Genomic DNA, 283,845 nt, shown 5'->3' with positions numbered 1-283,845 from the left:
GACTCATTAGAGGCAGAGACTGCTTTACAGAGTATGTTGTCCTGCTGTGTGCTGGACTCTCTAGCTGCAGTGAGAGATCGTGAGAGCAATAAAAAAACCGCTTCTGCCCCCCCCGTCCCTTTTTTTTTTTCTGTGCTGCATTTTCTACAGTCAGATTTTCTTCGCTCCATCAAATATAGGTTTCATGTTCCAAAGCATCAAGCTGCGGTTTGAGAGGAGCAGTGGAAATTCCCTTGCAGTGGAAAGGGGCCAAAGACACAGGGGTGCAGGAGGGGAAGGAGAATGGGGCTTTTTTTATTGGAGCTGCAGTAGCTGATAGGGGCAAGGAGCTAGTGTAGAGCAGAAACCCAGCTCTCTTTGTTCTGCACTGTGTATATTTGCCTGGGCATTAATCCCTTTGTGCCATCCAGGTGCCTTAGCTGGGTGTCTGCACCGAGAGGGTGCAAGGAACCCTTTGCCTGCAGCCTAGTCCCCTGCCCCACACCCTAGACCTGCCGCTGCCTCCCCTGCCGGAAGAGGAGATGCCAGAGCGTCCCATCACCCTGAGACCACCCCAGGTCCTGGGGTGACCAGGCTCACGTGAGGGTCAGAGTGGAGTTTGCAGTTAACACCTCTGTCCCCTGCTTGTGGACATCACATGGGGCACATTCCCTGCCTGGCTGATCTCCAACACATTTTCCTTTCTCAGACGTCTGGGGGAGAAGTGAAAGTGCTTCTCCCTGATCCTGAGTGAGATCTTATTTACAGTGACTTCAAATATTTACCTAAAGTGCTGCTCTCCGGCTGGGATGTAGGCACATGGCAGCTGAGTCCCTCCACGCAGCTCTCACAGCATCTGTTGAGGAGGAGGGCCAGGCTCTGTATCTCGCTCCTGGGACTTGGGCCATCTCCTAGTATTTATTTATTTCCCATCTGCCTTGAGGATCTTCCTTTCGGTAAATCATCACTGGTGGAGCTGGCCAGAGGTGATGGGATTCAGCTGCCCTCTCAGTACAAGCTGCGTGTGCGGAGGCATCTCTGGTTTCGTGGCTGTAACTCTCTAGTGACAAATCTGCAGACCCTTGTCGGGATCCAATGCAGGCAGAGCACGCTGGTTTGCCCATTGTGAGGACCATCGCGGAGGAAGACGCGAGAGGAAGAGGGACATCAGCCTGCTGCTGGGAGGTGAGGAGTGGCAAGTGGGCTGTGGTCTGCAGGAACCCCGCAGCAGCTCCTCTTCTTTTCATAAGAGGCTAGGATTAATCTTCAAAACAAGGAAAAGCATCGGGATCTCCAGAGGATAAGGGAGCTTTGAAGCAATTTGGGCAAAACCTTGAAAGCTATATCCTGGGGGCATCAGTTTCAAGAGGTCTTTTCATATTTGTGACCCCACTTTCCAGCTTGCCAGCCATCTCCAGAGACCCTTAGCTGGGCTGAGTGCTTCTTAGTAGCTTGGTCCATAGATATCTGCAGTGGGGTCAGGGCCTTTTCAATCTCTCCTGCAGCACGTCCAGACAGAGCTGTGGTGTCCCAGCCCCCTGGACGAGGCGGGGGACATGAATTTCTCTGTGTTGTCCGTATTTTCCACTTCTCCTTTCCAGTCCCAGCAGGTGAGGGGTATGGCTGCAGGGCTTTGTGCTTGGCTGCACCTCGTGGCAGCAGCGCTGAGAGATGCTGCCTTGCAGCTGGGGCAGACCTAAACCAACCCCGGCTGGCCCTCTATCTCAGCCATACCACCCAGGGGACTAAACCTTCACTGGGACTGATGTTAGTCCCTTCCGCTTGCTGTTTCTTTTCATCTGCAGGGACCATCTCAGAAACAGAGGGAGCTGAAAGCTGTGTTCTCAAATGAGGTCATTCTTTGTAATGCATTTATGGAGAATTTTGATGTTTCTTCCTCCTTCCATGGCTCACGATAATGTTCAGGTGTCTGCTCCGCTGACACCGAGCATGCCATTAGGATCATCACTTTTATGTGATGAGTTATGCCTTCCCTTCTCTTAGGAAAACCTCTCTAAGCCGGATAATATTCCTGCAAATTAATTCACACAGCAGAACTCTTCCCAACCTTTTGTTTGCAGCTTGCTGCTGTGTGAGGTCTGACACCGTTGCCTCAGTGGGAATGGTACAAAGCCAGTGGCTTCATTACTATTTCCTGATGTGATGAGAATAACCTTTCAAAGTGGATTTCTGGCACAGAAGCTTGTGTTCGCTTTGCTGCCTCTGAACACTCATGCCGGGCAGCTTAAAAGTCCTCTTCAGGCAGTAGCTCAGCAGCTGTAAGACAAAACCTCCATAGCAAATACAGTAGGGTGAAAACCTGGCTGCTGGGAACGCTGTCCAGAGTCCAGGCAGGTGTTGGCCGCAGGGCTGGTAGTCTCCAACCAGGACATCACATCCAATAGAGCAGTCTGGAAAGGCTTACTGCTCCAGCCTGGACTTTTCTGGCTGCTGGGCTTCTTCTCCTGGAAGACTCTTATCACTTCATCTCTCTAACACTTCCGGCCCATGAGCCTACTGCTGTATCGATACCCCAAGTCCAGAATACCTGTAGGAAGGTTTCAATGACTGTCTCTTTCCTTGATACAATTTACCTCCCTTACATCACGTAAAAACATGGCCGGATGATTGTCTTTAAAAAAACAGCCATAGCCAAGCACTCTGAGCAGGTCTTGGTGGGGGGCTGTTAATATAGCTTGCAGCTACTGAGGTGGAACCATTCACCCAGCAGTTTCTGTGTACCGTACCAGCATATTCTGCCAGTGTGGGGCATGATGGTCAGAATAAGCCCAAACCAAGAGTTTGCCTGCTTGCAAACACTTGGATATGCCCTTTAGGTGTTGTTTGGCTTACTGCCCAGAGACCTTTGCTTTCTGTGACTAGCTCGTATGATTCACCCCCCATCAGCCAATGCTGAGGATGTTAATAGAAGGGCAGGAGTGCATAAGATCTGTAGTTCAGGCATTCCATAGTCCTGTCTCTGGCTGGTCTAATGCTTCAGAGGAAAGGGTGATGCCCTCACAGTTGTCAGTAAACAGGCCAGCCTGTGCCCAGAGCGCCATAACATCCCCTTAGTATTGGAGACTCATGGCCTGCAGAATGAGTGGTTCCCCCCAAAGGCTTCTTGTCTCCTTTCCAGCTATCACTCCTGCGATGCTGCACACTCTTGGGAACTCTCAGACAAGCAGGGCAAAGGGGTTTGGAGATGTGTGCTCTGGATGTCCAGTCTGACCTTATGAACATTGCTTGCTTGTCTCAGCCACTTTTTGCAGATTTCTTAGGGCCCTCAAACCACAGGCTGAAAACAGCAAGGAATGTCTCTGCTGTCTCATATACAGGGCAAAAGGCCCAAACTGTTCCTGTTTGCCCTGGTAGCTGCTGATGTGCAGATTCCTTCTGCTGTGACTTTGAGCTGATAGAAGGTTGTGGCTGTGCCAGAGCTCTCCTCCCTCTTCCTAGATTTCTTGCGGCAAATCCCCATAGTTTTCCAGATGAAAATAGACTCATCTGCTGCCTTGCCATTTGGCTCAAGATGTGTTTAGCCTTACAGGTGCAGCTTGTCATGCCAAAAGGGACCATGGCAGAAAGGAGAAAGCCGCACAGGAATCCCCTACTCTTGGTGGCCGTGCAGGGACACGGGGTTCTTTGTGCAAAGGGACCCACTGTTTGTTGCTTCTGAGATCCCAGATTGTCACTCCATGATACATGTAGCTCTGCTCCACTTTGCTGCAGCCCAGGAGAGCCCCTGGCTCACCTTCTTCTTCTGGTCACAGGCCAATCCTCCCTGCTGAGCTGTGACTCCAAGGACTGATGTGTGTTGCTGCCCTCTTTGGGAACATGCAACTAGTGATTGCATGAGGAAGAGCCTAGGGTGGAAGATAAGAACCAGACTATGTATCTTACTTATTTATCCTCTTAATGGTATCATGCTGCTGTTGAACAAAATTGAGATATTTCTCAGATGATAAAGGGTTTTGCATCAACAGCTGATGTCACTGAGCATGTAGGCATTTATCCTTCTCATAAGACTTCCACTTCCCAGTGCCCAAATGCAAGATATGGTTTTCCAGAAGCACCGAACACACATCTCCCTGGAGCTTAGCAGCCCAGATGGCAAGGCCTGAAGATACCACTACAAGAGCATCCACAAATGGATGTATCGAAAATGAGAGAGCCCTCTGAGTCTGTGAGCCTCAGATCATCTGGGTCCACTTCCCTCTTGCATGGTGGACACAGACTTCCCTCTGCGCCTTGGCATTTCATCCAGCTCCTGGCATGAAACCATCACCAACTACACTGGCAGCGGGGCTGCTACCTGCTCACAGCCTCCTCCTTGTCTGGCCTCATCTGTGGGTTCCTCCATGCTCCTCAGCCTGGCTCTTGGCCCTCAGAAAGCCATTTCAAACCTGGGCCTGCTTTCCAATTAGCAAAGTATTATTTCCATCCCTTTGCAGTGCCAAAATAAGCAGGGCTTTTCCAGTCACTGCTGCGTTTGTGGCTAATGCCAGGGATTTGTTTTCTGACAGTTTAAACAAGGGACAAGTTGTAAACTGGAGTCTAACTGCTGGTTCTGGGGCTGGAAAAGGCATCTGTAATGCCTTGGTTGAGAGAGAGGAGTTGTGGGCTAGAGGAGGGGGGTTTTCATGCCTTCTCCCCATAGCCCACTCTCCATCCTGGTTCCCTCTCTGGAGCCCCAGGCACCTTCTCAATGTATCTGGCCATGCGCACAGGGTGCTGGGGGATGAAGAGAGAGCAGGCTATGGGACACAGGAAAAAAGCCCCTGTGAAGTCATTTCAGATGACAAGTCCTGAATTTGTTCCCATTTTCTTAACCCATACAGGTTCACCCGACTGGTAGGCTATCTGAGAGCTACTCAGCCTGGGGAGGATCAGGATGTGCCTGGTCACCACAGCCTATATTCTCATCAGATAAATTATCAATGAGGAAGAAGAATGAGTCTCTGGATTAGATTCTGGCATGAATAAACACTCGTGCTAGAATTTGCCAGTCTTTCAGGAAACTGCAAGTATTTTCCCAGTGTCAAATGTTGATGCAGATAACGTATAAATAATGACTATGATTATGTCAGATATTGCAATGAGCAGAGCTCTGGGCTTTTGTTCATAACAATAACTGCAAATCAGTGTTTTAATTTTTTTGCTCTTCTGGGTAGATTCCTCACATTGTACTTCAGTGCTTCATCACCCCCCCTCTGCTGAGAGTGCTTCTCTCTCTCTTTCTGGAATCAGACAAGAGACTTTTCTCAGCAGGCTCTTGCTTCTGCAGACATGCACAAAGCCGGTCTCCTACCGAAAGAGCTGGCCATACTTTTTGCTATCTCATTGGCAATGAGGATTTCTAGCACACAATCTACTGCTGTGCTGTTTCCTATCTCCGCTGTGAGGTGGGAGCCCAGGGTACGTTTGATTCTGCAGGCTGGGTAGAGCTAGTGCTTTGAGGCCAAATACCTTTTTTTCCAGAAGGGGAGGTATATCCTGTCTCTCAGAAGGGTCACAGCAGCCTCCTAGTACCTTCCTTGCAGCGTGACCAAAAGGTAGGTCTGCACAACTTGGCATATGGGCCCTGTCCAGCTCTTGGAGAGATGTGGGATGCGCCTTTTGGGGAGAATCTGTCCACATACCCATGGGTCAAGGCAACCTTGTCCAGAGCACCTTCTGCAGCTCTCCTGGACAAAAATGACAGGCTGATCTCCAGCCTGGGAATCTCAGCAGAGGATCCTGGAACATGACATGCAGGAAAGGAATGCTTGGAGTTTGCAGAAATAGCTCTTTTTTCCTCACTGCCATCCCACAAGCTGCTCTCCAGAGACAACAGTGACCAGGGAGGAACTATCTACCTGAAGCCCAGAGAAGCACCAGATTCCAGCAACTCTGCTACATCTCTAGCTAGAAAAATGACATCCTCAGGCTGTGGGCGAGAAGAGTGCAGGTGGGAAATAGTAAGGCAAATATAAATTAAAGATAGTCTGAATCTCCGTTTTTTCTCCAGACTGCTCTATTTATTCACAATCTTTCTTTAATAAAATTGGTGGAAAATCAGTAGCAATGTACAGTGATTTCCAAACAGAGGGGGGAAGAAAGAGAGAGAAAGAAAGCAGCTGCAGCAAGGAGTGCCATGCAGAGAGAGGCCATTGAAGAGGAATGAACAAAGCAGTCACATTCAGTTCAAGAGCCCTTCTCCCCAGCAGCCTGCATTTGCTGCTCCTTCCATGCCGGACTTTCCATTAATGTGCAATATTTAAATCTGCAAGTTAAAAAAAAAAAAAAAAAGGGAAAATAAAGACCTTTTGTTTCAAAGCTTGAAGCAACTGGACAACATCTGCCAGGATGATGGCTGCAAAGATGAAACCAAAAGCAGGCACTAGCTTCACATCAGCCTCAATCAGGATTCCGGAAATTTTGTCCTTTTCTGGTCTTTCACTTTCCCTTCTTGCTCATTCCCCCAGCTTGTCAGAAACTGGAAGGAGTGGGTGAAATCAGGAGTGCTTTGGTTTTAGCCAGAGATTGTGGAGTGGGAGAAAGCCTCCAAAAAAGAAAGAATTAATAATAAAAAAAAGAGAGCAAAGACCAGCCTTACAAATTTCCTGCAGTTTTTATTGTAGGTGGAACCAGTAGCCCCACCTATAATGAAAGTTGCCTGACACTTCCATTTGCAAGACTCTGGTTTCATTTGCTTCTGACTTTGCCAAACTTAGACTGCTCAGCCTGAAATTTTCTAGGCTAGCTGCGCATCAGTTAAAATAGCACCACCATCTTTAAGGATGGAGTTAAAGAAAAAGAATGGCATTTCCTTTAAGAGAGCTCTGACAGCGTTCGGCTGTGGCAGGAAGATGTGTTTCATGTAAGGATGTGTCTTCTGGCAAAAACACGAAAATCTGCCCAGATGTGGCCAGGTTATAACCTCTGAAAAAATGAAGTCTGTCTGGCGCATATGGCAGAAAAAAAAGAGTCTGGTTTTTAATTCAATCTTTTATAGCCCCATGTAAAAGGAAAAGAGTTCAGCCTTGCTCTGAAGCATGGAAAGTGTTAATGCTGAGCAAAAGCTCCCCACCCCCAGGCCCTCGTATAGAAAGCAGAGCTTTTACTGGGATATGGCAACACAATCACTGAAATCCGCATAGAAATTTACCATTCCAGTCCAAAAAGGGGATCTGCTTTCTTTCTACTCACTCTCCTCCTTTGGGGAATTACATGCCAGGAATGAACCCAGCCTACATTAGTCTCCGAGCCCTACGTGGAGAGCAGGTTGAACCGAGCTCTGCATACCTGCTCTGTCCAGAATGCAGCAAAGTGTCCTCTCCTGCCAAAAACTTTTAAGAAAGTGTTTGCAACAATCAGTCACTCCGCTGTTTTATTGCTTGCCAGAATAGCTCTTACCACGTGGCCCTGTGAAGATTTGTGTGTCAGACGTGTCCAGGTACCGTGTAAGCCCCACTTGCTGCTCTGCTCCCGTGTCCGGCTGCCTCCCATCGCTGCTGGGCCGGATCCCCACGCGAGGCTGAGCGCTGTGTGTGGGGCAGTCGGACATCAAACCATGCAGATCCGCTCCCACGCTTAGCTGCTCTCTGTGCTGGGGGAAGGAGGAAGTTTTTCTCACCGTACTCGAGGCAGGTGGAGAAACCCCAACTTTCCCCATGCAGCAAGTCGGGACCAGCCAGGAGCAGCCGTGGCAGCTGGCGCTAACCAGGGAGCTGCGGTCACACCGGAGAGGGAGCTGGCTCGCTGCTCAGCACCAAAAGGCAGCAGTGGGTGCGGAGCGTGGAATCACCGCACTGAGTGGGTGACAAAGGCTGAGGATCATCTGCTGGCCAAGGGCTACTGGAGCTGGTGACATGACTCTGCCTCCTGCCAACCCAGCAAGCCCAGGCGCGGCTGAAGCATGACCAGGACCAGTGACATGGGCATCACCGGCTGTGAGGAGCTGGGCCTTGCTGTGGTGGGGATCTCAGGCTGCGGTGAGCTTGCTCCAGAGGTTTTCCCACAGCGCTGCTCTGTGACCACAGCGATGAGCTACCTTGATGTCGCAGAGCACAGAAAGTGGCTGTCGGCTGTCCGATGTTTGCCTGGATCAACACTCCTGGCTCAGGGCAGGAGCATGAGCAATGTTGAACAGCCCCTCAATAGCTGGCACCCCTTCCCGCTGTGGCTGCCCCTGTGGGAGGATGGGACAGGCCATGCATATACAGGAAAAGACACTTTGCTGGAGCCTGGGGGCCAGCTGGTCCCCAGGCAGGAGGCCAGGGCAGGTGGGGAGCATTTGGCTGGTGGGTGAGATCTCTCCTTTCTCCTTGTGCCAGGCTTGGCCAGCCACACTCTGGAGATAAGAGTGCAAAGCACCCCCCTGCCCCCTACAAGGGTCCTCCAGACTGGCATTCACCATGCAGCAACAAAATACCCTGTCTTATGTCGGTGTCCTGACTCCAGCCCTCCTTGCAGCTGGGATATTTCCCTTTTGAGCTCCACCCATCATTTAAGAAACGCACTCACTTTCTTGCAGATAGATCAACAGCAAGGAAGGGAGTTTCCATTATTTTTGGGCTGATCTATTTCTGACCTGTGGAAGAGACTGATTATTTTTATCTGGGTAGCCAAGTCCCTCCTTGTTGCTGCTGCCTGGGGCCTGCTAGCATCAGGCAAAATCTCTTCAGCTGCGGGGCCTGCTCTAGGCTGGGATCTGCAGGCGGTCGGCATATGGCCTGGACTGGCTGAGGAGCTTCAGGCAAGCCAGAATCACAGCCATGATGCTAGAGAAAATTGGACAGTTAAAAACCTGCTGAAGGAACAACTGGTAAATGTTCAAACCGGATCTTGGCCACAGCACCAGAGTTAGCCCCCTCACCCTGGCTAGGAGCACCGAGGTCTCCTTAGCAACCACACTTCAATATTTAGCACCAAGTACATATGCCCGAACAACCTTCCAGGGTTGTTTCCAGGCAGTCCGGAGTGTTGCTGCTGAGCAGACTCCAGGAGAGTGGCAGCTACCAGTTGAGTCACCAGCAGCTCAAGATTTCCTCTACATTGCCCAGATGAATGCTTACTGGGCTTGCCATGACATAGTCCACTCAGTACCGGTGAGCTCATGGCCGAGGTGGAACCTCCAGGTGAAACTCTGCAGGCAAGTGAAACAACGTGAGATGGCCTGCTGTGGAAATTAGGGAAAGCCAAAGTCAAAAAGGCTCATAGATAAAGACTGTTCTGTCACAGCTACAAGATGGAAAGGAGGGAGACGTGTTTTGAGCTGTGATATGCAAAAGGATGGAAAACAATGGCAGGCAGAAAAGCCTCAATCCCAGCATCGTCATGATTGGGAAAGAACAGACACGTTGGGGGCTGATGAGTACAAGGAGTGGGGATGGAACCTGGAACAAGTCCATAGGCTGATTGCACTATGTCCATGAGGAGAGCAGTTCTGATTTGCAGTAAGGACCTAATGGGACCTGAAGGAGAAAAAAAGCATAGCCTGGAGACTGACTGCTCAGTCAAGAACATGGGCAGTAGTGCCTGTGCTTGCAAGGTCCGGCACAGCAGAAACTCAAGAGAAAATCAGCAAAACAGGGAGGTGGAGGTTGCAGAAGCTCAGCACTTAGAGCATTAAAGGATAGCAAGAGCGAGTGGTGTAAGAAGAGGACTTTCAAGTCTAGGGATGATGCTAAGGTTACAAGTGATGATGAAAACAAATTTGGGGTCTCATTCAAGGCTGGGGAGAGAGGAGATGGAGTGATGCACTGGGGAGATGCCTTGAGGTACTTCTAATCTAAGGACTTAGCTGAGGGAGGATGGTTTGGCTTTGGCTGATGAGTGAAATAATATTCAATGAAAGCAAAACCACCAGCTTTTCTCTGTGCCCTTTGTAGAGCAGGTTAACACAGATCCAGAAACAGAGGTGAATCTCATTGAGGTATTTCCAAAATTCCCCTAGACAGGAAGTTCTGTTTTCACCAAAATATGGGGAAGTTGAAACATGGGTTCATTTATCCTGGTCACCAAAGTTGGCATGGGAAGGAAGCTGAGGGCTTTCTCTTGAGCCTTTGGAAGTTCAGCATCAACTCCAGGCAGTGTTTCCTATTAACTTCTTAAGTTCCCTAGACATGGATCCACATGGATTGTAATCAGTGTTAGCCCTCCTTCACTGATTTTAGCTATTGCAGTTTTGCTTTTTGCTCACCCTGACTTACCACTACAGTAAGTGCTCGCCTATTTCCGTTGTCATGAAAGGCGGGTCTGACATTTCTTTTTGAAAACCATGCCTTTCCTTCCTTCCTTCCATCCATCTGTCCACACACCTATCCATCCCTGTACCACCTAAGTGCCTCCAAAGCACTTACTTTCCAAAGCACTTACTTTCTTTAGACTCACCTAGGAAGCCATCTCCTCAAAACTCCAGGGGGGCTAAGGGGAAAACATTGACCCTGGCTGTCACTTTTGGGAGGTTAGCAAAGCCCACAGCTTGCTTCATCGTGCTACACCTTGATGGCAACAGAAATCACCCTCTCAGGTCGCTCTGGACCTCTGATACCTCTGTGGTTTCCTGCTTTTGGTGGGCTTTCTCCCTGCGTACAGAGGCACCACGTAAACATGCTGCTCTCCACTCCCATGAGCCATCACCTGCACTAACAAAATGAGATTTTGGGCTGTGAGCTGTCTAATACTCTTGATCTCAGGGGCTGTGTGAAGCCTACAGAGACCTCAGAGCTTGGGACCTGGTGAATACTTCAGCTTTGTCCCCAGCACTGCACCTGCCTTCAGTCTGAAATCTTCCCCTCTGTACCTCCAAGAGTCAGCACGGAGGCACTGTGTGTGCACAGACAGGAAACAACTCTTCTTCAAGCAGGAGGTGGGGGAATGTTTTATGAGAAGCAGTTACTGCCATTCTTAGAGGACTTTGGCTTTGAGCCCCTCTGCCACATTCTTAGGAGAGATCATATCAAAAACTATTTTTACTAAAAATGTAGTGGTAACAGGCTCCAGATGTCCATTGTTATGTAATAGGGTTTGTTTGAATGGATCCAACTTCCAGATGTGCAGTTTGGACTCAAGACGTCTGCTTGGTCCTCTGAGGAGCAGGCGAGAGCAGCCAGCAATGGAGCCGTTATCTGTGCCGTGCAAGAAGGGACAACTGCCTCCACCAGGGACAGGATCTTTCCTGGCTTGTGCATTTTTTCTGAGCACTGCTTTTCCTTGTCTTTCTTTCCGGAAAAGCATTAGTCATCCTGGGCAGCCATCTCAAGTCGCATGTTTCATTTTTAGAAGAGGTCAATGAGAAGGGCCGCTGAGCACTGGTTTGCTCAGCGCTCTATGAGAAAGAAGGGGAGGTTGTGGGCAAGGCTGGAGTAAGGAAGCAGTTTCTGGGAGCACCGCAGTCTTCCATAAGACTCAGCCAGGACCATCCTTACCTATGACATCACCATCACATAGACAGGAAGAAATGCTCTCCCTCATGGGAGAAGATCCTTCTTCAGGACCTAGCTAATGATTCCCAATAACCCAGGGGGTGAGGGCAGGGAAGCTGAAGGGAAATAAGGAACTAGTAATGTCCTGACTTTGCAGGGTCTGTTCTGTGGTTTCCCGTCTGTGTGAAAAATCCAGACATGAAGGCTGCTAGGAGGAAGCAAAGAGCCAGTCAGGGGTTTCCTCAGGAGGAAACATTTTGGACATGGAAGTGGAGAGAGAAAATGATGGGATCTGAGGGAGGAGACAGCCACTCCACAGCCCAACACAGCCAGGTGGCCTGTCCAGGGAGCCTACCCAGGCTCCTGTGTCTCTTTCCTCACTTTGTCCTTAACGTTAAGAGGCCACGGGACCTGTCCATAAGCCAAGGAAGTCCGGGGAAAGCCCAAATATGGGTGGCATCTTGGAAGGGAGGGACTGTGAAAGTGCTAACAAGTTATTCCTGGGATGCAGGAGAGAGTATCTGGGGGAGGTTTCTCCTTCCCTCAGTGCAGGTCTAGGAGCCACAAGTACAGTGTGCCCCAGGGTCCCAAGCACAGCTAGGCCCTATTGACTTGATTCAAGCTTCAACTAGCACTGGGAAATGTGGCTGCTCACCCCTTTTGTAACAAGGGCTCCAAGTAAGGGATGTTGGGGATGTCTGGAGCCTTATTGCTAGGGTGATGGGGGATGAGTGGTGCATGCTAAGCTGAGGAGGATTTGACTTCAAATCATGTGGCTCCATGCCATTGCTATTAGCATCTGCTAATACAATGCTAAAAGTAATTAAGTGCCCAGATCCAGGAAGGAGCTTTAAGGGGGATGCACTCGCACTGAAGGCAAGAAGGTTAAGTGCTTTCCTGAGAACACAAAAACGTGAGCAGTCAGGCAGCTTGACTCTCCGAGGAGCAAACACAACCGCTACCTGATTACAGAATGAAACAGCTGGAGATGCAATACCAGCCCTATCACCCCCACCCCCGGACATAAACATGCTCCTCCCAGACAGGGCAAGAGCTCCGAGGGGGAAGGAGGCAAAGCAAGGAGGGACAGCAGTAGATTCGCACCCAGGGGAGCAGAGACAGAGCCAAGCTCCCTGCCCGAGGTCCACCTCCTGGCTTCTGTCCTGGTCAGCATCTGGCCTTTGCCTCAAGGAGAGCAAGATCAGGTCCTACCTACACTGACATCGCTGACCTCCCTCCCAGGCTGAGATTGCCAAAACAGGTCAGACACAACTGCAGCCAAAAAACTCCCTCTGTGTGTGTGTGTGTGTTTTGTCTCAGTTTGTACATTTTTAGCATCAACAAGCTAAAAAAAGGGGGGGGAAAAAGCACTGGTCAGCTGGAACCTGGCAGGTCTAAGGGAGAGAAGAGCTGCACTGGATTCTCTGGTTCAGACACCATCTTTTACTTGCTCTTATACATATAGAGATTCTGGTGGTGCTTTGCATTACAGCCACGTACTTGTCTCAGCATTTTGATTTTCTTTCACCTCTTTGCATTGCACTACAGCGCAGGCTCGGGGGCTCTGCTGCATGCATGCAGACTGCCTCGGCCATAGTGTCAATTGGAAATCCATCTGCTCACACACTAATGAGAAGGTTAGTGGTTTTTTCATGGTTTTCATGGTTTTGCAAAGGACGCTTTCTTTTTTTTCCTCCTCCTTTCTTCCAGTGGTCAAGCCATACATGTGCACAGACAACTGTGCCAGAAATGTGTTATTTATCAAAGGTGTATTCCCCATGCTGAAACTCCAGTGGGAGTGGAACAGAGTGGAAGGGAAGAAGGGAAAAAAAAGAGAATAGCAAACATAAAGGCATACCCGAACCAGGAGACAAGCGGTTGGAAGGTGTAGAGACAAGCCCTGTGAAACTGGGCTGGGGAAACGAATGTTTCAGCTTGGACCCTCCTCCCCGCAACAGCTCCATGTAAAATGTGGAGATTAGGTGGAAAATTCATACAGAGGGGAAATGTATGCCTTTAACAGAGTGGGTCTTCAAAACAGGCCAGCTAACGATTTTGAACAGAAGTCCCTGCATACAGGAAGTCCTCTCTTATTTTCCTTCCCTGCTTCTACCATTGCCATTAACCCACTCATCACGGGACAACAACAGGTGGGAGAGAAGAGACAGTCCCTAATGCCACCAGACTTGTTGGAAAGGCAAGGGAGCATGAGGAGAGCACCCCAGACCCACAGTGGCTGCTGCCCTGCCATCATGCTCTCTGCGGGGGTCTCGGCGTGGGGCACGTGCTCCGCCAGCCATGCAGTGCAGGCACCAACACCCCTTTCCAATGGGGCCCTGCAGCAGCTCCGTGGTTATTTAACCAGAGCACCAGCTCTCAATCTCTCTGAAAGCTTCCAAAAATCACAAGGGGGGGCAAAATTTCAAGATGTGGCGTGAGGTGTAAACACACAATGCTGTCAGCAAACGACCAAGGCAGGAGGAAAGCACTCACTGGTGTCCTGGCTGCCCCCCGGACTGGCAGAGGTGAGGTGCAAGGGAGACCAAATTAACTTCCTGGCTTAAGCATTGGTCATTTTTACAGTGGAAATGGATTCCTCCAAATACCTTTAAATGTCAATACCCTTGGGGGAAAGAAGGCCTAATGCTGCATTCAGAGGGGCTGAGTAGATGTGAAAAGACAAGCATGGAAGAGAGATCCAGGAACTCTGCAAATAGGAGTTCATCTTTGTGAGACTCCTAGCAAGCTCTCTGTGCTAGGCACACCAATGCACGGCAAGGAGAGGATGCTACTTTGCCTTGAGCAACTACAGCCCTAAGTAAAGCCTTCACACACGGCTCCTTGCAGGGTTAAAGGGGGATGCACGAGGCAAAGAGAAGAGAACGTTGTCAAACAAAGGCCTAGACTGGGGAGGGGAAAGCTGGTATAATGGAGGATGTTCTCCAAGGTCATGGTTACAAGCGAGGTATTAATGAATAGGCCGGACAAAACAGATAGGCAGCAAGTGCTTCTACGGACAGGCATCAGGGATGGAAAAAAAAAATCAACATTCAGTCAGCACCGGATGCCCAGATCACCCAACAACCAACTCACTCAATGTTTTCAGTACCTAGGGCCACAGGTGCACCTAAACCCAAACGTGTGGGACCTCATCGTATCCCAAGGCTGCCCCTGGACCACCAGGTCAGTTAGGACCAGGCACAATCTCCCCTCCAGCTGCTTCTAAACTGGGGGATAGAGGGAGGAAGAAGCAGGAAAGCCCTTATCTCCTGCTTTGCCATAACCTTGCTCAGCATTTCATGACCTACACATTTACATCCCCCTCTCCCCCCACTAACTCACCTCTGTGAGCTCAGGGCCCTGGGAGGTGCAGTAGCCTGAGACAGGAGGACAGAGCACAGCAAAGGCTGCAAACTGCAGTGTGCTGAAAATACTACCGCTAATTACACAATGGGTTCCTTATGTTCCCTGGAAAAGCAATATGCAGGAGGACTTCCAGCCAATTCATGTTTTAGGACAAATCAAGGCAATATATTATTCCACTCAGCTCCTAAGTTTGGTCATTCTTTAGCTGGTGTTTTCAGACATTTGTGAGCTGTGTTGGCCTATGCGACAGAGAAAAGCGATGGGGTAATTATCCTAATTAGGAACAAATGCATTACTTCTGCAAGTTATTTGGTGCTTGGAACAAGCCCATCCCATTGCGTGACTATTTTGAACAGAGTTAACCCCCACTGAGACCTCTGGGAGGTAATTTTTGTGGAAGATGTGTAGGGAAAAATCAGTGTCCATCAGACTGCTGGGGTTAAAAGCTGCACAACACACGATGCTTTTACAGCAACCCACAGCAGGCTCAGAAGCTTCAGTGGCACTAGGCAACTTTTCTCCTTCATGGGAGACCAGGCCAGGCCGAGCGTCCCGTAAAGCAGTCTATGCTGTTTAGGGACTTGAGTGCCGACCAAGGGAAGAGTTTTGCTGAATAGGGATGTTTGCTGAGTTCATTTTACATTCAATGCATGTCACACGTGTTGGATCAGGCAGCAGCTTCACGTGGGTGAGCAAAGCTCCTCTTGCCCCATCCCTCAGTTAAAGCCTGCAGGCCCCTGTAAAGGGGTGTGGATGAGGCCACGGATTTGGGAGCCCAGAGAAGAGCAGGACAAGATCAGCCAGTGACCCAACCCTTTGCAGCAGGGCACTGGCTTTGCAGATTTACCCCAGCATTAAAGTTCCCAGAGAATATCTCAGCAATGATTAAACTGGCTGCTAATTAAAAGCAGCTTCCTCCTCACTTCACTTGCTGTCTGCTCAGGTGCAAGGTCCCAAAAGCCTTCAAGCCAGTGCTAGGTCTGATGGCACCGGTCTGGAGCTGAAACACGGCTCCAGCTCTCCTCCTGGAGCAGCTAATGCACATATTTGTTTACCTGAGCTGCATCCAAGCTGGTAGGCGCAAGGCAAAACCAAAGTATCACATGGAGACTTCATAGAGACACAGGTCCACTGCTATGTCTGGGTCTCCTGGTCACAAGTTTAGGCAGGCAAAGGGCTCGGGCACACAATCAAGGCACCACATCTTGACAGAGTTACTGTGAGTCAGCTGAGCCAGAGCAACTTCTGGTTCAAAGCAAATGAGCTTGCAATTCCCTACAAGCTGAGGGATGTGAAACTGTCTTTGAGGTGGGCTGATGGCCTCTGACACTAATAAGCTCAGCTGCATGGTGGTCTGTCACCAGGCAGTCACTTGGCCACAGCTGCACCCCAAAGAAGCACCAAAGCAGGAGTGCACTGTGAGAACACATCACAGCCTTTTCTTCCTTTCCTTTTTTCCTCTGGTCTTGACTCTCAGTTTGCAGAGACTGAATAACAAAACTGCCCCTCACCACAACGCAAGATGTAGTGGTGTCTCTTCCCCAGGCCCCACTGGCTCCAGGGCATAGGAGATGCAATGAAACTCACCATTTCCTTGCTGCCCTCATCTGGGAGGGTCCCAGAGGATCTGCCACATGATGTAGGAGCAACACAATCTGTTAGATTACCACTGCTAACCCTCCTTTCACTTCCAGTTGGAGCAGAGCTACCCCCTTCATGCTGCTGCCACAACCAAGAGCTGCTGAGGCTGCACCTGTCCAGCAGGAGCAGGCAGCTTGAAACTCCCTAGACTTCTCTTCACATTTTGCCAGTTTTGCCTTGCTGTTTTCCCCCATTCACAGCAGCTCCATGTGTTTTTAGGGGCAGGAAGGACCCTCCTGTCCTCCCACCACCAGCAGCTCTCCCTGCTTGCACAAAGAATTCACACCCACTCTTCCTACAGCCTTGCTGGAGAGCCCATGGGCCAGCAATTTAACTTGTTCAGGCTGTCATGTGACATCATTTACAGTTAATGAGAAGAGAGAAACTCATCTATCCCCTAGCCCCACTCTAGTCCCAATTACAGAGCTCTTAAGGTTGGTTTCTGGAGGTGTTAACAGGGAGCTGAAACAGGGGAGCGCCTGCAGCATGGGCTGGGGCCGGTGCTCCTATCCTCCCCGCTCTCCCAGGGGCATGGAGGTGGTGGGGAAAGAGAGCTGCCATGTCATGTAGGTGCCATCCATTCCTGTTCCCTGAGTCCAGCTCTGTCCCAGCCCTGGGGAGATGCACGCTGCTCAGTGGGGAGATGCATGCTGCTTGGTGTGGCACTGCCTCTGCACGTGTTCTCCTGCTCAGATGAGGGAATAGGGCTGCTGCCTCTTCCCATCCTCTCCAGCATCTGCCCAGGGCATGCGCGTGGGTGCTAATGCCAGAGAGGAATCCATGAAGCCGGTTGGGGCTGCAGCTACTAGCCCCTACATGCCAGCATCCTTTTGGGAGTCCACCGGCATCTCAGCTGTGTCTAGCCATGGCCAGATGCTGACCCCACGGTAGGCCATCACGTAGCAAGGAGGGCGCAAACACCTCACTGCACCTTTCTGGCCAGGCAGCAGGGAGTTGGCAGGCAGCCCTGGCCAGGGCCAGATCCCCCATTTCTGCAAATTTGCCCCCCTCCACCTGGCCCACGTCTCACACGGGGCTTTGCACGCCGCAGGGGCATTGCCTGCCCCATTGATAGAGCTCTCTGGGGACACTGTTGCAGCCAGCTGGGCAGCACAGGTGGGCCCAGACGGGGGGCTGGTCTCCGTAGCCGAGGGATGGGTGGCATGGGAAAGCGCACACTGGAAAGCTGCTCCGGTGCAGCCAGCCTGGCTCGGACTGCCTGCAGTGAGCCACCTTGTGCAGCCACGGCAGGGCAGGATTCCCGTGTCGTCCTGCTTGGGCTGGGCAGAGCTGGCAAATCCTGAGCCTCTGTGGGACTCGCCGGTTTGGTCCCCCGCAGGGCAGAGGGGGCAGAGGCCAGAGGATCTGGTTGTATCCCTATCCCTTTGCTTTTGTATTTTGCCTTTACTTCTTCTTTTCCTGCTTTCTCAAAAAGGGCCCAGATGCCTTTACTTTGGCTGGGATCCCTTGGCCAGCAGCCCAAGGAGGCACCAGAAACCATGTGTGTGTGTGTGTGTGTGTGTGCGTGCGCAATATTAATATACAGAAATGGAAGGCAACCAGCATATAAACATTCTTCACCGTTTGGGTCACAGCCCAGGGATCTGTAAGAGCTTTTGTGCTGAGTTTTGAACACAGACTAAATAGAGAGGGAGTGAGAAGGGCAGAGAAGATGAGAGGAAAAGAAAAGATGGGAGGATGAGAGGGAAGGAGGACTGGCGTGGACCCTCTTTGGCTCGCCAGGGGCAGCGGTGCAGAGAGCTGGTGGGGGCCAGCCAGCACGGGGGGCAACAGCAGCACATGGGGAAGGTGCTGGTGCAGAGCCGGGAGCTACCGGCGGCCACTGACAACGGCTCCTCAGAGATGGCTGAGCTGGAGGTGGGCGAGAGCCCAGGGCTTGGGGCTTGTTTTCATGCCTTTGGCTTTTTGCATTAAAATAAAAGAAGGCATATAAATAACAATAAAAGGCAACATCCGCTGAAGGCTGAAATAACCAGGATTCCATTGCAAATCTCGTTAGAGGGGCTTAAATGTCTATTGGGGAATAAGGAGGAGGGGGCTATGGTGGAAGCATTTCTCCATCAGCCAATGAAAATGACAGTCTCTCCAGAGCTAATGAGACCCATCTGGGGCCTGACTGCAGCTGAGAGTGTTAAATCAGAAACTATTCCATCAACAGCCAGTTTGGCCAAATATGAAACATTTACAGGGAATCAATGGCCGGTGCTGGTGACGCAGAAGCCAATAGTCTTGACTTCTTTTCCAGAGCCTCCAGAAGTATATTCGTCATTTTGACCTTAAAGGGACAGGCTGCACTTTTTCCAGTAATCACATGGCACTAGGCAGAGCCTCACTGAAAAATCCAGACCCCAGCAATGAGAGGGATGACTGGGTTTTTTTAAGCCATTGGTTAATGTTTGTGAAGGGTCCCAGAGGCATGCGGACCTGCCAAACTGCTCCACGTTATGAATTTGAACTGAGTGCATCTTCCCCAAATGTTTTCCGTGGAGATGAGCTCAGACTGAAGACTCAAGTTTTGCACAGCTGAGCACGGACCACCATTGTTCTCGTCCTCCACCAGCGGCCGAGCCTTCGACCTTCACTTGCGCTGAGCACATGGAAAGCAAATGTGAAGACCTCGCACATGTGGATCCAGGACGCACCGGACGCGGCGGGAGAGCAGGGTTCACCAAACACCTTGCCAGAGCCCTGCCACGGCCGGGGTTGACTGGTATCCACTTTTTTTTGCTTTATAACACGTTCAACCTTTTGGTCTACAAGCTCAGCACAAATGCTGGAGCCGGCTAGCGCATCTGTGAACCACTGTGCACTTCGAGGAAAAAAACAGCCTGTGGGGAAATGGTGTCACGTTTTCTCCAGGCCCTCAGCTCCTCTGCCCTCCTCCTGCTTTCCAAGGCACCAGGCATCACACTGGCCTGTCCCAGCCCTCCTGCCAGCCTGAGTCACCCTCATCCCTTCCCAGAGGAGGAACAGTCTCCATGAGGTATCCCTAGTCACAGCTGAGTAAGACAGATCAATCAACAAGGATCCTCCGGGACAACACAGAAGGGGAACAACTGGCAAAAAGATAGTATCAAACAAATGGAAATTACTTGGACAATAGAACAATAAAATCTGTGGAGCAGTATTTGTTTGCTGCAAATTAGCCCTTATTGCTTTTTGGAGCAATGCAAAACCTCCTCCCTGCCCAGCTCTGACCTTTGCAATGCACAGTGAAAGCTAGTGAAAGGGTCAGAGCTCTGCAGCAAAGCAGGCAAAGCTGAAATTTGGCACCCCTCAAATAAGGGACTGGGCAGGCAACCCTGCTGCCCTGGGTCTGTGCCTGGACCCCGGCCCTTGCAGCCTGAATACATCAGCCTCCTTAGATATCCTCCCTGTCTTAGAGAGAGATTCTTCCTCATCCCTGTCTCCAGTGGGTCATGTCCTCCATCAGAGGAGACCCACTTGTGTTCTGTCCCTAAACTGGCTTAATTTTAGCCGAGGCATGCCCACGTTTGCTGCTTTACACTGTGAAAAGCCTTGAAACCAGCTCCCCATGATGGCTAGCCATGATTTTCTTCCACGTAGCCAAGATCTACTGACCAGGGCACAACAGGTGCTACACCACCGGGACAGCGGGGATGTGGTCTCACTTTGCCCAGGATGTGTTTAGAAGTAAATGGGTCACCTTGCTTTGCAGGATGCTCCAAGCCCACCAGGTGAAAGGCACTTTGCATCTGCAGCAGGCAGCGTGGATCAGTGAACTCCCCGTGGCACCGGGGCTTTAAAGACCTGGCTGGTGGTCTGTTCTGTGGATATGGAGCTTGCATGGCTTTTTTTCAGGGTCCAGGGAGCTGCAAAAAAGAGCCAAGCATCATGTTTCTCTTTCTCTGCTGTAGGCAGCCCAAATTCTCACCAGCTGGTAGCAGGGGACACTGACAGCAGTAATAATCCTGGGAGTTCTCCTATTAAGCAAATTTGAGGAATAAAAAAAGTGGATGGAGAGGTTAACCCAGGCTAGGATGGGGTGCACCCAGCAGCTGGCACAATGAGAAGCAGGAAGGGAGATGTCTGCAGAGCACTCCGGGCAGGGCATGGGCAGGGTGAACCAAGCTGACCAGCAGCTCCCACGTAAACCAGAACCGTGGCACTGTTGGGTGCAGCCGAGAACAGATTCGTAGCCGTGCCAGGAGGAGCGTGGAGGAGCCCAGCCGTGTGGCTCTGCCTCAGTCCATCCCGTGCACCCCCATGGGCCCGCACCTATCGCTCATGCTGGTGGCTCCCCCTTCGCCGCGTTTCCAGAGGTGCTTCCAGCACGGAAAGTTCTATTTAAAGGGCATTTTTCCCTCTATCTTTTTTTTTTTTTCTTTTTTCCCTTTCGGATGAAAAGCTGAAGGGCTGTAAACTGCAGAATTTCCCACCTAGTTGAACTAGAGGAAATGGAGTTGACCAAAAGTTTAATTTACCCCATTGCAGCAATAACTGCAGTCAGGTTTTGGAGATGGGCAGAACAGCTGGAGAGAATGAGGCGGGCCACGGCGTGAAAGAAGAGAGGAGCTTTGCTTCCCAGATCGCTGCCCAAGCAGCACACAATGCACGTGGGGTCAGCACAAAGCTGCCCCATGGCTTGTCTCCTTCTGGCTCTCCCGAGACGGCGAGCGCTGTATTACCAGGCATGTCGCTGGTGACTGCCCTGAATGTGAACGTGTACCCCTATCTGAAGTGAGCCTGCACATGGAGCTGAGGCAGCAGGCTGAAGCTTGGCTGTGGCATCTCCCCTGCGTTGGGCCCTCTTTCCCTGTTATCCCTTACCAGGGGTAAGTGGACAGTCCCTGACCAAGGCCAACTGCAGCATCGTCTTTTGCAGATGATGCTGCACAGCCCCGGAGTTGCCTTCCCACGAAGACCCTGTCTCTCCGAGAGCTGTTCTTGCAGCTCATCTGGCCTCTAGGCGAGACAGAAACGTGCGCTGTCTGTCTCAGCGCTCCGGCTCTCGCTGAAAGCAAACCAGACCTCTCCAGGGCAGCTCTGCATTCATATGGATCTGTTGTGTTCAGATGTCCAAAGAAAAAGGGAGTGAAAGGGCTGGCCACAAGCAGAGTGAAAACACAGGATCCTACCTCTTAAATTCTTCTTGTTAGCTCATGAGAAACCAGGCATGTGGGTAGGAACATGTCAATAAACATCTTACATTCAAAGGACAGATGAAAGTGGACTCTTCCATTACATCAGCGTTGTAGAGAAGTACTTAGAACTGCCTAAAAGGTTTTCCATGAAATATATTTTTCTTTTTTTCTCATCAAAAAATAACACCCAGGTTGCTCAAGAAAATGTATTGATTTCAAAGGATTTTCATTAAATAAATATCCCAACTCTTCAACACTGAAAATAATCTGAAAGAAATCAGTAAGAAATGCCAGAGCATCCTGCTTGAAGATGCCTGGCAATGGAACAGTTAGATTTTTTGTTGTCGTTTCTAAGATTCTTTTTGAAAGAAAATTTAATTCTAGTTGATATAGGATAAAGGTCAGCACTGAAAGGAAATGAATCGTTCTGATTTTATTTGATCGTCCTGGGACGTGGTTCTCAGCAGGGTTTGTTTCCATCGGCTCCTGGGTGTGTGTGGGTCTTGGAAGTTCCCAGGAGAAAAATCAGGCAATCTGGATCTTTCCAGATCCAAACGCATCCTCTCTGGTGTCCCTTACCCAGGAGCATCGCCCAGGTGGTCACCGCCTCAGCAAGAGGTGACCAGCTGTGTGGAAATGGCCACGCTGCAGCTTCCCCACCGCCCCGGGCCCACGGAAGATGCTTGGGCTCTCCGCTCTCGGGTCTTCGGTGCTTGCCCCTCAGCCAGTGCAATAGCCGCGCTCCCTGGATGTAATGTTTGGACCCTGGAGTGCAGCAGGTTTCCCCGTCTCCTCCTGGCCCCGACTCGGGCCGGGCCCTATGTGGGCTCGCGGCAGGCTGGCTAACGAAGCGAATGCAGCGCACGCCCAATCAAACTCAGTTTGGCTCGGTCTCATGCTGGCGGGGCGCTTAATCAGCTCCTGGGAAACCTCTGGGAAAAGCAGGCAGGGGGCAGGTCTGTCAGAAGCGCTGAGAGGGAAGGAAAAAGCATCATTGTTTTTTCTTTCCTGACTCTCCCTGTTGGCTGGGAGTAGAGGTCACCGCTTTCTGGGGACGACACCAAGTAGTCACCAGGGTCCCTTGGCCAGAGACTGCCCGGGGACCTGCCAGCCTGTTGGGGATGCAGCTCGGCCAGCAGGCTGCAGATCACCATAACTCCCTTAGAGGATTAGACTACTGTTAATTCCTTCATTGCACAGCATTTTTCCAGCCTCACCAGCATGCACAGTTTTAACATATGCCGTGGGACCCTGCTGCAATAAGTGGGCAATTTTTTTGGTGGTGCTGATGAATCTCCACCCTCCCCTGCTGTTGCAGAGCCGCTTTGAGGAGGGTTTGGCTCCCCAAGTCACAGGTGGGATGGAGCCGGGGACCAGAGAGGAACAGAGAGGACCCCCCCCCGTCCATCTGCTGCTGTTCAAAACAGGCAGGACTCTAAGCACCAAGAGGGCAAAAAATGCTCCCCCATCCCTGCAGGCATCAAGAAATTGATGTGCATGGATGTAAAAGAGGTTACGGGCTTCTAAGAGATGGGAGACTGGGTGAAGGAGAGAGATCTGGAATCTGGCTCTTCTGAAAGCCTGATGAGTCAATGTAAGGCCAGGTCTTGGCAAGGGGCCCAGATGAGACTGCCCGCAGGGCACTGGCGACACTCCACGTCCCGCCCGGGCAGTTCTCGCTCTGGAGCTGTGTGGGAGCACAGGCTGCTGGACCGCACTGGCCAGATCCAGAGGGATGTTTCAGATCTTGAAGAGCCCTGCTGCTAGGTGCTGATCTGGGGATTTAGCCAGGCCCAGCTGGGATCTTAAATTTCCCTCTCCCCTCCAAGCAGAGCAACATTAGTGAGAGAGCGATACCACCTAGCAGTGGGTCAGGATCTTCCCCCATCTGACACTGCTGCATACCTTCTGGAGTCCTGTCGAGACTCAATATCACCGTGAGCATCAGGTCTGCAGTGAAAATGAGCCCTGAGCCCATTCCCGGTAGGCAGAAGGGGCAAGCCGAGAAGTGCCAATGCAAACACCTGGGGCAAGAGGCCAACTCCAGCTCCAGCTGAGGGTTCAGTTACACTGGCACCGCCAAGGAGCACAAGTCTGGGCCCTAATCTGGCTGCACTAGCCAGTGGGTAAATAAAAGGCGTACGCTCCTCCCCAGGCCCTCACCACACTGCAGCATTTGCAGGCAGTGGTGTCTGACCAAGGCCCAGCAAATGATAAAGGTCAAGGCCCCCTGGAATCATTCATTTCCAATTAATGTCAGCTGCATACCATCACCTGCCAGGTTTTGCAAGAAAGCAGCCAGGAACACAAGCGGGTTGTTGTGCAAGTGGTGCACACAACCCCTCTGGGGCAGTACTCGGTCTCCGACAGCAGCAGGGGGAGCTGTTATTGGGCTACCGCCAGGCTCCCCAGGGCGCAGCGCTGCGGCTAGAGCCGGCTAGCTCCAAGGAGCAGCTGACGGATCCTGGAATGGTTTGCACCTTCCAAGGAGAGCACACCGGGACGTCCCCCCTGAAGGGGAGCAGATGGCCATTTCCCTGTGGTTTTTCTCGTTCCCAGCCCTGGGTAGGTTTTGGGATACACGCTATCTGTCCTCAGAGGCAGCACGGAGCTGAGGAGTTCAGATTGGACTGGGCGCTCAGATGTCGCGCGCCACAGCTGGGTCAACACCAGGGGAAATTCCCTCCTGTGGCTGCCTCTGAGACTGTTCAGATGCAACAATTCTTCTGTTTTGGGGGATATGCTGGCATTTGCTGTTTGGGTCACCCTTGTGCTGTTCTTCTTCTGTGCTGGACTCAGCAATGCTCCTGTTGACCCTCAATTTCCCCTTTTTATTCACATAGGAACATAGCAAAAGAACAATCATCTATAAGCGCTTTAGATAATGGTACAACGTTCCAGAGAGCATCACACGCACCTCTAATAGCAGTGGTATCCAAAGCAAGACTTCTCCTAGGCCCGTATTCTTCCTGTAGGTTGGGAACTTCCTTGGGGAAATTTCCTTCTTGTTTTACACACCACATCTCAGTGAAGGGGACTTCTAAATTCAAACTCGCCATGGTAAAACCCTGAAATGCTGCAGCTCTGCCCCGGCAGTACCTCTAAGTGATGTGCTCTTCCATATGCTATATATTAAGGATCTAAGACTGAAGAGCCAACTTTCTCCCCAGATCTGGAAGCCACACCATTCAGACCGGCAGGTTTTGCATAGTGCAACACTAGTTGAAAACGGAGAGAAAAACATCCTGTAGGACGTGAGCAGGATGGTGATTAATCCTTGGAAAAGACTAACTGACATGACCATCAATAACTACAGTAACTTGTTATGGCTGCCTCATTCCAGGAGGATTACATGCCTGAACACTCCTTAAAACATCTAATGAATGTCATTTTGTTTTTACTTTCAGTGCTCATGCAAGTGAAGCACTCCACAGTGCTGGCCAGAAGCATGGTGTGAGCCAGCAGGACTGCTCTGAGCTTCCCACACACCGACCTGCCAGCACACCTCTGCACTGACCTGAAATATCCTTGCCAGGCCCTCAGGCGGCCCCGCTGCTGGATCTTCCCCCAGCCAGAAATCGCCCACTGGGACTTCGTTGCCAACCAAGTGCTGGGTCTCATTGACTTTAGCTGGCTTTGAAGGACATTTTGTAGAGAACACCTACCCTGTACCATGTACACCTTGGCTCACACCTCTCTCTTTCCAGTGACCTGAAAGCAACTTCTGAGCCGAGCAGAGCATGAACCAGGTTTTTCTGTCCAGTCCCCACTTTGAATGTTTCTACGGCAATCCTCAATAAGAGGATGGCAAGAGCATGAGTGCTGACCCAAAATGGTTTTGTCTACTCCTTGCTCAGACTTCTCCTCTTTGTCCTTATGGAGACAAAATAAAATTAAATGATAGAGGACTTCCCGGTAAAGGCCAACCGATTTTGCTCTTCTCGGATCTTTGCAGACACCTGCAGGTATTCTCTCAATAAGCCAAAGATGAGGTGTAGAGAGGGTTTCCCAGTAAGAGCTACATCCTAGTATGCCCCGCTCCAGGAATGCCACTTATCTCTGAGGTCCATGCTAATTAGGGCGCCTCTTAATTTTGCTGAAGAATGTTTTTGAGAAAGGAAGAAGAGTAGAAGCAAGGTTGCAAAAGGCATTTTTTGCACTGAAGGACCATGTCATTTTGACTTCCTGCACAAACAAGCCACGATGCATTGCATCCCACGCTTCAGCCTTGGCAGGCTGAGAGCTATGAATCAGTGCAGAGCTGTTCACTCAACTCGCTCGTACAGCAAGTCAGGAGAGAGGGAGAGAGGCTGTGAGCAAAGGTTACGCACAGTTCCACTCACCTTCTCCTGAGGGTTACGGCTCTACCTTGTTCATGCTGTACAGGGACATTATCAGTTAAAAAGGTGGGGCAATTGTTGCTACTGTGTCAAATCCTCCCCAAAACACCTTGAATCCATTGACTTCAGTGGAGCTACCCTGGTCACTAGTAGCTGAAGATCTGCTCTTATGTTTCACTGAGGACGCAGCAGTGTTTTTCATCCACCATAAGTCACTGCCAGTAGCTGCTCCCGAGTGTATTCATGTCTACCATTTCTCTCTTTCAGATATGACTTTAGGGAAGGCATTTTTTTTTCCTACTGGCAACGCTTTCTCTGGGTTCATACCAGGATTGCCCTGCGTTCCCAACCAAGGGGTAGCTAGCCCTTGTCCCCTTACATTTTCTGCTTTTCAAGGGGCTGAAAGCACATTCGACTGCTTGCCCGCTTATGCCATGGGACACTTTTTGGGCTCTGAACAAGGCCCTCTGAAAGGTTTGGAGACACTTTCTGGATTCATATGCACAACCCCACTGATGGTCTCAATTCCTCTGAAGAAAGACCACAGCGCTGAATGGGACATCAAAGAAGAGTCTAGATGCCAGAATCCCAACCCCCTCCTCCCCACATCCTGCCATGCTGCCAGGATAAACTGCCTCATCAATTACTTACTCTCTTGCCCTAAACACGAGACTGTCTGCAGAGACGCAACCTGAGCCCAGCCCCATGCGGCAGCTCACACCTGACCTTCCTTTCTTTCTTCACCCCAGAGTGGCTTGGCTTTTACTATTAGCAGAGGACCTTTTTGCCGCTTCTTGTACTCTGAGCCTCATATTTCAAATTCTTTCTGAGCTGTATCTGGTTTTCATTTAAATGTATTACGTTTAAACATATATATATATATATATATATGTATATATATAAATACAATGGGAAAGGATTTTCAAGGTAATAAATGGAACATGCGAGCCTAATTATTCAGGATGACCCAATGCAATTCGGTAAGTCCAGAGAGTTGTTTATATTGGCAAGATGAGAGCAAAATATCATTGGATATGGTCATTACTCTTATAAGATTTCAATATATATACATTGTCAGGAGTCTCTGAGTTATGAAGTCCTCCTCGCTTGAGGAATAAACATGCTGGGTAGTAATCCTGGAAGCAATCAAAATGCCTTCAGCTCGGTGACTGTAAAGCCCCTCTCTTCGGTGAAGCCTGGAGTCAGCCCTGAACCTGCGGGCTTAGGTCACAACCTAAACTTCCAAACAGATAGTTTATCTCGCTATGAGGCCACGGGCAAAGCTCAGAGAATGAGCAGAGGCAGAAATATGATTCTTGGCATTTCAGATTGAATTACTGGAGCTGCTTATGACTGGCCCCACTGGTCAAATAAGAAAAGACAACACTAGGGAGCTGGCTTCGTTCTCTATATGGCTGGAGGAGCCCGAAGGGCGTCTGCTCCCGAGTGCTGGCCCGGAAACATCCTTTAGAAGCTTTAGCTTTGCAAAGACAGCACTGGCTGCTCTGTAGGCTGCTCAGGGCATCTCCCTCTGGGTCCTGCTGCCAGCCCTTCCCTAGCTTGCTAAGGATGTTTTGATGAAAGCTCCTCTAGCTGTTGATCCAAAAACAGGCGGTGGCAGTCTAGCATGGGAGGAAAAGGGATGACCTTGGCTCCTACCTCAGACGCGCACCTTCCTGCGACTTGAGAAAGCCCTCCGAGCAAAAACTCCAAAAGCCATCTGATGAGAAAAGAACCCACTCCTCATCTGCTCCTCTGTCTGGAGGATATAAATCAGCCCAAAAGACAGTGTTGCTGTTTCAGGGAGAAGTTAACTTTCCGCTGAATGCACTGAACTGACAAGCAGTGAAGCTTTGACTGTTTACTGCGAGGCACAGACTTCATGGTCTGCATGGCTGAAAGTCTCAGTGGGGCTCTCTTCACTTTGATTTTACACCAGGGTTAACTAGACCCCGGTAATTATTCCCTTTTAACAAGGCTGTGTTTACACCTATGAGAAAGGGTCAGCTCCTGACTTGCTCACTGTGGCTGGAAGGGGAGTATTGCTCATGGCAGCTAAAGAGCTGAAGTGACCATGGGGGGAAAGAAAAGATGGGAAGCAAGAAAGAAATTTAAATACGAAAGGTGATATTAAAGCTCAGATGAAAAATATCTCTCATGATCTTTGACTCCGCAGCTTGATCTCTCCCTGTCAGTCCTTCCACCCACCATGTTTCAATGCAGCCAACAAGAATGGCCCTAAGGGTGCACACAAAGAGAGTTGGAAGCTGAAACAAGTTGATTGATTTTCTTAGCTCCTGGGCTATTAAATGTCTGGACCAGCTAATTTTAAAGTAAACAAGCAAAGACCAAATGACAAATTGTGTGGGAGGCCCTTCAGCAAGAAGATGGAGTTTTATGACCATCATGAGTACTGTTGCTGCCATTAAATCTGTAGAAATGGGGGGAAAATAAGACCTGATTTATTTGGTGATGGTGAAAGATGTTATCCAAGCTATAATTTATTGATCATTGCATCCTCCTGGCTTTCAAGGCCTCTTTCTTGTGCATATGGAACATATACATATTTTTCTTCGTATATGAGGCTGAACACAGCAGTACGCCTGCTTCACGGGACTACAAGGAATTTTTGCATGGTCTGCTGGTTGTGGCGCAGTAGACGGGAATGCGGGTAGTCAGCCACAGCAGCACGGGGGAACGCCCTTCTGCAGCGCAGGACAGGGCATCCCGGTGCTGGGGCGCTCATCTGCAGAGTGCCCCTTGCCCTGTGGCGGCCGAACAATGCTGCCAGGATGGCAAGGAGCCCTGGGCTTGTCACAGGGCCTTGCCGCCCCAGACACGGCCAAGTCCTCCCCCAGCAATGGGAGGACGTGTGTGACCACTGAGGAATGGCAGACCCACTCCCCCATAGCAGCACGACCTGCAACATGCTCTCTCTTTCCCCAAACACCTGAAACATCCCAAATACACTTGATGTGTGCTTGCAGGGAATAACTCCACGCTGGCAGGGCTGCTGGTCCAGGGGGCTCATCCGGCTCCAATATCTTTATTAGGATGTACTTGGGCATCTGTCCATCTTCCTCTTCCCTCTGGACATCACATCATCCGATCACAGCCTTGGTCTCCTTCTTGTCTGGTTGCCTCCCAGGGGCTGGGGACCAACACATTCACCAGGAAACTGGACTGAGCCAACAGCCAGTACTTCACTTTCCTACCTGCTTCCAAGTGAGCTCCCTGCTTTGGTCTCCTGCCACCACTGTCACAACCTGGGAGGTGCCCCACACTTCTCCAGACCCACGGGGGTACCTCCCAGGCTAAAGGTGCTCCTCTCGCTCCCATGTCTCTCCCTACCCTCCAGCCAGAAGAGACCCTGGGATCCTTGCAGCCCTTCAGGCCTGACCTCCTTCGCGGTCCAGAAGGTGTCGTAGAGACCACGTGGAGCCATATTGCCTCTGGGGAAAGGAAACTTGCACATCCCTTGCACATCCATGGTAGGCAGAAAGCAGACCTTGGGCAGGATTATTAGATATAAAGGAGAACAGGGACATGCTGCTCTCCCAATACTGCACTGCCACAGCAAACTCAAGCCACTTGATACCCTCCGAGCCATCACCCTGGAGCAGCCCCAACGCCACCTCCAAGCTGCCTGCAGCAGCATTTCCCAGCCGCTTCCAGCCACAGCCTGTATATGGTTTTCATTTTCCAAAGCAAACAAGGGATCAGTGTCTCCCTGAGCTGGGGCCTGCGGAGCCCAGCTGCCTCCATTACCTGGCTAAGGAAGCGAGATTGCTTCCCGCTGCAAGCCTGCGTGGTGGGAGCAAAATTCAACATGGCAAATGAAAAGAGGGTAGCCTCAGTCTCTCCGGCCCCTGGGGACCCTCGCTGGAGCTGGAGGCTTTCTAAGCCAATCCATCTGGTGAGGAGAAAGCCAGGCTCTGAAGGGATAGCCGGAAATAACAGTAATTTATGCAGTTATGTTTCCAGATTTTTTCCTCTAACCATCAAATAATACCACAAAAAAAAGAAGGAAAGGAAATAGAAAAAGCAATATAGGGACCAGAATTTTTAATCCTCCTTGCTTTCCCAGAGAAAGCCAGGGCCTCTTTCCACCCTTTAACTCACTCCTGCCTTCTGTTAGGGCCTCCTCCAGCCGACCCCGTGAGAGGAGCCCGACTGCTCTGCAAACGGTCTCTGCTGCCTTTTGCTGCCCAGAGGAGCCGGAGATGGGGAAAAGAATTGAAAATGAAAAGAGAGGATATTCATGAGAAAAACAGGTCCTATGGGAGCGTTGGCTCCCAGTGACATTGTGGCCAATGCTCTGGGGGACCAAGCCAGTTAGGCCATAGCTGAAGAGAGGGAGAAAAAGGGATAAAAAGGCAGAGGCCACACTGCACTAAGCTATCAAATACAACAACTGTTAGCTGCAGCTTTTGGAGGTGACTTTGGTGGCTTTTCTGCAGTAGCTGGAGCTCACAAGAGCGCTGTACCCCTCAAGCCCTGCAGCTGGGAGAAAGCAGCCACGGAGCTGGGGCTGCTCCTAAAAGCAGCGCAAAGAGCTCGGACTCGCCCACAGGGAGGACGGGGCTATCTCTGAGTCAGAGGCTGTATTTCTCTGCAGTATCTCCAGGACTAACTCGCTAGCAGTGATCAGACTGGTCCTGAAGCGGTGTTGCTCTGACAGTAGCTGTGCCACCACATCCCTGAGGAACTGCAGAGAAGCAGCTTAGAGGGCAAGGAACAGCCTTCCCAGCCTCTCTGCTGAAGCTGTGCCCTCCTGTCTGAGGACTTCCGAGTCCTGCGCAATGTATGAATAGCGTTGCCCCAATGAGGCCCCTGGACGAATTTTGGCTCCGAGCCATGCGGCCAGCTCTGTCGCGCCCGCGGCCTGCGTTGGACCCTGGCTCGCTCCGGGAGAGCCCATTGCCCAGAGGCTCCGGGTGTCCAGGGCTCGCGCCACCTCGGGGGACTCCGGTCCGAGCGGTGGCGGCCCAGCCGTGCAGCGTGATGGCACTGCGATGCCTCGAGCCCCTCGGCCCCTCGGCCCCTCGGCCGGCAGCATGCTTCAAAGCAGAGCACGGCAGAAGAGCGGCCAGGAGGTCAGCGTGCCAGCAAGCCAGAGACGCACCATGCTGGAGCAGTTTGCACCGTGGCTCCTGCTCGTTTGTTTTTCTTGATTTAGGAAGCAAAGGCCAGGGGCAAAGGTGGGTCGCCTGGACCACCCACAGCCCTTCGCAGTGACAGGGACTGACGAGGCCAAGAGGGACTTGCCGCCGCTCAGGCCTGTCTTCCCCTCCACGACCGAGCCGCAGCCACGCAAGCTGCAAAGCTCATTAGCAGCAGTTGCAGCAACGATGCCCATGGTGATGCACTGACTGCTCCTCTGCTGCTTCCAGCAGGCTGGGGACAGGGAGGGACAGGAGACCCTGGAGAGCAAGGCTAAAGCTGGCTGTGTGAGGATACACCACACAGCCTAGTTTTCCCCTAGCATCTGGAAACGACGTGAAGAAAACAGCATGGACTGGGAGCAGACAGGGCTGAGGGTTCCCATCATATCTCTCGGGTTGGGAAAACAGGATTAATAGCAGCATCCTCCCATTTTTCATGTGTGAAAGAGAGAGTGCCCAGACAGCTGCCAGAGCTCCTGCCTGCAAGACAGACGGACCCCATGTTACAGGTCCCCATGCCCAAATCTCCTCTTAGTTAAGGACCACTAAGGGAATTTGATTTAATGAGCATCCTGATGAAGGCCTTTTCTAAGGCTGCTTTCTTGCCAGGGGAGAGGATGTGGCACTGGACCAGGGTATTACAGGTCAGCGGGGAAGGGCGACCCTGGGAACAAGGATCTCTTGCTTCAGCATTAGCTTAAGACAGCAGATATTTTCTTGGTTTTGGAGCAAAGTAGGAAGAGAGCCGTGCCAAATGTAGGGGAGAGCAGTGCCCTTCGGCTGTGTTTGCATGTCCGTGAGACTCGAGAGCAAGTGCCGCTCGGGATTTCTCACAGCATCCAGGCCTCCGGATGCGGGTCACGAGGCAGGGAGACGGGGTCGGGGCGAGCCAGCTCTGCCAAGCGCATCCCTCCCGCCGGGATCAGGCAGAGGACACGCAGCCCTCACACTGTGCAAACACAAGAGGAGCTAGCTTGGCGCTCGGAGCTATTTTCCCTTCTCAGAGTAAAATGCCCGAGTACTTGCTATATTTAGAGGCTGGGGTTTTTCAGGAAACACAAAGAGGCTTGTACGAAACTCTGTGTTCACCTCCGGAGATGGTCCACAGCTTCCCGACCAGGCGCTGCGGCCCTGGCAAGTCCTGCTGCGAGGCGCCCCGGCTGCTTTCGCATGGCCGTGGCAAGGGAAAAGGCTCAGAAAAGCTGGCTGGGGGCCAGTGCTTCAGTGGGAAAGAGCAGCAGAGCCTGACACCGGCTGCCACGGAGGGTTTGGCGCTTGCCTCCGCGGACGCCGCCGAGCCCTGGGAACGAGGGCTGGCTGGCTGCGGCCCGACAGAGGGCACTGAAGACAGCGGAGCCATCCCATAATAACAGCCCCTCCAGCTTTCCTGGTGTTTCTCTTTGCCAGCAAAAAAAAAAAAAAAGAAAAAAAAAGAAAAGAAAAAAGCTGGCTTTTTTACAGAGGCATCACTGAGCGTCTGCCACCGTCCCTGAGGGTGCCCCGGCTCGCTGGAGCGCCCGGCCGGGGTTCCCCGTGCCTGCCGCGCCGGCCGGCCTCCCCGCCGCCGCGCCGTCCCCCGGCTCGCCGGCTGCCAGCTGGCCGCCTTCCCGGCAAGGAGCAGCAGGAGAAACCCTGGCTTCTGGCGGGGAAAGGCAGCCAGCGCCGGGGAAGGGCGGGGAGCGAGCGCGGCAGCCTCGCGAGGATCCCCGTAATTGCAGCCACATGCTGCCGCTCCCAGCCCTGAGCTCGCTGCGGCCCCAAATCCCCTTCTCCCCTCCTGGGGCTTCCGTACAGCCCCCGGCTCGGCCGCCCTTCTCTGCGCCGCGGCAGGCCAGCGCGGAGCTGCACCCCTTCTGCGGCGGCGACTCGCAAACTCCGCAGGGGCGGCGGGGAATTTGCAGCTCCGGAGGAAAACCACGGCCCCGAGAGCGCGCCGCTGTCCCCCCCCCCCGGCCCCGGCCCCCTTTCTCCTTCTCTCCTCCGTCTCTTTCACCGCATGGACGCTGACTCGCTGGCCGCGCCTGCCTTTGCTCTCGCTCCCGGCGCCGGAATTCCCCGCGCAATCGCTCCGCATCCCGCCGCGGCCGCCGTGCGCGGGGCCGGGCCGGGCCGGGCCGGGCCGGGGGAGGCAGCCCCCCTTTCATTCCTCGCCGGCGAGCAAACATTGTTCCCCTCACAAAGGCGGGCATTGTAGCGGCGCCGGGGCTGCCGGCGCGGCCGAGAGCCGCAGCGAGGCCGGCAGGCAGGCGGGAGAGACCCGGGAGAAGAGGGCAAACGGGATGTGAATATAAATCCCGTCCATATTTTCTTTAAGGTGCTGCGCGTAATCCCAGGAAACAGATCTGGTTTCACGGGGGACCGAGGGGGCAGCGCGACCGACTTTGCAGCGAGTTTCTCGCCGCTGATTAAAATCCCGGCGCGGGGGCGAGGAAAGCCCCCCCCCCCCCCCCGCCGGGGAGAAGGGCCGGCCGGGGGCAGAGGCGCCTCTCGGCGGGGCTGCGACCGAAACATCCCCCCTTGCTGCCCTGCCAGCTCGCAGGGCCGGTCCCTAATACCCGCGCGATAACAGCTCCGCGGTAGCTGGCAGTCGGGGTCAGCCCGGGCGCTGCCGGGCTGCAGGGAGCCCCCGAGGCTCCGGCCGGCGAAGCGGGCGCTGGCGGAGGGCGCGGAGGGATGCGGCCCCTTTCCGCCTCGCCGAGGGGCCGGGGACCCGGCGGTGTTTGCAGACCTGCAAACCGAGCCAGGCAGCGCTGCTGTCTTGGTTGGTGCCTGCTGGCACTCCCCGGTCCCTTCGCCTCCTGGACAGCGTCTTGCGAGGCTGCGAAAGCAAACCAAAACAGAGTCTGAGCCATGCAGCCCTAGGTTTACTGCCCGCCAGCCGCATTGGTCTGAGCTGGGACAATATCCTGCGTCCAGCTGCGGGGTACGGGGCGGCTGAGGGAGGGTGCGGGGAGAGAAAGGGTTCCCCGCAGATCAGCCACCGTGTTCGTCAAGTCACATCCATGGCTTGGCCGTTGCCCGATAAACGTCACGTGCAAAGCTCCCGTCCCGAGGTGTCTCTCAACGGGACGGCGTGGATGACGACCACGGGCACTGGCCGTAATGCGAGACACCACCAGCCCCTCTGCTGCGGCCGCCTGCCCTCGCCCACCCCGCCGCGGACCTGCTGCACCTTGCCCGGTCCCCGCAGCGGCCCCTCGTCGCCCCGAAGACGCGGCCGGGGCAGTGGCTCTTGGGATGGGTGTCCCAGCGCTTTCCCAGGAAGCTGCTGCCATGCCAGGCGTGCCGGGGACGCCTCCGGAGGCACCAGCTCCTTCCTCCGCTCTCGTATCGCAACACGCCAGCGTGGCAAGGCAGGAGCCGGGTCCCAGCCCTGTGGAAAAGGAATTTCTAATTCTAGGGAATTCCAAGGGATTTAGCGGTTGTTGTCTTGGTTTGTACTTCCCTTTTCTCCAGTTATGATCGATTTAAGAACTTGCATAAGCTGTAAGTTTTTGGTTTTTTTTGAAGCACAAGGAATGTGTCGCTAGCCACTTGGTGCCCCATCTTTCCCGAGACAATGGAGGCTGCAGCTAAAATCCTCTTTCACACAAGGCACCATTAAACTGTGACACTCACTCGTCAGGGCGCTGGGGAGGTCAGAAGTATAGATGCATTGCAAAAGAGATTAGACGAATTCAGGGAGGTCCATCGGGGGCTATTAAACGCGATGACCTGGAGGTGTGCCTAACCCTTTAACTGCCAGAAAGGACTGCAGAAGGATCACGGTGCACTTGTTTGCTCCCTCCTCCCCCAGTCACCCGTTGCTGGCTACTGTTGGAGAGAAGCTATGGGACTGCAGAGATCTGTGATCTGCTCCCGTACACCTCTTCTTAGTCCTCTATGTAAGGGACCAGAAATGTGACCCAAATAACTGACAGAGTGCATAGAAGCAAGCATGAAAAGACCATAAATAAACACAACACCCTGACCAGGATTGACACTAAATAAGTTTTAAATAGAAGGGAAGGTATAAATAAGATCAAAAGCAAAGAGACTACAAACATGTAAAGGGCCAGGAGTGACCGATGCGACGCTCGGCTCTGACTCCGGCGCAGCGCAGACCAGGCAGGACGGGTGGCGAAAGCTGCAGGTGGAAATACGGCGGCGCAGAGCCGCGGGCGGTGTGAGCGAGCGCGTCCCCCCAAGCCTCTCTGCGTGTCCCTGCAGCGTGGGACAGGGAGCGCGACGGCCGCACACGCCTGCCTTCACCGGCCACCGAGCGGCCGCTTCCAAGTTTCTCCTTCGATGTTTTGCTCCTTTTTCATTTCCTTTCCCTTCTTTCCCCAGCAGATGCGTTAACCCTGGGCTCCACCAGATCTTGGCCCTCTGCGCTGTTGCTGATGGCTGTTTGCAGCAAGAGCTGGGCATGCGTTGACGGCATTGCTGGTGACAGAGGCCATTCAGGTGGCCTGCGCGGGCGCGTTTCCTTGGGACAGTCATTTTGCAGATGTTGCTCACCTTGAAGATCTCCAAAGGCTCTAGGCAGCTCAGCACAGAACTCGCCCAAGCCTCAGCAGAGCTGACACAAGCGCTGCAGCACCTGTGTAAACCGGGACATCATGCCCTGCCCGCTGCCCAAAAGCCCGCAAGCAGGAGCAGAGCCCGGGAATCTGCCCCTCTGGAGTGACCCAAACTGCCAGGGCAGCGTAAGCTCGACCTATTTAGCTATCCTGGGCACCAAAAGCCTGGTGAGGAACAGCAACCGCCACGGGGCATCGAGCTCGCGTGCAGGAGATCCTCTCGGGGACGGTGCATGGTGCTGCTTCCCGGCCGGCGCTGCAGCGGGACTCGCGCCTCCACCCGTGCTCCAGCTCCGGATGCGGCGCTCGGCGCTGGCAGCGCGTGCCGACGGACATCCCGAGCGGAGCCGGCGGGCCGAGGCCTCTTCTGATACCGTTTGCAGAGGACCTTTGCCTAGCTGCGACTCCCAGCGATCCTCGCCAGGTGGAAAATCTCCCCCCCACCCCGCTCCGTCCCTCCTTCCTTGCTGTGGGTCCCCGTCTGCTCTGCGGGTCAGCACACCGCGGCCACCTCCTTCCGCCTTAATATTTGGACATGTTGCAAACGCACCCTTGGTCCGGCAGCGTCCGGCTGGGTTTGGTTGAGCGCAGAGGGCTGGAGCGGGAGGGGGGGAGCGGGGGGGACGGAGGGCAGAGCGCGTGGGGGGAGGGCCGAGGGGGGGCTGCAGATCAGGGCTGATATGGCCTGGCATTTTGGCAGAATTTTCTAGGACAGTTTGTACAGTGTCTTCCCTATACAATGGTTGTGTCTAGCCACCGCGGTACAGCTCTCATTTCCCTGAGCAAGGAATTCAACCGAAAAGTAAACAGGAAAAAACGTTACATCTCACAGTTTATAAATATATACAGAATTATTTAGGCAGTCAGGCCAATTTGCACAGATGCCGCGTATATGCTGTGACAGATCTTTCTGTTGTTTCGGAGCCACCCCGCGTGAATGGGAAACAGGGCTGGTTTCTCGCCATGTCTGCATGAAATATTGGTATCCTCCCGCAAGCTGGCTGCGAGCAGCGAGCGCTGCGGCTCTCGGGAACAACGCTGCGAGCCGATGAGAACTATTTGCACGTAGCACTGAGAGATTCAAGCCCTCACGTTTCCAGCTTGGGCTGCGCTCGGCCTTCTGAGAAGGCAGGCGATTTTTGACTCCTGATTTCCCGGGGATTTCAGCCTGGGACCTGTCAGGGCCTTTGGTGGGGAAGGACCTGCCGCGGGCCGTGGGACGCTGCCGGTGGGCACGGGGAGAAGGCTGCCGCCAGCGGGCATCCCACTGACCTCCTCCGCCATGAGCAGCCAAAGGCCTCCGGAGCACGGGGACGCCACCTCCGAAACCGTGATTCAAATAGAAATGATGCTGTTTTTTTTTTTTTTCTTCCCCCCCAACAATGCCCCTTCCTCCCCCTCTCGCCCCCGGGCTGAGCCCGGAGGTTTATTCAATCTGACAGCTGAGTGACTTGATCGTTCAAAGCGACGTCTTAATTACAGGACGTCCTCCATGGCATTTTCGGGCTACGTTCTGTAAAAGAAACTGCGCTTCCCCCGTCTCCCCGTGCCGAGCGGTGCGGGGCAGCGAGAGCTGCTCAAACAGTGGGGATATTGTTTGGGCCATCGCCTGCACGGCCCGGCTTCCTCAGCTGTAAAATTACCTAGAGGATAACTAAACAAACCCCAGACAAACACTCCTTTAAAGCGCGCTGCTTACTTTGCAGCAGCGATTTCCCCCTGCCCGCCACATGTGCTCGCGCCGGTTTTCTTTTCCTGGCTTTCAAAGGCGACGCATTCACAAGGCCCTGGCCAAGCGAGCGGGGACAGGGCGGCGGGACGGGGGCGCCGAGGGGAAGCAGGGAGCCCGCCTCGGCGGCGGGGGAGCGGTGGGCTCTCCCGGGCCGAGCGCTGCTCGGCCCCGGCCCGGCCGTCAGGTCCGGAGAATCGCGGGCAGGAGGCGCCGGGGGCATACGCGGAGGCAGCGGCAGTGATGCTGCGGCTAGTTGGTGTCGGCGCTGAGAGAGGGATGGTGGTTTGAAGGGTTATATCCTGGCCCCTTGCCTGGGGAACTGGGTTTTCTCCCAAACTTGCAAAATAGCGCTGCCTGCCCAGAGGGCAGCTGGTCCCACCAGCCTGGCCCAAAGTCCACTGAAGCCAGTGGAAAAACTGTCCCTAGACTCCAGCATCATCTACGGCCCAGCAGGATTTTGCATAGCTCCAGGGAATGAAATCAAACTTTAAGAGATGATAAAGCACCTCTGGACAGGGTGGGATGAAAGAGGAGGTCAGGGCAGGTCCCATCCAGGAGGCTTTTCGGTCTCTAACTACCCCTCAAATATGGGAGAAGAGTTTTTGGCCAAATGCTCTTTCAGAGTCAATCTAAGCATTTTCTGACTTAGTGTTGATTTCACAGAATAAAGCTTCTCAAAAACAACGTGGTCAAAATCCAGCCAACATTAATTTTTTGGAAAAAGAAGTCAAGGAATTTCATTTGAGTTTGTTTTAAGGGGAAGGGCTGTGCTTTTCCCACCCAGCAGACCCTTTTGCTTTTGAAATACGTGCAGTAAACACAGGTATGTCAAGCTCCAACTACAAAGAGGCTGGTTTCCGGTGCAAATGATGTCTTGGGTATTATTTTGTGTAAAGATATGGTGTTTTGCCCTTAATATTCAGGTCCGCCAGTGAACTACTAACCCCAGGTATTACAGCTGCCCCCAAGTTTCCACGTTCACATGAAGGCTGCAGGAGCAGCCTGGGGTTTGACATAGGGAAGCAGTATGGGAATTCAGGATCAAACCTCTCCTTGATCCCAAAATAAAGGGAGGGAGGATGTTAATGAAATCCCTGGGTATTACTGCAGACAAAGAGAAGCTTTCCCTTTCTCTTTGACCCGCTCAGATAGAACACGCCCTGCAAGACGGGTGGAAAACCAAAACACAACACTGCAGTGTGTGCTCTGTAAATACGTGTAGTCAAACTGAGGCAGATTGCAAATTTTGGCAGATTCCTAAGATCAGGAAATTCCTTGAGAGTTCAGGAAATTCTCCAAGACTGAACCCAAGCTATTTCACTTGCAGGAGATATCAAGTTCTCCTCCTCTTTCTTTTTCTTCTTTTTTTTTTAAGTGGTGGGTCAATGGGACCTTGGCGAGCATGTGTTGCTGTACAGTGGGAAAGAGGATTAGAGAAACCCTGCTGAAGGCCAAATGCAAACGCAGGGCCCGCAGGAACAGCTGCTTGCAAAAGGAAGTCGGCAAAGCCAAAAAGCAGCCGCAAGGTCCCAACTCTGAGTAGGTCTGGAAGGAGCCCAAACTGGTATCAGTTACAATTTCTTCCCTGCTCCTTTGCATATGCATAAATAACTGCGCCGTATTTATGGCTGTTCCCCATCGCACGCACAACACGCATGCCTGCAGGTTGCCTCGGAGGACGGGTCGGAGCTGGCTATAGTGGGGCGCCTAAAGGACCCCTTTTAGGGCCTGCAAATAACTCCACCTCACCCCTTTGCCTGAAGCATCGATGGTGGAGGACAGCAGGGTTCCAGCTGTCAACATTTTTGCAGAGGGCAAAGCCCCATCACTGGCTCGGGAAGCTGGCGGCCCCCGAGATGAACTGGGCACACACAGTCCCACCGAGCATTGCGGCACCCCAGCCTGATGCAGGGCAAGCGCTTTGCTTTGCGGGTGTCAGGGACAGGGTGCAAAGGAGCACACAGAGGTTACAATTAGCTCAGCTGTGCCATGGTGCTGGGTGACTTTTGACAAAAGTCAGTAAAAGGGGCATTTATATTGACACCCTTCAACATGCCAGCAGTCCCAAAAGAAAGGTATACCACCATGTACAGCAATGAGGTCACCGAGCAGAGGTTTTACAGCTAAATTGTTGGTTGATGCCATCAGGTTGCAGGAGAGGCAGGAGCTGGCCTGTCCAGACATACAGCTCCTGCTCAGGGCTCCTCCCGACGCAGCCAGTGAGAGGTGCAAGCAGGGGAAAGGCATCTTCCGCACCAGGCTGGGCATTAGAGTTGCCAGGCTGCTTCTGCATCCAGAAGAGCCCAACCCACCGCTCCTTGTCCATCAACAAGGGAGAAGCCTTAAAGATGGCAAAGGACCTGGCCTAGCCCTGGAGAAGCGATCAGACTTACCAATTTTAGGGGCATTTCTTTAAATCAAAATGCCAGGTTACAGTTGCCTCACTTCCAATGAAACTGCTCCCTGCACTATGGACAATCCCTAGGCAAAAGCATTTGCCCAGGAGAGATGGAAAGGGCTGCCTGAAGCGCAAGTGCTGAGCCCCTGCAACAGTGTGGAAATGATTGTATTATTTCAGTAGCACATGAGGTCATCTTCTCCTGCCAAAGATAACCTCTCCTCAGCCTCACAGCACACGTGGGCTGGGATGCAGCACACAGCCGCTTTGGGAGAGCCTTCCCCAAGCACACCTGGCCGTGCAGGCCAGCAGGCAGCATAAAACCATGCAAGTCCCCCAAAGCCAGGGCTCCTCAGACCTGCAGGCTACAAGGTTTGTAGGAAAACACATGCCTAACTGTCCTCTGCCTTCCCCACAGAGTGGTCCAACCCTGGTCAGAGCACGGAGATGGGCTGACATCCTTTCCCCATTCCAGGTCTTTGCCCCTGCCTACAGGTTAACCCTTTCTTTCATCCCCTAGCTGCAGGGATGCACAGTCCCTACCCTAGGCACCTCCTACTCCTCACCTCCAGCCCCAAATACCCACCTCCCCCCAGGCTGGGGGCACACAGCCTTTTAAAGAAGTCCTCCAGCTCTTTCGCAGCTGAGCCCAAGCTGATGGGGACCAGCTGAGATGAGCTCCAGAGCAAAGCCTGGGTCCAGCCAGGCCCCCAGCGCCCTGCTAGCAACATGTTGGGGGTTACTGGGAGGGCATCACCTCCTTCAATCTATCCTCCCTGCTAGAACTTCAGCCTCCTCACCCTGCATCCCTGTGCTGCTGAACCCAGCTTGGGACTGCTCCTGGCCACTTTTCATTCTCCATCCCCCTGAGCCGGTCTCCACGGCTGCTGCCTGTTAATGCTCTTTCTTCCCCAGGATTCTGGCACAGCTGGGAAATGCTCTTTTAAGCACATCACCCCTGTCCCACACATGAGACCGCCTGCCTACCCCTTGCTCTTGCTAAATCTCCCCTTACAGCCTCCCTGTGTGTTTTCCTGGAGGAGGGATGCTAATGGTCATATAAATAAAGCAACCTGAGCATTATTCTCCCTGTTCAGAGCTTGTTTAACCTGTGGTTGACCCCTCCTGGTCCTCCCCAGCCCCAGTGTGTGCTGCCTGCCGCTGCTGCTGCTGCTCTGGCATTTTTATGAATGGCCTTGAGCCCAGGGAAGAGATTTGAGCATGGATTTGGAACAGCTCCATCCCTTCTACTGCACGCGCTAATCTTGACAAATGATCAGCGTGTGGCTTTCGAAACCAGAGATAAGGCTGTCTGACCACTTCAAGTCACCACACTTTCTCACGAAGAAAGCAAGTTTGTTCTCAGCCCCTGGCCACAGCTTCCGCTGGAGCCTGAGCAAACCCAGATGCTCCCCAAAGAGAGGGTTTTGCTGCTGATGCAAGGTAGTGGCTCTGCCCCTAGCAGTGCTGCCTTCCAGTCCTGTAGCCTGGGTGGGGACACTGCATTCCCATCCCTTGGGACGGGGCTGAGGTCTGATTGGGAACAAAACCTTGGCAACCTCCAAACCAGCTGCTTATGGGACAGACTCTGGCTTTCTGATCCCACTAGCTGGACCACAGCTGCCTCCTGCCTGCATGAACAGGAGAAGTGGTTCGTGCCCAGCATGGAGCTGGGGTGTGGCAGAAACCAATGCTGGGAGCCAGCAAGAGCTTCCCATCCTGCAGCTGAGCCATTCCTATGGTGGGCTTCCTTGAGCACACAGTTTTAGCTCTTACATTGCTCTGGGAACTGCAGCACCTGCAGAACTCCTGGCCTAGCAGGCCCCACCAGAGACATGGCTCTCCTTGGGCTGGTGTCTCGCTGGTATTGTGATACTTCACTCACCGTATCTTTAGCCTGCTACCCCACGGCATTTGGGAAATGCATCTTGCCTGCCAGTTTGGACAACGTAGCATTGCTCCCAGGCAGTCCCTCCCTGGGGGTTCTCTTTCTTCCCAGCAGGGAGCTGGGAAAAAGCTGTGGTGTAGCTGTAGTGTCTTCATAGAGACATTGAAAAGGCAGAGAGAGCCTTAGATGGATCGTGTTGGCTGTGCATCTTGGAAAGCTGGGCTTTTCCCCTCTCTTACCCAGACACAAACCCACTGCCAAGGGTGAAGGCCTCTGTGAGTGCCAATTCAAGGAATGTCTTTGATCCAGTGGGAATCGACAGAGAGCCACTAAATTATGCTGCTCTCTTGCTTTACCACACTGGGAAATGTATTTCTACCCAGAAAAACTCAGGCTGGGAGAGATCTTGGGAAGTCATCCAATCCAGTTCCCTACCCCAAACTGGTTCTGACAGAATTGTTTTGGTCTAAACTCTTCTTTAAAATCTCCAGATGGCTCAATACAGTCTCCTCCAGGGCTGCATTAGCTTTACTACTAGAAATTTTTCTTATTAATGTCCAACTAAAGTTTCCCTTGCTGCAGTCTGCTCCTATCCTTGGCAATACAGAGGACAACTGCACTCTTACCACTGACCCTCAGTGTATCCCACACGGCCCAGTGTGGCAACTGCCTTTCTAGCAGCCGTCGCTCACACTGAGCTTGTGATCAGCTCTGTGTTTGGATCCTTCCCTGCAGAACCACTGCACAGCCTGGGCCTCCTTGTCCCGCACATGTGCAGCTGATCTGTCCCACCTGTGCTTATACTCTGTCCTCCAAGGATGCAGTCCTTGAAATGAAGTCTATTTATTTCAGACTGTTTGGCCAAGGTCAACAGACCGATACTATTTTGAACCTGGATCCAGGTTTGAGATGCTCCACTGGCTGCCCCTTGCAAGGTGTCCAGTCTCGGCCACACCAGTTCCAGAGCAATGTGTTAGGCTGGCCTTCCAGAGCAGGGTGGCAGGTGCTGGTCATACTGTAGGTGCCCAGGTTGAATTGAAGCCCAACGCCATGAACACTGCTGTTGTTGGGGTCCTAGACATCACAGCAGGAGCAGAGGAGTAGAGAGGGCAGCAGGCAGGAGTGTGAACTGACCGAACTGTTTAAAGCTCAGGGCTAGAACGGCCAGGGCTGGTCCTGGCCAAGAGCGAGCAGTGTTAAAGAGCCCCTGGACTGTCCTATCACTTTTCCTGTTGCAGCATCGGCCGGAGAGAGGATTTGATGGTGTGAGAACGCACACCCACTGCGCTGAGGCAGAGGGTCCTGTCCTGTGCAGACACTAAACGTTGTACCCAGGTGGGAACTGGAGGTCAGGAGATGCTGGCTTGTTGACCCATGAAGAGAGGCAATTATTCAGGCGACGAGGCCATGCAGGTGTTAATTAAAAACCATGTGAAACAGAACAGGTCACTGTTTGGTGTCATCCACTTGTGAAATTAGCCTAGCGGTGGTTCACCCAGCCCTCCCGGGAGCCGGAGCTGGGGGAAGAGCTGCCTGTAGCACATCTACACTTACTCTCGTTCTCCTACTGAGCTCACATTTCTGGATCTCTCTTCAGTCCTGTGCGATGTCCTTGCCTCTGTCCCTCCCTTTAGCCTTCCTCACTCTCTAATCTCCTTTTTTGACCAAATCTCAGCTGGATCCTTGTTAGTAAACTTCTATCCATTCACCCCCAGGCTGGCCTTGCGTATAGCTGTGAATAGGGACAAAGTACAGTTACACAGTACAGCGTCCAAGATCCGGGACAGTCAGACAGACAGAAGGCAGAAGCCGTGCCCTAAAGATGGGCTGCTAGGAAGCTTTCGGGGTCCCTTCTGTGCACCACAGGCAGAACGTCCACTTCACTAGAGTGAGCTGACAATGCAGGGCAGAGCCTGCGGTGTCCACTGCAATGTAGTAAAGTGAGTGAACCCATCACCGTTCCACTGGGTAATAACAGCCTGAAGGTCCTGGCATCCTGCAGGAGAGATAAGATCCAGCTCTTCTTATGAGTAGTTTAACTCTGTGAAATAACCAACTTCTGGTAGTCCAGATGGAGAAATAAGCTTCCTAGTCACATGCCGAGCTGTTGCGGGAGGGCATGGATGGATACAGCCTCCAAGGTCATGTAGCCTTGTGGATGTCCCTTCACAGGGTCTTGGTTTTACTAAGCACCCAGATTTGATCTTTAGCATCACCTCTGATATGATCCCCTTTATTCTCCAGCCAAGGCCAGGAGAGAAAACAAAGCTTTCCTCTGGGAATGACTAAGGGCTGGTGCTCCCTGACCTGCGTGCCCAAAGTTTACCAGTGAGCCAGTCTGCAGAGCATTTCAGTGGCAGTTTGGAGTTGCAAATCCCTTCCACTTTGCTAGAGAGCTCTGTGCTCAGCACACACTCTTCATGGGAGATGAAGAAGTTTGACATTTTCTCTGTTAACCCCCTCACAGAAAGAGGACATGCCCACATCAGGAGGATGGCCTAGTAGGAAGGAGTCTCCTGTTTCTGCTCCAGGTGAAGAGTTCTCCGGAGCCAGGCTCTGATGCCACAGGCATGCTCCTGGGACTGGCCAGGGCTCGTTGCAAGATGAGGACTGACAGCAGCAGAGCTGAGCATCAGAGAGTCAAAAACAAGCTGCTCGGTGAGAAGTAAAACTTAACGAAACCTGGTTTCCTACCACTCTGTGCCTCATGGTTGGATTAGCTCACGGCTAATAAGGCACATGAGAGCTTTTCCTATGGTTTAGGGTACTCACAATGGCTCGCTCCATGTGGATTCTTTGATGTCTGATAATAGAGTTCGTGGTGAATCCATTTCCTCAGTGGGGACGCAAGTTTGGCTCTTTGCTCAGATGCCTTTTTTCATAAAACAACTAAACAATAAAACAATAAAATAGAATTCAATCTCTCTGAGAATTCTGCCTCTCTATAAAATCTGTGACCCAGAGGTTCAAAAGTTATTGGAGTTGGACTGCAGGGACAGACAGATACACACACGCATCCACACACCTACAAGTGCAATGCCTTATACTACATTTCCTCACAGACCCAGGCCAGTAAGAACAAATGAGCAACCTTAACTCTGCCCTGTTTGCCCAGTCATTACAACATAGTCTTGAAAGATAGGATTAAGGGCTTTTTCTGCAAGTGTGCAATGACAGATGTTTTTGTCCTGACGCCTCAGACACATACATGCAACGGGCTGTTATTAAAACTGGGTCTTATTCCCTGCACACAGGGGAAAGAATTAGGGCTGTGTGTGAGGTTAGCCCTCAGCTTTGGCATCCAGCATTAAACCACGTAGGCTCCGTAGACTTTTGTTTGTTTTTACAGAGTTGCTTATAGACCGTCCCTCCTGCAATATCCCAGAGGACTGTAACAATCAGATACACCAGCTGGATGAGAACCGCTTCATGTATTGCCAAATATACCATGTAGAAATCATAATGCAGCCACCTCTGGGGTGTAACCTGACGAATGCTTGACGGCCTGCAGCAATACCCCGAAGCAGACTGAATGCAGGCAAGGGAACCTAATCAGAAAGGCAATTTGAAAGGATGCATTGGTTCATTACACAAACTTCCTCCTCTTGGTTTCCTGCCTTGTCTTTCGAGCGTTCCTCCCCTAATGTGGCTCTCCAAGGGATTTTCTTCTGCCAGTGTTTTTGTATTCACCTCAGACCTAGCCAAAGGCTCCTTTTACCTGAAAATGGCCATTTGTCTCAGCATCTTACTGTCTCTCTGCATAAATTCCAAGCCTTGATGCCTCTTTCCCCTAGCAGCAAGTTTCACTCCTGTGTTTGGGATCTCACCCATCCAGCCTTTCTCAGCCACTTCTTGCATTTCCTCCAAGAGTTTAGGAGAAGCATTACACACCACACTGTGGCTTTTCCCTCCCCAAGCTGACTTGGGGCTGGCCTGTGCCACACAAGGCAGGAGGCCCTAGCGAACCCTAGTGTGGGTTCGGTGCTGAGCCCACAGCTGTGTGTCCCAGCGCAGTGGGATGCTCAGCCCAGGATCTGCTTCCAATATGACAAACTCGCGTGCTCCCCAGCAGGCAGTGGTGTGATGGCCTCACCTTTGTGGGGACGGGGGCTGACCTCTACTGGATAGCACCAGGGATGTTACCCCATGGCCTGGACCCCACTGCATCCCACAAGGCTCCCAACTGTCCAGTGCCTTGGGAAGGATGTCCTCTCTTCTCCATGTTCCCACTCACCCAATGGCAAAGCCACTCCATGCAAATGACTGTCACGGCTCTCCTCAAGGGTTGGGAAAGGTGCCAGATTTTATTCCTCTGTGGCTAATGATGTGGGGCCTAAGCAGTGGTGCTAGAGCATGGTAGGGTGCTCAGCACCCAGCACCCACTGTCAAGGGTCACTGGTCCTCCGAGAAAGGCCAACAATCTCTTCCCTCTGTCCTGGAGCACATAGGGAGAGTAGGCCACTGGGCCCCGTGCCAGTGCATCAGTGCACCAGGAAAAGCGAACAGGGAGCCTCAAACCAAAGCTCAAATCTACGAGGAAGGGCTGTAGTTGGCTCCAAACTGGTGTCACTTCCCCCTTGCCCCTTCAGAAAAATCCAGGTGCTGGGTTCACCGGGCCCTTGGTGGCAGTGCCTGACACATCAGGCTGGTATCTGCTGACTGATTGGCAGCCCCCATCTCCGGCAGCAGAGATTGCTTCACGCCGAACATGCCCCAGGGCAGAGCTGAGGTTCCTCTAGCCCTGCTCTTCGCCCCGCTCCCGGGCGAGGGCAAGCAGGCCTCTGGGGCTGTGCGAACGCGGGGCCGCACGGGTCCTCGGTGGCTCCCGGGCAGACGGGGCGTGCGGAGATGCACCTGCTAGCGGCGGGTGGGCAAGCACCCGGTTGCCGGTGTGGGGCGAGAAGGGGCGGCCTTGGGGCGAGCGCCGGTCGGGGGTCGCGCTGCTGCCCAGCCCAGCCCAGCCCAGCCCCGCCGGGGCGGGGACGGGCGGCGCGGGGGAGCCCAGCCCGGCGGGGTCCGCGCCGTCTCCCCGCCCGCGGGGCCGGGGTCGGTGGCGGGCGGAGGGCGGGGAGCAGGAGCGCGGCCCGCCCCCGCCGCCGCGGTACTAAAGGGGAGCGGGCGGGCGGCGGAGCAGCGTGTGCCGCCGGGCAGGGCAGGGCGCAGCGGGCGGCGCTCCGGCCCCCTCCGCAGCGCCGTCCCGGCGGGGCCCGCGGCCGCCCCGTCCAGTCGCGCCGCCGCCGCCGCTGCCGCCGCCGCCGCGGGACCATGCGCAGGGCGCGGGCGCCGCGCCGCCGCGGGGCTCTGCTCGCCTGCCTCTCCCTGGGGACGCTGCTGGCCCTCGCCGATGCCAAGGGCTCTTTCTACCCGCCCGCCGCCCCCCTGCCCTACGGCGGCAGGTACAGCCTCTACACGGCCGGCTCCAGCCCGCAGCTCGGCCCCGGCAAGCCCGTGGGCAAGCACAAGTAAGCGACCCCCGTCCGCCCCTCTGCGTGTCCGGCGGGTACCGGCACCGGCCGTCGGGCAGCCGGTCCCGGGCGCGGGCAGCGGGCACCGGCCGTCGGCGCCGCGGCCGTCGGGCACCCGGTAGCGGCACGGACCGCGGGCCCCGGCCGCGCGGCGGGGCTCAGCCGGCACCATCCGCCGGGTGCTGTCCGCCGCTGGCACTGCTTACCGAGTACTGAGCACAGGCACCCCCTGACCGGCACCGTCCCCTGGGTACTGTCCATGGGGCATCCCTTGCTGGGCACCGACTGTGGGTGCCAGCCCTTGGTGCCGGCCACGGGCACCGCTTGCCGGACACCGAGCATGGGTACTGGCCACGCACACTCCTTACTGGAAACCAGCTGCTGGGGGCTGGTGTACAACACTGGAGCACAGTGTGCAGGGCAAGGTGTCCATGTGTGTTACTGCAGCCCTCTCCACGTAGAGTAAGGTTGGATGTGCCAGGGGTCCCCTTGGCGTGGGGGCTGTGTTTCCATGAAGGAAACGGTGTGTGTGTGTGTGTGTGCTGGGGGGATGTGTGTGCTGCAGTGCTGCGTAGGACAGGGCTGGGGTGTGTGCCCATGAGAGTGGGGGTGTGTGTTCCTGGGACGGTGCATGTGTGTGTGTTGATGGGCTGAGGTGGGTGTACCTGTTCTGCATGACACAGGCTTGAGTGTGTGTGTGTGTGGGGGGGGGGGTGATGTGCAGGAGGGAGGGATGGCCACGCACAGATGTACATGTGAAAATGCAGCTCTGTTTGGGGAAGAGTGAATTTACTCATTTGCTTGTAAAGCAGGGAGTTACTAGAGTTTAAATATGTCTTTACATAACCTAGAAAGCTCAGGCAGAAGAGGAATGTGAGCTTTAAGTGTACAAGACTTTCCATTTCTTCACAAAGAAAGAGTTATATTGGTGGGGGGCTCGCTTCCCTCAGTGCTTGTTTGCTAGAATCATTTCTATCAGGAGTCTTTGAAAAGGGAAGGATATGGTGCTACAAACAAGCTGAAATGAGTAAAGTAACATTCAAAACGAACAATACTGGCAATGCCAGTGAAAGCTTTCCAAAACCGGTAACATTTTCCAGCTGCTCACTCTTAAAACATCAGGCTGGAGCTATAAAACTGCTAGCCACAGGTGGGTGAGAAGGAAAGGGATTGCAAAAAAGGAGCAAGCCAGAACAGCCCTAACCTTTTAGCTAGGTAGTCAGAGGGAGGCGTTATTTGTTACTAGTGGCTAGAAGATCTGCCTATGCCGGCTACTAGCTTACTTGAAGAGGGCTTTTGCAGCGTGTTGAGCAGTGGATCCTGGATTTATGGATAGACAGTGATTCTAAATTTCCATACACATGCACACATGACCTTCCTTCCCTCCAGCTAGGAAAAGTTGCTGGCCTTAGTTCTTGAGTAGCCTTGTGTAAAGATAAATGACTCATTTTACGGAGTAGCAGGGAACAGAGCTGACCCCTGCACACACTGTGAGCCCAGCAGCCTCTTGCCAAGGTAGAGCTGCTTGCCCTCGGGCAGGCTGGAAATGCTGGTCTCTACTGGGGACTCTGGTGCCTATTGCAGGGGTGGGAGGAGAGCCCTCAGAGAGGGGACCTGGGTGCTCCACGGGGTGAGGAGCCTGGGTAGGCAGGAGAGCCCTTGCTGGGGCGAGCTGACTGGTGATGGGGAGAACTAGGGGTGAGAAGTAAGATGAGCCTGGGGAGCCGTGAGCCCCCTGTAAATGCCCTGCTTCTTGCCCCACACAGGACTCTTGGAGCCTGCTTGTAGCTTGGCCTCCAAAAAGGGAGGCACTGGGAGGCTTATGGCAGGCCTTGGTTTGGGGGGATGTACTTTGCTTTGATGTGTTGGTGCATGCAGCACTTCTCCTTCCTTCACCTTTCTCCTCTCTCTGCTCCATTTGCTGTGGCCACGCTCAGCACCATGATGGTGCTGGGGCAGGGCGAGCTAGAGCCCCCTGTGCTGTCCCCGGAAGGTGACAGTGCTGCAGGCAGCGCAGCCCAGCTGAGCACCGGGGCATGTAGCAACTTCTCCAGGCACAGGCCCTCCCTCAGGTCCATTTTTCCTCCATGATCATTGTGGCAGGCCCCAAACCCACTCCCTTCCGCAGGGAGACACAAGGCTGGCCTGCACTTGCACCTTCAGAGAGGTTGCTCAAGCAAGCTCAAAGCAGAGGGCTGCTGCTAGAGGCCTACACGTGCATGCATACGTGCATGCACGCTCCTTCCTCCACACAGCTCCTGACTGTGATCCCCTCTTATCCCTCCATCCTTCTCTGCAAGCCCTTCTGCTCCAGTGCGACTATCCCAGTCCCTTCCTTCCATTGCCATCACTTGCCAGAGGCATCTGAACATCACCTGGACCATCTCGATACCAAGAGTTAGTAAGAGCTAGGCTGAGACCCCCACAACTCATGTCTCTGGTGAGCACCCAAGGCTCCTCTGTCAGGCCACGCAAGGGTCTGCTGGCTCTGTGCTAGCACAGGCAGTGCTGGGGGAGCTGCAGCTGCTTCCTAGCTTGTGGCCAGGTGCCTGAGTAGCAGCAAACCCACCTTGCACAGGAAGAGCCGGGTCTTCCAGCGTCACTGAGCAATGCGTCCTGTGCACCAGGAGCTCGCTCCGGCCCATCTGCTCCGGCTTGCTGACCCTCCGCCTCCACCTCGGCTCTGAATTGTGTGCCTCACCCTCCTCTCCTCCTGCTCTGCCATCTGCCACGTCCCTGTGGCCCTAAATCACTGTCTTGCTGTCTCCACCCCTGTGGACCAAGTGCATCTGCTCCTCCCTGCAGCCTTGCCTTCAGCTGGAACATCCTCGGCCTCTGTCTGCCCCAGCACTGCTCCAGGATCCCTACTGCATGGCCTTCCTCCAGGTGACCTCCTCAGCACACCGAGTTTGCCACTTGGCTCCGGCGCGGGCCTGCACCTGCGGGAGCTGCCCAGCACCCTGGAGCACCAAGCTGCAGGCGGGATGGCAGGAGGGAAGAAGCTCTGCTCCTTGCTGGAGATTTCATTCTGCTGCAGGCAGACTCAGATAATGCCATGCGTCCAGGGGAGCTGAAGGAGTTTCCAGCAGCTGCCCCCGTGGTGGAGGGAGCTGTGGTCCTGCCGTGGTCTGGGAGAGCGGGCAGCTTGGATCTCTTCCCCTCCGGCTGTAGCGTGCTGAGTCTGAGCGTGCCACGTGTTACGACAGCAGCATAATTGGGCTTTTCAGGCTTGGTCCCAGCTCTGGCAGCGCTGCAGGAGCCAGAGGAGGACCCTCCACCCCTGCGAGACGCTGCTGGAGCTATTCTGGGGGAGCTATTCCTGTAAGGGCCCTTGCTGGTGGGGCTTTGCATGTCCCACAGCCCTTCTCACCTCCAAGACCGAACTGCACTGAATGTAGCCTTGGCTCGGGGATGCCGATGCTGTGGCTAACCTTAGTGCCGGGGCAGATACAGCGGCGCTTGCGACAGAGGCACTGTGTGCTGCACGCCCTGCTGCTTGCAGAGCGTCAGGACCGCAGATAAGCCCATGCTGATCTGAAGGGGCTCTGGATTTCCTGAAATTGCAGCCTGGTGAATAATCAGAGGATGCCCCAGGAGAGCATGTACAGTCCATTTCCAGCACCAAGAGACTGATTTCTTGGAGAGGCTCGACTGCTGAGGGACTGCAACCAGGGTAGCCCTCTGCCCATCCCCGGAGCTGGAGGAGGATGGAGGAGCAATGCACAGGGATGCCACCAGCTCAGAGGAATCTTGTGGGCAAGGACTCTGGCCTGAGGCTGAGACCCCAGCGGAGCCGAGGCTGAGCAGAGCTGTGTTGAAGGGTGCAGGGACTGAGCTGCACTGCTGTAACTCAGCAGAGAAATGCTTGGATCCACCTATACCAAGGAAAAGGCACCTCAGGGCTGGAATTTGCTGCCGTGGAGGAAGCCATGCTCCAGTGGCTGACTGGCCTGGGCTGGCACCCAGAAGGCAGATGGTAGCACGTGGGAGGAGCTGAGCAGAATTTGCTCCCCTTGGGGCTTTCCAGAGCCGCTCAGGTGAAGGCAGGTGAAAGCTGGGTGCCTGGGGCCATTCTGGAGGAGGGATGCAATTTGGTCAGCTGTGCCAGATTGGGAGTGCCTGCCTAACGTTTGCCCTTCCGCCCCCAGGAACCAGCTTGGGTGTTCAGGGATCCTGCGCTGTGTCCCCATTCCCAGCCCACCTCTTGAGCCTTCTTGCTGTCCCTTTGCCAGCTTGGTGGCAGTGGAGAAAGCCTCCTCCCAGTGGATGTGTGGGTCAGGAGGGCCCTCTAGCTGCCTCACCCCACCAGAGACCTTGCTAGCAATATTAGCCGGGGCAGCTAAAGCCAGGGCTGGACTGGGACAGGTGGGTCACTGAGTGGCCTGGAGCGATGCTCTCTGACCTCGCTGGTCCCTGGGGCAAGGGGTGACGGTGTCTCACTGTGCTTTCCCCTAGGAGCTACTGCGCCTACGTGGTGCAGCGCAACGTGACGTGCACGCTGCAGGACGGGGCTGAGAGCTACGTCAAGGCCGAGTACCACAAGTGCAGCTGGGGACCCAAGTGCCCCGGCAAAGTGCTGTGAGTACCCACAGGGCGCTGGCTGCCAGGGGGACGGGGGCCACCGCTCACTTCCTTGGGGCCCTTCCCCGGCTTCAGATCACAGCAACCCTCATGGCCCCAGTGGGACAGCGGGAAAGGGCACTAACACCCCGGGCAACCCTGTACTTGACTTTTGGCCATGAGAGAGGGAGTCCTGTCTCACCGGAAATAAATCAGTGATGTTTCCATGGGAAGCAAGGGTGCGTGGAGCTGTGGAGGGGAGCGGTTTGTCAGAGAAGTCCAGTTTGGCAGAGAGATAGCAGCTAGGTGAGAGAGTGAGAGGAAAAGGAAATGGAGTCAGTGGTTGGGGCAGGCTGAGGGCTTCCTCCCCCAGGAAAATATTTACAAAATTTTCTGCCACCTAATAAATGCTGCAGGGAAACACCCCGCTGGGCAGGAGCCGGGCAACGGTGGACACTAGGGCTTTGTGCCTCACCACGAGCCCTGGCCTAGGATGCTGCTCTGTGCTGAAACACAGCACTCCCCCATCCTCCCTGAGCCTGCTGCGAGCAGCAGAGCCAAGCCCCAAGGCAAATGGGGCTGAAAGGTGCTTTCATCAGAGCTGGCAGGGCTCGCCATGTACCGACAGCGCGGCGGGCTCAGCGCGTGGCCCGGCCTGGCAGAGAAGGGTTGTCGTGCTCGCTCACCAACTTATTCTTTCCTTGCTCTCACCATGAGCGTTTTTCCAGCATTTGGGTATTTTGGACATCCTGCAGCCGCCAGTTCCTGTAGAAGAGATCCACAAAGCATCTCCCAGGTCCATCGTTATCACCGCTTGCCCGCAGCGCCTGTGGGAATGGACCCAGACCAACTGCCTGCAGAGCGGCCGAATGAGCTAAAGAAGAGGTCTGCCCCGAATTGCAGTGGAGAGATGGCAGCTGGCCGAGGAGGTGGCGCAGCAGGAAGGACACCGTGCAGGGCTGCTCTGGTGGGGACCATGGGAAGTCCAGTGCTCTGACCTCGCAACCAGCCCCCCAGGCGCTGCTGTGCCCAGCTCCTTGGTGCTGCCCGGCCCCTCTCCAGCTCCTCAAACAAATGCTGGTGCAAAAACTGCGTGTTTCCAGAAAGGCACTGCACCTACCCGCTGAACTTTCTGCTCAGCATGGGAGACTGTGTCCACACACGAGGGGGAGACATGGTTTTTCCAGGCACTTTGGGCCTTTAGCAAACATTTGTGCAGCTGCAATAAATGCTTCCCCTCACTGCTGTTTGGAGAAGGGTACAGAGGTGCCAAAGGGCTCTCGGTTCTCGTGCAAAGGTGGTGGGACATGAAGAAGATGCCCTGTCCTCTGGCTGCCGTGCTCCCCCTTTGTTTGCAGCCTGGGCTCTGCCAGGAGCAAGGGAGCTCCAGGCTGCAGCCCAGATGGCTGAGAAGAGGCTGGGACCAGTCTTGTTATTGACAATGGCTGGGTTCAGCAGTTTCCTGCTTTTTGTGCATGCCATGACATTTCCAAGCAGATTTCTACACACTAAGAAAGAACGAAAGACCATAGAAACTTGGAAGCTTCTGTGAGGAGGAAAAACAAAAAGAAGAGCTAGTTTTTCCAGCTACTGCATCCACCTTTTTTTTTTTTTTTCTTCTTTTTCTTACTCCAGTGGTGAGCAGAGGGTAGCTTCCAGGACAGCAAGGTGCTCTGGCAGCTCACCAGAAGGACATGAGAGCAATGGTCCTCAGTGCTAACTGCTTTTTGAAGCTTGGTGTTTCCAAGAAGACAAAATCACCAACCCCACTGTCCCATAGCATGCTGAAGGCAGCCAAGCCACAGCCAGCTTTCTCCTCCTTGCAAAGACAGGGCTGGTGGAAATACCTTTACTTGAACTGGGCACACTGCCTGGCCATGCACTGATGCACAGAGGAATCTGCCTGTGCAGCCTGGGCCATGTTTTCTCTCCTTTCTCATCTTTGAGGTTTTTGCCACCAGAAACTAGAGTGCAGCAGTTCTCAGCAGCACCTCAAACCCTGCAGGAGCTTTGGCTTGCTCATGCGTGGGGGTGGATGAGTGTTAAGTGAAGGACTGCAATGCTGGTCTCTGGAGGTGTGCCCAGCCCGTGCCATGTCTTGCAGCACCAAAATCTGCTGGGTATTTTGCGACAAGAAAAGCCACTTCCTCTGGTGCTTGGTAGATGAATAACATGTTTCCCTTTCACCACAGTGTGAAGAGTGGGGAGTTACTAGACCTCAGCGAAGGGGCAGGTTTGAAGACCAACCCAAAATCAGCAGAAAAAGTTCTGGCTGAAGCAAGCTATCTGAAAAACATCCCTTGTCTTTGGGAAAGTGTCAATGTTGAGAAATCTCAAAGTGATTCAAAGGATGGAGGATTTTGGTTTGATTTCTCATCTTGCCCTCCCTGGCAGTTTATTTCCCCATGTTACGTACCAGCGTAGTCATATATGCTTGGTATTACACTCATGCCGGGGAAGCAGCATTGCTGAGAGGCTGCAGCCTGGGGCAGAGGCATGGAGGGAACCTCGGGGTGCAGACCCACATCCCGCCCAAGCTGTCAGATAGCTGCGAGTGCTTTACTGCACTTCTCTATACCTGTGTCTATACAGCAAGGACGTTTGTGCCAATCTCCTCCGAGGCCTTCCGCTGAGCGTGCTGGAGAAGAGCAAGGGCCGAATTGTGCGTGTTTTTACAAAACAACAAACTTACTTCAGGATTTTTAAGCCCCTTGGTAAATTTAGACTGGAAATTTCCAAAAGCAGCTTCAAAACATTGGCATTTGAGAGGTGGCAAAAAAAAAAAAAAAAGTGCTGTTTTCAGCTCTACATAACTCAGCTTGGGTGGTGGTGGGGAGCACAGGTGCTGGCTATGGCCTGTCCAATCTCTGCCCATGTGAGGGCTCTAGATGCCTTGTGGGAAAGCAACTCAGAAGAGCTGGGAACAGCTGAGTCTTCCCTGTGGAAATGGGGCTACTGCCCTCCTTAGAGCTAGAGCAGAAAGGGAGGGACTTAGCGTCGCACTGAGCATGGAGGTGGGCACCAGCCTTGCGTGTTGCGTTTGGAAGTGGGTAGTGCCCCAATCAGGGCCTGATAAACTCTGTTCACCTCATAATGCAGCCCTGCTTGGGGACAGTAGGGCAGAGATGGTGAGAAGTAGAGAGGAAGTACTTTTCCAAAGATATTTCAGCCCTCCCAGAGATCTCAGGGCAAGAGTAGAGTTGAGAAGAGGATTTTTACCCCCAGGAGATGCTCAGGTCAATCCAAGCTGTAGAATGCACCCACAAGCTAGCATCCAGCACTAGCAAACTGTTCCAAACTAGCAGGAGGAGTTCCAGGTTAAAAAAAAAAAAAAAAAGAAGCAGCTACTAACAAGCCTTCTGCTCAAAAAACCCACAAATATTTAGGTGATGGCTCTGCACAGGTGCTCTCTCCTCACACCCCCATGGTATTTCTCAGTCTTGTCTAGTTCCATTATCAACTTGTTGGAAAGAATTCCTACCCTTGCTGTGTGCTATCATGCCTGGCAGCTCCTGGTCCAGCCCTGGAAAAGGTGGGCTGATATTTCTGGAGTGCCGGTTAATGAACCGTGTTCCCCAGAAATGTATTGCTGATGCTACACTGTGCAGTGGTGCAGAAAGAGCTCTTTGAGGAGGTGGGTAGTGCTCTGCTGATGAAGCACTCGAGTCTCAGCCACCTTTTCCACGGTGCCTGGTTGTGCACAGGTGACATGACCCATGGCCGCTCTCTTCTCTATTGCTTGCAGTCTAGGTTGTCTCTCTCTAAACTGTCTTCTCTTCCTTCTCTCTCCTGGAAAGGTACCGCACCTTCTTCAGACCCAAATACAAGATTGGCTACAAGACAGTGACTGAGCTGGCCTGGAGGTGCTGCCCAGGCCTCATGGGAGAAGGATGCCATGATAGCCCGACCGACCAACCTGGCCTCCTACCCCAACATCCCAGCCCTAAAATGCCTCCTGGGCAAAAGATGTTTCCACTCCCTAGGGTTCCTCCCCATCCGAAAAGCCACCCTGACCTGTTCCCAGGACCAAAGAAGAATCCATATGGTGAGACCCTCTCATGCTTCTCAAATCTCTAGGTTATGCCAGGAAAGCCTCCTCCACAGTCCTTGGTCACAAGCCTCCCCATTCCTTCTGTTCCAACACAGAGGACAAATTTGGCAAGCCTTCAGTTAGTGGCCTGCTTCCTGATCAGAGAAATGGCATTTCATTAGCTTGAGGATCACTACTTTTTTTTTTTTTAAATCTAGTTTGTCTTAAAATGCACCACTTCAAAATTGCCTTTCCTCATTGCTTTAAAGCATTTCTCCATTAATCTTAGGGAAGCTAGAGTGTGTCTCAAGACAAAGCTTCCCCAGGCTGTTCTCATCACCTGCTCTAGAACTTGGGAACAGAGGACCTGATCCCTCACAGTGAAAGGAAGAGGATTTTCCCTGTCACCTTGAGACTGTTGTCATTAGGGACATTAGGGGAAAAGGAGGAAGAGGGGTTGATATTTGGGTGAAATGGCAACAAGAGGGAGGCAGGAGCTAATGTTAATTAGTATGGAAAAGGACCCAAATCAAGAAGATAACACAGGAAGGACGCTAAAGGTACGCCAGCCCTGACTTTCCTCTCTTTATTTCTTTTCCTGTGCAGGCAGGAAGTTGCCTGGCCTTTTTGGAGACCGCCTGGATCGACTGGAAGAAGAGGTGAGGCGCCTCTCCCAGGCCTATGACAGTCTGCACACCATGGTGAGCGGCCTGGGTGACCGCCTGCGGCTGGCTATCCGGGAGGACACCACCAAGATGATTGGGTCCCTGATGAACAGCCCAGGTGTGCCTGACTCAACGGTGGGCTTTGGCATCATTCCTGATGGCCTGGTGGATGTAGCAGACAAGGCTGACATCACTGCATACCCTCCTGTCGGGGAGATCCTGACCAAAGTGACAGAGGTGAGTGACGTGCTGAAAACCAAGGCAGACTTGCTGCACGAGGTTCGTGGCATGGTCCTGGACCACGACGGGCAGATCAAGCACCTGCTGGAGTCATCCCGGCCCTCACCCCTCACCTCCATTGACCTCCTGGAGGAGTATGTGGACACTCGACTGAGCAACCTGCGTGGAGAGCTGCTTGATGGTTTTGAGAAGAAGCTGGGGAAGATCCAGACCACGTGTGACTTCCGGATCCAAGAAGTGCAACAGCAGTGTGAGGAGGAGAAAGCTGCCAACCTGCTGCTGCAGCAAACTCTGGATGGGAAGGAGTTAGAGATCAAGAAAGAGATTTCCCAGCTGGAGACCCAGATCCAAGGGCTGACGGTGGTGGAAAGCTGTTGCAGCAACCTGGACTACCTCACTGATCGTATGAACATCCTGGAGAAAGGTCTGCACAGCATCTCTGAGTCTCAGAAAAACTTGCACTCACGGCTGGATGGAGAAGTCTCCACTGTCACCCTAGAAAACCTCTTTGAAGGGCGCTTTGAGGACCTGGAAGCCAGGCTCAATGCTACAGAGAGGGAAACAGGGAGCTGCTGCTCCAGTATAGAGGACAGCATGCGAGGCATTGTGGTAGCAGAGGTGGATGGCATGAGGACTGCCTTTGGAGACAAAATGCAGACCTTGGAGGACAGATTCACGACCGTTATGGGAGAGCTGAACAACATCAGTGCTCCTGTGGGCATGGATGGAGCAGTGGTGCCTGTGCTGGAGGGAGAGCTTGCTAGCATAAGGAAGCATACGGACGAGAGATTGGAGGTGTTGCAGAATCGCCTCATCACGCTGGAAAGCACTTGTTCCCTGGGCTGCACCTCTGCTTCCAAAGATGTGGAGACCTTCCGGACAGAGATTGAAGACTGCCAGAACAAGAACCAGGACCTGCTCCTCCGGATGGACAGCAACTACGACCTCCTCAGCAAGCTGAATGCCACCATTCTGGAGATCCAGCGGCGAATAGAGGAAGAAGCATCAGGAGGTTTGCAAGGGGAGATCACCTTGCTAAAGATCAACCTGAATACCATGAGCAAGTCTCTGACAGGGCTCAAGGACTCAGTCTCCCAGTACTCAGACACTGTGTCACACGTCAACTCTTCACTGGATGAGCATGAGCGAAAGATCGAGGACGAGGTCCACTCCATCCAGGAGAAAGTCAGCGACCAAGGCTCCCAGCTGTTCTTCAGCAATCGGCGTGTCCTGAACCTGAAAGGAGACTTGGAGCGACTCAAAGCCAGGATTGTCAGTGATCTGAGCTCCTGCAAAAACGTGGCCCATGACCTGCAGCAGGAGATCTCTCACTTCGACGACCGGGTGTCCCGAGTGGAGAGCGTCTGTGGCAGGCTGGGTGCCGTCACGGGAAGCTTGGATGTCATCAGGGACGAACTGGAGAAACACACAGGCAGTCTGTGGGACTACATGGACCATATGAACAGGACCCTGGCTGCCCACTCTCAGGAAATAACAGGACTGAAGGACAACCTGCTTGACTGCCAAGCCAAAGTTTCTGAGCTGGCGGAGCAGGTCAGCCACTTGGAGGAGCAGGCAGATGGAAAGCAGCATTAGCCATCCTGAAACTTGCTTCTTTTTTTTCTCCTCGCCCTGCCTTGAAGAACAGAATTAACTTATATCATACAGACTTACTCCAATGTGACAACAGTTCTTTGGATATTTTTTTAATGAAAATATAAATTAAAAGCTGCTACAACCTCTTCTTCCCCATCCCCCTTTTTTTTAAAACTTACCAGCCCTCCTTTTCCCTTGCCATTACCGTACTTCCCTCCTGATGTTTAGCAGCTGTACTGACACTGTGTAGCAAGGTGCCTGCCTCTGTAACTGGGGGTATTGTTTTGGCTTCTGGACTGATGACTCCAGAAGGGCAATTCAAGAGGAAGCTGGAGGCGGGAATTTTTTTTTTTTTTTTTGGATTTATCTCTTCTTGAAGAATAAAACCCTGTAGTTGTGTTGTGAGTTGAGGAATAGAGTTTCTCTGGCCTAAAGACCACCTGCATCTTAATCCAGAGAGTAAAGAGAGCCAGGGCTCCTTATAGGCAGCAAAACTTGCGACAGGAATTACGGATTTCAAAGACAACAAGTATTCGCACATCCCCCTGGACTGTATTCCCCTCTTCGAGATGTCAGCCCTCCTTGTGTAAGGTAAATCTGTTTATACACTTCATGCAAATGCACATGCTCTACAGAGCATATGAGGATATGCATTAGGAAAACATATAGTTTGAACAATCCACTGTCATGGTGCTTGTCTGATTGCAAAGTTTTTCTTGGTGTTCCCCCTTTCCCTTGCCATATTTTGAAAAACCACACTGAGCAGTTAACGACTGCCACAGCGGCATTTGCAGGAAGGCCACGCAGTGCCTTGGCGGTGCTGTGCTTTGTGATCCCATTGTACTTTGCTCTCTGGTTGCACCTGGGACTGGCACAAAGGGTTACGAAAAGCTTGTGTCTTCCCTGATGAACCACAGCCCTTTGCATGTTACTGAAGACACGTGTCTGTAGATGCCTGAAGAACAGTCCTGCCCTCCAGCTCTGGCACTCTTCTGTTTTATTGCTTAAACTGTGAAGATGGGTTCCCTTGTGTCCTTGTGGGGAAGGTGAGGTCCAGCTCTGAGAGGGAGGAGGCACCAGTTCTGCAGGGAGTCATAGCATTTCCCTTTCCAGCAGCACAGGAGCACAAGCCTGCTTCCTCCTCGCATTCATCTGCTAACGCTGCCCAGGAACCCACTCCCTTAGCAAGCGCCAAGGAAGAGGAGGAGGAAGGTAGGGATCCCTCACAGCATCTCTGAGAAGCGAGCCAGGACATGTCCTTGGCTCAGCCATGGGGAAGGGTTGACCCCCCCCACTCGGGGGCCTGAGCCAGGCTGCAGGAGGTACAAGAGACCTGGGTGATTTGCCCAATGTCACTCTGGTTTCCCATGAAAACACAGACTAGAAAAGGCCATACAAGCTCCTGAGTGACTCCAGATTCACCGTGTGGATCTGGTGCCCCTCCCGCATAGCCGTTCCCCACAAAATCCACCTCCTCAGAGAGGCCAGGCATGGGCCTCCTCTGCTGTTCAGCCTGTAGGGACTTTATTATCAGAAAGGATGAAGAGGAAATGAAAGATCCTCCATGACCAGCTCTGGCACTTTATAGCAGAGGAATACGTTTTTCTGTGGGCTCTGCACGGCAACTAACTGAGCCTTTCACAGCAGCTAGCCTTCAGCCCTGCTGCTGCCTTGCTATGCGTCCTTGCTCTTCCCCACCGTGGTTTCCCGAGTCAGGACAAACGGTGGAAGTAGTAAGCACCACACAGCCTGCTGCATCCACCCGGGAGCTGCTCTCTGCTTACAAGGCAGCAGCAATGCCCAGCTGAGGGGCAACAGGGACAACTTTTCTCCTCCATCCCATCCCAGCTGAGTTAGCTCCTTCAAACAGAAGCTCCAAGGCTGGAAGGAACCACAAGGATCACCAAGTCCTGCTGGCCATGTCGTGTTACCCTGACATGGTAGAAACGTTTTCTCCTGCTACGCAAGCTTGCAGCATCCAGCTGGCAGTACGAGCAGACCAAACCTTCCGCCACACTTTTACCACCTGTCTGCTTGGACTGAGGGATGCTCACAGCGACAAAATCCACTTGCTCTACTCCTTGCTGATTTGGGGCAAGGCTGCCACTGCTGAGACTCTTGTTCAGCTGAGGGAGGAAGGAGCTGAGGAGCAATATCCAGCTGCCTTTGGCCATCCCAAAGAAACTGCTGTTAGAGCACAAAGACAGTTTCAGCCCCAGCCAAAGAAGAGGGTTTCAAGCCAGCCCTTGGTCCTGTTTAATGGTCCAGGGAGCCCTCTCCCCTCCTGCCCTAGCCAACCTCCATATCTTGTCACAAGAGGGAGAAAAAGGGCTGCAGCAACCAAAGAGGAAAAACTAACCAAGCACCAGGCTAATGGTATTTCCAGGCAGGCTAGTAAGCCACAGCTTGGTTTAGAGAACAGCTGAATAAGAACAGCTCCCTCCAGCACAGAGGGAGCTGCGACTGTTGGTAACAAAGCTAGGACAGGAGAAGCAAGGAAGAAATCCACCTTCCAGAAAATGGTGCTATGTTGGACTGTTCCTGCCTAGTCACTTGAAGATATGGACAGTTTGTATGTCAGTTCCCAGCTATTCATGCTCCAAAAAGTGAAATGAACTTTGTGTAAAATAGGGCATTTGCTGCTTGCAAAGAGGGAAGGATACTGGCCTTGTGGTTGTTCTTGCACTGGGCAGATTTCTGAGGGGGCTGGCGACTGATCCTGTTAAGAGGCTGTGTTTTATTGGTTTTAAAACCTTGTACATTTGTTCAGATTTTAAAAGGTGAAAGATTGTTTGTACTGGAAAGGAAAATAAAATATTTCTTGCTGAGGTTTCCAGCATCAAAATGATGTGTGTAGCTTTAAAGAAAAAAAAAATAAAAAAGCCTAACACCAGAATTGTGCTAAGACAGGGAGCTAGAGTTAAAACACAGACTATTTAAGAGAGGAAGAGAGGGCAGGAGACCAGAAGTTATTTACGCTCACATGCCATGGTCAGGGAAGGGAGAAGCTGGATACCAGACTAGAGGAAGACACCCAGCAGTGCTCCTGCCTGCATTTTTGTTTTAGATAGTTACAGCTAAGTGCTCCCAGAGCAGGAGGACCAGGTTGTCTGAACGCACAGCTGCCTGCATGGTGATGCCAACAGCAAGGGTTTGGAGAAGTTCCCCAGGCAGCATATGGAGAGGCTGGCTGAGGCCTGACAAAACTCAGCTTCAGGACAGCAAAACTGTGTTCTCCTTGCACTTTCCAACACATGTGCATAGGAACAAGTTCCTTTCCTGGCACAGGGAACAGGCAGGATGCAGGCAGAGGATATTTACCCCTCCATGCCCACACTTGTAAGCCAGGGTTTGTCTCCTGTATCAAGTCAGCTTTCCGGCTTTAACTGAAGGTGGGAGGTAGGAAAGTCCTTTTCTAAGCTGCTCCACAGACCCAGGAAGCTGCAGGTCTCATCTCCACCAAGATTAGCCCCCTTGACAGAGCACTTCATGGGGATAAGCCCACCCACATTTGTGAAAGGACTTGGGAGTCTGGCTCCCCACTTCCATGCACAGGGCTACAGTGAGCAAAAGGCAGCCTAGATCAAGGCACTGTTTATTCATGCTATTAGTGAAGAGCACTCAAACCTTGACTGCTTCCAGCCACCTTCATGAGTTAAGCCACATGACAGCTTCACTCCATCAGCTACCAAACTGTAGGTAGATGGACTGTCTGGGAACAGCAGTCAAACCGGAGGTAGCAATAGCTATGCTAGAGGCCTATCAATAAATAAAACAGTGATCCACCACTTTAAAAATAGCCATGCTTTAAACATGTTAAGAACCTTAAGAAAACACCTAGCTTATAGGAAATGTCAATTTAGTAAATGAATATTTCTAAAGTGAGAGTTCCCCTTACCCCCATTTTGCCCCTTGAGAAGGAGTGTTTCTAGTGCGGAACACGACCCATATCAGAAGTGCAAAATGCCTGAGCAGCATATGGGGGGAGAAGATGCATCTGTTGCATCCAGTCCTGGCCTATCCTTATCCTCATGAGAGTGTCCTTGGTCTGGTCTCCACAGGCAGCAGTGTCAGGAGAAGTCTTCCAAGTCAATGACAGGCAGTGGAGATCTCCAGTAGGTGAAGTAGCTGTATTCTGGACACGCCAGAGCAATGTTCCCATTCTGCCCTAGGGGAGGAAAGATCAGTTCCACCAGCTCCGACAGCCGCTCGTACCTAAGGAGATAAGAAAGGAATTGCAGCGGTAATGGACAAAAAGGGACTTGAGGCAACCTCAATTGCAGGGGCCTTGCAACTGGGTAGTCAAGACCTCCAAGCTCATGCTAGCGTTACAGCATGCACTAGTCCATCCTCAGCCATGTAATCATGGCCCAGCACTGCCATCAGAAATCCTCTCAGCAGCCTGCTTGGCTGGCTGGCTGGGAAACTGTCTAGTGTAACTCAGAGTTTTGTTTACTTTTTTCTCCCAAGAGACTCTTCCTTGGGTTAAATCTAGGTTAACCCAAAAGCGCTAAGGAGCATGCAGGCAGCTTACGTTGACTTGTGGTTCTTGGTGAGCTCCTGGATCAGCTCTCCCTTGGGGTTGACAGTGAATATGTGACTCTCCGGCAGTCCCACTTGCTTGTAAGCATACACGTCCTGCCAAGGGAAGGTCAATAAGAAGCGTGAGAGCTGCTGAAACGTGCCAGTCCCCCTGCCCCAGCCAGCACCCTCCCCTTTATCTCCAGGGGACCCACTCACATTGACTCTGTTCCCAAAGGCTGCGAAGAAGGGCTGCTTTGTGGTAAATAGGTTTTGAATGTCCATCAAGCAGGCGATCTTGAACACCTCTGGCTTCTTCTCAATCACCTCCCTGCAGCACAAAGTACACGCATGGAGCAGAGGTCAGAGCAGCATCACCAGGCCAGGACTGCAGACAGCCAGGCCATTTGGGACTCTAAGAAGAGGTTTTAAAGGGCAACAGAAACCCCACATATTGCAAGAGCTTCACCACAAAGCTTCAGGGAGGACAGGCCCAGTTCCTCCTGCAGCCATCCATGAAAGGCATCCAGCACCACGTAGGCCAGACGCAGCTTAAGGCTGTGACACCCCTCAGCTTCGAGGCTGGGGGAGGGGGAAGTGCCATCACCGTGGGCACAGGAAGGTGCAGGGCTGGGGATAGAGAGAGAAAAAGGTACCTGTGGAAGGCAGAGAAGAGGCTGCTGGGGGCAAGCAGGATGGGACCCTTGGGAAGGGCACAGCCTTGCTCATTGACCCATTTCAGGTAGCCTTTGGTGATGTGCGCCATGCCGATCGCTCTTGCTGAGCAATAGAGGAACTTGTAGCCATTGCTAGAGAGAGTACAAGGAACCCCTCAGAGCTGTGCTCTGGACATGGCACTCTCCAATACCTTTTGCCCCTCACCTGAGGGCAGAGGGTGAAACTGAATGCCTGGTCTAACCCAAATCATCTTTACCCCTTCAAGAAACAGGATGGCTTCACAAGTGGTGTAGCTTGTTTGCTCATCGGAAACCCAGAAGCGTCTTTATCCTTGCTGTGGCGAAGCCTGAAGAACAGAGGTGAAGAGGGGCCCTGTGCTTTCTTCCAGGTCCTTCCTAGCAGCATCACTCCTGCTGTAAGGTGTCTTTCACTACTGAGTGTCCCACAGCTACCTCCTGCCATTTGCATGGACCTCTGCTGTGCATCTGGACATTGACTCCTAGGCCAGCATATAATAGCACCTTTGTCACATCCTTATGGACTCAGTGCAGCTTATGGGGAGCTGAACATGGTCCCTACGGTCGCATCAAGCTGCTAGCGTTGCTCTATCAGCAGCTCAGGCAGGATGGTACCGCACTCTTGCGGAATCAGAGATTATAATAGATGAGGTGCAGGTAAAGGCAGGCCCCAGCTGTGCGCATCCGTGGCTCCCAGGTATGGCACCACAGAGGGACTGAGCCCAGCTTCACCTCCCAGCACCGTGGGGAACGGAATAAAGAAGCCCCGTTTCCACATTAAGCCTGGCTGAACGAACAATGGGCCAACAGTGCCTCTTAGTGGCCAGAGATGCCAGGTCAAAGGGACAGACCTGAACCCTAGGCTCCTGCACACGCTGCTACCCGCAGCCACAGGGACTGAATAGCAGTGAGAGTGAGATGGGACAGCATCAGATCTCAAGGCAGGTTTATCTCCCGGAGGAGGGGAAATACCATAAATAGCTGGGTGCCTATAAAGGCAACTGCCACTGATTAAGGAGACTGGAAATGTACTGTTGTACTGCAAGTCAAAGGAATTGGGCAGAGCTAGTGGTCCCACACACACTTTCTTGTCTGATCTCAACCTTCACAGCTGCATCTTCAGCACTCAGCTATCTCCTGCTTCTCACTTGCCAAAGCCCCATTGACAACCCCTCCTGCCCAGCCACATCCCCAAGGAAGCTACTGCAAGTGTATGCTCCCAGCATCTTGGGGGAAGGCCCTGCCCACACAGCTGTAGGCCTCACCCCATGCTCAGGTCCTCTAGATCTGAGCGGGACATGAGCAGACCAGCAATGGTGCAAATATGAGTTAGCAGCAATGGTGCAAATATGAGTTAGCAGCAATGGTGCAAATATGAGTTAGCAGCAATGGTGCAAGTGACAAGAGGGTCAGGCAGGAAGAAGCAATAAGCTTTGAACGAGCAAACAGTAAAATTTGCTGCTACAGTAGAGCTTCTCTGCTTGGCACATGAGCTTTCCAGACAACTCTGCCAACAGCAGGTACCCACAGAACACAACTGCCTTCTTTTACCACATCCTCCATGCTTGGATTGCAATGACAGAAGATTGAGGGAGACTTGGACTATGCATGCCACACTGCTGACAACAGGGCAGCTCACTCAAGTATCTACAGTAAAAGCCCCCTGCCTTCTTCCCCCAGCCCCAGCATCCCAGACAGCACAGCAAGCATTAGACATCATTCACTACACTGACAGCAGAAAACAAGGGCCAGTTTGGCCATCCTCCATGAGTGAGGAGCCCTTACTCTGGCTCCCAGACCTTGGCACTAGGCCTCTTCTCCACCACCCTCCTGCCTCCCCTCAGCCTCAGGGTGCTAGTCAACCTGATACCTACAGGTGGATTTTGTGGAAGAGCTTAGCAACCCCATGATGAGTCCAGTCTTTTCCCAAATGTGGCAAAATGTGCCCCAGAGCATCTGACCTAGAAGGAAAGGGAGAAGCTGTTAAGCCAGTCCAGCCTGGTGAGTATCCAGAATGCAATGGGGTGGGTGCCCTCCTGGCTGGTTATGCAAGCCGTGAAAGGACCCTTTCCCCTAATGAGGGCAATACAGACAGAGGGAGGGAGAAGGACGCTTTACTTGGTGATGGTGCCATCAATGTCTGAGATCACCACCTTGTCGTCCCAGTTCCACAGGTAGATGGTGCCCTCACAGCAGCATGTACCCTGATACTGAGTTGTCACACTGAACGCCACCTCGTTGGGGCCATCCTGCAGGTTCAGCCTCTCCTGCAGCAGAGGGGAAACATGCCAGGGAGATGTGACACCACTACAATATGGGGGAAAATAGTTTTTTATGGCTCAGCCAGAAAAATAAGACTCTCTTAAGCAGAGTCCTCAAACACGATACACAAGCATCAACTCACTGACAGTCCAAAGCCCAAAGGCTGAGACTGTCACTTGGCCAGGCCACAGAGGCCCCAGGGCTTTAAGAGGGAGGCCACCTAGGGCAATATATTTGGAAGCCCTATAAAAACATAGGGTCAGGAGTACAGAGAGTGCTATGGAGAAGGCTGTGTCCCCTCCACACAGAGAGACACCAGTGAAGGAGAGAGTACATACAATTTGTTTGGAGGAGAGCCGCAAAGATTTCTTGTAGGTCGGCAGAGATTTCTGTGCTGAGGCATCCTTTGTTAAAGGGTTTCCAGAATCCAGGGGCTCGTCATCACTGGACGATACCTCCTCCTCCTGCCTACAAGGAAGGAAAGGGCCTGTCTGCTCTTCTGTGCAGGCCACAGCTCTCCCCATGAAAGCAAGAGAGAGATCTGGAGGGGATCCAGAAGGAGAACTCGCATGCCTGGCCGTGAAGGGTCTTGCTTTGACTGGGGTCAGCCAGAGCGTTAACAGAGCTTTCTGCCCTCGTATTCCCAAATCCATTCAGTATAACTGTCCATTTAAGAGTCTCTTAAAGGCAACCCTCCTGCCCTATCTAGAGCCTAGGGGTGGGAAGGAGGCACTCACCTCTGCTGAGGTGAGTCTGGCTGCAGTATCCCTGCGTCAGCCTTCCCCAGCCTCGACTGTGGCTGCAAACAGAGGGACATTGTTAGCACTTGGCTGCAGAGGAACTTGAGGGCAGCAGCAGAGACCACTTTGCTTCACTGGCACTTGGAAAAGTGATAACAAAAAAAGCTGTGGCAATGCACCCCTGTTCCTTCACAGGGGTGGCGCCATATGGAAGAACCACCGTATCCCAGTGCCTTGGCAGACAGAGCAGGGAGAAGAACGAGCCAACCCCAGCTGGATCTGCAAGGCAGGTCAGCCCGTAGGTATACTTGAACTGCGGGTGGTTGCAGGAAGCCCAGAGAGGCCTCGGCACTGCCAGGGCAATCTGCTCTGCGCAGTGCTGAGCCTCCACGTGCAGGCACATGTTGGCGTTGTCCTGCTGCTCAGGCATTTACAGACCTGAGGGGACCAGCCACCTGCAGAAGATGATTTGCTACCAGGTACCTCTGGCCTCTCCCACACTCAGCCTCAGGTCAGCCCCAAGACCCTGCTGTTCTCCTCCCTCCCCGCACCTGCTGGCGGTCAGAACAACTCCTGTCCCCAGGGACAGGGCTGTCACAGCCACTACTAGGAACACACCTCCTCTTTGGGCAGTTCTCGCCTTCTCCAGGAGAACCACCACCTGCTGCCTTTCTTGGGCATCTTCTCCTTCACTAGTCGGTTGACAGTGCTCTGTGAACGTGGCAGAACATTGAAAGAAATCATTCCTCAGCACAGAGATGCTAAGCTGTCCAACAGCCTAAAGGAAACCCTTGCCCAGGCAGATTTTTCTTTGCAAAATCATTTACAGGGCAAGATACGTGCAACTCTCCTGTCATGTCATGAACAGAGATGATTTGAGGGGAATGGTACCACAACTTGCTCCCTTGATGCAGCTTGAAAAAAAACATCTCAAGGCCTTATTCCATGCAGTCCCAGCCAGTTCACAGAGCCCTGGGGCAGGCCCATGCATGTCCCAAATCCTCTCAGATCCCCAAGTAATGTGACTCCTGCCAGCCCTTGCACAGACATAACCCTCAAAATAGGTCATTTTTGACAAGGAAGCGTCTGCTTTCCAGGCTTTAGTGGAACCCAGGTACTCAAAAGCCAGGCCGTACCTACTGCCAAGGAAGGGAGGGACCTTGCGGTTTGTAGGTTAGAGCAACCCTCAGCTCTGTCCCAGACCACTTGCAAAGCACCAGAGGAGCAGCTTGGCCCCACTGCACTCTTGAAGCCCCACTGGCAAGCATGGGGAGCAAGTGTGTTGTGCCACTCACCTCAGGAATGTTCCTCCGGAAGGCCTGCAGGGAGAGGACCATGGGAGCAGCCACTGCCCAGTTATAATACCTAGAACAAGCAAGAAGGATGGAAATAACAGTACACAGACTGCTCAGTCTTGAGAGGGCAGCAGGGAGGAGATGAGGCAGAGCATCTCCATGCAATCCAGATAGCAGAAGAGATCCAGAAGATCCCCTATGTTCTCTTGGGAATATAAGGAGAAGTCATAGTTTGGCTATAGCTCTTTCCACCAGCAAGGCAGTTGGCATGGCCTCTTTCGTCTAGAGCATCCCTCAGGCATTTGATCATTACATGCAGAAAACAAAACAGACCACGTACTGCTGACAGGGCTTGTGAGCAAACACACTTTCCAGGGTGGGAGGACAGAAGGAAGAGTTGTGTGCAAGTCTGGATGCCAGCCAGGGCAGCACAGTACCACTTCCTGGAGCCACAAAGTCCATTTTCAGATCACTGTTCTACAGCATGGCTGTAAAGCGCCTGCCCATAGCTATGATATCATGATATTTGCCTCAGATGGAGAAACATTTCTACAGGAGCATTTCTGTAGAGAGAGGAAAAAGAGGGCCACACTGGTTATCTTGGGATAAAATAGGGAGGAAGAGCAGGTCACTCACTTCTTGTTGAGCAGAATCACCAAGTTTGGATCATCAAGCATTCCTGGATTCTCAGCAAACTCCTGGTAGGAGATGATGTGCTCCATGAACTTCTCTGATGGGATAGAAGCTATGTCATGCCACTGGTGTACCCAACAGGTTTTGCAATAAGCAAAATTCCCCTCATACCTACCGTGAGAGATCTGCCTGCTGCCCCCAAGGCCTCCACACAGTGACAGTGCAATTGCAGGCATCAAATCCGAGTCAGAGTCCACAGGGCTCTCGGCAGGCAAATCAGACAGCAGCTGGACACACAGAGGGTTGCTGGGGTCAGCCACAGGCTTTGGACTCTGCTCTGTGTCACTACCAGCAAGAGAAGAAACAGCAGCAGCATCAGGTAATAGCTTTAGGTGCACCCGAGATCCTTTGGTGTATAAAAAAAAGTTTGCTTGAGAAGGTCTGAGCTTGGCTCGTTTGGGCCTCCATACCTCCCGGAGAAACGGAGAGCCACCTGTTCTTCGTCTAGTCTGCTGAGGTCTTCCATGTAAACATCACTGGGACCCAGGTGAGGACTTCTTTTTATGGATCCTCGATGCACAAACAAAAGGGAGAGAGCTTGGTTGAATTGCCTTTCCAGCCTCTCAGGATCCAACAAGAAAGCTAACAGCATTTTCTTCTATGTCCCACAGATATGTTATGAACAACAACAGAGAGGGCATCGCTTCTCCTACTTGAAAAACTGCCTTAAAGTAATAGCAACAGAAGTACTGGAATATTTCTGCACAGACATGAGACCACCCGCAAAGAGGACACAAAAGACAGGCCGAAGTCCTGCCTATGTTCTGGTATGATAATCCCAAAGGTGCCATTTGAAGTTAGCACCATATGGGATATTACTTTGTGATTTCCCTGTTCATCCCCCCCACTTAGTCTTCCCTGTCTGCAAGCAGATGGTTTTATTCTGACTTTATGCCAGCTGGAGGAGCAAGCTTGCTTAGGACCCTTAACAATCTAAAGGCCTTTAAATATGGTCTCAAAGGAGATGTATGTACACTTTGCTCTGTGTGGTTTTTCTACCTGACTTGGCACGCTAGAGATGAAGAGATAGGCCAGGCCTGGGGCTGCCAGATACTTCAAGCTAAGGCAAGGCCTACACTACTGAAAAACATTCCAAGCCTGCATGAGGACATTGACTTCAGGAATCTTAAAAGACAGAAAGACTTCTCAGAAGGATGGAGGTCACTGAAAGGAGGAAACTGGAGGAAGGCCTCTTCAACACAAAGGAGCTGGTAGCATCCAGAGGGGGCAAAGCAAACACTTCACCCTTCTAATCCCGGGACAGTCATGAACAAATTATGGGTCGTTGAACAACCCAGTCCCCCTGTTCAAGACCAAACATGTCTGCAGGCTCAGATACTGCTTCCAGCAGCACCAGTAACCTGCTCACCTTTTCTCCTCTGGCTTTCCAGGTGGGGCTCTGGGCTCTCTGAACCTGCCTGCCTCAGGCTAGCATCTCCATCAGCAGCCAAGAGCTTTGAGTTTGGCTGAACCTCTGGCACAATGCTTTCTCCTCCCTCCTGTTTCTCAGCTCTCTGCTCCTCTTGTAGGGTTGAGGAAGGCTCTGACAAGCTCTCAGCCCCCACTGTGCTGGGGATGTCCTTTAGTCTGGGGGGGCTGCTCTCCTTCTGAGGTGTGGGTGTTGGCTCAACAACAGACAGGGCAGAGGAACAAGGTGCATCCTGCAGTCTTGCTGGGCTTGGACCACCTTCTAAACCTTCAGAGGTGGTAACAAGGTGTGTTGGTATATCCATGGGGGCTGGTGTCACTGATGCAACAGTTGCTGCAGTAGCAGTGGTCTTCATAGACTTGGCTGATTCAACTCGCTCTGATTTGTTCACCTCAGAGAAAGCAGAAGAACAGGTTTGAGTACGGGAAGTAAACCAAAGCATCAGGTATTGGAGGACAGCTCTTCTGAGGATGCCTGGCCATAGCTCCTTCCACTTTCCCTTGGGCCTTTCTGGCATCCTCATCCCACCAGTCAGTAGAGGAGGAGCAAGAGCAGAAACTCACCTGAGGGAGCCTTCCCCAGGCCCACTGCATATGGGATTCAGCCCCTAGAGCAAAACTCTCCTGCAGTCTGATTTCCAGCTCAGAGTCTCTTTTGGGAGAAGATGGATGGCTCAGGGTGAAGCTACAAGAAGAGAAGGTGATATTGGACCTGACCTACCCCATAGCCCCAAGTTTCTCTATCACTGCAATGACATCTAGGGCCAAGAGCCCTATAAGCCTGGTCCCACAGAGCCAGTCCTGCCCCGTATCACCTATCACTTACAAACGAGCAAGACCTGTGAGAAGCTGTGGCCTGGGGAAGCAAAGTGATATGCCCCAGGCTGTCACGCAGCAGAGGCAAGGATCAGTCCAGGACCAAGCCGAGCGCCCCACGTACATGGTCTTCTTGCTTCTGCGACCACAGCCAGGAGAAGTCTCCTTCACAGGCCCAGACAGGGCTCCTATCTTTCCTTCAGCCACATCTTGTCAGGCCAAGGAAAAAACCACCACAAAAAGAAACTTCCATTCCTGACACTTCCAAATCCTTTTTCATTAAGGCCTACCCTAGCAAGGTATGTTCCCCACTCCTACCAAACTTGAGCAGAATGCCTTTGCTCTGTCACCATTACCTGTCCACAGAGGCCAGCTCCCCATCAGAATAAGGGTAGATCTCCTGGGACTGCAAGGACCCAGATTCTTCTTTGGGGAGATCGGTGAAGGAGAAATATACTGAATCACTGAAAAAGAGGAAGGAAGTTAGTTATGCACTGGGCCCTTCTCTCAGATGTCAGTCTCCTCTCTGAGAAAGCTGGCAATATCCAAATTTTCCATTTCCACTGGCTTTCTGCTTTTCCAGTCCACTGCAGTGACCCAAGTAGGTACTTCACAGAATGCTGGTGTTTCTCTGTGTAAAGTGTTTTGGCTCAAACAGGCATGTTTCAGCACTGCAGAGCATCAATGAATCAGCCAAAAGCTTGGCCCACTGTGTCATGCTGCCCAGACAACTAGCTTACCTGGGGGTTGGCAGCCTGTATTTCTCTTCCAGAGACATTTCACTTTCAGTGTCCTTGCAACCTTCTAAATTGGACTCTGTCACCTCCTTCTGCTTGGGCTTCTTCTTGCGTCGCTTCCTCTTACGCAGGGTCACTTCGGAGCTTGAGGCCTCCTGCCCCTGAGAGGCTTGAGCTAGATCCTCGGGGCTTTCCTCCATGGGAATGGGGGATGTGCAGAGATGGGAGGGAATGCTTCCCTGAAACACAGATGGAAAGAGTCCTTCATGTCAGACACCCTCCTTTCCATGGCTCTATTCTGTGCAACTCAACCATCATAGCCAACACCACTGAGCCCCAGTCTTTGGAGTGGTTTTGTGTCTTGACCTAAAGAAGGCGTTTCATACACATGACAAAAAATTATATACATATATCCAGCCACAAGAAAGAGACATCTTTAGCACAGACAAGGAGAAGCAGGCAGGAGGTGGCACCAAGAGACTAGGATTATGGAGACTGCTGAGGGAATTTGGCTCCAGAGTCCTCCTCCTGCTACAGAAATAGTCCTGTCAAACCCAGCCTAGTCTAGTCCAAGCTAGCAGTCACCACAAGTCAGCCTGGGACAGAGCTGGCAGAAGCCGCAGCTAGTCTTGTCCCACTTCCACTGGAGCAGACAGCCTGCCTCAAGAGCTAGCTCGTTCTCATCCCTGTCACAAGATCCCCCAAGAGAACAAAGCTCAGAGGTATCTGGCTGGCTGGCCAGTAGTCATGTCCAGGAAGGGAGGCCTGTTTGGGATGCAGATATATGGCATAACGCTCCCTCAAGGTGTGCCACAGCCCAGGTCCCCCACATTGATTGGGAGGTCCTTTGAGAGGAACCTTTCAAGACATACAAACTATCAGAGCAGCTAGTGGAGCCACCCCAGTGAAGAACAGCAATCCAAGACCGCTCCTTCCACCTGAGCCTCACACTTCCAGCCAGTCACAGCAAGAGAGCAACATAAGGGCTCCTCAGGCATCTGTGTCCTTCAGCATTTTCAAGTGTGCCTGTTGGCCACTCCCATGGGCTGTTCATATGGTCCTGCTCCTTCAGGCCACCAGCCATCTCCTGGACTTTGCAGAACTCAGTACTGAAAGTCTCAAGCCCCTTTGTGGATCTGCCCATAGCAAACTGGTAGCAAGAGAAGCATTGGACCCACATCACAGAGGGACTCTGAGCAGCAGCCAAGACTTACATTCACTTCTTCATCACCAACCTCATTCTCCTCTGACTCCTGGAGGAAGAAGGCCTCTCCATTATCGCCCAGCTTCATGTGCAGGTCCACAGGCTCCCCATTGATTTTGATGTCAACCTGACAAGGGGAAGAAGTCTGTCCATCTAAACCCGCCCACCCATCAGTTTACAAGACGGCCCTTCCCTGGGGAGGGGACTGGATGAGTTTGCTCGGAGGGCTGACAGCCAGCTGGTCGTTGAGGCAGGAGACCTCTCCCAGTTTCCCTAGGAAGCACCCTCCTCTTTGGAAGAGGATGGGTTCCATTTTGGGGCACCCCCTTGAAAAACTAGCAAACATCCCTTTCAGCACGAGTCCCCTTTCCTGAAACGGGGCTCTTTTGTAAGTATAGACATTCATCTTCCCTCCCACAGACAACCACTTCCGTTCACGTCAGCACCTCTTGGTTAGATGCGCCTGCTTTGGGGACACTCTACGTAGATCCTAGGTGCAGAAACACCAAAGGAAGTATAATTCATTCCCTGCATCAGAAACTGGCTTGTGCTACCACCAGGACTGTGACAGGGGAGAGGACACAGCTCTCCTGAACTTAGAGCAGAAAACACCCAGAGGGAGGAACCCAAGGTCCCCAGCACCTGCTCTGCCAGGGAAGGCACCACTTACCACCTTCTCCTTCGAGCGCAGCACACCCAGCTTCCCAAAGCGCACGTGAAAAGGTGAGCACTGGAAGGAGTTATCGGGCTGTCTCACCACAATGACATCGATGCAACCTGTCAAGGTGGATGGGTTCAGACCTCTGTACAGCTCCTTCACAGTGACAAAGACGGTCTCGGCAAGCTGCCCCACATAATTCATTGTTTGAGCCTGCAGCCAAGATACAGGAATAGATTCAGGTCAGGACAAAAACACTCCACCAAGCAGATACACAGTTGAGTTTACTCTAGGAAAGTCACCTCATTTCACAGCTGCAAACAGCCCCATCAGGGAAGCAGGGAAACTGAGTCATTAGGGAAACTGAGGCAAAAAAATAAAGGGGTTTAATAGAGACCAGCCAGGGACTCGGTGAGAGTCGGTGACCAGAGGACGAGACAGGAGCCAGAGAACTAGCCATCCTATCTGACTTGGAGGAGAGATGCCTTTGCCATTAAGATATACCATCACACTTGCCCCTTGGGAGGGCAAATACTACTTCACAACCACACCTTGCAATCAAGTTGTTAACATACCATTCAAACAAGCATTTGGTTGGAGGGAGACATCCTGCCCTGGACTGTCCTTAAAAGCTCAGACAAGAGAGGTGGGAGGTCCAAGAAACTGCTGCATACACCACATGCTCACTTCATTCAAAGCCCAAACCTAACATGATCACTCAGAGGTGTGCACATAGGCATAGCCAAAATGATCAGACATAGCCCCTGTTAAAACTAAAACTCTCTGGTCTTAACTCCTTGTTCACTGCCACCATCATCCAGCTTCCCAAGGAACCCCAGGAAAGAACATGCTGCTGCCAGGAGTTGCAGGCTGGCCGAGGACTCCCAGACAGTGCTGAAATTCCATTTTTAATGAGGCTCTAGTGTACTCCAGGGTTGCGCAGTTTGTTTTTCATTCACATTTGGAATGAAAACCCTGCCTGATTTCTGCTCATCACCTCACCTGCTCACAACCTTCAGCTGCTTGCTGCTCTCCAAGTGGAAGATAATCCCCCCTCCACCACACACAGGCACATGGAGAAAAGGGATATCTGCAGAGGTGGGATATTCACACAGTCCCTGCTGGAGATTCACAGCCAGGTCCTCCCAGTGACGCGAGACAGCACGCAAGCTCCAGATGGTTTGGCAGGCTTTCGTACAACCCACCTTCCTGCAGGCCACCACTGGGAGCTTCCTCCTGGTCAACACATGGGAAAACCCCAGAGTACTTTCTTGCTTATCACAGCCTGGGTGCCAGGTGTTCATCCAAGCCTCTACTGCAAAAGCAGCACTGAGTAAGACCCAATAGCCAAGGGTTAGAGGAGCTTGGTATCTTTCCTGCAGTTATCCTGAGCTCCCGGCACATAAGCCTCAAGGAGGGTAAGCAGTTCCAGGACAGGGCAACATTTTGACTGGCTGCTCCTTAGGAGGAGGAGAAAGCCGCACAATTCATGGGGAGCCACAGCAGCACTAACAACATCTTATCAGGGTAGTTGTCCAGCAACATCCCAGCCATAAGCGAGAGACCCAGGGCCACAAACTGTACAGAACAGACAATAGCAAAGCCACAGACCAACCTCACTTGTCACCTCAAGCTCCCAGCCAGCGTGTCCTACCAGTTGCACCTCAAGGTCTCCCCAGCACCCAGGCTCTCCTGGCCTTCCTCATTCTTAGCTGGGGAGGAACACTGCCCCAGGCCCAGGGAAAAGGGAGATGTAAGATAAGGTAGGATGAACCAGCGTAGGTGGAGGAGGGACCACATGCTGTTTAATCTCTTCTAGCCCAAAGCAATGCTAGGGCCAGAAAAGGAAGGGTCTCCTTTTCTGGGAGGGGGAGCCTCCAGGGGGGAAGCCTGTTTCTTTGGGCTCCATGAGGCTACTCTGTTTGAGAGCACCCCATACAGGCTCTAGTCACCGATGCGGCCAGATGAGCCAGGCAGCTTGCTAGCTCGGAGGCCTGCACCGCAGTGCTGCAGAGAAGAGCTGGGTTCAAATCCCGTTCCCTCGCTAGCATACAGCATTGGCAGGATAACCATCTGCATGTTATCGCATCAAACCCTGGGAGCGAGTCCATGGCTGCATCGATCAAGACACTGGGGTGCCACAGAGGCTGAGCCTAGCTTTCAGAGCTGCCAACTCCGGACCCACCTACCCCCAGGACAGTTGCTGTGGATGAGCTAAAAACCACTTCTCACTCCTGTGGACGGTCAGCAACGGCACAGCATCCCCGGGGGCTCCTGGCACAGCTTCCAGGAGCACACAGCCTGTGAGGAGACCACAGGAAAGCCAATTCCTTACCCAGAGGGACAAGGACAGACAGACGCTGCCTGATGACCTCTCTGCCCTGGCAGGCACCAGGCCCGTCCGGTCCGTTTTGCAGAAGCTCACATCCTTCCCATTGCCAGTCATCCCCCGGGTCCCTCCGGGGGGCAGGTCTGCACCAGGAGCCCCAGGCCCAGCTCCATGTTCCCTCCACTCCTCTCCCATGCAGCGATGGCGGAGAATGAGCCAAAAACCCCCGCGGCTGAGCAGGGCACTGCGGGCAGCAGCAGCCGGCTCCAGAAGCTTCAGTGCCTCCGTCAGCTCTGCACAGCACCAGTGTCATGGGACGAGGCTCTCACCGCGCTGTCCTGCTGAGCCCAGCTTTCCCCAACACCGCCGCTGGGCAGAGGCCCATGAGACTGCCAGCGCCTGCCGCCTTCCCACGACACAGCCAAGCCTGCGCCCAGCCATCATGCGTCCCTCCCTGCGCTGGGGACGGGGTGGGGGGGGGGGGGGGGCAGGTTTCAGGAGCGAGTGCTTAGGGCCAGCCCCCACGCTTCAGAGGTGGTGCCAACAGGCTCTCAGCTAGGATTAGCCCAGGATATGTGCTGGGATGGACCTGAAACAGTGGAATGGAGAGAACACTCCCCCGCCCCTGAGCGCCATGGGGCCCGTGCTGCGGCACACCCCCAAAACCAGGGCATCCCCTGCAAACCCAGGTGCTGTTGCAGGCTCTGGGCATACTCCCCCAGCCCCTGCTGCGGCACCCGGGTGCTGAAGGAAGGGGGATGCTGGCAGCATGCACGAGAGCCCAAAAGCTCAGGTGGACCTTGCTGCATCACCACATACGCCTAGCCCAGCTCCCATCTTGCCTGCAGCAAGCTGTGGCCCAGGGAGCCCATGTCTGAGTTCAGATCTGCTTTCAGAGTTCAGGACATTGGGAGCAAGAATACAGTACAGTTTCCAGCTCAGTAAGTTTAACTCTCTGTGGACTTCATCTAGGAAAGCTAGAGGAGGAAAAGGAAGAGAGAGGAAGAAAGACTCAGACTTTTCCTCATGGTCTTCATCCCAGCCTCAAATGGAGCAGATCTATTATGGAGATGAGGAATTAGTTACACTTTGAAAAGAGATTAATGGGTGGGTAGGGCAGGAGAAAGGGGCTTGCAAGCCAGTCCAAGGACACCAAGCCAAACACATCAAATAAACCCCCAGGAGAAGAGGGGCCTCCCCCACTACTCACCCAAACATGAGCAAGGTCTCAGCTCTTTGCCACTCAGTCCTTGCAGAGGGCACAGGGGCAACTCTTCACCATGGGGGTAATACAGCCCTCAGGCTCACAGGCCCCCTCTTCAGCCAAAAAGCCTCCCAAAATAAACCAGGCACCTTGCTAACATGCTACCTGCCTGCTCTGCTTCTGGAACAGTGGTAGCCACCCAGGTGTCCTTCTCCTGGGCCGTTTTGGGTAAACAATGCAGAGGCAACCACTCACAGGCTTGGTCACACCACAGAAGAAACCCACCATTTCCACCCTGTACAGCCACCCTCCCAGGCATTCCACACCATGGACTGCCAGAGACCTGTTCCCATTACCTGAGCAGCTGCTTAACCTCAGTGTGTCCTCAACTTGGGAGCAAACCCAATCCAAAAGTCCCAGGAACAGCCTTCTGCCAGCAGTAATACCTCACCCTCAGCTCCTCCTCCTTACCTACATCTTCCTTCCTCTCACCTGAGGAAGGGGAGGGCCCCGCCTCCCAAATTGCATCAAATCTCCAGTGCTCTGCTTCCTGCTGAGCCTATTAGGGCTCCTGGGAGGCCCTGAGGGTGGATCTCCGGGGCAGCAGCTGCCACCGCTGACTGAGAGCAGCTGTGTGTCATTGCAACCAGCTCTCTTGCTCCAGCAGCTCCAGGCAGTGCTGCCAACTGTTATTCCCTGATGGAGAGACTCCTTCCTTCCTCTCTCATTCATTTCCCAACCCAGAGTTTGCAAGGCTATTGCAGCAGGACCCACCAGGCTGGAATTTCCCAAGAATGTTCTCCTTTCCTTTTCCAGACCACCGGCCAGAGCTCCCACAGTTTAACCCCTCAGTGCATGAACTGTGCAAAGCCCCAGCTCTCCTTGGAGACTGAGCCCTCTGGAAAACCCAGTGACAAAGGCATAGTTTTCGGAAAAATCTGCCCTTGAGAAGATGCCTTGCAATGACTGGAGAGAAGCCTCACAGAGCCACTGACAGCCAGATGATGGCAGATGGGGCTGAGGTGCAATATTTGTGCCTGGCTGAGACAAGGGCACTCCAGCATGGGGAGTATCTCACTGCAGAGCCCACACTGGATACTTATTTCTCCTCCTCCCTAGGGTTATACACATACCTGGTCATATAGGTATGACCAGTAAGGGTAGACAGGATGATAGTTGCTGTGTTGCTTCCTTAATTGCTACTGGATGTAAGAGCTGGTGCATCTTAGCAACACTGGCCAGGCTTGGATCTGCAGGAATGTGGGTTCCTTTATCATGGCTTTGGCATGTAGTTTTACATGAAGGAATGAGCCTTCCCCAGAATCCAACATTTAGGGGGGAGGGGGATTTTTTGGGTATTTTTAGCTGTCCCTAAAACATCCCTTTTGGATGTTTTTAGCTGTAAACTTGAGGGTCAGTTTTGGTGGGTTGTTTCATTGTGAAACCTGGGGCTGGCAACACACACCAAAACTCCTTGCACAAATCAGTCCTTGCCTCTAGCTGCATAGGGGAAGGCAGAGTTTCCTGCCGGTCAGAGCTCTGGCCTGGGCTCGTTCTCTGGCTTTGCCACTCGTCTGGTGAGGGTCTTGGTGTCCCCAGAGCAGGATGTGACTGATTTCACAAGAATCTTTGCAGGTGAGGCGTGGGTTATGTGTTGCTCTATTATGCCATATGCCACAGGGAGCCTGAATTTCTCACTGCACCTATCGTAGGCTTTATCCTGTACCATCCCCAGAGCATTTGAACCCCATGGGCCACGGCACCACCCCATCCGCCGGCTCAGCATCTTGCTGGCCCAGCTCTGGGGAGACCTGCGGTCCCTGGAGCCCTGTGGGGCTCCACAGAGATCTCACCGCAGGGTGGCGACTTCTCCTTTCCTTCTCTCATCCCTCCATCCGTCCCTGTTAGCTCTTTCTGCACCCCAAAGCTCAGGGGTGTAGGCACCATGCGGCCCCAGCAGCCCCTGCCTGGGGCGGCTTTTAGCCTCTTCATATCCATGATTGCAGCTTTCTGCTTTTTTTTTTTTTTTGGCCTTACAAAATCTTCAGGACACAAGGAAACACAGCATTATTTTATGGAGGCACTGCCACAGCCCACCCTTAAGTCTTACCAAGACATAACAGAAGGAGATGGCTGGCCCCAGGGGCCTTCTCTGCCTGGGATTTTCTTCATGGGGAGGAGAGTAGCAGGGGAAGGAAAAGTATAAAAAAAGAGGCTTTAAGAAGCCTTTCTAGATCTCAGTGGGCCAAGGAGACTCAAATCTGGAGGGTGGCTGCTTGGGACCTCTTTAGCCACTGAGGAGAGGGCCCAAAACATCTGTGTTGGTCACAGCTAACGGGCTGAACTGCAGAAATGCCACGTGTGGACTGAGAACCGCATGTTCCCAGGCAAATCACATTACCTCCCTATGCCTCAGTTTCCTCAGTTATACAATATAGGTAGAGTTGATGGCAAACCAATGAATTGGAGACCTGTGTCTGTACAGCGCCTAGCACAGCCGGGACACAAGGTCCCACATCCTCTGTGGGAACCTCTCCAAAGGCTGTGTCAAAATAAGTAAGGAAGGGAGTCTGTTTTCCAGCAACTTAATATTTCTGAGAGCTCTACCCTTAGTGAAATTGGACTGAAGACAGCTATTGTGGGTGGTCAGGCACGGCTGTGTTCCCTTAGCCAGGCTGTTTGGCAACATCTGCTGACCCCAGAGCCCATCTGGGTTAGCAGGGGAGCCCTGGGCAGGCAGCTGCCCCCAAATTCAGCAGACTGTGCTCCCCCTAAACTAGTTACCAGCCATTTATTCACAACCAGGAATGAGTTTGGGAGCCTGTTTTAACCTCAGTCTAGACCTGAGTCTAAACACCCCAGGCTGCAGCACCTCAGCTACCGTGACTGCTGTGTCCTTGTCACAGCATTTTAGACTAGCACTTAGTCACACAGTCAGAGAGGACCTCACCCTGCGCAGCGGTTTGCACCCTGCAACCCCCAGTTCAGCAGAGAAGGCTGCAACACAAAGGCAATAATAAATCCGGTACCTGATCGAGAACGCTGCAGCCACCTAACACAAGGCACTGACCTAGCATAAACTTCATACATCTACTCATACATTTTTGTAACCTCGAACAGATTGAATTTCTTCCAGTAGACAGGATCAAGCAATCTGCTACTATCGGTCATAAAGGCAGCCTCAAAGCAGAAAGTCTGCATGAACTCCAGATCGTGTATACTGGCAAATTAGTCAGATCTTCACTTGTGCAATCGACACTCTGCACCGAGTAGATCCAGCAAAAAGATCATGGCGAAACCATGCTTCGTTTGAATAAGGAGCAAGGCTTTCTAGAGGCAGGCTGCTCCAGCCCTGCTGCGGGTACACAACACAGGAGCTGGGCCCAGCCACCCCCCATGCCGGCCAGGCTCCTGGCAGCTCATGGTTCCCTGCACCGAACATTTGTCCTTAGAGGGCTATGTGCTCCTTTGCAAAAGCTCTCAGATGCAGGTGAGTCTGTTAAGACGCAAATGCACGCTGGGGTCATTTTTTCCAAGCCCCGCATCCTGCTTTGCCGTCTTGCTTGCAGAAAGAGGGGACAGGATTTCTGCCCCACTGCCAAGCAGGTAGGTCAGGGCCGAAGGAAGGAACGGTGGGAGACACGCCAATGCTTGCAAGCACTGCTCTCCATACAGCGGGGCTGCAGCGTCCAGGGCCAGATATAGTCACTTTTTGCAAAGTTGTGCAGTTATTCTTGGTCTCTGCCAGCCATCTCTGAGCCCCTCATATCCCCTCTTGCTCGCTCTTCATTTTCTTGTGAAGGTGAACCCTGCAGGACCATCACTCTCTGGACTCGTTACGTTGGGCATCTCAATTTCTGCATGCATCCTTTGCATCCTCCGACCGGGATCTGCTCAAATCGGAAAAGGTTTGTTCCCCCTTTGGGGAACTCCACAACCAGCAGATGTTTGCAATGAGCCTTTTTAAAACAAGACAGCTTCTTTATTAGCTACCTGAGATATAATACTTTCAGCTCCTTGCATTCCAATGGGAAAGCAGAGCTCACATGCGCATCCGTCTTGGCAGCTTTCTCCTTGCGCCCCTGTCACCCCCCCGCCACTCTCAGATTGCAGCTTCACCTGGCACGGCATAGCAGCTTGTGTCAGAGCTCTGGCCCCTCAGTGCTCTCCTGCGGGCTCTGCTGTTCGTCTGCATGGTTGTGCCTCCCCTGGCAGGCCATCTAGAGAGCCATGATCCCGGCATTTCCAGTGCGTCTCCAAGAAAACTCCATCCATCAGCTTGGCACTTTGGAGGACCCAAGGCACGTGCTGCCGAGGAGACTCCTAAATTTTCCCCTGTCCCAGGAAAACAATTAATGTCTTCAGCCACAGGGAGGAAGAAGGGACAAGCTGTGTCAAAGACGGGCTTGTTTTTCCCCCTCTTTGTATTTCAACAGCTGCTGCAGGCCAGGCCGCAGCCAATTCTTCAGATGCCTCCAAGGTGATAGCAGTTTTGCCTTCTCCCTCCTTCTCCTGCCTGAATCGTCACACTATTTCTCCTGGATTTTCCCAGCTATTTAAGCTTCTCTTTAAGCAGCCTGGCCGTCCCTCGAGACGCTTCCCCTCTGACACCCTCTTGCTGCTCAGTTCTCTGTGGGCCTGGGGTGAGCGGAAAGGAGAGTGGAGGTGGCACCAGAGACCCTGCCAGCTGGCCAACTCACCTGCCTCCTCTGTCAAAGCTGAGACCTGAGGTAACTCAGCTCACCAGAGACATTGCAGAGGAGCAAGAAGTTCTCATGGACAGGATGGGGATTGAGTTAGCAGAGAGGGTCTCTCTGCCCATGAGGGGCTTCACTGTGAAGACGAGCTAAGCTGGGGTGGAGGGGTTGGGATGGGAGGTGAACTTCCAGTCTTGGGCTCATCCAGTAGCTAGGGACATCAGTACTGTTTGACAGACTGAAGTCCACCTCGCAAAGCCACTTACTGCACCATCTAAATCGTCTTCTCCACCCCCAAGCCAGGGAGCCGGGTCCTCCTGCCTCCTTTCCTCATGCTGGAAGGATGCTCTGGGACTTCACTGCTCTGGGCAGGACCTTCCGGTGTCCGGTAAAAACATATCCAGAGCCAGGCCAGGCTGCTTCTTCCTTGGCCAGCCCTGTCCTTTAACTTTGCTAACTTCCCCCTTACACTGGCATTTCCTGAGATGCTGGCAAAAACCAAGGCCCCGGGTCACGCACAGCCGGCTAGATGGAGGCACGGCTGCCAAGGTGCCTTTTCCCGAACGCTGTGCACCCCTTGCTGCCACTAAGCAACATTCTGCAAGCACCAAATGTCATTTTAGAGATGGCCATAGCCACTGAGTTCACTAATTTAGCATGGATGTGCTAAATAGCTAAATAGCTTACTCCAATAGCCCAAATACTTTGAAAGCTCCTGGTCTCGCTTGGGCACCAGTGCAGCAAATACACTGGCCCCAACGGGACAACTTCCAGCTCAGCTGAGAGCTGCCTGGCAGTGTGACCCCAGGGAGATTTGCCCGCTGCTGTTTGCCCGGCTGTGGGGGGCCCAAAAAGTTTTCAGGGCGGCATGACTCCACCGCCCTGCTGTAACTTTGCGGGGGGTAATTTTGGCAGGCAGCAACGCAGTGCCCTGGAGCACTGTGGGGCGCAGGACAGCAACGCTCCTCAGCGGGGGGGTCCCGTCCAGGGAGCAGAGATGCCTGTCCCCAGCCCTGGCAGCTGGGGACCAGACGCTGCAGATCAGCGGTCCCTGCGCTGGGCACCCTGCAGGAGGGTGCTGCCTGGCTGCGTGCAGCCAGCTAGGCTAGGTGCAAGGCGACACATCCACCAGGCGCCGGGCGCTGCTTCTCGTGAGCGAGCCCAGCCTCCCCTGCCGGCACCGTCCAGGGATTTCCACTAGGCTGGAGGGCTTGGATGGGAAAGGGCTTTCCCGAGCCCTCTGTTACAGCCCCCGCCTCCTCCTAGGAGAGATAAGCAGCCTTTTAAACCCAGGGAGACAGCAGGGACGCCTGGCAAAGCCCAGCATTTCCTGCCTCGCTCTCAGTTGGCCTTGCAGGGGCTCCAATTTCCTTCGCCGGATCAACAAAGAGCTCCAGCGCTTGTGAAAGGGGTGATTCAGCAACAGAGGCCGGAGGGAGACAGACACAGCGCGTCAGCACAGCCGGACGGGGTGAAATTCCCAGGCAGCGAGAGCAGAAGGGAGCAAGGCTCAGGTGTCCCGCTCGCTCCGAGGGGGGATGCAATTCCCGGCTGCCCCGAGTGCCGGCCTTGGAGCCAGCAAAACAACAGAAAAACATAGGGTGGCTTTTATTTTTATTTTTTCCGTTCCCAGAAGGATCAGGTCAGACTGGCCTGGCATGTGACGGAGTGGGTGGGAAAGCCATTTTGCCTGAAGAGAAGGAAATGCCATCCACAATTGCCCATCACACAGGACTGGTTTAAAACCATCCCTTCTGCTTTATAAATACACTCTGCTGGGGGAACTTTCTGATTTGGCTCCCAGCTTCCGACCTGTTAAAAGTTCACATTTCTTCCATAAACACAAAGGGTTCAAGCTTACTTAAAAACCAAAAAGCTGCGACTCCCACACAGTCGCGTGGCTTCAAGAGCCAGGGGCATCAGAGGAGCCCCGACGCTATAAAACCGGGAGAGCTGATGGCTCTGAGCAGTAACCCCTCCCAAGAAAGGAAGCGCTGGAGCGTGCCATGCACCGCGAGCGCTCTTCTGCCCGGTCCAAGGTGCCAATAACGCAGCCGGGACCTGTGCACTGAAGCCGACAATATTCCCTGGGGATTAGCTAGATCGCATCATATTTACATCAGCAGAACGGCGAGCAGCGTTTGACCAGCAGCTCTGAGTCCAGGAAAAGAGGTATGACGTGCACATTTAGGCAGCTGGAAAAACTCCTAACTTTTGTCCAAAGCTGCTGTCTTATTTCCAGATACATGCTACAAAGCTACACTTACAAAAAATTTTTTTTAAAGTTAGTGCTCCGATCTAATGCCCCCAACTGCTCCTAACTGATACCATTACTAAACGCTGCCCGAGCACCAGAGGTGCTGCTGTTCGGGCAGATGTCCGCCGCAGGGAGCCGTTCGGCTCCCCGGGCCGGCGGGCAACCACCCGCTGCGCCGCGGCCGGGCTCCGCGGTCGCCCCCGGGGCTGCGGCATGCAGCGGGCGCACAGCCCGGGGACCCGGGGCACGGTCTCGTGCACGCGCTTGCCGTCCTACCCCAGGCCTAATGCACGTGCCCGGTGCCTGCAGCCGGTGCACGCTCCCGGTGCAGGTGCTAGCCGCCCTTCCCGGTGCATACAGCCGGTGCACGCTCCCGGTGCAGGTGCTAGCCACCCTTCCCGGTGCATGCTCCCGGTGCAGGTGCTAGCTGCCCTCCCCGGTGCACACTCCCCATGCAGGCGCTCGCCGGCCTCCCCGGTGCATGCCCCCAGTGCGCTCCCCCGGTGCAGGTGCTAGCTGCCCTGCCCGGTGCATGCCCCCGATGCCCGCGCTCGCCGCCCTGCCCGGTACATGCCCCCGATGCCCGCGCTCGCCGCCCTGCCCGCTGCACGCCCCCGATGCCCGCGCTCGCCGCCCTGCCCGCTGCATGCCCCCGATGCCCGCGCTCGCCGCCCTGCCCGGTGCACGCCCCCGATGCCCGCGCTCGCCGCCCTGCCCGGTACATGCCCCCGATGCCCGCGCTCGCCGCCCTGCCCGGTACATGCCCCCGATGCCCGCGCTCGCCGCCCTGCCCGCTGCACGCGCGCACCGTCGCGCCCGGGGCCAACCGAGCCGCGCGCAAGCGCGCGCGCCGGCCCGGCCCGGCTCCGGTGACGTCACCCCTCCCCCCCCCGCCAGGCGATGGAATCTCGCTGATGCCGGTGTGTGTCGCGCCCGCCCGCCCGCCCGCCCCCCGCGCTCCCCCCCGCCCCCCGCCAATGCCTGGGTTCGGCGGCGCCCGCCCGGCCGCCCCGCTGAGCCGCCCGCCCCCGCCCGCCCCGCGCTCGCCGCCGGGGCCGGGGCCGCCGCTGCCGCCGCCGGACCGCGCCGAGCCGAGCCGCCACGGCGGCTCGGAGACCTGCCGCGGGTGAGTGCCGGGCGGGGCGGCCCCGCGGGGTGGGTCCCGGGGCGGCCCGGCCGCCGCGCCCCTCACCTCACCTCACCTCAGCGCCCGCCGCCGCCGCCGCCGGAGGGGAGCCCGGCCCGCCCGGCCCCTCCCCGCGGCCCGGCTGCCTCGGCCCCGGCCCGGCTGCCTCAGACCGGTTCCCTCAGCCCCGGTGCCCCGCGCGGCCCCCGTCCCAGCTCCATCCTCTCCGGGCCCCGCTGCCTGTCCCGGCTCCGCCGCCCCGGTCCCCGCCGCCCCTCGGCGCTCTCCCTGCCGCAGCCCCTCGGGCCCGGGCGGGTGGGCGGCGGCGGCGGCGGCGGCGGGGGGAGCCGGCTGTTTGCAGCCGAGCTCGGCGCGGCCGGGCCGAGGGGGGCGGCCGGGGCCTGGCGGGGCGGCCGGTGGCGCACGTCTGCCCCGGCGCCGGGAAGAGCCCCGCTGCCTGCGCCCGGGCGGAGAACCGGCGGCGCGAGCTGCCTGCCGGTGGCTTTAAGCAGACCGGGAGCGGGCTCTCGCGTTGGGACTTGCAGCCTAGTCCTCTTACTTTTTAAGCTCTTTGTGAGCGCTCAAGTGAGCGGAGTCGTGCTGAACTTGTGTCTGTTTTCATCAGCGGCTGAAGTCTTTTCTGGAGCCCTTGCGGGGTCCCTTCTGGCCCTGCTCGCTCCACGGCAGCGCGGCTGGCTCTGCTCGTGTCGCAGTTTTGGGGGGTAGAAAGGTTAGTTATCAGGGGGCTTTCTTGTGGCTCTCGGTGCATAACGGACAGGGTTACACCAACTTCAGGATACCTGGCCTTGGGACAAACCTGGATAGGAGCAGATTGTATCTCCCTTTTTTTTGCAGGTAGGAAAACAGAGACACTATTAAGTGACTTGCCTGAGGTCATGTAGGAAATCTGTGACAGACCTGAGAATAAATCCCAGACTGCTCTTTCTTAATTTCCGGTCCAGTGCTTTAGTGACAAGACTGCTCTTCCTTTCTTGGCTAGGCAAGGTGGTTTAATCTAATACCCTTGGGCTGTCAGGTTAAAGTCCTGTCCCGGCTACGCATGGGAGCCAACTTGTAATCAGGGCTCCTGCCTTAGCCGTCTTTGTACGGTAGCCAGGCTTGTCGTGAGGTGCCAGGGGTTTGAGGCCTCCTTGCGCGGAGTGGCTGCTTGGGGAGTGGAAATGTTTCAGTAAGAGGGATACGGATCCCAGACGGAAAGCGGGGACGCTCGTGTCTGGCGTCGCTTTCGCTCGGATAGCTGACATTTCTGAGAAGTGACTGCACAGGCTCATGGCTCGGTGCTTTACACTCCATCCTCTGGTTTTGAGCATGGGAGGGGCTATTTTCTCATCTGCACCTTGAAAACTCAAGCAACAAGTTTTTTGAAAAGGATTCTCTCCTTTTCTTGCTATTGAGGGGAAGCTTTTGGGGGAGAGGTAATATGTCTCATTAGACTGACTGACATACCTGGAAAAAAAAACTATGCAAGCCCTTCTTCAGGTATGTTTTTCAGCTTCTGTTCCCAAATGGAGATGACTACTGTCTTGTTGCAAATTTTCTCCTTTTCCTTTGTCCAGCAAGGTATGGTTATTGCAGTAGGCCAGAGTTTTAGTTTAGTGGTGTTCATTCTGGCCACCTACTATTTCTGCAGTCCCAAACCAAGGATCACCGTGTCCTCAGAAACTTTGAGAGGCAATGCTCTGTGGCTAGAAGGCTAGAAGTTTACTTCACTATCTGGAACAGCATATTTTAAGCTAATTTCTCTTTAAGAGATTACGAGGGGGAGGAGAAACAAAACAGAAGATCAGAAGCAAACAAATTAAAGATAGCATTTTATTTACTGTAGAAGAAAACTGCAATTTAATGATAACTTACATTAACTAGGTTGGGTCTGTGACCTTGATGTATTGTATACCTTTGGATCCATAGCTCAGAAGAGATAGCAGTCTGTTTCAGTCTGTTATTGTTTCCTTTTGATTTGTCACAGTAACTTGCAACATATTAGTGCCCGCATAGTTTTAGAGCTCTGACCCACCTTTGGGGGTGGGAAAGAAGAGATTGCTGGATTGCGTTTTATTTCAGATATTGGCTCTGAGGCTGTGTACAGCCTAATCTGTAGTTTGTTAATCATATTATAGATGAATTGGAATTTAGCGTAGATTTTTCTGACAGGGTTCAGCCTCCACAGTCCTTGCTACAGTAAAGAAGCTGTAGCGGTATGAAGCCCCAAAGTCATTCCCAGTAACACATCTCTCTCAATAAAACTCTTGTTGCAAAAGCAAGCAAAGACAGCCCACTCTGGGCTTCTGTCTTTCACCACTAATATGCAAAGATTGATATCAGCATTTCTGACAGCCTGTAGTGGGGAAACCCAGAGCAGGTGGAACAGACTGGTAGTAAGAGCCATCTGGGTTGATGACGGGAGGAATGGGGGGGGGGGGGATGTGAGGGAGACTTTAAACAGCACTGTGCCGTGCATTCTCCTTTATACAAATATTACCCTTACTCATCTGGCTTTCTGCATAGTGGAACGATTTTTCTTTTCCTAGTTAGACCTCCTCTTCTTCCCCTCCCAAAATGTGGTGCTGGTGTGTATATAAGCTACACCAGAGTCATTATCTTCTGCCTCGGTTACTATGGTGTTACTATGTAAAAGCAGCTCCCTCTGCTAGTTCCGTAGCTACTAAAATATCAAAAACTTGGGTTTACAGTTGCTGGTGAACATGTAACCTTAAGATGTGGGCCTGCATCCATCTCTTACCAAGGCTTTGCCTGTTTGCTCAGCCTACTGTGAAACAGGTCTGGAGGCCTGCATCGTTCTTCACATCAGAATATTTGGCAAAGCTGTAGTTTCAGTCCTCCAGGAGCCTTTTCCTATGTTACCAGGAAAAGAATAAGGAGGACTGTGCTGCTATGAGCGAGGTGGTGGTTTAGGTGTGTTGTTTGTTATTTCCAAATGTGAGGCCGCATCCTCAGAGGTGGTGAGCCCTGGAAGACCTGTTTATATTCAGTGAGAGTAGTGGAGGTTCATCCCCTCTGGGGACTGGACTGCTTGTTTCCTGTCAAAAGCAGGCAGGGCTCTAGCTTGCTTAAAAGACTATTGGGAATGGAAACAAATAATTTAGAGTCTGTGGAAATCTATGCAAACAAAAGGCAGAAGATGGGAACAGACATTCCCCCCACCCTCTTACCGCCACTATCCTGTTCAGCCTTTTCAGCTTGCATAACCGTTCAAGCAAACTCGTGTGTACTGGTTTGTTTCTGCCTGTTTTGCTACAGCAGGCCTCTTGTTTCCCACTCCATGTTATTTTTCTTATCTTTTCTACCTGATTTGCATGTAAAAAGGCACGAGGGGGATTCATCCTGTGGAGAGGTGGTGGGAGTAAATCCTCAGTTTGCTTGCTAATAATGTAAGTTATTGTCACCCTCGTTCTTGCAGGAAGCTGGCATGGCCCTGAAATACAGGGTGTTGCTTGGGAGAACAGGAGCCTACAGCCAGGCCTGGATTCCTCCCACCTTGCTGGTGGACAGATCTGTTATTCCACAGAATGATTCACCCCATGTAGGCTCTGAATCATTCCCAGACATGCTTCTCTCTCTGCATTAACTCAGTAAGAAGCTTAGGATGGCTTGGTTTATAACTTAGGCACCTGTTCTAGGTGGAAGGAAACTATGTCCTTCTGGGGAAGCAAATCTCTAGAAGACCCTGCTTTCTGGTGCTTGCTGCTAGACTGACAGTCTATGTGGTGAAGATCTGCAGCATCTCTCTTCCTCTTCCAGCTGTGATGATTTTTTTGCTTTGTTGGGTAGAAGAGGGGTGATGTTTCTAATTTTTTTTTTTAAAAAATTAAAGTCTTGTACTTCTCCCCTTGTTTGTTTGTTTTTTTCTTTCTTTCTCTCTCTCTCTTTTTTTTTTTTTTTGACCAATGTTCCAAGTAACAATGCAAACTCACTCCATTTGCATTTAAAACATGAAGTAAAATCACTTGAGAGGCCTTAGTTGGATGAGGACTGTATTGGATTTAGAGGAGCTAGTGATGACACATGGCACAAGAGTAGAGCCAAAGAGGTTGGTTTGTCACCAGATGTAGTCATGGTAGTTGCAGCTATGGCTCATCCTTGTGGAGGACATTTTCACTCTCACGTTTCAAAAATTCCATGTGTTGTTTTTTTTTCTTTTCGGAGTGACACTGTATGTTGATGCCCTTTCCTTTCTCTGCATACGTGATATAGGGGTACATTTAACCAAACTCCCTTTTTATCTGTATCTTCTCTCCTTCTTCCTACTGCATTTATTTTTCAGAAACAGAAACCACTTGGAAAATGAGCCTCCTAAAGTGTGTGTAGTGATCACTCTTATAATGCTCCACGTGCTGAATGATAGCACTATCCTTAATGCTCCAGCCAGACCCCTCATTTGTTTTAGCACTTGCTTGGAAAAAAAAAATAGTGTGTTGTTAAGGTTACAAAAGTTTCCATTATTGCTCCACCCAAATGCTCCTGTCTAGTTATGCCCAGAAAAAACAGCCTGGGTGTGGGGCATCCCTTAATTCTTTTCTCTGAGCAGATGAGTTTTTGGGAGAAATTGTGAGGGAACAATTGTGTGTTCCAGCACTTTTAGGAGGAAGGATTTCTGTGTTTTTTTTTTTAATTTTATTTTATTTTTTATTTTAATACAGGGATGCCTGAGAGGCCGTGTCAGAAATAGGGTAGAGAATGAGCCTGGGAATTTGGCCTGTAGAGTATCCTTAATAAAGAGTAGTGCCTGGGTGGGGTAAGTTTGAGTAATGAGCACTTAAATATTCACTGAGGCAAGAGGCAGATGAATTAGTTAAAAGGGGCTAGTCGAGGAGGCTCTGACCTGGTGCTTGTGTCAGTACGTTTTAACCCTTCCTTTCCTGAATAGGTGTCTTGAGGTTATTTTCAGACTGCCTTTCCTCCTACAGGTACCAAAGGGTCAGTTTGTTCCTGAGAATAAGATAAGAACGCAGTGCTGCTTGTTCACGGACCTCTGGCTTTGTCTGAGGGCCACCTTCAGCCATGCTCACAGGTGCTCTGGTATGATACTTTGATAAATAAAAAGGTTTTCATGAAACTTCTGAAAACTTCTCTGTTGAAAATGCATCAAGCAAAAATTTATTTCCCTAAGGTATCATGTCAATATTGTACTAATACTTCAATGGGAAGCCGTTCTATGCCCCCTGCCCCACCCCGTTTTTTTTTTTAAGCATATTCAATGCTGTTGTATATAGCTACATGCAATAGTAATTGTATGTAATTAGTCAAACTGTAGGTCTATCTTTTCAACTAGAATTCTGTGACTCTCCTGGGGACATGTGCTCTGCAACTGTAGCACTGCAAATCAGAAACTTTGCTTTTTTTTTTTTTAAATCCAGATTGTTATCGGAAGTCTGTGAGGTGTTGGAGATTTTTTTTTGTCCTCCAGAGAAGGCGCTCTCCCCCCCCCCCCCCCCCCCCCCACTCTCCCCCCAGGTCATCTGTGGAGTACTGTCTTCCTTGGAGTATTAGACAAGTGAATGACAGCATCAGCCATTAGCAAAAGCAGAACTTAGAAAAAGTGCTGCCACTTGGAGGTAGCTGGCTGCCCTAAATAACAAAGTGATCTTGTGCTAGTGGATTGCCAAGAAGAGACTGTATCTCAATTAGGAATAAGGTTTTTCTTCTGGATTGGCAGCCTGCCTCTAAACTATGTGTGTATATGTGAGCATGATTCCTTCGTTTGCCAGCTGGACTGATGAATGGGCCTAAAACTCCATTTTCTCTCCAAGGATCCAAGTTTGCCAAAGTGATTGCCCCTTAGGATAAGGGCTGAATGTCTTACTGGTGAGGAGGCAATGGATTAGCGTGAGCATTGGCCGTGGATCGCTGAACTTGGGAGAGAAATCGATTTTATTCAAGCAGTTCCTCTGTCACGTAGGAATAAATTTGAAAACGGAGCTCCCAGAAGCCAGGAAACGTTAACAAAATCAACGAGCATACTTTTATGGGGTATTGCTATTAGTTGGGCTTCCCAAATGGCAGGCCCCAGCTGCAGTATTTCTACTGGACTTCTGAAAAATAAAGTCACAGGTGTTCGCATACTTGGGAAGTATTGTTGCTGCTGAAAGTGTGTGCCCTGCTGTCTGATGGAGTCCATTCTTCTGGCTTTCCCAAATAACCAAGAGTCAGTCAGCACCTATGCCTCTTCAAAGAGGGATTTAAACATCTTGTCTGCTCTTAAAATGGTATAAATAAAGAGTTTAAGCAGACTAAAATTCAGGCTGAAGTCTTCGATACTTGATCTGACAGAGTTTCATTTCCAGATCTACTCAGCGTAGCAGTAGTGAGGGTCTTTGTAGCAGTGCGCTGAAGTGTTTGGAGTGTATTCTGTGTAATAGGTGACTGAAGACACAGCTGTCTTGGATGCTACTTGATATGTTGTATATTTAACGATCTGAGGTCTTAGGTCCCTGCGTTAAGGATCCAATGGTATCACTGGCTGCTTGCATCTGTGCAGAGAACAGACTTCAACACCTAGAGACTTTTAGGTAGCTCCAGTTGCTGACTTGGGGGCTGGCTGAGTGGCCCTGATAGCAAAAGGGACGTTTTGGCTCTGATGCTTAAATGATATTCGTGGCTCTTTCTTACAATCTTTGTAAAGAATAGTGATTTTTGGTTCTAATCAGTGTTTTGTAGGTTATTAGTTCATTCAGCACCTTGAGTATGAGAGTCTTTCACTGGTTTTGGAGACCTTGGCAAGCCAGATGTAGCATGAACATGTCTTCTTGATGGCAAGAACGTTTTTTGGAATGCGTTTTTTTGTAGCGCGGGCAAGATGAGTGTGTTTACTCTTTGCGTTAAGATTAATTGGCTCTTACGTATATTACTAGTTGTAGGCTAGTCATGTGGGTGTGAGTATTAGAAACATATCTTGAAACACATGCAGTACATTATGCGAGTCTGTTGTGTGTTGTGCTGTGTTTTGTTAATCATGATATAAATGTAGACTCCTCTTGTGAAATGTATCTTTTTTCTTTCTTTTTCATTAAGAATCAGTTCCATGTAGGAAAACATTTAAGAAAATGGCTGTGTCTCTCTGTTTAACAGAGGCGAAGCTAATTTAAAAAAAAAAAAAAATCCAGGCAAAAAACCTCAGCTGCATCAACAGAGGAGAAGCAGACTTGTGGTCTGGATTCAGAGCAAGCAAATGAATGTGAATGTTATCGAGACCATAATCCACCTGTTGCGCTCCTCTCCCCTGGTCGTTTGTGTTCCATGAAGTGCAGCGGATGTTTTAAATAACAGCCTCACTCAGTACTCCAAATATTTGGCATTTGAATGCCGCTTTACAAGCGGGAAAGAAACCAAAGGTGATGCAGTAACGTTGCAGATTTGCAGGCCTTTGCTTCTGTCTCACTTAGTAGATAGCTGTCTCTTGGTGGCATGTTGTTGTCCTGCTCACCCAACCTGCAGAACAGATTCCTGGTGGGTGCACAACACATGCAGCGCTTTGCTGTATTTGCACTGCTGCATGTGACTGCTGTTTGGCAGCACTGTTTCTAGAGCTCCACTGATGTTCCTTTTTCTCCCCTTCTGAGTTCCTGGAAGACTGAATTCTCCTCTGCTTTTGTGTCACTCAACCTGCCAGTGAAGAGCAGTGTGAGTCCAGCTGCTTTCTGAGTGAGAAGATTCTTAAGAAAACCTTTGGGAATATTTAGAGCTTTAGTCCTGGGAATCACTGCAGTGCTTATAAAAGTGCTGCATTTGGAGGAGAGAGACTATGGAGGCCATGTTTCCCTGTACCCAGTTTAATCCATGATTCTGTTCTTACAAGTAAGGTTATTGGTCTTAATATACTCTGTGGATCTCAGATCTGGTCCTGGTGCTTTGCCTGGCTGAAGGCTCTTCCCCATTCCAATAGGATGAGGGTTTTGTTTTGCCTCTGTGCCTAGACTGTCGCACTAGACTACCGGAGAGTTGTTGAGTGGAGAACTGTGGGCCTGATCCTGCACACACCTCAGTTTCTGATTGCCAGTAATCCAGCTGAGTTATTCACTTACTATTTTCAGGTATTTCTACAACAAACTTAAAAATAGAACTGTTTTGGGAGAGGCTTCTTTGGAACCGGTGCACTAGGGGTTAATTGTATAAACAGCTGCTCTTCTAAACAGTCGTTGCCAATATCCACCTGCATCTAAACCTTTCCTGAGCTGCTCCTGCACTCCCTTTGCTGTGCCCATGTCCTCCTGTTTTAGCTGGCGTCATTTCCTTCGTGATGTGCATGTGCAGAATCACAGCAGGCCCCAGATCTTGCTCATTGCCTCACAGGTGCTATCTGGTGCAAGCTGCAGGGCTGTTCCCGCTCTATCTTAATTTAGGAGCACTGGCTCTGCCACCCCTCCCATTACAAGACTGGCAGCTTCCCAGTGCAGATGCCTACATCTCTGCTGTGTGTGTCACCGCTCAGGGAACGGGCTTCAGCAGATCAGATGATGCTTCCCTGAGCTCCCAGTTTGCAGCTGGCTTCCTCAAACGCACTCACTCCCTAGGAGCAGTCTGGGGGGAAGCTGACACTGGTCAGAGCAGCAGCCTTCTCCCTGACAACTGAGACTGGCTGTACTCGTGCTGTGCATTTCAGATCTTAAATGCCTGCCTGCTCAAAAAATGCCAGAGGTGCCTGGTTATTGAGAGTGGGCTATCAGGTAGGACGACTTCTTTCTGAGGTGAAAGACTATTGGTTTATCTAGCTCCTGTTTGTCTGAAACGTTTCTACCCGCCTGGTGAAAGGTAACCTAAGCTTAGCCGGGGTATTTGAAAGTGCATTCGACAAGAGGGGCGATGGGATATCTGTGGCTGTAAAAGACTGCAGCAAAATAAGCTTCACCATGAAAGACTCTAATACCGTACCTGGCCTCACTTCAAGTTTGTTGCCCCTGCTTAAGTCATGCTTGTTCTTTAGATGTAATTTTCAATCTTCTTTTCCAGGATGGTGCTGATTCCCTGAAAAATTTCACATCTGTTGACTGTAGAGCAGTAAACTTGCTTTTCTTAGTCACCTTCTGTGGATGGCTCAAAGCAGCTTGGGGATCCCCAGGAGCTTGTGGGGAGCAGGAGGAAACCCACTGCTTTAGAGGGAGAACAAGGTGAATTATTTAAAGGAACCTTTAAAGTTTTCATGCTGCCACTTTGATCTTCTCTGGCATCTTGGATAGGTGTAGTTTGTTTACTTGTTTGTTTTGTTTTTTTAATTGCAGTTTTCAACATACTGTCAGGACAGTTGGAGTTGAGAGGGTGGGGATGAGAACAAGCCATTGCGTTCAGGGGTAACCACCAAGTAAATAGTGCTGCAAGGCAAAAACTAAGTCTCTTGTGCGCTCAAAGCCCTGCTGTTAACAATACCAGCATAGTGACATGCAGAGTTAGCAAGGTAACGTGAAGTAGTAACTAGAAACTGAGATTCACGTAGCAAAACTGGAGATATTTCTGTCTATGTGCTCTGTACCTTTCTCTGCACAGTACCTCCAAAACAGGGCCTCCATCAGGAACTAAAACTTAGCCGACAGATTTGATGACTAGAAAAATCTGTCCTTGCTGGTGGATGTTGTGGGTGTGTGTCTCAGTCCCTCTCCTACCTGCTGTCTCTGTTCTGGGGTAAGGACTGCAACTATCAAAGTCGATTTGGTTGACTGCCCTGTCCACTCGGAGGAGCAGAGCTGCCAAAGGGGCAGAGGGCCCGTGTAGGATGTTCCTGCCCGCGTTGCTTGTGCTTCCCGCTCAAGGGAAGTAAGTGTTCCTAGCTCAGCAATGACATTTTAATGCTACTGAACTCCTTGTTTTGGAAATGGAGGCTTATTTCCATACCTGAGGAGGTTCTCCTTTTTAATTACAGTTGTTGGTCAAGTGGAAAAGGATGAAGTTAGTATGAGGCAAGAGAGGATGCTATGAACAAGAGAGAAAATGGGAAGGCGAAGCAAGCCTATCTTGTTTATCCAAAATGTTTACTTCAGAGATAAAATTGTTGTTCTACCTTTTAACACCCAGAAATGCTGCCTGGTGCATGTTTTCTGCTGGGGCTGAATTTTTTCAGTTCCTTGTAGGCCTAAGACTCGAATACAATGTGAAAATATTATGTTGAATTTCAAACTTATTGATTTCTTTTTTTGTATTTGTCTTCTAAGTTAATCAGCTCCAAACCTGTATGGGAAATAATCACACCAGTACCATAATGATCATGTTACTATCAGATGAGGAAAACCCAAACTGCTGAGCTGATTGATGAATACAGATTATTTTCTGAATTATTTTCAATAATCACATCTTACGTGAATCAGATGTCAGGGAAGAGAAAGTCTTAAATTTTCTAGAGCTGAATGTAGTGATCTTTATAGTGACAAATGGTATGTGCAGCATAGCTATTTTTTGTGTGATTACAAACAAAGAGATGAGGAATGTTCCTCAAGTTGCATCACAGGTATAAGGTATTGCTAATCTTGCAGCCAACTAGCTTTTCTTCTTTTTTTTAAATAGGAGAGTTGTGGGCCAAAGAGTCTTCCAGACAAAGCAGTGCTTTGGAGGACCTGTTATAAAGGGTCTACTCCTGTTTCCTCAGCAGAAAGCTGAATGATGTGGAAAAAACCCTTTCAGCTTCAGCACTGATTGCTTTTTGGGGGGAAGAGGGTTCTCAAGCATTTCTGTTTGTTGAAATAATGGAATGGAAATAGAACTTTTCTCCTTTCTGATCTGCCTACAGCACATCTCACTGTTTGCCATTCCAATTGCTTCTATAGGAATTTATTTTGATACCAAATACTTTACATGAGGACGCTGAATTGAGTAAGCTGTATGAAGAAGACTTTCTATTCATAATTGTGCATGTATGTGGCAGTAAATAATATATTGGGTGAAGAAAACATTACACTTTAGTGCTGCTTTGCTGAAGTATGCAAAAGTAATAAAGTTCACTGCAGTCCATTAATAGTTAAATTAATTTCTATGTTTGCCATGCATCCATCTAGCTTCCAAATGTTTTGCTGTTGATTTTTGAAGGAATCAGTGCAACTAAGCAGTTTAGAAAAGGGTGTTTTCAGAGCACCCAGGAGCTGGACACGCTCTTACTGTTGGGATCTGTGACTATTTTTAGTCTCTGCTTCCTCAGGAGTTTTTTTCCAAGTCCTATCCTGAAGGAGAGTGGCCAGACAAATCATCTCTTTATTTTAATACCTGAATGATGTCTTGTCCAGATTCCACTGTAAAAGTCAGTTCTGAAGAGATTCTTCCACCTGGTAGCTGGTATACTTGAGTACCTGAGTTCATATTCAGTGTTACCAGATGCTATTTTATCTAGTAATTCGTGTTATTCCCCTCCTAGAACAGTCCCAGTCAACTTCTAACAGTAGCAGTCTGACCCTCATGACTTGTTTTGCAAATATAGAAAAGATTTACAGAGCACAAGCCACGCTGATACCAGGGGTTCAACTAGAGCACTGGTTTAGAGGTGCTTTCTCAATCCATTTTAAAATTAGTTTTAGCAACGTTTGCTAAGTTGTGATATATTTAAATGCTTATAGGGCCTACAATTATTTTGTTTAGAAATGTTGTAGGTAGCACTTGCCTGTTGAAACCCAGGCCCTACAAGCATTAAATACAAGCGTACTTCGCAAAGGCAAGAAATCCCAGTAAATTTGATGGAGCAACTTGTGTAAGTAAAGCTTTTTATTAAGGTGTTTTCGGAATTAGGCCAAACGGATTGCTCTGTAACGTGAAATGTTCGCTCCACCAGAAAGCCAGTGAGTCTGATGTACTCCCTGTTTTCTACGTGGGGAAGCTGTGATGTGCAATGGTGATGTGAGAACTGCCCAGGGTTGCTCAGCAGTTTAATGACAAGCCAGAATAGAGACAAGGTCTCCAGAGAGCCTGCCTAGTGCATTTGCTCGCAAATCCTCTCTCTCCTGAAGGCTCAGGATACGGTGACGTACACATTATCTGATGTTATTTAAAAAAAACAAAAACAAAAAAAAGTCAGGCCTGCCCAACTGCTTTGAAAAGTATTTATTATTTTATAAATTCAAGCCCAGCGTTCTGTGGGAAGGTATGCGAATGGATAACTATGGTATTTTCTTTGCATATTTTCCTAATGTTAGAGACAGTCTCAAAGAAGTATCGCATTGTTTCATTTCCTCTCAACACTTCATGTTTTTCTAAAAATAAAAGCTAATGTCAACAACCATACAACAATGAATGAGTGAATGTGCACGTCCTGCACCCAATTATTATTATTTTTTTTTTTTTGGTAGAAAGAAAGATTTAACTGGTAGTCACATTATGAGCTATGGATAAAAATTTATCTTTTAAACCAACTCACTGATGGCTTTTTAGTTTTTTCTTTTTAAAATTACACTAATCAATTTAGAATCTGAAAATACTCTCACAAAACGGAGAACAAGAAAGGTCACTTGAGGTGAGTAAACAAGTTGGCCTCTTTATAAAAGCCAAAAAATGGGCTGCTGTCGCTATGTGCGTTAAGAGTACCTTGCACACAAAGTCTCCTTCAGTTCTGGAGCTACGTTGACGGGCATTACAAACACCTTTTATAACAAACCTCTAATTATAGTTTACTGACTCCTTAGGTTCTCCAGATCAACCTGGGAGTACTGCACCAAAAACCGGAGAGAATGTTTATACTTTTTGTGACTGATGGGTGAGCCAGATTTAGAATTGGCCCTGATTAATGTGGTACGTAGCAGCATATTTATAGTGGTGTTCTTGTTGTTGCATAATATAGTTTAGGGGTTAAACTCTGCATTTAGGAAAAGAATTTCAGAATCCATTGGCGTCAGTCCGGCTGTGACCAGCTGCTTTGGAGCAGGCCCTAACTGAGCTGGTTGAAAAATGATTCTGCTGGTTGCCAGCTCTTGCAGCTTGTCACTGTCTCACGGTATTTGATACTTTGCTTTAAAGCCCAGCATTCAGAACCAGGGACTTAAGTTAAAAATCTCAGCTTTTAAAGAAAAAGGCCTTCCGAGTTCCATGGTTATGGAGGGAAGCTAGAAAATATGAATCCTCGGGCAGAGAGGAGGGTACTGAGATGTCGTCCTCTCTCCATCTCACGTTAGCCTGTTTTTTTTTTTACTGTTATTTTTTTTTTTTCTTTCTTCTGAGTATCTCCTAACCTGGAGCCAGTCTCATGGTATTTGGGGCTTGACTTATGGCTTCAGGAGTTGGCAGTGCTAATACTGACAAGTTGATTCTTCTCTGCTTCATTTATTTATTTCTTACCCCCTTCATTTTAATGCTGCCTCTTGGGAGATTTCAGTTAAATCTATTCATTGCTGAAATATTTCTTTTCCCTTGTGTTATGGATACGCAGTTTGGTTTGATTGTGCGGTTTGTTTCTGGCACAGAAAGAAAAGAACATGAGAAAAGAATGAGAGCTGTGCCTGGAGTTGGGTGTGTGTACATATACATGTGAAGATATCATATAGCTATTAAACACATGGTATAAAGTGGAGAAAGTATATGCCAGTGCTCTGGCTTAACCAAATCCTTGGAAACAGTACAGATCACATTGTTAATCAAGGTACTGCATATCCCATGGCTGCTGGAAATTCTCACTGGCAGCTTCTCCTTAGAGATTCATGCTGTGAGCTCAGTCTCTCTTCTGCAGGAATAGCTTTTTATCCGTGCTACCAAGACCTACCCTTTATCTTCTGCATCTAAGCATTCCCCAGACTTTAATAGACCTACTTCATGGGTCTCCTGGGAATCAGTATGGGATTTTTATTTCCATTTATATTTCCCCAGCTCTGCTTCAAATTTAAGTTAGAGTTTTGTGAGAGAGCTGATCTGCTCTAATGTTTAGGGATAAAAGCAGACAGCTTTCTGCTGGTTAGCAGTTGAATTGGCTCTTGGAAGGGTCTGGCATGTACTGAAGCTAGTGAAAGGATAGGGAGTGACTGCAGAGGCAAGGAGAAGGGAAAAGTGGGGGATGAGGGAGAAGAGAGCAAGACCTCCCCTTTTTTTTGGCAGGATTACTTGCTAGATCAACTCAACAGCCCAGGGAGAGACAGCCCTGTCTAGGCAAGCAAAACCCTTCTCTTCGGGGCTGAGACCTGAGGTTCTCGCTGTCCGTCGCGTGGATTCTCAGTGGACTGCCCACGTGCTTGTAGTTAAGCACTGGCCGAAGAGCGCTGCAGCGCTGGGGGCAGCTGCCCCCCAGAAGAATTTACCAAGCGTGGCGGGGGGGAATGTTCTGATGATACTTCTATAGCTGAGATTCACAGCATCGTTCCCTGTGCCCCCAACACCCACCTCCACAGATTCAGAAATCACCTGCAAAATGGTGAAGCTGGGTAAAATCACGTGATAACGCATCACAGGTTCTTTCTGTGTGTCCTTCAGTCCTTGAAAATCTAGATCCCATTGCACTCTCGCTTGAGAATTTTTCTCTAGAGTTAGGGTGTCTAGATGCTTGTCTTTTTTTCTCCCAGATGATATCTGAGATTCTCGTGACCCCAGGAGCTGAAGCTTTTCCTAGTTGGTGCTCCCAGCAAGAGCATCTTTTATTTCTCCAAATATTATGAAGCTAGTGATAAAATTGCAAGGCTTGGCAATGCTGGTTTGGGTGCTATGCATGTGCCAAACCCTGCTGAATAAGTCTTTTATCACAGATTCGTAACAGTAGCTGTTGGAAAGGGGAGCTTCACAGCAGAACTGCTTTCAGAAGAGTGCCTTTATAAAGAAGCACTGCCCTGCAACGAAGTGCCTTTCGGGGGGAGAAAAACCAAACCCAACGTTTTTCTTGTGTTAATATTGTAAAATTTGCTCGTTAATTTGGGCAAATAAGAGTTTGCTTCCATTTCTAGACAATTTTGTCATCTTTGTACTAGCAAGCACTGTTGTGCTGCGGGCATTTTGGGGAAAAGACGTTTAAATTCTGACTAACAAATGCCAAAATATTTGTTTTGTGCAACTCTCCCTAAAGTCCTCTAGGCATAAGCTGGTCAGCCGTATGCTGGTAGGAGATGAATCAGGACACAACTAATAATTTGCTGGACTGGTAGTGGAGCGGCTAAGACAATGCTGGTTCGTAGAATGAAGAGGAAACTGGCTGATTCTGAATCTTCAAGACCAAAAATGGGTCAAGTCATCTGTTACACTTCAAATAGAAACAGAGTTTAAAGAAAAGACACGGTGACAGGGTTTCTGAGTGGCAAATGTATTGTAACAGCAAAGGGTATGTAAACTCAGGGAAGGGGGCTTATGGCGCACTTAGCTCTTGAGTACGCTCTGGTTCAAATTGACCTTTCCTTTGTGTTACTTGTGAAGTTGAGCTGATTCCGATCTGTTCAAGAGCTGTATATTTCTGAATGGCAGAAACTTAAAACTTGCCCTCCCACATGTTTGCCTGAATTAAAAGTGCTTTTCCTTTAACATAAAAATTAAAATAAAATAAAATTAATGGTAGAACCCACTTCAAAATTACACTGATGTCTGAAAATATTTTGGCTGCTGCTTTACAACCAACACCTAACTATGCTCTTCCTGAAGACTTCCCTGAAGAGGAGGGAGAGAGTGGAATTTTGCTCTATTTTCGGTTTTGTTTTGGATTGTCATCTACTTTTCTTAAATACTCAGTTTCTTATGTTGCTTGGCTGTCTCTTTGGCACAGAAGCAAGAGAATAAAACATTAAAAAAGGAATGTGATTCTAATCCCATAAAAATTGACAGGGGAACTTTGGCAGTGGTTGCAGCCTGTGAGTGTAATATATAATATTTTATTCATTCTTTAAAATGATTAGATTTCAAGCTGACAGTTTAAATGACAAATCACCTAAACAAAAAAAAAAAAAGGTATTATGCATAGTGTGAAAACTGTCAGTGTGGTTTGTCTTTGCTAACTGTGGATTTTGCAAGCTCGGTGTACAGAAAATAGGATCGTTTAGCTTTAAGCAAGCTGTGTGTGGAAGCCGAGAGTGAAGAGCTCTGGGTTTGCAGTATTAATGATTTGTATTATGATAGTACTGTGACTGCTGGCTCCCAGCCTTTTTTATACCTGAGTGAATGGCAATGCTGCCTGTCCTCGTGCGCCCGCGTCTCGCTGTCTCCTGGTCTGTGCTGGGGCTGCTTCCTTTCCCGCAGAAGGGGCCCAGCTCCCCTTTGGGCTGGTGCCTGGCTTGGGAGACCTCCCTCATCTGTGAGCTTTCTGCACCTAGAAGGCACTTCTAGGTCTAAGGGAAATGTTTTGGCAAATAAACTCCTTGTCCCTGAACGTTGCTTATGTTGTCCCCTTGCTCCCTCAAAGTGCTTATGAACTGGGCCAATAATTGCAGCTGGAAAAAATTGGAGACAGGGAAGAGGAAGATGGCTGGATTCACAAAAGGAGCCAAAGAAAGTGACAGTGATTGTTCCCCTGTGCCAGAGCGGGTGTAAATGCACATCTGCTGCCTCTTAGCAGAGCTTCAGCCGCTAGGCAATAGGATATATTGTGTAGGAAATTCTGGTCCTCATGCCCTGTTTCTCATGCATAAATGCTCACCCCAGCAGGGGAACAGTGTGCCCCTTCAGGTGACTGTTATAAGCATGAGACAAAGGAATCCTCTTCTGTCTCTTTGGTTTTCTGACGGTTTAGATGTTTTATCCAGAATGCAAGGCAGAGCCCGGGAGACAGTGACAGAATTCCCCATCCCAGAATATCCCAACGCACAGTGGGAGCTGGAGCTAATGAGGCAAACTCCTTCAGGCAGGCTAGGAATGGAGTTTCAGTTTCTCACATCCTGGGGATACTGTAAAATTAGGATTTGGGGACAAAAGGGAAACCAGTACTCCTCTGTTTCAGCTGAATTGAGTAATCACACAGCCCTGATCTAGATAGCTGATCAGGGCCCTGCTGTGCAATATGTAAAACATATAACTGTGACATATATATGTAAACATACAAGTGATCACTTCTGTCCCCCAATAATTTATGGCCAAAAGTAAAATTTAGACACTTATGTCCCTGTTATAAGCCTTTTTTTCTGTAAGAGAATTTCCTGTTTTATCTCCTAGCACAGTAATGCTCGGAGCTTGGCTGCATAAAGGATAAGAACTTCTAGCTTTTGCCTGTGGTCCTTGGAGCATCTTTGTAGGCAATCGAAAGAAAGTGAGGGGAGTGGAAGCCTGCTGCGTTCTTTCCTTATTCGGAGTGAAGCTGAATAGATGACGTTGCTAAACTTCAATGCGTGATGCTGAGTGTACTCCTTTTTAATCCATTCTGAATAGGATTTACTTTTTTAAAAACACTGCAATAGGAATTTTCAGCCTAACAAGTATAATTCCATAATTCCTTCCCTTTGTGATTGGAAAAAATAACTAAGGTGGACATGAGTTGGTCTGTGTCTGCCTGTAAATTCCTGGAGATTGGGCGTTAAACCAGGCCCTCTTTAGATGAAAATAAACATCCTGGAGGAAGTAGTTGTGTATCGGCAGAGCACTGAGGAAAGGTATATCCTCTGAAGTTTTTGGCACAAGCAAAGAGATCAATTAGAGGCAGGCCAGAAGATAGTAATGAGTTTGACTAGAGGTCTAGAAGCCACTAGTTTGAACAAACCTGAGGAGTTTGGCCTGGAGAAGAAAAGGAAGAGGGAAAGAGGAATGGCTTTCAGGTACTTAAAAGCCCATAAAAAAGAAGGGATGGTTTTATTTTCCACCTTCACAGTGAACAGGACAAGAAGTCACGGGTTTAAATGGTGGTGAAGAAAATTCCGATTAAATATTGGGAAATATTTTTCTTAAAGAAGAATAGCTTTAGGAAGGAATTCCTTTAGGTAACAATTGCTAAGCATTGAATTTGATGGTCTGAAGAGTTTGTGGAGCATCAGCCATTGGATGATTCAAACTGACAAGAAATACCTTTCAGAAGCATGATGTAGGTGGCGTTTATTCTCCTGTAAGTGGGAGTTGTCTAAATGCTTTCCTGTGGTCCCTTTAGGCAGCACTGTCATGGAATGGTAAGGTTAGAAAGGGCTGGTTTTGATCTATAAGCGAGAGATGACAAATTGCTTCTGTGGCTTGGCTTTTCAGGCACTTAAAAAGATTGAAGTGACTACAAATCATATAAGTTCACATGCCTCCCTACAAAAGCAGACGTTGGCTAGAAATATTTTATACACCTCGATTCTTAAATTTTATAGTTGTTAAGTTGTATATCTTGGCTTTCTCGGTGATACAGCCTTTCCAGCACACTAGTCCACTTGAATCGGAAGTGAGAGTGAAAGAGAGGAGGAGTGAATGATGTTGCCTATAATTGTTACAGCTATTTCTCTTTAAAGAAGTAACAGCAAAGACAAGTTCCTAGCTCTAAGTAAAAAATGGAGAAAGAGAAACATTCACTTTAGAGATGCTAAATGGTAACTCTTCAGTCCCAAATTTTGCCTTGGGAATTGGAATATTTTTAAGACAAAATCCCAGGTCCAGCTGAATGTGTATGTACCTCACTGTCCTTGTGCCTTGTCAGGAGAGGGCTGGAACCAGCTAGTAGCAAATAATTAGAGCAATTAGGCAGTATGTAGGCTCTCCGAGGAAGGCCCCAAGTGGCTGAGAAATAGATTCTCCGAGGAAATCCTTTGCAGGTCAGGACAATGCTGTGCAGCATATCCTTCACGCTCTTTCCTGCAAGAGCCTTATCAAAGATGCCAGTCTGATGCCAACTTCTCTTTGTCTGTAGGATACAACTGTTTTATAAGCAAGAGCACCGACAAGATCTCTGCTATTTATTCAAGAATGAAGTAATGAAAGATGAAAATCTCAGGAAAGCCAGGAAAGAGTTGTTCTTTAGCTGCAAACGTGCATCTCTGCAGTGATCATGAGCTAACGTTCCCATGGCATAACACCTACACTCATTGATACTGTGACTAAAATGGTTTTAAAATCAGTAGGGGGTGATTCCTTTCTACCTTTCATTCATGAGTTCTGTTACCAAAAAGGAAAGCGGAGGGGCAATGTTTAGTTTAAATTCCTTAAAATAGTCTATCTCTCCTTTTTCTTTTTTTTTTTTTTTTTTCTTAGATCCATGTAAATCAACTTAGGTCTCAGGATATAAATGAGCTTTTCACACCTTGCTAGATGTAACAACCACCTTTAATCAAATCTAGAAAAAAGCACAAGAAAGAGGACCAGCTTGTCTGTGTTAGTGTGCTCCAAGTGGGTATCTCAAAGCTAGGGACCTAAATTTGCCCTTAGAGACCTGGATCGGGGGTTCCCTGTTTTCACAGAAGATAGGTAACTGACGTGTTATTAAAACTGAGCAGAAGACATAAGCTCCCCTGAGAATCGTGCCACTTACTTGCCTATCTGTAGTCGCTTGCACTTGAATACCCATCTGTTAGAAACAGATGTGCAAGCAAAACCTGATGGAAGTAGTGCCACCACTGTGCAGCAGTGGAAGAGCAACGCTCCCACCAGTCAGCTCGGGACATGCAAAGCAGCAGACATAAGTTCAAGACCATCTTTGAAAGCTACTGAATCGTAACTGTCATAAAATAGACTGAGAGTAATTGGAAGAGACTGAAAGAGCTTTGAACACGGCCTGTCTTGTTGAGGATATTGGGAAACGGAGCAACTTAACAAGAAAACCTTGCCTTGTTCTCCTCTTTGGGGTAGAAGGTCCCATGATTTTCACAAGAAGGTGTTTGTCTCTGTTGAAGCAGGAATCTTGAAAAATGTTTGTGTTTCCCTTTCCCAGGGGACTCTTTTCCCAGTCCTGGAAATACTAATCGGCAAGAAAAAGGTAAAGCATACTGACGCTCCTTTCGGGACCATTAGATAGTGGAATTGTTTCCTTTTTTAAGTATCATTTTGCTCTTTCACAGCCTGGCCTCCTGCAGAGCACATTACATTTCTTTACTAAGGAAGCTTTGCTCTGGGACAATATCATGCATTTTCCAATAGTGTGGAAAAAAACCAAGAAACAAAACAGAGCAGGAAGAGAGCTAACAGCCATTTAAAAAAAAAAATCTGAAATGAGGTTACCATGTGAAAGGAAAACAGAATAGTCTCTATTCCTGAGGCTTTAGAGTGGTTTTGACTTTAAAATGTCTAGACCTTATATTCTCACATAGTGCAATGAATCTCTGTGCAAGAATTTAAGCATACTGATGTCAGAGTTGCTTTTTTTACTTTTTACGAATCCATTGACACAGATGGTTCAGAGCATAATGAATTTAAAACCACAGGTATATTAGGATGATCTGTGTCAAGTCTAATATTTTAAAAACATGTTCTTCTCTTTTCTTGAACAGTTACCGTGTTTAGTTTTGAGCCCCTTAGTCAATCCCGAGGAAACTGTGATACTTGGAAAGAATGGCAGAAGTGATGTTAACTTTTATGATCTGCGCAAATAGCCCTGGTGGAAATTCCTATATAGAATGACCTGATCAACTTTCTGAATGCACCGTTGTTATCACATATCCCTGGGGTTTTAATATCTAAAAAGAATTAGAAAAAAAATGCATTGATAATCCTTGTTGTCTGCTCTTACAATTTGTGATAAGCAGTTGAACTGTTTTCATGCCCCAGTCCATGCTCCCTTACCCCAAGCTCTCCAACATATACTTGAAGCAGCAGCTTCAGGCAATTCAAGGAGCTGGATAAGGTGATAGTGGCTCACATTGCCAAATTTGCAATCTTTAGCTCCGTATTTTTGGAGATGGCTTTATAGAATACTCAGATTTTTCCCAGCCTCTGGTTTGAGTTTCTGTTTAAAAACACTTAATTTCAAGAAATACAAAGACCCTCCACAGATTGCTATGGGCAGGTCTCTTTAGCTGAGGTACTCCAAGGATCAAGAAAGTCTTAGGCGTATGTTTAACCCCTAAATGAGTGTGTGCATGATCTGATACCCTCCAGAGCCATGACAGCTTTATAATAAAATGAGAGGAATAGTAATTGTGGATACTTCAGGACTGTGAGTCTACTCTGGCTACCTTTACCAAAGAAAGAAAGATAAGCAGCCAGGACAGTTTTGTTATCGCTTAGTTTTGGAGACTATAATGTTGTGCAAGTTGTTGCAGGACATTTACACAAGCTGCTGGAATACAAAACACTCAAATCAGCAGTCTAATATTTGTTTCTTATTATATGTTAAACTTTTCCTGGCTTATAAAATGTTGTCACCTGTTATGTCAAGGTCCCAGCACTCAACACTGGGCTCTTTCCAAGTGTGTTGAAACCTAACTGGTTCAGAATATACCTTTCTTCATTTTACGGGGGCGGGGGGAAGCTATTGCGTCTAGCGGGCATCTAAAGCGTTCTTCCTTATTGTGTGAACTTTCATGTTTTGTCAGATTTAGGGCTGAATTTTCCCTTAAATTTGTGTTCACATCACATGTCATAGTCCGGGCTTCAGTGTAGGCTGGCGTGTGCAGATTTTTGTAAAATCAGGGGCCAGAAGTCCAGCCCAGGAAGCGGCTGTGCCTTCGTAAAGCTTGCTGTGGCGTCACCAGCCGCTCTGCTATAGTTACCAGGCAGTGGTCAGAGCCAGGGGAGCGGGCGTGGGTGCAGACGAGGCCCGAGATACTGAGAAAGCAACTTCCAGGCCAAAGCCGAGTCAGATGGACGCAGGAACGAGTAGCATCTGTATCTTCCCGTCAGAGAACGGCTATCCTGGAAAAGCCCTTCTCCGTTAAAGAAAGAGGATGTAAGTTGTCCCTGATGAAGGGGAATGCTACAGGGGGCATGTGCGTGCTGCTGCAGAGAGGGCGAGGTGGTGAAAGTCCGTCACTTGGCTCTCCACGGATAGCTTGGAAAGCATCGTGAATTAAATTAGAAGAATAACATAGAGCAAACAACGCCATGAGTCTGCAGGGGAAGCTGTGCCTGCAGGAGAGGCTTTGAGGAAGGGATGGAGAACTGTGCTTAAGGAGCTGAGAGCATTTGAACACCTGAGTGCTTAGCAAGGGAAAATCTTTATATATCCTTCAACACTTGTCCAATGTATTTGCCTTTTTAAAAAATTATTTAAACTCTTGCTAGGAATTCAGTTTTCGATGCTATAGCCATAGTGGAAGTTTCTTGTTTATAGTATTTGGGGGCGGGGGGGGGGGGGAAGAGAGGGTTGAGCCTTCCCAAGTTGTCATATGTCTGTGCTGATTATTTTAATAAATCTCTCAGTGCTATTTATACCCCCCTCCCCAAGAAACAGTTGTCAGCAAAGTGTATCGTCAGCAGAATGTAACCTGAAAGAAGCAATTTAGTGAGCAGTAGGGTTTTGGCAGGGGACTTCTGACTGAGAACATATGTTGGCTGAAACGAGCAGAGATACTTTCAACTTGTTGCTGGGGGATGTGACGCATGTGAGATGAGGAAAACTTATCATTGACAAAGCTCTAGCACAGAATGGTTAACAAATGTTATTTTTCCTTTGCTTAAGGATCACAGCATAGTTTTCCTATTTTTCATCTTTGTTAGAAGTTCTGGCTCACCTTTTTCCAGGAGTGACTCTCTCTCTTTTTCCTTTTTTTTTTTTTTTTAAAATACGTAGTTTTTTCCCTCTGTCTGAACTTAGTTCCAGAAATCTACTTGGCTGCTTATCCCTTTATACAGTTAAGTTTAGAAATTATGAAATACATACGGCTGGCTTTACTGCTTGTACCGAGATGAGGGAATGGGGACTGGACAGCAGCAGAGGAAAATGGAGGAGAGAGAGGAAGCACATAGCTAAAAGTAAAACTGCAAGTTATATATAGATACAGGCTGCAGCAGTACTGGTCAGGTTGTTGCGATAGCTTCTTTAAATATGTTTTCGACTAGTTGAGGTTTCTAGTCCTCAGCCTATTTAATGAAGTAAGGAAGCAGTTACCGATAACCAGAGAATAGTGTCTCTGTAGCTACTAACACACCGTAGCTGGTGTGTTTGTACTTTTACTGGGTTGAGAATACCGTGGTTGGGTGCTTGGCAGTTAATTGAACTTACTAGGTTAACTTCTGATAAAGGGTAGTTTTACGAATTTACTGAAAAATTCAGTACTTTTTCAGATGCTTTACTGAAGATTTACTACAGCTTTCTCTGTGGTGACGAGGTGGGGTGAAGGGAGTGAGTTAGGAGGCTGCTTAATTTGATTGTTGTTTTATTTTTCCTTTTAGTATTTACTAACCAAGGGTCACCTTCTCTTTCAGAATTGCAGCAGTAAATGTTGGTGTAATGTGTTCTCTTCCAGCCCTGAATCTCAGTGCAGCTGAAGTGACTACTGACACTTTAAAGATGCATGCAAGCAAAGAAGAAGAACTGGAAAATGATACACTAAGGAAATATTCCATTTTGCAGGTAGGTAGCAGTTGTGATTTTAGTTTCAGTGCACAATGTATACAATGCATGTTTCTGTATGATGTAGTTTGAACAGAGAAATCTGACATATTTCAGTGTAAGAGCTTTTTCTTTTGTTGGTAGAATTGTGTAGGACTGTATTAATTGGAGAAGGTACCTGTGTAGTATGAAGTACAGTAAAATGCATGAGAATAAAATACCTGTTTTGCTTAATAACGACAAGTAAATCACCGATTCCAGTGATTGGCCATAAATAGCAATTGTGCACTCTTGAGAAAGAGGAAAAATGATGAAAAGTGGGGTAGGGAAAGGAGGGAAATTCCTTCTTCTGGGCTTCAGAGTGATTAAAAGGATTCTCCTATGAAGGCTTTTCTAGCCTGATGGCTGAAATAAATGATCACATAATGGTTTGCTCTGTTAACCCTTGAGGAAGTCAAACCATGCTCTGCTTCATGCTTGGTATAGATCTTGGGTTATGCTTGTGGTCTCTAAAGAAAGAGGCTAAGTTTTTTTGCTTTGGAATGTGATGCCTTGGGCAGGACAGAGTCCAGGTGTCCTGTACGTTTGTCCTCTTTGCCTGACTTGTTCCCACATACGTTTGTGCTGTACCACTGGCTTTTTTTCTTTTCCCTCAAATGTAAGAATCCATAAAACTTAATAAATGCTCATCTGGTGTTTTGGGGGTGAGGGAGTTTCATGAAGGTGATGTGTTTCCCCCTTGGCTTCTGCAAATCTGTGGCTAGAAGATGCATATTTGGAAATAATACTCCATTTTCCCATTATGCCATTCCAGGGCTTTGAAGAAGAAACTGGATGTCATGCCAGAGCAAAGCCATTTAATTTGTAAGAACTGCAGCTCCATGGTTAAGCCTTTATGAGCAGCTATTAGCTGGTGGGGAATTCGTTTACTTCACCCAGTTCATGATTGTGTGATAAATGACAATATCCCTATGGAAAAGGTGATTTTTCAAAACCTAGAATAATTTCTACCCGTCTTGTGCTGTGCTTGGAGACTGGTTGCTGTCAGATTTTAATAAATAATCAGTGACCCTGTTGGGACTGCAACCACTGGACTGATGCTGTTTATTTTAGCTAGCTTTCCTGATACCTTCCCAGGTCTGCGGACTAAATCTAGTCTGCTAAGCTCATGGAAACAAACTAATGGACTCTGCTGCAGCAAATGATGTACTAGTCTCCTGAGAATTGTCCTCCTTCAAGTAGCCTAGATTTTTGATTCATTGCATACTAGATGAGTCCTCAAATACTTTATATTAGTAATCCTGCAAGTGCAGTGAACGTTGTTGCTCTCACGCAACTTGGAGTTGTCCTACCGTTCTAAATAGAGAATTTGGTGAGAGAAGTGGGGTAAAGCTCCTTCATAGCTTAACTCTGCCACTCTGGCTTGTATTGGTAAACTGAGTCGGGGCCTCATGGGGGAGAGAATAGGGAGAAGGGAATTAAGTTTTATACCTCTTAGTATTTGTCACTGAAAAATAGTAAATGGATCTGGATGATTTGTGTGGAAGGTCACTGGGTAAGTGGAATAGATTCCTTTGTGTTGCATCTGCAGAAAATAATGTAGGTTATGACTTAAGGGTTTGCGCACAGAGATAGATCATGGCATTATAGCAACATGTGTCATCCTCTCTGCATGCTCATAGTCCAGCTCTAGCACATGGGGGATTTCCAATATCTTCTTAAGAACTTTAAGAACCAAACTCTCAGGGTCTCTGCTCTTAGAACGTGGCCAAATTTTTCAGCTCTTCCTTTTTTCCCCACCCTTCTCTGATGCCATCTCCCTCCCAATTCATTTGTTTTTAAAATGATTGTGCTATTGTGTGCATCAATTGCACATAGTCTGTCTTGTTTTTCTCTTGGACTAAAAGTGTGAAGAAAATCTGTTTATGGTTTTGTTGAGCTAATTCTTCCCCACCCCAGATTTTTAAATAGACTCTTTCTTTACCAAGCTTGCAAAGCTCGCAGGATGCATTGAAGTAATGGGAAAAATATGTTGTGTGCTAACCTTCCTTTTTTGTAAAACTTTGTTTACAACACCCTGTTCCTAGCAGTACATTTGGGAAGTGCAGAGCTGGATGGTGAAGCAAGTAGATGACTTTGAAATAAGAAAATGATACCTTATTGCATTCAAGGAGGAAATCTTTGATTTTTCACTTGCATTATAGTGCAAAATCTACTGAGCTATGCTTAAATGTCCCTTCAATTATTTAACTCTCCTTCCCTTCCTGCTAATCTCAGTTCTCATGCTTAACTGTTGACTGGGCTGATTGTTGCTGCTAGTTAGACCTGCCCCTTTGAAAGGCAAAAGGTCCCAGAAGGCTGTGTTAGCAGCCTGGCACTGCTCAGGGTAACAGCAGTGAAAAATGCTCTCGGCTCATAGATAGTCCATTGGGTTAACGGTTCAACATGTCAGTGGTGTGCTGGAACCTCTTATTTTACCTTTTGATTTCATCCTTCCCAAGAGTTAATCTTAGATCTATCTGTCTGTTTAGTTTAACAACCTTTCCTATATGCGTATGGGGCTTAGCCCAGCGGGGTCCTGCTCTGGACACAGGGTTTTGGCTTCTGAGAGACAGTCTGCCCATCCTGCTGTTGTACCTTTTCACCTCAAAACCTAGGCTGTGGCCGTTATTTATTTCTATAGTAAACTGTGTTACTTGTTACTGGCCACAGGGCATGAGCTATATATGGAGGTGGCCATCGCAGGAGCAAATGCAGTTTCTCTGTCAGTGTACAGCAGACATGGCTTCGTAGGGCAGATGTTGGCTTGGTTGAGGCCTCTAGGTACTCCTGTAACATAAATAAGCAGGAGCAGGATTTCAAAGCAAGTAAATTTTTGACATAGTTGATGTCACGCCTTTTCAGTGCTGTGTTTTAGGGCCCAAGGATCTGGAGGCCCACAGCTGCTAGTTTAGTCTTGTTACTAATAAACTATCTGAGGCATTTCTGCAGAACTGTGTTGAACAAATTCTTGCAAACGGCTGGTGCGTTCATCCCTATCAAATGGCGCAGTAGGGATGAAAACAGGACCATGACATGAAAAGCGCGCTGTATTTTCACTGTGAGTAAACTGGGTGGTCTGGCTGAAATGTCTGGTTCCAGCTATAGCATTTAACTTGCTCCTCACCTGGGTTTATGGTCAGGTGCTGAGGACATGAGTAAGAATAACAGCAAGGTCTTCTGGTGAGTAGTCTTAATAAATAAAAGGAATGAGGCAGGGTTATCGTGCTTATATGGCTGTTATCTAGTATTCCACTGAACAGCTGCCTGGGCTCTTCTAGTAAAGAAGAGCGGGGGCAAAGATGCATTTAATTTCCCCAGCCCCCACCGTGAGAGGGAAACTCTTCTTGCCACCAAATGTTCTTGTGCAAATCTGCAGCAGAACACAAAGTAAAGAATTCCCCGTTCAGAGTGCTAAGCAAAGGTTTTGCAAACAGAATTGTTCTTTATCCATTTAATTTGGTAGTGCTTGGTTTCTGTTCTGGAACACGCTTTTCCTCTCTGTTGAGCCAATGAATTTTGGTGCTCATTAGGAAGGTAATGGTTGGGGGTCAGGGCTGACTAAAGCTCATTATTTGCCAGGCAGGTGGCCACAGCCCTGGGTGTGTAGCTGTGAAGCTATTCTGAGAAATGAGCACAAAGTGTTATATACCTCTCTATCTTCCTTTTCATATCTGCCCATTCTGTATGTGTAACTGTAAACTTCTCCCAGGTAGCAACTCAGACATTGTTTTCCTGATGCACTTATATCCCTTTCCCTCATCTCTCCCTTCCCACTCCACCAAGAAGAGCTGATCTATTCTTATTGACATATCTGCTCAGGATATGTATACAATATCACTTTGACAGATGAAATCACTTGCACAAAGAAAGATTGAGGCCACTGGCAGCTTCAATGCAAAAGTTTCTTGGCTGGACCCAAGCTAACTGTTTTGACTTTTTCCCCCCTATGTAATCTGCATTGTATTGCGCTAAGAGAGAATTCCATCTTGTGTGGCCTTTCCAAACCTATTGCCTAACACTTTTACTATTTGTCATCAGCTGAAAATTATCTGAGCGCTGCAGATATCCACAGTCGGATTGATTGTCTGTTGTATTAAAATTACATCTGTCTATTTGAAAGTTTTGTTTTTGCTGTTTCTCCTTTTTTCTTCTTCTTTAAATGTTTCTTTCTGTGCTGGAGACAGAGCAGTTTTAGGCACAGGAGAAAAAGGCAGTGGTCTGGGGTGACGTTATCTGTTTTGTCTAGGCCTGTGCTCTGCAAAAGAGGCAGAAGAAGACATTGGCCTATGTGGGAAGGTGGCTACTGCTGGAAGTGAGGAGAGCTGCTCTGACAGCAGTGGTCACCACCCCCGCCGACCTGCAGGAGCAGCTAGCCTGGATATCTGCCCCTCTCTCTCCTTCCTAAGGCAAGAGTTGCCGGGGGGGGGGGGGGGGGGGGGGTGGCAAATCTTCCCCCTCACGCCTGGGGTCGGAATACACAATTCTGGCACTGCTGCCAAGGTGCCTCAAGCCAGCTTTGCTTAACGATGTTTCCCTGAGGGTATGGAAGCCTTTAGCAAATGTTTTCCACTTCTAATTTCTGTGAATGGACCAGGGTATCCTTAGAGCCCTGGGGCTGAGAGATGTTGTAGGTTGCAGGCAGGTTTCCTTTAGAAAGGCAAAGAATTCTGCCTGTGGCCTGTACAAGCCTGAATAAAGTGTATTTGGTTGTTTTTGTAGCAACACAAATGGAGTGTGCACCAGGTTCAAGGTGAGACCCTGTGTAAAGGGAAAAGTTTTTGATGTTTGGATCAGTACTAAGGCTGTAATATTCCATTTCATCCAGAGGTGCACAGAAATATTTATGAATGAAAATGCAATTGCTAGGTGTAACTTACTAACTAGTAAGCTCTTACTGGAGGCCACTCTTCAAAAAAAGGCCCTTAACTCCAAACAAAAACACCTTATCTCATCACTTGATCTAAAAGTCTTGCAACCACTTTGGTGTTTCTTCTGTCTGCTGTGCTGAGGGAGTTGTCTGTTTCAGCACACTGAGCAGGCTGCAATTTTTATTTTATTTTTTTTTCCAAAACAACACTTCAATCGTGTTGGGCTGGAAGGGAAACTCACTAATAATTTTCTGTGCCAGTATATTTCAGCATAATCTCTTGGCGATACCTTTGTGGACACACTGGGAGGGTTTCCCCTAGAAAGTGGTACGTTAGATGGATGATGTCTGATAAATAACTAGACTGGGACTTGCAAGACCTGGGTTCAATTCCTTGATTTGCCATAAGCTTTCTGTGACCTAGGGCTGATTAGTTTATTGCCCAGTGCCTCATTTCCCTTTCTGTAAAATGCCAGTAACAGCACCTCCTTTCCAGCCTTGTGACAGCACTGTGACAGTGGGAAGGCCCTCAGTTGCCCTTTTCAATAGCTGCTGTATGAGCACCCCGGAAGCATAACCATCTTATGGGCTTTTCTTTTGTTCTCCTGGGGAAAACAGAACAAGATGATCCATTTAAATGCTTGTATAGTTGTCTAGAGAATATCCTCTTTCTTTGTTGGATCCTGAAGCTCCCCACACAGCTGCAGATGTGCACTAGCAAGTTGGTTGTTCTTTGAGCTGAGAAGCATTCCTTAGCATTGCTTTCAGTGTGTCCTTTAGCATTAAACTGATGGCCACTTTGAGTAGAGCTGGTTTCCTGTGTTCCTGTGGCCTCCCTCCGAAGTTTTCCTTCAAACTGTAGTTCTGCTTTTGCTCCTGTGCTGCCTCTCTCCTTTAAACCCCAGTGGATGCTAGGGAGAAGTGATGGCTTTGTGGATAAAGCTGCTGACCTGTCTCTTGGGCGTATGGAGTCGTTTCCCACTGAAGCATGCAGATGTACCTCAGGCAGATTGTTTCATCTCCCCATACTTCAATGTACTTGTTTCCAGTGTGGGGGTAATGATGCTGACCATCTTTTTTTTACCACTTCCTAAACGTGTCAAGTGTTAGGCTTTTTAGCATCATTAAATCATGCCACAACCTCCTGGCTGGAAAGGCAGACTACCAGTGAAGGCAGGGAGCTTGCTAGCTCCCATATTGTGCTCTGGGGACCACTCGCAGTTTCCATGGGATAAGCCTTGCGCACAGAGGAGGCCTCCACGTGACAGACATGTCCAGGCACTGGCAGGAGCTGCCTCCAGATGGCCGTTTCAGCTGCCGTTCGGTACAACAGAGCTACAGATGAGTGAAGGCAAACCTCCTTCATGCTAACGGCATCTAGCTCCTCTCCTCCCTCTCTGCTGGAGCCGGATTGATGTGGGGTTGATCGCCAGAGAGCTGGTGACCTGAGAGAACCCCACCCTGTGTCAGCACCAAGCTGCGGAGTAACCAAGCCACGGGAAGGTGTTGCATGCTGTTGTTGAGTAAATGGAAAGCATTATCGTTACAAGACATTGCGGAAAATCAGGCTTCATGGTATTTGTGGGTGGGTAAAGACGCTACTAGGGAATATATGACTATCCAGAAATAATGAAAATAGTTACCTGCATTTATAGTTGGGCACATTTATTTATATTTGTATGTATTTGTATTTATAGCTTGTGCACTGTGTTGAAGAGCACAGCAAAACAACTTAACAGCAGTCTTTTATAAGGGTAAATCGGGGCCAGCTCTTTCATCTTTAGTGTGAGGATTTATCATGTGACATTTTTATAGTGTATGGAAGAGGCATGGCCCAATAGTTGGGAAAATCCATCCCTTTGGAAGAGAAGAGAAACTTTGCTTTAATCTCAACTCTGCCTTATCAGGGAAGGGCACTCTGCAGTCTGTGCTTCTGCATGTCTGCGGCAGCCCTTCCCAAAACCCCAAACGCTATCCTCTTCAAGGTGTCCTCACTTGAGCTATTAAATAATGCACTACCATGAAGTTCAGCATCTGGCTCGATGCCACAAGGCTAGCGGCTGGCAGTGCTTGCTGTCTGGGGCAGGACAGCAGGTTAGGGCTGCTTCTAGACTCGGGGGTTAGTGAGCCTCACTGTAAGGCTTTGCGAAAAGTTGGAAGCTGTTACACAGGCAGTGCAGAGATTTCAGGTAGATCTGCCAGCTGTTTTCTTAGACTCTTCTTGTAGATGGGAAGCCTCCTGGAGCGAGAAAGCGTGTTGAATAGCAGGCCTTACACTGGTAAAAGGGAGGAAATCTAATTGTGTGCTATATTCGAGCCGTTCTCCTGTCTAACCACCTTTTTCTTTTTCTGTTTTTTTTTTTAATTGAATTTTCTTGAACTTTGAATTGCATCATTCTTGCCCTGGGACAGTGCATATTTAAGGCTGTAGACTTTTCACTAGGTTGTGGGTCTTCTAATAATTGAAACCGCTTTGTGCGTTGAGGAAGGTGAGCTTCAGATTGACTCGTGGATTTACAAAGTAAGGTTATGCAGATATGTGATTTGTGCCTTCAGAGTTTTTTCATGGAGGATCCTAAAAGCTCCTAAGCTCTTAGCAACTAGCTACTAAGCTAAGCAACTATGGCTTGGGGGAAATCTAAAATTCCAGGAAAACTACTGATGTTAGAGAAAGGGAGGGGATGAGGAGAAGGTGCAATGCAAACAAGGAGGTGGTGAGCAGTAATTTCCCTAACCTAGAAGGATCCCTACGGTACTAGTTCAGAACACCTGTATGCTCTGGGGAGACTGCAAGTGAAGTGCTGTTCTCTGTAACTTAAATATCCTCTTAAAAGTCAGGTCTGCTGGATGGGGAAGTGGAATCCTGTGGGACTGTTGCCCAAGATGGCAACTTCTGTAATCTAAACGATGAAGGTATCATCTTTGCTAGCAGCTCGTCACCGCTCACCAGCACTTGCCAGATGGTGATGAGACTTGTGCCCAATTTTAGAAGGGGAAAGAGGATGAAGGGTACAGATAGGAGCAGCTGACCCTGAATTTTGGGGGCTGCACCTAGTGATTGCTAAGTCCTTTTAATGTGAAAGCAAATAGTCTAGAAGGGCCTCAAAAACAGTGATATTAATAGCTCTTCAGTGTTTTGGATAGTGTTGCAAACCATTTTCGCAGCTGCCTCTGCAAGGTGTGTACAATTTTATGAGATTATCGCAGAGATAGTTCACTTAATGAAGCCTCTCTCTCCTCCTTTGAGCTCGGCTACTCTGCCTAATAGTGGCCACTTGAGTAACCAGCTTGACGTAAGGATTTCTGTGATTGATCTTAAGAACATCACCCTTGTGGGATTTTACTGTGAATTGCAGCTACCTTGTGTGTTTCTGAGTTGATTGGAGATGAGTCCTGCAGACTGTTAACATTTCTTCCCCTTGTTCTCCTGATGTCGTAGACATCAATTTGCTTAATCTTTTCCTGGCAGGTGATTATGGGCTTGTATATGGAGAGAATTCCTGCTGTCCTGAGCTTTATCCAGCTTGACATGCTGTCATTTTGGTGCAATATCATTAAGATGCTTCCAAGCCTGCTCTTCTCACAGCTCAAAGACAAAAGCAATTGCCCGCAGAACAGGGCTGTGTTTCCCTCTTTTGCCTTCAGAGTCTCAGTTTTCTCCCTGCCCTCCAACTGGCAATAGCTAAATAACTTCAATTTCTGTAGTTTCAAACTAAGCAGAATTAAAATAAAATAATACTGAACAGCTTTGGGACTCTTAACTGAGAAAGTGACCTGTTCTTGGAAAACACAATGCCACAATGTATTATTTTGTGGTATAATAATGTATCTTGTTTGCCATCGATTTGTATGAGTTCAGGATGCAGAGCTATGGGTACCTTCCTCTGTCACCCACTGCCCTGCCATGTGGGTTCAGCCAAATCCCATCAGGAAATCCAACTTTCCTTCTAAATTTTTTGAAGAAAAAAAATCATCTTGCACTGGAACCACCCTCCCCCTCTCCCACCCCCCAAATATTCAGACATCTGAAACATTTCATTTTTGCAACAGAGAAATGCAAAGATGACATGTAGCTTCCCAGTGAGGGGCAGCACCAAACTGGTAAGAGCTGTGTTAGTGGCACTCAAGAGTCGCTGGCTTTCCTGGCCTCTGGTCCTGGGGCAGCTCTTGTGTCAGTGCTGCCCTGGGTCTGAGTGTGTTGGGAGTTTCAGTTCAGAGAGAGCTGCCTCTCCAGGCTGTAGGACTGCAGCCCTGGGAGAGCGGAGCAGTTTCCACTGAGGAAATTGGAAGGCGTTGGGGTCCTCGTTGCAGGGCAGTGCTGCAGAGCTGGAACCGGGGCTTCTCAGCCTGCTCACCGGCTTTGCAGTGCGACTCCACCTCTCTCTCCTCTGGAGTTCATCGAAACAAATACTTTCCTAAAACGCTTCCGTCCTGATAAATTGATGTTTCCAGATGAAAACCTGTCCTCTTTGTAGGATAATTCCTGAGTCTATTCTCAACAAGTGCTTCTGGTCCTACTGCTAACACTGAGAAGCGATGGGTTACATGCTGTAGCAGAGGGACGTGCGCTGGGAATTGGACTGGGCTTGTAAATTCACCTTGTCTAGATGTGTTCCTTGATTTCCCCTAACCTGGCTATGATTTGAACTGCTGACCTAGAAACGCTCCGTAATTCCATTACCAAGCCCCTGAGCTAGCCAGTCTTCCTAATTCCTTTATTTGCAGACTGCCTGCTGACACAGCATAAACATTATTTTTACGTTATGGTCCCCTGTGCTGAATCTTCCTGCAGTTTAGTTTATCATGCTGTTTTCTTAGTTATGTTAAACAGAATTAATAATTTATACTGGGCTTTTCACCCTAATGATGATGATGAATGTTTTAGACTGCTGTAACGAGATCACCCCTCATTTATTGCTGGAAAGGAAAAGACGGTATTTTGACTTCTGTTTCTCTGAGTGTATAAACATAGGCCATTATGCTTTTGGTGGTGTAAATCAGGAATACTGTGATTGTAGATCGCACCGTTGCACTAGTTTGCAATGAGAAATTTTCCACTTTCAATTTAAGGCCTGAGGGATTTTAGATTCCTGAAAGACAGCTTTTCTCCAAAGGCGTTTTGTTAAATAGGTTCTAATGAAATGAGAGCCTTCAAGTAGCTGATAAAAGATCAGTTTGCCTTTCATTTCATTTCATTCCTTGGTCCTTCCCATGGAACGATGCTGTTCGCATCCTGATAGCCCTGCATCCGGTCTAGTCTAACGCGCACAATTGTTTGGGAAGGGCAGGATGATTTCAAGAGGGCGAAATGTAGCAGTCAGTTCTCCTTTATGCAGGTTAAAGAAACAAAACTGGCACAAACACTTTCTCTCTTTTCTCCCATCACTCACTTTTATGTCACCTGTCTGTGTATCTTGTTTGGGCAAATAAAGCAGCTATCAGTAAACTGCAGTTTAGTGTTGTCACCGGGAGGGGCAAGAAGTCCTGAAACTTGCCTAGCTACGTGTTTTGTTTTTCATTTTGGAGCAATTCATCTGGATTTTGGAAAGAAGAATTACTCAATGGGCTTTGTAAATTACACAAATAGCCAAAAAACTGTTCTGTATCCATGCAGCAGAAGTTTGTAGGAAACAGGAACTTGATGCTGATAGGAAGCTTTGCCTCCCTGGTCAAGAATTGATAGAAACTCTTTACTCTGATGCAGGGTGGGACCAGATGTCCTCCAGAGGTCTCTCCCAGCTTTAATTATTCTGGGTTTCTATGACATCCACAGAGGCCCCTAAAATAGGACGTTTGGGAGATGAGTCAGTAATGCAGCTCGGCAGTTTCCTTAATTCCACAAGTGGAGTTGTCCAAAGCTATTTGGAAAAAGAAAGTACGGTCATTCTTTCAAGGTGAACCCGTACCAATTTGTGGGGATGAGACCAAGGTTTCTACCGAGCTACTCTTGCAGGCTGAAAACACACGAACAAGACCAAAATACATAATGTGGCAAGGACCCCTGGGTTTGGCATGTCACTGTCAAAACCCATAGCTGCTGCTGACCTCCACATGACAGTTGGCTTCTGCACAGAAGTGGTCAATGACCTGGGGAGCTGAGGTGGTAGCAAGAGGTATCTGCCTCTATGTGTGTGTGTGTGTATGAACAATGTATAAAATAGCAGACATTTAAAAAACTGCTAATACAGCTGTTGAAGATGTACTAATAACTTCACACTTGGTTTCACACTTGGCTGCCCACACAGAAAGTGGGGATTTCCTTTTATTGTAATTTGGGTATTTATATTTTTGAAACCTATTACAAAGATCAGAAGGTAGGTTCTATATGGCTTGGCAAAATTTGGCAGTATTTGCATAATGATAGTAATTTCCTTGTTCTCATTTCCTAAATTTGATTTGCAAAACCATGCTGAAATTTGACTTAAAGCTTTAAGTATTTGTCTGTGTTAGCAGCTGGAAATGTAGCATTAGCTGTGACTCTTTGCAGAAACAAAATTGTGCAGTGTTGGAGCTAAATTGAATAATATGGTGGTGTTCATATCTTAATCTTCCAAATAGCACTCTTAAGTTCACTACACTGGTGTCTGAAAAGCTTAAAAATAATAAACTCTATTGTATAGAGCTTTGAATACAAAGTGGAGGCTTAGTAATTGCTGGCAGTCATGGATATACTCACCAGTAAATGGCAAGGAAGCAATTCTCCTAGCATGCCTGGGTGTTTTTTGTTTGTTTTGTTTTTTGTTTTCTTTTGTTTTTCATTAAATCCTCATACTAAAGCCTTCAGATCCATAAATTAATTAGTACATCAATAATTTGAATTAAGGTTTGCAGGAAACCTCAGTCCAAAAAACAAAACCTCTCACATGAGCTGTCATAAAGCTTTAAAATATCTCTTGTCTTCCCCATGCATCTGCCAAAAGCTGTTTCCATCCAACAGCTACGCAGTAGCTTATGCGAAGTGGGTTGGTGAGTTCGTATTCCATCCAGCAAGAAACAGCACCAGCTGACTTTCAGCAGAGAACTGAAGTGCTGAAGCTTTCAGCATCTAATTTAGCCTCTGTCCCCTCTAATAAGGTAGCATGCTAACTCCTAACCTTCCACCGTTCCCAGGAAGAACATTGTGAAAATGGCTTAATGGATTACTTTTTTTTTTTTTTTTAATATTATTATGAATTGGTAAATTGAGTTCCTGGGGAACCCAGAGTTCAAGGGATAACTTTGAAAGCAAGGGTCCAGTTCTGCTGATTTGCCTTAGAAGAGGTCTATATTGTCCTGCTTAGTTCCACTGCATCCCTGTGAATTGATTTTTAAATGAGGAGTTGCAGAAGGCAGCTAGGGAAAAGGCATGATTTAAAAAAAAAAGAGGAGGGGAGGGGAAAGGAGGAGATGATTTGTTTATCACAACAGTACTTGAAACTAATTTTAAATCTCTGTCTTCCGAGAGTAAGGAAATTCCTTTAGCTTCCAGCAGTAAATAACTGGGATGCTTCTAGCTCACAGCTGACCAATAGAAGATGATGAGTTTTGAGGTTAAAAAAAAAGAATTGAATGTCTATTATATGGATAATACATTCAAAGCCTCATTCTAAAAAGCCTGAGGAAGAGAGGAATTCTAACAAGCCAGGGTTGAATCGCAAATAACTCTTGAACTCTTGTTCTGTTTCTCTGCTTCACATCAGAGTGGCCTGACATGCTTTCACATAAGTAGTTTTGAAACCAATGAGCAGGTGAAAAAGAGTGCTTCTGGCTTGCAGGTGCTCAATTCTGACTCCTGTATCTTGCCCATTGATATCTAGAATGAAAAACAAAATCCATTTTTCCTCTTACTATCAGCCCTAAAGGAATTAGTGATTATTTCAAAGAAAGGCAGAAGGTTGTCCCTTGAACTCTCTGTGGTCACCGAATGAGTTTGGTGCTAGCGGTGGTAGCATACAGCAGGGCTAACTAAGTGTGTATATTCACATGATTATTGCTCTCACTGGCAGTCGCACATGTTCACTTGGTGGCACTTGCAGGAGTGGTTCATTACTATTAGTACCTACATTTAGCAAGCCTTCAGGAGTCTACCTGGGTTCATCATACCTCCAAATGCAGAATCAATGTGCCTACAGCAGCTAGATCTTATTGACCAGCAACACCAAGGCATGCTCCTGTAATCCCAGCTAGCAAGGATCCAGCTGTGTAGGTGCGGTGACTGGGGGGCCTCAAGGGTACGTTCCGGCTGCTGGCTGGCTGAGGAGTGGGTATCTTTGTAGTTTTCACATGCATTCTTCTCCACGATTGAGTGGTGCAACGTGTGATGTGAGCTGTGATGAGACAGGCTTCTGAAGCTCAGCTTGCCTTCAGAAATTTCAGCAGCAGGTTTGGCCAATAGGATGCTGAGGTCTCTTAATGATCTGTCCTTCTGTATTGCAACAGGAACTATTGGGAATTAGGCGCTCTATTCCTTATGTAGGTACTAAAAGGGAGCTGGACTTTTTTGGAAAACTGTGTTGCAGTTGAGGGAGCTGAAAACTTGCCAGTCTGACCATATGCTTCTAAAGTTCCTGTGGTTCAACACTTTAGGCCAGGATATTGTCTATTTAAGGCAAAGGAAAAAAAACCCTGTGCACTCTTGCAGAGTAGGTATGTGAACTCCAAGCATTAGGACCAAATGGTAGCTCTAGAATTAGACTGTGTCCCTAATTTCCCTCTCCAGTTTTAAGTGGATGCAGCATTCTTCACTTACGGTCCCAACTGTTGTGTTGCATTGTTGTATGGGGTTGAACATCTGCCCCTTCCAGCCACAAAAGTGGCTGTGTTCCAGTGTCGGGTGGTTTCTTTCTATTCACGGATCCTCTGAGGCCTGCAAAAGCTAAAGTATTAGGCATTACATACTGTCAACTGTTGCAGATCCCTTTCGCTCCCTGCCTTTCAACATCTGCAAGGCCTGAGATGGCCATCTTGCTCTGTCTATGCACCACACATAGCACAGACAGATCCTGGCCTTGCCAGCTACTTCTGCCACTACTGAACAATGACTGGGGCCACAGCAGAGACCTGTCTGTCCAACACTGAACACATTTGCGAGGCCAGCTTCTAAAAGAGGAGAGGGAAGATCTGTTGTGAGCTCCCATTAATGAGGACTCTTGAGTTAGAAAGAAACACAAGCCAAATGTTAAGAGATTTAAGACTTACTGAAGCAGATAAATTGCTTTTGTTACCTTCCTGTGGTATCCCGTATGGTTACTGTCCCCCATGGGGCTGCACTTCCACCACTTGCCAATGCATTGTTCACAAGCAAAATGAAAACATAGCTTGAAAATTAGGGTTGCTGCATTGAGGGGAACAAGGTGATGGAGTCCTGCCCCCCCCCACCCACCCTCCTAAGTTGATGCTCTTCCCCCTTGCAGTAGCTCTGCTCTAACGGCCTTGTCCTATTCAGGGGCAGGAAAAGGGGCAGGCAGAGCAGCCCTGGGACTGGAGGTCAGCAAACCTCCACAGGAATACTCTGCCCCACATTAGAGGTGGGAAGGGGACAAGGTTTTTCATCATAATATTTGTTTCCCCCAACACTGATTGACTGGCGATTGACTGCTGTTTGGTTGGCAAAAGCCTTTTGAATATTCAGGTGGCTGACAGGAGATGAGAGTGCAGTAGCTCTTGAAATCAGCTTGGGGAGGAGAAGCAATAAGACTGCCTTTTTCTTTTTACTATTGCTACTTGAGCTGTATCAAATGTATACTTCAAATGGATAAACGATTGCAGAGACCTCAGCCTATCTAACAAGCTTGCTCTTGTAGAGTAAAAATTATAGGGCCTGCATGCTTGCCATCCTCATTCAAAAGCCCATTCCTCATTAATATCTCTTTATACATATTATTTCAGCTCAAAATGTCATTCCTCTTCTCCCCACCCATTTCCTTTACTGGCTGTGACATACAGGAACTACACCCATTGCTTGCCTAGCCTCTCCTGACCTTTTGTAACTTGGCTCCAAACTCATTTTTTGGGTCTTTTGCAAAACACTGTCAGAAGGGAAAAATCCTTTGTTAAAACACAGCCAACTCCTGCCTCAACGTGGAACAGTTTGTTCTGCTAAAAGAATGAGCCAGTTCAGTGAGCAGAAAAACATTGCCATAAACTAGCGTATTCAATAAGCTGCAAAAGCGATCGGCTGCAGTCAAGGTCTAAAAGGACGATTCTGAAGCAGGATCTGTGGGGGAGAAAAATCTACAATTCTGACCTGCCAACCCTGTTTCCTTGCTTTTAGCTTAAGTATTTTGCAGTTGTCTTTTTGGTTATAGCAACTGTAAGTGGGGAAATGGGAGCTGATGGTGAGCCAGAATGTAACACAGCTTTCGAAGCTAACATATTGCAAAAGGGCACGGTGAATGAAGTAATCCAAAAATGCTCAGCTGGGAAGGGGATACAGCACTGTAATAGACTTCAGTCTGTGCTGCAGATGATCAGCTCCAGCACCCTACGTTTGGTGTCTGGTACTATTTAGTAGCTTAATTTAGTCCTTCCCACCCGTGTCTCACATCTCCTTTTAAAACTCTGGACCTTGGAGTTCTTTGCCCCGCGCTAATTTCCTTGGAATTGCTGCGGATCTGTCTCTTATGTGGCTGCTTGATAACTGGTGATCAACCTGTCTTCGGCAAGCTTTTCTTCATCGCACAAGAGACTTGGATGCTCGGTGAGAAAATTGTGTGACCCCCTAGCATAGTTTTTTTTTTGTGGTTCTGCAGTGGGATTGTTTCATTGCTGGTATAAAAGCTGATGCTGGTTACCTTTTAACAGTAAGTGCTGCAGTAGCATCTAGAGCTGAGGTTCCTAAATTTGGGATGATGACCCCCAAATAGGGTCACACATGTGGAAGTGGATTTGCAAACCTGGAAGTGGGGTTGTGAGCAGAAGTGCTTCAGAAATGCAAGTGAAGTGACTTCCAACAAAACGACTCTACTTGGTGCTAGGTAATCTGCAGTTCTGCTGAGAACCTGATGCTTTTTTATGCTTTGTGAGGGCTCTGTTGCCCCAGGGTGCTCATACCTGTGAACTCTTAACTAACTTGGCCTAGTATTGCCTGCTCATTTAAAAGACTCGAGTATTCTTGCCAGATACTTAACATTGACCGAGATCTAACTCTGATTCTCGTTTTGCTTTGGGACCTGGAAATCTTGACTCTGAGCCCTCCCTGATAGTTCTTGGCTTGGAGCTAGTTCAGTGAATAAAAATACAAAGAGGTATATTTTAAGTGTAATCTATCCCTTTTCATGTGCATTCCAAAGAGCTGAATCTGCCAAAGCTGATCTTGCACTACCTAAGTGGCGATACTTGATGATAAGCATGGAATTGCTATGCGTTTTGCAAGCTTTGAACATGGTGTGGCAGAACATTACCCTTTTGACCTGTGTGTGGCCATTTAGATTCAACGATCATGCAAGAATCACAAATAGATCCATCTGATAATGCAGGCATAATGAAACCTCCTAGAGAAATCGGAGCCCCTGTGCATATAATAAACACGACTGATGTTCTCATCGGGTCCTGTTTAGGCATAAGCCCACTTACTGGTACGCACAAGCTGAGTGTTAGGTGTGATGGGAAACCCAGATAGATACTGATGAGCTGAGGTGCTTCTTGAAGCTCCTTTAATGCTATCTGGTGTCCTCTGCTGGTAGTATTAATCTCAGAGCTGGCTGTGTAGATAGATGATTATCTGTCTGCTGGAGCTTTTCCTTTGGGGGAACGCCAGGGATGTTTTCCAACATGGGCAAAATGTGAGGATTAAAGTTGTGCATGGAGGTGGGTCCCGGGAACAGTGAGACTGTGAGCCCTGCTAAGGTACTGTAAGTTAGAGCAAACCTGTAATGAAGCCCAAATGGTAACAGATTTTTTTTTTTTTGAGGATGTCAATGGTATGGTTGCATCACATTTATTTTGTACTTGATCAAAGGAATGAGGGCAGAGGAGAAAGAATGAGTGTATTAATGTTAGTAATGTTCAAACAGAAGCACACAAAGCTCCAAGGGATGATCAGTGGTTTTGTTTTGATGTGTGTTGTGTTTTTTTATTCCTGACATTCTATTGAAATTTAGCACGCAGGCTTGTCTCTAAGGGGGGCACATTGCCAATAGTCTAAAGGTTATATTATCCTAGTGACCTATTTTTATACTCTAATCGCGTTCTGTTTCAGCCGCCCCTTTCTAGCCTTCCATCCCGCTTGGTTTTGTGCTCATCTGAAGAAAAGCAGAGATAATTACCATTAGTCCCTGAGTGCTAATAGAGAAAGCCAGCCTCTACCCAGGTAATGAAGATAAAGGCAAGTTGCTGATGCTTTGGAAGTATGAGACCAATCCAGAAACATAGCTCATAAATTGATGGTGGCTTGAAACAGGTCGATGAAAAATGTTCTACAGGATAAAGGAGAAAGGTCTTCTCTTAAAGGCACATTTTAAATGGAGAAGTACAGCAGTATGTAGAAGGGCAAAATTTTAATGAATAGCTCCGTTTAACTAGCCTAAACGAAAATGACGCTTTTCTGCTTTGGGCCTGCCAAGTAAGGCAGAATGAATACGATTGTTCAATCAACCAGCTTCCATTGCCTTTAAACTGTACATGCCTTTTCAAAGCCAGGCTTAATCTACAAAGCACGCTGAACAGTAGGCATAAAGAGAAATTGTTCCTTAGTACAAATGTTGACTATGTGATGCTGCTTGAAGCTTGCAACTGCTGAAATTTGTGTGTGTGTTTGTATATTTGCGTGGTGCAGAAATAGTATGACATGAAGAGGCTTTTCTTGCCTGCATGGCTTGTCTTGGGATGCTATTATTTTATAGCTGGTTGCCTTTTTGTTATTTTTGAGAGCACCTGAGTTTTGGGTGGCTGTAGTGTTAGCACAGTAGTGATCTGCTCTGGAGGGGAAAATCACCTCACCTGTTCACTCATGGGAACTTGCAGTCGCTTACAAAGTAAATCCAAAAAGAATTAAATGCATTGTGACTTTGGTCTGGGTTATAGACCAGGCTTTGTAGGGTAGATAAGTGACAACTGACTCCCCCTTTACAGATATTACCTATAGGTGGGAGCTCTAGCCATGGGCATGGCACGGAGATACGTGCTGCTTGCCTGCAGCCCAGGTAATGCTCTGGTACTGGCATTTTTAGGCTTCTGGGGAAGGTCCAACGGCTTCTCTTCCAGCTGCAGGGTTTATGAACAGCTACCCAGGGAGGATAGCTGCACCTCAGCCAACCTGGGTGCACACATAGGGAACAGAGAGGCTCAGCAAGCTCTGTACTTGCCTCACAGCCCTGCCAAATCTTGCCTTTTCTTCTCTATTACAGAGCCGTGCTAGTGCAACTAAAAGAGAGATCCCATCTGCACCCAGGAAGTTGAGATTTAGTCTGGAGAGGTGGGCTATTCACCCTAACTTTACCTGTCCATGCTGCACCATAGGAAAATAGCAGGAAAGGTCCTTGCCAGGTCATCGTGGCATATCCATCTGTCCCCAGAAATGATTAATGGTAGCTGTCCTGCTCCTGACAGGGGATTGTCTCCTCTGTTTTCAAAGCCCTGTGGTGATGCTGCTACATGCCTCCCCCAGCGCTTTGTTACACTTCTGTTGCCAAGTGTAATCAAAGCCTGGGACTCCACAGCCAGAGAGATGAAGCTCTGATTAGAGTTAACTTGGGGCAGCCTCTGGCAGTAGAACAGGCCTTTACCTCTTTTCATTTCGGTCTGGAAATTACATGAGTCTCTAGCCATCCTCTCTCCTGTTAGCCCAAATGGTGCATGTTTTGGCAACAAGCTAGATAATTAATGTAACTGGTGAACTCCTACATGATTTCTCATGAACAAACTCCAAATGCAAAACAACTGTTAATGACTAACCAAAGAGAACAAGTCCTGGGACTGCCGTGGCTGGTAACAGTAGGGGCCACGGCACTGTGCCACATGTATGCCTGTGCTCAGTGCTGCACAGACCTGTTGTTTTCCACCACTCCTGAGTGCTGAAGTAAATAAACCCAGTCTCAATTTGCTGAACCGACACGCAGTAATGTGCAGAGCGGGCTGGGTATCTGCTGTGCTCCTGGGTAACCTGCTCCTTACCTGGGTGGGACTTTGCTCTTGAACGTTTCGTATTAGGAACGCGAAGGAGACTAACCTATCAGTTCTGGGCACTGCCAAGAGCACCGGCTCTTTCTTGCTGACCACAGGAATCTTTTATTTGCTGTCCTTTATTGCTAAGTACTGATGGAGAGTTGGAAAATCATCTGTGGACTCCTCAAAGAAAGAAGTGGGTCTCGCAGGCCTTGCTGGAGATAGAGTGTACAGGGAAGAGGAAAACACTCTCAAATGTTAACTTTCTTCCTTCTTTCTGCCCCCCCGCCCCCCCCCCCCCCATATTATGGTGTCAACTGGGGCCTACAGAGTTTCAGTTTAAAAACAAGCTGCTATTATTTAAAGTACCAATATTGTGCTTGGCTTTGTATGAGACAAAAACATCAACTTTGCTCCTGACCTGGGGAGTGTGTCTGCCTGCCTAGCAGGCACAGAAAAGTGTTGAGAAAACTGTTATTTTACTTCTATTTTGTTGTAGGGATTTTGGAGTTTTGGGTTGTTTTTTTTTTTTCACTTGCATTTACTCTTCAGCAGAGCCGCATCAAACACTGGAGTCCAAATTGCAGTACCTAGTCATCCGAAAATGTTTGTGTAGAGGTGTATAGCTTATGAGTGTTGCTGGACCGGGGAGTTAGCTGTGCTGGGGGCAGAGAAGCGTGCCTCTCCCACGGTCCCTGTTGCAGGGTGATGGGATGATAGCTGCTGTGCATTGCTGTGCGCTGGGTGCCTAGTGATGCTGCACGGAGGGTTTTCTTGTTGTTTCTAGGCGAGGTTTGCAAAAGGTCACAAAATTAATCTTCTAACTGGGGACCTTGGCACCGCGTAGAATGAATGTTTTGCATTAACAACCTAACTCATTAATTCACTGAAACATTTAAAACCAAACCAGTTATATCCAGCCAAGCTGGAAAAAGCTGAAAGTTCATACTCAGCAGTGCAGATTTCGAAACCTCCCTTTGTTAATCTCTGCAGAAGTAAATTTTCTGAAATTGTTAAGCTCACTTCGACCCGTCTCTGGGCATTGTTTTCCTCAGAAGGGACAAAAATGCCGTGCAGCAAGTTAGCAGTGTGCACCTGAACTTACCCACGAGGGCGGTGAGGCCTGTGGGCACGGAGGAAGGAAGGTTAGTAGGGAAAGTATTGCAGGAAGGGAACATTTAAAGCAGCATTTTAGTTTTAGGGCCGTCTTTAATGAAAATGCTATGCTGTTTTCATAGCTTAGGATCCTGGATTTAACAGTTTATATCTGCCTCCTCTGTTACCTTTTTCTGAACCTCAAGGGATAGTTTAAATCGTAGTCTCAGGAGGTTTTGTGGTGCTCGTTTTTCTTGTTTTTAAGCTGGAGACAGGTCACTGGGTGTGTGCCTTCATATACTGGTGAGAGGCCGGCAGAGCCCGGGCAGGGCAGGAACGTGCTCGCTGTCCACCTTCCCCTCATCTCTCAGCTGGGTCTGAACACAGCCCTCGCTGCTGTTGAGTCGCAGCCCTTGAGAAACTGATAGATAACAACTGAGCTGTCTGTCCCTGTTGTGATAACGCGGGGAGAACCGCATAAAACTGCTTCTACCAATGGAGCAGATTTTTCCTTTCCTTTCCTTTTTTATTTTTTTACTGTTTGCATTTAGGAGCTATGTAGACAAGCAATCAGTGCCTTGTTTCTGGGGATGGGGAACCGCAAGCCAGCCAAAACCATTCCTCCGGGTTTGTGCCTGTTGTCCTCTTTTGCAAAAGCACAGCTGATTGTCCTGCGTCCCAGGACCAGAAACGTGTTGTGTGTACCACCTCACTCCCGTTGTGCCACGGCTGTGCCTGCACCGCGCATGGTAGCGGTTGCTTAGCACTTCCAAGACCTGACCACGGTACAGTTGTCTTTTCTATCATATGACTGAACAGGCATCTGCCACACAGCCGGTTCCCGAGGTAAACACATTTCCAGCCACGTGCTAAGGTGGGATCAGATAGCATTGTAGACCTGGGCCAAAATACCCTTCTGGCTGCTCTTCCTTCTGTTGTTAGCTTGACTGTGAGCATCACTGGGACCAAATCAGCTTGACTCTGCTTTAAGGCACTGTTTCCAAAGACAGTGGCAGGGGTAAGTACACGGGTCATTTCTGAGCGGTGGCTTCTGCTTGCTCTTTTACTTCGCTATTGAATTAGCAGGTGTGGATTAAAGGACCTATCAATTTTAGCATAATCCCATTGTCTTCCTGACTGCCAGGTAAATGTATGTTGTTCAGCTAATGTTTCCTTGTTCTAGTCAATTGTAGAGTAAATCGGGTTCTTCACACAGGACTATACAGACCAGTTTGAAACATTTACAGTGGTGGTATGCTGAGCTCCATTGTGAGGCTGATTTTTAATTGAATAATTTTTCTGCCATTAAATTAACCTACCCATTAAAACAGCCTTGCTTGTTCTAATGACAGCGAAAGGGATGAATTATACGTTCTGTTACGTATTAGTGGTGCATTAAAGTATTAGCGCGTTCCAGAAGGTGAGCAGTGAATAAAACATGCTCTTAACATGTGGTTATGTAATTGTTCCATGGAAATGAAACGGACAAACAGTACACTCGATTAATTTTTTTCCTAGTAAATTGACACAGTGATTCACTTCCAGCTAAATTTGCAATCTGTGTTCTCAGGTGGCATTAATATTGGATCGCCAGCAGGGGAGCTGTGTTGGCTGGTGCTGCTTTGATTGCATTTTTCACAAACCTTGTTGGAGAAAGCCCTGAGCTTGATGCAAACGTGTTGGTAAATGAAATGCAGTGCTTGTAGATTCTCTGCAGGGGGGTCAGACCATTCAGATTTACCCAAAATGATACTGACTACATGCTCTGAAGAGGCACTCTGTAAAAATGGCACAGTGGGGGTTTTTGTGTCTCTCTCGATTGCTCGGTATCAAATTTAATCAGTTGACAGATAAAAATCATGTTTTTGATATCTGATGACTCTATAAACACAATGTAAGGTCCATGTGGGGCTTGAGCTGTCTCCAGTAACAGAGGTTCCGGAGCTGGATCTCTGTGAATAGTTCTGCTGAAAACGCAAAACGTGCGGGGAGGGCCTGGCAGTTTCTCCCTAACCTGTGTTAGAGCTGCAGAATGAAATCAAGCAAGTATCAGTGAAAACTTCATGCAGTAAAGGAGGTGAATGTAACTCCGTGGATCTCTGTGCAGTAACAGAACTCACTTTTACTGTTGCTTCCATGACACTGAACTCTTTTCAGCTTTTAAAGCTATATTTTGTAGCCTTGAGGCTGTTCTTATTGTTTTTTCCGAATTGACTCGACTGGGAGAGGTCATTGTACCCTGCTAGATTGTGTAATATTTAACTTAGCATCAAAAATGAGGATCTTGGGAGCAATGTCAAATTGATGCTGTTCCCTCCTGAATAGCGAAGCCCATTCATAGTCATCCAAGTATTCTACTTGTTAATGCTAATGAATAACTTTCTGGCCCTCTGCGGAGGAAAAGACTAACCACAAAAAGGTGGGATAAGAGTGGCATAAAGCAGGTATTGAGAGCATGAATTTCACACCATCTAAATCCAGAGCGCAGCATTAATACTTTCTTATTTATAGATTTTTTAAGTTATAATTTCAGACTTTTCATGAAGCATTAGCATAGCAAACAGTCTTTTCTGATGCCAAGTTCAGTGATGACTAACACTATTTACAGGACTATTTTGTAATCTCAGATCAGCCCGCGTTAACGGGAAGTTACGTTTTCCCATCAGTCTTTTAAATTGTGCCTAAAAGTTGCTGAGGCCAGAATTGACCATCCAGGCTCTTCTATTTTAAAGCTAACAATTTTTTTCTAGAACAAAATTTTTATTAATTTCTAATGAAGTTACAGAGGCCAAATTTTACTTCCTCAATATGATTTTTGCATTAGGATCTTTCATTCCTATATTCTAAAAGCTACTAGCAAAAAAAAGGCAGAGGAGGTATTGCATAAGCACTACCAAGTGATTTGCCTGATGTGCATTTCTCTATGCATGAGATCAGCTCAGCAAATCTGGTGGAAGAAAGCTACGGGTGCACAACTGCTTTAGTTGATAGGAGTTACCTCTGCGGGTCATCTAGTAGGGTGGTAAGTTGGCCTTTTTTTCTTTTTAGTCCAGGTTTTTATTAGAGTTTTTATAAAGCTCCATCTCTGTTACTGTAAATCCCAGGAAAGTCTGGCACAGAATCTTTATAATATGACAAAGTGTGTCCATATGCTTCCAAGTGACCTTGCAATCTGGGAAAATACAGTTTTAAAGAAAAAAGAAGGGCTGCTGTAAAAGACTGAAGAAGGGGTTAAGGCAAAGATGTTGCTCTGTCAGATTTGTTGCTTTCCCTGTCACCAGGACCCATTTGGGCAAGTGAGTCTTGGTGCCAGCTACAGCAGACAGTTTTACTGCCCTCGGGTTGTGATCTCAGGCATGGAGCATCCGCTGTGCAGATTGCAAAACTACATCAGGCCAGAAACAAGGGTTTGGCTGAAGACTCATCCAGCCCCAACCTTCCACAGTCTGCAGCAGTTGGGCAATTGCTTTAACTTGAGAATAAAACTTGAGCCTTTTCAAAGGATTATTCCTTATTTTCTTTTAATGCGACAGATCTCTGGTCACCTCGAGCCCAGAAAAAATGGACTTGTGTTGTAGAGAAATAACACTTTCTTAGGAAACACCCACACTTCACTAAGTTTTGTGAATGTTGACAGTTCTAAGTGTTGTGGGAGCGGGAAGGCTGGAGAATCTGAGATAAGCATATGCTGCCTGCACTTGATTTTGGGGGCCCTACCTTCTCTTGCATGTAGTTCCAGCCAAAGACTCCACAGATGCTGTTAAAACAAAAACAAAGTGCGCATGTGGTGGTGGCAGGGGGAATCTCACAAATTATTTGCTGGCTTCCTGAGCAACCATGGCCAAAATACATGGCTCCACCTGCAACCTTCTTGCTCTCTCCAGAAATTTCTGCACGCAAAGACCTTTGGCACGGGCATGGTGCTTTGAGCTGGCAAGAAACTTTCCGACAGGATGGTTGGAAAATGCCGATTTTGAAGAAATCGAAACATTCTGTGGGAACGTGTTGATTTTCATCAGGTTTTCTGATGGAAACCAGGCAGGTTTCCCAGGGTGACCCTGCCTGGTATCGCCTCCACTTGCCTGGCAGAGTGCCGCTGAGCTGAGAGCCTGGAGGCCCCAGCAGGAGCCTGGGTGCGCAGGGAGCCGAGGCATCTCTCTCTCCTGCAGAAATACTGGTAACTTGTCTTGTCAGGGAAGTGAGCGGTCAAATTTCAGCATTTTTCCTCCTTAAAAGAGAATTTGTTTTTCTGAGCAGAGCAGTTGTAGTGCCCAGGGTTAGTGTGAGCTCCTGCTGCTCCAAGTTTTTATGGTAGAGACCAGGACCCTGTATCCAGTAGGTGTAGCACAGTGATGCAGGCTGTAAAAGAGGCATCGCACAACTGCACTATGTAGGTAAGAAAATTGCTCCTCTTTTGGGCACTCACTACACGGGAGCAAGTGAAACTCAGCAGCAGGCAAGAATTGTGCATATGATGCAGCACAAATAGCTGGTGTTCCTGTAGAAGTAGTTGTATTTGGAAAAAAAAAAACCACAACCTCCTTAGATCCACCTCACAACATCAAATGCCAATTGTGGGTAGAATTGGATGCTTAGAGGGTTTGGGGGTAAAAGGATCAATCCAAAAGGAGGGAAAGAAAACTGGGAATCAGAGCTGTGGGGGGCAGAATAAGCTCCGGGGGGGGGCACCTGGGAGGGAAGTTCTGTGGTCAACTTCCCCTTGTGATATCTGCTCTGCTGCCAAATCACAGATTGGCTTTTGTTTTTGTGTGTTTATTTTTAAACAGATAATTCACCGATTGTACTTATGAAAATATGGTAAATCCAAGGTCAAGTTAAAATTTTCCAGTGTAACAGGCTGAAAATGATTTATTGAGTGAAACAGTTAAATACCAGGACATTTGTGCTATGTCTAATGCCAAGGGAACTAACTCCTGCTTATCTTTCCTTATCCTCAGGTTCAGAGGCAAATATGACCATTTGTCAACATTTGACACCAACTCCTTGGGACACCATGAATTTGCTGGACTCTAGACCACAGAGCATTTGCAATAGCGCTTCTAAATTTTAATTTAATTTAAATTTTTAAAAAATCATCTGGATTAGTTGTAGTCATGGCTAGCAAAAGAAAATCCACAACTCCTTGCATGATACCAGTAAAAACACTGGTGCTTCAGGAGACTGAACTGGATGCTGTAGAAGATGATCACGAAGGAAATCAACAGGATGTTCCTCCTGAAGTGCCAGCAGCCAGTGACGCTGCTGCAAGTAACAGTAATAACGGAGCGTTATCTAACGGGCACCGTGGTATTGCTGATAGTGATACTTTTGTGTGCAAGTACTGTGACTTTGGATCTCAAGATATTCATCATTTCATAGGGCACCTGGAGTCTGAGCACTTAGACTTTAGCAAAGACCCTGTGTTTGTGTGTGTTGCGTGCAACTTTCTGGCAAAAAGCCACGAAGGGCTGTCACACCACAATGCAGAGTCACATGCTAGTGAAGCAAGCTTCATTTGGAGTGTGGCTAAGAAGGATAATCATACAACTGTGGAACAAAGTCTCTGTGATGCCATCAGCAGCCACGACCTTGCAGGAGATGTCCCTGAGGAAGTGGTGGATGGTCAGTCTGAAATTATCATTACCAAAACCCCCATCATGAAGATAATGAAAGGTAAACCTGAGGCCAAAAAAATCCACACGCTGAAGGAGAACGTATCAAATCAATTGAGCGGTGAATCAGAGGTGAAAGATGGAGAGCATTCATTCACAAATGGGTCTGTGCCAGTCAGCCAGTCCACTGCAAGTTCAGGAAAATCATCTCACATAATGAATGGCTCCATCATAGGAAACGTGCCTGTTTTGCAGGCTGGTGTTGCACAACTTGTTTCACTGCCGCAGCAACCACCATTGCATCAGCAGCTACCTACATCCAAATCCCTTCCCAAGGTGATGATTCCCTTGAGTAGCATTCCCACATACAATGCAGCCATGGACTCTAACAGCTTCCTGAAAAACTCTTTCCACAAGTTCCCTTACCCCACAAAAGCTGAGCTCTGCTATTTGACTGTGGTGACAAAATACCCAGAAGAGCAGCTGAAGATCTGGTTTACTGCGCAGAGGTTGAAACAAGGCATCAGCTGGTCACCAGAAGAGATAGAAGATGCCAGGAAAAAAATGTTTAACACGGTTATTCAGTCTGTGCCGCAACCCACAATTACAGTTTTAAACACCCCATTAGTTGCAAACCCTGGGAATGTCCCGCATCTTATTCAGGCAACTTTACCTGGCCATGTGGTCGGGCAGCCAGAAGGAACAGGGGGCTTGCTCGTTACACAGCCGATAATGACAAATGGATTGAAAGGAACCAGTTCCTCCTTCACATTAGCAGTGACTTCAGTTCCCAAGCCCCAGCCCGTGACACAGCACAACACGGTGAGTTCCAATAATGGATCGTCTGTGAAAGTGGTCAATACTGCCCAGTCTCTGCTCACTGCATGTCCAGCCATATCCTCACAAACTTTCCTAGACCCCAATATTTACAAAAACAAAAAGTCCCATGAGCAGCTGTCCGCATTGAAAGGCAGCTTTTACAGAAATCAGTTCCCTGGCCAGGCTGAAGTCGAGCGGCTGACAAAAATTACAGGCCTTTCTGCAAAGGAGATTCGAAAATGGTTTAGTGATAGGAGATACCATTATAGGAATGTGAAAGGCGGTAGAGGCATGTTTGCTGGAGATAATACTCTCGATTCTCTGCCTGAAATAACCTTTGACGTGTCACCCAAAGGAGCAGAATTAACTTCTACAACAGCAGTAACACCTATCACTCATCACCAAACGAGACGACAATCCTGGCATCAAACACCCGACTTCACACCGACAAAATACAAAGAGCGAGCGCCAGAGCAGCTGAAGGCACTAGAGAACAGTTTTGCACAAAATCCTCTTCCTCCAGATGAAGAGGTGAATCGCTTGAGGAGTGAGACAAAAATGACGCGGAGAGAAATTGATAGCTGGTTCTCTGAAAGGAGGAAAAAAAAGATGGCAGAAGAAAAAAAGGTAGAGGAAACAGCTCAGCAGGAGGAGGAAGAGGCTGAAAATGGCTGTGGAGAAGAAGACTCTTCAGATGACCTGAGGGCCTTAAGTGAAAACGGCTCAGTCGATGCATCTACCAACAACCCAAATTCAGCAGAGCGAAAAGTGAGTCCCATTAAAATCAATCTGAAAAATCTCCGAGTGACAGAGTCCAACGGCAAAGGCGAATTACCAGGGATTAGTGCAAATGAGAAAGGGGATGGCAGCTCCAGCCGGCCACCCACTCCTCAGAAAACTAAACTGAACTTTAAAAAAACAGCTCAGCAACGGCATTTGCTTAAACAAATGTTTGTGCAGACACAACGGCCAACAAATCAGGAATATGATGCCATAGTTTCCCAGACAGGCCTGCCGCGGGCTGAGGTAATTCGCTGGTTTGGAGATAGTCGATACGGCTATAAGAATGGGCAGTTGAAATGGTATGAGAACTACAGGCGTGGTATTTTCCCTCCAGGCGTGGTAGAAATCAGCCCGGCTGGCAGGGAGGTTTTGGAGGACTATTACAAAAAGCACAAGATGCTGCAGGAAGATGACCTGCAGAGCCTCTGCGAGCGATCTCAGCTGAACGCCCCGCAGGTGAGAGTCTGGTTTGCTGCGAAGGTGGAGGAGGAGACCAGGGGCTCATCCGACACAGGCAGCGAAGACAGGTATCCGAGTGCTGGCGAACAAGCGGGAAACCAAAAAGGGCCGTACGACGCGTGCTCGGAGGTGTCTGAGAACAGCGAGTCGTGGGAGCCGGGCGGCCCGGAAGGCAGCGCGGAGGCCCTGGATGCCCCCAGCCAGCCGCCCGTGGTGCAGCTCGGTAAGGCCCTGACCTCCCCTGCTTTGGGCAGCGCACGCTGTGTCTGTAGGGCTTGGGCCGGAGGCACATTTAGACAGCCACGAGGCACTGAGTATTTTGCATTTGGGAAACTGAGACTTTAGGTAAGGGTCTAATATCAAGTCTTATTGTTTGGGATTTAAGCGAAGCAATAGTGGGGAAATCCCCCTTGGGAAGGGGCACTTGGGGAAGGAGGAGATCGACTGGCTAGATGCCGTGACTGCCACTGCCTGTCTGGCCCAGCCCACCTGTAACGGGATGTTGGCCCCACTCTGAAGTCAGATCCTGGCGGTAAACGAAGCCTGAATGAAATGAGCGGGAGCGTCTGTTCCTTTTACCTGCCTTGGGAAAAGTGGCTTTGGGGCTTATTTATAAAGGGAATGGGTATTTGGGAAGAAAGGAGCCCAGTTGTTGTTTCCCGGTTCTGCCACTGGCTCGTTCACAGCTTTGGGAAAGACAACTTAACCTGCAAGTGCCCGCGCTTGCTCCCCTGTGCAGAGACGAGCCTCCTCCCTCCCCCCTGCTGCTGCCCTTTGTGAGCTGCCGTCAGCTCTCCAGGCGTCCCTCCAGACGTGAGCGTCCGCATTTGGAGTGGGGCACGGCTGGGACACTGAAGATGGAGCCGGCAGAGAGGGAGAAGACATGGAGGGCTGGAATGGCATTTACAGCTGCTGGCTTTACCCCTCCTCCCAGACTTGCTTTTGAAAGGCATGCGCATGTGTGTGTGTGTGTGTGTGTATAGGAGAGGAGAGGTGGTTTCCAAGCCCTCCATGGGTTCTTCAGTAATGCAGCTGGGGGCTGTTTCCTCTCTGGCAGGGTTCCCAGCAGATGGGGAACGCTGTGCGTGGTGCTCGCCCCGTCCCGCTGCGCGCTACACGGCCCCTGGCCTGCTCCGCTCACGCAGCCCTTCGCCTGCATGCTGCTAGGCCAGGACGGGCTCCTTCGTCTGAGTTGTCTGGCCCCGCTGAGTTGGTTTGGAGCCTCCCACGCACCTCTGCCATGTCTGCAGGCCTTGGGAAAAAAAAAAAAAAAAAGGCCAAAAATCATTGGTTCCCTCCCCCTTCTAATTTAGAGGAGATGGAGCGTGGGCTTGAATGGGGCCATGCCTTTATTGCAGCTGAAAAATCTGGACAGGCATTGTCCTGTGCTTTCTGCTGGGAGAAACGGCTGCGACCAGTGGAGCAGGGTGGGAACGCAGCGTAGCAGAAGCAGTTTGCGGGGGGATGACCAAGGTTTTTGTCCATGCTGGGGAGAGGACCAAAGCCTCACCCAGCTGTGCTCCCTGAACGTTTTCAGGGTTTGTGCTCTATCCCAGTACCAGACTTGGCCCTCCCCAGCACACGGGCAGGGCGCGTGTGGGCATGGCTTTTCCCTGCAGCCTGCCTGCATCCAGGCTGGGACTGCTGCTGCTGTGATTTCCGCTTCCTGCTGGAAGAGCTGCTCCTCCGGCAGCCGAAGAGGACAAAGCTGTCCTGCCAACTTGCCAGGTTCTGGGCGCAGACTGAAGCAGAGGGAGAGCCTGCCCCAGAGGCAGCTGTCACTGGCAGGGGCCAGCTCCTGCGTTTGCCTACCGTGAGCTCTACCTGCGTCCCCTCCTCCCCAGCCAGCACCTCCACTTTGCGCTCAGGTACCTGCAGGGGGATGTGGAGTCTATCTGACACATGTGTTCTTTTTCAGAAACAGACTGAACTCAGATCACCTGCCCTGGAGGATCTGCTCTTACCCTTGAGAAGAAAGTTTTGTTTTTTTAAGAAATCCATGGGCCGTCCTGATACACACCTCAGGAGCAGGACATGGTGTTAAAGCACTGCCATAAACGAGACCTTTGAGTACAGCACATCAGAGCAAGAGTACATGTGAAAACTGGGCACTTAGTGCAGAGCTCTCTGTGGCCTAACCTAGGAGATGGCTGAGAGCTGGCAGAGGTGGGGGCTGTGAGCTTGGCTCACACCCAGGAAATAGGATGTTCTTATTTGCTTTCCAGTGGACAGACTTTCAGATTTCGTATTCATATACCGATGCCTACAGCTGCCTATACAAGCAAAATGAATCTCAGACATTGTGTAAACAAGGTCATTGCTTTAGATATGGACTATCATGGCATAATTCCTTTTTTTTTTTTTTTTAATCTGTCCATAAGGTGTTTGTTCTCTAAAGGTTGGCATGGCTGCATATAAGCTCTTTACCCTTTGGTCCTTAAGCCCTGATAATGAAGAGTTTTGTGTGTATGTGCGTGTGTGCACGTGTGTGCGCATGCATGTATGTGTGAGCGTGCATGAGTTAGGAAAGCAAAGGTAGCTAAGAAGACAACTGCCAATCTTGTATTAAAGTCAAGCAGAAGTTCAGTGAGATTTTCATCCGTAAGGATGATGTTAGATTTAGCATTGTATGCCCTCCGATAAGTAGCAGGTCTAAGACCCAGAAAATGCAGGAGATGGAGTTTGATGTCATTTGTCCCTTGCTGGCTAGAGTATTTTTTCCTCCTCTGCTCTTGGAGACTGACTGTAGCAGGCTGTTAAATCTCCAAGTCTCTCTTTAATCACTGAGAACTAGCACATAATAATTTTTCCATCCTGACCTGGAATCCTTTTCATTGTTTGGAGGGAACAAGCTGTTCTTCAGAGAACAAATGCAGAGAATACGCAGTGTTGCTGCTAATGGCTCGAGCCATTGTTGTCTCCAAGGGATCTGTTCGGCAGGCAACTCTTCTGTAATCAGGAAGTTTGCCTGTTACAGCACTACGCAACAGATCCTACTGCAGCGATGCTGGTAACTTCAAGTATTTGCCCAAGTCTTTTTCTTCAGTCTATCTATCCACAGGAGTTCTGGCTTCTTGTGAAAACAGCAAAATAAATTTCCCGGTTAACTTGCAGTTACCGGATTCTTAGTATCTGTACCTTTTTAACGTGCCCGTGTTGAGCTGGCTGGTTGCTGGGTGATACAACTACTTGAAGATTTTTTTTTTTAAATTCCTTTCTAGTAGAAACTAAGGTCTAGAAGGAAACTCTTGAGCTATATAATCCAGCCAAATGCTGTGTCAGACCGTCCTGTCATAAACTAATCAAATCCCAGCTCAAAATTGGTTCCATGTCTTGCCTTCACTTTTGCTCTTGGAAGGTATTCCAGAACTTCACTGCCTTTGAATGGCTAGAAACTTTATTTAAATTTCTAGTTTGTATTAATTCATGGCCGGTTCACTCCTGGTTTGTTTTGAAGCCAACATTGTCCTTTAACTTAAATAGTTTTTGGTGTTTATCCACTACTGTATTTATGGAGAGTAGTCATAGCTCCTCATTTTTGCCAAGCTAACTCAGCTAAGCTTTTTCAGTAGAAGGTTTTTATTTAGTGACAGCTTTTTAATGTGGGAGACTTTACTGTTGGTGGTAAATGATATTTATTAGAAGGGGTGGGTAGAAACGCCAAAGGATCGAATCCAGAGATCTACAAAAAATATGTTTGAAAAACAAAAAGCTCTTCCAGAACCTCTTCCAAAGATGGTGTCTGTTTTCTACCTTTAATTGCCTTTGCTTTTCTAATTCTTTCTTCATCCCCTCTTTAAGAGGCTGCCTTACTCAAATATGAGATCAATGCTTTGTTTGCAGTAGAGGGCTTCCTCTCACCTAGCGGTACATGCCTACATCGTAGGTGCCTGCATCTGAGCTCGCACAGGCTCCCATTGCGGTCAGTGGAGATCTGACTGTGCAGCACAAGGTGCAACTCATGCAACCAGGCATAAGCATCTACTTTAAAAGGAGATGAACAGCACCCTAAAGAAAGCCAGGGGTGACTTGCTCAGATGCAGACACCTGCACTGTAAACCCCCCTCCCCCCTTAGCACTCAGACGAATCCTCCCCAAAGTGGTAGGAGCACGGGAGGTGGCACCATGCTGACAGCAAGCTCCCTAAATTTCTTCTTCCTCGGAAGCACTATTGCTGGTCGTGCCTTTGTTTGAGTCATAACCAGCAACCATCCCACCTCTGCCGCGTGGTGTCTCAGCAGCACATCGTGCCTCTGAGGCCACATAGCTCTTGTCCTGAAGAGCAGAGGTGGCTATAATGTGAAGACTGCCGGCGTCCCAGGGACTCAGCCCTTGCATGTATAACCCTGTATACCCTGAAACTTCACAGATGACGGGGGGAGCTGGGTGTTCCTAAAGCCGAAGACACTAGTTCTGGGAGTCTTGTGGCCCAAGAGTATGAGTGTATGTATGTACAGTGTTACCTTCAGAGAACAAATACAGGTGGGTAATTTACTCTCTATTGTCTATGTACATGCAGGTTTATTTAAATACACATATATACAGTTCAGATATGCCATTGATTCTTTATTGCATTAAGATGTACATTAAAAATGTACACTTTTACTAACTAATTGCTATATAAATATGCTGGAAATGTAGTTTGCCCATTCAAGGTGATTTTCTGTGGGATTTTTGGTGTACACTTTTAAAGGCTTATGGCTAATTGGAAGAGTGATTCCCCACTCCATCTACAAAAATGCTTAAGGACTATGGTATAAACTGGTCTCTTCAAACCATTTTTCCATGCACTAGCTGAAATTTTTTCTGTCGATTGTATTCGGCCAGTTTTCCAGAAAAAAAATGAAAAGAGAAGTCTTGTAAGCTAGGGGGAGAATTTCCCGGTGTACACAGAAAAAGCAGCCTTGAGGGTTGGAAGCTGCTGAGGTTTTTTGAGCTTTGTCTTCATGCATTCATACAAGCACAGCAGGAGTCGTCTTTCTTTTGGGTCAGAGGAATTTTTAAAAGTGGTTCCATGCAGACTCCCCTCATACACAGCGGCTGGGTGAGCAGGCTCGCAAGCCCTGTGGCATGGGGAGGGTAAGACTTAAAGACAAATGCCGATATACAGCTTTGAACCAGAAATCAGAAAGTAATTGAGTTCCCTTTCTAACTACCACATTCTTTGTTATCTGCATTTTTAGTTGGCTTGATATGTCCTTGAAAATTTAAGCTAAAGATTTGAGGGTTTAGCTCTGTAGTCCTTTATTTCCCTATCTCATCATTTTTGAGGCTCAAGAGAAGCAGGTGTCATCTCCAAATATACTCAGGTTTTGGTGCATGACACTAGAAATATGTTTGCATCTGAAACTGAAAGAAATAATTGAGAGGTGGCTTGACAGTCCCAGCAGCAGCTCTTCTGGTGTTAAGAGGAAGCGTCGCCACAATTCTACATGTAGTGTGAATATCTATCATCATTAATCAAAGATGACTGTGTTGACTTGAAAGAAAGAGTGCAAGATAGAGGTCAGGCAGCCAGCATCAGTAGGGAAGGGAAATTAATTTCTTCACCTCCATCAGCAATGTGTGAGCTTGGGTTTGATAGACACAGTAGTAACCGTCACCTTTAATCCATGTGAATCTTGTTACTTGTTTCTCTGAGGCTGCTTAGATTAAGGTCACAATCCAATTACTTAATAGCCTGAAACCCTGATTTGTGCTGTACCTGTCTCACTCATGCGAAGGGCTGCTGGTTCTCCTGATGGAAGGAACAGAGTTAGTTTATTTGTTTGTATCAGCAGGACCCAGGTGAGCTTTCTAGACACAGCTCTGTGTTTTGTATGGGTGGCTTATTTTTTCTGTTCCTTAACTAGTATCCTGGAAATCCTTTTTTTCAATTATTTTTTTTTTATTTTTTTAGCAGAACACTAAACAAACCATGATTTACAAGAACCTACTTCCATTTGCCTCAGAGCTAAGTGCTACTGCACATCAGGCCCACAGCCAGAGGAATGATGGACACAAGTGCTTGCTTCAGCTTCAGGTATTTAAAGCAGCTGCCTGTCCCCTCTCTGCTGGGGGCTTGCACTGCTCACCATGAGAAGCTGTCAGCAAAAGCAGCAGCCAATGGCAGCTGCAACTAGAAATCCTGTGAACAGGCTCACAACTTAATGCAGAACCTAACCTGACAGTGACACTTGTGCGGAAGCTGGAGCAGCAAAATATCTGCTTGGTTTATTCTTGTTAGTCATCTCCTGTCTGTTCAGGTGGATGTAGAGGGCAGGGTGGTGTCCCCCCCCCCCCCCCCCCATTTAGTGGTTTTTTTTTTTTTTAATGAAAAAGCAACAGATTTGGTTACAGGGAGAAGTTTATACTCTCCCTGCCTGCAATCTGTCTCCTGTTAAGAGATATTATACAGGAAACCTGACTGGAAGGTGATGTTTGAAAGCTGAGGTAAATGGTAATCAGAAGGGAAGGCATTTTATTTTCAGCACTTTAGGCACAAATTGGAATGGTAAGATGATACCGCACCTTCCCATGGTAATTCATAGTCAACTTGACTTTATTTAAAATGCTTTAAACTGTTCTTGCCTGCTTCCCAGATAATTTTGGCTTTGCTTTTTGAATCACTCTATGGACTGATGTGATTGAGCTCACTGGGGAGTCCGATGGGGACAGATTAGGCAAAACTACAAACAGGGGGAAACTTGTGTTTTGTACATTTTTTTTTTTGGGGGGGGGGGGGGCGGGGAGGAGACAAGTTTAGTTTCTGCTGTAGCTTTTACTGGCAATGGTCCCTGCCAGCAATACTGAATCAGATTCACAACATTTTAAAGCAGAGCGAGTGAACTCTGTTACTTAAGCAGGTGTTTTTTTTTTTTTTTTTTGGCTTGTTCCAGTAAAGAGTGCGCTATTGGCTACAGTTGGCCATTTTTTTTTGATGGTGTGATTAAAGCCAGTTTTTCCTGTACTGATGGAGGTGGTATTTGCAGGACTCTTACTTACTGGTGCTAGTGAAGGTTGGAATAGGAATCCATGGCATAGAAAACTTCTTGCTAAAAATTGCACTTTCTCTCTGTGCCCCATCTGGCTCGTGGTGTTGTTATGGGTACGTGGCCGTGTTTCCCCTTGCACATACTAACATTGCACTAAAAGAGAGACTTTGGGAACAGCGTGTTGATCACTTTGTTTCTCACCAGACCACAAAGTCAGCCTAATGGGGTCTTGTTTTGTTTTGTTTTGTTTAATTATTATTATTTAGAAATCATGCTGGTGCTGAATGACCTGGAATTTTTGCTTGGATTTATCCAAAGGAAAATGTAATTGTAGCTGCAACGGGACCTTTCATAAGGGTGGCCGTGTAGCTAGGGAGCAGAGCAAAGTCTCTGCTGTGTAAAACCGTCTTTGTACTGGGGAGAGGTGGGGAGGGGGGTCCAGTGGGGTTATTATTGTGTTTTTTAAGACCACAATTTTGGATGGTCACCTTGGAAATGTGTGAGACAGGAAATAGTTTTTACTTTTGGTAAAGGTTTTAAAGAGAAAAAGTGAAGCTGCCTGTGACTGTGGGCTGTGGCTATTACTAGGGCTAGGGTAGCTTGTACCTGCTATGGACTTTACCTGCTCTTATTCTGAGGGCAAGAACTCCCTGTAGCAACAATGCCACTTCTGAGAAGTGAATGGCAAGTTTCCCTTCCTTTTGTATATGTGGATGAGAGGGTGGGAGAGGGGAAGAGCTTGCTTGTACAGTTTGTTGAAATGAAACCAGACATTTTTGGTTGTTCCTAAATAAAGAGTGTAAAATATGAACAAGAGTTGACTGGTGACTGGAATCAGGTTTGGGTTAGCCCATGGGCCTGGGGCGTCCAAATGCCCAGGTGTTACCCTATATCCTGTACTCCTGCGCTGTAACTAGTGTGTTGTTACGGTGAGCGGTGTCCCACGCAGAACTACGCGCTCCGGCGTGGGGAAGGCTGCTGTTCCATGCGAGTCCCAAAGAGACACTGCTGCCTGCAGTTCGGCTGGGACTGAGATGCTGATATGCATGCTGCTGCATGCACTATCCTTCCTCTTTCAACTTGGCGTCAGAAAAAACACTGCCCTCTTCACCCACTTCCTTAGTTATACCCATAAATGCAGCTGGGACTTTTGCTCTGCTGCCTCTTGCATCAGAGCCCGTTTTGTTATTATCAGTACAGATAATAACCAGCACCAGCTGAATGAATCCACATTCCAGTGCATACGCCTGGCAAAGGGTCCTTGTGCGGTGCTGGGTGGGCTATTCTGGTGGCACCTCTCTGGCAATGCCACCCTGCATATAAAGTACTTACTTACCCAAGCATGCAAACAAACTGGCAGTGCACTGGAGCCCAGCAGCTACTGCCCAGCAGCTCCAAGCCTGCTGGGATCCCCTTCACGGACTTAAAAGAAAGTGACGGCCTCCTACTGTGCTCCAGGGTGCCTGGGATCTCTGCAGGCGCCTTGTATTGGGCCCTGAAATTACTGTGTGGGTTTTTTTCCATCCTGCTGGGCATCACCATGGAAAATTTCACCTGCAGCCTGTCTGGGGCCACGCAAGGCCCTGGTTTCACACTGTCCTGCCTCAGCATCTGAGGTGTATGTGGAAAAATTCAAAGATGAAACAAAAACAGATAAATTTTTCCTACGAGCCCTTCAACAGCCTTGAGTCTTTGCTCGTCTCCAGTCCTGTTCAAAAAAGGCACAGTCAGCTCTAGCTCATGTGAGCACAGTAATTTTTAATCCTTTTCGGTAAACAATTTTTAAAGCTAGGGCTGCACCTGATTATTATTATTTTTTTTTCCCCCCAGTGGCTGCACACTCTCCAAAGGTGGGGAGGGAGCAACACAGCCTGCGTTCAAGAGCAGGTTTGCAACATAGCTGGTGTCTGACCTGAACACGGCCCCCCCCCCCCCCCCCCCCCCGAGGTGGCTTGCACCAGATACGTTTTCCTTTAATGCCCTAAGACGAGCCCAACAAAGCGCTTGCTTACCTCCTCGGAGCCTGCAGCGACCGCGGGGCTCGCTCCCTACCCTGTGAGCGCTGTTCCCGTTCCTGCTGTGCTCCCCGGGAGTCAGGGCAACAAGACCAGCGCTCCAGGCCTGCCCTGACAGTACAAAAATAAATCACAACCCCCCTGCGGTGAGCACGGGCCGCTTCTGCAGGTAGGGCACATTGCCCACGAACCAAGACATCACACACTTAATACTGATACTTTTATTGTCGTTTAAAGCTAGAGCGGCCTTGTAAACGTAGAGTTTCACTACTGGACCCCTAGGCAGTGGCTATACAGGTAGGTAGATGTAATACTGCCAGGACAGAGGTACGTTCTGCCTCGGTCTTGTAAAGCCCTCGCCCCAGGCACGCTCCGACCGAGCCCGGGAAAGGCAGGCGTTTCGTGGCAGTAGTGGAAAACAGTTACAGCAAAGTAATGCTGCAAAAGGCTTCCCGGCAGCTGCAAGTCTGAGCAGTGCAGGATCAGGCGCTCCGAAAATACAGTCAGAGCAGAGACAGTAGAGGGCTTTTTGTCTCTTTTCCTTGCGATTATAGACAGTTTTGTCTCTCACCTCGGCGGCTGGCAGGCTATACACATCAATACACTTCATTAAGGGCTTCATGGTGAAGGTTGGTGGGTGTTTGGGGGTTTTTTTTCTTCAATTTTTTTTTTTTTTTTTTTAGTTCTCCACTCGAACACACTTCAGCAGAGAAACTGGAAAAGCTGCCTGAAAGTAGGCCATAGCAGTGCCGTTTCCATAGAAACCAGTTCACAGCGTGCCGTGAGAATCACAAGCACTGGAGGTGCTTTCAGCAGGCCAAGTTGGGCTACAGCCGGTTGTCCCCGTTGACCCTGGTCCTTCGCAGTACCCTGCAGGGTGGGCACAGAGAGAGGGGGGCACAGAGCTGAGGCGGCGCCCTTCGACGCCCCGCACGCCGGCTCTGGCGCCGGCGGCCCGCCGGGGCCATAAACGGCTACGCTCCTGCACATCTGCGTCAAAAAAAAAATCGCTCAGCGGCAGGAATGTCGGTGCCGGCCCAGGAGGTAAATGCCAGGGAGGACTGCTGGCTTCCCGTTAGCGCCGCGCCCAAGCCAGACCTCTAGAGAGGCCACGTTGGTCAACAAACTCTGAAATCCTGGCATTTTCAGTGGCTGGCCGGCCAAGAGGTTGGCAGCCAAAACCCATGACCTCCCCCCCTCTGCCATGCTAAGTCTCATTTCGTGACCCTGTGTTTCAGCCCCATGTGTCCCCTCGCCCCGAGCCGTGTCTTTTTTTTTCCAGCTGGGCTCGCAAGACAATGCTGTTGCCTCTTCGCTGTCTGAACAGCAAGGAGGGGACTCAGCGAGTCGGCCAAGCTGGAAAAAAGGCGCCACCAGCCAAAGCTTCCTCCTCCGTTAGCCCAGCTGCAGCTGGTTCACAGCCTTCTCGCACCCCTACCACCAGCTACCCCTCATCCTTCCCTTGTCCCACGCTCAGTGGCTTGAGCTAGCAAGAGCGCAACGAGCCGGCGTACCTTCGCTCCCGGCTGTCGAAGTGATCAGCTAGCTGCTCCTGTGAAACCCGGAAGTCCTCAAATGGCTGCTGGTAACGGGACTCAAAGGACCCCTCTCTGGCTCTGCTTGCCAGGAGCTGAGTTGAAGCATCGCCAGCTCGTTCCCGTAGGGCGCTGAAGAAGTTAATTTCACCATTCTCCTGCTTGAATCGGAAACATGCGGCAGTTAAGGGCTTGGGATTTCAAAGCGTGCGTAGCAGGACCTGCCTTTTCTACAAGGCATACAAGTGTAGCGCGGCAGCCTGGCTGCATGGAGAACTAACACGCACGGGTGTCCTGGGGCTGACAGTGTCTCTGGGCTTGCAATGTGCAGCTGCTCTGCCTTTAACACCCATCACTGACTCACAGCAACATAACTCTTAATGAAGAAACATCTGTCTCAAAGAACCCTACCCTCCCTGCTCATGCCAACATGGGTGGCCTTGTGTCACCGTGCTCCATGACATTAAGCTAGACCATCCCCCAAGAGCAGATGGAGACCTGGGATAGAGCAGATCTGCCTCCTTCAGCTTTTAGAGGAAGGCTTTACAGGGAAGCCCACGCAGGAACCTGCCTGAACCGCTGACTCAGTGCAAGAACTGAGCCTCAAGAATTGAGCAGTGTTTCCTATCCCTTCAGCCCTCCATGCATGACCACAGAGCACGGCTTCAAAAAGACCCTTGCCGCATGGAAGGGAACAACGGGAACAGGAACAACCCCAAGGAGACTGGGACCTTGCATTTAAGAACTTGACCCTGTGCACAGCTGTGGCCAGGGCTCAGTGGGACTCAGTTGTCCTGCGAGTGTACAGCTAATGCTGTGCTTCAATACACAACCCGTCAGATGAGCAGAAGTCGAGGCTGCACCATTGTGGGGTGCAAAAGGAGGCTTGCAAAGCAGGGAGGAGACCCAGCAGTGCAACACTGGCTGGCAAAGAGGGGTAGTGAGGGCTCCCCGACTTTGCACCCAAGCTGTGCAGCATGGTCGCCTTCTCCTGTGCGAGCCACTCTTACCTTGCTCGGGAAAATGTCTATCTTGACAAGCAGGGAAGCTAACTCCAGGCTCTCGCTGTAGTTGTTCTTCAAGGGTACAGCTCGGAAACCTAGTGCAGAGATAGTCCTGGCGTTACTCGCAGCACAGGGAATGTGTTAGTCCCCACGGCACAAATCTCAGTAAGGCGTTTTCCAATTCCCCTCCCCTGCTCTGGCCACCTCGAAGTGCCAGTGAGCCCCAAAGGATGTTAGCAGACGACTTCTTGCATCCTTCTCCTACGAAACTTTTTATCTCCCTGGCTAATTATTTGATTAGTAGATTGGTGAAGACCAGTGTCACACACACGCGCGCGCACACACACACACACACACACACGCGCGCGCGCTCCCTGAGTGCGTTACCTGTCTTCAAGCCTTTCACCAGGAAGGTAGCCTGAGCCAAGAAGTTCTCATCGCTGAACATGTCCTCTTCATACACCACGAAGCGGAGGAAGGCAAAGTCAGGATTGCTGACCTGAAAATGGAACTGCTTCGGGGTCCAGACAGGGTTCAGGCCGTTGTCCGCTGTTCACAAAACACCACAATCACACGGCAGCCCCAGCACTCGCTCCGCAGAGCCACACACCCCCTGCAGCCCTGCTGCTCCCTGGTTGTGGTTTAGTCTATTTGAAGCCCTAAAACATGGAGTTGGAGGGGGCAGCTACTCACGCTTGTGCAACGCTTTTCTGCGATGCCCATGGTTTATGCAACGGTCGGGAAAACATGCCAGGCCTCACCATATCCCCCATTTATTTCCCTGCCGGGGGGGTTTCCAAGCATGTGAACATCACCCTCCCTGCTTCCCTGCCTTACTATTGCAAAAATCCTCCTAACAATACATCCAGGACACGGGCCAAGTTTCAGGAAAAAAAAACCCGACCCGTCAGTGTCACCTCTCCCTCCAAACACGCAGAAGAATGGGGCCTGGCACGACAGCTCCCGGACACACAATAGCGACGGCTCCTGGCAGCCGCCCGGGAGGCCCTGCGGCTCAGCCCCGTCCCTGGGAGGGCACGGGGGTGCCCGCCGTGGCCCCCAGTCCCTGTGCCGGTGCCCTGCCTGGGCGCATGCATCCTCCCAGGGACTAGCTGCCAAGTGAGAGCTGCATCTCTCACTTTGCTCTTGGCTCCCCACGGTCACTAACGGGCCGCAGCATCGTCCCGTGCGTGATGGAGCCCAAACAACTGCTGCGGGCAGCCGTGAGGACAGCAAACGGCACCTTGCCTTCAGCGGCAGGGTTAAAAAGGAGCTTCCCAATGAGCCAAAGTTAAAAGACACACGTGGTGCAATCGCGGTGCAGGCAGGGAGCGTTCGTGCATCAACATGCTCAACCTGTAGCTTTTTAATTCAGCTTGCTAATGTTGTTTTTCACCAGGCTGGGCCCTGGTGGGACACATGGATGGACACGGCTCTGCCCCCAGCAGCCGCCTCTGGGGCCAAGCAGCCGGGAAGGAGCCTCCTTGGGCAGGAATGTAGGTCACGGACCAAAGCCTGGCCCGTCTCAAGGGCAGGGGTCCGGCCGTGCCAGGCAGGACTGGGGTTGTGTCTCTCGCCCTTCCCATGACTAAATCACTCACCCACAATCTCAGTTTTCTGTTTCGCATTGTCGTACTCGGCGCCGGACACCTCCACCTCCACAAAGGGACAAACGATTCCCCTCCCGTTTTTGGGAAGGTGCCGGGCCCCCAGGACCTAGGGAAGAGACCAGCAAACTTTGCAACAGATGGAAGCAAAGGAAAAACCATGTTTGCACACCAAGGAATTTTCTTTCCAAACAAATCACCCCAGGTCTGCTAATTGGAGGCAGAAGGGACACCGACAGCCAGCCCAGCCCAGCCCAGCCTGCTTCTCAGGAAAAAAAGAGCTCCCAAACCTGGAGGCTGCTGTTACCAATCACCACTTTAATTTGCAAGCCACCAAAAAGCCAGCTGAACTGCCACAGGTTCCTGCCTGCGCTCTGGACAGCTGAGCCCGTGACTACAGCATCTTTCCTACAGCCGAGGAAGCAGGATTCACGGCCTCCTTTGAGCCAGGCCACCAAACTGAGACTTCTTTCCCCGGCTGTTCCCAGCCTCCTGCGGCACGGAGATTTACATGGACCTACTTCTTCATCAAAACTTCCGGGCCTCACTGCCTTGAGGAGCAAATGGAGCTCCTCTCCGCGGCTGTTCCCCCTCCTGTTTGCAGCACTGTCTGTGCTCAACGCAAATGACAACCTGCTTCCTTGCAGGAGAAAGAAATCCCAATTCCCTCTTGCCAGGGGCCATATGTCACTCCAGCGAGCTGTTGGCACGCTGCTGTTGCAGGAGAAGGACGTGCTGCCAGTGCTGGATCATGTGCTTTGAGTCATGCTGGGCTTGAGACGGCTTCTCCATCCATGAAAGCTGGCTGTGGTTGGGGACATAGGGCAGTTTTGCAGAGGACAAAAGGCTGAGCCCATCTCTTAAAGGAGACGATGGCTGCAGCTTCACCCCAAGACACAGGAAGAATCTGTAGAGCGTTGTTTCGTAAAAGGTGCAGAGAAACGGTGCCAGGTTTTCCTCAGGAGACAGTGGACGTGGGGTCGATGGTGCCGATGGGGCAGGACGGGGCGTCCTGTCTGAGCAGGTACTGCCTCTCTTGGGTGGGGTTGCTCTGAAACACAGGTCGCCTTGGAGTTTTGCTGGAGTTTCTGCATGTTGTCAGAAACCAGTGAGCCGCTAAAGGCAGGATCTCTGCTGCCTCGTCCCCAAGGACTGCGTGAGACAAAAGGGACTCACCGAGACGACTGCCGTCCCACAAACGAGCAGCCAGCTGGGCTCTGGGGCCACTAGGGATCTCTGTACAGGCTGGTGGGACAGCCACCAAGCCAAGCATGAAAGCTATTTGGTCTGGCAAAACCAAGGCCTTCACATCCCTCCAGGAGGCTTGATGCGTGCCTGGAGAGGTGCCCTGCAGGGCCTCTGCACCGTGGCTCCATGAGCTGGACTGGAACAGGGCAGCCCCAGCCCTGCCAGCCGGGAAGGGAAAGACGCAAGGGCAACCTGCAGCCGATGCCCCGCTAACCCCGCAGCGGCCCCTTCCCTCTTCTCTGCAGCACAGGACGGCAGAAACGGGCTGAAACGCCTGCTCTGACCGCTATCGGCTTCGCGAGGGGCTGTGAGCAAGGGGACATGGCGCCGCCTGAACCCAACGCCTCTCTCCCCTGCCCGGCCCCTTCCCGGCCGCCGGACCAGGGTGCGCCGGCAGCAATTCGGCGACAAGGAAGGGAGGTCCGGCACGGCTGAGGCCAGCTGTGATTCGCAGAGAGCAGCTGGGTAGCAAGACCCGGCTCTCGTGCTCCCAGTAAGGGACTCGTGCACGTTCAGCCAGCCCTAAGGAAGCTCGGGGACAGGCCTGCGTGGAGGCCGCGCAGCGCCTTCCCCTCCTCGCCCGCCGCCTCGGTGCGCGGCCGCCGGCGGAGCCGGGGCTGGCAGGGCACCGGGGCTCGCAGCTCGCGATTGCCACCTGCCGGCACCAGCACCCTCGGCGCGGTGCCCTCCGTCCAGCGCTGTCTTCACGGGCTCCAGGGTTGCAATTTGCTTCTGCGAGGCCATGGCGAAGGGAAGCAAATAGACAGCCTCTTCTTTCCTCCTTTTCTCACACAGAGAGGCGGGAGGATTCCCCCCCGTGCTCCAAGCAGACGGCTCCCCAAAGCAGCCGGCGCTGGAGCAGAGCATCCAGCAGCTCCTGTTGCTCCTCTGCAGGCACCTGGGGAGTCCGGCGGCACTTTCCGCCTAACAAAGTGCTCCCAGATCTCCCCTTTCAGCTATTGCTCTCCAGACTGAGCCTGGCAGGACAACTCTTCAACGGGGACTGAAGCGGGGGTCAGCTGAAGAGCAGCTGCAGACAGAGGCCAGACACCCAGGCAAAAATGTGATTTCACCCCACTTGCTCCAAGACCACCATAAAGGCCTGGCCTCAGCCCCATCTTCCTCCCCGCGGGGATAACCGTCCCTCTGCACCAGCCGAGCAGGGGATGCACATCGCCGCCCCCAGAGCCAGGCCCTCTGCCCCTAGCAAGGGCCAGAGCCAGGCCGGAGTGGTCTGCAGCCCGTCTGCCCTCCCCACGCTGCTAAGGGCGGCAGGGAGGGAGCAGGGGAGGACACCCACCTCAATGGAGATGGAGAGCGGCTCGACCCCGCGCAGCGTGCTCTTGTCGAAGGGGTCGAAGAGGTCATCGCGCATGTTGGTCGGCTGCAAGACGTACCCGCACTGGCCGCTGGACATGAACAAGGCCTGGTTCATCTGCATGGGCTTGTCTAGGGAGCACAGGAAGGAGATGGGTAGAGGAGGCCCTCTGGCCCTTCCACCACAAGCCAGATCTCCTGGGCTTTTTGTGCCTTGCAGGAAGCCCTTTGCTGGAGACTCAGCTTATCCCCCAGACCCCTTGTGTGCCAGGGGCTCACTCAGTCACTGCAGCCCTTGCATACGCCTCAGCCAGGCGGTGACTTTCCCATGTGCAATCTGCCCAACCAGCTAGTGCTTCACAGGTCATCCACCTTCTTCTGCTCCCTCCTCTTTCTGCTTTCCTGGTGCAGGCTCTGGCATTTGCCAAACCTCTCTGTGAGATGCTTTAATTCACAAAAGGAGTGGAAAGCCCAGCAGAAAAAAAGAACATGTAGTTTTCTGGTGGATTAGCGAGCTGAACCGGCTCACAGGAGGGTCTGGCAATGGCCAGAGAAAGGGAAGGACTGGACTGCACAGCTGGAGCAGGGGTGCTGGGAAAAAGAAATTGGGGAAAGGCAAGCAAAGCCCCTGCTGCTGGCAGCAGTGAGGTTGGCTCAGAGCTTACAAGCACAGTCTGTGTTGGTGTGCCAAGGCTGGGGCTTCGCTGTTCCCCTTGGTACGCCTCCTGCAGGCTGCCGGGGACCTCAAGGGCATTCGCCGCTTCCTCTCCATGTCAAGGCTTCCCTTCCTGTCCTCACTGCACCACAGCCTCTTCGCTTAGCCCAGCTCCTCAGGTCAACCCAGGCCCCTGGAGCACATCCCCTCCTGGTAACACCATGCTCGGACACGAACATGGGTCTGTGCCTGCCCCCCAGCACAGGGACTGCGGAGGTGCATGTGGGGCACGGGCAGCTGGCTCGGAGGAGGCACGCTCTACCCCGAGAGCCTGCCCAGCTCCTCGCCCCGCTGCTCTCACCTGGCGTCTGGAAGTTGAGCGCTACCAGCTGGCTGCCGCAGATCCACATGGGCAGGGGGTCGTAGTTGGAGGAGTCGAGGCGCTGGCCCTTGGGGTAGATCCGGGAGAGCTGCAGCCGGTTGTACTGCAGGAACTTCTTGCCTTTGATCTTGTTGACATACTTTTCCGCCTTGGTCTCAGGGAAGGAGGACATATCCCGGTAACAGGCCCTCTCTGTGCCGATCTCTGGAAGGAGACAACGTGCAGTGTAAGTCATAAACGCTGATGGAGGTCCAGCAGGGAACTTGCTACGGGAAAAATCAGCCACCTCGGAGAGGTCTGGCTCCTCTAGCACGCTTCCTTCCCACACCAGCCACTTCAGCCACCCCAGATCCCTTCCTAACACTGCCCTCTCCTGCCCTGGCTCCAATACTGCCAGATCACACAGACCTACTCTGCTCTGAAGTAGGTTTGCTGGTGCCACAGCAAATGCAGACGGTTGAAAGCCTCCAAAGCACTCTCTCTGATTAGACAGCCCCAGCACATTGCTCCCCAGATGCACTCCCCCAGCAGAAACTCTGGACGGTCCCAGATCTCAGCAACGGGGAGACAGCGAAGGGAACTTCTACCCCCTGGAGAAGTCAATTTTCAGACCTCCAATGTAAATCGGTTCCAATTTGCTTTGGACACCTGTTCCCCATGGCCAAAGGCCAAGAGAGCATCCCTGAGGGCACACAGGAGGGTCTGTAACCCCATGGTGACTCCCTGCTGCAGCTGTGAGACCAGCAGGGTCACCAGGAAACCAGTGCTCACTCTCTTCATCGAAGGGCACAGGCCGGCAATAGACAACCAGCTCCGAAAGCTCCAGGGCAATCTTCTTCCTTCTCTCCATCATCTTCCCTTCGGAGAGCTGCCAACAGGGGAAGAGAGGCATCAGGGCCAGCTCACCAGCTGCAGCCAAGGGCGGCACGCGGCCACCCTGCCACAGGGTAGGAAGAGCCATCACGGAGGCAAACATCAAAGCGCCCACGGGAAGGGCCCTCGGCAGATCCAACCTCCCACTCAGAGCAGGGATGGCACCAGCACAAGAGCAGGGCTGCCATAGCTTCGTCTAGCTGAGGACTGACACCCTCTGCAGATGGAGATCCTCCAGCTCTCTGGGTAACTGTCTCAAGGCTGCAACACCCTCCCGATGAACTCATCTTCCCAAATGTCCAGCCTGAACCTCCCAAGCCGCAGTGTGTGGCCACTACTCCTTGTTATATTCCCCGAGAAGACTCTGCCTTTAACATCTTTGTAACTGCCCTCCAGGAGTTGCAGGCAGCCATTAGACCACCCTCTCCTCCAGCCTAAAACAGCTCTCTTGGACTCTCCTCATCTATCCTGGAAAACTCATGGCTTTGCTATGAGACATCTGCCCCATTCAGGGCTCTCCAGACTCACCCGGGCATCGGCCGTCTGGGCTGCCTCCCGGATCTTCTTCACCCAGTCCAGCAAGTCCTCGTGCGTATCGGCTGCCACATCAAGGGACAAGCGCGACACCGAGGCCATGCTAATGGAGAAGACGAACATGCGGCTGTTCTTCCCCTCGGGGCGGATGGCTGTGCAAGGAGAGGGAGCAGAGGGGAAGGTCACTGGCAGGTGCTGAGCCGAGCCCTCCGCCCCAGGGAGGGAGCGAAGGAGGGGAGAGAGGCTGAAGGACTCTCATGACTGCCCAGGTCTCTCCAGCTGAGATGAGAAGCTTCCATTTCTGGTGATTGGAGGCAAGAGAAGATGCCCAGGAAGTGATAGGTGACGATGCAAAGTGCATCCTGAGGGGGCTGAGAAGACCCACATGGCCTTTGCACTACCCTTTTCCTCCCATTCCTGTTTATTCCTCACTCTGTGCCCTGAAATGCCCCTGTTCTCTGGGAACAGCCACCCGGAGTAAGATCATCCTCAGCCCAGGGGGACGGAGAGGGGACAGCAGGGAGCTGCAAGCCAGACACAGCTCTGCCAGCGCTCAGGGGAGCCCTACAGCCCGAGGCAGGCTGGCAGCGAGGTTGAAGCACATGTACACAAGGGCGGACAAAGCATTACAGAAAAGGCGAAGGAGCCCTACGAAATCAGTCTGAGATCCCCTGCCCTCGGGGTGGCTGGGATTGACTCCTGCTGCTGCCCATTGAGAGTGCAGGTTTTCAAGGCATCCTGGAGTGGCTCCTTAGAATGACACCAAGGATCGCTCCCAGACCCCAAAATATGCTCCGAGGCTGTATTCAGGCCTTCAGAGACATGCCTGAGTCCAACATCCAGAGGGCACCCTTGATGCAGGGAGCAGCAGTGGAGCGCATCACTGCACAGACACAGGCGCTGCAGACTCGCAGCCACTTGCAGCAGGCACAGGCAGGCCTACAGACAGATGGCAGCTAAAGCTCTTCAACCCATGAGACCCACAAATGGACCATGAACGGGCCATAACACACTCCTGTCCTCCATTCCTCTGTGGCACTCACCGATCTGACAGGACGGCACGTCCAGGACACCTCCGAGCAGGTCTCCCAGGGGGCTGTTCTCATCCAGCTGCTGCTGGGAATGAACCACAGGCATGACTGCTTTGGGACAAGGGAGACACGGGGGCCCTGGTGTGCTGGCCCCCAAGCAGCCGGGTGGTGTGACCCTGAGCGCAGGGGTCTGTGCGCACACATCCCTCCCCACTACCCATCTTTGCTCCTTGCAGGTGCAAGCTCACCTCCCGCTCTGGCTCCAGGCTGCTGGGACTGGTGATTTCCTCCACATAGTTGGAAGGGAACCACAGCTGCTTCTTGCCCCCATAGTCCCCTCTCCACCTGGCAGAAGGGAAGTGGCAACGTCAGCACCCACTGTGGGATCCCAGATCCTCCTGACTTGGGACACGTGCCAGGCAGATCCTCTGTCGCCTTCAGGCTTCACGAGAACACAGTGCGCTTTGGGGCTGCGGGTGATTCCCAAAGGCACCCCCGACTCGATGGGACACTCCACTGTATGGACTGTTCCCTAGGGAAAAGGGCGGTCAGGATCAACTCACCAGCCTCCTTCCTGCTTCTCCACATTCTGGATGATGGCGTTCTTGGTGAAGGTGAGCTCGTCCTCCCGCTGCGCCTTGTAGTCAAACAGGGCTTTGACCGCGCACTGCAAAGAGGAGGGCAACCGACGCAGTTACATTTCCAATGAGGCCACAGCTGACAGACCAGCTCCCACCACCATGTAGGGGGAGCAGCACAAGGCCCATCATGCACAGCCAGCATCCAGCCTGGCTGCCAGATCCTACTGACCCTTTACAGAACAAGTCAAGGCCCCTATTTATGCCAATCTGCAGAGGCCAGAAGTCTGGTGTGGCCCTGCACGGGCACTTTACTTTGTGCTAGAGCTGCTGAAGGGTTCAGTCTGGAGACTCCAGGACAGAGGCAGCACGACCAGGAAACGTGTAGCCTCAGCCTAAGGTGCATGTTTCTGGCTGGTCTCAAAATGAGTGCGCAAAATGATGTATCTCTTCCTCGGGAAATAATGGGAGACACTTGCTAAACCCTCAGACCCCAGGTAATACAAGGACCTGGGAGCTGCAATAATCGTGGTTATGCTGTTATGCTGACTGTGCAGGCCACTCACCTGCAGCCGGGCCAGTGCTGGCCACAGCTAAGATGCCCCGGAAAGCAGTTGCCTCCTGCAAAGCTGCCTGGCTTTATCGGTGACCCTGTGCATCATCAGTAGGGCTGAGCTTTTTAGAGCTTTAATCTGCATGCTGAGGAGGACGCGGGGCTTTTTGCACGGCTGTGGGCTACCAGGGTTCCCCCCGAGCAAGTTGAATCTGTCTCGAGCTACCTAGGGATCTCCCAACCACCCACACCACCCCTGCTCAGAGCACAGGGCACCACAGCCAGGATGAGTTACCCTTGGCCGTGCGCTAGTTCATGGGAAGAGTTCCTATGAGGAAAGCAAGTCTGTGATCCTCCTCTGAACCCTGCCTGCAGGGACTCACATGAGTTGTGTTAAGCTCTGCAGGCTGGCTGGATCACCAGAGGGAGGTTCAGAGGTGAGGCCTGGAGTGTCCTCTCTGAGCCGCTGAAGATGACCAGCTGTGATGCAGGGAAGATCCCAAATGAAAAGGAATTGCTACCAGTGCCAGGGCTACTGCATCCCAGCGAGTTTCTGCAAGAAGCCTGCAGACCAGAGCAGGCACAGCATCACCCAACCCACCACAGGAAAGCATGTGGAAGCACTTTGGCTCATCTAGGTTTTTCTACAAAGTAACAAACTCAGACTGATCCAGATACTTAGCCTGGTTAGCTGGAACAGAGAGAAACCCTGTCCTCATCCTCCACTGAGCTCTGGGAACCAGACTCAGCTGTTTTGAGAGAGAAATGGATGGTGGCAAAGAGAGATGGGTCTTCTCTAATCCTACAGAAGGTCCTTCCTTGTCCCTGCCTTCCTCAGCAGAGAGCTGGAGACCAGGCAGAATGGGGCAGGGTGGATTGAGAGGCTGCATGGTGCAGAGCTGGCCTTGCAGGGTGTTACACGCCAAGCGGTGACAGGTTACCTTGAAGGTTGGCATGGGGTTGGCTTCCACGTAGAACCCAGGATGGCGCCCCTCGTATAGGGCTCCGTAGTCCGGCTCCTGCAAAAACAACGGCCAGCAATGTAAATGATGACTGCAAGAGAACAGGCCCTCTCCTTGGGGAAAGGGAGAGAAACCCTCCAGGAAAGATGAGCCCATCGAAGCGATGCTGCATCCTGCAAACAGATGCACAGCCCACGCTCCCTGCTGCCATGGGTCGGGGGGGCAGCCACAAACCTCTCTCAAGCCAATAAACGTTTTCAATAGGTTGTGGCAAAGGACGAGGCACCAAGAGGTGTGGGCTGTGAAGCACAGAGATGGTTTCACATGGCACTGCATCGAGGCATTAGCTCAAAACAGGCCTGCCCCTTATCCTCTGGCTTCCAACGCCTGCTCACACTCACCGCTGTCCCTATCTTCTCCAGCGTCTCCTCATTGATGGGGTACCTCAGCTTCATCTTGCGGTAGAGTGGGTGCTTTTCATAGTAGCTGATCAAGTCCACCAGGCTTTCGAACTCAGAGTTGCCAAGCAGCACGGTCTGGCCCTCTTGCTGCACTCGGCAGTGTTTGATCTTCCCTTCCGCCCTGGCAGGTCAAGAGAAACAGAGATGCTGCTTGGAGTATGTCAAGAGAGGGTCTCTCCGCCTCCCCAAAAAAACACCTAATGGAAAGGTGCCTTCCAGGCTGGCTGCTGAGTGCCGCAGCAAATGTTGGCCAAAGCGACCTCTGAGATGTGGCACAGCCATCTTCCACTACAGCCACGTCACCTCAGGGAGCTATCTGCATGGCTGCAGCACGCCACAATCCCTGGGCACCACTGCCAAGGACGCCGCACGCCACACAGGGCAATGGAGGCAAGCAGACAGCTGCTCTTCTGCTTGTGGACATAGGAATGTCGGGCAGGAGAGAGGCAGAAAATGGTACGGACCCCAGGTTGATGACATCCAGCATGGCCAAGAAGGAACAGGGCCTAAAGCTTATATAGGGCCATCTAGGAGAGACCAATAGCTCCAGAAAGGCTCATGTTAGGCCAGAAATGCTCCATCAGCCGCGTGCCCATTGCCCTATAACATGAGCTCCCACACCCTCCGGAGCAGGAGTAAACAGCCCCATGGGCACAGTAGGGGAGGAGGCAAGAAAGGGGCAAACCAGAGAAGAGGAAAGATTCCCCAAGCCATGGGCAAATCACTTGGACCCATCACACTGCTACTCCTGACTCCTTCACACACGTCCAGTCTCTCGCTCTTTGCACGCAGCCTCCACAGCATCGCAGCTCTGCTGCTCGTGCCCACCACCCTGCTCCCAAGGAGCGTACCGGAAGGAGATGGCGTAGGAGCTGGGTTCACTCCTCTTGCGCACCAAGAAGGCTCCGTCACGTGGCACCCTCATCAGCATGTGCTCGGCCTGGGCTCGGGTGAGGCTGGCATGGTACCACCTTTAGGGAAAGAAATGTCACTGAGAGCAAGTCTCTGCACCCATCTGGCTCATCCCAGACTCAGCCCAAAGCTCTGCCATGCAATACTGTTTCCCTTCGCACCCCAAAGGCTGCCTGAATCCTTAGGAAGAGGAAGGCAGCAGAGATCACCATCACAGATGCACACTGCCACAGGACTGTCTTCTCCCCTCTGTGGGACAGCCAGGGGATGCATCAGGAACAGAGCCAGTTGGCAACATGTGGCATGGCCAAAGGAATTGCAAGCAAGCCTAACATCGCCATTCTTTGCTCAGAGTTCCCAGGACAGCCAGCTCCAAAAGCAACAAAGCTGGCCAGCATTGCTGCCCAGGGAGCTGTGCTGCTGAGACACAGAGAGCCCTGCAGGGAGCAAGCGGGACCAGAGAGCCCCAGCAGGGACTGCAGACAGACTTAGGAGGGTTTCCCACCAAGTACCAGCTGCCCAGTCACTAGAGGACACAACCCACCCTTCCACACACACACACACACACACACACTCACTCTTTGCTCTCATGGGCATTGGTCTGAGGCACTGGCTCCGTCAGCCTCATCTCAAACTCGTTGCACCTCAGTGGCACCTCCTGGTAGTGGGTGATGAGGTCGTAGAGGCTATCAAACACTAGGTTGTCAGTTAGGAAGAACTTGGGGCTGCCAGCATCCTGCCGTGAGTGGATCCTGCAATGCTGCACCTTCCCATTGCGCCTGCAGAAAGGAGATGGGGTGAACTAGGGTCGTGGTCGTCCCCCTGTGGAGATTTTACACCTGTCTCAGACACAGCTCCAGCCGGGGTCAGCTGAGGAGGACACAAAGTTCATGCCCCACAGGAGATCATGGCACAAGGGTCTCCAGGGACTTTACCCTTCTGCACTGACACAGTGAGCTGATGGGACAGGGAGGCACAGAGATACAGGGAAACACACTTGCAGATCAGTGGCAGAGACAGGAATGGGACTCCACCTAGGAAAACCGCTGGACAGTGTCAAGATGAACACCACCCCAGGAGTGACATGCAGAGCAGTGAACAGGCTGGTACCTGCGGACCCTTACCAGAAGGAGAGGGTATAGTCTCCAACAAAGGTCTCGCTTTCTCTCACAAGGAAGGAGCCATCGGGGGCCCCCGTCTCAATGCAGTACTCCGTCAGCAGCCTCTCAGCTATGTGGCGCCCGTCACGACCTGCCCCCAGTTTGCCGTGAAACCACTTCTCCGTGGAGTGAAGCTCGGTGCTGTTGCTCGCCTGGCAGGGGGACAACACACAGCCTTGGGTCACTGAGGACAGGCTCACGGTGCCTGGGCCTGCTCTGCTCATGGGGCCTCTAATTAGGACCAAGGAACTTCTGAATTAGCTGCCACCTTTCCCACCACAGCATCTTCCTCTGAAGTCAGGCTGCAGAGGAGCCCCTTGGGCAGTCAGGTCCTTTCTCTAGAGCAACAACTTACCTTCACACAAGGGAGCGTTGCCCTTACCTCCTTTTGCTCTTCCTCATCCTCATTTCCTTGGTCACTGGTCGTCTCCCCAGAGTAATAGATCTTGCTGCTGGTCAGGACAAAGTAATGTGGGTTCCACTCCTGCAAGGAAACGAGCTTTGGGCAAAGAGATCCCCTAAGGGAGCACCAAGTGGCCCAGCACTGACCAGTGGGGTTTTCTCTTCCTGATGAGCACAAGCAGTGAGGGGTGAATGGGTTTGTGAAGGACAGTCATCAACAACAGTGATTTAAGTGGAGAGTCACAGGAGCTTCCAAGACATTCTCCAGGTCCAAAGCAGGGATTTATCAGTAGCAAAAAAGAGCATGTGATAGATCTCACATACAAACTGACTGCAGATCACGCTGTGAACATTAGTTAAAGGGAGACGGCAAAGGGAAGGGCAAATCAATGCAGAAAGAAAACACTCAGCACAGATTCAGCACAGGGGATATCAGAGATGGGAACAGTTTTACCATTGCACTTTGCTATTTTCCAAAAACCTATTTCTTTCCCACATGACTTTGCCTGAAATATCCTCATCAAAGCAAAAGCAGCTAAAGAAGTGGACTGTGTATAAGTAAATGCACGCAGGAAAATGAATGCTCAACGCTTTACAAAGCAGAGTGCTCGTATAGGCATGTTATTAAGTGTTTAGGCACTTGATGATAAGCAGCTAGGTCTAGAAATGCAGGCCATCACTAGAACTTACTGCAGCAATAGATAACACGCTATACGGATTACACAAGGGCAGAAGAGCAGCTGTAGCACATCAGCCCAGAGCTCCCTCTAGCCCAGCCTTCTCCCTCTAACAAGGGCCAGCAGGAGATGCCTAGGGAAGAGCACAGGAGAGAGGCAGCATAAAAACTCTCCCAGCCTTCAGCTACTTGTGGCTCAGGGATTCCCGATAAGCAGGACAGGCCAACAGCTCCTTAGATCATTTGTACGACAGATCTTCCTTCCAGCACCATGTGTTGCCTTACTGAGTTATTACCTAATTCAAAGAGCCTGGTTTAGTGGTGGATCCCTACACGGCCCACAGAGAAGGCCCAGGGTGACAGTGACAGAGACGTACGTGATTGATGGGGTCTTCCAAATAGAGGATCCCGTTCTTGATGGAGTTGCTGATGTCATTCTCTGAATACATTACGGATGTGGGGAGCTCCTCATAAGCACTGCCCTCTGCCAGCTTCTTGTGCTGTGGAACAAGAGAGCGGTAAGGCACCTTCAGGCATGCAGACACCCCAAAAAGAAGAATGAATTTCCTGGTACTCAGATGTGAACCACCTTAAAACTGCAGGTCGGATGCAGTGGGTTCTCTCCAGACTAAAAGGCCTAAGACAAGACCCACACCACAGAGATTATCAAATGGCACTGAAGTCCCACTCTTTCTTTCCAGGGATCGTTTCTGCAGGAGAAACACCAGTATCCTACCAAGCTCCCAAAAAGGGCAGCACGCTGCTTCTGAGCTGGGTCCCAAACTCTTGCCCCATCCACTCCTATTTTCTCCATTTAGAAACCTAGTTGAGGAAGGAGCCCACCTTTATGAGAATCTTCCTCTTGAGCTGGTTTGGAGAGGGGAGCCCATCAGCAGAAATATCTACTGGTTTGGTCAACAGCATGTCCCCAAAGACCTTCTTGAAATTCTGAGCCATGTTCCTCTGCTGAGCGATGCTGCAATGGTCCTCAATGGACAAGATGACAGGGAAACTGGGAGGAGGAAAACAGTTATTGGTACCAGAGCAGCGTCCGCATGGGATTTAACACCTTCCAAGCTTGGTTTCAAAACCTGGCTTCTGTGCACTCAAAGAGTGTTTTCCAGCACGGGCTATCCATGCTGCAGTTGTGCTGTCTCGAGCCTTCAGCATAACCATCCCACAGCAAGCTGCCCCCACCTCTGCTGGCGATGCACAGAGTAGAGAAGGACTGGTAAACTATCGACATCTCCCAAAGCCTTCCCTCCCACAAGACTTTTTTCTGGATGAACTCTCCCCTTGGCTGGAAGGTACAAAGGCATGCTTTCTTCCCCCTCAATCCCAGTTTCATGCCATGTTTCTGGATAAAGGTGGGTTTCGCTCTGCTACAGCCTCAGCTCTACCCACTCTTTGCCTTTCTGCCAGCTCTGCTAGGTGAAGTTCAGGTCCCTGCTGTACTCACTCGGAGGTTACAAAGGCATGCTCCTTGATAGTGACCAAGACATCGGAGAACTTGATCTTGGTGGTTAAGGTGTGCCCATGGTAGATCACTGGCATCCCATCAGGACCGTCCCAGCAATCCACTGAAAGACACCCACAGGGGAAGCTTAGCCCAAAGGCCAGAGCAAGGGCAAGACCCAGACACAAGACGCACTGATCTGAGCGCTGCAGGGAACTCCTGTTGGATGGCAATAAAGGAGAAAGGGGAGCAAACAGCCCCACAAAGCAAATGGCCTTGGGCCTTTTAGCATGTCATAGTGAAAATGCCGCCATCAGGACTTCATCCTTCAGCCCTGCCTTCCATGCAAAGACTTTACCCGCCCCGGTAAACTGCCATAACGGTGGAGACAAAAGCTGCCAGTACAGGAGCCAGCTCTGCCTCGGCACTCACGTTCGATACATCGGCACCCCATGCGCAAGCAGCGGGCGTACGCTTCCAGCGAGGACTCGCTCGAGAACTGATCTCCCGTCAAGTACCTTTCACATGAGAGAAGGCGTCAGGAGAAGAAAGACAAGCACTACAGGAATGGATGTCTCCTGGGACACCACGGACCCACCTCTGCGTTGTAAGGAAAGGTGACAGCAACTCTCATGCAGTCCCTATCGTCTTGCATAGGTATGGTTCAACTCTACCCCTACTCTAAGGGGCTTCAAACACTACCTTAATGAGGCACAGTCTTGCTGCTGGCTCTTGAGCTTAAAAACCTTAAAAACCTATGGTGCCACTGATAAGTGGCACCATATCAGTATTGGTGCCACAAGGAGCCCCCTGTGCCAGCCAGACGAAGAGTGAGCCACTCCCACAATCCTAGAGCAGGGTTAGACCAGCTCTTGCAGGCAGACTGGAGCTCCCTGCTTGTGCTCCAGCTCAGCTGTAAGCTGGCTTGGGAGATCAGACTCTCTGGCTTTTAAATTTGTGTCGCCACTGCACCGCACAGACAGAGTGTGCAACTGCCTGCAAGGACTGCAAGCCCTACCAGATTCTTCTATGCAGCTGAGGGGTATGTGGTCAACTTCAGCCTGCCAGGGTTTTATCATATCCATTCCTAAAGGCTATGAAAGATGATATTGCTAACAGGAAGAGACGGCTGGGGTGACAGCCTGGGACCTGAAAGCACTGTCTGCACAGACGTACATTGCTGACAAAGCAAAACACTGATGATAAAACCATAGGGGGAAGACTCGGGTGCCAAGAGGAAAGTCTCTGATGTACTGATCCCCAGTTTGGAAAAGTCTACTTGTCACATTATTGGGATCAGACAAAGCAGTTACTGGGAGAATTTCACCCTGGCATAGGAGAACAGGATGGGAATAGACGGGCAGGGAAAGAGACATCTCCCTTGTCCTTACGTGTTGTGTGAGGAGGAGATCCAGTAATGAGAGAGGGGGTTGTTCATGTTCTCCAGACACACCATGTCCAGCTGTGAGTCCCAGATGCTGTTCTCTTTGGAAAATAGGAAGGTGAGAAACTGCTCAAGAGAAAAAACAGAAGAGTGTTAACGACAAGGAGGATTTGAGTGCAGCAGTTTAGTTTTACACGCACAGCTTGCCTTCACTGTCAGCAGCTACTAAGAGGGAAGCTGTTTTACAAGCCCCGCATAGACTATATTGTGTGGTGGGAGGCTGACCACCAACTCCACCGCGACCAGGCAGCCAAGGGCCTGATTCAGTCCCGACTGGAGGCAACCGAGACTCGGTGCATGGCCACCTGACCCAGCGTGCTAGAGTGACCACAGCTTCAGGCATTACCACCTATCCTCTAAGCCACGCCAGGTGTCTGTACACAGGTCCTTAACATTGGCCTACCAGGAGTCAAATAAATCACTCTGCATTCATAAAACAAAGTTTTGCGAATCAGGCACACTCTCAGCTCACACAGCAGGCAATAGCTCATTAAGGCCACGTGGATCAAGGGACCTTTGGATGGGAGTTAGTCCAGAATGTAGCGATGTGGAGATCTCCAGTTGTTTTTATTCTTTTGTTTTCAGCAATTCTGGATACTAACTTTTTTGCTTTGAAGAGAGACATGCTGCAAAGGAGCATTAAGCCAAATGTAACCTCTTTTTGTCTAGCAATTGCATCGCTTGTAATCATCCACTGTCCAAATGAACTGGCTGGCGAGCGCTCCCAACTGCACATGTTCAGCGCAAGAGGAGAGCCGAGAAACCTTTCTCTCCACCAGTGGGTACGTCTGCCTGCTCCTGCGCAACCTGGTGACCACCTAGACCACAAAGCTCATCCTGTATAGCAATGCTGCTCACAGGAGACTGCGATCCTCTGACCACAACCACACAGTAAAGACACAGACAGGACAGCCAGACACACCGCAGCGCTCATTGCACTGGGGACATCGCACCCCATTCCCCCCCAGTCTATGCAGACACTAGCACTCAAGGCGTCTTACTTCATCCAGGGAGAAATAAGGCTCGTCAATCTCTCTCAAAGGGTCTCTCAGGAAGCTGAACATGAATTCCTGCACCTGAAGGATATCTGTAGCCCAGAGCTCCTGCAAACCCACAGAGAGACATAAAAAAAGATGCAATTTCAGAAAGTGTTATTCAAAACCACATGCAGCACGTCCAGCTAGACGCTTTAACCATTAAGGAGGCAGTGCTTAATGTAAGGCCATCCCTGCCTAGGGATTCAACTATCAGCACAAACACTGGCTAGCAAGCAACTGCAGAAACCCGACCCACGCTTAAGTGGTCTTCGTTTTCTCAGTTTCACGTATTTTTCTCTCTCCTAGCTCCGCTGCACACATCTGCTGCGCCAGCTCCCTCTGCAGCAGAAGCCAACTCGGCTTCCTTTTGTTTATTCCTCTCCCCGCGCGTCTTTCGTTAGGTCATCAAAATGGCTGCGTCTCGCCGCTGGTTAATTTTCTACTTGCTACAGATGAGGCAACAGGGAGGCAGCCACGGGAGACAGGATGCCCGGCCCGAAGCGGGAGGTGCTGGACACCGCCCTCCCCGCGCACTCGGCCTCACGAGGAGCAAGGCTGCGGGGTGATGGAGCCTGGCCGGAGGCTGCGGAAAGGGTGCGCGCAGTCTGCTGCGCACTGTTTGCGCCCACGGGCGCGTGTGAATACGCACGCTGGGCTTTCTGAATGCTAGGAAAAGTTTCCTTTAAAAGGGAAGGTCGGCAAGCAGATCAGTAGGCTGCTTCTCGGATCTCCAGGGGTCTCCTGGGCAGATGCTCCCACTGGGGAGACGAGACAGACCAGGGACTTTGGCTCCTGCAGTCTTTCAGTATCAGCCAAAAACTCGGGGTTTCAGTAAACCTCTGCTCCCCAGTTCCTCCCTCCTGGAGCCTCTGCCTTGCTCAGGCCTTGCAGGGATCTTCTGCTCTCCATCTGCTCTCTGACAAAGGTGCCTGGCTGAGGCCACGCTTATCAGGGCTCCCCTTTACCCATTCCTGACCCAGGCAAGGTGCTCTCCAGTGGTGGCCCTGGTCGGGCAGTTCCAGCTGCAGGTCACAGCTGCACCCCCCAAGCGCATGGTCCCTGCAGATATGACGGCCTGCCCCGCATGCTGTGTCCCACAGCTCACCATCTGGCACTCCAGCAAGAACTTCTGGAAGTCCAGCAGCGACACCCTGAAGTGTTCAGACCTTTCTCCACCCCTGAGAGCAGAGAGAGAAGCTTCAAGCAGTGTCACAACACGTCACTAAGAACAGCTACCAGGATCACAGGAGTGGCCACTGGCAAACAGCATGGCACATGCAGGTGACACATGCCATCTCCCCCCACAGGCAACACCGCGAGACTGGACAGGGATGCACACAGAGCACCACAAAAGCAGGATGGCAGACGCCCCCCGCAGCTGAGCTTACGTGTCCACATCCCAGAGAGGGGGGCACCTGGAAGAGTCCAGGATTCACACCACCAAGGGTAGGACAGCACGAAACTCCAGCAGAGAGCAGCAAAAATAATCAGGGAGCCAGAGGGACAGAGTTGTACAAAAGAACTAAATAGATTCAGGGCAGTCAAGGGGTGGCTGCGGACGGGACAGACCTACAGATATTCAGAGCGCATGGACTCAGGGAGCTGCTGGGAGTGAAGGAGGGACTGTCTGCAGCTGATTATCTCAAAAGACTACTCGCCCATGAGAGTACCTGGCTGCAGTGGACAGCCAAGGGCCAGGCTGGGGACAAACAGGAGAAAAAAATGCACTAGGCAGTGCTGATTGCCTTGGGCACAGGGACGAACCAGATGGTCCCTTCCGATTCTCTTTCCTATGATTATATTAAAAAAAAGAGAGGGAACCATGGGAAATTACCTGCACAAGTTAATAAGTCTTTCACTCTTTAGCTTCTGTGTCTAAACGGAGACTCTTTTTATCACAGCTGAGATGTGCACGGGCCAGGGAAGGGCCCAGCTGGCAATGGCACCGCAGGCACCACCTGGAGCGGGGCCGGCGGCGAGTCACTGCTGCTGCCCTGTGCAGACCTGGCAAAGCGGCCAACCGGCACCAGCTACGAGGTATCTTTGGGGAAGCAGCTCAACGTCTGATTTATTTCGCATAAAACAACTGACAATTTTTTGGACACAGCTGACCTGAGTTAGGTCTCAGCCAAATGCCTGGGAGAAAGGGAGTCGCTTACTGACCCGAGCTGAAGCGTCTACAATGCAGACACTGATTCACAAAGTGCAAGCAGCACGGTGACAAGCAAGAGGCGCGCAGCATGCCTCATCCCAGACAGGCTACCGCTGACACCAAAACATGCTAGGGAGCAAAAGGAAACAGCTTTGCCCCTTCCCCAGCAAACAGAGAATTATCCACCTTTCTAGGAACGGGACGTCCATCTGCAAAAGAAAAAGCACAAGCATCAGGTTTGCATCAGTGGCACCAATGTATGTGAAAGCACAGTTTGACCAAGAAGGTGACAGGGTAGTAAAACAGCTCTTTCGATAGCCCTGGTCTGCTAGACCCTTTCGGCTCGCTGCAGGCAGATCTCTAGCCCCCGGACACTGGGCCTAGGTGCTGTATGAAGGCAATCACAGGCCAGCTCCCACCTCTCTTGTAGCAGCCGTAGGTGTCTGGCCCTCACCCCTCTCTGTCCTGCTCCTTGAGCCACTGTTCACAGCAGTGTCAGGCACGGACTCGGGGGACGGATGCTGGGTTGCGAGGCGCTCCAGCCTGGCTTCGATGCGAGCTGGAACAGCAGGGCTCTGTCCCGCTTTGCTAATCTTACAGCTAGTGCTCACGCAGCCCTCGAAGTACTGTGCTCATCAGGCTAAAGCAAAAGCTTATTCACTTGCTGCCTTCCCTGGCTCAGAGGTAGGAAACAAGCTATTAGTTGATGGAGGCAAGGTTAAAAAGGCAATTAAGAGAAAACGCCCAGTAACAAACACAGGTCTCCTTCCTCATCCCTGCCATGGAGAATTCAGCTCTTACCATTTTTTGGGCGCTGAACATCAGGCTGCGGTACAGCTGTGCAAACTGCCCGTATGTTATATCCCCGTTCCTCTGCTCCACGTCCTACGGCCAAGAAGAGCAGAAGTTTTACAGGGTCCACAGGCAGCTCTGCAGTAGACTTGCAGGGCTTGAGGCTGTGCAGGCCCACCTGTCCTGAGGATCCCCCATGGGAGGGCTGGAGAAGCTCCCACAGGGCAGGAAAAGGAGGAGAGAAAGCACAAAACTTGGCCTGGCTTTGCCTCCACCTTTGCACCTCTCTGCTGGAACAAGGGGACCGCAGCAGTGCCCAGGGACACGAGCACATCCTACACCCGTGCTACCGGCATTCCCTAAGCTCACCGTGAGCGACTAGAGGCATCACCATGCTGATCATAAAAGCATTGCAGCTTACTTGAATAGCTACAAAAGGATCATTTTATTTTTCATCTGCAGCGAATACTTGAAGCGTCTGCAATCTGCAACACATGAAGTATAAGCTCTTCTTTGTACGCAATGATCTTTGGCCCTGGAGTTTATTGCTGGTGGAAGTGACTGACAGAGATGACCCTGGCGCCTGAGGTCAGAAACGTTGACTTTGCAAAGCATATACCCTGTACTAGATACACACAAAACTACTCATCTGCGAGTGGGGCTGTAAACCGTGTGTTGGTACAGGGTCCCACGCCCTCAGCCCAGCTAAGAGACCCCAGCAGGATCTGACTTGAAGGCACTTCCCTGCCCCTTCGCACCTCGTACAGGGCAGGGGTCCTTGGGAAGGCTGCTAGGAGCAGTGCGATCTTCCTTAGGAAAACTGAATCCCAGGCAAGCAGAGATGCTTGCAGCAGCGGGCAAAGAGCAAGGCCCTCTGCTAACTCCGGCAGGGTCGGAAGCGGCAGAGTTTCTCAGCTCGGCTCCCCTCTCCACTTTGGACCGCGTGTGGACACAGCTCAGTCGCCTCCAGCTCTGCCTTCTATTTCTCACTACAAAATTTTTTTTTTTTCCCAATTTCCTTTCTCTCAGTGGTGTTACGAAGCTTTAACAACTGCACAAGTCAAACGCTTTAGGATCCTCCAAGGCTGTACGCCTGCCACATCGGTATTTCGTAGAGACCAAATGGCCGTGGCGGAGAAGCTGGTCGAGCTCCATCCCTTTCTCCCAGCCATTTCTGGGTCTGCAGCGGCGCAGGCAGAGCCAGGGTAGGGGCTGGTTTCACGGCTGGTGTTGCTGAGCTCTACCCCGGCAGGGCAAAACCTGCGACAGGAGCCAGCACCAAGGCTGCCCTCGGGGCCCGGGAGCGCGGCGGGGAGGAGCGGGGCCAGTGTGGGAGGCAGGGTCGGGGAGCAAAGGGTGCTGGCCACAGGCGGGCCGGGGGCGGCACCCCGTGGGAGCTGGCACCTCTTCAGACACGGCAGTGGGTGGGGGGCCTCCCGGGAAAGGCTGGCAGCCTCTGCAGCATGCCAACGCATCGTGGCAGTTTAGGCACCGCGAGCTTTCGCTCAAAAGTGGGCAGCATGCTGCTGAGGGTCCCCGGCACAAATGGGGAGAAGGAAGGGGCTGCAAACTCACCGTCAATCTCTCCCGCAGGAACCTCATGTTGGGGACCCGGTAGTTGACCTGAGACAGCATGCTCTTCAGGTCCTTGGCGGAAATCCTGGCTCGGCAGGGGAAAGAAGGGAAACACATTCAGGAGCTGCGGGACCGAAGGGTCTCGCCCAGGGGCACCGCACGCAAAGAGCAGCCGTGCCCCAAGGGGCATCGGCAGCGAAACGCGAGGACGGCCGCGCATCCCTGGACGGACACTGTCATCGGCACCCAACACAAAACAGAGCATTTCCTGCTTAGATAAATGTTGTACGTATGTCTTGCGTGGGGAGCACAGAGCTGGGAGCACCAGTATTTTTAAGTGTTTGGGCTCCAACGTGGAAGCTGGGTCACTGAATCCTGTCCAGAACCCATTTTCTGACACGTGGAGGGAGCTGGAGGTGGGCAGGCTTTGCAAGCAGTTTGGGCCAGGCTAATTTTATCCTAAAGAAGACAAAAAACTGTTTCAGTATCTCTAGCCACAGACACAGACCTGCCCCATCTTGTCCAGCTGTGCTCGGTGGGAGGAAGTATGGGGACATCTCCCATCCATCCTCTAAAGAGCTGAGAGGTCTCCTGGCAACCCCTGACTTAAAAAGTAGACCTCTGAGTCCACCCAAGCAATCACAGATGCTGCTTTTGCCCCCCAAACGGGAGTCCAGGACTCTACAGGCTGGTCCCCCGACCTGCAGAGGACGAGGTGGGCCTGACACCGGGACACTCGCAGCCTTGGGCCCAAACGCACGCGCCAGGGACGACGCAGCGCGCGTTGTTTTAATGGAGACACGCGCGTTCATCTTCAAGCGATGCAGAGCCACAGCACGAACCACGCGTCCCCCGCACCGTCCCCCTGGAAACAACATGATGTCAAGATACGCAAGGAGGAGGAGGAGGGATGCAGGGAACCCCAAAGAGAGAGCGAAACCGTTGCGGAGACGAGGGCCTCCGGCAGCCACCGGGACACAGAGCGCCGCATTGTACCGCCGAGCCACGCCGTCTGCACGGGGGAATAGATGCTGGCGCGGTTGTGCCGCCGTGCGGCGAAGGCTCACGTGTGTTGGGAGCCCAGAGGAGGAGCCTGGCTCTGGCCACCGTGCCGACTCCGGTGCCGGCACCCGGCCAGTTTGGGACTGGGCATGCAACTTGCTTCTACTCACCAATAGGCCAAAAAAAAAAAAGGTAGCACATGTTCCCAGCCTCTCCTGCTCTTTCTGAATGGTTAAATGAGCTACAGAGCCAGCAACACTCTCCGCATGAGCGACATGTATTTTCCTCCCCAGCTTTTTGGGAAGGAGAGCCTGCCTTGCACCTCTTCCAACAGAAAACCACTGCTTTGCAGAGCCATCTGCAGGGCCCTGTGCGGTCCAGAGAGCAGGCAGGTTCGAGCAAGCGCATGTAGCTGCCGGGGTCCTGGGTGATGGGAAGAGCAGGCGACATGCGGGGGAGCGAGGCAGGATTGTGAAGTAGGGAGAAGGTGGGAGATGCCTTCTCATGTCAAGGACTGCTGCATGCAACAGCTCTCGTGGGATCCCTGAGGGAAGCCCAGGGCTCCCAAAAGACCAACTAAGACAACTATCTTGGTGCTACTACCCACTTCTTCAGCTCCTGTCTCTGCCCTGGTGGCCTCCAGGGTTTTCTTCCAAGAGAGGAAGGAACTGGAGAAGGAAGGAAAAGGGGCTGGGGGAGAAGTGCTCAGGTTTGGGAACACCACGGCACTACAGCGCAACCCCAGCAGGAGGAGATGGGGGCAGAGCACCACCACGCCAGCTCACACCACACACGCTAGACTTGCGCCAGGGAAGATGCAACGGGCACTGAATTCGGTGCCCTGTCTGCACCGGCCGGGCAGCTCGCGCTGACGGGGAGAGACCTCAGCGGTGACCACAGCGACTGCAGCCAGCCCTGCTCTTCCCAGCTCCACACACTCTGCCTCTTCTTCCCTTGTCTCGGCCTCCTTCCTTTCGTTTTCCTTGATGCAGGGTGCAGGCTCCCCGGCCGCCTCCCTCCGCGACGTGCGTCCCCTTCCCACGCCTCCCCTGCGCGTCCCCTCTCACGCACCCGAGCGACTCCGGAGCAACCTGCCTTTGCATCGAGACCGAGATCACCGGGAAAAAGGGAAAGACCAGGCGCAAAAGCACGACTGTCGGCACACAGCAAGCTAGGGCACCTCTGGAGCCAGCGCAAAGCGCTGTACAACTCACTCCAGTTTCACCGGGCTGTTTTCACAGTCCAGGGAAGGACTAACCTCTGCGGATGCACGAGGCCTGGGCCGTCAATAGGAACAGAAAGGAGCTCGGTGGAAGAGCCATGCTTCAGGAGCAGCATGCCACGACCCGGGCAGCCGGGGATTAGCCCTGCGGTCACAGGGCACTCGGCTGGTGACACGCCGAGCATCACCCGCCACGAGCGGCCTGCAGAAACGGCATCTCCCACGCCGAGCCGGGGCAGGGGCGGCTTCGATGCCATGTTCTGTCGCAGCTTCACGACGGTCTCGAATGATGACCCTGTTGCCACGTTTTCACAGGGGTGGGTAAGAGCTGGGAAAGAGAGGTCTGCAGCCCAAGGGAGGTGTTGCGCCAGCGACTGCTGGTCTACGTGACAGCATTAACAAGTGGAAAACAGCAGTCCCTGTAAAAGCTATGACCAGCATTTCCCTCTCTGCTTCTGGTAGGACAGGGTACGGAATGATTTTATTTATTGTGTTATCATTAATATTAAAGTGCTCCGAGACCTTGGCTAAACAGCTTGGTACTATTTTAAGTCTAGAAAGTAAAAAAAACAAAAACAAAAAAAACCACATTAACCTCTTCTACGGAAGTTTTTTTTTTTTTTCCCCTAAAGTCTCATGACAAACAGGCCAAAGGACAGATCCAGCCATCTCGGAGGGGATGGAAACGTTCCCCACGTCCCGCCCCCCCAGCGCTGCAATTCTGCTCCCAGGCACGCTTTCCGAGCCCGAGGCGAAACGCTTTCCTCCGGAGCAGTTTGGAAAAGAATAGCATCCTGTTATCCTCCTTCCACCTAACTTCCCTTGAGAAAACAAACACCCGGAGGCTTAGCAGCCGGTGAGAGCAGCCCACACCTGCGCGTGCGCTGGTGCGGTACGCGCACGGTGCACACCAGTGCCAGGCATGAGCCCCACCGAAGCCCAAACCCTGCTATTCTGGAAAGCACCAAGGTTGCTGATGATTTGTATGTATGTGTGTTGATGATTTTGCGTTTTAAAAAAAAACACAACTGACTGTTCCCTTTTCAAATCCGTTTCCAGGCTCCAAAGCAAAAGCAAAAATCCCAGTTGACACCAAAGCGAACGTTGAAACACCTCGTGAGGGCGACGATTTCATCCAAGAGCCCTATAATTTCTCGCTCTGCTTTATAGAAAACATACGGTTGCTTGTAAAGTCAGGAAAACCTAAAACCTTTCCATATTCCTCTCTATGCTGCAGCACGCGCATTTTGCACTTTGTGCGCTTTGGGCTGCAGCAGCAATTCCGTCAATGAAACGGTTTGCCTGTAATCCACTCCCCTTGACTGGCAGCTAAGGAATACGCTGTATTTTGCTGCCTTAATTCTAAATGCTAATAGAAAAATGGTATTAAAAAACCCAACAGAACAGTAACAACAAGAGAAACACACCCGGCTGGCTGTCAGCTCTGCTGAGCGTACCTCGGGCAGACGAGCCTGCACGTTCTGTCTCTTCTGTCCTGCCATAACGCCACCCCATTAGCTTTATAACTGCACGAGAAAAAATAGGACCAACTTCTTCCATTTCTCTCGTAGTCACGCTCCAAACCCTTGCGCAGCCATTCCTGCACCTGCCTCAGCTTCTCCACTGCTGCACATGCAGAAATCTAATTTTCAGACACAGGGGGTCCGCGACGGCTGCAAGGGAGACAGCCAGCATGCCCACCTGGAGCGACGGGACAGGTCACCTCTTAGAGACAGAGCCTGATCAGCCCTCGGGGGAATGCGGGCTCTGTGCAGAGGAGCCGATGAGCTGCGTTCCTGCGTGCTTCCCCCTTACGCCCAGTCATCGATGGAAACCAGTATGCCGAGTGCTACGACGCAGGAAAACCAAGCTTTGATTCGAAAGGCATGTGGCACATGCAGAGCAGCTGCAACACATTAAAGGCACCACTCACACTCGCTTTCCACCTCTGCGAGGACGAACCCCTCCTCCGCAAAACCCCAATGGACCAAGCACTGCTTCACCGTGCTGATCCGAATCACTGCAAAGGCGAAACTGGGAGGGACTGGGAGGGTCATGGGGTCTGATTTCTGGCGCTCGTAGGCAGCTCTGGAGTGGACATAAAGCCCACGTTCATTCAGGTCGGGATCACAGCCACTGACATCCCTTCATAAGCAACGGGAAGGAGACGGGCCCCTCCAAAACACTCCCTCTCCACCGACAAGGGAAATCAGCTCTGAATTTTGGCCACGTCAGTTCTTTGCTTACAGCTAAGCAGGACAGATGAGGCCTTCATCTAGAGAGGTCTGCACAGCATCTATACATCATCACTCACTAACGAACACCTCCAGACACCTCTCTGGTAAATTTAAGCTCAAGCTGCCCTGGGAAGAGCGCAGGAGAGATGAGGCCCCACCAGTTCCCAAGGTGAAAACACCCGTCTTCTTAGGTGAAAACACCCAATGCATGGAGATTTGTACGATGCAAAACACTTCCTCTCCCACTCTGCTCCGCTCCGAGTTTTGACCAGGTTTAATTTAATCCCAGGCTGCTCAACAGCAGGCTTTTCTGTCTGTCCTGGCTGACATGGGGCAGCACAAAAAGTCTGGAAGGGAGGCAGAAACAGCAGTAAGGACAAGAGGACCTGCCCGCTTCACCGCTCCCCGCTGACCACGCGCGGTTGCTTTTGCCGGCTCATCCACAGGATGGACCTGTCTGACGGCGGTGCAAACTCGCCCACGGTTCCTCCAGCCGTGAGCCCCTGGCGCGGAGAGCCAGGTTCACGAGTGCAGCTACAAAAAGTTTCTTGGCGGGAGCTTCCTGCAAGGAGCAGAGGGACTCCAGGGCGAAACGTGGAAATCGTTAGCACTGCTAGATTAATACTGGGGAAGAGACAAAATGGAAGGTCTTCTGCAATACAGCGATCTGCCAGGTGCTCCGTTGCCAGGGCAGTAAGCCCAGCCTAGGCAAATAAAGGAAGCAGATGGAGCCCAGGTGCTCTAGCGTTGCTGGAGGACACGTACTGCTGCATCCGTGATGCCTCCAGCTCTTCCCTCCGCTCTCCCCTCTCCTGAGCAGGCCTGTGGGACAGCCTGCTACCTCGGGGCAGCGTGTTAGCACGGAAATCAACACTGAAAGGTTATTGCACTCAGTTAACATCACAGGGGAAAATCACGTCCCAGTGACGAAAGGAGGCAAAGAACAGCACCTCGAGAGGAGAAGACTGCCAGCCCTGGGCTAAGCAGGCTGCAGGAGCAGGGGGCAAAGCAGGCAGGGAGTAGAAATTCATCTCCACAATATGGCATATGTACCCTTCCCCGACCTGCCCTGGATCAACCTGATTCTCCTCATGACGGGTCCAAGCATGACATTTCATCTACTAGGAGATCGCTAGAAACACCCCCAGGAATCCCACAGGCAGCCACCCTGCTGCAAGCCGCCAATCTAGAAATCAAGCAATGGGATGATCCACAGCCTTACAGTCCTCAGAGGAGCAGAATAAAACAAACAGGGTGGTGCCACAGGGTGGAGAGTAACAAGCAGAATCCAGTTTAGCCCCGAAACGGGTGGCCAAAGGTGTCTTCTGGCTCTTTTGTATTTGTTTCCTTTGGCAATGCCGGTTGCGGGGTGAAGGTGCCTCACAGCTACTAGGTCTCAAGGTGTTACTGGGTCCAAACAGCAGAGAAACAGGTCAGGGAAACAAAGATGATGATTTTTTTTGATGTTTGAATTCAGTGAAAACCAGTTAGGAAAAGACTGGACTAAGGTTTCTTGGAAATGAAAGCTAAAAACCTAAAAAACTCAAAAGCAGCCTTTGCTTTGGATTTTTAAGTCAAAGGGAAACCCTTCTAGCTCAACGCCTCCCCTGGAAGCAGTACAAACCATGGGTCTTATTCAGCACCCGAATCCAGGTAGGCAAGTCTCACTGTGACTCTCCGTACCCAAGGCAAGAGCAGGACAGCTCTGTGCATGCGACAGCCGTCACTGGAAGCCTTTGCAGCTCAGTACAGTCAGAAGGGGCCAAAAAGATGTTATGCTGGGGGGAGGGGGGGCTTTTAAAGGTGTCTCTAGTGTTTCTAGGCCCTCTTAAATATTGAGGCTTTGGCACCAGGTAAAATGAGCCTTGCTTCTGTGAATATATAAGTCTGTTCAAGGGAGAGTTTCTCTCTCTTTTTACCTGTCTTCCCGGTTACGATCCAGTGAGTAGAACTGCTTCCGGAGCCATCTAAAAGGAAAGGCATAAACACGCACACACTTAGCCTTAACTTGTTAACAACAAGCCCGTTCTGCTTGCTGCTGTAGCCAGAAGATGCTTGATGTCTCACCACCCCCTCATGCAGCCCTCCTTCCCATCGGAGGACCTGGCTCTGTTCCCCTTCCAGGGCAGCCTGCCGTATTTTCACGCAGACTCTCTCTGCCTGAAAGCGAGCACACAGATAAGTCTGCACAAAATCAAAGGTACGGGGAGCTGGAGGCTCACTGGGATAAAAATCTAAGTGCAGGACAAGGGCAGAAGGACTGTGCTGAGGAGCTGCCTGCTCCGTTCCCTTAGTCTGGGCCTCTCACTCCCCCAGACATGGACAAGTTTATCACCTTTCAATCTGCAGGGGGGTGGCGGCCTTTAAAGTATCTGCCACCAGCCAGTTCAGCCCTTTGATCCACATGTTGACCTCGTCCTCGGAGGTGGCTGTGGAAAGAAGGAAAAGGAGAAATGGGAGGAAGGGACAAAGAGGCTCACTAACCCAAACCTCTTGAGCCTAACCCCAGCGCTGTGGATCCCTTCCTTCATCCAACGGGAGGGAGCTGCTGCGCGATAGGAACTCTCCTTGCAGAGTTTCTTTGGTCGAAAGAAGAAACTCTCCCTGCCGAGCTTCTGCTCATCTCCCTCAGGATGTACACAGCTGGCTAGACGCCATCCCCTCCACATCACATGCTTTGCTCCATTCAGTTCCTGAGCACTAGGGTGTTATCTTTGTCCCCAAGGAGTAATGCTCAGGCTGCCCTGGGTGACAGGTCAGCAACTCCTTGGGAACGTGTGCTAACTCCTCCTTAACCTCTCTGTTACCAGCTGCATCCTTTCTGAAGGCAGGAGTGCTATCTGTCCCCGAGTGCTGCAGTGAGCATTAGGCAGAAAGCAGAATGTCCACGGACATTCAGTGTGACTGCCTCCATCAGGGCTCGTTTAAATAAGACACAAGATTGAGCACTGTTAGTCGAAAAAGTTATTATCCGTCAGCTGAACTACAGCAAGTGATTATGAGCCTGTCTTCCACCCACCCCAGACAGGAGGTAACTCAACAGCACAGACCTCTGTTCATCAACAGCAGAACACAAGACAAGACTGGCTGCTCCCCGTCCAGCCTAAGTCAACCAGCAAGATGTTTAGGAAAACTGAAACAATGTGTCAGAGTTACCCTGGCTTTGAGAGTTACCATGTGTCACTAGCAGTAACTGGCAGTGTTTTATTGCTCAGAATTGCAAAGCAGAAACAGGTCGGGTTTTACCGCTTCATGTGTGTGGCAAGTTAGCACAACACAGCCGATGAACACCAACATGACAAGCTGAGACAACAACATTTATTTCAAGCACACATTTGAACTAGAGGGTTCAGTTCATACAGCTTTTGGTTTTATCAGGTGAATTAACTGGCTTAATTAGATCAGCGTGAACATTTACCCTTCAGTGAACCAGTACCACCTACTTCCAAATATACCCCTTGTGTATGACAAAACCATCTGCCCAGGGATATGCTCCCTTCACTCCTGGAAGGATGCATGCAAAGTCCAGGTACTGCGGTGACGAGGGCCTGTGGTGCCCTCACTGGCACAACCCTGGGGGACACAAGCGCTTTACCTTGCAAGCTGAGGGTCTTCAGCCTGAATTCCATGCCATAGAGGACAACGAAGCAGTGCGACTGGTCTGGTCGGAAGCATGGATCCTCCTGGTACCGGTCAAAGTCACGTGAATTCTTTCCTGGACGAATCTCTTTGATTTCACGAATATCCACTAAGAGATAAAGGGAGAAGGAAAGGGGAGTCAGTGAATGGCTTGAAAACCCTATGAAGATGACAGTCTTGAGTTCCTAAAGGCACAGAAGAAGGTGAGACAGGGTGCAAGGAGAGGACTTGCAAAGTAAGCAGAGGACAGTCTCGCTGTGCAGATGCTAGCTGGGGACGTGAGAGCAGAGGTGACCTCCTTGTTCTGCCACAGACTGTTCACGTGCAAACGTTGCGGAAAACATGTGGCTTCTCCGTGGCCTGCCTGCCAAGAGGGGACAATACCCCTGTTTGAACTCATGGGGAGGTCCGCAAAGGATTTAACCAGGGCATGAAGGACTCCAGGAATGGCACAACCAAGGCTCTCTGTCCTGCCGGGGGAACTGCACAACTGGACAGGCGCATCCGGAGCGCAGGCAAAGGCACAGTGAAACAGGGACAGTTACATCTGAGGAGGGCCAGATGGATGGAGCTTGATCTCTGGGCATGGGGCAGAGCAAGATGGCACCACGGACCGCTGCGATGAGACGAGAAGTTTGGATCACAGCCCCTTGCTGAGCCAGAGCACCATCAGCCTCAGGCTGTGGTCCCCACCGACCCCAGCCGCGCAGACCGGTCTCAAAACTCAGAGGTGCCGAGCCAGGGAGCACGGCAGGGGTCCGCCAGCCGCCGCCGTGACGCGCGGAGTACCCAGCACAGAGCTGGCAACCACAAACTACCAACCCTGGGCGCGATTCCTGCCTCGCTGCCTGAGCCCAGCCCTGCCATGCCGCTACCCAAAGCCTCAGTTTCCCCAGCTCTGCCGGGAGGGGAGGCTTTAACCTGATCTGACTCACAGGGGGCTCCGAGAGGTCACTAATTAACGTCAGCTCAGTCTTCCACAGCATGAGAGGGAGATCCCAACCCCTGCCTCGGCCTAGGAAATGGCAGTGTTTCATCCCACAGGGTGTGCTGGCCTCTCCAGCTAGGCAGCACCGCACCATTTTCGCTCTTCATTAAAGTCAGAGAGGCTCAAACACCCAGGGGCCTCTCCATCATTAGAGGAGAAGAAAGGCCACGGAGAGTGCTGTTGCAATCGTCGAAGAGCTGAATTACCAGCCATTACGTGATGCCAGGCACGCCTCCGTCAACGGGGTACTGAGCTCTGAACAGCTCAGCCCACCAACGGCTTCCCTGGCTCTGCTGGAGAGCAAGGACGGACGGACGCTGAGCCCGCGGGTCAGCCCTGCCGCCCTCCGCGAGGCCTGGGGGCTGCGGGCACTGCACCGCGAGACGGGGGCAGCCGAGGGTGCCTTCAGGAGGACTTACTACGCTCAGGGCTCTGCCTGGCCAGAAGCGAGCTACCCCAGCGGCCTCATGGTCCTCTCCTGCCTTCGTCAAGCGTGGTGGCTCGGGCTGACCGGGGGGAGCCGCACGCAGGGGTCTTGCGCCGTGCAGCGAGCGCCGTGTTCGACGCGCCGCGTCCAGCCCCTCGACCAGAAAAGTCACCCGCGCTCCTCACCTCTGACGATAAGCACTGCAGGAGCCCCAACTCGCGCCGCAGCCTTTCAAAACAAAACGGAGACCTCACCACTTACCTCGCACGCACCTCTCACCACGTCTGGGAGATGGCATGCACGCAAGCCTGTAAGCGTAGCCGCTTCTTATCAGTCCCCTAGAAAACCTCCCCTGCCACCACCATGCTTGCTTATCGGTGTGTCCCCCAAAGAACGGTTTGGTCTTTCCGCCACGGCGATCCCCAGTCAGGACATGCGGCAGCTCGAGACCGCTTGCTCCGGTGCAAGCGTGAAAGGCAGGTTGCACCGAATGGAGCTGGCTACGAGCTCTGGGCAACGTGCCACGGACCAACCTTGTTCCCGGCTTCAACCACCACCTCCCCCGGGCGCCTCTCACCCTCATGCCCCTGCCTGTCCCCATAACACCGCGCAAATCCGGCAGAAAACACTCTGGTCCTGCCGGGCAGGAGGGACTGCAATCTGCACCGCTCCTTAGTAGACATCTGACCATCCACGGCCAGAGGTGACCAGCGCGAGGGTTTCTCAGCCCCTGCCAGCAAAGTGCTGCTCAGCAGCGAACGACGGACGCTCACAGGCAACAGAGCGCCGAGGGGCAGAGTTACGGTGACGGCGAGTTTCTTAGTTCTTTGGCTTCACACCCCACGCCTTCCTCTTCCTCCCACCAACAGACATCTGCAAGCTGTGCTTGCTTGCTTTTTTTTTTTTTTTTTTTTGGCCTTTCAAGAGAGCAGCATTGGTTAAAAAAGCCTTTCTCCCGAGGTGAAACCTCCGAGGACACAGCCTCCGGGACAGCCCGTTCGCAGCTCCTGCCTCTCACAAACCCCACGGATTTAAGGTCCTCTCCTTAAAATTTAGGGTCCTCTCCTTAAGGTCCTCTCCTTTCGAAACCCAAGTTAGACACCGAACCTGCCCTGACTCTTGGTTTACACAACTAAACGGTGCCCCTTCCTCCCCTCTGCCAGCTTTCACCCGAAATTGTGGTGCGGTTTCCCTAGGGCCGAGCAGGATGAGCACCGCCGGCGCGGAGGCGGATTCGCCTGGAGACCCGCGAAGGGAGAGAGCGAGGTTGTAAATCTGCAGCCGCAGCGGCAGCTGCAGCTCCGGCCGACAAACGGCAGCGAGCTCCGCGCTGGCTACCTCGGCGCCGCGAGCTCCTTGGCTCGGGGAGGCCGCGAGTGCTCCAGGTTAGAGCGTGCCAGGACGTTAAACGCAGAGAGACGAGATGGAGCTGAAGAGAAGCTGGTGGGGAACGTCTCGCAGCCCACTCGCCTCCCTCCCCAGAGGAAATTCTGGGAAAGGATTCTCCTTACCATAAACCAAAGAGAAAACAGCAACAGCAACAACAACAATCCAAAAGCCCCAAGAATCTTTGCTTCCTGGAAAAATAAAGTTTCTTAAATGCTCAGGGGAATCAAATAACAACATTTCTGAGTCACGTTTCCAAAGCAGATGATGCTTCTGAGCAATGTGGGATGGAGATTACTGCAAACCTGGCGTGTAATTCATCCCAATTAAACTCCGCTTACTGCAGTCGCTGTGGATCGACTTGCCCTTCATTTCAATTTAGCGCAGTTTAACGCTAGGCAGAAATGTGACCTGCTCATCAACCACGCCAGAGGCTGGCGGCGCTGAGCCGGATCGTGAGCAACGACGCTCGCTCCCAAATACAGCGGCATGCCAGGAAATTCGGCACGACTTGGGGGAGACGTGTCATAAACATTGCTTGAGAAAACTGGGATCCTCTTTAAAGCAAACTCTCTCTGCTGGGGAAGCAGAGCCACAGCAGCCTTGACTATAGATGCTCCTTTTAAGATCATTTTTGTGCTGTAATTTGCACACTCTGCCCACACACCAAACGCGTACAGAGGAGAAACCCAGCAAAACCTAGATGGTCTTCTACCTTTTGACAGGATATACTGTGCAGCACAGTAAATTTGCATCCAGAGACGGTTGCAACCCACTCACGTGCCTGACTCGGGACGTAACTAGTCTGATCATTGCAATAACCCTCAAAACTCTGCAAATAAGGGCAAGGGCACAGGAAGATCCAGTTCTCTGGGACTGTACTGAGCAGGCAGATAATTTCCCTAAAATAAGCAAGGGCGTGACTTTCTAAGGCATCACCTACCCGGAAGAAACTAGCTGGCTCGACATTCAAACATTCGCTTGCCCTGCCATAATCTGTCCGTGTGCTCACACCTTCAGTGAAAGGGAATGTTATTTTATCCCTAAAAAAAGAGTCTCACAGCACTCAGAAGTTATGGTCTTTGCAGCCATGACATGCGCAGTAGGGCTGAAGACCACTCCTGTCTTTAAAGGACACATGGCTTGACAAAATCAGCTGGAAAGAGCTGGCAGCTGGGTTTTCACAGTAGTTCACCAGGCAATAACTAATAAGTACGTGCTGTCTCTCAGGGGAAAGAAGGGGCCAGAACGGCAATGGCCTTCCTTCGCGCCAGACCTCAAGTGTCTTGTCTCCACTGAGGGATACTGCAGCGTGCTAACTATGCCCTGCATTCACTTCTTGCCGCAAAGAGCACCAGAGGTTAGCGGGGATAGAGCTGTCGTTGCAAGCTGCATGCCTAAAATCCATGGTGTGGAGAAACCTCCCAAGCAAACGAGGAGGTTCTCAAAGGCAGGAGCATGCGGGGAGTTCCTACAGCCAGGAGCAGTCTCTGGGAGGACACCGTACACCTGGAGGGAGCAAGGCAAAAAGCTCTAGCCCACGCATGCTTGCAGCTGCTTGCTCAGCTCTCTCATCCTCCCAAACGTGCCTGTGTGTGCTGGGGAGGTGGTGGTTTAGGTCTTGGTTTATGCAGCCCTCTTCACGCCACACTGATCTACTGCGGATCAGCCCTCTCTAGCTCCACTATCTCTAGTGACTCAAATACCTTCCAGCGCCTTTGCACCGTGGAAGGAAATGACTCTTGAGCAGGAAGCGAGGCAAGTGCAAATGCCACTGTCCCAATCAAGCAAGCACTGACACGCTGCTTCCCCGAACTAGCTCGTGCCTCTTTGGTTCAAGCACGCCTCCACCTCTCTGCGGTGCCTGCTTCCAGGTCTCCTCTGAGCCCACCGCAACGGCACGCTCCCATCCCTCCTGCCTCAGCACTGCCCTGTCCCACCACCTCCAGGGCCAGACGGACTGTTCCAGACAATAAACCAAACCCCTACCCAGAAGTATTTCCACTGCAGCTTGCAAGAGCCACAAGTAAAACACAGACATCTCAGCAAACACCAGCCACCCTCCCAAAGGTAAACAGGAAACCCAGCGCCCCGCTGCAGTCTCCATGCCCTTGCAAGCTTGGGCAACCTCTTCTTTTTTTCCCCCGCATCCTGCTCTGACCACGATTGCTGTAGCAAGTGCCAAGCGCTGCTGATCCCACGCACTTGGATCTGCTCGCCAGCACCTCCATTTACACGGGGAGAGCAGAGTCCCGGGAAGAGAGCGCTGTGTGGGGGAGCCTGGTCCCTCTGGGGCACGCGGGTGGGGGAAACTGGCACCCAGCCTTGAAGAGGGAGTGGAAGTTCAAAAGGATAAGGTAGACAAACGGAGGCCAGCTGAAAACATGGCAGAGGCTCTCTATGCGTGCAAGGGAGAACAACTGGAGAGCCCATGCTTAAAATGGAAAGTCAAGCCACAGCTCCGTTGCCCTCAGCACCAGCAAGCTCCCCCAGGTGAGCGGTGGTTTGGGGTCCATCATAACGCCCACATGTACCACCTCTACTAGCAAGGAGCTGGGAACTCATTCACACTGCAGGGCACAGGAGGGCTGACCTGACCCTCACAAAAGAAGGCTCCTTTGGTGGCCTGCTTTGCTCTTCCCTCTTGTGCAGCCAAGGAGGAGGCCAGGCACCAAGAAGGACTGACAGAGAGTGAAGCTCCAGTGCAGGGAAGTGGCGAAAGACCTCCAAGGCGCAGGGGAGAGACCACCTGGTGGGGTCATGGAGCATCATGTCCTACAGAACTGCAGGACATATACGCCTCAGGGCAGAGAAACAAGTGCCAGATAGGCTAGGCTGAACCCTCTAAAGATAAGCAACTTGTCACTGGGGAAAACCACATCTCTTCACAGTCACTGCAGAAGGCAGAAAGTGGTCCCCACTCGCATGGACAGAGGCAGGAGGAGGGAGGACTTGGTAGTAAAACCCATCCAGCCTGAGCCTCACCTGCAGCTGGCAATGCTCTCAGCTTCTGCTCATGCGGTGTCATGTTGCACCCTGAGCTGTGCCATGGCTTTCCAAACAGGTTGTGTCCTTAACAGCCCAAGCCTTGCAGCCTCTCGACCTTGCCTCCACCCTGGGGAAAGGCCTGGACCTAGTATGCAGCAGGCTGCATGCAGCTGCACAGGCGAACACCTCTCTGTGGCACGCCTTGCCTTCGCGCGGCACTCCTCGGAGGATGGCAAAAGGCCAGAGCATTGCACCATACTCGCCCACATTGCTGCCCTTGGCCACCTGGGCGCTGCCTTCTCCTGGAAGGTGCATCAGGGCAGGCCCCTGCCTTCAATTGGGCTGGTAGACAGGTTTCTCCTTCACCTGGTCACCTCCTCCTGCCTCGCGGCCACGAGGAACCTTTTGGTCCTCTGAACTTAGCCTGCCCAAGCATCCATGAAACTGCAGCGGGATGGCCAGCAGGAAGGCGCTGTGTGACTTGGGCACCCGCCTAAATCCTGTGGGATTCGACTTCAGAGCAGGCTTCCCAAGAGACTGTAGGAAAATCACTCAGAGCCCCTCTGCCTGGGCCCTGGACCAGCCAGAGGGTGCACGAAAGACCACCTAGCTCGTTGGATGAGCACGGCAGAAGCAGCGAGGGCTTGAGCTCGGGGAGCAGGTGAGCAGAGGGGCTAGGTGGACAGCGCTCCTGCGAGGAGCTGAACCTCTCCAGCTTGAGGACCTTCTCAAGCCCGCACGCTCACTGCTCCATCCGTACAGAGAGATCCCACCAGCCATGTCCTGTCTTTGCATTAAGATGACACCAGCCTCCAAATTGCCTGGCTTTGCTGGGTCAGATAAATGCTGCCATAACATACCCAAAACCCCACGCTGTCTGCAAATCCACTCTCCTCCATCACCCTATAAAAGGTCATGGTCACGTTTCTGGGCACAGAGCCTTTCCTCCAGCAAGAGCAGGTTGCATCAGAAAGAAAAAGCTGGCCCTACATCCACCCCCACCCTCACTTAGGGAAGAAACCAAATTACCCTCTGGTTACATGAAAACCAGATCCACCCTTAAAGTGACTGAAAACTGAAACCTCATCCAAGCCTCGCTTAACCACTGATGGATAGGGTGTTGTAATGTTCAAGGATAAGGACATCCTGAAACAGACTGCCAAGGGTTGCAAAATTCCCATCTCCAAAGGATTTTTGGAAAGATGTTGGACTGATTAAACAAAAAAAAAGGCTGATAAAAAGGGAGTTTAGCCCAATTACCTTCCAAAATAGATTTATCAAGGACAGCCTCCCACCACTTCCACTAACATTGCTCAGTGCAATGCGTGTGTATGGGGACAAACAGTGCACTGGTGGTGGCTACATACTCGCTCATATTACAGCTTGACCCCAGCTGGCTGAGAGAGCCTGATCCTGCCCTGGGGCAGCAAATTATTCACTCTGATTTAAAAAAAAAAAACCAAAACAAAATTAAAAAAAAAAACCTCTTCATGATATTTAACATTGTAGATTCCACTGAACACCACCTGCGTGATCTTTCCAAAGCAGGCACTGGAAGGTCAGGCCCCCAGAGAAAGAAGGACAAGCAAGAAAGGGAAAAAAAGACATGACTTTTACATGCAGGGGAATAGAAATAAGATAAACCTATTCCGCAAGAACAAGGAGAATAAAGTGGTGGTATTTCCCTCTTAGTATTTCAATAGAAGCCCACTGAATCTGATATTCAGGCCAGCACTAGCTATTTAAAATCGCAGAAGTTTAAAGAAGGATTTCAGATTGCCTTCGTTACGCATGAGTTTACCAGTTGGCGAAGGGATTTCAGGACCACTCGGCCAACACACAGCTCACCAGACACCTGCTGAGCCCAGGGCGGGCTTGGCCTCCCAGAGGGATTTTCAGCTAGGCTTGCTCTCTGCATACACTTGGCTCTGTACCCGGTAAGCTAGGACAATTCTGATTTGCCAACTGCAACTGAATACCACTAAGAAAAACAAAAATCCCATGCGATTTCAAGGGAACGGTCAAGCATGCACTAAGTGCTTTGCTGGACTGAGGCCAGAGTCTTCAGCACCTTGCAGTCTGGAGCCATGTACCGTGCCCTTCAGCATTTATAAAGCCCCTTCCATCTGCAGAGCTCTGCATGGGCTCGCAAGCCTGCTTTCTGTCCATGTGTAAACCCATCTCCATTGAAACGCAGCCACCTCCTGGGTGGCAGGCACTTCGCAACACAGAAACACTCTCCCAGCAGCACATCTAGCGCGCCAAACACTACATCATTGTAGCAGTGATGATGAAGGCATCAGGTGGACGGTAATTATTCGAGCTTGAATTTGGCTGGACTGAAGTTAAGACCGCTCTTAATGAAACGCATGCTACACCCATAATGAACACAAATTGGGCCCTACAGCATATATAGCTCATCTAAAAGAAACCAAAAAGTAACCCTAAATTATTAAAAACAGTCATATTTTATTGGGAAGAACCATGCATCTCTCATTAATACAGGTTTTCAGAGTGACAATAGCTCAACCTCTCAACTCCACAAGCTTTCTCGAATAGATTAGTTTGAAGTAGACAGCATAATGGTGAATTAAATATGTCTGTGCACAAAGACATCAAGTGATGGCGTTACTACATCCTCTTCCTGGCCACACTTACTGCTGCGCCTGCCATCAGCATTTCTGGGCACTAGCTATCAGGTTTCTGAAGTGTCGTTAACAGATGGCTTATCCAGACAGCACAACAATAAACCGGCTGAGGCCTCTAATTTGACCTTACCGCTTCTTCAGAGGGCAGGAGGCCTGACAGAGTAATCAATCGAGGCCAACATAAACACAAAAGAGCAGCTCCCTACACCCTTGTCCTTCTATGCACTAAAAGTGGACATGCTGCCATTTCAGTGAGGCACCCCAAAACCTTGTAGAAAGCACTCTCACCTCCACTGCTGTCCCCACGGAGGGACACAGCGATCCGGGCGCTCAAGGGGCCCACTGCACTCTGCTGCCCTTGGTGCTCCAACCTGCAGGAACCTCCTCCTGCTCAGCAGGAGACAGAAGTGAGGGTACTTTCTCCTGCAGACTTGGTGCAGTTGCATCTCAGATTGTTCTAGCAAGATGCTCCATCTCCCCTGCTTCCCAGTTTTGAGAGGAAAGGGGTGCAATCGGGACGCCTGTCCCTCGTGGGCCTGCGATGAAGGTAACCCCATCCTCACACCCCATCATGGGGAACCACAGTAGCACAGCCCATGCACACAGGTAGGTCTGTCATGCACCACCTGCTTGGCAGCACAGCGCATCGGCCAACAGCAACATTTGCTCTAAGCCACTGTGTTTTGCTGTGAGGTGACTAGTAGTGGGAGGGGAAAAAAATTGATCAAAAATAAAATAGATCAAAAATAGAGACAGGACAACAAGGAGCTCCCAATTTGCCAGGATGACTGGGAATAGCCCAGATCCAGACTCAGATCCTGGATCATGCCTGAACAATCATTGTCCATCAGCAAAGGGCAGAAGGATTTGACAGGGAGCTTTCCAGGAGCGGCAGACGTCCCTGTAGCTGCAACGCCGTCGCTGGGAACCAGCGCCTCTCGCCAGCACCTGGTGAGTGCAGTTCGCACCAGCTGTGCACCGAGCGGCTCGGGCAGGCCGTGCGGGTTGCGCTCCCTAGCAAACCAGCTGCTTCACACGGCTTCTTTGCGGGCACAAGCATTTCCTGCCCTCGTCTCGAGCTGCAGCTGCCTCGGCTTCACCTCCGCGTCACATGCCTTGTGGCTTCCACGCTCCAGTTTCTCCCTCCCCGGCTCCCTCCACCCAACAAATCATTATCAAAGGCGAAGGAAGCTGCAGGAGATGTACAGGGAGATTACCAGGAGTGCTCAGCCCTATGGCCCCATGGGTCTGAGAAGAAGGAGCGGGACCCCAAGGACTGCCATCTCCCCTCCTGCTAGCCTTCCCATGTCACATGGGAGTTACAGGCTGAGCTAATACTCAGATGTTAGCCTACTTCTGCAGGACAACTCAGATCTCTTCCTGGACAGTCCCGTATTTTGCTGCTCTATTGACATGACCGGCTTTGGCCACACACAGGTGACTGCCAAGAATTCCTGAACATCCTCCTGATGCTGGAAGCAGAGGTAGCTGCAGGCTGCCCACTGCCTACAGCCCTTCAGCTTACTCACAGCTACAAGAAATTATGAGTTAAAAAACCAAATCGGATCCCCCAGTGAATGAAGCAGGATGTTGCTATCTCACAATCTCTGCCTGTCGGCCAGCAAAGATGGGAGATGTAAAAGCTGGCAGTTTCCACTGTGCTGGTGTCAGCATCCGAAAGATAACGTCATACCCAGACTCACCTGGCCTGAGCGAGCGCCGTGCCAGCCGAGCTGCCTCTGCTGAGGAGACATACAGCCCCAGCTGTGCCTGTCTCCATCACTTGGCCGCAGCACAGTTGAGGTGGGAGGGCAGTGGGTCTCACATCAGGGCATGTCTCTATTCCCAAGAAGCTACATGACTTTGGGCAAAAAATCCTTCCCCTTGCTGCTGCTGCAGCCGCCGCCGTTGCACCTCAGGAGCTATGGGAACAGGAGAGCATCTCATGGAGGCTTGCACCAGCCCAGAGCACTCTGCTGCAAACTCCAACATCGTGCACAATATTACACATGCACAATATCCCAAGAGAAAGAATATGGTCTAACATCCTTGTCTTAAAAAAAAAAACAGATAGAGCCCACATGAGCAAATAAAGCAAATGAGCAGATGCAGGATCCCTGCTCCTGGCCTCAGCCCCTTGTTGTAGTCACAGCCCATGCCTCTGATTAAGAGCCAGAGGTCCCAGACCTGCAATCCCCAAATGCTCCCATGTCTCGTGAGCCCCCCTGCCTCCGGGACCCAGGTCCTGCCCAGGGTGGTGTAGCGTTCACCTGCCTCTGGGAGGCACTAGGGCACTGATGGCACACCGGAGCCCTGGGCTGCAGCCCACAGCAAACAGGCAGAGAGGCCTGGGAGGAATGGAGGTAGGAGAGATTCACCAATGCATCCTGTCCCCAATGCTGGCTGCTTGCCAACTGGACTGGCAGTTTAACTGAGTTATTGCAGGGAATACCTCCACGCACCCTTGCCAGGGACTGTCCTTCCATTCTCCCCGATGCTCTCCTCGGACACTTTGCTGCCACCAGGGCATTCAGCCAGAGCGCTTGCAGGTGTTACAGGGGGAGTTGGCTGCATGCAAAAGGTAAGCGCTGCCCAGGTCCCTCAGCCAGGTTCTCCTCCCCGAGCAGATGAGCTTTCCCTATGGGATGCCGTGCTCCTGCTGCCTCTCCCACTGTCCCTCAAGCTTTCCCCCATGTCAGTGGAAATTCAGTGTCTAATGCAAGCTGGGCTTGCATTAGGGCTCCCACCACAGCCCAAGGACAAATGGGCACTTCGTTCCAGCCCTTGTAGAAGTGTACAAGGCCTTGCATAAGTGTAGGAGGTAGGTGGGAAGAAACATCCCAGGATACACATCCTCAATGATTATTGGAGACGGCCCATCTAGTCCAATACCTTGTCTCTGCGGTGGTCAGCAGGGCACAGTCAGGTAAGAGCTAAGAACAGAGCAAGCCTATGTGACACCTCCCTCTGAATACTTTCCTATCATCCAACACTTTGCAGTTTGGGGTCTCTCTCAGAGGTGGTGTTTTATCTGTCTTGAATTTTCACTTACGACACCAGCAGATTGCAGGCACCCAACTTGAGGACTGCCACTGTTAGGAGGGATGAGCCCAGGCAGCATGACTATTCTACAAAATACAAAAGCAGGGTCACAATTTATGATGCAGAATTCACCCAGCTCAGCTCTTGGGTCTGGGAAACATGAACTTCCTCCTTGCTGCACTTCAGCTATCCCGGGGAAGGGAACGACACGTCACTGCTTCCCCCTATGAGGGCAGTGGCAAAGAGCTCCAGGAGACAAATAACTAGATGGTAAACACACCGTGCAGGGGCCATGGCAGCGCACTTCCTGGGAAGCTTCAGGGTTCCTCTTGCTCTCCATGGAAATTTTGTCTGGGTAAAGTCATGGGATTTTGTACTGGGATTTCTGGATTGTGCTGAATCAAAAGCTAGGCATTCAAAATGCCAGCCATGCCCACTACCCAGAACACACAAGGCTGGCACCCGTGAAAGCCTTGCACTCCTCCTACCTTCACCATGCAGGACCAGGGAGCATGCTTCCATCCCAGACACAACCACACTGACTCCAACCTCACACACTTCTAGGTAGGGCGACCAAGGCATTGCCTACAGGGATGCTGCTCTAGAGAAATCTGTGCCCCGTCCCCAGATCAAACCCCGAGAGTGGCAGCCAGCAGAGCCACCTCCAGCTGTCAGCCTAGTCCGCTTGAGAGGCAAAAGCTTCCATTGACTCAAATGGAAACAGGAAGCTCAGCAATAGATGAATGGTCCGTCTAGGGGTGGCTCTGCATGCTGTGCCCAAGGTGACCTTCTCCCTGCACGGCATCAAGGGCTCCATCCTCTTCCGCCCTGCCTCAGCTAGAAACATAATCACCTAACAGGAACATAACAGCGATGGGAGGAGGGGGAAGATTTGAGAGCATGGCTCCTCCAGCCCATGTCTCGCGCTCTCCCTCCAGGGCGGATGTGCAGTGGTAATAAGATCTGAGAGGTATCACAGAGGACGCGGATGGATCGATGAGAGGCGTCCGACACAGCACCGCGTCTCTGCACAGAGGGGGCTGGGAGCAGGCAGCAGAGGGATGAGAAGCGAAGGAAAACTTCCTCACCAGGCCAGACTCCATGGACAGGTTTCTCTGATAGAAAAGGCCTGGCAGGGGGCACTTCTTGCTACTGCCCCTGCAGTGCTGGAGCTAAGGGGGAGAGCTGGCAAACACACAGGTCTCCACAGGCCTTCCATTAACAGCCAGCTAGAGGACCCCTGCCCACTGCCATCACAGCTCTCTGCACTGTCTGGGAAGGGAAGACGATGGACCAAGAGCAGAAGCCAGCAATGTCCTGAGCACCCAAAGGAAAAGCTCATAGCATGACAGACAGGAACTGGCAGGGCCGGCGAAGAAGCCGTGGCGTGTCTAGCAGCAGCAAGCTCTTGCTAGAGTCGCTGGGGGATTTTTGCATTCAACCTACGTGCGTTCTTGACTCCTCCAGGCCCAGGGAGAGGCATGGCGAGTCACCAAAGGCAAATGGAGAAGAGACACACTGCACCATCCCTAGGAAGGATTGCAGAGAGGAAAGAAGCAAAAGCTGAAGGGCGGAAAAGGTTTGTCACGTTCTCAGCAAATACCAGCGATGTTCAGATGACACAACTCTGTCTTCACCCATCCCGCTAGTCCACACAGTCAGGCTTCTCTGATAGCGGTTGGACAGCAGAGATGTTTGTTAGTCAAGACATTCATTGGGTAGCAAGGAGATGGCTTATTTCTGTCACTACAAGCCCCTGAGCTCTTTATTGCCAGGGTAAAGTTCAGAAGAAAAGAATAGGATAAAGATACCATCTGTTGCTGAGTCACTTCAGGTCACGACAACAGCCTGACCTCTTCCCCCACCATGCCTGACTCCAAAGCTGTTTTCAGACAGCAAGGCCAGAGCAGTCACTAAAGCACAGATCTGATTTCCAGATGCATGCCCTCCCCTGCATTTCCCTGCCTGCCACACCCGCAGAAGGGACTCCAATGAGCAGCACCGTCTCCACAGGAAGCCTAATGCAGCCAGCTGGGTTGGATGCCACAGCTGAGTGACACGACTGTTCCTTGTCTCTCAGTACAGCTCCCTCCTGCCTGCCACATCATGGGGGCCAGAGAAAAAGGAAGAGCTACCCAAGTGGTTTATCTTGAAGGCAAACCACTTGGAGGTAGGCGCACGCTCCTGTCCCAAGGCAAATGAAAACCAGAGACAATGACTCTCTTCTTCCCTTTCCACCGATTTTACTCCACCTGCACTAACCATGCTGGGACCTGAAAACATGCTGGCTTAACTCTCTATCTCTAAAGCAATAGCATGATTGACAGTCAGTCATGATGACATCTCATTATAGCACCTTCCGGCTGAAGATCTTCAAGGCCTGAGCAGATACTAGCAACCCACGCACAGCCCTAGCAGGAGACACCAGACTTGTTATCTTGAGGTTACATGGGAGAAACAGGAACTCTTGGTGACTGCTGGCATGCTCACAGCCAGACTCCTCTACTCCTTGTGTTGCTTCTGTCTTAATGACCTGACCTGGGATTTACTTGGTCTCTGAACCAGAGACCTCCTCCTGCTTCGGCACCAACCTGCTCCATGGTTAGCACCAAATCTGGTGTGCAAAGGCTCTAAAGTTGCTTGCCCCTGTCTCTAAGCCTTTTTGTAACACACTCCAGCACCTGAGCTATAGGTGACTACAGAGACCATAACCCAATGAAAGGTGAGACCTCTAGTTCAAGCAGCCTCCTGCAAGGCATTAAATGACACATAAGGCACTGGGGAGAAAAGAGAGGATGCTGATGCTCTCATCAGAGAAGAGACGTTCTGATGCTTTGCTGGGACTCAGCTAAGCGGTACCCAGAGGCAGGGTGAACTCCTGGCTGTACAGAAAGCTTAGGGAGCACATCACTATTCAGGGTCTTCTCTGGGACCCAGGACAACCCTTGGAGGTTGATAAGGGTTTTGAGCAGCAGCTCCCCTTGGGGTCCAGATGGCAGCCGGGGCCAGGAGCAAAACCCTGGCACCTGCCTCCTGCCTAGACTGCTCTCACCGAGAGTCTCCCCAGTGGGGGTTTTCCTTAGGCGCTGTGGACCACCACCCCACATCAGCTGTAAGAGGAACTGCAGACCTCTGCTTTGGCTGCCACTGCGACCACTCCTGCCCCCCGGGCTGAGCACGACCAACTTCCCTGTGCCCTTTGCAGGAATCCCTGACAACGCCACTGCTCAGGGCCTACCACCATCCCTAACCACCAGCAGTTTCTTGTCCAAACCCTTCTCCCACAACAGAGGTAGTCAAGGACTGACAGGCCAAGGATGGTGAGCTTGAAGGAAAGGGGGAAGCACCCATGGACCCCCAGCCAGGGGAGCTGGTGGTGCAGAGGGGACAAGCAATGCCTGCACTACAGATGCTGGGCTAAGCCCTAACAGGAGAGCAGATGCACCTGCATACAATAGCTCAGGAAGCGATGGGGCGGCAGACTATCTGCTTTTGATTGATATGGCCTGGAAATAAGTGAAGCCTGCCCTGAGCTTGCACTCAGGAAGAACCTGGTGTTAGGCAGTGCCCAAACGCTCAACAAGCAGAACCAGCCCCTGCTCCTGCCCCACTCCTCCGTCAGCTGCACAGCAGATTTACGGGGCACAGATTCACAGGGCGGGGTGCCGAGGGGGCTAAAGTCCTCTTAGACACCCTGCACTCCCACACCAACCCTGTTATCTCACCTGGCTTGTGGATGGGAAATTGCACAGGCAGAGCGGTCGCCAGGTGATTTGGGGAAAGCAGAAGTTAGGTCAGAGAGAGAGCAATAAAGCCAGGAGGGCAGTTCCCACAGCTAGAGAGCAGAGGGGGAAAAGAGAAATAAAGCCACGCACACTGCAAAGAAGCGACCAAGTCACCTGCGCGATTTTTAAGATTCTCTGAGACACTGAGAAGTTAACGTACTAACAGTGTGACCCCAGAAAAAGCACCAAGAGGAGGGAGGAAGAACAATACGAGCACACACAGGAGGGATATCTTTTAATCGCCACATTACCCAGCACTTCTTGGAGCAAGTAAACAGGAAAAAGTCTCTCAAGCAGCTGCTCTACTCCGTGTCCCCGTGGGGAGCAGCCTGCCATGACAGCCTTCCTTGATGTCTCTCCAGCACGAGAGCGCTCATGAAATCTTCTCAGGGACAAGGAATGCAGAGAAACCACTTGCCCTGGCATGGAAACCCAAGCTGCCAGTGTCATGTCATCTGAAATCAGCCCAGATGACCACAGCCCTGGGCTGGGGGAGGCAAGTTAGAAGCAGAGGGAGCAGCTCTATAAAGCAAAAACGGCATATTTCCTCCCTACAGTCACCTAATGGGGTAAGATCCAGGAAGGTGGGAGATCTCCCTCACAGCAAGAATGATTTTTAACCCTGACTAGTCCAGCCCTAGCATGGATAGAGGCTCACATGAAACACCAAGGGAAAAAACAGGATGCTCATTCCACCCTCTGGGAACCCCAGCTCTGATCGTGCCACTGTGACCCAGACACAGCTGAAACTTTATCACAGATGGAAACCATCCATCTCACCTTCTCAGCACAGGCCCCAGTAGGAGACAAACAAGGCACAACTCGGGGCACCATCAACAGCGACGGGGGCCGGTCACTGCTGAGCTGGGACAGGGCCTGCCGCTCACAGATAGAGCAGCAAGACAGGTCCGCATGCAGCTGCAGGGTGCTGGGAGAGAGCCCAGCGGCCACAACAACTCTGCATGTTACCAGGCTGCAGCAAAGGTTGCACAGAGATGCCACGGATAGGACAGCCCTCCTACACCCTCCTGCTCTGGTGAAGCTCTGCTCGGACCATGCATGTCCATGTCCATTTTGCCCTCTCCCTCTGGCTGTGCACGTGTCCACGCACTGATGTCCCCATCTGCTGCTCCACGCCATGGGCTGCACTGTCCCAGAGACATGCAGCCGTTGCAGCCAGCAACGAGGAGAAACAGCATATCTGGCTCCTGACCCCCAGGTGACAGGTTGGGTAGTTGGAGGGCAAGGTCTTGAAGTGACTGAAGGCAACCTCAACCCTGCAGAACTATTCACCCGGTGTGCATCTCGCCTAAGAGCCATGGGCCGGCCGGCAGCAACGGAGACGTGACTACAGGTCTGACATGCCTGTGCGGGAAAGCAGCAGCTGTACATCACCCACGCGGAGTAGGAGGTAAAGGCCTGGGGGAGCAGATAGGCTGAGCAGGGAAAACAAGAGGCAGCAGAGTTCAGGACTCAGTGAGGATTTCACGTGTCAGGACCAAAAGCAAAGTCACATTCCAAGAAAAAGAAAGTTAAGCGCATTTGTAACAGCATTCAGCTTATGCAAACTCCCTTGCTATATTGCATCTGGAAAGTTTTTAAAGCAACAATGTGGGTTTGTTTGCCCGCAGAATGCCAGGCACACTTCTGGGCACCATATTGACCAGCACGAGAGGAAATTATTGACTGAAACCTCAGAACCACAATAAATTTTTGCAAACAAAAGGTAAGAACTGCAGAAGAAAGAGAGAGAAAAAGAGAGAGGTCCTCCTCCGTCACTGGAAAGTTTTACGTGACTCTCCATCCAGCTGAACTCACAATTCCCAACTCCAAATCTAACTGAAAAGCCACCCAACCACACATTTAGCAGAGATGGAGCTGGAAAGCAATTTAAAAATCACAGTTTTCGGTGAGACTTTTAGCGTATGCGCTGTCAGCTCTATGAAGCTCTGCTGATTTCTACAGATTTCATGCTGTCAACTTCCATTAGAGACTCTAGCTCTTGTCCCTTTTCTTTTGGGGGGCAGACAAAGCCTATCTACTAGCAGCTCCATTTCACACCACAAGCTGACTTACATTCACCCCGGCTCCAGGCAACGCCAACAGAGGTTGCAGCTATATAACAGCTAAGAGAGGGCTCCAGAGCACCCTAAGCCCTGCAACCAGCAGGATCCCAAGCTGCACTGCCGGCCCTTAGCCCAGCCTTAGCTCCACGTCCACACCGCACTGGTGGAAAGAGTAGTCTTTAGCCCTCCCACTGCTTCCAGCGTGGTCTCACACAGCACATCTGCCCACTGGGTAAGCTGACTGCTCACTGCCAAAGATGGAAACACGTCAAGGTCTTCAGAGACTGGCAGGCTCTGAGATGCATGCAATGGCAGATGCATGGGGATCCCCAGTCATGTGTCCTCCCACCGTTTGATGCATCAGGGTGTCCAGGAGATGTAGCATGGTGCCCAGAGATCAGGAGGGCTGGTAAAGGAGGGAGAAGAGTTACACAGCCAGCGCAGGCAAGGGCCATCCTGCAGGAGCAGATACTCCACCTGTCACTTGGAATTGCCATGGGGGCCAGGGGGGAGAGAGGAGGAAGGAAAAAAAGAGAAGTCTGCAGAGGCACAGAAAGCTTTCAGAGACTAGGAAGTTTCTAACTTGAATCAATTTCAAAATCTTAAAAAATGCTGACATTTCCCATGAAAAATAGTTCTTTGTGCAATGCAGGAGTCCTCACAAACTAAAGCGCCAAAGGAAAACTTTCCCTAGCACTACAGAGTCTCTTTGGGAGCAGCCGTTGTCCCTGCATCCCCTTCCTGAGAGCCCCAGCCTGCCTGCTCTGGGGAGAAACATTCCCACTTCTGCTTGACGTAACACCTCAGCTACAGAAAGCTTGTTCAATGGAACAGATGACCAGGGAAGTCGGAGCAGAGGAAGACCTATGAGATCATCAAACCCACCCCCAGGCAAGGCAGGATACAGTCACTACACAGAGGATGTGCTAGATATTAAGCTGACCTTATATGCGATACTAGAACAAGCAAAGCAGCGGTAACGAACCGCAAACAAGGACATGAGCCAACAAGACTCGCCGGTATGTTTGCTTAGACAGTCGCAGGTTTCTGAGAGCACCCCTGACTGTCAGATACCAAATCATCTTCTCCACATCAGTGCAAGTATCTGTTAAACACACAAACCTTTCTCTGACATCTGCTTCTTTCACCCTGTCCGAGGCAGATATCCTTCCAGTTGTTCTCCTTTGGCACCAGCCTCTACCATCAGCTCTTCAAGCTCGTCTGGCCAAGGGGAAAGTGTGTGTGCATGTGTGTGTGTACGGGGGAGTAACTTTTCAAAAGCATTGCAAGGACTTTGAAGTCCCACCAATTTCCACTGCCCTTAAATCACAGGGCACACTGGAAAAAACCTCTCCACTGATTTCAGACATTCCCTTTTATTATATAATAAGGTTCAGTTGATAGGTTAAACTCAGAGCCACATGCTTTTGCGATCAAAGCCCTGCATCTCCTCGCCACATGCTGCAAGCTCTTCCTGGACTCCCCGACACTAACTTTCATTATGCGTTTTACACCAGGTCTTTTAAAAACCTATAATTGTTCAGAAATGGAAACGCACCACAACAAGCACACGCCAGCCGTAGCCAGTCCACCGGACTCCAGTAAACCTTTTCACGCACCTCCTAACCTCAGCTGCCAGCATCGTTTTTGGTTGACCTGTCACTAAGCAGAGACTGTTGCTGTCGGCCCCTTCATCTAATGTGTCGTGGTACACCAGAGCTACGTTACTGCATAAATATAGCACAACTGGGTGCTTGTACTTAGGGAGCTCCTGCTACATTAGAAGTGTTGTGGAGCTCTGAAGTTGTGGCAGCTTGGCACACTGCCATCTCACACCGAGGACGAGAAAAACATGCAGGGAACAGAACACAGTTTCCAGAGGCACATCCAGTGGCCTGGCAGGGAAGCAGAACATCACGGACTGGCCTCAAATGGGACCACAGCAATTCCTGCTCCACTGCACATCTCAAATAACTCTTAGCCACTCAAGTTTTACATCCCAGGCAGAAGATGTCCACTCTGGCAGCAGGATCACAGTGGAACATGGCCGTGAGGCTACCATCTCCTCCCAGGTGCAGCTCCTTCCCATAACAACCCATTTGCATCCTGCCAGCATGCCCAGAGGCATGTGCCCCCAGCAGAAGGCAGCACAGCCATGGGGGACCACAGTCATCCCACACAGGCAGAGCGGAGGAGATGAGTCATTCGTTTCATTTTGCAGCAGTGAAACATTTACGGCTTCACCCAAAAAAGGAGCCCAAGCACTGACAGCTCCGAAGGAATGTGACCCCATCCACGTTCTCTCCAAGACTGCACATTGTGTTGCAGCAATGTCCCCTAGGTCACTTCACAGGGGACAAGACAGACCCAGAGCACTTCAGAAGGGAAGGTCTCAGCCAAAATGCAGTGCCCGAGTTCTCACAACCACAGAAATTAAATGAAGGCAGCATCCCCAAGGCAACTCGGTGGTCAAGCCAGTTCTACCATATGTAATGCTTGGGGACAAGGACTTCAGCACCGACTCCCTCACAGGCTCCTGCCGAGACCTCAGGCAAATTTCTTCTATCTGCAATCTGCGAGATATGCAGAAGGTCACACGCCTGCTCTTACCAGGCGCTGAGGGACAGGCAAGGAGTATCACTAACAGTCCGTACGTCTTCTGGATGTTCACAGTGCACATCATAGCGATTAGATAACAAAGCTGAGCAAAGGCTTCGCTGGCACTGATAAGAATGACTACCCCCGCTGTGCAGACAAGGAAGCTAACACAAAGAGCAGCAAAGAGGTTGCAGATGGGTTGGATGACTGCTGGCCCAATGTAGAGACAGGACATGTTAAAAATCATGCAAAAAACCTTGTGACAAAAGCACCCTTGAGATGGGAGATGATGATATCAAGCACATGAGGTACTCCTCTGCAAAGCCAGATGTTCAGAGCCAGCTCATATAGACGGTCTTTCTCATCATGTTCAGATATCCAACCAGCACAGCTGCCTACTTTTGTGGCAGACTGAGAGAAGGCCAGGTCATATCTGCCTTGGCACCTGAAAAAAATCAGCAGCGTTCAGGCCCTCAGTGCAGGTAAGAAGAATTCAGTTCAACACTACATAAAACCTCTCCAGCATCTTCTAATTAGTGGGCTTAAAATCCACAAACTGGTACCTTCCACGTGGCTGACTGGCCAATGAGGGAACTAGACAGACAGACAACATGGGTGCAGCTACACAGCAGTTGCTGGTCTCTCGACCTGCCATCTTTCCAATGCTCTTTACGTTGCCAGGGAAGATCATAAAGATGACAAGGGAGGTGGTATTTTGTGGCGTGTCTCTCCACTGTGTACGTACGGGTACTCTGACTTGCTTCTCCTGGAAGCTCTACCGAGAAGGGAGATGACAAAGGAATGAAAGGCAAGGGAAAGAGACTGCTTCAGCTCAGAGGTGAAGGTGGGCTAGAACTTTTTGGCTTTCCCCAGTTTAACATAAATACCCTAGTAAGCAGGAAGGGAAAGAGAGCTGTTTGGTAAAGATACAAAAACAGTGCTCAAGCCTTCATTTACCACTAACAAAGCTCCCAAGACACATGACAGACCTTCAGCAAGCGAACCTTCAGCTTTAACCATTCCTGACAATAACAAGTCAAGCTTCCAGCTTCCCGCACACACAACTTCTTCACCCACCCCTAACTCAGGGACCTGAGGGTCACATGCTGCGAAACAGCGGGAGAAGTGACCTCCTCTCCAACGCCGCCTACCTACAAAGGGGCAACACCTACCTACAAAGGGGCCACGTGTTGCGGGAGCAACCCAGACCTGCTGCCTATCTGGGGTCAAGGACTCCTGCTGCCCCACAGCTAAGTTTGCCCAATTTTTACCACAAAGACCTGATTGGGAAGCTTGTTTACTCTTGAGGACCATTTCTGGCCTGCTTGTTTTTCAAGTAAGCGTTCCAAATCCTACATTTATTCAGATAGTCTCAAAAAAAAATGCTCTGCTCGGTGGATTAAAGAAAAGGGTAGGTAGTTGAAAAGGATGAGGCGAGTAGGAGATGCCTTTCAAAGTCATTTTGTATTAATATTTTACAATTCCTGCCATTTCTTTTATACAAGTCTGGACTCAGAGCAATGGCTTTTTTCCACCTCCACAGAACTGAGCTCATTTCACTGAAAGCAAGAATGCAACCAGTTTTTTTTTTTTTTAGGTGTTTTCCCCCCCCCCCCTTCCTCCCTATAAAACAAACATCTGCTCCAAATTTTCAGCTCGCTCTCTGAGCAAACTCTCTGAATTTTCTGACGTGTCTCAAGGAAAACAGATCAATTAGAAACTGGCCTATAACTCCCCAGCATGTGGAGTTATGAATGCTGGACCCTTTTACATTAGAAAAGAATTACATAACACAGGAAGTTTAAAAAAAAATACATAGAAGACAGCTGACTCAAGGGATTAGCTCTACTTTGCTCTGGGTGATTAACAAAAAGAATAGAAAATTATTAGAGCTCTTCCCATGGTAACAGCCAGGCCCTTCTGTAGAGTAGATTAGGAAGAAAGCAATGTGTTGATAATTAGAGTCGGCTGAAACCGTTTGGGATAAAACATATTAATTGAAAAACGACTTTCTTGAACAAACCACTACTGCGTTTCAAAACTGAGGTTATATGCAAAAAGAGCGGGGGAGAAGGAGGGTACTGCTTTTCTCAAAGCAAAAGGCTTCCTGCATGCAAAAGTTTGCGCTCTCCTCCCAGTTCATCAGCCGATTCCGAACATGGAGAGCCGCAGAGCTCTCGAGCAAACCGAACAGCTTAACGAAGAGCGGGAGCTGGCGGGGAGATGGGCCCTTTCAAACAGAAGAGATTCTTCATCGCAGAGCCCAGCTGGCTGGAGCCCCGTCCTGCCTGCTGCCGAGCCAGAGCCGCTCGCGCCGGGGAGGGGAGGGGGGCGCACATGCTGACAATTAACACTGCCTATCGCACAAGGTCACTCTTTATGCAACACGCACAAAGCACTACAGAGGGTCACCGCGCAAGGCTACCGAGAGAGAGGGCTGTGACACGGGCAAGGATTCCCCCCCCTTCGCAGCACCCACGTAGCACAGCCTCAATGCCCCCCCAGAGGGGCCAGGAGGATGACAAGGCTGACTGGTGTGCACGGGAAGTATCTGCACGGGGATCCAGCCCTAGACAGGGTGTTTGGTGGAGGCACCCACCTCCAAATACACCACCTATTCCACAGCCAGCATCTCTCCAGTCCAATCTCAGCCTAGGCACTGCCGTTTAAGAGAGCGAGACACTACTCAGCACCAAGGGGCTTGTCACTGCTTGCCAAAAGCCGTCCTACAGAGCCCAGCTTAGATCCTGCTCGCTTCACCAAATAACTTGAAATAAAAGATGTCCCATTACCTCCAAGCACAAACAGCGTGGCCAGGGAAGCTGGTGGCCACACACCTCCTTTGTAAGGCAAAAACTGTGGAACTGACAACGCACCGTCACTACAATATCAAAGACACGGGGATGGGGCCACTTCCCTACGTTGGGCCTTCCTGGAGGCAAGCTCCTTTCTAGGTGAGAGATACCCCCAAGGCTGCTTAGACTCTGCTCCCCTGCGCTCTCCCTGCGTTCAAGCACAGGGTCAGAACGCATCAGAAGACCAACCATCACCAAAACGTAGCTTTTGGCAAAGGTGAAGGCAAACAATCAGGGGACTACTGCAACCACACAGGGCTTGGAAGAGATCATAAATGCCGACAGACGTGTGTCCAGAGATCCCGGGGAGGCAGCAACTTTGCGACACCACCTGGAATGATGTCAAAGCTCTAAAATGAACCCCTGTGCCTGGGGACGGTGACCAGGACTGTGCTCAGGACCCCCTACTCCTGGCACATCACAGCATTAGCCTCTGTGCCTGAGGCAATCTGGAAATGAGCCAGCTAAACCCAGTCCTTCCTGCACTGCTGAGCCATGCAGCGTGGGGCAACCCGAGCTGCAGCTATTCAGGCCATGCTCCTTCTGATGAGGTGACCGATGTAGTCAGATCCCCTAGCGCTGCCCACTCCACCTGGGATAAACACATCTCTCTTCCACAAACCCTGCCACCTGCAGAGAAAGGGGCACAGATCCTCCATGCTGAGGTCTTCATGGAGACAAATGCATCTCCAAGACACAGACATCTACACAAAAGTGCCCTGAGACTGAGGCCTCTGTAGGTGGTATGCTGCAGATACCTGTTCTGAAAATGCATAAAAAAAAATTAGGATCATTCTTATTTAGACAACTAGCTTGTGTCCAGGGGAGAGTGAAGCTCCTTTTAGGTCTCCAAGTCTCAGGAAACACAATAAATTCATTACCAACCCATGAACATTGCAGTTTTCGAATTGTAGACCCCCCAAGCATCGCCCAGCACAGATGCTGTTCCATGCAAAAGAACATCAAATGTCCTGACAACAGGCCGCTCTGCTCAGCTCGCAGTCTTGTGCATATTCGACATGAGGGCCTGGACAGTTCTGACACTGAAAGCCAAGCCCAGTGTTCCCTGCCAGCCCCAACCATCTGCTCCCAGTCCTGGCATTGCTCGCCTTCCTCAGGAGAACTGAATCAGTCACTGCTCTTGGTTAAACCTAACTGAAAATGGTCAGCTTGACTCCAGCTCAGACTCTTTACCCTGGATCAGACCATGGCCAAGTGGGCCCTGTGCCAATCAAGGGTAGATTTCAAGAGTGGGATGAGCCAGGAGAGAAATAAGTCAATGCATTTGTCATATAAAACGCCATACGTGGAACACATAATTGCCACATTTCTTATGAATCTATACATCCGGGGTCTCCCAGGCATCCTTTTTACACCCAGAAAGCACATTCAGATGAAAATGGGGAAACTGGCCAAGTGTTCGGGATTGCTGGGCAACAGGACACCCTTTCTTCTGGGTGCTGGGAGGAGGAGGGAACTAAGGCCAACAGCTAAGGTGAGAGGAGGTAGGTGCAGAGAAGAGGCCATGTGTAGAATTTGCCAACGACAACAAAGTTGCTTTGCTGGGCATTAGTGCATCTGGCATCAGAGACAGCTTGGGGAGGAAGAAACCTCTTTACGGTGACATCTTATTGCTATAGTACCACCCATCTCGACATGTCAGAAAACACACGCCTTGGGAGGGCTGCGCTCAACATGGGATGTGAGGAACATGCTGGGGACCATGAGCACAAGGCCACCAGGGCCAACTCACCAACAACTTTCTGCTACGATGTTTAAAGGGACATAAGGGAACGAGGTGTTCAGTGACCACTGACTCTTATTTTTCATTTGCTAGAAACACATGGATTGCCTTTTTTTGATTACCTCGGTCCCTGGAACTTGTTCTCTGCTTTTACTGGTCTGGTCTTCACCCTATGCACAGCACAGTAAGTCCTCACCGGCAAGACATTATAAGCATTGTTACTACTACAGTTTTGGTGCAAGAAGTTAAAGTTCTCTAGGTTTCTCTAAAATTAAGTTTTCAACATTTACATCTGCACATGGGAATAATCACCCGTGTACAGGGCAGCAGGTACCAGAGCCCCTCCAGGGGTTCTTCCCTCACAGGCCCTGGTCCCCCACTGCCACAAAATGCAGCATCTTGCCAGCAAGCTAATGCTTTTCCATATTTTAAAAGTGACTTAAATCCAGGGCAAGCCATGCCTCAGGCTCCTCCCTCTTTCTCCCACTGCCTGAAAGCTCCTAGAGGCCACCCTGAGAAAGGTATGGAGGAACTTAACATCCCACGATGTTAATGGGGCTGGGAAACCTAGGCGTCCTCCAGATCCGCCTGGAGGAGCTGTTGGGGAGAAGCTGGAAGACTCCAAGGGTTTTGAAGCAAACGAAAGCCCCAGATTGGACACACTAGCATTTGAGGTCCTGCTAAAGAACTGTGTCCATCATTTCCACGTCCTCTCTTCATCTGAGCCCTCTGGTAACATTAAATATTTCCAGCCTTTCCACCCTGGGCCAGCAGAAGTTAGCAGAGGACAGACGACAACCTCCATCGAAGCTGCACTGTGCCTCAGTCACATCCCTTAACGCGCGGGATGGTGCTAACGCACGACAGTGACGGCACCAGGATTTACGTCACCTCATCTTTGTGCGTGTCAGCTCTTCCTCTCCTCCAGAGCCAAACTAGAGACAGTGTCCTCAGACTGGTGCGCATGGGGGTGCAAAAGGTAACTTAAAAGAAACAGCAGTAAGCTAGGAAACCAAAGCAAGAGGTTAGAAGTCTCCTGGTGTGGGGCCTCCCTTCTCTCTCTCCCTTCCCACCCGTCTTTGTGGTTTTATACTCACGTTTCTTATGAGTCTTTTCTCCTACCCTCCTCGTGCTAAAGAACCACGTCGCCCACGGGAAGCCGAAGCCAGCAAGCAGCTCCGCACACATGGCCGCAGACGGGCCTGGACCCGCCACGCCAGCCCTGACCCCGCATCAGCCTTCACGGCGGCACAAAGGGGCGAGGGCAGGAGGCAGCGCTGACCTTACGGGGCGTTTCGGTGCACTTTCTGGCGTTGGGTTTCTTTGGGTTTTTTGTTTTTTTGGGGGGGAGGGGGGCTGTTTGTTTAATTTCATCCGTTGCTCTGAGGTGTAACCCCCACGGGGCTCACACGGCCGCTGTTGCCTCCTCCCGGTGCGCCTTACCCGGGGCAGAGGTGCCGGCTCCTCCGCGGCAGCCGGCGGTGCACGGCACCGAGGACGGTGCGGGAAGTTTCCACCCGCCGCGTCCCGGCAGCACCGGCGGGGCCGGGCCCGGCGCTCGCCCGCTCCCGCGCCCCCCCCGGGCCGCCCCGCCCGGGTCCCCGCCGGGGCAGGACAGCGCAGGGCAAGGCGGGCCCCGGCCCCGGCCCCGGCACGGGCGAACCAGGAAACCTCTCCCCCCGCCGCCGCCGCCGTTGTTCCCCCACTCACCGGCGCCCTCGAGCTTCTCGGAGCCGCGGCTCCAGGTGACCTGCCGCGTCTCCAGCTTCACCTGGAAAGTTTTCCTCTCGGGCCGCTGGGATTTCTTGGAGTAGAAGAGGGTCATGACGGTGCCCACCTCCAGGCTGCGGCAGAGGTGCGCCGCCTCGGCCTCGCTGGGCGCGCCGGGGCCGCTGCCCGGCCCGGCCGCCATTAGCGCCCGCCGCCGCCGCGGAGCCGCCGAACAAAAGGGAGCGGGAGCGCCCGGAGCGCCGCCGCCGCCGCCGCGCTCAGCGCCGCCCGCCGCGCCCCATGCCCGCCCGCCGCGGCGGCCGGCGGCCAGGAGGCGGGCGCGGGGGCAGGGAAGGGGCGGCCGCGCCGGCGGAGCGCGGCCCCCTCGCGGTGCCGGCGGCTGCGCTGCTCCGCTGCTCCGCGCCGGGCCCCGCAGCCCCGCGCCGCCGCCGCACAAAGGGGAGAAAGGGAAACTGCAGGCTTTGGCTTTAGCACCCCCTGCTCCGACGCGCGTGGGGTCCTGGTGAGCCACGCACCGCGCCGCCTGCCCGGTGTCCCAGGAGGGCCGCGCACCCCACGGCGCAGCGCTCGGGCGTCCCAGCGTGCCGCGCACCCCACGGCACTCCCAGGCTCCCAGGTGTGCCGTGCACCCCACGGCACGGCTCGCATGGGGTCCCAGCGTGCTGTGCGCTCTGCAGCGCTTGTGGGGTCCCCGGAGTGCCATGCTCCCCACAGCGCGGTGTGCTTGAGGTCCCAGCGCACCCCGCACCCAGCAACCCACGTGGGCTCCCAGCGCTCCCCGGCACGTGTGAGGTGCCAGTGTGCCGTGCGCCCCATGGCACAGCACACGTGGGGTCCCACGGCACGTGTGGGGTGCTGGCGTGAACCTACCAGCGCGCCGGTGCACAGCCAGGAGGGAGCCAGCCGAGCCCCCCGCAGCCCCCCACACCTCGCGTTGGCAGCGGGCGCTTCTGGGGACGCGAGGTGGTTTCCACCCTGCCGCGCTGCGAGGGGTCGGGCGGGAGGGTTTTGTGCTCCCTCCAGCCCCAGGGGGGTCCAGCCCCGCGGCTCCGCTCCCGGCCTCCGGCTGCAGCAGCGTCCTCCTCGCCGGTCCCGGCTCGTGGCTAGCGTTGTCCGACGCGGCGACGTGGGGCTGCCCGGCGGTCCTTGCCGCGGCCTGCCGACGGCCGCTCCGCAGGGCCGCGCAACTTGAGCAAGACTGGCTCTTTTGGGGGCTAAATCAGGTGAGGGAGGCAGTGCAGGCCGCTAGGTGGGCGCAAGGTCTCGCCCTCGCGGCCGGCAGACGGGCGAGCGCCCACCGCTGCCTCTGGCCCCGGGGGGCCGGGGCAAGAGCAAGGCCGTGCCCCAGCGGCGGGGGAGCCGGCTCGGTGCAGCAGCGGGAGCTCGTGCGCTCGGTGCGGGCCGCAGAGGCCGGGGCGAGAAGCCCCCCGCCCGGGCTGAGCCCCCCTCGCAGCCAGCTGCCCCCCCCCAGCTGTGCCGCCGCAGGGCTGCGCTCCGCGGGAAACAAAAGCCGCCTTAGCAAGGGGATAAGCGGCTGAATTGGAAAGCGGTTCTGGACCGTTTGCTCCATTCATGCAGCTAAAGCCTGCAATTTCCCTTTCCCCCCTCCCAGCCTTCCTCCCCGCTGCCCTCCTCCCCCTCGGGAGGCTGCCGCCCCGCAGGGCTGCGCCTGCGGCCGTCTCCCGGACGCCCGGCCCCGGGGGGAGACACCGCCGTTGGCCACCCCGCAGGAAACGTTGGCGACGAACCGGCCTGCTTGAAGGCAAGCGCATCCCCATGCTGTCTCCCGCCCAACCTAAGGGTACCCCGCACGCACCCCAAACGCAAGCCACTGTCTGTGTCCGGTTACCCCCCATCCGGCGTCTAAAGGACAGGCGCAAGCACATGCAGGTGCCCAAGCAGCCCTACGACGTTCACGGTTTTAAAGGATCCTGCCCAATTCCTAGGCGTTAAAAAGACCAGAAAGGAAAAACAAAACCGGGATAAGAACCTAAACCTGCCCGCGTCAAAACGACCTGCACGTTGACGGCACCGCGAGCCAGAGAGCAAGCCAAAAAACGAGCTCCACGCTGCGCTTTGCCCTCCTTGTCCTCAGAGCAGCTTCTCGCCGCAAATCCGATTGCCGCGCGAGCCGGGGTCGGCTCGCCGGGGTCGGCTCGCCGGGGTCGACGTTCAGGCTCTCCCCGACCGAGGGGCAACGGGGCGCCGGGGAGGGGAGCCAGCTCAGAGATGACCTGGGGCGACGGGACGCTGGGCACGCGCTCGGAAAAGGCACAGCTGCCTGGAGCAGCTCTTACAAACACGTGGCTGCAACGCAGCCCCGGTGACCCCGGGCGAGCCTGGGCATCCCCAGCGGCGGCCAGGTGAGCCCGCTGCTGCCGGCGTGGGACCGCGGCGCGGGGGCCCCGGTTGCGCACGCACGACGAAGGGGCGACCTGCCGCTCGCGAAGGGGAAGCTGCTCCCTTGCTTGTGTAACAGCCGCGCTCGGGACCGGCAGGAAGCAGCCGGCTCCCAGTGGTCCGAAAATAGCCGAGCGGCATGGGCACACCCTTGTTTTTGAGGGCAAAACCTGAGAGGGGAGCCTGGCTAGTGAGGAAGCAGAGAGGTAACTTATGGAGCTGAGCACGTGGGTATATCTGGTCATTACCCGCCTCTGTGAGTAGGATGGGGCTCATAGGGCATAGGGACATCTGGTCCCCGCTCCTCCTCGCAGCTAACGGGACCCCAGCGCCGTGGCTGACGCCTGTCCAGGTGCCACCAGTCCGGCTCGTACCGACGCAGCGAGGCAGCTGCAGGAACACGTCTCCTTCCTGCTGCCTGCTCGCTCCCCCCGAGGAGGTTATCCGGCTCTGCTGAGCTCAGGGATGGGGCACGAGCCGCTACGGCAGGTCCTGGGGGAAGCAAACGCCACCTGGTCCCAGCCACACGAGAGCGTCCGTCTCGGCTCCGCCGGGGCTGGCCAGCCCTGTCCTGCCGCTGCGAGTGGGTGCCTGGAGGCAGACGGGCCGCCCGTCCTTCCCCTGTACGTCCGTGTCCCCTCGGCACCGGAGACGTGGGTCTCTCGGGCACGCATGTTGAGCTGGTGGTTTGCAACAAGGAGCCTTGGCTGGATTTTTTTCTTCCGCAAGTTCGACTAACCACCTTTTAGACCCACGTAGGCTCTCAGTGCTCATGCTGTTGCGTGCCAAGGAATTTCACAGCTTGATTTTACAGCACGCGAAGCTGCTTTTGTTTGTCCGCTGCCTGCTGGCCTCGTTCGGCAGCCCCCTGCTCTTGTATTGGAGACAGTGAGCAATCACACCCAGCCACCTCCTCCAGCCCCTGCGGACTGCGTACTCCTCGGTTGTCCTGGGGTCTGATCCGGGGTGGGCCACGCTGGGAGCATTCTGCTTTTGAAGCACTTCCCCGTAATCACCTTCGTTGCACGGCTGGGGAGGTGAGCGGGGCTCTCCAAGTTTCTCTTTGCAAAACCCCTTGAGAGAAAGGCTTTCTTCACCTCGGCAATGGCCCCAGCACCTCCCCTGCATGAGCCCGGCCCCCAAAGTCCCTGGCCTGATCTGCAGTCCCAAGCATGGGGTGCCAACCCCCCCATCCTGCAATCCTGCATGCGTTCACGCAGCAGCTGCATCCTCTGCCCAGGAACAAGCAACGGGCTAACACCCAGGTGACCACAGGTTTAAGGACAGACTATGGCCTGGCTCAAGGTCTGGTGAGAAAAATCTAGATTAAAAAAAACCTGAGGCCCCCCCAGAGGCATCGCGAAGCCCAGGGGAAGGCGCTTCGAGAAGAGGTGCCAGAACCTCATCGGAGAGTTACTCAGTGTCTTGCAGCCTCCTGGAGAGATGAACCGTGCCCCGGGTTGTTTATTCACTGCTTTCTGCTCTTGTGTTGCCGTAAGCAGAGCTGCAGCCCCGGGGAGCTCCCCGGTTTAGCGAACGAGCAACCAGCCCGAGGGCTGTGAAAATCGCTGCTGAGGACGAGTGTTTCCTGCCCTTGCAGCGAGCAAGGAAAGGCTCCGCAAACTCCGACGGGGATCGCGGTGCTGGGTTACCTCCCGCCCTCGCGCCGTGTTAGCAGACACGGAGCAGCGCGGGCCTTTTTTTTTTGGCCTGGGATGGAAAGCAGAGCCGCCTGGGGCCGCGGAGCCGCCGAGGATCGCTGGCGCGCTGCCTGCTGCCTGCGTTAGCCGCGAAGCCTGGGACGGATCCGTGTCCAGCAAGGCAGGCCTACCTCTCCGAGCGCCCCCGCCTGCGGCTCGCCCCGCCGTCCCCCTCGCCCCTGCTCGCGTTTCAGCATCCCTCCGGATTATAAAATGCCGGCTGCTGCGAAACCCACTGCAGCTCCAGATTCACTGTCCCCCGTCTTCGATTTTGCTATAAAACCATGTTATTTATTTATATCTTGAATTCGTCCGGCTTCAGTTTCCCAACGCGGAGCGGTGTAGGGCTCCAAGGGCGGTGGCCCCTGCGAACTGGACGGGCAACGCAGCAGATCCAGGTTTGACCTACGTTTTTCCGCCAGCCGCTGGTAGCAGAAGGGGGCAGGCCAGGTCGCCGCTCTCTGCCTCGGTTTCCCGCGCCAGCCATCAGGCCGGCCCGTCGCGCCGCGTCGGCTGCGGTGGAAAGCGGCGCAGAGGAGCTGGGCAGAGGAGCTGAGCCCTGAGAGCGCAGCGGGACTGAGCACCGCCGCTGCAGCAAGCGGCCCGGGGGCCTCCGCTGGCGCGGCGGCAGGGGGAAGGCGCGGGTGTGCAAGCGTGCAGGAGCAGACGAGCAGAAAGCGCACGGGAAGCGGGCTCTCGGAGGCCGAGGCCGGGCGTTTCTCTGCGCTGGCGGGAGTGTTTTCACGGGTCCGTAGCCAGAGCTCCCCGCCGCAGCCGAGGCGGCGGCTGCGTGTCAGATGGGGGCCGTGCCGGGCCGCCTCCCGGGGAGCCTCGGGGGTGCGCTGGCGGGAGGCAGAGCGGGGCAGGCGGGTTTCACGCCCGTGCCCCTGCTTACGCAGGCCGGCCGCGCGTCTGCCTCTCTACTTACAGAGCGAGTCGCCGGCGTCGGGGCCTCCTCCATTCGCTGTGCGGGAAGTGTGACTCTGCCCCTGCTAAAACACGAGCCAAAACACAGATAAAACTTCTTCCAAAGCTCTGTCAGCCGCTACAGCACGTCGGCGCGGACACAGCTCCTCCAAGGGAGGCAGGGGCTGGCAGGAGAGAGCCTCTGCTCGCCCAGCAGCCAGCGCCGAGCCGAGTGCCATTTCAAGGGCTGGTTTTGCACCGACGTACTTCCTTTCCCTGACCTAGTTACATGCTGACTTGCCTTATGGTTGGCACTTTGCGTGCGAAGCCGCACCAGGTTGCCCAGCACCGGAGCTCACTAGCACCTTCGCCGGCTCCCGCACAGCCTGGCCGGGGGGGCTTTAGCTGGTGCCGACGGACACGAGTTCGTAGCTGCTCCGCGGTTTGGAAAGGTGGTCTCGGCCCCTCCAGGTTGGCGTCTCGAGGGTCGCCGCTGGAGGAAGAACTCAAGGTCACAGCAGGGAAACGGAGACAAACCACACTTGAGCGTGGGCAACCAGCCCTGCCTCACGCTGCCGGAGAGACCCCCAGCCCGTCGGCGGCCAGCCCGGCACTCCGCCGGCAGCGGTGCACGTGAGGGATCGCCGCCCTCCCCGCTGGGTTTAACGTGGGCCGGAGGAGGGGGAGAAGTGCATTTCCTTGCTTGGCAGCATAGGATACAGGCGGTTTAATTGGCTGGGTCTGAACTTCGGGAAGGGAGGGCTGCATAAATAGAAAGGATGTTTTTATGGGCTGTGTTGTTCTCGGCACGGACAGGTCAGGAGCACAACGAGCCCTTTTCACTGTCAGTTGGCATTTTCTCCGCTGCACCTTGGAAAGGCCCCAGAGAGTAAACGGCAACTCCTGCCAAACTGCAAGTCTTTGCAGCCACAACAAAGCGCCTTAAAACATCGCGGTGGCCCGTTGGGAGCAGCCAGCCGTGCTCTGGGCGGCCAGGGAGAGGCTGTTCCTCGGGCGGCCGGCTGGGCCTGACTCTGCTCTGCTCTGCTGGGGTTGGGAGTCCGATGCGTGCTGCAGCGCTGTGGCACCGGGCACCCCGGAGGGGCTCGGCGGAAGAGCTGGGGCCTGCATCCGCTCCAGGCTTGGCTCGTGCCCCAGGTATCTCCCTGCTGGTAGCCCAGGGCATCCCAGCTAGGATACCAGGCACTGAGCTGCTCTCCGGCTCCAGGGAGACGAATGTAGCCACCAAGCCAGAACATCTACCTTGTTCCTCATGTCCTTGCCCAGGCTCCCGCTCTTCCTGGCCGTGAGGAGCAGGAGATGGTGCCATTCTCATTCCATCCTCTTCCCTCTTCCCCTGTGGACTAATAAAGGACAAGAGAAACCAAGCCAGGAAGAAAAGCTCAGATCTCACCCCATCCCACTGCTTTTCCACTCTGCTTGGGCAAGGGCTTCATGTGAGGAGCTCTTTGGAGGCCCCATGCTAGGAGAGCTCTGGAGGCAAAGCGAGCCGATGCTGAGGTGCATTTGCATGGAAATGCAGCATGACCTGGACAGGGAGCAAGGAAAGAGGAGGGATCAGAGAGCGAGATGGTGACATGGGCCACATTATTCCCTGGCTGGGAATGATGTAGGACACCCCTGCCCAGCAGCAGTAACGTCTGCTCTTGGGGCCCATCACCTCTCCGGCAGAGGCCGAGAATCCCAAGCTTGTGCAGTGCCAGGGACGTCACCCCCTGCCATTAACCTCTACCCTCCAGCTCCTGGTGTTCTGAGCGGTGCTTGGGCACCTAACAGCGGCCCCACTTCCCTGCAGCATCCTCTGCCCCTGGCACCCAGCCCACCTGCTGCATGCAGCTCCCAACCAGGAGCACCCACTCCAGCTCCCTACCCTGGCTTAGGGACAACCCTGGCAGCCCTGCCTTGGCCCCAAGCACAGATCCTTCCCATTTCTCTGCGGCCACCTCTGCTGCACTAGGCTGAGCACAGGGCTGTGATTAACCCACCTTCGGCATCAGCAGGGACTTGGAGAAAAGCTTCCAGGCTCCTGAGAGCCATTACACTACAGCCTGGGCCCAGGAGATCAATGCAGAGAGCGCTCCCGTTAGCAACATGAAATAAAAGGAAAACCCAAACACTTTGTGATGGCCTTCCCTTGTTTCCTGGTGCTTTTAGAAACTCGGCTGCAGAGTGTCCTGGCTCTCCACAAAGAGAGCCTCTTTTAAGGAACATGGAGAAGAAAAATTCACCTTGCCTCAGGGGCCAGCCCCAGGCCCAAACAAGCACAACTGGCCCCTTCTCCCTGCTGGCAATCAGCCTGGCTCTGCCCCTAGTTCCTGCTACCTCAAATGATTTCCCACTTCACTAAAGCAATAGCCTCAGCTTCCAAGGATGCTTAAAGGGACCCCAAATACCAGCCCCCTTCACAATGTCCACTAACAGACAATTAACAGTCCAAAAGAGCACCTTCTGCTTGGCATCTGCAGTCAAAGCTCAGGCTTGACTGAGGGCAGGCTTCAAACAGGGACCAAGCAGCTTCTCATTAAAAGCTAATAAAATCCTTCAGGCAATTCCTGCCGGGGCTGGGAAAGGGAACTGCTGCCGCCTAGCAGGGCAGCTCCATGTCCAGAGCTTGGAGATCAGGCTGCTGCTCCTGAAGCACAGCATTGCTCAAGAGGAGTACTGGGGAAAGACACAGACAGATACAACCCTCAAACAGGCTGCCATCCATGCAGAGAGCGTGAGGAAGGGCTCTGGGGAGCAGGTGAGCCGACAGGCTTCCTCAGGCCCCCAGCTTCACAACATAAAGCATTAGCTTGAGCTGATCAGCAAGCAGCACGATCCCAGCTCTCCATACCCCTAACCAGGGCTCCACAGTGCCCTACGCTGTGATGAGTCCAGCTACACAACTGCACACACAGCAGTGCCGCACCAGAGAAGAGACAGCCGCTGAACCACCATGACCCAACATAAGGCGAGCACTGATGGAAGCAGCACTTGAAACACTAGGGGCAAATGCTTTCAGCCACTAGAGAAGTGTTATCGTTTCCAAAGACCAGTCGTGGCCAGACACTCCATTTTAGATCCCTGGCATCGTTAAAAAATCCCATCAGCTCAACTCATCCACAGTGGGGACACACTGCTGGGTCAAATCCCAACACATCTGGCCTTTGACAGCACCTTCTGCACCAGCTCTGCTCAGATGAGGAAGGCTCAGGGGTCTTACCTTAGAGGTAGCACCCCGTGGTAGGGGGCTGCAGAAACACAAGGCTGAGTCCTCCCCTCCCTCCAGTGTCTACAATGGGGCACCAGCCCCCCCCCCCCCCCCCCCCCGAGCTAGGGACAGGATCAGGGACCTCACAGCCCCAGGCCTCACAACCTGCTGCTCCAAGCTGAAAGAACACGCAGACACCAGCACTCAGTTAAGTTGTAGGAATTTATTTTAAATAACCTACAGTTGATTAAAAGGGAATTCATGATAAAAATAGAAGATACTTGTTGAGGAAAGGCTGCAGGAAATGGTCTTCGCACACACACTACGCTAACAATGCCTCTAAAACTAATGATTATAGCAAAAAAAGGTTTCACATTAAAATTCTGCTTTTTAATTTTTTAAAATTTTTTTACACAATTACAAAAGAAAAAAATAAAAGCCCTAAAATCTTGATTTTTTTTTTTCCTTTTTGGACCAATGCTCATTTCCCTCGAAATTTATTGACCTGTGAAACTTCTTTTTACACAATAAAATCTTTCAAGTAAAAGAGGGGAGTGGGGCTTAGAAAAAAAGGGGGGGGGGGGAAGGTAAAACAGTCTGACAAACCTAAAAAGTAGATATTCTTGAAGTACACAGAGCATGCTCAGAACAAAGGGTGATGGGAACGTCATTTGTTGCCATTTTCACTTGTCTGCATATTCCACATTCATCTCCTCACCACACGACCCCCCTCCCCCCACCCGCTCCCCAAATCTACACGATCTTTAAGATCAAGAAGAAAAAACTGTTTAAATATTTTAAAATAATTAAAAGAAATAAAAATTCACATTTAAAAAAGGAACACTCAAGTCAGGAGGCCGATTTCCCATCACGCTTTGCTTTGAACAGATGCAGCGGATATTTGTAATTCATGTTCCGATGCCACGACTGTTCCAAGTGACAAAGAAAAAAAGATTTGGGTATTTCCATGACAATAGTGACGGCTGTAACAGGTGCGTTGGGTTTCTTAAATTTTGTTGGCTTGTTAAATTCTGAAATGGGGTGGGAGGGGGAAGGGAAGGGCAGGGGTTAAGGAGTCCATTTTCTATTAAAATATAGAAGTTATTGCAAAACCCTAACTGTAAAAACGCACCAATATAATTGGATTTTGTATACAGTAGCTAAAGATTCCCACGCTTTCAGTGTGATGGTGAATTTGCCTGGCGGAAGGTTGACAAATCCCCCATCCACTTGCCCTGCTTCAAGAGAAAAAAAAACCACACAAACCAGACAGCTAGAATTTGGATCTCTGAAACATTTTTAAATAAGTTGTCCATAGGACAACTGGCTCAGCTCCTTTAGCATATTTCCAGGTTACTCTTTCTCCAAGATGTTGGCTGTTTTATCTGATGCTCACTTGCCCCTTTCCTCCCCCTTCCCCAACATCCAAGGACAAGTAAGGCTCACAGTTTATCAATCTCCCTAAAAACCAGGCTACTCCCCCTTTTTTCCCCATAAAATTCAGCTCATTAAAAACAGGTTAAAATTCATAGTCTTCCTCTGCCATGTCAATAGCCCAGGCAAATTTCTCTCGTTGGGTTTTGTTATAAATCTTCTCTATAGGGATTCCCCACTTCTTACACCTGCAGAAGAGATGACACTGGTTGAGTCAACATCGCACAGGTGTCCAACCCCTCGCTGTCCCACTCTCCCTCAGCACCTTCCCAGCTCTGCTCATGCTCCACTAGGAGATGCTACCCAGCTGCACAGGACCAGCTTCACTGTTAGACCCCTGCAGATTTACTCTGACCCATCACCTCCCAGAGCGATGCTAGTTTTGGCTGACACATGACACTTCCCTCAGAGGGTCATTCAAAACTACTGTAAACTGTTTGCAAATATAAGAGATGGCCACAGAGAGACTGACACCTCTGACAGCAGAGGGGCACTGCTCTCAGCCACAGCCCTTGTCTGTTAACTGAGGAACAAGACATAGGTGAAGGAGTGGTTCTCTCCAGCACACCCTGGGCAGACACTTACCAAGCAACAGAGATCCTGGGATCCAGATAGTTGAGTTTGGAGGTGCTCAAGGCAATCTGCTTGTTCTCCTCCCTATCTGTAGCCTGAACCTCCAGCTTCATCAGCTGCTCCTCAATCCTCTGCACAGCTTTCTTCTTGCTCTCCACTGTCCTGGGGGGGGGTGGAAGGGGGGGGGAACAAAATGTTTACTCCCTGATGCCTTGCTGAGGCTGAGACTACTGCACTGTGGGAACCCAGAGGGGCCCTGCTCAAGGTAAGCAATGTGACCAGCCGCAGAAGGCAGCTGTGTCAACATGTATGGTGACACAAACCACGCAGCACATGCAATTAAAAACCGACATAGTCAAAGGCAGAGCAGAGCTCCTAAGCTGGAGTTTTGTTTTAAGGGGTTGGAAGCAAAAGTCTCCACTGAAGCACTGACACTACACACACTTTAAAAACAGCCCATCTGTTCCTCTTTAACAGTCATGCTGCATTTCCATCTTCAGAATTCCCTTAACTCAGCACCCCTATGCCTATTCTGCAGAGCACACAGAGTCTGGGTACAATGCCTGCAGCCTTGGGCTTCCAATAGAGCAGAGCAGGACTCAGAAAAGTGCTTTTGCATTTTCTAATTCCCAGCTTCCTAGCTCCCCCAAAAGATGGGGATGTTGCATACTTGATCCATTACTCTGCTTGGTCCTGGATAGCAGGGTGGTTACTATGCCACTGGCTGGTGCTCAGCTCAGAGGGCTGAAAGACACAGCAGAGACTGATGCTAGTGACCACATCAGGAGCTGCAGTGTCGGGTCACCCTATGCTCCTCAGCTTGAAGGTCACTTCTTCACACGTAGGGCTAAGAGGAGACCAGAGAGCCTGAAGAAGTCTTCCCAGCTCTCTTAGATCACAGGCTAGGGAAGCAGAACACAGTGCTGAAGGACCACTGGAGCTGACAGTACTGGGAGCACTGCACAGCCTAGTAACACCAGCCTTACTTTTTAGATTTCTCATCCCTCCGGACCTTGGCATCAGCTTTGGCGCTTTTCAGTTCTCTCCTGGCATCAGCTAACTGCTCCTTCTTGGCATCGATCTAGGAGAGGCAAAACCAGAGGGCAGCACTGTGAAGAAGCTGCAGACAACTGTGGCAGTCATCCCTGTGCAGCATGATCCAGGGACTGAGTCTGTGACCGTGATCAGAACTAGCAGGACTCAGAACCACTTCTGCAGAACAACGAGGCCACTGGCCTTTCAACGTGCTGTGGGGTCTAATGTGGGGAACATTCCCTCAAAGAAACAGGGCCCCAGACAGTTCCAAAGACAAAGTGGCAGCTGGGGGAAAGCCACTGGGAGCCTTCTCAAAGAGCTACACCCAAGCAGGGGAACTGGCACGGCCTGGTACTGGCCAACAGCCTGTACAGCCTGCTTGTCTGTCTCCACTGTCTCCCACCAGTACCAGCTCCCTGACAGTACCACAGAGGGATGATCCTTGTTCCCTCAGCAGGCACCAGTTCTTGCCCCAAATCTTACACATGGAAAGCTGATAAAGGTTCAGGCAGCTCTCTTCTGGAAGCTTAGGATTCAGGGGGATTTAGCATTCTGCAGCTCCTTCAACTATTCCCCTTAAACTTCCCCCAAGCTCTAAGATCTAGGGTGGAGGCAGCCATGTTAGGTGTTACAGAAGCAGGGGTCACTGCAGTGCCAAACCAAAAGTCCTTATTGTGAAGGTTATTCTAAAGCCAGACCAGGAACAGACCTAGCCCTTTTGGACCTCATGGCCTTCACCAGAAACAATCTGCAAAGGAAGAGGTCAAGTCAGAGGGGCATAATGTACCACGTACACAGCCTGCAATGACAGTGGCCTGGGATTCTTGTAACAGGAGTGGATGCCCATTCCAGTTCCTTTATGGGGACACAAGCCAGAGCTACAGACTGTGGCTCTGCAGTTTTAACAGCAGCAGAACATGCTGCCTGGTCATCTGTCAAATGAAGGGCAGCTAAAAAGGGTCTGGTCTTGGTCTCTATGAATAAAAGACGACTCAGACTGAAAGGCGGCACTTTCAGTTCAATACTAGGCTTCCAGAGTCCTCTTCTCCAAGCAGGCCCATCTCTGATGCAGCACTAAACAACTCCTGACAAGGAAAAGCTGGCTCCCTTTCCACTTTACCGCAAGTGAAAGGAAATGTGACTCCCTGGATGCAGAACTCTGAGCCCTGCCCCAACCAAAAAGCTGGGGTGGGGGTACCTTGGTCTGCAGATTCATCATGGACTTCTCAAAGGTCTTCGGTGGAGCCCTCTGGTGGTTACACAAAATGGCAACCGCTCTGTTGGCACGGTTATAAGAAAGGATCTTCGCTGCGACATTGTCATCCGCTGTGAATTGCAAAGAGAAGGTGAACAAGTGCTGTCCTCTAGGGCTGAACAGCCCCAGCCAGCGTCCCATTGACTCTTGCCTGCTCCCAATCACTGGAGAAATGACTTTCCCTTCGATGGGCCAATCTCAGTGCTACACTCTTAATCACAGCACTAAGACCCTGACTACTTCCACCCCGGACCCTAACTCCTTGTGGGCTGCTTCCTTTGACAGCAACAAAGGCACCATTTGCCACTCATTAGGAGAGGAAAAGCACATCCATGCTCAGCGCAGGGGACAGTAGGATCACACAACTCAAGACACTGTTGAGCTTCACAGCCCCTCCACAAACAGGAGGGGATGCGCCTGCTTTGTAAAGCTGATCAAAGTGCAAGTTACCAGCACTCAACTCAGGGGTTGTGAATGAGCAGCTAAGAAACATGGGACTATATCTGCCTTGCCTGCTGCCTATAGCATTTTAAAATTAACAGGAAACAAATGACAGATTTGATAAAGATCAAGTATGTCCTAGCATGCACACTTTGGTGTGCTCACCAGTCAACTCTGCACTGCCCCAGTGCTGGGCTGCTCAACTACCTCCAAAAGATTATCTTGCAGCAGACTTTTGATCGGACCTCAGCTGTTTGACATTTACACTGGGAGAACAGCAAATAGGAAACGTCATAGAGATCAAATACTTGACACTAAGCCAAAGAAGCTAGGACTATACTGCAGAATGAGATCCATTTCCCCAGATCCACCACAGCTGAAGAGACAGGACTTACGGTTAGTGAGCTCCTTGAGCTGCTGCTGTAACGTGATGGAGGCATTGTAAGTACGGAATACCTTGGCTGTCAGTCCCTCCATAAGGTCTTGAAGATGTTTATTTAAGATACTGGTCTAAGGAAGCAGAAAGGGAATGACAGTTAGCACCAGAATCAACCACACCATTTTTAAAGTTTCTGGACACGTTGCTGATGAAGACATGCAGCTCACAGCTAGAGCCTGGCTAGCATACTCAAACGTGACAGCCAATGGCCACATCTTCGCTGAAACCACAGGAAAAGCGAACAAAGAAACAAAAAGGGTTAGACAGAGATCAAACATCATGAACGACCAAATAAGTTTTTTTTTCTAGTGTGGTGCTTTTGCTTCCCAATAGGTGGAAACGGGCCTGTCTCACCCCCATGGAAGGTGCCTGAACCACCGCAGTGCTCCCACAGAGCCAAATGTGCAGTTAGGGATGGCATCTGAAAAACTGTCACCTCACACAATCATATTTGGACTCTGAAAAGAAACTTCCTCAAGTTAGAGCCAGCCAGGTTCCCCAGGACCAAGGCCCATCACTTCATGAGCCTGCAGGCACAGTGAACAACGTGTACACCAGCTGGAAGGAGGCTCACTGCCTCTAGGCCACTCAGGCCAGCTCTGGGGAAAAAAAAAAAAAAAAGCCATAGAGACCGTTTCTGAAGCAGGGCAGCAACTATTGCCTGGTTCAGAGCGAGTGTGTCCACAGTGCTCTACCACACCATCCATCACCATTATGTGCTTACATTGAGGCGATCAAAGAGGTCATCCTCTGGCTGCTTGTTCTCCATGAACAGCTGAAGATTCTTAAACACCTGCAAGAAAAGAAAACCCACATCTAAGGCACACAGACTGGACAGTGCTGGGAAGCAGTAACACCTAAGGAAGTCTCCCTTTCAAGATGCCAGTTTAAACCTGTTTTCAGGCAACAGTGAGGAATAAGCTGGATGCTGCTTCCCAATAGGAGTCTTGGGCATTTAATGCCCTTATCCTCATCCTCTAGGTAAAATTGCAAGAGATCTGCTTCTGCTCTGGCTTAGCTGCCTAACAGAGAAAAAAAATCCCAAAGCTAGCACTTTCCCCTTACTCTCCAGCATTACTCCAAAGAGACCCGAGCCATTGCCCATGGAGTGAAGCAATCAAAAGCCAGCACCTTCTCACCGCTGTTTCATACAATTCCACCACAAGCAAGTATCATTGGGGTAGAGGGAATAATCAAAGCCCCTTGATTATACAGCGATCACAAATCCCACCTCTGTTTTCTCCAAATCCCCCATTCTCAGCTTCTCATCAACACACATTCTTCTTCTATAGAGACACCTAATATACAAAAATTCCTAGCTCCACAACAATCAATTCCCCATTGTAAGTACTGAAGAAGAGACACAGAGACCAATGCTAATAAATGTAAACAGAAAAACATTTTTTTTCCCCTTTAAAAAAAAACAGGACAACAAGAACTCCAGCACACGCTCATTTCTACAGTGGCCATAGTTTTTCTTTCATTTATTTTTTTCCCCAGAAGGTCAACATTTACTGCTGCTTGTTATTACAACTACTGCAGTATTATACATGCAGTATTTAACACTGCGCTAAACGCAGAGCTGCGGACCAGATGCAAAGCGTGGTTACACCCACAAAAACAAAGTCTTTCTGGATAGAATTTTCCAGTTGATGCTGAGGAATGGGCTTTCCATTACAGCAGATGTGAAACCGGCAGAGGACAAAAATAAAGGAAATAATGTTGCCTATGAAAGAAGTCTTGGTTTGCAGATACCCATGTTTTATTCATTCCGTGTGCTCTGGAGTATCCAGAATCAGGACCTACCTCAGCAAGGGCACAGCTCCAACATGAACAAAAACGCCATGATGAAAAGTTAGCATCATGCAAGCCCAAATCTCCTAACTGCTACTCTAACAACAGTGTCATCCAGCACTGTAATTCAAAGGCTTTTATGCTATTATTTGTCATCTGTGCCTAGAAGTCTACCACCTATAGGTGACAAAACCAACGCTGTGGATCAGAACAAGACCCAAGAAACTCATTTAGCATAGCTGTTACAATTACGGTATGCCAGCTCTTAGCACAGAGACCACAGGGAAGAGCAGTAAAACGGTTAACCATCACGTTGCTGGGTTATGTCATACCAAAAACAGCCCAAGACACTGCCAGTAAAAGCAGAAGAACATTAGCTGACTTACTTTCTGGCTAGGTATCTGACCAATGACAAAGCATCCAGTTATTGCCACTAGGACTGGATCCACCACTTTTTTTGCAATGCAGTCTGTGGATATGTTTGTGGAGATGACTTACCCTCTTCTCAACGGGGACTTTGTTGTAGTATCGGATGGAGTCTTTACCGAGGAAGTCGAACTCAACCACGTATTCCTGGCCATCCAGTTCAGGATGCAGCTTGATATGTTCTACTCTGAGAGAGCAGCATCCCACGGTGTCAGCTGTCTCTCCTTCTTCTTTTTCATTACCAGCTCTCAGAGCAAGCTACATTTAGGCCAAGAAAAGAGAGGTAAGCATTTCAAACCATGCTGGTAAAGTACGGATGGTGGAAACTTCTAGACAGTGGCCTATAATCAAGGTGTCCCCTCTGCCCCATTTCGTTTTGAGTTCAGCATCACATTAACTCATCAGCAATTCCTGCGTATGACTCTACAAAGGGCATCCAGAGATGTTAAAAAAAGCATCTTTGAAAAGGAGAGGTATGAAAGGCTAGTTACTGAGGAAAGCATGAAAATAGTTCAAGACAAAGAAATGCAATGGAATGTGCATGTCCAAGGCCATGGAAAAGAAAAAGGGAGAAAACGCACCTGAGTGGCTAAAATTGACATTTAAAAAATTCTGGTGTCAATAAAACCTCTTTAAGTTCTCTTTAAACATGCTTTAAATAACCCTACACTAAAGCCAAAAGCCTTCTACCAATCTACCCAAACCCCTTAAACAAAAAATATTTGAGGTTAGGTTTAGATGTTTTACTGACTTTCTCTTGTTAAGTAGCTCAAGCTTTAAGATAGGTCTGACTGATTAATGAAAATCCATTTAAAAAAAATATTTGATTCTTTTTAAATCAAGCCAATTTCCACGTGAATTCAACCTGATACAAAAACGTTCATCAATGGCTCATCTTATAAAATCCTCTCTCTTCATCACATGCTAAAGAAATACACTTTAAATAGCATATGATGCTTTCTCTGGCTTACATAAATAATCTAAAGACTGCAACAGGCTGCATTATAAAAAAAAGTGTTTTAACAGTACTGGCTAAACCAATCTGTAATAGTTGAAGAAAATCTGAAGTGTTCATACGAAATCCAATTATTCAAATCAAATTTCCCCAATTTAAATCCAACCATCTTGAACAGAAACTGTTAATTCGGTTGGTCAAGAAGCCATACAGCAGCAGGGCAACAGTTCTCTGGGAACCAGTTTGAATAGCTTAAACTCATCAATACAACTACAGTCTTTATGCTCGTAACTATGAAACTCATGACTGTGACCTCAAACTAAGAGGTGACAAAATAACAGAAATTCCCAGCAGGAAAACTGAAACACCTGGAGACAAAAGGCCCACACAAAGTTCCCAGTAACCCAACTAGGAGATTTTAGAAACAAGCCACGAATTTTGCCTGAGCAAAAACAATGCTGCCTGAAATAGCCATGTTCAGTACAATAGTTTATTGCTTTGAATTTCCAGATAATGAGAAGGAAAGGGAGATGGGAGCCTGCCCACCAGGAAGTCTCAGGATACCTTAGTAACTGGGCTCAATTCAGACACTCAGCAGTCCTGAGCACGCCCAGCAGAACAGGAAAGGAAAGGGAGTGTGCTGGGGAATGAGCCTTACTTTATCAATGAAGTACAGCGCCACAGCCCTCTGCCGTACTTTCATCTCTTTGGATTTCCAGTCTTCTCGATATTGATTCCGAATTCTATCTACGCACTTCTTCAACCTCCGAGCTGTCTCATACTTCTGCCAGTCCTTCTCACCCTGCAGAGAAAGTTGGAATAGAGTTAGCATCAGAAAACAGGCAGAGGAGCAGTGAATGCTCTCACTGTACAGAAGTGCTAAGATTTCACTGCTAAAAAAAGATGGAAAAGACATTTTATGCATTCCATGCTCCTCAACATATAAACGGTTTTCCTCTGCTTTATGCAGATGATGCTAGTTTTCAACTCTGTAATTAGACAACCATAAGATTTAAAAGCAACATCAACAGTTCATTATTACTACTACATATTCAAGCCATGGCAAAAAGAAGCCATGAATTCCCCAAGGACAAAGATCCTCCACACTTGTAGGGCATATTTCTTGTTTCCAATCCAGGAAAAATCTCTTAAATTATTTCATAAGAACTTAAATTTTACGCCCAAAACTGAAGTCTATTTATCTTTCAAAGGGTTCATCATTTCTTTCATGGGACTGATCGTTGACCATTTACTTGCTCCCATAGCAGGATTTGTTTCCCTCATTCATGAACCCCTCCTCAGTCTTCTCAGTCAGTAACCTGGCTAATGTTTTTAACTTCACGATAACTAATCAGCAGCCCACGGTTAGAACTTGAGTACGTTATCAGGGCCAAAAGGAGTTAAAAGATCCATCAGAACAAGTCTGTTTTTGGATAAAATGCTTCCTTTTAGGTTTACAGACAGCAATGGACTCCTACTATGAATGACACAGTAATGCTTTTAAATAGATATATTTGTAACAGATTTCAGCTACTCTCCTGTGCATCAATTGCATTCGCTCATTTTTTTCAAGAAGGAACAGAAGCACAGAGACTTTCCTATGATTTTCAGTTAACAGCGGAGGATGAAAGAGCAGGACAGCTTTACTCCTAGAAGGAAATGCGGATGTTAGCTACAACAGTGATAAGGAGACACAACCGGTAAGAAATCTTTTAGCTAGATCTTTACCTTAATTCTTGAGCTGGGGTTCAACATGATGTATTTGATAGAACCCTGGATGTTCTCAGTCCATGAAACCAGCCAGGTGACCTTGTTATCATGTCGGACCTCCTTCCATTTGTGTCCTGGTGGAGGAGCAGGGATCTTGGAATCCCTGTGTAGTTAGAAAACAGGGGAAAAAAGACAAAAACCAAAAAAACCCTGTGAGAGACTTCCACAGTATCAGAACAGAGAGAAGTAATGAACACCAAGACACGGTAAGAACAGGGAAGAAAACTGAGGCAAAGTAACTACATTATTTGCACAGGCAGTGTCACTGACTCAAACTGAACAGTCAAAGATCAGAAGTGTAACTGCTTTTAATATGTCTGCTAAACAATTAAACTGTACACGTGAACACATGGGCTAAGACTAGTTTTGATTTGTGGATGCTTCAACAGCTACACTTATCAGGAGAGGACTGGGGAGAAGTCCACCAAACTTTGGCCTTGGACATCGAGGAAGATTAAGTAGGACAATCCATCTAGAAGGAAATTCATTTTTGGCAATGCTAACAGGAAAGATTGAATTTCAACAGATGCAGGCAGTAGGAATGAGGAGGAAAATACACTGAAAAAGCACTACATAAAGCCCACAGTAGTCCTGTTTCTGCAATCCACATATGTCTAAGATAGGCAACACATTTATTTCTAAAAGATTTGATATCAAGCTATATAGGATTAAAAAAACCCACCACCACCAACAAAACAGCTAACTAGAAAGCAAAAAAAGGTGCAAAGCACCCAAAGCTCACTTGCTGCAATTAATGATGATGTCTTCTGGCATGATGCGTCTCTTCAACATGCCCATTTTGGGATGGTTCCCACGACCTCGAAAGAGACCTGGGGGTTCAATCTTGAAGTTGGCAATCCTTTCCTTGTGGTTGTCCATCACACAGTAACCATACTCCTTCAATAGCCGTTCATTCTCCTCTTTGATTTTCTGGGAAAACCCAAAAGCAAAAATGATAAGGTTGCCCAACACCACTACATATCTCTACATGCTAAGACTTAGGAAACGTTGGATGTTTGCATTACGTTATCATTGAACACCCAACTCAAAACCAGGTCTCCATCATGCCAAATGCTGTACCCAACACACAGGAAAGAGCAGACTGTCCAGAAAAGCATTCATAAAAAGCATGCAGCAAAAGAAATAGGAAACAGGGAAAAGATATGTAAAAGACTCAAGTCTTAACTCGAGTTAAGGGGAACTGACCAAGGCAGTTGAAGACAGCTATGCTTTTGGAGCAGAGTTCACTTCATTCACTTCTATCCACATGTAACAGTTACAAGGGCAATCTAAGTACAGCAGCCCCACCACAGTACTTCTGCTTTATAGTCTATATTCAGCCCCAGAGTAAGCCCTTGAAGTCCACTGGACTTTACATTTTGTTATTTAAAAAAAAAAAAAAAAAACCACAAACAAAACCAAACCCCAAACCACACCCCCCCCCCACTTCTGTGTTTGAACTCAGAAAGCAGGCAGAGGATTGGCTCTAGTCTGCTGCTCAAAGCCTGTCAAGTCCTCGTCAGCGAATGGTTTCATAAATTGAAAGCGGTCTCATAACTATAAAAGGGCTGAGATTTCACTTAATACTTAAATACTCGTGCTTAAACTCTAATAATAAGAAAGAAAAAGGCTGTGAAAAATAAAATTATTGCAGCCCAAGTTAAACCATCAAGGATCTGGCCCACAAACAGCACTGATGCACCAGCTAAAAGAACTAACAGAAAAAGGCACTTCTGTTCTGCTGGAACACAGTTCACGATGTGAACTGGGGAAGGCTCACGCGTGTTTAACAAATGGAAACACTAAGACGACACAAGCTTTCTACTCTGGTGAGATCCCTCTGCCCGCAAAGACATGTTTCCAGGCTGCTAGAGGCCTCACTCCAAGGAGAATTATAGCAGTATTGCAAAAGACCGAGAACATGGGGCAAACTTCTAGCTTTCTTCGGAGTGACTCTCCGAACACTCATCCAAAAGTTATCTACTCTCCCCATAAGCCACTGCAAACAGGAAAAACTCCATTTTTAGTGACAAAACTGCATTAAATGGAGACCTGATGTCCATTATCCCATATATTTTATTTGTTAATGTCTTCACTGCATCCCTTCTATCATCCCTGATCTTGCCCTCTAAGGAGCTGCCAAAATGAAAATCTATCATGCAGCTTAACTGAGTAGCTATTGCTCATTATTGTGATGCAGTCATTACATGAGTAAATATGCTTCCATATACATATAACCTCCAATTCTCTTTATTTGCTTAAGCAGGATAGGAGCCTTAGAGCTATCAATATAATTTCAAGTCAGGGAGAAGACTCAGCTGTAAACACAGTGCTTTGTCCCACCTGAACCATGCAAAGATTCCAACAATTAACACAAAAGTAGTAGTTAGCAAGTTAGTAAAAGATGACTTACAAATGGCAAGGCAAGCAGAAGAGTGATTACAGAAAGATGTTTACAAGCCAGCTAAGCATTTTAAGAAGTCTCCTAGAATTCCCTAGTACAGGTACCTGTTTCTCCTCCTTGGACATCTGTTTCCTAGCTTCTGTCTGAGCTTTGAAATACTGGCTCATGTGGGTGAAGTCACACTTGCTGAGGTTGGTGATAGTGCTCTTCTCTTCAGAGGTCATTTCCTTGCAAAAAAAAAAAAAAGGAAAAAAAAGAAAAAAAAGAAAAAGTAGTGCTTTAAGTTTTCATACATGCATAAAAGAGCAGCACATCTTGCCCCAGACAGTTTAAACAGGAACAACGGATAGCCCCCATATTCTTACACACGCTGACTCTAGCCGAGGTCCAAGAGAAAAGGACAGGAAGTACAGCACACGGGACACTAGTCTTCCAGCAGTCTGAGCTCTGTGACCACCGTGCAGTGCCACACCTCTCAAAGTGCTCTCCCACTGAACACTGGCCGAGATTGTTGAGGTATAGCGAAGAAATCTGGAAAGCCATCTCAGAAAATTGCGACCACTGCTTTAAAGGTTTTATATCACGGCGTGTTAAGTCATGTGAGGTGAAGTTCTGGCTCTGCAGGTCTTTGGAAGGGGAGTCTCTCTAATATAAAGGTGGCTCTTCAACAAGGAATGTAGGAATCAGACCAGCTATACCCAAGGCTATGACAGGCAATATTGGTTCGGGAAAAGTCTGATCGTTGTTAGTTTAAAAGGGTATTTATGATACGGCATTTCCTGGTGAAGCTTCAGGATAAAATGGAAATTTCACAGCTAAGCTCTGAGGCAGCCGCTTTTAGTTGCCACAAGTTAACCTTACTGTGTGTGGAACGGCAGTCCCTTTTCACTGCCTAGCACTGAGAAGACACTAGTCACGTCTGCAGTCAGTCATTCCAGCCCAGGACTACACGCATACCTTTCTCCAGTCTTTGAAAAAGTTTTTCCTGAAGATCTCCTTTGTAGTGTATTCATGATCAAGCATTTTTGCAAAGAACGTGGCTACTTCTTCTGCTTTGGTGCTCAGCTTCATGACTTTACCTACAAATAAAGGTTTTATTTTTAAAACATAGGGTAAACTTAGGAATTGAAGCTTGAAAGAAACAATAGTAACTACCCTAAAAAACACTGTACTTTTACCACAGAAAAGTTTTTTACAAAGATGTTATATGGGATGGCAAATTTGACGTGCAAAGGAAATACAGGACCACAGTTGCTTGACTTTCATCATAAACATTTTGAAAAAAAGTTTCCTCTAGAATCTAAACCCCTAGAAAAAGTAATACCAGTCCAACGTGAGATAGGTCAGAGAGAGGCAGGGCAGGAAAGCGAAAAAGGCCTCCTGCAGGAAGCCCTATGCTGAGACTTCCCAGTGATGTCTATGCACCTGGGGAGAAACTCCTGCTTCAAGTAGAAGAGACAAATAATTTTATTATATTTCATATTCCGGCACTCAGACATATGAAATACCATCCCCATATCCTTCTTCTACCCACAGACAGAAACAGCTCTGGAACATCCCTTCTAGCCTTTAGCTATTTCTGGCCAGGAAGAGCCCTCACTATACATATACCATGAAAAGGCTGAAAGCGATGCCAAACGTTTAGTTCCCCTTCACTGCAGGGAACTGTGTCAGAATTCTGCTAATCGTCTGAAGCCTTCATCATGGGAACGCACCTCTGTGTCTCCAAATCGTGCTTGAAAGCTAGTTGTATTTAAGTAAGACTGAGCTCTCAACGAACAAAGAAGGTCACATTTCAGCTTATCTGCAAGACTGCTGTACAAAGTGAAAGTGCTGCAAGGAAAAAGATTTTTGAAGACAAGGGAAAAGCTGCTGCTGCTGCAACACTGAAGCTGTGGATTCGACATCTAACATTCATATTAAGCATGTCTTTTCAGTCCAGATCTCATTCCCAATGACACATCAGGTGCTCAGTGATCTCCGCGAAGGATTTTGCATGCACCTCACATCTACAGCCAGTTGCGAGGAATATTTAGACTCCCAACAGGCTGGCAGAGAGTCAACACTTGGGGATTTTTTTTTTTTTTAAACCATCTATTTTACTGCACAAAAAGTCAATGGAAGAAGTGCTGGAGTTGATTCCAAGCTATTGGAAAAAACTACAGTACTTTTGATTTACTACGTGTTTAAAAAAAGCTACATGATCTCCAAAATCATGGCACAGGCATTATCTATAAAGCTTTTAAATCTATAAAGCCTTGTAAAGCAGAACTTCGCAAAAGGTCCCAAAGATCTGAAAAAAACCCACGCTACAAGTTAAACCAACAGTAACCCTGCCAATTTTTAAACTCCAACCTAAAATACAGCATTTGTTTGCTTATAACAGGAAGTTCGGGAAGGAAGAGACAGCAAGGGAAACACTTTTTCCAGGCTGCAAGTCTATCCTGAAAGACCCTATCAGTTAGTAACACGTTACAGGGCTAAACTGACTAAAGTTGCTTCCAATTGCTGAACAGTAGTACAGGCTCAACAATCATTTTTATCTAATTGCTTTACAGTAGATCTCATTGGACTTGATTTCCTCTTTTTCCAAAGGTTTGAAAAGGCTCTCAGTGATAAGGCTGTATCTTCTAAAAAAAAGAGATGAGAATTTTTCCAGAGCACTGAACGTTTGTTATCTGACTTAAAAGCTGAAAACCACAAAGCAACCAAGGGATATATTAGCAGAAGAGACCACATTGCCATGACTCGAAGGCAACCGCCATCACATATGTTCTTAACTTGCCCTATCTACAAAAAGCGTGCAAGTTCAAGCCACTCTTATCCTAAGAGTAGTAGCTTGTTTAACCACAGTCACTTAAACATATATCCAAGCCTTAATTGATGGCTTTGGCATTTCAAGCTCCTTTCCGAGTCTGGTGCTGTAAGCTCTAACAATAGCTCAGGCAGTCATTATGTTAGATAGGAACAGGCATTCTTACTGCGATGCAATCACGAGGCAAGGGATGGATTCCTCCAGTGAGAGCTGGCAGCTGGCAGGCTGGCCCCAGCGTGATTATTGGACTCTACAAATCATCCTAGGATAATCTTGAAATTAGACAATGCCTTGTGAGCACAGACAGCAGCTCTCAGCAGCTGCTGGGTAAATCAGACATCTGATTTTTAGCCTAGTTTCTCAAGGCAGACTTACGTGATTGCTTTGTTCATCAGAATCCGCCCCCCCCCCCCCCCCCCCCGACACCCCGCCACAATTTTTGAGCCTATTGGTTGATTTCTATCACAGCGGAGACAGAGGTTGCAAAAACCCTGCACTTCCTCAGGACTTTATGAAACAGATGGCTAGATAGGAGAGAAGCTTATTACTGCCTGCACTGAGGGGATAGCTATAGCATAAACTCACCCCTCCCCTTGACACTGAGACACATCTCTCATACGTTCTTGAATAGACGAAAATTTTCCACCAACTTTGTATCATGCTTTAATCTAACATCAAGAAAGACGTCTGTAGGAAACCAGACAACCTGATCACAGAGCTACTTGTTTAGAGACAACCTTTAATAAGATATTGTATGTTTACCTCACTACATTATCACTGAAAAAGAATCCCACCTATTTCTCAGTATTTAAAAACATGCCATGCCCCATGAAAATGGTGTGTTGCTTCCGGAATAGTTCCATGCACAGATGCCCCCTTCATCAAAAAATTATGTTTTCATCCACTCAAATGCCTCTCACTTAATTCAATCCCGGGTTAATTTGATCCTTCATTTAACAAGATCACAGGGCTAAAAGGAAAGACACGGGTCATCAAGTCCAGTCTCCAGCAGGCATCACATCATATAATCCCTTCCACATTAGCCTCTAACAACCAGTCAGCCCAGCATATTCCAATCCCATGCCAATTAGTTCTGTCACATGCAATGGCTGGCAGGTGGGACCACGAGTTACACATAAGGGCTGTGTCCTTGACGACAGGTTGACTCCATGTAATCCTACAAGATTCTAAGCACCTGTATTAAAATTCGATTGTCTTTTATCCCAGTCATGCCAACCAAGTAATCACGAACTTCTTCACAGATGACAGAAGGTTACAATTCATGAGACTGAAGGAAGAAGATTGAAGGATTAGCTACAATTATGGACTATACCAGTTATACACTGCCACTCTCAGGTATAAGACACACTCACAGCTAAGCAAGCTGAGCGATTTATCACTATAATAGAGAGAGAACAAGTTAATTTCCATATCAATCAACACAGCTCAGCAGGCTTTCCCCTTACTTCTATAGATCCTTCTTTTTCTTAGCTGTTAAAGAACTTCTTTTAAGCCAACCACTAACATAAAACCACCTCTTCATCCCTCCAGGCCCCAGAAGAATGCCACAACACCCTAAAAAAAAATATTTATTTCTGGTCCTAGCCACTGGAAACCCAGATTAACTCACCATCATAGTAAAACTTGACATTTTCAGGCAGTGGTTCATATGGAGGGGCAAATACAGGACCTTTGTGCTCTAGGAACTTCCACTTAATGCCTTCAGGGTAGCGTTCCTCTTCCCACCTTCAAGAGACAGCAGTATGAATCAATACAATTTTAGCTCCCAGTCATCATTTCATTATTATATCGGTATAAGAATATGTTACATAAAACCAGGAAACAACCATTATTTTGTCATGCACAGAACAAGTACAAATACTCAACACATGGTGTCATCATCTTTTCGAAAAGCACAGCAACACCTATGAACAAAACACCTCGGGTTGCAGGTATCTGATGACACCCCAGTTGTCATCTTCCATCAGTTGCTCCTCTCAGACAAATGCAAAAACACATAGCTGAAGAAAGGTGAGAACTTAGAAAAATCTTGTAAAGCAGCTAGGATCATACCTAACCAGAGTCAGCTGTGATCTAACACCAGTCAGGTCCAGGAGGCCTGCTCAGCAGAGCTAACCAATTCTAGTAAATTATGCAGCTGCTTTCAGATCTGGACAGGTATCCCATTAAAAGCAGAAATAATAAAGAAACAGATGTTCATTTACAGCCTAAATGAGAACCCACCTGTTTAGAAGAGAAATACTAAAAGCTGCTCTGTCATTTTAAGTTCATTCTCATTCTTTAAACAATAAAAACATACTTGGAGGAAAGCAGACTAGCAAAGGAAAAAAGCATACTTGCCTTAAAGCTCCTCTGTAAGAACATTTTGCAAATCACGTATTAAGTATCACAACATGGCAAGGTAGGACCCACCAATCCCATATTCCAACTGCACAAATTCACAGCATCATCATCCGCAGAGAAAAGGGGTCCCTGAAGGCCAATTTCCTCCCCCAATTCCCAGTACCCTGTCCCCACATCACAGACACTCCTTCCCTGCTGCTACACTTTCTTGATTACTAGAACATTACTGCTACACACTGCTGGCACAGGATTCCCTGCTGAGATAGGCTACTTCACTGTAGTGTTAAATCAACTGGAAGATCATCAATCTGTCACGCTACTCAATCTCTAAACTGCCCAGACAACTCTGCTGAGCAGCCACGACAAAGAAAAAGCTTAAGCTTCCTTATGCCAATTCTTTTTCTCCCAGCGTCAGCCCTACGAGCAGTTTCATCCTAGGTGCAACAGCAGCTGAGAAAAGACATACGCATGTACTGGATACATCTCAGTGTGACGCATAAATAAATGTCGATTACTTCATTCCTAATTAGATAACAGGGTCACTGTACAGAAGATAAGCATTATACAGAGAAAAGAGCTTCTCCTAGGGGGAGAAGTACTCAAAATGCTTCATGAATTCTTGACATAGAGGCACCACTGAAGGGCAGCAGTCATATGGGACGTAGCTACAGCTAGAAAGTCATCATCTTTGACCAAAACACTACACCTGACCTTTTCTTATGAGAAGCGTAGCAGTATCTTTAAAGGAAAAGTGCAAAACTCCACATGTCAATACAAAGAACTTGCATGTTTGATATCAGCCCTTGGCTGGGAGGAATGCTTGAGTGAACCACGTTGAGATAAAAACCTGTAATATTGACATTTGAAGCCTAGATCCCAAATATTTACACTTGTAATGATTATTTTCTAAATTAATTGGAAGATAAAAATATAAATATTTTGTAAAACAGAAGTCTAGGTTCTTCTACTCCGAAGCTCCTTACAGTGGGAGGAAAAAAAAAAAAAAAAAAGGAGACAGGGAAAAAAACCCACCGACCCTCCTCAAACACTCACCTCATCCCGGCCAGAAAAAAGTTCTCTCTAACACAGAATATTTTTATTTCAGTAAAACAAAAGGAGAGGATCATTTGTAGTAACTACTGCTTTAGATTTGTCATTTCTGCTTTTCCAGTTTTTTCCTTTTTTTTTTTTTTTTTTAAATTTACCATCGTGCTATTCACTTGATAGGAAATTCCATTCCTCTATCTGTTCTATTCTCTTAATGAGAAAGCACATAAAAGGAGGACTAGAAAGGTAATTGTTTAAACAGATAGGTAAAGCATGTTGCGTCCATCAGAACGGCTACAAGTAAATGTCAGACCCTGTGGTAGTTTCTAAAGCCATGTTCAGCAGCCCAGAAATATCAAAGTTCATCACAAAAAGATCACAGATCACTCCCAATACCATCTCCTGCGTTCCTGATCAGTGGTACAGGATTCTTGATTAAATCCCATACCAAACCTGTCCTAAAGAATGCCAGGGTGGCTCAAGAATGGTAGAGTTGGTGATGGTTTTTTGTGTGGAATGAAAATACAGAAGCTTCTTAAGAGAGACCAGAATACCCCTCAGGTGCATGTTATTTCAAGGAAACAAACTTCTTACAGCACAGGGTAGAAGTGCTCATAAGGTATACTTCTGGATCACATATTCTTCTCACACTGACTGGGTGTAAAAATGACCTCTAAAAAGAGCTCCACATCGTGATGAACAAAGCCAGTGCCTCAGGAACGTCTGGCATCAAGCATTCCCATACGTGGGAATTAACGTGCTTAAGACAACAAGCACTTGACGAAGGAGAGGAAAAAAAAAAAAATCAGACCTTCAGAAAATCGACTCAGATGGAACATTAAATGTCCTGAAGAGATGCAACTGAAGTGCTACATGTTGATGAAACCCTGTCCAGCAAAGATGTTACACAAAGCTGCAGATGGACAACAGGAACATCAGCAGAAGGATGCAGTTACCTACTACCAAATTTTGCAAAACATGCTTTCAAAGACAGTTTTTCTGAACAGTCAGCACAAATTGCAGAGCTTAGCAAGCTACCTGGGATTGTGCTTCCAAGACAGGTGAGGGCAGAATCGTGTGGCTTGCCAGTAAAGGTTTGCTGTTGAAGGATATGGACCACAATAAAAAGGAACTGTGATAACAGTACAGTAGTAACTTTGAGACAGAACTAGCAAGGGCTGCTGATACAAAGCCAAAAAGAAGATAGACTGTTAGGCTTACAAGGATCTTCTGTAGCTTCCTACCTCTTAATGTCCCAGCACTTTTTAATGTCAAAGTATATAAAATATGTTGTTAAAGGGATCAAGAAGTGAATTGTTTATAAAAAAAAAAATCAGGATATTTGTAAGGAGAAGCCTGAAAATTAGATTCATAAGAAAGTACATAAGCATAAAAATAGAGAAGTGCCAATGCTCTATGTGAGAAAGCTGTGGCAATCAAAGGGAAATATTTAAAGACTATGAACGCTACAGAGGATTTTGCTTTTGTTTTTCTTGTTTTTTTTGTTTTTTTTAAGATGATTCAGTAAAACCAATAAGGGGGTAAAAGACTGAACCTGAAAGGATCTGGAAGACTGCAAAGTCCTTTCCTAACACTATGGATTTATTAAAAACAGCTATATGACCTGAGGGAAGAAAACACCATCCCCAAAAGGTCATAAAAGTACACTACAGGAGATTAGAGGAGTGCGAAAAACGTGTTTCCATTTGAAGCCCTGCTACGTTAAACTGAGGGGAGTATTAAGGTCCAAACTTCAAAATATACACATCTCCTCAAACCTAGGGGTAACACTAGTTTGCATTACTGAGAATAGTTAAAAAAAAAAAAAAAAAAAAAGGAAAATCCAACAAGTTTGTTATAGAGAGCACAACTAGTGCAGCACACGCCTGTCTCCTGCATGAAATACAAAGTTTCAAATTACAACTCAAGCTTAACTAGTCAACAGCTTAACCAACTTTCATTCTTGTGCCCGGGGCACGAGCAGTTTGGTGAGGCACGCAGATGCCACCCAACTTGAACACAAAAGGTGGTCACTTACTTTACTAGAAGAATCTAGTTTTAAAAAACATACCAGTTGAGACATGAGCTGCATTTGTACATTCCTGCTGATACCCTAACCCACAAGTGTTCATATTGCTTTAAGGAATGTCAGCAAGGGGCAAGTTCTGAGTACAGGAATGCCAGATCTGATCATTACAGGTAGCCTCCATGTTCTAGTGATGGTAAGGAACTCCTTACTTCTTGTCTTAGTTACATCAAAAAAGCTATTTCACTTTTACTTCAGAGAATGAATATATTGAATGAGATACTTAAAGCTTACCAGAAAGTAAGCCAATTCTTCAGGATTTGTGAATCCTTATGCATCAACAGAAGAGAAAGCTAAATATGTTTCCTTAATCAGTCAGGATGGGAAACAACAGAGGGAAAGTCCAGGTACAGGGAATAGTCTATAGCATTGATATATAGTTACCATTTCCATTTTTGTTCTTCTTCTTTTTTCGGCTTCTTTTTCTTGTCCCCTTCAGGGACTTTCTTATCTTTACTCTTAGCTTTCTTGGCTTTGCTGTCCTGCAAAATGAGGAAGAACTGTTAGACAAAGCTACTCCTCCCTCTACCCTCAACCTAAGATGCTTTAAAACTAAAAAGATCTCTCTTGGGATGTATTAGTTTGACCATGAACAACTGAATTACTATAGCCTAACTACATAAATGCACTCTTAGATCATCCTATTAAGTCAAAGTCCTCTGATGGTTTCACTAGAAAGTTTTAAGCCAAATTCTTATGCTAAGGACACACACAGTCAGCCAGTTACCCTGGCTCACCTGAAAAGCGGTGAGTCTAGGCCACAACAACATGACTGCTCAGTTATAGAAATGCCCTCCTTGGCCTGCAATAGCAGACCTACTATGGCAAACACCACAGAGCACACTTACAACATTGCGAGGGTGCTTCCGGAAACGTACTGCTTACTGTATGCTTATCATAGAGACGCTTTTATTGAACTCTAGGGAATTAACCATGCTGCCAGGAGCTGCTTGCAGCATGTGCTTCACAAGAATATCTTCACTAGCAGATGTGGAATCTAGTTCATTAGTCCGAAATTACAGCTTAACTCCTGTTTGCCAAGTCCCTTTCCAAAGAAATTCCCACTCTAGGCTCCATGTAAAAGCTTTAAGCCACTTTCTAGCATCTAATCTATGTTTCAAGTCTTCTGTCTCTGAACTGTGCTACACCATCTGTGCAATTACCAGATGTTGCTAGTAAGGCTCTTCTGCCCTCTGAGGGTTCCTTAGCAGAAGGATTGTGAATTGCCTGGAAGAGGCTAGAAGTTCATGTCTGGGAGCCATCATTTACATCCATTGTGTTGCGAGGAGGAGAGAGCGTTCTCCTGACTTTTTATACACTATGGCTCAGACATTAACTCACACCATAGGGGTGGATCTATCACATGCAGCTTTTGTCCTCCACAGTGGCATTTGGCTGCACAGCCCCTGTTCTCCTTCCCTTTGCATCAGATTCCCTGCTGTACATAATTCAACACCAAATTGTCAGCCTTGCTTTTCTTGATCCCAAAAATAAACTCGTCCTTCAGTTTACCTCTTCCTCCTCTTGTTTCCTTTTCTTTGCCTTCTTGATGTCTTCTGTTTTGATTTTCTTGGGTTTATACTCAGCACTAAGAGAGAAAAGAATAGCTGATAAAAAGTCATATATACATATATATATATGAAGTGTGTGCATGCGTACACGCCTATGTACACAAATTCACAATACTTCTGGAGTGTTTAAGCTCTAGAGAATGTATTTTTATTCCTGTTTCTGAAGGCTGAAGAATGGCTATCCAACAAGACAGCTTACAAAAACCTAACAAACCAAGCTATGACTGTGAATACCCTTCCAGAAGTCATGGACACCAGCAGCAAAAATCTTCCTCAGTGAAGAACCAATTCAAAAACATTAGCAGCTACCCAATAACTACAGTGAATAAATCTGAGAAAACCTTACTGACCTTCTTTCTCCCACTTTTTCGGCCATTAGTCTAAGACCTATCCACAAGGCCCACTTCTTGCATCTCCGCTAGTTTAAACAATGGCGAAATTGACTGGTGGCAAATTCTTTCCATTGCGGGCATGAGATGGGAGGTTACAAAAACTTAACAGAAAGCAACAAATGATTACAATGATTACACAAAAGATGTCACACTCATCTCTCTTGGAAACCAAGTACCACCACATAGGAACAGAATGCCACTGTGGTTAAAAACAACCTCTTCCAATCCTTTAATTCCAGTTTGGTAAGAAGGTCACACTACCTAAAGAGTTAGATATACAGAGATGGTGACAGAACATAGCATGATACAACTGGGCTTTTATTTTACTGGGTAGGCTACCATTTAGAGGGTGAACATCACGTGTATTTTTCTTTTGATTTAGAGTCAAAAATCCTTAGCATAACCCACAACGTATTTAGGTCCTTTTAAAGGGGAATCATGTGAAGCAGCACAGGCAAAATGAAATCAGGCTGACAACACATTTTCTTCCTCTTGTGCAGTCATTTCCTCACCCAACACTACTGTAACCACTGAGCTAGCATTAATACCTCACTTGCTCAGATTTATGTTTTACAATCTTGGTCTGTGTGGTTTTTTTTCTACTTACCCTCTAGATTATTTATTTATTTTTATTCACTAGCACAGCAACAGCTCACAACATCCTCTGCAGAAGCAGGTAATGCTATTTTTTCCACAGACAGTACAAATACCATCCTTGTCCTACTCAGAGAACTTGCAACAGCTTAAGCAGTTTGACCTCGGATCCAGGCCTGCATTTGAACCAGCTGAACTGAAGGACCTAAAATCCTACCTGCTCCCCCTAAAGTTCTCTTTTTAAACTAAAGACAAATATACAAAAGTCACTAATACCCGAGTCACTTACTCATCATCTTCTCGCGGCCTCTTTAGGGGTTTGGAGTCCTCTTTGGGAGGAGCATAAAAACCATCATCATCTGGTTCATCTTTAATACGTGGTGGACTACAAAAAGAAGCAAAGAAAGACGGTTCTAACTTCAAAGAATAGAAGTGGTTTGGAAACCAGCACCAACTCAGCTAAGAAATGAGCTCTAAAGAGGGCACGCTTTCCAGCACTCGAATGGGTTGTCTTCTTAGACCCCGAAGCCCTGGGGCTTGTCCTTCTCTGGACACTGATGGACAGCACAAGGAGAAAGTCTTTCCGTGTCTCAGCATTTGCCATTTCCCAAGCAATATCAACATCAGTTGAAATAAATGACTTAGATTTCACTGTGTTGCAGGCCTGTATTTAATAAAAATGATTGCAGCTTGCAACACTTTTAAAATATATTTAAAGACAAAAGAAAATATCATGCATGTGTGTTGGCAGATAGGAACATTAAGTAGTTTGAGCTCAAAATCCTTATTTAGCCAGACAAGAGAGAAAGGTTTGTCAACTGAACAGATTTCAAAGCTATTCCCCTGCATCTTTTGCCAACTAAATATTGAGGCATAATGCTAGCTAGCATGTGAAAACTAGGGAAAAAAAACAAAGATTTGCCAAAGTTAAACTGATTAGTCTCTTCTCACTATCCAAGCTGTGGGAAATAAACAATCCCGTCCCTCTCAACAGACCACAACTATTAAATTAGACCCAATGTTTTCAGCCATAATATCCCAAGATGCTAGTAATAAAGGGATTAAAAAAAAAAAAAAGGAATATGAGTGAGAAACTATCCCTTTAAACAAACTCATTTTTTCTATATTTCACAGAGGCATTACATTTATCTTCATAAAGAAGAAGAGGTTGCACAGAGTCCAGAATTACATTTTGAAGAACTTAGTACCACTCTATTCAGGTGGAAAAACCAACAGTGACATCTTGAGCTTTCCTATTCATATTCAATCACCAATTTTTCTATCAAATTGACTCAGTTCCCAAGTCAACATGCAGATTCTACAACTGGATGGAGTGGGAGAAAAAAAACAGAGCATTCTGCTTTGTAGAACACTGTCAGCAAGAGACATTCCGGAGTCTTATTTCAGCTGGTAATGTGTCCATGAAGCAGAACAAGACAGGTTGCTCTTTCACAGCTGTAAAGCTGCTGCAGTGCTGGCAGATGCAACTTGGAGGAAACAGATATGTGCTGCTATAGGAAGCCATTTCAGTGGCCTCACCTACAATTAACAAACATTTGAGTCTGCAGCACGCAGACACTTGCAAAACATCTACGGGAAAAGCAGTATTTGTCCCACCTAATTTCTCTCCCCTCCAGGCAGAAATCTAGTACTACTTAACAGCTTACTAAACAGAATTTTATCTTGTCTAAATTAACATTGAAGCATTTTGCAGTGTTTTGTAATAACGGGAAATAAAGTGTCATTATTTTAAAAGAAAGGAGCAGTGTGACCAAGCTGAACCTTGACTTGTATTGTTCCCGACACTGTAACGTTGCTCATCCTACCAAGTCTTAAAGACTAAAATCAAAACCATATGAGTGAGGACATATCCCTCTGGTGAACTTACAAAAGAACATTTCAGCAGGAGGAAAAATAATTACTTTACTCTTAGCCAGCTTTTGGCCCTGAAGAAGGCACAGTTATGATGGTTCCTCCAGGCTGTTCTTGAATACATAAAAAAAGCTCTGGGGTCTGAAAAGGATTCAGTTACTTTGACACGAGAACACCCAGAGTTCCTGGCGAGAAGAGCAGACGCAAGTTAACTCTGCTAAACAATAGAGACTAGAAAGAGTTAATGAAAATTGTTTTCTACACCATGAAACACAAACATCATTGTTTTCCATTTCCAGAGTATCAGTTCCTATAAAGGGCCTGGAGAGGGCGCCTCTTTCCTATGTCAACCATAAAAACTACAGCGTTTGCATTTTTAACTAGAAGTACAAAAATGAAACAGATGGAGGAACTCATGTCAAGTGGGAACGTTCAAAATATGCAAAGAATTGCTGACAGGCATAGACTACACAGGTGCATTCTCCCAACCTCTCTTCATCCAGAGAACACGGTGAGACAAAGGATTTTTTTTTTTTTTTCAGTTGATTCACAGAACTGGAGATAAGCTTGGAAACTTTTTTTTTTTTTTTTTAAAAAACATGACACACCAACTGCTCGTAAGGCATACCCATCTACCACAACACTGTGGATCAAACTCTCCCCAAGAAAGCAGCACAAAAGCCTAAGTCAGAGGACCAGATTGACCACCTTAAAAACAACCAAAGGCTGCATTTAAATAAGTGAAAGAAATCTTACTTTGTCAAATATTAAAGAATTACTTTCTCTCAATTAATCACTTCTGAATGTTAACATGACTATTCAGTGTCAACTGATACAATACCTGGATCCAGGAGACACTATTAGCAGTAGGAATTTAGTAATTACAGTAGAATAGCTAGGCATTTTCTGAAGCTGTATCTGATTTAGACAAGCATCCGTCTTGCCACTTACTACAAAGGCTTTGGTCTGCAGTCACTTACAGAACAGATACCCAAAGTTGCCTTTACAAGGTTCTGACTCAAAAAAACAATTGCAAGGTTCAAATTCCAGTTTTACAACTGTAACAGAGGTTGTTCCAATCCCAACTTCCAGTGCTTCCATGGTTTAATCTCTCCTGGGTATTATTCAACTATTTGATAACAGGAAAACTAAGCACGTGCAGGGAGACAGCAAGTGTTCAACAGCTCCCATCGCTAGCTGCTAGGAAAGTAGACTAGTTACCAATCCTCTTTGTTGAGAGGGATATATCATCAGAAGGGGTCTAAAGCATTCCAACTTTGTTTTTCAAGACCAAGTAAGAAGATTCAAATGTTCTGAGCATTTAAGGAACATCAAATTGTTACTTTTTTCAGATCACAGACTCGATTTCTTACCTGGAGAAACCATTTTCTTTTTCCTTCTTTATTTTCATATCACCAGCAGATAACTTCAGCTGAAAAATAAAAAAGCAGGAGCTGACTAGCACTGCACGAGCACCGTATCTTTTTCCACTGTGCAACACAGGCAGGCTGTTTAACCCGGAGGAGGACCCGAGTGGCACTGCTACAGATATCTTTGGCCTTACAGCCCTGACTGATCTACAAGATACACCAAAAAGGCAACATTTTCTTTAAGTTTTAGTCAATTCAGTGAACTCTGGCCCTCCAATTCTTTCAATAGATTGTAGTCAAGTGCATAATTGGTCCAAAAAACACTACTTGTCTACGTTTATCTCTGCATGGAAGAAACTTGATCCAACAGGTTTTTCCTCCCTTGTCTCTGAATCTAAGCTTGGCAAAGTGAGAAAATAGTGAAAGGAAAAAATTTAAAGCAAGCAGGCACAGCTCCACTGTGAAACAGTCCCCACTCACAATATTTGCAGAAAAAGCCCTCGTAACTCAGTACCTTGTATCCCAGAAAACAAGTCTTAAGCTCAGCATGGGGACAGTTCTCTCCAAGTCAATAAAGGCTTGGAAGTATAAGCCACATGCAACTCATTGACTTTTCATCATTTGGTAACGCAAAACTACCCTCTTGTGTCTCCCACAGAAGACACCTACCTTCTCTTCCTTTCGCTTCTCCTTGTCTTTATCTTTGTGTTTGTCTTTGTGTTTCTCTGAGCTGCCATCTTTGTGTTTGGTTTTCTCCTTGTCTTTGTGTTTCTTTTCCGAGGAATCTTTGTGCTCACTGCAAGATAAGAGAGAAAGTTTGCAGAAGGGGACACACACAAGGAGATCTGACCAGTGCAGGCAACTTCCAGTGATAAGCACAGACATAGATAGGTCTTGACGCTTAGGAATCCCACAAAATAAGTGATTGCATTTGATTGCCTTAACAGGAAGATCCAGCAAGATCTCCTGTTATGCATCATTCATTCTCTTTAGGAGGACAAAGAGCATAAAATATAGCCACAGCTGCCAAGTATTCCACATCAGGAAACCTGTATCAGCCAAGAATATCAACAGTTGCTATGTTTATCAAGGCTGAACATTTTAGGTTGAATTCTCACTATTTCTGCTTTCCCTTTTTCCTAGGGCACGCAACAGTCACTGGAACAGAGCTGCCAGTCGCACCAGTGCCCGTGTGAGCTTTTGTTCAGGCAACAGGTTGTCAATTTGTTAATAGTTTGTGAAAACAGCTCATCTCAGGAACTTGGAAGGAAAACCACTGCTTACTCCTTAGAGTTGGAGCTGCTCCCTGCTTACTCCTTAGAGTTGGAGCTGCTCCATCAGCTGGGCCTCTTTAAATCACTACAGCAGTGAGCACAACTGACTCTGCTCAAGGATGAAACACTACAAATCAGGACAGAGATGCACCAAAGAGGTCGCCCAGTAAGAATCTACTACTTCTCAGATTTTAGCACTGTCGGTAACAGTGCTGCCAGTTTAACATCCAAAATTCACAGGTCAGGATTGAGAGGAAAAAAACACTCCCAAGCTGACCTCCTTTATTCTTTCTCTACCCGCTTCTGACTTCTGAGATGTGGGTAAATTTGGATCACATTTTCAAGCTTTCATATCAACCAGAAAGACCAGAAAACATCGCTGTTTTCAAATGAAAATGAGATTCTCATGGAATTACTTGACCCGTGGAGTCAAGAGCGTGAGGAGTGCGTGTCTCCGCTCTCCGGAGACACGATAACAATTCTAAGAACTGGCAACGTGGATTAGCAGCACTGTTGTCGAAGCCAAGCAGCAAGCCTGTCAATTCAGCATGCCTTGAATACACGTTTTTAAGGCTGTACTCATTACGTGAAGTCACCCTTAGCTCAAGTAATCTAAAGGCACAGTGGAAATCAGGCTCTCTTCTATCAGGCACAGTTAGGAAGCAAGCACGCTGCCTTCCTCCTGCTGCCAGTTCACACACCTGCTTCCTCAGGACATTTTGACAACGTACTCTTATTGCTGTTCTCTCGGATGTTCTCCGTTTCTCCTTAGGACTACACAGTTTAACACAAAGCTTAACTTAAAATAAGGAAGCTGCCTATTTCTAGTGATTTCAACACTCAAGTATAAGACCAACTCAACCTAGAAGAATATAGTTCTGGAAAATGGCAAGCCTGAAATGCCAGCTAGGAGTTTTTATATATATGCATTATATATTGTTATAGAAACGTGACTTGAAGCACATCTTTCAAAAAAAGAGAACGTGCAAGAGGCCTGGAAGTCTCACGGCTACAGAAAGCAAGCAGCGCATCAGCAGGCTCCCACAAAGTTTGTATGTAATTAAGAGGAAGGCAAACGAAGTCACGAAAACACCAACCCACACCCGGCTGCAGAACTGCAGGGTAAAGTCCAACGTGGAGAGAGTTTCAGAGCCTCACGTATCACTAGTACAAATGGACCTGAACCTGTGAAACGTCTAAATTATTCAAGCTCAGAGTAGCACACTCCTATAGGCACACACTAGCCTTCCAGGCCCAAGCAGTTAAAGGGAGAAAACTCAGCCTTAAAGAAAATCTGTATATTGCGTGTACTCCGTTACGTTAAAAAAAAGATCAGTAGGATCAACAGGAAGAGAAACCAGTTTCATTTTGACTCTCCAGAAACCTCACTTTGTAATACATATAAAACTATACAGGAATATCTAAACGTTGAAAGGCAACTGGCATTCTAGAAATTCCTGCAAATAGACACACAGCACCACATGTTGCCTGTGAGCGAAGATTTAACAACTGCAGACTATTCTTACCCGGCAGATCACGTTATGTACACTGTGTGATCAAGACATACAAGCACATTCAGAACATCCTGACACTGGATCTCAGAAATCCACTAGGTGCCTGCTGCTTTTACTCAGACTTAACACTCGGCCTCTGTACCCTGTTTGTTTATTTATCAGTACCCTTGAGACTCAGGACACCTACTTTATTTTCCTTTGCTCCAACAACATTCATGCCCCTCTGAAAGCACAAAACTCCATACGCGTTAATAATCAATTTTCTGCTCTGGAAGGTCTGGAAAGTCTGACTCGTTATCTTGCAGTGTTATCTGTATGCAAGATAGGTGCCTCATTTGCCAAAGACTCAAGTCTTACAATTACACACAGAGGTATGCTATCACATAAGAAAAGAAAGAGAGAAAGAAAACATGCCAGGCTTAGATCCCCTTTAGGCTCTGCAAGTCTGCCTGTGTCTATTCTCTAACTCCTTGTTCTTATTTGGTATTTAAATCCTACATGAAATAACATGCTTGAGTCAGACAACAGTTTGCATCTCCAAAGTTTGGCACATATTGCAATCGATGGCGATAGCCCTCCAAGGTAAAGTTCATGGCAGTGCTTGTTACCGAGGAGTTTGGATGGGCAAAAACTGAAAAACCTGGTCAAGTTTTCAAAAGCACCTTACGCATTCTGGCTAGCAGGCAAAAGCACTGGTTTTCAACAGGTGACTGGTGGAATCAGGGGGAGTATGCAAAATGTGACTAAAAGCAAACGGATGACAATCTATATTCACAAAACTTCTAAACCTGAAAAGGGCAGACAATGCTACTGGTCTAGAGCAGCTGTGCCCATTTTTTTTCACATGTGCTGAGCACTTACAGGCTCTGCTTCTGGAAGAAAAAACGGTGCTCAAAATTTATGCTTACCTAAGAAGAAGTCCAAATAACACCTCCTCTTGAAATGAAATAAGTGGTCACCATTGAAAAGCTGCTATGCAATCTCATCTAAAGCTAAAAATTTATCAGTGCTGGAATCCGAAGCCTGGATTTCTGATTCAGTCTTAGTTCTTAATCACAACACTATCCTTCCCCTTTGCTTTGCAGCAAGGAGTAAGATTTCTTAATTAAGTAAACATGGGCTCAAATAACCAAAGAAGAGTCTTTCGTTTTAGTCTTAAGACTCCTTTTCAAAGCAGTAGGAGTATTTAGCGGCTAGGTCTGACGTACTCAGTCTCTTCTCGCAGTATGTGACTGGAAGAAATTCCCCCCAGAAATCAAATTTCTTGTGTTACTTGCTCCAGTGAAAGAAAGAGCACAGACTTCTTTCCTGCACTCATAAAGAGACCATGTCAGACATGCATGTTTCTAGACACTAGACCTCAGCTCCAACATTACCAACAAATTAGCCTAAAATTTGACATGTGAAAAGATGCGGGCTTGTGCAACTCATCCCCAGCAGAGCCTGAGATTTGTCTCTCAGTAAAGCTCATCTGGAAACACACTGATAACAAAGGCTCAGCGCACAATCCTGAGAGGAGTAACTTCTTTTTCCCCAAAAGTGAAGCAAGTTTCCCAGATATTAACTACAGTCAGCACATTGAACATCTTTGGTCTTCCACTTGGCTAAGATACTTATGCAAGCCTCCAGGGGAGCATAATTTACCAACCATACTCATCTCAAAAGAGAAAGTAACAGGATGCCATCCTATCCTGGAGGAGAGCTATTTCCAAGCATCCCCCCAAAGCTATTATTAGGAGGGACTGGGAACAATTTGAAAATCAGAAGGTCTTTCTTCCTGGCCTATTTGGAACTGGGAAGAAAAAGAAAGAAAAAAAAAAGAAGAAAAAAAGAGGAGAGGGGAAAGCACTTTCCAATCCCTCCCATCCAACATCACCAAAGCACAAACCACCAGGACAAGACTGCATGCAGCCGCATTATTTGCGGATTCACGTCTTACGCATTCCTCTGCCAACAAGCCAGGTTGAAGTCACTGAAGTAGGACAGTGAAGCCCCCCATAAGATAAAGGGAAAGTTCACTGCAAGTTATGCTGGCTGGAAGATAAATGGGCCATTAAACAAAAACAAAAAAACACATCACTACCACTCTTCACAATCCATTTGAGAAATACTCAGTCTTGTTGACAAAGTAAGGTGTTCCTCGCTACCCAAACCATTACAGTTAAACCACTAAAATAACACACTGAGCTTTACACCTCGGTAAAGGTGTTTATGCTGCACTATTTTTGTAAGGAGAACAGACCAAAACCCCAGAAGTGTAGGACACTATATCAATAAAGGCAGAAGCAGGGATTACATCATCTAAAAAGAGTGAGATGCATCATGGTACTGGCTTAGTTCAGACAAAGGTCAGATAAGTAGTGATATATCTCCTAAAGCCTTACAGCCTTTTTGTTAGCTTGCATGCTGTCTTTCATTTAGAGTTTTAGTGCGAACAAGGGCATTCAAAGGCCTTGGAGAGCTCAGGCTGAAGCCCACGGGACGGTAAACACAACGGAAGAAACCTTTTCCCTTGAATGGAGGGCTGTCTTCCCCAGCCAGGATGCCTGAAGGAAGACAGGAGGGAGGAGAGGGTGAGGAAGTGAGGCCATGCACCTGGCAGCAGCTGCCTAGGCTGTATCACATTGGCAAGTCACAAGTGGAAAACGTTTCTGAAGAATGGCAGATGTGCAGATCACAGCTTCCTTCTTCAAACTACAACAGCTTTGCAGTAATTTAACACTGCATTCTTCAGGTGCCATTTATGTACACTAATAATCCCTTCCCAGGCCTTTTCCATTCCAGCTTCAAAATCACAAGCTGGGAAGGATGCTTTATCTAAAGTGTCTCTTATTTCCTCTCTCTCATTTGCTCAGCTGTAATTAGCTTGTGTCTGGAAATCTGCTACTAGTAAGCATCAGAGCTCTGCTGCAAGCACTGAGCTTTGCTTCCCTACTTGGTAGCTGTTAGAATCCAGCTGAAGCGTAAAATAACAGGGAGCTGCGATTTTAGTGAAATCTAAAAACACAATAAGGACAGAGCAGAGGTTACATAGCCCATGTCTTGTTTGACTCAGTACAAAGCTAATGGAAAACTGATTATATTCAGACCAATACATACTAAGGAACAACTGACTGTGCAGGAAGAATTTTCGAAAGAGAATACACACTAGCAGGGGACAGATTTTCAGCTGGTTTGAACATGTGAGCCCCCAATGGTTAAGCTGGGATCTCAGCAACGCAATGAAAAAGTTGATTTCACTTTTCCCAGAGTAAGGGGAAGTCTTTTCACCACTTTTCACAGACAACGGATCAAGTCTTCAGCAAGGATCAAGTCTTCAGCAAGCGTGACACTATGGGAGCAAGATAAAAAGCTCGGCTAATCAACAGCAGTTTAAAACATTAGAAAGCAGAACAACATTAGCAGGTCCTTTGAGATGAGGATCCGGCATAACATGTGCTTTCTATAGATGTGCTGGAGTCAGGCATGCCACTAAATGAAAAAGCAGCAAATTTTACTAGTGGAAGGCAGCGTCACACTAGACGGCTGATCAAGGTCAACTGTGCACTACAAATGGAGGGGAAATTAAAACAAAACTCCCACGCTGGGAGACAGGACGTGCTAGAATCTTTTTTTTTAAATGCTTTTTCCTCTCTACGTCAGGTATCCCTGCCTCTCACTGCCCCAAAGGCACATAATCCTTAACAGTTAGGGATCACATAATAAATTGGTTAGGAGGTCTGCAAGAAGTCATAACTTCAGTTTATCTTCATTCATCACTAACAAATACTTTGAATCTGCCTTTTTTTCTAGCAAAATCATGAAACTCGGAAGATGCCAATGAAGATCACGTCTATGAATCCCTTATATATGTTCCGTGCTTCTGTTCCTATCAAGCTGTTATCATGAGAGATTTTGTATATGGAGTGAATATGCAACCTGACAGAAGATTTTTTCCCCCTGCAGCTCAGACGCTTGTCACATTGACAACATGGATCAGTGCTGCAAGAGCAACACAGGAAGAACAAGTCTCTTTACTCCCATTCACTGTCACAGCCATTTCTGCACTATTCAGTCTACTGGCGGCCCACACTGCATGTACAAACCCCAAGACACCTGGCAGAAAGACAGTTGTTACTGCTAACACTTTGAAACCAATCTCTAACGAGTCTTGGCTTCAAAGGGCCCATTATTTCATTCTTTTACACGGCCGCCTTGTTTGAAATGCTCGTCTTCCACAGATCAGAAACTTACTGCCATATCAGATTTGTTTCATTTTATTCTTTTAACTATTAACATGTATATGTAAGGGGTGTACATTACATTTTCTTTTTGGGATCAGGAAGTAAAGGGGTGAGAAAAGGAACAAAAGACAACACTTGGCCATTTTTTGATAGTGACGTGGATTTGGTAAGGATTTTTCTCAGGTGGGCTTTATGTTTTCCTTCCTTGAGGGGGGTGACAAAGAAAGATCTGAAGCATGCAAGTGTTACTCTCTCCCACTTTACTATAGGTGTAAACGAGTGGTTAGAATATAAAAGCGTCATCTTGTGAGTGGGAGAGGAAAGAAAGCAAGAAGCAAAATTAAGATGTTCTACAAAGGAGTCCACACACTTCTGCAATATGAAATTAAGGTTATCTGTTTTAGGTATTTTTGAGACTTATCTTGGCAATTTAGATCTTTCCTTCAAAGTCTGCATACAGGAAACATTCTCCTGCCTGGGAGTTTTTCTGCCTTCTTGACATAGGTTTTATTCTAAAAGCCTTGTTTAAGTATAGAATAGAAGACGAAGCTGTCAAACTACTGCAGGCAGGAACGATCTGCTTCAAACACAAGCAGGCAATGCTCTTAACTGTGGATAGCGTGCTCTGCTGTAACACACTTCTTGGAGCGTAGTAAGGGGACTCTTACCAAACTCTGCATAGTACAGCATGGAGGTACAAACCCCAGTTTCAAAGACAATGATGGCTTGGGCTTTCCGATAAAGCAAAATTCAACCTCTTTGACAATTACAAAATATAGAATGCACCTTTTGCAAGAATAAAGCAACTTTCCTTAAGTACAGAATAAATTTTCTGAAGATTTATATGCAATTCCAGTAATTAATCTGAGATAATTCTTTGAAGGATTCATTTTCAATTTTAGCAACTGGCAACAGACTTGACACATTCTCTCCCTGACCCACTTTTTGTTGGAACCCCTGAAGTTTCCTATTAGGATGAAACTCACATGAAAACCCATTTTCAGTCAAGACAGCACTTCTCACTGTACGCGTTTCTTCGCCTCACTCAGCTTGCTTCAGTCTGTCGCCATCCCGTCCCTCAACTCTCTCATGTCCTCCGCCATCCTCGGATCCACACGAACTCTTCAAAGTCACACGGCCATAAGAACGCTCTCCGTTCTGGTCCTCGCAGACGTTCCCCCCTCCTCCAAGCAATTCCCCTCTCACCAGAGATCTTTCTTCCACCTTCCACCCCCAATGCATGTTGTGAGCTTGGCTATCTGCTTTATAAGACAACTGTTAATTAAATCTAGTCCTTACAGGAACAATTTACTTTCATGAAATTATGTGGATGACTGTTAAATCAAAGGATTTGGGGAAGAAAAGTTTAAACTTCAATTATGAAGCAAATTATTTTTAAAAGGTTTGTTTTAGAAGTCGAGTGGATGTTGCACAGCAAGCAGCCATGTACCCTGTGTGTGACTGAGCATGGATGGGGCAGTGCACATTTTAGACTACTACTGAAGGATTAACCAGCCAAAGCATTGCCTCCACGTGCACACGTAGGTGAATATTACCTTCCCTGGAATACCAGCTTCAAGGCTGGATCTCGTGATTCAGCAGCCTGATGCACTCATTTTGAAGGTGGCACTTTTGAGGAGCAGAAAAACGCATTTAAATTTTCAAGCTGTACACTCAGACTGGAGAAGTGAAGTCCCACCCTGTGTGGAGGCCGGGGGGCAAGGCAGTATCACAATTTTTCGCCAGAAAAAGCCTTGGACAAAAACCGCACATGCATACACTCAGTCATGCCATCCACATATCCATGTACATTCTGTTAAAGGAGTCAAAGATCCAGTATATTGTGCCCAGAGGACAGATGAACGCTAACAGACAAATGAAAATGACTGGAGGCTTCAGGCACAATGCCCAAATGCGATACCTTTCCTACAGGGATTTCAAGGTAATGCTGTGGGAAGGAAGGAATTACTTCAAGATTAAGAACTATTACATATCATCTCATGGCAAAGCTATACCTCACAAAACAGTTTAGCCAGCCTTATCGCCTTTGCTCTGTTTTGTTATTATTTACACTATCAGTTCTAAGCAGCTTCAAGTTACAAGCCATTTTGAGTTGCACGAAAAATATTTCTTCCAGTTGAAAATATCCCGACCACTTCCATCTGCTACATAAACAGGGTCAAAGATGGCACTTAGATTAATCCTTACAAAAGGATGCAGTTTACTAAGACTGCAGAAGAATGTTTTTCAAGTGAAGCAATAAACACTTGGAAACACAAGAGTTCAAAGCCTGCATCTCAAAACTGACTTTATGATCAGCAAAATGAGAAACCGGAAATCAAGTCAATACAGACATAAGCAAAGAAAAATACATACAGCGGTGTGTCTAAGGCATTTAGTCTTTGCTGTGGAAGCCAGTAAATGCTGCAAGTTATTTGGCCTAGAACTTTTTTCTCTCAACAATTTACTTTTTTAAAAAAGAAGAAACATTATGAAATAGTAAGGTATGTAACTTCATAACAGGTCACAGAATACTCAGCTAAAGCGTGACCCTGATAATACAAACCTACTGCCCAGCACAGACTCTCACTCTTTACTCAGTTCTTTTTTAACAGAAATCACTGTTAACACAAACTTCTTTTTTTTTTTCCTTTTATATTGTGTTACAACAGCTGCACAGCAACTAGTTAACAGCATTAGCTTGGCCATAGGATAAATGCTCTCTGCCATTCCTGAGAGTCAGAACAGAAACTTACCCTCCAGTGACTGAATGTTGCAGATTTCACATTCAACGTAGACTCCGTGGCCCTTGCTCATCAGGAGTCACAACTAGAAAAGCTTTTTTGAGCTGTGACACACATGCAACACACTTGCCCTGTGCTACACCATACCAAATCACTTAGGATAAACCTGCACATCCCAGTTTTTGCAGTTCAAAGCCTAAGTAAGGACATCAACTGGACCATGGAATTCAATGCCACCTTAAGAGCCATCAGTCACCACAGAGGAATTAAATGCTCATCTTCATCAGTGTGGACACTATGGCAGGTGACTGGTGTGAAACATCTTCCTCAGGTAGTGGCAGCGTAGCATATCATTCACACGACAAACCTGCATGCAAATCCTTTCAAATTTACTATTTAAACCAGCAGCTGAGACTAGTCCATAACACTTGGTGAATATAAAAAAGACCGTCTCATAAAACTGCCTCACAGAGTTCAGATATTCACCCACTTTGGGAGCAGGTAAGGATGTCACCAGGATTCTGGGGGACCATCTTTCCAGACACTGCTTTTCAGAAGGCTGAGCGGTCACATCAGGTCCATCTATGCTGAAACAGTGGAGTTTACTCCAACACTCAAGAGTGCTCCGCATTTACATCGAACATAATCAGAACCACACACAAGAAAGATTATCAACAAAACTGATCAATCTTCATGCAGATGGGGTTACAGCAATTTTCCATACCTTCAATGACACTAAACTACAACAATCTCTTATACATTAGTATTGGCTCACATTTGCCACATATGTGACTTCAGCTACCTATATGGAAATGCATGCAGTCACAGAATTTAGGCTTAAGCACCTACACTGACATAAAGTGCACTCAAAATGTAGCAATTCTATCCTCTTTTCTTATCGTGGTAATTTTTATAAGGCTGCATGAGCAATAGTGTTTTAGCCTATGTGGGCTTCATCAACTTTTTCCTCACCTATTACTGTGCTTGGACTTTTCCCGGTCTTTTTCCTTGTCCTTCTTGTGCTCTTTGTGCCGGTGTTCTCGGTCTTTGTGTTTATCTTTGTGTTTGTGAGAATCTGCAAGCAGAGAGGCAAACAAAAATTAAGAAATAAAGTTGGGAGAAAACTCCATGCCTCCCTCATGAACCTCTGCGTTTTCCCCACCCCATTACAGTATTTTCCGTAAAACTAGTAACAAAAAAATCTTAAGTTTCAGGAGTCTTAAATGGACTCACTGTTCCCATGGGACAAGTTAATTGATTTTAGCAACAGCTGCATTTATGTGATCTTTAGTCCAATGATCTTTAAACGCTTTACAGATCTTGAATAATTGTAACTCCTTTGTTAATTAGTGCATATGGCCATATCAAGTTCAACCTTATTTTGTAGATGGGAAAATTAGCTTTCTATGCCTTTAAGTATTTAATATCAAATAGTAAATTATAAGGAAACCGGAACAGAGAATAAAGCTGAAATGTTAGGCCTGCTAGATTTTAAAATTTAGTCTACTCCACTTCCACAAGTGTCTAATCTAGACAAAGAGGCTTTAATTTAAGTTCTCTTACACTCACCCACACAGCGCATGGCACAACAGGCACACAGCAAGGGAAAGGGGGTGTGGTGGGGAAAAAAGTGCTAAGAGAAAAAAAAATGGATGGACTAGGAATTCCCTCCTGCAAAGATGCTTATCTCTGCGATATCAGATCCAAGGAAATTCAACGTGACAGCTTTCTGTTGAGTACGTGCTGGTGGAAACCCACCTACAGAGGTTAGGAACGGTCCAAATTAAGTAACAGGAGAAAGATGGGAGATGGTACTCAAGTGAATCTATACGAATACAATGATTTTAGCGCTTTCAATTTCTACTTCCAGAGTGACATCTCCCATCCTCAGTGCCAACTGTACCATAAACAATGAAGTCCTTTAAAGCACCAAAAGAAATAGACATCCAGCACAGAAACAACAACATGATCTGAACTAAAAATAAACATATTTAAGGACCTAAACATGTTTGCAAGTGTGCTTTATAAGTAGGTCAGGAAGGAGCTGAGGCTGAATTACCACACCAAGTCTGCCTCAAAAGGTGCAATCATTTACAAGTCAAGGTCATTATTCCTGCAACGCTGGAAAGCAGGTGTGCATGCCAAGAGTCTCCCATCTTTCTGGGTATGTGCTTCTCAATGCCCTAAAATTAAGCAGCTCTTCAAGAAACCTAAAAGACTATGCAACTGCTTTCAGATAACAGTGCCAGCATTTCCACCAGAGATTCCTGGATGCAATGTTCTAATGATTAATTAAGTGAAAAAAAGTTACACCTCTAGAATGGCTACTATCCCCACACTAAGAATAAGAAACTGCAACATATGGATTTTGAGATTCTTTCACAGACAAGAAATGCATTGCAGAGCCAGAAGCAGACCTCACCCTCCTGACTCTAAATCTTGTGGTGCTTTAACCACAAGCTCATTTTCTCTCTAACCAACACCAGTTCTTACATCCCCAAAACATTCAACTAGTTTTAGTGAAACTATACCAGCAGTCATATTTCCACAGAATATGATTTTAATCTACTGCTTTCTGTAACTTCAGGTATTGTTTTGAGACACTTTAACAGGCTAACATAAAGCCACATATGAAAGCTGACGTTCAGTTTGCCTTCTGAATCTTTCCTTGATCCTCCTAAACTTCCTAGCGCTTTCGTGTATACAGCACATATATTTAGAGAGTAAGACTGAGTTTTTATATTTTGATATACTAGCAAGTGGCGGGATATGTGGGGCATTTGTTATTGCAACATAAACCACCTAAGAATTTTCAAGTACCTAAACAGCAAAAATCTTTCACAGCAGGCTGGAGCTCTGCAGCCATCTCCTAGCAAACTGCCTGGGGACAGGACACCTACACTCTCTGAACCGCCAAGAAGCAATTTCTTGGTGCCCTTCTCCTTCCCACTAGGACAACACACATTTCACAGACCAAAATGTTTTGGCAGCACATGTCATACTTATGATTCTTCAGTTCTACTTGGAAGCTCAGACCGCTTGGGAACTGCCTGGGTTTTAGTCCACAGACAGTTTACTTACTGATTCCTGAAGCACTGGCTGAAGAGAACAACCATCTATTTACACTTGATGAATGGGTAAATCACTAGAAAAACCATCAAGCTATACATAGAGCGATGTACACTCATTTTATAACATATTCAGTTTTTAAGGAGGCACATACTAGCACAGAATCAATTTTTTTTTCTGTCAACCAACTGATGGAAAATGTGTGCAGCTGTGCTCAGTGCTACTCTCTTTAGAGCTTAGAGCAGCAAGTTTATTTTTTGCAAAACACTGCAAAAAGGAACTGTCTTTTACCTTCATCTCCAGATTCCCCTCCAACCAACTCATGTGCTTTCCAGTCGAAACAAGGCATTTGCTCTTTAGAAGTAGCTCCAGGGCTATACCCCAGAAGCGCTGCAGTCAGTCTTAGACATCTCCTCCAACCTCTGTATTGTATACAACAATTTAGTATTTTCAGGCAACAAGAGCCTGGTAGAGCTGTAAAAAGCTGCCTGACCAGTGAAATTAGTTCTGCTTAGTGACATTTGCCTTCCCTGAGCTTTCCTTTGCTACAGTACTAAAGGATTTCTAACAGGAAGGCCTTTCACAGAGTATTTTGGCTAAAAGACAGGCAGAAATGGCTGAAGGTTGTTCAACTGTTCTTTAAAGCAGAAGGGAGAAAGTGGCAGGAGAGCTTTAGCCACAACACAGCTAGGACTAGAAAGGTACTCACCTCTTGAACAGACTGGGAAACACTTGTAAATTCAGTACTTCCATGCAGGTGGGAGTACTACCTCCCGGACTTATCTCCCAAGAATTAAATTATTCTAGAATATTTGCCTAGTATTCAGAATCAATGGTGTTCCTTTCTGACACAGTGCCATGAAGTAGGTTAAGAAAGAGGACTTCAAAGGGGTTTTAGAGGACTTCAAAGGGGTTTTCTAAACAGTCTTTAGCTAACACATGCATGTCATCAGAAAGCATTAAAGCTCTTGGTCTCCTGTATTTTTTTTTCCTTTTTGAGAGTGGAGGCGAGAGTAGTACAGCAGCCTGGATAGTTAGAAAGAAGGACGCAGGGTTTTTTTTGGCATATCATAGGAGAAAGTTTTTTTAAAAAAAAAAAACAAAAACAAAAACAAACAGGCTGACTATCTAAATAGAGTCCAAACGGATGGTTATTTGGTGGCCGACATGAAACAAGTTTAACCATTTCATCCCAGCTCATGTAGCCACATCACAGAAACCAATATAGCGCCATCTCCAATTAAAGTAGACAGGCAACAGATAACTGAGTTGGGAGGGAAACTTTTTTTTTTTTTGGGGGGGGGGGACATATTAGGGACCTCCCAACAAATCTGACTCAGAAGCAATCAAGGGAAGTGTTCATGACTACTGTCTGCATCTTCTGTGATCTATTCAGTGTATTTATTTCTAGAAGAATTTCTCAGCTTCCAGTAACACTCTCCCAGCTTACAGGTGATTAACAGTTGACTAGATCCAGCCTCATATGAGCTCCAGAACAAAGTCACATGCACCATCATACACTTTTAGATTAGTTTCCTGCCTTTTATGCCTTCACTTAAATGTCTGCTCTCTCTAATGCTAAACAAGGAGATAAATACTATTACTTCACCAGGAGTATTTATTAGTAGAGTCCACTCTCTACTGTTAGCAAAGCTGAAACCCTAAAAAGCTAGTATGACCTTGAAAGGATTTCAGAAATCAGAGTCTCTCTCTAGTGTCAAGGTTATACTAGGGACAGGGGTTGCACTCGCTGGGCAAGGATCCATTACCCTAAAGGCTCTCCCTTTAGCATCCACTAACCCAAACAGAGCTTTTGGCATCTCTGCTGTTCTAGAAAGCTTGACAGCCCTGGCACTCGATCTCTGCCTGTTAATGCTGAGCCTGGTACGCCTCCAAAAGATTACCGCAGTCGCCAAACTATTCCTGCTATTGCCTCCGTACCTCCAACAATCATGAGCAGCTCTGAATTTTTGTATGTTGATTCATGCTTTCAACCCTGTTTAATTAAAAGGACACCTGATTTAAGAATGGGAAGTCCTAAGTACTTTTGGGCTATGGCCCTGTCATTTCCCCCCCGCCCCTTAAGGCTCTGGGGAAAGGCTGAGTCATAACCCTATTTGCAATACTTGCATGTGTGTATTACTGGAACAGTGAAGTTTTACAGCTCTGTTCCTGGACAAAAAGTAAAAGGTTAGGCATGTTTTTAACTATAGCTTGACAAGAGATGAAGTAAAAGACAAGCCTCCTCCAGCAGGCAGTTGGTATCTGGAGAGACAAGAGGGCTAACTGATAGAAAAGGCAAACAGTCTGCTTAGATAATCAGACACCTGGCTTAACAGAATGAATAGCTTGGTCACAAAGGCAAATTATGTGGGACTATACTGTTTTAATTCACATGAGACAAACTCATTTGCTTTTGAAACCCTTTCAACACCCTTTCCACCTCCTCTCCCAAGAAACAGGGTATTTACAGACCACAACTAAGGGAAGTAAGCCTACTCCTTAAGTTAATATTTCAGTTTTTCACAGCAACTTTTCTAATTAAACCCTAAAACTGCATACAGGGGCATGACTTCCAAAATATTCAGTCAGTATAGCTATTGGTATTATCTGGGGAATCCTGCCAGCCCGCGATACGGCTCATACAGGCTCCATTTTATCCCATTCCCACTTCACACTTTTTTATCCCACTTCCATTTTATCCTACTTTCCTCAAAGAAATTTAGAGGTCTTTTTAAGCACTAAGAAAAAGAAGTGAGCAACAATCCGGACTTTCTCACTTCTCCCAAATTAAGTGAGATAGTCAGCAAATTAACACTTGGCAACCCCAATTTCTGGTCAACAGTACCTTTTCCACATACACCTATTAGTCTTCCATATTTGCTGTCCTGCGTTCACCTTCTTGCAAGTTTTTGTGGGCACAATTTGAATATCTCATTAACCTGCTCTTGCAGAAAGGTTTCTGTTGGCAGTCTTTATTCTTTTGAAATGTTTTAGCAGGTTCTGGAAATAACGACTGCTTAGATTTTCCCTCTGCTTCCAGCAGCACCCCAGTTGTTTCACTGTGATTAGTCAGCCTAGAAACGCCACAATGTGCAGTTATCTTAATAGTTTTTGACTTACACTTTTGCACAGTGATGTCAGAAACTTGGTGAATTAGCTTACATTCACATCTTCCAGATCAGGTGTTCGACTGATTGTAAGTTAATCCTGAATTCAAAGTTAGTCATCTTCTGCTAACTTTTTATATGTAAAATTAACTGATTTAAAGTATGTTTAAGCCTCTGCCCTCTAGGCATCCTTTCTTTAGATAATGGTAAACTGTCAGTCTTTTACAACAGCAAAGTTGTGTTGAATAAAGGAGAAATCACCAATTTTATTTGATCATATTTGTTAGGTTTGGAACAATTCAACAATCACGTGCATATTTTCTGAGATCAATAAATAGTGCATTTTTCGTTACTTGGAAAAAAAATTGAATTCTGACTATTCAGACTTACAAAGAAGCCTTAGACAATACAGAAGTGTTACAGGGCTCTAAATTTTATTAAATCTGTTTTGTAAAGTGTGATGCACTGTTTAAATTCCATACTGGTCAAAAAAGAGTTAACAGGAGTCCCTGCTCAAATAACTCACTAGTAAGCTATCAATTATCAAATCCACTCAAATGACACCCTTTACAAATGCCTAGAAAAGAGCTTCTCAGCCTAAAAACAGCTCAGATGATGAAGAAAGAGGAGGGAAGTTTCCATTGCTGAGAAAGTAACTAAACAGAACCGCATCAGAGAGAAGCCCCAAGGAAAAGGGGATGGCCCCAGGAAAAGAGCCCTATAGTAATTACTTCCCGAAAAGGAGCCAGGAGCTTGAAGATTAGATTAGATATTTAACATGACATATAGATATTTAAAAATAAATTATTTTAAACAAGCACTACAACATCTTAGAAGGAGCAGGGAAAGGCTTGAGTGAAGTCAGACAAAGAATGAACTGATAAAGAGGCAGAAGAGCAGGCAACCCCACGACATCGAGGACTGGCTGAGTGGAGGATCCTGGACAAATACGCACCAGGCCCCCTGGCAGCGCAAAGATGCCACGGCCCGGCTGACGAGCCCGGTCAGGAGACACGTATCTGGCTGGCAACTGAGGCAGCTGCAGGGGAAGGAAGTTTTGGTGGGTTTGGAAGTGTTCCAGAGAGGGAATACAAAATATTTGAGTGAAGAGGATCAAAAGATTGTCCAAGCAAGATCAAAAGCAAGTTAGAACTGAGGAGTTTTGCCCTAATTTGATCTTATGAAAAGCAATGGGCCATGGTAGGGAGAAGGGGAAGGAGACACAGCGTGGAAATGGGTGGGAACTGAACGGCATTCAATTTGGACGCAGCTTGTGGCTTCTCCAACAGGCTGTCCCTGTGAGCACTGACACCTCAGGCCTTCCCAAAAGCCTTCTGCCCCCAAAAGAGCTGCCATATTTTCCACTAAGCATTTACTAGGGTTGTTTAACAAAAAACCCGGAAAGAAGTGCAGCAGCTTATTTCACTTTACTTATAAAAGAGAAGTTTCCATCCCCTTCTGCAAAAGACAAGACACAATAAAAACTCAGCCCTTCATACAGAAGGCATATTTTGCTGTCAAGAGTCCTCTGGGCTGGAAAGGTATACTAAAGGACTTTTACTACCTTTTATGCTAGCAGCAACACCTGACCATAAGCTATTAGAAAACTCAAGTAGCTTCTTCTGGCCATGGACCAAAGCTCCATAAATGGATGGTTACTGCAGGGAACAGGTCATTTCCCCCTGTACCCATCTTCTTGTCCACTATATGCAAAACATCCAGCCTGAGACAGAGCAAAGATTTGAGTTGATGTTTAGAACTCCTATGTCCAGAGGGGCAATTTAATTGTACCGTCTGGATTCTTGGGGCTGAAATTTGTGCCCAAATCTTAAGACACAGTGTGGAAAAATTAATCACACTAATCACTAGGAAAAATATTTTAATTGCTTGTTACTCCACTATCACCATTCCTGCTTTAGCTGAGAAGCAGAAATTTCTGTTCCAAGCTAAGTTCAGTGCTTTGATATTTGTTACAAGTGAAGCATACAAGCTTTCAGGATGTTAAGATTATTGGTCTTTATGCATATGTGGCTATTTCTATTACCAGAACATTCACTCAGCTTGAGCATGAGGCACAAGCATGAAATCCTTTACAATCAGCATAGAAGACATATATACATATATAACTAGTGGGGTGACTGCACGTATATGTCACTTCAGCCTCTCCTCTGCAAAGAAGAAGAAAGTTTCGCTATTTTGAACAGTGTCTTAGAGAAGATTGCTCCGGTTCCATTGCTAAATTATGCAGCTGAAAGTGGGATAATCCAGTAACACCTTGACAGCTGGTCAAGTTCAAAATCTTCTCACAAGCCTTCCTGTCACCCGAGAATGGTTAGTCCCTTCTGAGCTGAAATACCACACCACCTGAGCGTTAGTCCATTTACCACACAATTACAGCATTTTGACTATTTGGGCTGATCACTTCCTCACCTGACGTGATGCAAAAAGAAGTGAAGCAAAAAGACTCTGTATGACTGAAATGAAACATTTTAATCTTTGTTTCTCTTCCCTTCCCCTCACAGGCACTTCTCAAAAGTTGCTTTTTTAAAAACTGTAGATGATCTGGAAAAGGCTTCTTATTTCAAGTTTCCAGCTGGCAAAATGTGCTACAACTTATTTTGCCAATTTACAGTAGAGGAATTTAGTACTTCAGAGATCTAAAATAAGAGTTTTAATTTCTTATATATTGGATACAAAGGACTCATGAAAATCATCAAGGTTCAGTTCCTGAAATGATACCTAGAAGGGCTATGAACATTTAAACATACGAATGCAGTTCAAGGTATCTAAAACATTTCAAATTCTGGCACAAATAATTTTACCTTAGGCATCCAATCAAAATGATTTACTGTTGCACTGAGTTTTACAATACATAGCTTACATCAGCAAGAAGAAAGATCATAACATTGAGCGGTTATCCAAGAACTTTATTATGAATAGTGGCTTGGTTACCAGAGTAGCTAGATTGGCAACAGCAACCCCACGTATAAGAGGGTTGCTTTTTGCAGAGGTTCTAGCCAGCTTATAAACTGTACATCTGAGGAAGCAGCTACTGTGTGGAGGTGCAAAAACGCAGTTGCAGACCCCATACAGCTCAGGAGACCAACCATATGGAGAAAGTGGAACAGTCTGGAGCCCAGGGGATCAAGATCCTCATCGTTAGATCAGTTACAACTGAAGTAATCTGAATTTACACATTTGGATATAACAATTTTAAAGGAGCGTACAATAATCCTACCTAACCAATTTAGAAGAGGTTTAAATTTTACAAAATACTCGCATTCCTGCTGTAGGAACTCACAGTATGGAGCATGGTATTCCACTAATCAATTGCACAGGGTTTCTGGACTTTGTTTAAACAGATCGCCATTGCTGAAGCCCAGACAAGGGGAAGAAAAACTATTGGAGAGGAAACAGAACTGCATCCAGGTATCAGAGGCAACACCTTTCCTCTACAACACAGGGCAGACTGAAAGGAAATAGAAGAACTGGAGGTGTGAAAGGTAGCAAAAGTGGAAAACATCTATATGCAACTAGAAATGTCAAAAATGTAAAAATACACCCAAAAGGCAATGTTCAGACAGAAGAGATGGTGGTATTGTGGATGATACTCTGGGGCGCAACACCATAATCTAAAATAAAGTTCCCATGTGAAACTGGATAAGTTACTTACTGGTCCAGTGGCCCTGTTTTTGCAACTACAGAATATGCATAAGACCTATTTATCTGGAAAGACATTGCAACTCTGTTTACAGTGCTATTGTATTTCTCCGATAACTGACTGCAAAACATTCAGAATCCCAAAATGAAAGTTTCTAAAATAACAAGACCCATGGCTTGGATCACCAGTCATTACCTAGATCAGAATAATTCACCAGACTGGAAGCGAGAATCCACGTCATCTACTCTAACAGAAACACAGAGTTTGGGAAGCAATGCTTCCTAAGCAAGAGATTCAGTAAAAGAAACAGGACTCGAGTTATCATTGGGTCTCAAGAAAGAAAATAACTACAGTGATACTGAAACAAATCTGCAGGGCTTTCACTTGCTCATTTAGAGTGCCACACTACAAGAGGTTACCTTTCAAAAGCCACCTGACACGCAACCCTTTGTCAGTGTTCAAAGGCATCTCTAAGCTGAACTTTACTACAGACCCTCTCCAGCATGCAATTTTTACAAATGTGCCTGCACCTTCACTACAGACTGAAACTGCCTGGTCTCTGTTACACAGATACCAGATAACCATATCTAAATCCCATTAGAATCTCTTCTGATGTTAAATTCAAACAAAGTCCAATTATAGTACTATTCCAAAATCATTTTACTTCAGGTGCATCACTGGGTCAGGTGCAACAGTTCAGGAAGGATGACATTTTCTTAACAGTGCTTAAAAAAGAAATCCACTGCTTCCTTCCGTAAACCAGAATAAGACCTAAATGTTACACTTGCTGCAAAACAATTCAATTAATTTTGAGTAAGCGCAAGGAGAACACCCAAAGCACGTCTTGGTTTTCAAGCTTCAGATCCTCTATCATTCATTTTCCAAACATAAAGGAGTGAAAAAAGGAAGAAGGGGGGGGGGGGTGAGAGGGGGAGAATGGAAGCTTCATGAAAAAGAAATTTGGAAAAGGACAGCAGAATCAAAGTATTTTATCCTTCCTAAGGAAGCAACTTTATTAAAAAAGCAAGACTCCTCTAGAAAGCATTCCTTTCCTATTCCTTTCCTAGAGTACTAATAAATGTATTTTCACAGGCTAGATATCAGTTAACCTATTTTCCAGGATAAGTGACTCAGGATGCAAAAATCCTTTGACTTTACTTTTCAATTCATGAAGAAGGCTGAAGAGCAAACAACCAGGCTGGGCCAGAACAAATGACACAACATGGCATCCAATTCTGCTCTCCCAAAGCTTGAAAATGAAGCAATTTTGACAGAAACAAAGTGAAGCTAATGACCTTACAATCCCTCTCCACACTTCAACAGTTACTTGAAGCAAAAGATACTCACAGGGACAGATATTAAGACTTTTTCCTTAAAAGGACTCTGCTAGGAAACTTGGCTTCAGTAACCAGACAGACCCCTTAGTTGCTGCATTCTTTGTTAATCTTGTAATCCCAAGGCCCTGTACTCCTTGCTGCTGAACAACAGAGGGGAAAGAAGAAACCTGTGGAATGACTTGGGGAGGAATCCGAATAGAGGCATCCTTAGAGATAAATAACTAAAGAAACTGCTCCAGCAGTTCTCTGTCCTTTATAATAGTTCCTATGAGCTTCCTGACGAGTTCCACTTTCTCTTCAGCAGAGTTCTGTTATGCAAGCAAGGATCTTACACAGCATTTTAAAATACAAAGTTTACAAAACAAGATTAACGCACCTTCTGCTCATCCGAAACCCCAGGGCAACTTCAATCTAAGAAAGAAAGGTAAACAATGTGACAGAACTGCTAACAGCGAGAGAGAGCACAGCGGGCACAGGACCAAGTCTGCAAGCTAAGCTCTACACTCATTTACCCCTTCCAACTTTAAGGCTTATCATGGATTAATTTGGGAAGCCAGGAAAAAACAAACAAACAAAAAAACAAAACACACCCACAGACTGATCACCCCTGTCTGGCATGACTGAAGCCTCCAGGATATGAATGGCTGAAGTTAACCTGAAGCAAATGCCATTGCTGGCATTTTATCACATCAAACAAATCTACAGAAATTAGGTAGGTAAGCAAGACATGCTGTGAGAGGCTATTCAGAAATGGAAGGACTGCTATTCTTCAGTGCACTTTGTTCAAGTCCTTGTTCAAATTTCTTTCAGCCACACTGGACTAATCACTTACTTTCTGCGCACCTCTTTTTTTTTTTTAATCCATTAGAGAGGTACCAAATATTCTGGATATGGATAATTAATGCTTAAGTAAAGGATGTAAAGGGATGCTGACCTTAGAAAGCCCCTACATTGCAAGCATTTTAGCAAAGTATATAGCAAAACAATTAATTGAGAAGGAAGACAGCAGCAGCCAGTCTGATAAGCAACTTTTACTTGGTTTCTTCTGAAAGATGGGGCTTGTTCAGATACATCTATTGCACAGCTTATCTTAGTCGCTGCCTAGCAAATATATAAAATCACTGTATGCAGGATTGCACTAGAAGACTTTACATAAGGGACAATACTGGGGAAGCCTTATAAAGCATGAAAATACATGTTTGATCAGTACAAAAAGGCTAAATTAATAGCTGCTTCTTACACATGCCAAAGGGCTCCCAACTGAGAGGCAACAATGAAATTTCAATCCATTATTTGCATTCAAAAATAAAAAAAATCCGATGTGAACAGAAACATGTGTTTCCAGGGATTCCCAAGATGTAAAACATTCTTCTGCAATTGCATAAATAAGAGCCAGAGAATGAAACCAATCAGTTTATTCCCATTAACCAAGTAGAATAAAACAGGACAGCAAGTTAAAACTTTATGGAAACCATCAGCATTAGTGTACAACTTAAAATGCTGTTAGCATCAAAGAAAAGGAAGTCGGTAGTCTCTTCAGAGAACAGGACAGGAACAATCCTGTTCTTGTCCCTAGTGATATTTATTCTCATAAGGCTACACTGTATTATGAGTATTTATTTTTCATAGACCCATTAATTCTGAATTCGAATACCTTGCATATTAACACACTTTCCTTCCCTTACTAGGCTAGAAATACTTTCAGCTTTTTTCCTGTTGGTTTATGAGCGTATCTGCACGCATAACTTTAATGCGCTGAATGTATGCATGTCTTGAAGCAGCAAAACTGAAGATACATTTTTGCCTGATAGTTTCACTACCCATCACTCAGCACCGCTCTGCACAACAGGAGCTGGATTAGGCCAAGAATACTGCCCAGGGAAAGTCCATTGCACTGAAGGAGCACTATGGGACTTGGCAGTGCTCTAGGATACTCTAGAAATAAAGCTGTATTGAAAGTGTGTGGAAGTTTACATGGTATATGCCTGCTTCACCTCTGGCTGTCATTATCTATCTCCACCACTATCTTGCTTTCAATAAGCACTGCATTCCTTCTTCTCCTGCCTCAAACTAGCCTAGAATTACTTTTCAGGGTCAGTGAAGAGGTCTCAATAGATAGAAAAGTGGCAAGTTAGATAACTGTAGCAGCCATTGGCCCATTTCAAAGCCAGCTTTGCCTGCACCTAATATCGCAGCCAGATCCAAAACACAAAATGTAAGAGAAATGAATAGCGAGTAGCTTGAGCTTCATTCTCTCTTTTGTTTCAAAAGCCTTGTACTCATTACAAACAAATTTGTATTCCAAGTTGCTAACAGACATTATATATACAGGACAAACAGGGAGTCTGGAGGACTTGCAGATATATAAAATGATATTGCAAGGGGGAACACACAACAAAGAATCAGCTTTGGAAATTTTTTTTTGCAGAAAGTAGTAGCTAAAGGCAGGTTTTCCCTGTGGGTTTCCTTTAAATCCACCAACACTGAACAACTACCAGAGCATCTAATTCCCCCCTTCTCCACATTCACATCACAATTTCCTTCCTATTGTGTGAAATGCAGGTAACAACAGCTGGGGAAAGGAGGCTCAGTGAGAAAGACTGGATCAGTCTAGCACCCAGGAGCATAGAAGTAGTTGAAAATTATGAAAGAAGGTAAAATTTAAGGGGATTCAGATGGATAATGCAAGAGACCAATCCTGTTTTCAGAGTTAGAAAGTAACAAACCTTTAGCACAAATTCAAGGTTTAGCACAGAATCTGTTGCACAGCACTTTGTCAGACACGCTCGTCTCTCAATAAAAGGCAACGGGAGACATATACGCAGTGGAAGCAAGAACAACAGAAACTGCCCAGGGTCACTCGAGGCACTTGCAAGCAAGCACCAAAGGCACTCCCGCCTCCACTCACCTTCTGCCCTGGTTTTCCTGAAGGGCCCTCCACAGCACAGCAATTGCAACATTTACAGTGGTGTTTAGACTTCGGAGCAATCAGCCAACTGCATGAGATAACATATCCCTTACTTCGACATAATCCAAAGCAAAATGGCTCAAGTTAACCCTTATTTTTCTGGTTCTTAGAAACCTTTTTCCTTCACAGTTCTTGCTGAGCTATTCAAGCTGCAGAAGTTTTGGGACAATGGATTGCTTCTCAGCCCTCTCCTACTCATGAAGGATGTGCAAGGGCCCAACACACTCACTCTCTGTCAGTGGCTGAATGCAGCTGCATCAGAGAGTTTTTTGCTCTCCCTGTTAGCTGTTCCACAGCCTCCTGCAGAAACAGGCATAGCTTCTCTCAAGACAAATCTCTGTGGTTCCTTCACACCTCGGCAAAACCCAGCTTAGAGGTGCAGCGACTGTTCTCCTGCCTGCATCACATCACAAACAGGCAGGCTGAATCATCTGCTAGAGGTTTTTGACAAAAAAAAAAAAAAAAAAAAAAAGTGCCTGGGGAACAGCTTTGAGAGTTGCTTCAGGAGACTGGGTCAAGAGCAAAGAAAATCTTTTGGTGCAATCTGTGACACATTCACACTGCAGAGGACTTCGTGTACTGTACTCCATGCGCACCCTGAGTCACTGCCCCTAACAGAAGGTTCTTCCGCCTCCAACTGCTCTTTACACCACCATTAAAAAGGTGCGAACAACATAATTTGTGATACAAAGTCAACAGCTGCTTTCTGCATGCACTCAAACTTTCATAACAGGTGAACCAGGAAAAAGTACTGAAAAACAACTATAATTCCTAGTTCTGATAGAGCATAATGGAAACTTCAGCTGCATTAGAAAATAAGGAGGTTGATGTTATTTTGGAGCATAAGAAGAATAAAAGGTTCAGTTCTAAAAACTTCATTAGGCAGCAGAAAAACTGCTGTGTTGTCAGGAATATTAGACTGCAATGGTGTCAACGAGAAAAATATTTTCACTTGCTGGCTCTGCACTGAGTGCTTGTAAAGCGCTAGCAATTTTGGATTCACTAAAAAGAAGCTGGTAAAGATTCTCTGAAATCCTGACATTGCCCTAGTGCAAGAGTGATGGTCTCAAAAGTAGCTCAAACAGAGCCTGTATTGAAACCAACAACACACAGACAGGCCTGGCATGTTCGGCTATCCTGGGTTTGACCCAGACAAGGGTTCACCTAAGCAAAAATTTCACAGAAGATCAAAAAAAGTAGCATTGAAATGCTTCTTCAACTGCAGTCAACGACTAGACTCCTGTCAACAGTGCAGATCTCACACACAGTTATGCACATGGGAGTAGTATAAGCTGTGTTTAATGTCCTCAGAGGAGATACTCTAATGGCATTTGTTCAAAATCTTTTATTAACCATCCCTTCACAACATAAGGCGGCTTTGAACAGTGCTGGTCTCCTGCTTGCTGCAGCCAGAGAAGACCTGAGGTGGCAGCACGCTTGGGAACAACACATTGTCTCCATAGTCCTCACTATTACAGTATAAATTGAGTCGACAAGGCAGAACATTGGTATAGTCCTGAAAGCACCTCTGCCAAACTGTACCACTGTTTCAAGCCTTCAAGACAAACATTTCTACTGCTTGTTTATTATCATGCACACTAAGCTGCACCGATGGGGCAAGAGCGGCCAAAGTTTCAGACAAAGGTTAGTTTAGAAGACCAGGCACTGGCATGATTTTATCACACAAGTTGGTTCCTCACTGTAGAAACAGCTCTCACTGATTACTTTTTTTTTTAACCTTTTTTTTTTTCCATTCTCCATGTACAATCTTTTTTTTTTTATTATTATTCAAAATGTCTTTTTTCATCTACAATCATTTATTTCAAGTATATGGGCACACCAGATGGATACAGACTGATTTCACCTCCTTTCACATGGCTGAAAAGTTATGTGACCACTCATCCACGCTAGGCTAATTTCAACAGTTGTTTGCAAATGTCTTATCACCAGGGACAGCTTTGCCCCAAACTACTCTCAAGGTGAGGGAAGGAATGCAATTCCCACTCCCTTGAGGGGACATGGATGCATTTAATATACAAGAAGAAACTTCATTCCAGCCAAATACACAAAAAAGTAACCCAAAGGTAAAGGTTTAAGGGAAGCTGAGATTTCTGCACTTCCTACTCATAACTCTTCTGAAAGGAAGAAAAAGAGGATGTAGAAAGCAGCATTTCCTTTGCAGGGGCATAGGTCTTGTTAGCTTTAACAGTATATTTTAAAACCCACAATGCTACAATTGCAATACTTAAATGACTAATAGGTACAGCTGCTAGATACAGTGCACCAATTCCACTAAAAGTCCTCAGTTTAAACCAGCAGGAAATGTTACTTTAAGTCACTGATTTTAATCTTGTTATGTATCCGTAATCTGTTTATTTTGTTAAATCCAGGTCAGGTCTCACTAGCTGGCAACTACTAAATCACACTGATACAGATAACTGAATGCAAAATGTAACCTGTTTGCTGTTATGCAGGCTAACGTGCTGTGCTTACCTGAATATGCATAATAAAATTCTGGCTTTTTAAATTAAGAGAAGCTCCACCTAATATATTACCTTTAAAAAAAAAGTCCCAAATCCTAGTGATTGGCATCTCTGGATGGAATCACAATCCTATTAAACACACCAGCAAAAGTTGTCTGATCCAAAACTCACATCTCCCTCAAATGAGACTTAGGAAAATTTGCTTCTCCCCTTCATAAATTGTTTCATACCTAAAGTCCATTAAAAAAAAGAAGTATCCTCGGAAAGGGAACTGAACGAATTGCTTCTGATTACCTTGCCCATTACCAGTTTTAAGGGTAGCAGATCCCATCTTTTCTTTATCTATGCAGAAACATCTAGGTGTGAAAATTAACTGTTCCCCCGCCTCCAGCTTTCACTTGGCTTCTCTATCATAGTCCCTAAATGAGCTGCTTAAACTGAAGAGAATATACTGCAGGTGAAAAGAGTCATCAAAAGCTGGGTTATCACTGCACTTCAAACTGCAAGGGCTTAACTAATGACTTCCATCATAGAAGAGGTTTTACCTTATGACTATGGCAACATGACTATACTCCTTACTTTTTCAATTTTTCTGAATATGAAGCCTAACATTATACAAATATTTTTATAAGAGGTTGGTTGATGAGAGGGTTAGAAACGTGCTCCTTTACCTAAGAGCAATATAGAAGCAGCCCTATGGATTCAAGAGTCTTTTTATTATTCCTCTTTAATACAATCCAAAATGAAAAATCAAATGACATAGCTCCAAAGGAAAAGTTAAAAAATAATTTTTTTCCACCTACTAATTTGATGGCAGGAATTGGCAAGGGAAATAAGAGCAACACCTAACAGTCTTTAAAATCTGATAATTTATTCCTGTATGATTCAACCATAAGGCTAGGAAAAGCAATCCTTTTTTAAAAGCTTCTTGATTGCCAGTTTTATTACATTAAAGATAGATGTTTTTAAAAAAGTTTTTTATTATTCCTGTCAGAGCTAAAACTACATTCATATATTAAAATTTAATATGAATTTTACATTGAGGAATAACACCACCCTAAAAACCACAGCCACTATAGCTGATTTAGGTGGCTTGCTCCAATGCAAATAGGCTAGAGCAGCATTCATACATTTTTCTCCTATCCTTTCCTGCCAATGCATCTCAAGCCTCAGCTAGACAACCCCACTTCTTGGGGTGAACCTGGATACTCTCAGCTTGTTTAAGAATGGCATAACTGAAATGCATGTAAAGTTTTAAAGCATACCATCTATTTTTGAACTTGGATCTGTTTGACAGTTAGCAGCTATCTTCTTGTAGTCCAGTCTCTGACAGACCAGAAAAACCTCCTGTTTTTCCTGTGATCACAACTGATCTGTGATCAGCTTTATTTGATACTATGAGATCTAAAAGGACACTAATATTAGAATACTCGAGTCTTAAGCTGCACTTACTGCTATGACCATGTAATAATAAAAGCTTGTGAGAAAGCGCATGATGAGTAGTCCTAGTACCATAAGAATGAATGCATATAATCTATTCTGAGAATCAGTAAATGAAATGAGATGCTTAACTTCACATTCCATCCCCAAAACTAACAAGTTCAATGAACAGATCAAGAGCCCCTTGAGGGAAAGGGATAATAAAATTGAAAGTTAAATGATAACTAATCATAACAGGAACTTTCCACTTCTAGTGATTTAAAAATATCTAGTGATATTTTTAAAAACTCCAACTTGGAGACAAGATTAAGTTAAACCCTAAGATATGGAATAATTCAGTAGTTTCTGCTCAAGAGCGGGACCTATGACCACAACAGTCCAACACTGAGACAAGTTTTCACAAGAGAAGACTTTTTTTTCAAGTAACGGTTACCTTGAAATAAAAAACGAGACACTTTTTGCCACTACAGTCACTGTAAAAACTACTGGAATCTTGCCTGTTAACATTTTACACCAAGGCAGCTACCCTAATATAAAAACCGCACTTTTTACAGTGAGTGCAACAGCCACAGACAAGTGGAGACAGAATTTGCTAACACCAAGCAGTAAGAGTTCCACAAGTTCTCAGAAAAAGATAAGCCTACTACAGTGAAAAGAAAAAGCATGCACTTAATGTCAAGTCAGCCTGCCTTTGTTCCATCAAAGAGTGCTTTAGAAGTTGCTTTATGAACTATACACACATCTGACATACACAAGTAATTTTGGTAATGATTAAATACAAGGCAAAACAGCAGTGGCCAACAGGGAAGAAACATCATCTGACTCCCAATATATAAAGATCCTTGACAAGCCATTTCTGTACTGATACCTTTTAGAAGTACCAGTCTGCCTTAAGTAATTTGATCTGAATTTAGTTCTCCATGCTGCATTAAAAAAATTTCATATCATAGGATTTAGGAAATCACATGCCAGTAGCTAGCAATGCAGTACAAACACTGCCTAATAACGTATTATTCTGATATTTCTGATGAGGCTGGGGGTGGGGTGGGGAGGGTGTTAACAGGTTAAGAGATAGCCTCAGTGATGAAGAACTGAGCAAGTGTCACTGACCAAGCTCCATTTCCTGACCAAACCACACCCCTCAGAATATGGAAAGAAAAAGCCTGAGATACCTAGAAATGCTACAAGTTCTCATCCATTTTTAAGAATTCTAACACTTTACGAATTCTTATAGGAGAACCCTTCTGAATAGTGGATCTTTTCTAAAAGAAAAGCTAGCAGAAAACTTACCTTCCCAGTCTTCAAAGACACTATTTAAAAAAAAGAACACACACACACACATTATACGTCTTTGTGGTCCACATAAAAATAAATTTTGTAATGCTTTTCGCCGTATTGGGAAGGAACAACCAAAGTGAAGGCTTCTTTGATTGTATCACCAGTTGAGTTAATTACCAAAGACAAACTTTAGAACTCTGCTGAGATTAAACTGCTAATACACACAGAAAGGCACTATAAAGTCTCAGCTTAGAAAAATCAAATGGCATATTTATTTCAGTTCCATTCAAAAAGTAAATATTTGCCACGTGCAAGTTAGCAGACTTCTTCCCGAGGACATCTTCATAAGAACGAAACTCAATACAAACCTATCAAAGTTACGCAAAGAGGACTCCTTGAACTACATGCTAACAAGTTCCCTTTGGGTTTTAAGGCTTGTCACCTTGGGTTAGAGCATGAGGCTCCTGTGTGGGGGCAGGGGAAAAGAGAAGGGGGTGAGATGGCTATTAACAAAACAGGGCGAGCAGGGGAACTTAATTTCGCATGAACTTAACATATGAACTTAACACATGTACGTATAACCTTAATTTAACAAATGAGGTTCACATTTGTTTTAAGCACTTTCATTATCTTTGGAAATACTGCTATTGGGGACCCATTTCACAAAACACACGTTCCACAGTTTCATTCTCTTTAAAGGAATCTATTTAAAACACACGCTCACAGAACTGTACCTTCAATACACCAAGACCTTGTAAACCTCGTGGCCAGGGGATAAGCCTCTTCTCATTTTAACCAACTACACGTATGAGTTACGGGCAAACCCCAAGAACAGGTCAGTTCCTAAGAGATCCCAGCCACCTTCTGAAGTAGCCATCCCTATTGTCAACACCAAATGTAACCTGTTTGCTAAACCGCACACTGAACAGATCCAGTTCGCACACAAAGACAGCACCGGCAGCTCTGAGCAAAAATCTGTCAGGTTGCTGAAAGTCAAATATTGAACAGGATGAGTGCTGTAAGAGTTGCCTACTCACGAACCGAGAAAGATAGAACATTTTAACTCAGGCCATGGTTCAACAATACGTTCACTTATTTTCTCTACACAGACGGCTTCACGCTTTGGCACTGAAGGACAGAAGCACTGTAAGCTAAAGCTTTGTCCCACACTGTGGGACAAAGGCCTCAACAAGAGGGCCGGGAGGGAGAGGCCAGACATGTTAGACAGCGAAGGCAAATGCTGGGATTAGTTGGCAGACTGACAGCTTTACACTTTTATTTTTGAAAGAAGAAACTGATGGACTGCTATCAATTCAAGTGCTTCCGTCTTCTGCATAACATTCAATTTAAGAAATAAATTACTGGAATAGCCACTTATCACTAACTGCACTGTCTCCACCTACCACAAGGGAAGCTACAGGCTGGTCAATCAAACCACACACTGCTGGGCTCTCCCAAGACCAGACGCTGACAACGAAAGATGCCAAGTGTATAGCATCAAGTGAGCACCGAGTTATATCTTGTCTTTTCATGTACACAGTTAATATAGTTTAAAATCTAGAGATAAGTTTGCTTTAGATATAGGTGACCTGAACAAGCCCACTTAACAATAAAAGAAAAACATTAATTGTTTATGGCAGCTATCAACTCCAGAAAAAAACATTTTAAATTAGGAGAGTGTAACTACTCATAAAAACAGATATTCTAAGGACAGCTTGGTTATGCTTCCTCAATAAAATGCAGGTGACTTACAGCTATACTATGATGACTCAGACAAGATGCTAGCTCCTCAGAAAGGCTTCCTAGTCTTGGAGTAGGAAGAACACAGGAGAACATAAGAAATCAAAAAAGTGAAAAAGGCTCTTGAAGATGCATGTAATCCACATTCATTAGCAAAGATATTCTGGATAGCTGGAGCAATATTTCAATCTGCTGGAGCAAGACAAAATAACCTAAGCACCTAAAGAGCTCCAGTACAACTGCTTGCAAATATCAGAATTAAGAGCAGTAATATCCTGACTGATTTGTGTCTGTGTTTCTTTGCTAAAAAAGATGGAACAGGCTGACATCCACAACAGGAATGGGCAATCCTGCAGAATTATCAAAGTAACTTTTGTTAAAAACCGTCCATCTCTTGCATAATTTTTCGTGACATGAACCTATTGTCTCTCGATTCGGCAATTTACACTTGAAGGTACAAATTCTGTTCCAGCACACAACTGCCAGAAAGCACTCAAGTCTTTTTGCCCTCTATCCCTAATGTATACTGCTATCAAACTAAAGGAACCTAATCTTCAGTCAAAATCAGTGCTAAAAATTATGCACTAGAGGGGAAACACTAGTAAGGAAAGCTTCCTCTGATCATTACATAAGGGAGTTTACTGTGCACAAGAAGTGTTGCAATAGATGTAACATTTTAAACAGCATCAATGACACTCTTAGTCCTCAAAAGAGGAGCAGGCAGCTTTTTATTCCCCATCTGGTGGTCATTAACTCTAGAACACAAACCTCAGAGTACGTCATTAGTGCTGCTCCATCCCTCCATTTTGTACATGCTGCTTGTGTTGTAATGAATCATACCCTCACATGGATCTCTCCAAAGGGCTTATGCCTCCAGTTTCCCAAAAGGCTAGATTAAAATGGAGAGTGCTTGCCTAACTTGTAAGTGTACCTTCTTAGGCAAGTTAAAACTGGTACCTGCCCATCCCAGCTGTTTTATCTCTCCAATAATTGATGTTACTCACTCACCTGCTAGGATTCTCAAACTGGCAGAAGGCATGCTGTGTTGATGCTCTTCCTATTGCTCAGGGCATAGTTAGAGAGGAGACACTCGAACCAAAGTCGCACATATGGTGCAAGAGACTGACCTGAAAAGTACTTGACACCAAAACCCAGGACACAGACCAGAAAGCTAAATCCAGCAGTTTCACTAATTGAAAAAAATAACAGGCAACATTTTAGTATTTGTGAGATGATTTAGTGCCACAGAAAAAGAACAGGGTTCAGCCCCCTAGTACTGCATTTAAGGAAGAAAGTACAACAACATAAGCTAAAACTAAGTAAGCTTTTTTCTTTATACCGGCCTGTCCTAAGCATCTCAACCCCCAACTGAAGAGAAAATTAAAAATTGAAAATAAAAGTCCGCGTTGGAATTGGACCTTAATCCTAGTCAGACAGCTTTATATCTATTTCTGTGCTGGAAGAAGTCACTTCCTCCCACTCTGTTCTTGTTCTCTACCTCTGAGAAAAGCTTAATACTCCTGTCTCCCACTGTGTTGCCTATTTAGACAGTACGGCCTTTGGACAGGATAACAATGTACAGCATAAAGGACCTTAATCCCAGCCGTAGCACCCAGATGTAATAGAATGTCCCTCCCCTGTGCTTCCTGCCCTCAGCTTCAAAAGATCTCTCTTCAAATTCAAACCTTCATCTTCGCATAGGCTGTCAAGCACACAGAGCAATACAGACCACGCTGATAGCCAGCAAGACAGCATCACACAAAACCAGAACACGGAATAAGGAATTGCCAACTCATTTAACTACTAATCTTTCCAAGGACAGAAAGAGCTCACCTCTGACTCACATCTACTAGAAAACAGACCAAGGGAATATACTACTCATATCTGATTATCAGATGTCCAAATCATTTTAGGTCACAATCTATGTGACAAGTATCCCCTGCCACCATTTATACTTTTCTCCTCATAAAACTCTGTGTGGAAACCACCAAAACAAAATCCTCTCTCAAATACGCTATCCAAACTTCAGTGACCTCTGCACTTCAGTTACAAGACCATGACATGTTTCTCAACGATATCTCAAGATACTTAAAAATCCAAAGAGCACACACTGAAGATCGACTTGCAATACTTCAGAGGAATAAACACAAAAGTACCCACTCTTTCCTCACACCCTCCCCAAGGTTTTTTAGACCACCTCAAACCATCTCTCTAAAACAAGAAACTGCAACCTCAGAGGAAGATGAGCAGCTGTTTTGACAAGTCTGGCCCTTGTTCAAATATTGCAATATAAGACTTGAGTAGTAAGGCACTGCCATCAATAAAAAATTCAATTAAGTATATCGCCCTGGCCCTGAAATACAGGTCATCTTTCCCATGTTACGTATAAGGAAAAATTAAGAAGATGCCATTCAAGTAAAAAAGGTCTACAGAAGAAAAGCTGCAAATAAAACAAGAAAATAGGTCCTCAGTAACACTCTGCAAGTTTATAGGCTCATGTGTCAGAAGTAGTGTGAGGACAGAGTAGGTGACAAATGCCAGGACAAATTAAAAAGCTATCTATACTTAGGCATTGCTCCATTCCCAATATTTTGTTGATTCTTTACCATGAAACTCTCTCTCTCTGGCCTATGTCTACCAGAAAAATCTTTTAAAAATTTGTGAAAATTATGCCATTTGGACATTACTGCACACTTCTTCCAGCTGCAAAACTACAGACACTTAGATGGAAACAGGACAACTTCCAAACCCACGTAGTTTACACCGATTAGTGGAACAGGTCCAACACTTCAAAAGTTAGAGCATTTGGAAAGCTCACTCCAGAGCAGCCAGAAAAACAGCACTTATGCTTTAGCCCAATGGGTTTTAGACAGGACAAGCTATATGCAGTCTTACCCATGTTGAATATGAGACCTCATATTTCATTTCTTCCTATTGCTTATTCCATAACTAACACTGCGTAATTCTTCACTAGGGAGGCCCCAGATGTTTGGTGCAAAAATTAGTAAGATGCTGCAAATCAGTGATTAGGATTTCAGAATAGGCAGCAAGTAGTAAAAGACAGACACAAGATTGTCTTTCTTACTCTATAAAGATTTTATAAAATAGTATTATAGGAGAGTAAGGGACATTTTGAAGAAGTAGAACCGTGTCTCAGCTGAGGATGTAAGAGCATTTCTCCCACATATGAAGTTGTACTATCTGCTAAAATGCTGTATGTCCAGTTACCACAGCTGACGAGAAAGAACACGCACACAGCTAGTATATCCGCACTATATAGCAAAGCCTTAAAGGAGAAAGATGTATGACCTCACCAAAGCTGAACTATACAGACTGATCAAAATGTTTTGCTGAAACTACGAGAATACTCTAAGCTTTCCTGAAGCAGAAATCAATCTCTAAGCCATGGAAAGACACTCCCAGCTACAGAATCATTCTGTTTCAGTGTTGAATTCCATGAATGACCATCTGTCTTTAACAGGCAACCATCTATGTAGAACATAATTACGAAGGTGCAAATCTACATTTTTTAGTGGGCACCATGAGCCTCAGTGCTCTGTGATACTCCTAGAGAAGCAAAAGCCATTCTCTTTATAACACACTCTAAAAAACCTCTTCTTGCTGATGAAGGTATGAGGTAAAAAATACATACACGCGCATCCATACACCTCACAGCTGCACAGAAGTAACATGGCAACAGCTTGTAAACGTGCTCAAATACATTCGTGGCAGGGACAGTTAAAAACACTGCGAAAGAATCAAAAAAAAAAAACCCACTACAGATAAGAAGCTTTGTGGAAAGCAACTTTGGGCGCTAAGGGATTGACTGGATTCCTCTAATAAAACAATATTCCCCTGTCCTGATGCATCCCCTCTTTACATTGCAACCATCCCAATTTCACAGATTATTCCCTTCAAAGTTAAAGAGGGATTTATGTAGCTGAAATGGAAACAAAGATATGTTTTTCTTGAACAGGTACTGTCTGCTGAGGCTGAATGACAAGTAACTATACTAACTTTCCTATTATGTGTCTGATATTTGAGCCTGCACTGCCCCCATCCCATCAAGATATGCATTTCAGATATTTTCCAACCCCTGACTCCAAAGGCTTCCAAGCCAGGAGTAAAGCATGCTCAATGCTGTCTTTCTTTGTGACTCCATGTAGGAAACTGGCCGTTTTCAAATGCATTGTAGTTTTCAGTACAAATTGTTTCTAAGCTGAACTACTACAGCATCTGTCTTCAAGTGAAGCTATTGGGATTTCAGTAACAGTTCTGAACAAAAGAAACTTCCATAGGGTGAAATAACAGTATGAAATAATGGTATTCACACGGGCCATTTGGCTGTTTCTTCTTTTCTGCACAGAACTATGTTATTCTAGCAGTCATACAGGCCAGGGGACTATGGAATACATCACTGTGCCTTTGCAATGAAACTCTAGCAAATTTCTGAGAGGCAATTCACACTCTACATACTGTCCCTTCTCTGCTCATCTTTCCTTATTGCAGATCCCCCTCCATCTCTACCATTCATTGTTAATGGCCAAGGTCTCCCACTTCCCCCAAGTGGATCAAGTCTGGAGATCTCCACTGGTTTTGCTGGAGGATCTCCCAGAATATTGTTTATTGCAAGAACCAGCAAAAAAAAAAAAAAAAGTATTATATTTCATACCACCCTTCCTGCTGACACTGCAGCACAGAAAGAGGTTTAACAAAAGACTTTCATCTCAAAAAAAAGTTTGTCAACCATTGATGTTAAGTACACAAAACAACAAGCTTTGGAATGACTGACTAAAAGCTCAGTTCTTTCCACCTTCATTCTCAGATCTGGAGCTCTCAGTTGTTCATCAGCTAAGTAGCTGTAGAAGAAAAATGTAGAACCCAAACTTCAATTTGAAAATATGCATGTATATTGACCGTTCTAAAGCCAACAGAAACTTCAAAGCATTCTTTATTGCTTGTGGGACAGACAAGAACAAGATTAACTTTGCCTCCTTCTTTTTATGTCACCTTTTGAATACCCTTCCTCTCACTGTGATACCAATAGATGCTACTGCAACTTGACTCTTACTCTTTATGGTTATTACTTAAAAAAGCTGATGTTCAAGGTGGAAAAATTTCTAAGTATAAATCTGATTAAATCCATTGGAATTATTTAGTATTTATGTCAGCCAATGCATTTTGAATGAATGCTATGTTAAAAATGCTGTTTCCCAGTATGCACAGGACTACCGATACTACAGCTTGTTCCGCTGAACTACTAAACAGCAGGAGTTGTAGAGTAGAAAAGGCTCTCTCTGCTCTGCCCAGAACAGCACTTAAACACTGTATTAATTCAAATGTTGAACCAGTGACAGACAGTGGGAGTCACCAGAGGCACATGTGGTGGGAATTGTTAATAGGAGTTCCCTAGAGCAGACATTTAATATCAGAGCAAGGACAGCAGCAACTGAGAATACTGTTTAAAAAGAACCATTCTATTGTAGCTAACAACTTCTTTTTAAGTTGTGATTTCCTAGCCTTTCATTCTGAAAAGCCGGTCAGTAACATAAACACAGATTGCTGAAAGTCCATACCCTTTCTCTTGCTCTCTTAACAGGAGAGAGCATTCCGAAATCTAACGATGATACATATTTTAACGCTAACAGTGCTAAACAGCTCAGAGCTGACAGTCATGCAGGGAGAAGGCATGGATGCGCATATTTGTCACATGCTCCTGTCTCAGTCAAATGAAACAGCCCCAGAAAAGCAAAGTGATAAATACTCAATTATTAAACTACAATTAACGATTGAACTGTCCTTTCCATAGATAAAGTCACTGTATCATTGAAGCTCGTCCCTCCAGTCCAGTAAGAGAAAAGCAGATACACCATCAGAGCTCTGCTGATTTTAGCAGAACTATGACAATTTACAACGCAAGTAAGGCTCTGACAGTCTCTCTTTAACAGGGCAGTGACTTGTGCTATTTCAGCAGGTATTACTTTAACAGGAATTCAGTGAAATCATTAACAGAGGAATTTGAGTCAATGAGATGTTAAGTACTTGCTATAATTACATATTATTGCAGTTTCTGCTGACAGTGCAACTCAGGAGGTTGGAATTCAATGAACTATCTAACAAATATCTGAAGACACAGTTGCAACTGAAATTAAGTCTGAATTTGTGTTGGAATCCTTTAACGAACTGTGTTCCTTGTTTAAGTAAAGCCATGTAAAAATTCTCACTTTTGCATAAATATTGGTTCCACAGTTAGAATTATTTAATGTTTTAGAAAGCAGGCCTGATAGGTTAATAAAAGAAATCTCGTAACACTGTAGTTAAAGGGTGAACATCTTATGAAAATTTGCTAAAAGTAGGAAGTGTATGGGCCATTAGCCACCAAAACAGACCTTCAACCCTTTTAAGTAATTCTGCTGAGTTTTAACAAAAACAAAAGTGGCTGCAGCTAACAGAAATGCATTCAACTCCCCACTCCCACAAGACACCCATTAAGTTTTAACCGAATACTGAATGTGTCAAAACAGTTAACACAACAGACCTCAAAGTCTTTAGTAAAGCCCTCTGAGGCTACTCCTGGGCAAAAAATAAACACATCTTACATAGTACCTGATATTTAAGAGCACCTTGCCAACAATATTTTAATTCAGCTTTCACAAGTTTTACCTAAATCTGGCATTTCCAAGACACATGTCAGAAATGATCAACTTCCTGCAGAGTAGCCTCATTTGTAACAATTTTCGGATTAGTTCGGTAAAGCTACATTGCAACCCCTGCAACAGATAGTTGCGAAGAAAGCGTTCAAAATCAGTGCTAGAACAGAACGAATAAATTTTGCTGGAAGTGCTTAATGTTAAATGTGGCTAACGTTAAGACTTTTAATAGCAGGTCTGAGTCGTTTTAACTCTGAAACTGCTCAAGTATTGTTCTGAGCACAGGCTGTGGGCAACACTTCTCACAATTCAGGCTCATTGAACACCTCAGTTTGGAAGTGAGGGCAGGGAGCCATTCAAAGCTTGAGTCGGAAGGAACAAATTACATTCTTTAACATTCACATGTCCATGTATCACAAAAAGGGAAAGAAAAATTTCAGTGGAGATACCAATCTGCTTCTAAATACCATTAACTACCTGTTGTCTTTTGGATTGGCAGCCAAACATCTGACATTTTAAAGCACTGATGACATCATGCTCCCAGGGAATGTAAATGAAGACAGTTTTGCTCTGACGTGTGCAAGATACAGAGCACAAGAGTTTGGCTTCAAGCTTCCTAACTTCATCAGGTTTTTTTAGTACAGTGGCTGTAGCAACAGCACTAAGGTATGTAGAGCCCTATGTCAGAATTAGCCCTGTTCTCCTTCAAAAACAAAAAAACCCAAAAACTCTCCCCCATCCAGAAGACACCAACTAAGCAGAGACAAGCAAGAACGAATCTAGTCTTCAGCAGATTATTTCAAATCCCTTGAGAAATCTTAAGGTTCTTTTTGTTTTACTGCTTTTAAGTTTGTTAGTATTTAAATTCCCCCCTCTCTATTCACCTCCACCTTTTAAGGGTTCAGCTCTTTCACCATAAATGAAACATGGACTTAATGCAAAACAGAAAACATGTGCTGAAGTTCCATAACTTGCAAGGCATTTGCTCAGCATTCTTGCTGAACAAAGTAACTTAATTTCTCTCTTGCTCACTCCCCTTCACATTTTCACCCTGATACACAAAGCTGCCACATGAATGCACAAGACAACATAAAAGTCTGTCAGTTTCTGATAAGATACAGAAGCAAGAACAGCAAGAGCTTGTTTCCCCCCCCCTTCCCCTCCTCAAATTTGACATTAAAGCAAGCCCCTCATTCTAACATGTTTGACTTCTGGAAGCTATTTCTATGACACTGGACGATCACATTCACACTTGAATCCTGTTAATATACTGTGATATTTACTACAGTGATATTGGCCTCCAATTGCTTCTTAAGAGTATTGATCAAGTCCATCAAAGGAAAAACATTGGTTAGGGTGATCATTTAACTTTTTAAACAAAACGATAATGAATCTTATAGAATTCTGTTCCTGGACTGATGAACAGCCAACACATTCTGTTACACTGCAGGAATAGCACTAAAAGCATTTCACAGTAAGTGCAATTTAGTAGCTTTGGACCGATTTTTACCATATTGCAAACAAAAATAACTTATCTGCTGCACTCCGCAAACATAATAAGAGAACTGAAAGTCGAGATAAATTCCATTTAGTCTCAGTACTGTCTGCAGTAGTAAGAGGTCGTTATAGTTGAACTTAGTAGCAAAGCTCTTACCAGCTAAGCTAAACAGGATCCAAATAGGTTTTGCATCTGAAGAGATTTGAAACTTACGGGGGCGGGGGGATAAAACAAAAAAAACAAAAACAAAAAAAATCCCCAGGAATGATTTCCTCCCTCAGAAGTTTGTAGTGACCTAAAACTCACATATGCTAAAAAGAGGCTGTTCTTAATGACCAAACTGTACTTGGAGATGACAGTTTTAGACTACCATCTCCCTTCTACAGCGGTGCAGATTGTGAGGATGGAACTTTAAAAAACAGGCCTACTGTTTCAGCTCAATATTGTTCTCAGGATGGTTTGCAAGCAGCCACTGCTAGAACTGAGCACGGAAAAGTCTTTGCAGTGCATACTGCCACTAAAAATATAGTTAAGGTGAAAAAAAAATTCAATATGGCCAAATTAAACAGGAGGGAGAATCTGGATATTCAGATGGAATGCAATTACCCAAGTTGGAATTTGCCCAGGATACACTTGCTTAGAGCGATCTGGCTATTTAATGACAAGAAATAGCCAGAAACACATATTTACATTTACAATTGGCATCCTCTCTCGTACCCAACACTATCCTGCTACCAATGAAACTGGTGTGTAATCAGACTTAAGATCTTAGCTACAACCAGGGTGCTCCTTGGTGACCTCCAATTAGCTAGTAGATCCACCCCCACCCACCTTACTTCAGTTGCAACATCTTGTGTGCTTAAAACTCAAAGTAGTATGTCCACTGACCTAGATATGAAAGATATTTGTAACAACAGGAAACTTCAAAGTGCTTAAGTTACTCTATCATTGATACAATATCCAGAAGTCACTCAAAACACTGTTTATTAGCAGAACCCTTTAGGACTGGTACATTTAACTTTTAGAGGCTACCAGCAACAAAAACTTCCCTTCCCCCTAACGTAAAGGGAAAAGGCAGCCTAAAAGGAGGCTTTGGCTCTACTGTAAGAGCTGTTTGATAATAACCAAAGTACGAAGCAATTCTAAACACCTGGATGAAGTAATTTGAGATTCCTGCTGCCCCCATCTCCGCCACTAAACAGGATCAAAACAAGAATTAGAGCTTGAGCTCTCACCTATGCCTAAAAGAGAAACGATATTCTCAGATCAGCGTGTGACGTTTCTGACACAAAAGCGTAAGGTACTCCTGGGAAGAGGAAACAAGCCTGAAAAAAACTTGGAGCAAAAGGAGGTGACAGGTTTTCAGGAATATCAGTCTTGGCCCAAGGTCAGAGAGGACAGTGTCTACTCATCATTATTCCCTTACAAAACTAAAAGGGTTACACACAGCTTTCATCACTGAAGAGGATTTTGGATTTTAGGAGCCTCTGATCAGCCACAATGATGTTTCATGACAGCCATAAAAATAAATTCAATGGGCAAATACAATAGGAAGAAAAGAGCGCTGATACCTAAACTGGTATGAACTTGTTCGGTGTGTTTGATTCACCAGTAACACACTTTTTCCATCTAGATGTCTTACTTTACATCTGTGTAATGACTTCCTCCAACACATAGTAGAAGTCAGAATTGAAGGAGTTTTAAGCGCTGTATGCCTAAAACCGTCCTAAGAATAAAGCAGCATATAGTTATAATGAAGGAGAAAAAAACCCTCCTAAGATGTTCACTAGAAGTTGGAATGGAATAGTTGAACAAGCATCACTTCCCCTGTTTAAACCAGTAAGTAGTTGAAGCTTTTCAGGGGTTACTTTTCCCGAAATAGCAGTGACCCTTTGGCAAATATTTCCCAGCATAAGGCTACAAGTATTCAAATACATGCTTGCATTTAAGTTGTTTCAAGAATTCCTACTGCATTTTCAGGGAACTCCACTTCCTCCCTTTCTTCTGCTAAGGATTATTCATAGAGCCCTACTGTAGCTTCAGAGTAGAAAGAAAAGTTTAAAAGCTATAGATTTGAAACCGCATGCTCCTATTGTACATACACAATCACATCAATGAATGGATAAGAGAAAGAGAGGAGCACACAAACAGGGATCTGTAAATATTTACGTGCAGTAGCTTGCAAAGCAACCAGGCACACAGACATTGTGCAGAAAGGTGTGCTGAAAATCAGTATTGCTGTAAGAATGCATTTAGCCAAGCTAAGGTATCTTCTCTTCAAACCTTTTTGTCCTCTACCACCTCAACAGTTAGGGGACAGCTCTGAGCTCCTCAGACAACCCCATCAGTAGGACAATAACACACGCATGCAAAGGTAGGTTTTTACCTCCTCCTCCCCCCAAATCTGCCATGTACCAGGCTGGGGGGAAAAGAATTTGCTTCCTGGAAAAATGCAGCAACACTCAAAAAAAAAAAAAAAGTCGGTAGCTGTCAAGCTTCTTAAAAAACATAATTATGTATACATATAGACACACATATGTGTATGTATATAACCTTTCTAACCAAAACAAAGAGTCAACTTGCAAACTTTCTGAAGTGATGCTGTCTACCTTTCTGGAATTGTCTATATTATCTTTTTTTAATCTTTGCTTTTTTTTAATTAAAAAGCCCCACCCCAAAATGTAAAGTTACATCAATTAAACAGCAAGGAATGAAATAAGAGTGATCTTAAAATGGATGCAGCAGAATCTTTTAAAGAGCAACATGTTGCAATCACCTTTCATTTTAGGGGAAGGGAGGGATTCCCTGAAAGGAACAGAGCAGGGGAGCAGTAGAGGGGGGGGAGAGGGAGGCTGCGATAAAAACCAGCTCGGGGGTTTATTTTAGCTAAAAACTTTGCTTTTGTGCCTGCTCAGAAGGGGCCGTGGGCCGGGGATCGGTGCCGGGTTCCTCTGCGGGAGGCTCCTTTTCGGCAGCTCAGGGAGGAGGAGAAGCAGAGAAAGCCACACAGCAGAGAGGAGAAAAAGAAAATGGCGCAGAGACTAAGTCCCGACCGTCGACAAGGCGACTTTCCAGGGAGGAACGGGGCCCAAAGGGACCCCCGGGAGGGCCGATGGGCGCGGATCGGGGGCCTCCGCAGCCCCCTCTAGGGGAAGAGGGGGCCGGGGGGGGCCGAGGCCCCCGGCAAAGGGGCGCTTTGGGCGGCTCGATGGGAACAATGGGGCCGGTGAGCGAGGAGCCGGGACTTAGTCTCTGGGACGCCATGTCTGTGCGCGGCCGGCGCGGCCTCACTCACCGTTCGCTCGGAAATCCGCCTCGATCTGCGGGAGAGGGGAGACAGGGAGACACACCGTGAAAACACCGTCCCGGCACGGGTTTTTTTCCCCCCCCCACTTTAGGGGGAAGAAGGGGCGCGCGGGGGTTTCTCTCCCCCCTCCCCACCCGCTTAATTCTCATTTTTAGGAAAAGTGGACAACAAGCGAGAAATAACCAGCCCGCCGCACGAGTGCCCTCCGCGGCGGGCGGCAGGAAGCTGCCCCCCGGCACCCGCACGGCTCCGGGGTGCCCCCGCCAGCCCCCTCCCCTCCTGCCGGCAGGGGGCCGCTCACGAGTCCCTTCCCCCACCCCACCTCCGCCTGGGCACAAACGGCGGCGGCGCCCCGCCACGGCGGGGGCAGCCCGGCTTGACAGGGCTCTCCCCGGGGCCGCGGGGGGGCCCCGGCTGAGGGGCGGCAGGAGGGCAGCGCCGCCCGGCTGAGGGCAAGGCGGTGGGAGGGGGAGGGGAGGGCTCCAGCCGGGCCCGCCGCGCCGACCCTGAGGGGAGCGAAGGGCCCCGCGGCAGGGCGCCCCCGGGGAGCGGGGCTCCCCGCCGGGGCGGAGGGCGCTCTCACCTGGGAGTCGTTGTGCAGATGGTCGCCGCTCATGCCGGAAGGCGCCGGAGGCCTAGCGGAGCGCAGCGGAGAGGAGAGCCGAGCCGCCGGGGAAGCGCGGAGCCTGAACGCGACGGGAGAGCGCAGCCCCCTGGCCCCGCCGCCGGTTGTGTAACAGACTAAGTCCTTATTTCCGCGCACTGCGCAGGCGCGGCGCCTTTTAGCGGCGGGGCGTGGCCACGGGAACGTTAGCGAGAGCGTTGGGGCGGGAGCCGGGAAACGGCCGCCCGGGCGTTTGCACCCGAGCCACGCCCCACCGCGCGCGCGAGACGCCGGCTACATTTGCATACGCAGGCCCCGCCCCACTGCCCTCCTCCCCCCCTCCCACGCGCGCGCGCGCGCTGAACGCCGGCTCTCTCTTTACATATCCGGTCCCGCCTCTTCCTCCCGCCCTTCCAATCGCGCGACGGAAGCAAGCAACATTTGCATACCCGACCCCGCCCCGCTGCTTCGCGCCCCCTCCAACACCGTTGAGGGAACCCGGCGCATTGTGTAAGGACCCGTTCCCCACTGAGCGCGGAATGCGCGTGCGCCCCCCGTGGCACCCTGCGGGCAGCCGCGCTCTATTTGCATACGACGCCCCGCCCCTCGCGGCGCAGGCCCCGCCCCTGGGGGGGTCGACCGGGGGAGATGGCGGCGCCCTGGCGGCAGGAGGAGGGGAGCGGGCCGGCGGCCGCCCCGCGGGCCGAGGGAGCCCTTCCCCTCCGCAGCGCCCCCGGTGACCGACGCCGTTACAGCGCGAGCGCCCTGCCGGGCCTCGCGGGACTCCCGTTACAGCGCCCGGTGGCTGGATGTCCTCGGGGGCGGCGTGGGGCCTGCCCTGCGCCTCGCCAGGCCTGGCAGGCCGCGGCTCTGCCGCCGGGGCCGGTTTGGGCTCCCGGCTCCGCTCCCGCCGGCCCAGCCCGCGCCCGGCGCGGCGGCTGCGGCCTGCGCACACGCCCAAGGCGTCGTCCCGGCCGGGCGGCTCCGCGCGGTGTGCGTCTTCCCTCTGGAAGCGCCGCCGATGGCTTTTGGGGCCTGGCTGGCCTGTCTCTTAGTCCGGTCCTCCGCGGGAGGAACTCCGCCAGCCCGTCCACGGCACGCTCCTGCAAACCCTGCGGGAGCATAAGTGGTCTGATGTGTGTGGTTTGAGTTTGAGCGTTTCAAAATGAGACGGCTGTCAGTTCCTTTTGGCAGGAAGCGAGCTGTGCTTGCTGTGCGCATCTGCCCTGTAGAGAGGCTAAGCGTGAGGCTGACCTTTCATTATTAGTCTGACTACGCGTTTGTATCGGGGTGGAACTCGGAGGCCGCGGTAGCCATAAAAAGATTACTGTGTGCTAGGTGCTGTACAGGTGTCCTGTGTCCAGATAAAAATGACGCTGAGCAGGCATGCAGACAGGGTGGATTTGAGCTGAGATTAAAGGCAAGGACAGTGAGCAACGGTGTGGTGCAAATGGCAGCTTTCTGCTTTAAAAAAGAATCAGTCAGCAAGATTTTTCTTCTTATGTAAACAGCCCCTTAAATGTTTTCTCTCATGAGGAAACTGAGGGGAAAAACAAAACAAACGCTTTCTTTTCTTTTAGCTAATATGAGAATGAATCATGTGCCTCACTACAAAAACAAACCAAAATGCCCTCCGCAGCCCCAAATCTGAAGACGTCTATTTCAGGTCTGCAGCAGGTCTACTAAAGGGGCTTTCTCTCTGGTGTGCTGAATGGCAGGTTTAGTATGCACGGCTGGTACATGTCTCACAGGACTGCCTCCAGTCTTCTTGGAGCTTCCATCCAGTGCTGCAGCACAGGCTTTACCTTTCCCCGGCTTCTTTATACAACCAGGGCTTTGATTTGACACTAAAATAATCCAGCACTGCCAGGCTATCAGAAGCGATACATCAAAATGTAAGCAGCGACAGCAGCCACCTATTTGCACTGCATATTTATATCCTGTAAAGGGAAAACTCTGTCACTTTCTTGCTGTCTTCAGAAGAGGATCTGAGGACTTCCTTTTTTTACTGAGGGCAGGCAAGTATTTCTGGCTCTAGAGCTGTTTATTATGCAAACTGCTTTAGTCACCGTAAGATTTTTAAGTATAAACATAATGAAAAGGCTGTTTAAGAGACACCTCTCCTGTTTGTCCCTAGCTTGCAAAAAGAGAAGGGGTCTCTGCTTTTGGAGCAGCCTAAGGTGCTCGTCCATCCTTGCTGCCACGCAGAGGTGTAAGGGAAACCAGCGAGCAGTTGTGTCCTCTGATGTGGGACAGCTTGGGAATGGTCTGGTACCTCGAGCTCTGGGCATTAGAAATTCCTAAAAGCCCTTTCTCTTGAAGCAGCAACTTCATTTTGCATCTTCCCCGAGAAGCCTTGCTCAGGTGTCCTTGCTCTCTCACAAGGGAAGGACCAGCTGCACTGCTCTGCAGCTGCAACTAGCCCTGTTCAGAGGAAAGGATCACTATCTTTTTGAGCAGCTGCCATCTTCAGAGGCACTTGCAAACACCCTTCTGGTTGCAAAAGGGAAACCCCTCAAGTGGCACAGGAGG

General features: G+C 49.0%; 5 protein-coding genes across 26 annotated transcripts; 2 read left to right on the top strand and 3 right to left on the bottom strand.

Moving 5' to 3' along the window:
• Positions 1-46,862: 46,862 nt before the first annotated feature.
• EMILIN3 (elastin microfibril interfacer 3) lies at positions 46,863-58,310 on the top strand. Its single transcript, XM_068911926.1, has 4 exons — positions 46,863-47,070; positions 51,529-51,651; positions 55,431-55,678; positions 56,270-58,310. Exons 1-4 carry the CDS (start codon positions 46,874-46,876, stop codon positions 58,162-58,164), a joined length of 2,463 nt encoding a protein of 820 aa, XP_068768027.1. The 5' UTR covers positions 46,863-46,873; the 3' UTR covers positions 58,165-58,310.
• A 91-nt stretch (positions 58,311-58,401) lies between these two features.
• LPIN3 (lipin 3) lies at positions 58,402-84,943 on the bottom strand. 7 transcript variants are annotated; one of them, XM_068911909.1, is made up of 21 exons: positions 77,103-77,518; positions 73,226-73,426; positions 72,587-72,682; positions 71,355-71,590; positions 70,971-71,078; positions 70,363-70,483; positions 69,740-70,190; positions 68,781-68,880; positions 68,486-68,655; positions 68,314-68,407; positions 67,678-67,747; positions 67,001-67,093; positions 66,380-66,441; positions 65,981-66,110; positions 65,499-65,647; positions 65,255-65,341; positions 63,620-63,709; positions 63,342-63,494; positions 62,905-63,016; positions 62,699-62,802; positions 58,402-62,379 (listed from the first exon to the last, which is right to left on the bottom strand). In XM_068911909.1, the coding sequence occupies exons 2-21, from the start codon at positions 73,415-73,417 to the stop codon at positions 62,235-62,237; spliced, it is 2,763 nt and encodes a 920-aa protein (XP_068768010.1). In that variant the 5' UTR covers positions 73,418-73,426; positions 77,103-77,518; the 3' UTR covers positions 58,402-62,234. The 7 variants fall into 7 exon arrangements, with proteins under 7 accessions (XP_068768010.1, XP_068768009.1, XP_068768015.1 ...); XM_068911908.1 differs by having other exon boundaries at positions 77,239-77,482; XM_068911914.1 differs by lacking the exons at positions 63,620-63,709; positions 77,103-77,518 and adding an exon at positions 84,903-84,943.
• On the top strand, positions 84,742-144,666 carry ZHX3 (zinc fingers and homeoboxes 3). Of its 10 annotated transcripts, XM_068911919.1 has the most exons (6): positions 84,778-84,826; positions 89,773-89,884; positions 104,547-104,591; positions 108,019-108,125; positions 133,149-136,086; positions 137,782-144,666. In XM_068911919.1, exons 5-6 carry the CDS (start codon positions 133,305-133,307, stop codon positions 137,790-137,792), a joined length of 2,793 nt encoding a protein of 930 aa, XP_068768020.1. In that variant the 5' UTR covers positions 84,778-84,826; positions 89,773-89,884; positions 104,547-104,591; positions 108,019-108,125; positions 133,149-133,304; the 3' UTR covers positions 137,793-144,666. The 10 variants fall into 10 exon arrangements, with proteins under 10 accessions (XP_068768017.1, XP_068768020.1, XP_068768021.1 ...); XM_068911920.1 differs by lacking the exon at positions 104,547-104,591 and having other exon boundaries at positions 89,773-89,876; XM_068911917.1 differs by lacking the exon at positions 104,547-104,591.
• A 389-nt stretch (positions 144,667-145,055) lies between these two features.
• Positions 145,056-203,824, bottom strand: PLCG1 (phospholipase C gamma 1). 6 transcript variants are annotated; one of them, XM_068911902.1, is made up of 32 exons: positions 203,536-203,824; positions 177,255-177,407; positions 175,995-176,088; positions 175,579-175,626; positions 169,199-169,283; positions 167,633-167,716; positions 167,018-167,040; positions 165,785-165,857; positions 164,644-164,745; positions 163,590-163,708; positions 162,631-162,716; positions 162,202-162,322; positions 161,586-161,754; positions 161,120-161,242; positions 160,047-160,148; positions 159,629-159,816; positions 159,083-159,283; positions 158,444-158,563; positions 157,533-157,713; positions 157,111-157,188; positions 155,602-155,705; positions 155,287-155,383; positions 155,051-155,123; positions 154,002-154,159; positions 153,372-153,468; positions 152,580-152,804; positions 151,547-151,695; positions 148,993-149,107; positions 147,779-147,940; positions 147,398-147,486; positions 146,367-146,548; positions 145,056-145,722 (listed from the first exon to the last, which is right to left on the bottom strand). In XM_068911902.1, exons 1-32 carry the CDS (start codon positions 203,735-203,737, stop codon positions 145,680-145,682), a joined length of 3,846 nt encoding a protein of 1,281 aa, XP_068768003.1. In that variant the 5' UTR covers positions 203,738-203,824; the 3' UTR covers positions 145,056-145,679. The 6 variants fall into 6 exon arrangements, with proteins under 6 accessions (XP_068768003.1, XP_068768006.1, XP_068768005.1 ...); XM_068911905.1 differs by having other exon boundaries at positions 146,367-146,545; XM_068911904.1 differs by having other exon boundaries at positions 155,051-155,120.
• An 8,155-nt stretch (positions 203,825-211,979) lies between these two features.
• TOP1 (DNA topoisomerase I) lies at positions 211,980-281,852 on the bottom strand. Of its 2 annotated transcripts, XM_068911993.1 has the most exons (22): positions 281,293-281,489; positions 280,698-280,722; positions 259,722-259,756; positions 249,141-249,243; positions 239,083-239,209; positions 238,417-238,475; positions 235,461-235,556; positions 234,127-234,202; positions 232,999-233,096; positions 228,748-228,863; positions 225,260-225,381; positions 224,407-224,529; positions 222,641-222,828; positions 221,857-222,001; positions 220,787-220,930; positions 219,246-219,431; positions 217,678-217,746; positions 216,910-217,024; positions 216,017-216,144; positions 214,770-214,864; positions 213,796-213,945; positions 211,980-213,398 (listed from the first exon to the last, which is right to left on the bottom strand). In XM_068911993.1, exons 6-22 carry the CDS (start codon positions 238,452-238,454, stop codon positions 213,296-213,298), a joined length of 1,992 nt encoding a protein of 663 aa, XP_068768094.1. In that variant the 5' UTR covers positions 238,455-238,475; positions 239,083-239,209; positions 249,141-249,243; positions 259,722-259,756; positions 280,698-280,722; positions 281,293-281,489; the 3' UTR covers positions 211,980-213,295. The 2 variants fall into 2 exon arrangements, with proteins under 2 accessions (XP_068768094.1, XP_068768093.1); XM_068911992.1 differs by lacking the exon at positions 259,722-259,756 and having other exon boundaries at positions 281,293-281,852.
• Between the last annotated feature and the right edge of the window lie 1,993 nt (positions 281,853-283,845).

Source organism: Struthio camelus, chromosome 18 (genome assembly GCF_040807025.1).
Source record: "Struthio camelus isolate bStrCam1 chromosome 18, bStrCam1.hap1, whole genome shotgun sequence".
NCBI classification, from domain to species: domain Eukaryota; kingdom Metazoa; phylum Chordata; class Aves; order Struthioniformes; family Struthionidae; genus Struthio; species Struthio camelus.
The sequence above is the reverse complement of the archived record's forward strand: the minus strand, read 5'-3'. Positions and strand labels throughout refer to the sequence as shown.

What these genes read in the sequence shown, in the direction of transcription:
- EMILIN3 (XM_068911926.1), top strand. Translation starts at nt 46,874, where the DNA reads ATGCGCAGGGCGCGGGCGCCGCGCCGCCGCGGGGCTCTGCTCGCCTGC. An exon ending in AAGTGCCCCGGCAAAGTGCT is followed by an intron (nt 51,652 to 55,430) that starts GTGAGTACCCAC and finishes TCTCCTGGAAAG; the next exon opens with GTACCGCACCTTCTTCAGAC. An exon ending in ACCAAAGAAGAATCCATATG is followed by an intron (nt 55,679 to 56,269) that starts GTGAGACCCTCT and finishes TTTCCTGTGCAG; the next exon opens with GCAGGAAGTTGCCTGGCCTT.
- LPIN3 (XM_068911908.1), bottom strand. Translation starts at nt 77,478, where the DNA reads ATGAATGAGAGAGGAAGGAAGGAGTCTCTCCATCAGGGAATAACAGTT. An exon ending in TACAGGCTGCCAACCCCCAG is followed by an intron (nt 71,079 to 71,354) that starts GTAAGCTAGTTG and finishes CCTCTTTTTCAG; the next exon opens with TGATTCAGTATATTTCTCCT. An exon ending in GGCTCTCCTCCAAACAAATT is followed by an intron (nt 65,648 to 65,980) that starts GTATGTACTCTC and finishes CCTCTGCTGCAG; the next exon opens with GAGAGGCTGAACCTGCAGGA.
- ZHX3 (XM_068911916.1), top strand. Translation starts at nt 133,305, where the DNA reads ATGGCTAGCAAAAGAAAATCCACAACTCCTTGCATGATACCAGTAAAA.
- PLCG1 (XM_068911902.1), bottom strand. Translation starts at nt 203,737, where the DNA reads ATGGCGGCCGGGCCGGGCAGCGGCCCCGGCGCGCCCAGCGAGGCCGAG. An exon ending in AATGCCCATGAGAGCAAAGA is followed by an intron (nt 158,564 to 159,082) that starts GTGAGTGTGTGT and finishes CTTTCCCTAAAG; the next exon opens with GTGGTACCATGCCAGCCTCA. An exon ending in CGCTCTCCATCTCCATTGAG is followed by an intron (nt 149,108 to 151,546) that starts GTGGGTGTCCTC and finishes TCTCTTCCCTAG; the next exon opens with GTCCTGGGGGCCCGGCACCT.
- TOP1 (XM_068911992.1), bottom strand. Translation starts at nt 281,325, where the DNA reads ATGAGCGGCGACCATCTGCACAACGACTCCCAG. An exon ending in CGCTGTACTTCATTGATAAA is followed by an intron (nt 219,432 to 220,786) that starts GTAAGGCTCATT and finishes GCCTAAATGTAG; the next exon opens with CTTGCTCTGAGAGCTGGTAA. An exon ending in AGGGATGAGAAATCTAAAAA is followed by an intron (nt 213,946 to 214,769) that starts GTAAGGCTGGTG and finishes ACCCCCCCCCAG; the next exon opens with GACAGTGGAGAGCAAGAAGA.